The 243,793-nt window shown below is 36.8% G+C and overlaps 2 protein-coding genes across 13 annotated transcripts; one reads left to right on the forward strand and one right to left on the reverse strand.

Annotated features, from left to right (window-relative positions):
* Window positions 1-19,806: 19,806 nt before the first annotated feature.
* On the forward strand, window positions 19,807-220,476 carry PALLD (palladin, cytoskeletal associated protein). 11 transcript variants are annotated; one of them, XM_064652428.1, is made up of 23 exons: window positions 19,807-19,936; window positions 26,336-27,373; window positions 91,867-92,045; window positions 94,348-94,414; window positions 94,969-95,074; window positions 95,999-96,073; window positions 98,677-98,818; window positions 100,421-100,444; window positions 108,206-108,325; window positions 109,077-109,410; window positions 182,605-183,300; window positions 195,313-195,448; window positions 197,799-197,900; window positions 198,460-198,510; window positions 199,933-200,154; window positions 205,202-205,351; window positions 209,282-209,376; window positions 214,306-214,438; window positions 215,406-215,613; window positions 216,329-216,494; window positions 217,215-217,348; window positions 217,462-217,512; window positions 218,333-220,476. In XM_064652428.1, exons 2-22 carry the CDS (start codon window positions 26,379-26,381, stop codon window positions 217,473-217,475), a joined length of 4,149 nt encoding a protein of 1,382 aa, XP_064508498.1. In that variant the 5' UTR covers window positions 19,807-19,936; window positions 26,336-26,378; the 3' UTR covers window positions 217,476-217,512; window positions 218,333-220,476. The 11 variants fall into 11 exon arrangements, with proteins under 11 accessions (XP_064508498.1, XP_064508495.1, XP_064508497.1 ...); XM_064652425.1 differs by lacking the exon at window positions 217,462-217,512 and having other exon boundaries at window positions 19,808-19,936; XM_064652426.1 differs by lacking the exons at window positions 19,807-19,936; window positions 217,462-217,512 and adding an exon at window positions 21,810-21,970.
* A 10,991-nt stretch (window positions 220,477-231,467) lies between these two features.
* On the reverse strand, window positions 231,468-239,263 carry CBR4 (carbonyl reductase 4). Of its 2 annotated transcripts, none has more exons than XM_064652467.1 (6): window positions 239,136-239,263; window positions 235,916-236,057; window positions 235,249-235,369; window positions 234,619-234,755; window positions 233,900-234,034; window positions 231,468-232,570 (listed from the first exon to the last, which is right to left on the reverse strand). In XM_064652467.1, exons 2-6 carry the CDS (start codon window positions 236,055-236,057, stop codon window positions 232,392-232,394), a joined length of 714 nt encoding a protein of 237 aa, XP_064508537.1. In that variant the 5' UTR covers window positions 239,136-239,263; the 3' UTR covers window positions 231,468-232,391. The 2 variants fall into 2 exon arrangements, with proteins under 2 accessions (XP_064508537.1, XP_064508536.1); XM_064652466.1 differs by lacking the exon at window positions 239,136-239,263 and adding an exon at window positions 238,765-239,002.
* Window positions 239,264-243,793: the final 4,530 nt, after the last annotated feature.

Here is a 243,793-nt window from a genome sequence, read left to right on the forward strand (position 1 = left end):
CCCTCTATCTGCTGCCAATGCTTTGCCTACTGCAGCCCAGGATGCAGTCAGCCTTCTTTGCCTCAAGGGCCCTTTGCTGTCTCTAAATTGGTCAACTTGGTGTCCACCATGACCCTACATGTCTGCACAGCTGCTTTACAGCTGGCTGTCCAGAAGCATCTACCAGTGCAAGGGCTTGTCCCTCAACAGGTGCAGGACTGCATTCTTTTCCTCATTGAACTGCAGGAGGTTCCTATCAGCCCCTTTCTCCAAACTGCCTGTTGAAAAGGAGCCCTGAAAACTGGTTGAGAGCACTTGCAAAGTTGTGCAACACAGATGCTGGCTCCCAGCTGCCTCGAGCAATTCTGACCAATGGCTGTAGGCAACATCTGCTTTCTAACTTTGGGTTGCTGTTCCCTCAGGGTGTCTGAGAAGTTGCGTGTGGCCAATGTCCGACTGCTGAAGCAGCTTCTGCCCCTGGTCCAGTATATCAGCCACAACACCTTCACCAGCAGAATGAGTTGCAGCAATCTGACCATCTACCTGAGGTCAAACCTGATGAGCCCAGCCAGTTCCTGCTGGAGGTCATGCTGGATTAAGCAGCTGTCTTCAGCCTTGGCTGATCAGAGGTCTCTGTATGCCTTGTCCCTTGAGCAAATGTAGATTCAGTGGCTGCCTGGAAGAGCAGCCCCACAGCCACAGCCGCCTTTTGCACAGAAGCAAGGCTCAGGAGCGGTGAGAAAGACTGCTTGGTGTCTTTTCAGGGAGATATGTTGAAAGTAAGACTTTTATGTGTGCAGGTGAAGGTACTGGTGGAGTTTCTGGTAGAGAACTGCAGAGAACTCTTTGGTGAGGAGAAAATTGACCTTTCTGGCCCAGCAGCAGAGGAGCCACCAGCCCCCATACACAAACCCAGAGCTAAGAGGAAGGACTGAGGGTTGTAACAGGCTGGGCTTGGGTAAAGGGGAAAGCAAAGTAAAATATTAAAAGCAGAGTACAATTAGTAAAGGTGAAAGCAAAGTAAAATATAAAACTGGTTGCTCACTCCACAGCGTCCTGAGAAGTGGAAGGAGCAAAGGCAGCTCATCAGTTACCCCCACAGAAATGACGGAACTTCTCCCCAGTTTTTGCTCATGTCTGATCTCTTTTTATACCTTTCTTTCTTAAACAGTTTGAGTGACTGTAGTCAATAAACTAATTTTTGGGGTGCTAGACAGATGACATAGGCCTAAGGATCGGCTTCCTGAGTTCCCATTAGGTAGGATGTTGCGAAGAAAGGCCATGCTATCTCCATACCATTCCATCCTTCATTGATCCTATCAGTCTGTTGCTGGGAAGTCTCACCCACGTGCTAGGGTCTTTGGGGAAGACATCAGGAGCTTCATTATCCCTTTTGGTGTAGCCTTATCACCTTACAATGGGTTTCTGGGAATGCCCCTCTCCAGGTGCTGGGGCCTTTCCTGCTCAGGACTGTCATTGTGGTCTATCACCTTACAAATCCATACAACAGTTTGTTGAAACTACACTGCATATCTGCTTATAAACATAGCATATTTACCTACCAAATTCTGAAAGGGAAAGTCAGTATTCTTATTTCATGTCGGCCATTTTAGAATCAGTCAATAACAATTAGTCAAAGTTCTCCTCCGTTTTGCTGTTGTAGTTGTTTAATGCAGCAGCAAAAGCTTCTGGGAGATCATTATGAAGTACCTAAAGAAAAGCACGATTTACGTTTATGTTTCTAACAGCTATAAGAAAATATGAAACTTTATAATCAAATCAAACACTGAAATTGCAGTTCATTATGATAAAGTCACAACAATCTATCAGGGCAGCTCCCGGGAAGCAGGAGGAACAGGGCCAGCTGGTGGTCATGCTGGCAGTGCAGGGTAGGTAAGCAAGCAGGGCAGGGCAGTGATAGCCCAGTCATCATCAAGCAAAATAATAAGCCAAGGTCAATCCAGAAACCCCACGCAGTAACTCAGGAACAGGGCTAAGACAAGTCAGCTGCAACTGGATGAAGCTTAAATGAAGCCCCACCATCAGGGGGATCATGGGCAAAGCTCCAGGACAGATTGATCAGGGCATTTAACCTGATCAGTACACTCAGGTCCCTGAGAGTAACTGAGCTTAGGCCAAGTTAGTTTCAAGCAAGTTTCACTATTTGTGCATTAACTTCCAAGAATCAAAGCTGACAGAAAGCTAAGACCCGTATATTGCAGTTTTGAAGCACAGAATTTCAAAGCAAAGGCACTCATCAGCCTCAGGATTTTGCAGGTAATTTATAATTTATTTTGTACTGTTTCTGGAGCTTACTGTTGAAGATGTGGTTTGATACCTTGCTGAGCTTGCAAATCTAGCAACAAAGTATTTTAGAAAATGTGTCTTCTGTGCTACATGTTTCTTACCGATTACATAGCAAAGGCCTTACTCCTAATTTCAGAAACTGACAAGTACCTGCCTGGAACAGCAGGCACATGTCCTCTGTGACTACCCCACCTTCCCAAGTGCCCTGGCATAATCAGTACAGGGTTCTGCAAATGGAACTGAACAATAACGAGGGTGATGGTTCATCTAGCTGGGAAGCATATCCGAGTTTAGGTTGCCCTATGTCCTGTGTCAAAAATGCTTCCATAAAGAAAAAAAGATTGGTCATCATAGGAGATTTCCTTCAAAAGAGAACAGAAAGTCCAATATGCAGACCAGATCACCTCTTAGGGAAGTCTGCTGCCTCCCTGGGGCACAGGTTAAAGACGAGAAGAGAAAGCTTCTAACCCCTTCCTAACCCTAACCTGGCCCCTAGGTTATTATCCATTATTGATTTTTCAGGTATGAAGCAATGAAGTTGCAAGAAGTCCAAAGACAATTGAGAGAGACTTCGGGGCCTTGGAACAACTGATTATGGAATCAGGAGCACAAGTAGTGTTCTCCTCTATCCTCCCAGGTGCAGAGAATGATGAAGAAAGAAATAGTAAGAGCCAGCAAATCAATACCTGGCTCTGAGCCTGGTGTCATCAGCAGAATTTTGGGGTTTTTGATCACAGAAGCATAGAATGGCCTGAGTTGGAAGGAACTTTAAAGATCATCTAGTTCCAAACCCCTTGCCGTGGGCAGGGACACCTTCCACTTAACCATGTTTCTCAGAGCCCCATCCAACCTGGCTTTGAACACTCCCAAGGATGGGTCATCCACATCTTCCCTGGGCAGCCTGTTCCAGCGCCTCACCACCCTCATAGTAAACAAATTCTTTCTAATAGCTTATCTAACCCTACTCTCTTACAGTTTGAAGCCATTTCTCCTTGTCCTGTCACTGCATACTCTTTTAAATAGTCTCTCACCATCTTTTTTGTAGACTCCCTTCAGGTATTGGAAGGCATCAGTTAGGTCACCCCAAAGCCTTCTTATCCACCAGCACCCCCAAGTCCTTCTCAGTAGGGCTGCTCTCAATTGTTCGTCCCCCAGCCTGTACTGATACCAGGGGTTGCCCCAAACAAGATGCAGTACCTTGCACTTGGTCTTGTTAAACCTCGTGAGATTCTTACTGGCCCACTTCTTGAGCTTGTCCAGGTCCCCCTGGATAGCATCTCATCCTTCAGGCATGTCAGCTGCACCACTCAGCTTGATGTTTTCTGCAAATTTGCTGAGGGTGCACTTGATCCTTTCATCTATGTCACTAGTGAAGATATTAAATAATGCTGGTCCCAATGTGGAACCCTAAGGGACATCACTTGTTACAGATCTCCATCGGGACTCTGAGCCGTTGACCACTACCAATTATGCATTAGTTTATACAACACCAAACCTGCTGGTGACTGTCAGGGTACACCTGTCTCAAAAGGAGAAAAGGATCTTTGAACAGGAGTTATCAGGGCTCATTGGAAGAGCTTTAAAATAGATTTAAAGGAGGAAACTCAGACTTGGTAGAGACAAGCCTGAGGCAGCACACCAATGTTTGAGGGACAATGTGCTAATGAGGTCCTTTGTTCTGCTGTCTCAGTGGAGGTAGGAGATGGAGATACATGAAGCAGCAAAGACACAAGGACTATTGATGTGTTAGAAACCATGAAAATGCCTGAAAATGGTCATGTAGGAATTAAGGCTTCTCGCCCCAAAAAGGGGCAGGATCAATAGCCCTGAAGGGCATCTACACCAGTGCACACAGCATGGGCAACCAACAGGAGGAGCTGGAAGCCACTGCGCAGCAGGAAAACTGTGATGTAATTTCCATCATGGACAGATGTTGGCATGTCTAACACAATGGGAGTGCTGCAGTGACTGGCTATAAACCCTTCAGAAGGGACAGGCAAGGAAGGAGAGGCAGTCGGATAGCCCTGTGTGTTAGGGAGTGTTTTGGTGGTCTAGAGCTTGATGATAGTGATGATAAGGTTGAGTGTTTATGGTTAAGAATCAGGGCCAGGCCAACAGGGTAGGTATCTTGGTGTGAATCTTTTACAGACCACCCAACCAGGATGGAGACAGATGAAATATAAGCAGAAGGGAGTAGCCCTTGTGCTTGTGGGAACTTCAACTTGCCAGATATCTGCTGGAAATTCAACACAGCAGAAAGGAAACAGTCCAGGAGATATCTGGGGTGTGTGGAAGATGACTTTCTGACATGGCTAGTGAAGAAGCCAACCACCTGTTGTTCGTGAACAGAGAAGGATTGGTGGGTGATGTTTTGGATTTGTGCTGAACACAGAGTTGATAATATAGAGATGTTTTTGTTATTTCTGAGCAGTGCTCGCTCAGAGCCAAGGCCTTTTCTGCTTTCTGTACTGCCACGCTGGTGAGGAGGCTGGAGGTACATGGGAAGTTGGGAGGAGACACAGCCAGGACAGGTGACCCAAACTGACCAAAGGGGTGTTCCATATCATATGACATCATGCTCAGTATATAGGTGGGGAAAGAAGTAGGAAGTGGGTGACATTTGGAGTGATGGTGTTTGTCTTCCTAAGTCACCGTTATGCAGGATAGAATCCTGGTCTCCTAGAGATGGCTGAACCCAGAGAAGGTGTGAATGAAGTGCTTTGTTTTGCTTTGCTTGTGTGCGCGGCTTTTGCTTCCTGATTAAACTATCTCTAACCATGAGTTTTCTCCCAATTTCTCCCAGTTCTCTCCATCATCCTGTTGGTGGGGGAGGAAGAGAGTGGGTGTATGGTATTTGTTTGCTGGCTGGGGTTAAATCACAAAAGATGGCTGGAGGCCATCTTGAGCACAGCAATCATGAAATGATAGAGTTTTTGATTCTTGGAGAAATAAGGAGGTGGGGGTAGGCAGAACCTTGGATTTGCATGCAAATCCCTGTCAGATGGAAAAAGGATAGTGAAATGGAGTAGGGGTGAATTTATGTAAGAATATTTGGCATTCTGAAATGGTGTCAATTTGTGAAATTATGCAGAGATACCAATTCAGTAAAGGTTTACATTGTCATAGTTCTGTACTTTTTATTTACACATTTTATGTATTTAATGTTATGTGCACACCCATAGGTTTATCTAAGGATAATAGGCATTTTACATCATAGTCAGGTGAGCTGTAAGGTCAAAGGGTATTCATGGGCAAGTCAGTTCTGACATCACAGGAGAATGAGCAAGTTAGTTGACTGAAATACTGTTGGAACACTGAACTGTTAAGCAATGTATAAATGCATATTCTAATCTTCATCTACTCCTTGTACTGCCCTTTCTAATAGCACAAACAACCTTATCAGCTACCTTGGCACAATAAATATTTGTACATACTCAGTTGGAGGACAACAGAGCAATGACTCTCTAGCTTTGAGTAAAAGAGTTGGCACTGTTCCTTTTTCAACATTAGTTAAAGTTTTTTTTGAAACTGGAGTGTACTTGTTCCATATTATTAAAGGTTGTGGGACTACCTCACTGATCAATAACAACTTCTTTGTGGCAGCTAATAAACCCTTTTCAATTAGCAGTTAGGAAAAAAAGAAATATAAGATAGTTTATCACAATTGTCTTCAATTGCATAAAATCTTTGAAAAGACCTGTATAAATCCTTTTCTGAACACCATCTATACTGTCTTCCTTTGTGGTCAATAGCAGCATCGTGATATTCAATACCCCTCCACGTAAGTGTTGTTAAGTGATTTGGGTTTTTTGCATTGTCTGTGTTCAATCAATCAATTTCTACAGAGTTAAGATAAATAATAATTAAAATAAGTGGTCTTTTTCCATGCAACATTTTCAAGTTTGGTGCCAAAATAACAAAATGATTTTTTCATGACCTTAGGGACCATGGCTTATAACATACAGTGGTACTTTACAGTGTATCAGCATGGATGGAAAACAGAAGAAGTTTCCCAGGGAGTCAAACACACTCAGGAATGTTATAAACCCCTCAGTTTCACTTAGAAGTCATTAGGATTTTTTCTGTCCTAGTGTAGAGAGGAGAAACACATAGCAAAGTGTAGACATAGTAAAAAAAACCTACAAAGCTGGAATACTACTCTGGACACTTAGAGTCCAGAGAATAGAGAAAGATTGTTATTGCATGTGAGGGATATTAGTTCTATACCTAATAGCAGTGCCAGCACCTCACAAGAGGTATTGTGGCAGTAAGAACAACAGAAAACACATGTAAAATAAATTTTTTTTCAAAGTCTTCATGTAATACAAAACGAAAGAATCCGCAACCGCAATTTTTTTCTTACCTCTGTATTGGCAGCTTGGCAGTTTTCATATGTGCAATAAAAAAGAATTCTAGTAATTCTCAGGTGTTTGCTGCATGTGTTGCTGTTCAGCTTCACAAATTATAATTTTTTCAGCTTTGTTGAATATCCTTTTCATGACACTATACAAAGTCAATATGGCTATGAGCTTGAACCCTTACCTAAGAAAGCTACTAACTGAAAAACTTACATAAAAATAATACAAACAATTTATTTATTTCCACAGCTTTTCAACAAAGAGTGGAAAATTGACTTTCATTTTTTTTAATATGCATTCACACAAGTCTAGCATTCTTGTAACCTAGAAACAAACAGTTAAAGACAACAATGGAGAATCTACTTCATGTGCTTTTCAAGGATTCCACATGCTCCTTTATATAAAACAAAACCTCTTCTAATATACTCTTGTCTTAAGACTGGAAAGGAAAATGAGTTCTTTACATTCTTATAAGGAAGAGATTTTGAAATTCTTTAAAAAAAAATTTAAAAGAGAAGAACGTCAGATAACAGGAGATGCACAATAAATCCAAGTGTTTCAGGATTCAGAAATGCAAATAGTTTATTGTAACAACCAACAATCCTACAGAACTCATCATAAAGTAAGATCATTCTCCTTAATATTGCTAAAAATATAGATAGCTTCATCTATATAAAAAGATTGCAGTTTCCTATTATGATTTATTTCCTGATCTTTTTTTCTATGATGATGCTTGTATCAATTTTAAACCCCAATATTGTGTACCATCTAAAAAAAATATTGGCAATTTTATCATTATTCACAAATGGAGCATGTCCATTCTGTACAATTCTGTGCACTTAAGAAAGATTGTCATCAAGGTATGAAACCTTAAAATTAGTAGGGAAAAGAAATTATTTTGGGGAAAAAATTTTGTGAATGAACTTTCTTGCTAGGAGAAGTAGACTTAATGATTTTGCATTAAATCTGACTTTTTATTATTTTTATTTCTTATTATTTTTTATTATTTTATTTAATAATTTTTTTATTAAATATGACTCTAGTTTAACCTGAAGAAGATTCTTACAGGAATCGACAGCTGTAGCAGTAATAGCAATGTGTACTTACATGGGTCCTTGGACAATTTTTCCTGAGTTTTACCATTCTATAATATAATAAAAGACATTCTTGTGGTGATAAAGCAAGGTCTGAAGGAAAGCGATATTTTCAATCTACCATTCCAAAGAAAAAACAACTAAAACAAGGAACAGAGATATTTTCTGCTCTTGCAATCTTTTTCACCCTTATGCCTTAATTTTTTTCTACTCTGATATATATACCTTTGGCTTTGATACTTGCAATTCAGCAAGTATTTTAAATTAGTAAAGAGAGAAAAATTCTATTTAGTACTTATGCCCATCAATTCTGATTTTGAACTCTACTCCAAATGGTATGGAAATGTTCATCATTGAGAATCTCAATTACTTATTTATATAACATTCCTGCATCTGATAAGCTAAGCAGGAAACCTATTTTGGTCATGAAATTACTTAAAAATAATTTTTTTAATCTTTCTTTGCATTTTAATTCTGTTTACTTTGCTATATAATTTACATGCTTCATAGCTAAAGGCAGCACATGGATGGTAGCGATGGATAACAAAATTACCATTCTCCAAGAAACATCCATAGTTTGCGCTAAATCATGGTATTTCTCTTCACAGTGCAGTGTGGACACATTTTAAAAGATATTAGAATATTAAAAGCCAGCATTTGAATACAAGTGTGCTTAAAGATACATATCATCTCAGTGGTGCCTAGAATGCACTTCTTGGGCTTTGCTCTGACATGTATGACTGAACAATACAAAGTTAAATATAAGCAGCCAAAAGGATAGGATTATTTCAGCCTGGATCATATTAGTTTTCCATTCCCAGAGTCTTGTACTGATACAAGCATTGGTACAAGTATAGTTACACCTGCAGGTAATGAGCAGCAGAGGGAGGAAGACCATAATCTATATTATTGCACACAATGTATTTCATAGTGAAGTACAAGTTAGTGTGACATGAGCTGATGACAGTTCATTGCAGCTGATTGGAATATTTCCTTTTCATAACACCTCTACTTCAGCTCTTTTCTTTTGCTCCTTTTCCACACTCTCACAGCCTTTTCTAGTTTTATTTCTGTCACTCGTTTGCTGATTCCACTCACTAAGATGGTAGAAAACTATTCACGTCTTTCTTGGGTTAGTTCTCTCCTGCATTGTCTTTATAAATTCACTCACTGGGGAGCCTGACAAGTACCAGAGCCAGCATGAGACTGGGGTAGCTCACACAGCTGGGACAGATGAGAGAACAGAAGGTAAGAAGCAGTGGTGATTTCAGATGGATTTTTGCCATGATGCTCCCAACTGTCAGATATGCTATATTATTTCAACTATTTAAAAAAAAATATGATTTTTCAAAATGGTGGCTATATCAGTACTAAAAAGTTCTAAATTGTGAACTTCTGAAGAAGTAAGAACATTCAAAAACTAATACTGTAGTACAGGTGCTGACATTGTAGAACAGATATGCTCACAGTAGTATTGCAGTTGTCTCAAGAAGGAATGCATAGGTACACTGATTTAGCAATTACTGGAACTATTTTATTGAAGTGCCAGCCAGAACATGCAGAATTCCAGCCCAGAATTTAGAGATATAAGTTATTGGGCACTGTCTCATATGGAGTTCATTATTGAGAGCCTTTCTGCAAGCAATTTCCTTCCTCCTGTATTGCATCCATACACTTATGCACCCAAACATACACATATGAACAAATGACTACACACACAAGCATATTAGAAAAATAATAAACCCATATAATTGGCTGCAATATAGGTTTGCGTACTTTCTAATTGGCTTATTTGTAGTTTCCACTGACTTTTTCCAGAAGGAACTTTTAAACAGAGTTTGCCTATTAAAATAAATTTGAGGGGGGGGAGGGAATCATAGAGTCAACCAGGTTGAAAAAGACCTCTGAGATCATCAAGTCCAACTCCTGATCCAACACTGCTGTGCTTACTAGACCATGACACTAAGTGCCACATAGTCTCATCTTAAAAACGTCCAGGGGTGGTGAATCCACCACCTCCCTGGGGAGCCCATTCCAATGTCTGATCATCTCTCAGTAAAGAATTTCTTCCTAGTATCCAACCTAAACCTCCCCTGGCACAGTTTAAGACCGTTGCCCTCTTGTCCTACTGCTGGTTGCCTGGGAGAAGAGACCAACCCCCACCTGGCTACAACCTCCTTTCAGGGAGTTATAGAGAGTGATGAGGTGTCCCCTGAGCCTCCTCTTCTCCAGGCAAAATAACCTCAGCTCCCTCAATCATTCCTCATAGGCCTGTGCTCCAGTTCCTTCACCAGCCTGGTTGGCTTTCTTTGGACATCTTCCAGTATCTCAGTGTCCTTCTTGAACTGAGGAACCCAGAACTGGACACAGTACTCAAGGTGTGGCCTAACTTGTGTCGAGTACAGGGGAAGAATGACTTCCTTGGTCCTGCTGGCCACACTATTCCTGATACAGACCAGGATGCCATTGGCCTTCTTGGCCAGCTGGGCACACTGTCAGCTTCCTGTCAATCCACACTCCCAGGTCTCTTTTCTGCCTGGCTGCTCTCCAGCCACTCTGTCCCCAGCCTGTAGTGCTGCATGGGGTTGTTGTGGCCAAAGTGCAGGACCTGGCACTTGGCCTTGTTGAACCTCATCCCGTTGGAATCAGACCATCTCTCCAGCTTGTCCAGCTTAGCGAGCTGAATGTAGTGAAAACAGAACTGAACTAAGATATGCACGTTTAACATAATAAATACACTGTTAAAAAGTGCAATATGGCTCCATGGTGTATCTTAGCATGTTTAAAGCATTTTTTCCTCTTCTGTTACTCATCTGGCCCAACATAATCTGCAATATACCTATTATGAAAAACAACTACTTACAAATCTCACATGATGCCAAGCTGATGAATTGCTGTAGTGCCTAGAAAACTCCTCAAATACAGAATGTGCCTCTCTTACAAACTAATTTCCTTGAAGTGATCTGGGCTGCACACAAAACTCTTCTTTTAGTATGAAAATAATATGCCATTACAGTAGGCAAAGTTTATTAGCGTGTTCCTCCCCAGTCTTCATAGAGTTAATTCCTGCCATCCCATCCAAAGAAACCACAAAAATATACATTTAACTTTAGCTAGGGATTGTTCTTTCCATAGTTGAAAACAGACATTCAAACCAGACATTTCTACACTACATTTCAAAGAATTACTTTGACATGTTTCCAGGAAAACTTTTACCTTATTTATTCCAGATCTAAAATTGTATTTAATTTGATTGTCTATGCAAAGGTTTTTCCATTGTTTTTGCTTTTTTCCTATTCATCTTTTATCCTTCTCTGGTTTTTTTCAAAGATTTTTCTTGCTTTTGATCAATCAAATCACGTATAAAGTATTTTTGAAATTTTAGTTAAGAAATGCTAAGTGTCTTCCATAAATTCCATGTTCATTGCTTTAAAAATCTGATTTACATTCTCCAATTTCTCTCATATAAAATATCTGCAAAATAAAATCATAATCAGTGCATATACCACCAGTAGTAATCCATCGATAATGAAACATATCCATCCAGTGTGAAGAATACATGTCCGAGGGTAAAATGATATTAAGGTTTTGAGAATTCTTTGATATTTGTTCTGAGTAAAGGACACATATGTAGTCTACCATACATATGGGTATGGGTTAATAAAGAAACCACACAAAGCAGCAGTGATATTCAAGTGATTACCTCCCATATTCAGTCTAAAACCTTTTTTTTCTATTGTATGATTCAAAATTTTTTAAACAAATTTTTACTTTGTATCAGCTACTATAAAAATATAGTGATATTTAGAACAAACAACCATTTGAAAGTAATATTATTCATCATTCATTTGCTAATTAAACTGAATAATAAAAATACCTAGAACACTGATTCCCTCATAGGCATTTGCCATTCCTCTGCCCTCTCCCATTTTCTGTGTATTAGCCAGGAAGCAAAATAGTTGTTCTACCCATATAAGTAGAGTGAATGACCCTGATTTTAGGCCTCTGTTCCCATAAGAAATGCTCAGAAAAGATGTGAGGGCTGCAAGCTCAATAAAGAACCAATACTGATCCCTGGTTATCACTATGTACCACTAAACAACCAGCAGATTGAAGAGACTTATCATGAAGTCTTGTTAACATTTTGAACTGTATTTCTGAGGAAATGTGTGTCTGCCTGTATTAAATAACAATCACTCAGATGCCAGTGTACTAGGCAGAACCTAAGAACCGAAGTAAACTTACATACCTATATAGTATGATGAAACACTAGTGCAATTCTAGAAGTGAAATTTCAGGAAGTCTTAGTAAACTATCACAGGGATTATGCAATCATGTTCAAGTACCCCTGTATTCCATGATGCAAGATACAAGAATAATATTAAGGCTACAAAATCAAACATTAAGAAATCAGATAATGACAAAATGAAAGACTATGCCATGTAAACCATAAGCAGCCTCTATGAGACCTTAGCAGTGAGGCAGATGTGCAGTCTGTACAAGTGTGCAGTTTGCCTTCAGAGCTGTTATGTTTAGGAACTTGAAAGCTTTCTGAAAGGACTGAAGTGTGTATATGAAAAGCATCGGCTCCTGCTTGACTTACAACTGACCAAAATTTAAAGTATTTTGTTAAAAACAACAGTTCCTGAGTCATAAAGTTACCTATCCATGCAGAATGCTGGTGAAATATAAAACCAATTATGTCTGCTCTAATAATAGGGAAATACTTAGAATAAAAGTCCTATAATAAACATTTTAAAAAAAATTAAAACACCTTCCTCAAACCATATAAAAGTTTAATAAAAACAAAAGAGAATTAGCTTCCTACCTAGATTTCTGAAATTTTTTTTTCAAAACTCATTGACTGTCAGTAACCGCTCTATTTTCTTTCTCCAAGAAAATGTATTAGAAAATTTTCTACACTTTTATTTTTGCTTTGATCCACAAAAGATCATAATTATCTTCACAGCTTTTAGCTGTGAGATTGTCATTATCATTTCCATTTTGAAAACACACTGTAGAGGCGACAACTGTCACCTTTCAGTTTATATATGATTATTGGAAGGGGTGTTTTATCTCCACATATTACATCTTCTGGATATTTTTAAAGAAAAAAATTCTTATAAGCTTTATTAGTTAAATAACTGTATAAATTAAGTCAATGGAACTTTGAAAGATGAAAGCTAACTATTGTTAAAATTTTGGTCAATTATGTTTACTAATTTACTTCATCAGGATTTGAAGTCAATGGACTCCAACAACCTAAGCATAGTCTCTAACATCCCTTATGTGCAATTCCAAAAACTGCAAACTCACTTCCACTCATCCCAGTACAACTGTCCAGAAAAAATGATGAACATTAAAATTGCCTATTCAGGAAACCCTCTAGGCTTCACTGCTTGCTGGAATATTACACCATCCACTCAATCTGCACTGCAAAGGTAAGAAGAGAGTTCTTAGTCAAACAGACCTAAATGTCTGCAAAGGAGAGGTGGTAACTTCTATGGGCTTTTGAGGTCGTTGACGCTGTGTCTAAAAACTTGCAGACAACATGTCCCAAGGCGAGGTTTTAAATTTTGATTCCTAAGACTTGCTCACAAGATGTTTAAATTTAGGATTTAAAATGCATACTCCAAGATAACGTTATGAAAAATACAGAAATGAATGCTGTAATAGCTTGTGTATGTAGAAATTATAGATCAACTGATCATGAAACTGTGTAATATATTCTCATACATACACGTATGAAATACATAAATATACGTAATTATAATTATATAAAAATAATAAAAGTTTTATGTTTAAGAATTCCTCAGTATTGTGCATTTATATATTTTAATTTCATATGTGTAGGTAGTTTTTCAAAAATATATTATACATATATAATAATAATTATACATGTAATGCATTAATTATATATTAATTATTATCCCAATTCCATAAAAAAAAATCTAACTTCTCCTCTAAAATTGTTTGTATCAACATAAGCTTTCTAACTCTGCAGACTGTTTGGATTACTTCAGAATCTGATAGTGGCAGCAAAGTGAATTAAGCAGCTTGTTGTTTGGTTTGGTTTGTTTAGACCACCTTCCTTCTCACTCGCTATGTAAAGAAAAATCTGGATTGATTGGTTCTGTTGGATCCTAATCTCGCACATCAGATATGCCTCTATTTCTGTCTGTACCACATATGCAACAGTACAGTTAATGCTGTTGCAAAAAGTTTTTCAGTAACAGATTTATTACCTAAATTCTGTGGGTTATAGCCAGGTTTTACCCTTGCCCAAATTTCAAAGCAAATAATATGTATTAGATTGTTCATATGGCATCTTAGAACCTTTTGTGATAGTGTTACTAAAACTTCCTGTCTTTCATCTGATGGGTCCTTTGGATTTAGTTGGGTTTTGATAGCAAAGCCAGAAATTGTATTCCAAATAGTCTGAAAGTGATGTTTCCAGTAATCCACTTAGATGAATCATTATTTCACTGTCTCTCTCTGCTGTCTCGCGCTTTTAACTCTCAAATGCATACTTACATCATCATTGTCTTGTCTGTAAAGGTTGCTTCCTCCTAGGCCTGCATTCTTCCTCTGACAGGTTGAATATTTTGCATGATTATCTGTGACATTTCATCTTTTCAAGAGAATTTATTAGTTCACTGCTCAATCAATCTGACTCCCTTCTCTAGACTAATACCACCAGGCTCATATAAGGACTAGAAAATTGCTATATAAAGTATCACTGAAACTCAAAGGACATCTCATTGAACAACTATGAAATACATTAATTTAGAACTAATTGTTCCTTCTTTGATACGGAGTATCCAATACAAGGTGCACATCTGATGCTGTAGAATTTAAAGCATGGAACAACAGAACCACCAAAAACTGCACACTTTGCCTCTATTTTGGTTCTAACCAAGGTATCAAACAGTATAGAAAGGAGGTGAGCACATCTTATCATGCATTTTTGATGTTTGATGGTGAGTAGAACCTATCGTGTTATGTCTGGAATATATTTTTAGACAGTTTTTCATCTCTGCCTTCTAAATGTACTAAATTTGCCTCTGCAATATTTTTTTCCCCTAGAAATGATCACTCTAGGAAAAGGAAAAATCTTGATCCTGTCTAAACGGAGATAATGTTTAACAGCTTGTTTAACTTAAAAAATTTTGAATGTCAATTTTTCCAGTCCATCAGTGCTAAAGTATCAGGACTGTACCGACACAATGCTTAGTCATTGGCTCTGAAACTGTAATGCCTAAAGAGAGAGATGTACTTTTAATTACAAAATCACTACTCTGTCAAAATTCTAACTTTTGCTTTTGATAGAACCAGTGGATTTATTTTGGAAGTCCAAGCTCTATAAATTGACTCTAAAATTAAAAAATACGAGCATTCTCAGTCCTGTCATCTAAGGCCGCTAAAAGGGCCTGCTCTTTTACAAGTTCTGAGATCTACTTTCTGTCATTCCTGAAAGTATCTATTTTGAAAAACAGTTTGCTGTGTGGCATACCTCTGAAAGTAAATGGTTCATTTATAATGGAATAGTACATTTATGTTTGAAGGACATAGAGTCTTTAAACATAACCCATGTATTTGTAAATAAGATGTATGCAGAACATTATATCCTGGACTAAAAATACATGTTTTCAGTTTTAAGGCATTAAACATATGCTATGGAACAATACACCACTCCCAAACTGTAAACACAGGAGGTTGTAATTTTAGCAGACATTAGCCAGTGCTTGGTCTGAGATCTTTTCATTTCACATCAGAAGCAGAGAAAGGGAAAAATCCCTTATATTTTTACATGATACAGCCTATTATAAAACAAAAAGTAAGTTGCTGTTGCTTGCCCGTGTGATATTCACCATGTCTGGAATATTTCTGCCACCACCTTTTTCAGCACCTGCCTGTTGGCCAATCAGAAAAAAGCAAAAGGGCTGAAGTCTCTCCAACTCCATGGAAACTCTTTCCAAAAATACCCCCAAGCTAAGTGTCTCCTTAATAGGAGCTAGTGACTGACAAATCTCTCAGCAGTTCATTCTAAATAGCCAGCTGTGTTTTAACTTTTTTTTTTTAAATTTAGTTCTACTGAAGTTAACAGTGGAAGTAATCAGCTGTTCAGTGTTCCTCCTTCAGCATTCATTCCTCTTTCCAGAAGTATGGATGTCACCTTCTTGGACATTTGTCTTTGTTAGCACTGTGACTTCTGGCAGTAATACACAGCTGTCTACCCCTGTCTTGCGTCAGACATGTTTTTAGGTGGCAGGCTGAGTCTTTCTACAGGCTACAAGAACACATTTGGCATAATCAAGACACTGTGCAGTAGCTGTTAAAAAGGTAAAGTAATGTATTATGAAAAAAGCAGAAAGAAAAGTAAATATTTGTTTTCCTAGAGATCAGCATCTCCCCATTTGTTGAGAGAGACATTCCTTTTTTCAAAGTTAATCCCCTTGTAAAGAAAAGGGCTTTTATCTAGTATCGAACTTCAACACTGTCTGTGCCTGCTCAGATCAAACACATTTCACATGCTAAGAAGGAATCCGAGTACATGGCTGGCTGTGAACATAAACATGTAAAATATGCACTATGGACTTGCAGCAAAAATTGATCTAACAGAGATCCTTTTTGTTACGAAGAGGAAAGTCTAAATCTTAGTACACAAAAAATAGAAAGATGGCACATGATGCTAAAAAGTATTTTTCTCACTACACAACTATGGGTGTTTTATGATAGGCATAAGTACAAGTACTCTTTACATAAAAAAAAAAATCAGATCTTTGAAATATATTCTTCAGAGAGGTATACAGGTAATAGCTGATGTGAATAGGATTAAAGTACATACTTTAAATTAAGCAGTTCCATACTACACAGGGCATAGAGGGATTAATAACTTTTCATATATGGTACAAGTAGTGATAACAAATGTAATTTACAAAATCAAAGAAATGGTAAAGCCATATGAATATGACTAAAGTACAGAATACAGGACAAAACAACTTAGAGAAGAGTAACAGTTGAGACACTTCAGTTAAACGAAATCAGAGAAAATTGCAGCTAAGGTCTTGAATAGGGACTTCTTAAATGAAAACTCTTAATTTTAAAAACTAGATTAAATTCTGCTTTGTACAGTTGGGACACTTAAAGTAATTATTTAACGTTAATGGTTTGCTTTTCTTTCTTCAAACAGTCTGGTTAAGCTACAATGTTACTTTCTTGACATGGATTTTCCAGTAGAGTGTTTCAATTATAATTTATTTCACTTCTTTCCTTAGAAAATTATGTAAGATTACACTGAGTTGATACATTAAAAAGGGTACTTAGATTTCTAAAATTAATCATATAATCTGAATCTTTACATGCTAGACTAAACAATCTTAATTATATTGCCATGTGCTAAACTGCCAAATTTTATCCTTGTTTTCTCTACCCCTGTGGGTTTACATTGGTCCTGCCTTCTGTAACTTTCGCTCCTTTCCCCCTTGCTTCTTACTTCAACATGAAATTGATTTCTTTAGTTTTTGTACTTTAAGAACATCAGCTGTAATACAGGCTTGCTTAAATTCTTATTCGTATATTTCCAAACGCTAAAATGTGGCCTTTCTACTTAAACCTCAGAAGACTGTCAATTCATAGTTTGTTGACACCTCATTTCTTGTCCTTTAATACCATTATATAAGAGGCCTTAAATATTTTAATGGAATCGGACTGTGAAAAGGCGTTCTCTAGGCCATCCCAGAGATGTGAGCCGAGCCTACGAGTGCTTTTAAGGACTTTCATTACAAAAATATCAGTACCGTAAGTGAGATTGTCTCTGCACGTTCTCTGTTCTGAGGAAGAGTTTCAATGAGAAATGTGCCACAGTTCAGGGGCTGATGTACATGCGGAGCCCTACCACAGTTCCACGGCACACTCCACAGCAACACGTCTTCGCAGCTGAGCTTGTCCCCTGTGCATCTGCTGTGCCACAGCACCCTCCTGGCCACTGCAGCCACACAGGGCTTCAGGCTCCAGCGGTCATTCCCTGCCCTCTCCCTGCAGCACCTTCCCCCTCACCCAGAGGGGCTGTTGGGCTCCCTTTCCCTCCTGCGGCAGCTGCTCCCGCCGGGCCTGACCAGGACCTTTTCACCTCCAGCACCGTTGCCATTCGGCTGGCAGCCAGTGCCCATCTCACTTGTCCAGCCACTGACCCCACTCCGTCGTTCTCCCTCAGTGCCTCAAGTTGGGCCACCAAGCAGGAGTGGATCTATGAGTGAAAAGTCTCACTAGAAACTAGTGTGTGTAATGGTGACATGACCCTGGAGGGAGTCTGATGAATACCGAGCCTGGCAAAAAGCAGGCTCAGATGGATGGCTGCCAGCACCACCCAGACCAGGCCACTGCCAAACTGAGGAAACTTGGGTAGGGACATCTGTACTCTGGGCACAGTGTTTATTGACAAGGATCAAATAGCTTTGCTCTATGTTTCTTCACCTTTGTGCTAAATCTTGTGAGAGTACAGTGCACTCCACTGCAGTGGCAGGAGTTCAGAAACAATGAACAGATGATCAATATGATCAAATGATTATCAATTTATTATTTAAATGGCTTAGCTTTTATACAGTCAGCTCCTTCCGGGTTTGTGATTACAACAAAGCGATTGGATAGCTCAGTCCATGCACGCGTTTCGTGCCTTTAGTTCATTGGTCCCAATGCCTTGTCCATGGGTCCTGACATCATTCGTGCTGCCCAAAGTCCCTCCTACTGATCCGTCTTAGGGACTTTCCAGGGAACTTTCCAGCTTTCTTTTTATCAGTCACATACACACAGTTTTCCCATAACTTACAACTATAAACACACAGTTTCCCATAACTTACAACTATAAACACACAGTTTCACACAGCTTGCAACTATAAACTATTCTTTTAATAACCTCCAAAGTTGTGTCAAGTGAGGCCTACCGCTGCTCAGAGCTGGTTGTATGGATTGTTCACGAAGTGTCCATTGTCCTGCAAATACTCCACACTCCACAGCCCCAGATGTAAAAGTGTATTAACCACAGTGCACAGGGGTACAAATTCGTAATAAAATTCCTTTGAGATTTTAAGGAATGTTGAGGGCACTCAGCAGTCAAGAAGCTAATAGTCCATGTGTTCAGTTTTTACCGGTCTGGCTGGTAAAAATTAAAGATGGCAATTTGAGAGAGAATAGTATTACGAGTGTTCTAGTAGTCTTGAGATAAGGGAATTTACAAGTTTCTCAGTCTGAGGTGGACTTCAGCAAGACCTTAGATATCATGGATCTTGGTCTCAGAAGTCTTTATGTCTTCCCCAGTTTAAGAAATGGTTTTAGTTCTTTGTGAGTTGCTTTTTAGCTTTCCTTCCTGTTTTATGGTTTCCTTTCCTACTCTCCACTGTGGTAATTCTGGAAAGTTGTGGTATTTTCAAGTTTATTGAACTGTTGTTACTTGCAGCCCCTCAATCTCTTTGTTGATGATGCATTCTGTAAAAGAAAGGTGGGAGTTATCATTACTGTTCTTTCAAGAGTTTCATTTTAAAGACTGCTGTATTTCTTCTAGACCAAGTACTGGTACAACTGCTAACAAAAACTGAAGGTGTATGTGTTTTGCTATTACACTCCTATGAAAATCCTCAGGGAATCTCTTCTAGAAACTTGGGAAAATGGTATTTGAGTACCATTGATACTGCTTGACTATTTCACTCTGACACTTTCATGCATACATGACAGGCAGGTACTTCCAAAGCACTGTATAAAAACATAAATTAGCTCTAGCTATGAAAAAAATCTATTTACAATATATTTACAAGCAAAATTAAACATTTTCGCATACCAAGGGAAAACAAAAAAACCCCTAAAGCTATGTATGGCATTAAAATACAGCAAGACATTGACCCAGTCTGTTTGAGCACAAGCGACCAGATTATTTTTTTTGCTCTTTCAGAGGTGGAAAAAAATGTCTGTAAGTAACTCAAAATAGCTGGATGTTTCTGTGGCAACTGGTAAAGGGCGTTTTATCTGTCTCTGATGCTTAAAGTAGAAGCAGTTCTTACAGATTCCTATTTGAAGTTTGCATACTGGTGTTTGATTTCAGGTCTTGGAAAGAAGATTGCCTGTCTCCTTGTATTTTATCCTGCTGCTATCTAGAGTAAGATATAGAATAACAGGAACCATAACAAAGGTGTTCAGCTTTCTCAGGTGAGTACATGAATTACTAGGATAAGGAGCCATACTTATTATATTTTGGGTTTAGCCCAATTAACAATAAAAATCTTTTGAATTCTGTAACATCTTCATCAGATGGATTAGAAAACTTGTACAACCAGAATAGCTTTATGATTCGTGACATGAGATTTTGAATGACTCAGAATGACTAGTATTAGAAACTATTATTAATATTTCAGGAGAATAGTCTAGCTATGCTCCATCAAATCTATCGGTAGTGAAAATGGAGTGGGTATATTAGCCATAATATTCCTTATCCTGTTTCATGTTATTATTAATTTAAAATTTTACATGTAATTGCTAAAATATTACATCATTGCATATTGTTGCACATTTATCTTTCAAAATGTGTAATTGTTCCAAAGTTTTAGTCCCTTTGGCATTTGTTTGTAGTGATTTACTGCCTTTACCATTTTTGTAAAGGAGAATACAGTTTATTTTTGCAATAAAAATTGAAAGACTTGTTCAAAAATTAAGTTTCCAAAAGATTCAGTACAGGTCAAAGGTTATAAGCATTCCCCAAATCTTAGTAGAATGATGTTGGGAAAATTTGTTCACAACTAATAGAGCTGTATAAAACCTTGCCCTAATAAGTTTCCAAGTTACAAAGAATATTTCATTAGCACTTGAAGCCAATAGGAATAAACTGAACAAGGTCTTTCAATTTCTGGGTAAGTGTTTCTATCATGCTGTACAAAAAGTAATGGGCATACCTGATTTACACAAAACAACAGTGTAATGGTATCCATAAAAGCTAAATCGCTTTGAATTTCTTTAAAAATTATCTCTACAGGTGTCTCCAGGCAGATATATTTTCTTCCCAGAAGTGACAATTTAAACATATACTTCCAAGAACCAGGATGTCATCCACCCACTCCCTGTAGAAAATGCTGAGGATAGCCCAAGGCAGCTTGTTACCGTTTATATGCAGGCTATTTTTGACTCCCATTCCGAAATGGCTAAGTCTTGTGCATTTAGTAGAAACACTGGGTGCCTGACAAAGGACCCTTATTTACTCTGTGAGGTGATGGTTTGAAAATGAGATGTACAATGATTAACTCTTAGATAAACAGATTAACTTTTGTGTTTATCAGTTAATTTTTTTTCAGTTTTTAGACTGAAATTTTCAGAATGACGATTCTGATCTTATTTGACACATTGAAATCACTGCATAATGATCTGAAATAAAATCCTTTTAGGTAATTTCATTACAACACAGTAATATAGAAACCAAAAATGCATTTTCATTGTTTCAAGGTTAATAAATGTGTCAGAGTTGTGGGGCCTTTTCAAAGAATACATGTTTTCCAGGGATTTTGTGTTTCATTTCTGAGGGAGATCCTTCTTTTCTGATGATAGAATTTCAAATTTGAGATGTGAAAATTAAGGAGGTTAATTTATTTATACAGAGTAGTACATGGTTACAGATTAATAACTATCAATCATCACAAAAAGATGTACTATTTCTACTGATAACTCTAAAAATGTCAAGTCTTTTCAACCTAAATAATTCTATGATTCTATTTTTTTCTTTCCTAGAAGATTTTAAGGCACACAAGAAAGCTATTAATTTTAAACTATTTTTAATAGAAAAAGATAATTATTTATTTTCATGAAAATACCTAATTTTTTTTTTAATTAAAAATTAAAAACCTGTTAGGACAAAATTACGTAGAAAGAAAATGGCTAAGTTCTCTGAATTTATGAGTAGTAAGTGCACAGATCTTTGTGCCACTTCCAGGCTTAACATTGCTTCTGCTGGAATTCCAGATAGCGGCAGTCTGCTGAAACATGAGTTCAGTTACCAAATATAGATGAGTGGGGTATAGTCACAGAGGACAGATGTAACGCACAGGCCACAGTCTTCTCGATGCTTACTGAGGACCAAGCAATCTTTAGTGAATAGCTGGAGGAACTTTAACCCTACTTAGATAGCAAAGGAGAAAAACAACTTTACCTGCTATTAAATATACCTAAGACTCTGCATATTGGCCTGCTCATTATAAGGTCTGTTTTATATTTTCTGCTAAACGTAATTATTGTACTTGGGGGAGTAATTTTGCAAGATTTCAAAATTCAGAGAAAAAATATGTGCCTTTTTTTTGTTTTAAAAATCTTACTAAATACATCTCTTCTTTCGTTTGATTCTTTTAAACAGATAGGCTTTGGGTCATTTTAAGTAATAATTTCTCATGGGACAGGTTCTACAAATTCAGGATTCTTATACTTTTCTTGAAATGAGTTCTTTGATTTTCTATGTTTTTCCATATTTTATTATACATCCCTTCAAAACCTTGATTTGATTAATTATTCAATTTTTTCCTGAAAATTGTAATTCAGTACCTTTTGAATTTACTATTTACCATATTATTCCTTAGAGCATCTATATTGGTTTTAAAAAAAAAATATTTAAACTTCATGATATAAAAATGTGGGTTTGCTTTGGAGTAATTTTTAAATATATACAAATAGGATTCTATAAATAGTCTGTATGTAAAAATGTGGGAAGTACAGGTAAACACTGATCTGCATGCAACATTGTATTTTATGTTTGTGTCTTTAAATGATACAGTATATGGCTTTTCAGGTTACTTAAGGAGTAATGATGATGAAAACTGTTATAAATACATTGTAGTCTAACTTGGAGAAGCTAGAAATAGCATTTGAAATTTCTAATTATGATCTTATATGCTACTTGATAGGGTTAGCGATACTTCACCTCCAGTTCACTGTGCTTACAAGTTGCACTGAAAGAATAGTGGTTTCATGTATTACAGTGTGGCTGAAAAATGTCTTTATACTGGAAGCTTCCATTCAGCTGTCTAAAGCTAGATATATTAAAACATTTTTAGGCACTAGACGTTTCTCCCTAAGAAGGCTGATCAGCATTAGAAATTGCCTATAACCAGCACAAGTTTAAATTCATTGACTTTATATAAATACCCACCTGCAGACTGATTTACCTAAATTTAGGCAGTGGGCTTTGAAAATTATAACATATGTAGCCATTATATTTTTCTAATTATAAAATTGAGTATTAGGAAGAGATATGTTAATTTATAATACATTAATTTTAATCATCGTGTCGTGTGACTAACAATAAGTAAAATTGTCCTCCTACCCATAGCCCATTGAAACAGCAGAGCAGCTTGGTGTTGGAAGTTGAAGAAGTTTATCTGAGTATGTAATGTGTCACACTGGTATGTGAACAAGCTAGAATCTGATATGTATGAGATTTAAATAAAGATATAATTTCAAGCACAGATATTTACAAGTTGTCCAAATAGTAAACTAGCACCTTTGTTCATTTGAATGAACAAAGTTTTGTTTAAGTTTTAAAAAACAACTAAGATTAAGGAGACAGAAGCTATCCATGTTTAACACTTGGTTCCCTGGCATTCATCCAGTTTATGCCTTAACAGCTGAACCTCTTGACCAACTGTTTGCTGCGCTTCTCAGATTCATTCTTTAAAGCTGCTATGTGGTAGTCAGTTATACTGTATATACTTTTTTAGATTTTGTTGACAAGAGATTGGTATGGTTGCTAAATTTGTTGCTCTGCAAACACAGATAAAAGGAAAGAAAGATGCAATCCCACAAATAATAAGCTTATCACTGTATTCTATAAAAACATATATCAAATCCTAAAATGCTTTGGTTTTCTTATACTTCTTTTTTATGTGTTAGGCTGTAATCTGTTGGCAAGACAAACAGGCATATCAAGAGATGCATGTGCCAGGCCAAGAATTGCAATAATCTATCAGTCAGTTAATGACTACATGCCGGATAAGCCCTGGTGAAGTGACTAAAGGTAATTGGAGCTTGCACAAGCTGATGTAAAATATATCCGAGTGCATCGCATGACTGTCAAGCCACCTACCTATCAGTGGAGAAATATTTTGGACAATTAAGAGAAAATATACTTTTTAAAAAAATCTTATGCAAAATTGACCTCATAGAAATTATCATAAAAATAAGAGAATTTTCAAGAGTTATTGAAACCACTGATGTTAAACTTAATTAAATGCTTTGCAGAAACAATGATTACAATTAAGATTAGATCAGCCACAACTTAGTGACCAGCTAGACAATCAAATTTCTACAAAGAGATTTTCAGGCAGAGCCTTCCCTTGGGAAAAGAATGGTTTTCCTGATGTTTTGTTTCTTGCTGACTTTAAAGAGGCAGAGAATGTCCATCCTGATCCTAAAATCATGTTGGGAAACTGGAGATGTATACATATTTCTGTAGTTTGTGAAACTGGTACAAAATATACATTAAACATTTACATTGTGCAGGACGATATATGGTTGTGAAATCTATTTCTTCAGTGTTTTACTTTTAGCATAAGGTATCTTGATATTCCATTTGTCAGAGTTGAGGAAAGTGCTACTAAATTGGTAACAACTTAAAAACATTAGCACAATAAGTAAAATATTAAACACATTATCAACATTAATCAGAAAGGATTACTTGGAATTTCTAATCCAAATATCCTTGTGTAGATCCTCATAATGGTTTCAACTAGAACACTTTTTCTCTCAGAATTTGAGAGTTTAGTGTCAGTAAGGCAGTGCTATGGAAAAAAGTAAATATATTCCCCAAATTTTCACAAGGCTAAAACCAGAAAAAAATTAAATGTAATAGCATTGATGTGAAATAACAACATAATAACAACTGTTGGCGAATGTCACGCCAATCCACAAAAAGGGCTGCAAGGAGGACCCGGGAAACTACCGGGCAAGGTTATGGAGCAGATCATCCTAAGTGCAATCACACAACACCTACAGGATGGACAATGGATCAGAGCCAGACAGCACAGGTTTAGGAAGGGCAGGTCCTGTCTGACCAACCTGATCTCCTTTTATGATCAGGTGACCTGCCTGGTGGGTGAGTGGAAGGCTGTGGATGTGTCTATCTGGACTTCAGCAAAGCCTTTGACACCATCTCCCATAACATACTCCTGGAAAAGCTGTCAGCCCACGGCTTGGACAGAGGCACCCTGTGCTGGATCAGGAACTGGCTGAAGGATCAGGCCCAGAGAGTGCTGGTGAATGGTGCTGCATCCAGTTGGCGGCCGGTCACTAGTGGTGTCCCCCAGGGATCAGTGTTGGGCCCAGCTCTGTTTAATATCTTTATTGACGATCTGGATGAGGGATTGAGTGTCCCATTAGCAAATTTGCAGATGACACTAAATTGGGGGGGAGTGTCAATCTGCTGGAAGGCAGGAGGGCTCTTCAGAGGGACCTGGACAAGCTGGAGAGATAGTCTGATTCCAGCAGGATGAGGTTCAACAAGGCCAAGTGCCGGGTCCTGCACTTTGGCCACAACAACCCCATAAAGTGCTACAGGCTGGGGACAGAGTGGCTGGAGAGAAGCCAGGCAGAAAGGAACCTGGGAGTTTGGATTGACAGGAAGCTGAACATGATCCAGCAGTGTGCCCAGCTGGCCAAGAAGGCCAATGGCATCCTGGTCTGTGTCAGGAATAGTGTGGCCAGCAGGACCAGGGAAGTGATTCTTCCTCCATACTCAGCACTGGTGAGGCCACGCCTTGAGTACTGTGTCCAGTTCTGGGCCCCTCAGTTCAAGAAGGATATTGAGGTGCTGGAGCAGGTCCAGAGAAGAGCAACAAGGCTGGTGAAGGGACTCGAGCACAAGTCCTATGAGGAGAGTCTGAGAGAGCTGGGGCTGTTCAGCCTGGAGAAGAGGAGGCTCAGGGGAGACCTCATCACTATCTAGTTACCTGAAAGGAGGTTGTAGCCACATGGAGATTGGCCTCTTCTCCCAGGCAACCAGCAGTAGGACAAGAGGGCACAGTCTTAAACTGTGCCAGGGGAGGTTTAGGTTGGATATTAGGAAGAAATTTTTTACCAAGAGAGTAATCAGACATTGGAATGGGCTGCCCAGGAAGGTGGTGGATTCTCCCTCCCGTGGACATTTTTAAGATAAGACTGTATGTGGCACTTAGTGTCATGGTCTAGTAACCACAACAGTGTTGGATCAGGGGTTGGACTTGCTGATTTCAGAGGTCTTTTCCAACCTGCTTGATTCTATGATTCTATTCTATGATTCTATATACATATTGGTCCAGTGGAATTGAGCTTGTGCTAGGCAATGCACAGACAAAGAATGTCTTCATAGTTCTGAGGGAAAATGCATGAGAAAAATGACTCTTAAGTGTTCTCATTTCCACCTAGACAACTTGCAGCCTCAACCCATCCTAACAGAAACCAAGGTTTATGGTAAGTATTTCATGCACCATTGGGTTCTGCTCATCTCTCAGTTTTGTGTCCGGCTTATGGGAGCAAGGATATAACTGGGGTTTTTTTAATTGAGAAGTTTTTTCATTAAGGAAGTGTACTTGTGTCTTCCAGGATGCAAGACAGAAGCTGTGGCCAGGCCTTGCCTCTTTCTTAAATGCTGAAGGAGGTTTACTGTGCAGAGAGAGGCACCAATAAGGAATATCCTGAAAATATGTCAGAAGCTTCATCTTATCATGACTTTTTCTATGATTCCCTGTCAGACATACAGAATGGTGAATTTTCAAATGAACTTTCTGCCTTCCTTACACAGGAGGAGATATGTAAGAGCCTTGACATAGCTCGAGAAGCCATTGCCAGTTCCATGAAAGAGGATCAGAATGCAGCACCAGACTTTACTCATTGTCTCAACACTTCTCTTTCTAGCCCTTCAGAAATACCTTCTTTCAGGGACAGCAAACTGCATGAGCAAGATGCTTTACAGAGGCCTCAAGCAAGTAGTCTGACTTCATCTGCTGCAAGTCATATTCTCCCAAGTAATCAGAAAGAGCAATCCACTGCATCTCAGACAGCAGATAGTTTTGTCACAGTTTCTAGGAGGCAAACACCTTTCCTAGCTGCTAGTCCCAGCTTCATCAGAAGACTGAAACATTCAGAGAAAGATGGTCCATATATGCCTAAGACAAGCCCAAAGTCTGAATCAACATCCCAGGAAGAAGTTCCGTTCAGGAACAAGATGTGTGACAAAGCTGCCACATTTATAGAAGAATTGTCATCTATATTTAGACAGGCAGCACAGACAAGAGGCCGAAGTCCTGATGGGGACTCTTCTTCTCCAGACAGTGGATACCTGTCTCCTAACAAGAAACAACCAGCTTTAAGTACGTTGGTGAACCATGAGTTTGACAAACCACATGAGGAGGTTGACCCCAAGGCAAAATTACATGGAGTTCATCTGAATGGAGAACACTTTTCTGAAAGGGGCAGTGTCACTCAGAGCAAAATGACCCTTTACCATCCCTTCATCAACATGGACGAGAATGAATTTTCACCACCTCAATTCACTCAGAAGCTCCGGAGCCAGGAAGTTGCTGAAGGAAACAAAGTATTGCTGGAGTGCAGAGTTGCAGGCAACCCAGTCCCTGATGTCAGGTAAGTGCTAAGTCACCAGATATCATCATCTGATTGTGGAAGATACCTAAGGTCAGGTATCACAGGGAAGCTGCTTAGGGGTAGTCATGCAAGAACAGTCAATCATGCAGTTTTACAAAGCACATGAATAACAGATTCTGATGGCTTTTCTTCTCTGGAGTGTTTCATTGTTATCTGCTTGAGAAATTAATTTCTGCTTGATTCAAGAGCCACATGGCAAAATTAGAAAAAGAATTGGCTCTAGCAGCATTCTGTGTGATTGTTACCTCATTAATCTAGGTAAAAGAATTCACAACTTGCCTCTGAAGAGCATATCTCAGGCAGCTGATACACTTTTTACTGCCAATTAATTAGAATGTCTCCAAGACCCATAGCAATGGGATTTGGGGTCTATACTATAATCTAAAATTTTCTGAATCTAGCCAAGTATCCTATTGTGTAAGACATTTCCAAGACATTAAGATGATCTGCTGTTCAAAACCTCTTCTAATACTTTATCATGAGATTTATGAACATTTGCTTTTGTTCAATGACAAAAGCTACAACTAACTGCTGCGTAAGTTTGTCTGTTTTATTTGTTTTGTTTTTATTATGAATAACGCAATACTTTCCACTGTCTTCTTTTCCTTCTAAAATTAAGCAGTGCATAGATAGTGTTTGGCACCTCAGAGGTCTGAGCCTTAATGCTAATATTATGGCTTATCACAGACAGAGATACATTATACCTCTAGTTTATATAGTACCTCACAAGCTATTTTGGTTTAAAGTAATACTTAATATTTTCTAAGGAATATTTTGTCCAAAAATTCATATTTGGACAGGACAGAATTTGTAGTTCTACATTCAGAACTTGCTGTAAGGTTCTTTAGCTACATCTGAAGACAACATAACTCTTTAAAAGTTCTCAACATTTCCTTAAAAGAATGTAGGAAGCACTTTCTTGTAACACTTGTGTGCTTTTTTTGTATCTTTTGCTGTGAAGTCAAGTAGATTAAAAAAGTACAGCTTTGAAATGTCATGTTATAGCTATATGTGCTTATATATGCTTTCATTTCAAGGTGAAAGTTACTTTGTAGAAAATATCTCCAGAAACTCTTGTTTGTGATTGTTGAAGACAACAGCATTGCCTATATCCTTATCTGAGTCTTCAGCGTATTCAAGAGAAGCTGAATATTGAGACACTGAAATTTTTACAGGGTCAAAAGATCATTTATAGAGGCATCAAGTCTATTCAATTGTTCTTGTATAAAAAGTGGAAAAAGTTGTACCTCAGCACTTGAGTAGATTGGTTATGTACTCAAACTTATGTAGATTGTCCTACAAAATGAAGCCAACTGATCTTCTAAACCAAGACAAGCTGTAAATATAAGTATGCTAAACAAGGGACTTACACCACAAATCTTGCCAACAGGTCAGGAAGCTTACCCAAAAAATATAATTGTAATGCCTAAATTCTAATGCCCATCAAGCAATATGAGAGACATGTCATGTCATTATAGTTGTTTATTTTTTAGAGCTTTTTTAATATTTGCTGGGGAAAAGAAAAAGACAAGAATCACAGTCATGGGTGCAAAAGAATTCCAGTTGTTTGTTCTTCTTCAGACTTTCATGAAGCAGGAAAGGGAAACTGTAGAAGTCACACAATTATGACAGACAGACTCCTCCATCTCTCTCTCTGTTTCTTCTCTTAGAGTCTTCCTTCCTTCACACTAAGATGTTGCAGCTACCAGTGTAACTGATTTGGACATTAGGGCAGCAAAAGCTCTTACCTTCTAGTATTTCTTTTGCGGTTGTTGTTGTTCTGGGGTTAGGCAGTATCTATCCTTTGATCTTCAACCTTTATTGGATGCAGAGGGAAACATAGTGACAAAGGATGAGGAAAAGGCTGATGTATGTAATGCCATCAGTCTTTCACAGCAAGATCATTTTTTCTCTGGGTACTCAGCTCCCTAAACTGGAAAACAGGGACAGGGAGCAAAATGAAACACCCATAATCCAGGAGGACACGGTCAGCAATCTGCTGTGCCACCTAGACACAAGCGAGTCTATGGGGGTGGTTGAGCAGATGCGCACTTCGCTGGGTAAAAACGGGCTGGACGGCTGGGTGCAGAGAGTGGTGGGGAATGGAGTTACATCTTTCTCACAGCTGGTCACAAAAAATGCTCCCCAGGGCTCAGTATTGGGACCAGTCCTGTTGAACACCTTTGTCAATGATCTGGACCAAGGGATCATATGCAACCTCAGCAACTTGGCAAACATCAAGTTGGGTGGGAGTGTTGATCAGCTTGTGGGTAGGAAAGCTCTAAAAAGGGATCTGGACAGGCTGGATCAATGGCCTGAGGCCAATTGTATGAGGTTTAATAAGACCAAATGTTGGGTCCTGCCCTTGAGTCACAACAACCCCCTGCAGTGCTACAGGCTTGGGGCAGAGCGGCTGGAAAGCTGCCTGGCAGAAAATGACCTGTGGATGCTGGTCCACAGCTGCTGAACATGATCCAGCAGTGTGCCCAGGTGGCCTAGAAGGCCAATGGTATCCTGGATTGTATCAGAAATAGTGTGACCAGCAGGACCAGGATCAGTAGTGATCATCCCCCTGTACTCAGCATTGGTGAGGCCACACCTTGAATTCTATGTTCAGTTTTGGTCCCCTCACTACTGGAAAGACAATGAGATGCTGGACTGTGTCCAGAGAAGGGCAACAAAGCTGGTGAAAGGACTAGAGAACAAATCTTATGAGGAGTGGCTGAGGGAGCTGGTGTTGTTTAGCCTGGAGAAAAGGAGGCTCAGGGAGCACCTTATTGCTCTCTACAACTACTGGAAAGGATGTCTTAGTGAGGTGGGTGTTAGTCTCTTCTTCCAGGTAACAAATGAGAGGATGAGAGGAAATGGCCTCAAGATCATCAGGGATTGTATTTGGATTGGATATTAGGAAACATTTCTTCACTGAAATAATGGTCAGGCATTGCAACGAATTTCCCAGGGAAGTGGTGGAATCACTGTTCCTGTAGGTGTTCGAAAGGCATGTGGATGTGGCACTTGGGGATATGGTTTAGCGGTAAACAGAGTGGTGCTGGGTGAATGGTTGGACTCGCTGATATTAGAGGTCTTTTCCAACCTTATCAACTCTATGATATGACAGCTGACATACTGTTACTGATACTTTTGAGTTGTAAAATAGAGTACTAGGAACAGTCAGAGGGACCACTCTTAAGGAAAAAAAAGTAATTACTATTAATTAATACTAAAGAACTTTTCACCTTACCCATCTGTAGATTAGATACTTAACATAAGTCACCCTAGACTCCGTCAGCACTCACTAGAGAAAAGCACATCTACCAAAAGTCACTTAGCTGTTTGTTACATTGATAAGAACTTTTAGTCTTCAGATTAAAACCTCATAATCAGTTTGTTATAAAAGGTGAGGTGAATCCCACCCATTCCCCCATCTCTCTGCCAATAGATGGCACAGGGAGAAAGAACTGCTCTGCCAACTCACATACACAGATAATGTAACTAGAAAGAAAGAAACCTAAACAGTCTTTCTTACAGGTGAGAGTTTACCATGATACATATTTCCTCAAAGAACTTAGTTTTCCTAGTATTTAAACATTTTTAATATCCATACTTCCACAACTTGAACAGCAATCTTTCTTACAAAATTTCTTACTAAGAAAGCAAGAGACATACAGGATTTTTTATAGGGTACCATTCATCAAGTAACTAATAAGGCTATTAAGGTATTGAGAGTCAGTCTGTAAACAATACTACTTTACAAGAATGAAATGCTCTGTTGGCTTGGATGTTTTTGCCACCATGAGTCTATTATGCTTGAATATATATTTCAGTCCTACTGAGTTACAAAATGCATTTTTTAGGGTTAAAATGATCCTAGAATAGGCAACAATAGAGGAACTCAAAACCCAGAAAGAATTACTAAACATATACTGCATAGAACCTGGGGTCAACAGGAATTTACTTTCACAACACAGCAAAAAAACCTCCTTGGTGCAATCAGGCTCATGTACTCTGTGTTTCCTGGCATTGGTACAAGTAAAGTTCTGTTCAGAATGGATTAGAAGCTGTGTATTTGATTTATGAAATACAGCATAGATAGTTAAGGTGAGTTAGACAGCATCAGTGAGGTTGCAGTGTTTAAATAGCAAAGATATGCTGTTGTAATGGTTCAGTATCTTATTGCTCTTATTTTATCTGGTAGAATATCAGTCTTCAGTGATATGACTCCAGAAATGTACCTAAATACCAACTGAGCTAGGAAACTGTGTACAAGCTATGGAGCTTTTTTTGCTTAGGTCTTTTACATCATTGTTATATTCATTTCTGAGACTGCTATGTTTACCAGAAATCTCAGATTTTTAATGTAAACTCTGCTTTTCTGAATCTTAATTCTTGCAGAATCATAAAATAAGAATGCAAATCTTAATCACTGAGCAAAGTGAATCATGAGAAACATTGCTGACGAAATAGTAGATTATCTTAAAATCAAGTATATTTTTAAGCAATCACATCAGTATAAATTAATTTGTAACTTTTAGCTTATTTCCCTTTTGAAAGCCATAACTGCTTTGTCTGTGGATGCAGTGCTATGGCTGTGAATACAACAACTGCTGAATTTCAGCAAATCGGCTTCGTGCCAGCTTCTCAGTCTCTTGCAAAGCTCCCTGACAATTTTTTAATACACTTTCACACTTAACAATTATTCTCCATCTGGCAACTCAAAGAAGACATATTAGTGAATAATAAAAAATTATTTTCCCAAAGTTTCCACTGAAAACAAATTTACCCTTTAGTCTCCATTTCATTTTGGATCTTCAAGAGGGGAAAAAATATGGCATCTGTACCTCAAAAACTACTCATTGTGGAAGTCGATGCAAACCTGCCGCTTGTCCTGTCTGTAGTGACGCTGCCTTGGCTCAAGAGGTCACTCGCACACAGCACGGGCGGCGATTCCTCTGCGGGCCGGGCCGTGCGGGGCGGGCTCAGAGCCCTTCGGTGAGCGCTGCTGCGGGGCCAAGGGGGCAAAAACTAAGCCTCGTTCAGTGCTTAAGAGACGGCAAACACTTGAGCGCTGTTTGGGTGAGACTCCAAAGTCTTTGAATCTTGGGGAAAGGAGGGGGTTCTTTCCTTTGAAAGATAAGAAAGCACGCAGAAAAATCTGTAGTGGATTTTATGTATGATAACACTACTAGGAACTTCTAAACAGTTTCACAGTATCGCCTGGGCACATCACTTTCCTTCTTTCTGGAGCTGAAAGGGAGTTTTGTGGCATATCCTAAATATATCCAGTAAAAAGTTAATGTGATGCAGTGGAAAAAGACAAGCCTGTTTAAAACCACTGACATATTGCAGAGCAAGTGAAGAATGCCTTCTGTTTGTGCCACTTTGAGAAACATTTTCTGTAAATGGGAGTTTTATATGGTTAAAAGCAAAACACCAATTATACAATACTAGTAGGCCATTGTCTTGTATTTTGATAATGGAAATAATCCAGTTTTCTAAAGGACTTTACTTAGACAACTGTTTCTTTAGGCTGGATTTCTGGTTTGTAGTACCTGTGGGAAAAAAAAAATCTTTGGAGCGTATTTGGAATATTTACTTTTTTCTGAAGAAACTGGCCATAGGAAAAAATATGTAAAAGATGTTGAACTTTTTGTAGAGGTTTCTGAATAGGTAGAAAGTAGAAATGGATATTATTTGTATTGCCAAAAGAAGGGCTATAGAACAGGCTGAACAGCTACTTGATCTGTGAGGTGTAAGAGTGAGCCATTTGGCTCTTGCAAAACTTGCTGAACAAGACATGAAGAAAAGAGCATGAGCTAGGGCTGCCATAGCCTGTACATTTGCATATAGCAATAAAATCTGCAGAAACCAGGCTTCGGTTGTTCTGATTTTTCCCAGAAAAGACAGTTTCAATAACATAGCTACTGCAAATACTATTTTTGGAATTCTGTGTGGTAAGTGTGATAAAAGTAGAGAGCAATTGGGATTTTTTTTTTTTCTCAGCTGAGAAGAAAATAACGAGAAGTCATAAAGTCATGATGGAATAACGGTAGTTTAACGGTGACAAGAAAAGCACTAAGTTCTTATTTTGCCCAGCACTCAAAAAGTTGTTCAGCCCAGTAATAAGTGCAGCTGATATTTAGGCAGCATCAAACACTGGTGGCCATGAGATCATCCAATTGGTCTACACCAGAATAAAAGGCCTTCAAAAGAAACTGTTTAGGCATTTCTGACCTTTTAGTATGTTATTGTTTTTCTATGCCTCACATTTTATCCTTGATCCAAATAATCTTTAATAACTGTCTTTCTTCCCTTTTCATAGCTTTTTTGGGAGCTAAACTTTACAAAGTCCTCAGCCTATACAAGATTGAGCTAGAATCCTCCCTTATGCTGATACCCTTCTTAGAAAGCTAAAGATAACAAAGTTGCAGAACCTTCTTCGTTTACGAAGAAGTACTGTAAGGGCAAAGCATCTATTTGAAGGTTATTTGACTAGGAAAGCCTCTTAAATGTAAAGTTCCTTGGATGTTCATAGCTGTACACAGCTGAAAGTAAAACAGTAAGTGTTATGGTTTGAATGACTAAACTTGACCAAAGCAGCTTTATACTACAAGTGGAAAATAAGTAAACTTTGATAGAAGAACTTCCAATTAGAATACTAGGGTTTAAATCCAAAAGAAAATAATTAGTTAAATTTCAAGAACAGCTACATGTTTTCAGAATTCAGTGTCTGACTTACTAGTTCTACTAGCAGAAAATTAGGTATCTTACAGTGAATATTTTGTCACTGGTCAGAACAATTTTTACATTTCTGAGCAGCCCAGATTACAATGTAAGACCTAGAAAAGTACTGAGTGGTTTGAAAAGTTCTAGGATATCTGTCTTCTAAAGGTCTAAAACATATAAAATATCAGTTGAAACAGAAATATTCTATGTTTCCCTCAAAAGCATTCTGTTAGTCAGTAACTATTCTTCAAAGTACATCAGCAGTACAGAACTTAAAATACCTACATTAGCATTGAGCTAGCTAAAGCAAATCCAGCTGAGAATGACTTAGACCTCTTCAGCATTTGCCTCCCCACCTGAATATTTAATTGCTTCTGAGGTCTGCCCTAAGCTGTAAGCTATGATTAAAGTATTTACAGATATCCACCCAGATTCTGTAGCACAAGAGGTATTGAAATGTTTTGTGCAAAATACATTCTCTTCCTTCATCAACAGCAAATTGACACAAAAAGACCCCCAAAAAATTAAAAATAAGGCACTTTCCACATACTACATGACAAGAACAGGGCTTCTTTGCTTTAAGGAATCTATTTGCTCTCATTAAAACCCTTTTCTTCTTATAAGTGTTGTTTATCTAGATTTCACTATAACAGATATCCCACCTAGAAACGTGTAATCCAGAACTATTCTTAGAAAATCTAGAAACAAATGCAAATTACAGTACTTAAATTTATAACAAAACCAGATTACCTTGATTTCTTCAGCTTCAAAAAACTTATCCGATTTTACAATCTTTAAAGGCTTTGAAGTCTAAAAACAAGCAATAAATTATGTCACCACCATAGTCTCCCAACAAGGCACAGTTGCAAAGAAAATTCAGCATCAGATTAAGTAATGCTTAACACAAATCTACACAGCTGAGTAAAACTCCAGGTGTACAGAACAACAGTGAACTACCGAAACTACCTAAACAGAACTACAGAACAACCTAAACAGCAGCTGGTAGATTTTTATGTCTTGGGAATGGAAGAGGTGTCATAGATGTAGTTTCTGCTTCTTTACTAGGCATAATTTGAGGTAGGAAAAATCTTTGATTTAGAGATAACATTTAGTGTTTTTTCTTGAAGTCTTTTATGGAGTAAATTTTGTAGTTGTAGTGAAACACCAGTGCCTTGGTGGGAGATAGAGATGTTCTACTAGTCCTATAGTGGCAAGGCTTTAATAATACTTATTTTTATGAAATATTAGTATTTATTTATGTATGTGTGGTAATGGAACATATTTGACAATTCTAGGTGTCCTTAGTTCAAAAAAACCTGATCTCAAGTGTGTTCCTTGCTTTCTTGTATAAACTCTTAGTTTATACAAATCATCTTCATTTATAGTCATCTTCAAAATTGTTGTGTTACTTTTCTATTTGTAAAGTTTTAACTATTTAAGTTATAGTTTAGGACCAGGTGGTGCAGGTCCTGGTTTTCAAATATTTTCATAAGCTTATATTCATATTTATGTTATTCGAGATGGAAACTTTAGTGAAGCTCTTTTATGATGTTGTTTAAAGTATTTGTTAATTCCATTCTTGCTTGCTTGCTTAAGAATAAGACCCCAAGATCAAAATTTGCTTCCAAACAATGAGATACTTTATCTTAACAACAGACTTTACTAGACTATAAGCATTATGTTAGCTACAGTGATTTTAGAAATTATTCATGAAAGATAAAAAAGATTAGTATGTTCTCTGTGTAGGAGGATAGGGCTCTTGTGACTTGAAAATCATTCACAGCCACAGGTATTATTCTTATACAGTAAAAATCAAATCTTGTATTGAGTTTTGAAGTGATTCTTGATTACCAAATGTAATATTTTACAGTAAGAATTGATCTAAAATATTTCCACAACTTATACAATAGTCTCTGTTCCATTATTTCAGTGTTATTATGATTGTTTATTAATGTTTAGAACAGTAAAACAGGAAATAGTAGTTTTTTTTCTTATTATGTAACCTGTAAGTGTTTTCAGAATATCTTGTGTTTATTTCCTAAGGGTGATGATTTATGGAGTTAGTTGTTACATTGCTCACAAATATAAACATTTTCTTATATTCTCCCCATAGTCTGACTGGTTTTCCCTACTGAAATATTTTCTCAATAAACATACTTATATATAGAAATCTGCACTAGTCCCCTACTAATTTTTTTAGAGTAGAGTCCCACTGATCTATCTTCTTATGAGTCTTCTGCAAAGAGAGGGTGCTTGTTCAGAGTGGAAGAATATTCTCATACCTAAGGAGTTCCTTAGGTCAAAAATGTTCTGCTTGTAGATCTGGATGCTTTTCTATGTATGAAGGGAGCATTGATGATCATCTGAAAGTATAAACAGCATGTGTTATATTGCTGAGATTAAACAGAAAAATGTTGTTAACCCTTTTAACCTGGTATCAGATTCATTTCAGAAATCTGCTCATCTGATACTCAATATTGATACTCAATACTGAATATGTTGTCAGTATTTTATATACTCTCAAATTAAGATGAAATATCTATAGATATGAAAGTTATATGTCACCATCCTCAATATTTTTCTGTCACAATAGTATTTTTTTCTCTTCATCAATAATGTCTTCTTTACTTTTGTTGAGTTTTTTCCTCATTTACAAGTCAAAATAATAGCTCTTCGCAGTTGATGTCATTATTCTTTTAGCAGTTCTTCCCTTCTCAGTTGTTTCCTTTTATACTCTCTGTTTATTGGACCATGCTATTCTTATGTCTTTTGTTTGTTTACTTTTGCTGATTTTGAGATAAACCCTGCCCACCTCCAGGCATCCCTGGAGTTTCAGATCTGGAATTGTGATGATGAAAGTCATCTCAGTGACTTGTGAAACTTTTCCTTAATTCTGTTTCCCATAGAACAGTGCTCTGGACTAGTAGGTTTTAGTGGGGAAGTGAGGGGTTATATTTTAACACAAATGATTAAGCTATTGCAGTGGCTGCCTGTAGTAATTTATGGCCTGCAGGTTTCAGGTAGATAACATGCATCTTTCGAATATTTCCTTTTCCATTCTCCATTCATTTTGTGGCAATGAGAGTCCACACTGTCAGGATTTTCTGCATCTGAAGGAAGACATTCAGTGGAGTGGAGGCCTGTGTAGATCATGTGCCCACCTGCTTTAAAAAGCAGTGTGGCGTATCTGAGCAATGCTAGTAGTGCATCAGTTTTCTTAACTTGGAACTTTGTTTACCTTAGAGCCACTTGGAAAGAAGATTTGTCATCATGCCACTTAAGAACAGTGTTTAAGAGACTGTTGTAATATATGATAACCAAGTGCTCTGCTTGAATGGGTGGTTTTTTCCTTCCTTGTCTCTCTAAAACCATAGAGTACAGTACTTAAAGCAGGTATCTGGAGAGCCAGGCTCTGTGAAACGATCTTTACGAAGTTGAGATTGTGATAACAGGATAATTTATGAAAGTCTTATAAAATAAACAGATTGCTATGAAACTTAGGCAGAGCAATTCATTGATGTTACAAAATGGATATCCAAGGATCTAAAATAAAGAATGTGTGGGTGTGGCTGGGAGGAGGGTGACCAGTGGGGACACAAACTTGTCTGTTTTTTTATAAAACCCTAAGGAGGATCTATAGATTCTGGACACCAGGGGTTTTCTAATGTTTCATTTGTTTATTTTCTCTGTAAAATAGTTTTGACTACATGATATATGCATTTCCTCATCTTTGTTATACAGACTCTGTGTATCACCAGGGTCTCATTCTTTAGAACAGTTAGTTTAACATTTTTCATGATTGTGGAAATAGCTCTTGTATATTTCTGTTTTTAAAAGTTTCATATTTCCTTTTTGGTTTTTGGTTGGGTTTTTTTCCACCCTGAAAATACGTGGAAACCTATTTTCATGTTAGGTGCATGAAGATGGATGCTGTAAGAGGCAGTTGTAAAAACAAAGGGATGGTTGTTGAAACTAGAATTGCTTTTTCAAATTAGAAATAGGAAGGGAATTCCAGCTCAGTTACTTTATTTTTCTCTGTCTATTTGTAAATGCCAGTGTCTTTGGTTTGGTTTGATTTTTCTGATTTCATTACTGAAAGTTTAAAAGCATCTCAGTTCAATTCTTTATTCTTTCATTTTTTTTGCCTCTCAGTAAAAGAATGCAGATCTAAAGTTCCTTGCTAATGCTCTATAAATAAATAACATATTGACTAGTGTTTTTAAAAAGATTCTAAGATTAGATGAAAATGCTATCAAAATACATTTTTAACTGATTCTATTCTTGATGGCTAACATGAGAAGCTTAAAAGTAAATTAATAAAACTATACTGCTATCTGCAAAATGAAATAAACATAAAGAACTTTTGCCTTACATTTACATATGAATTGGACAAGACTTGGATGAACTTTCAAATAATGTGGAACCATATGTCTTCAGAAAGCTGTTTCACTACACTGGCTTTGTCCCTGTTAAACACTTTTAGTTTCAAAACAAAGTTTAATTGAAGTAGTTTTAAAATACAGGTTTCCCACAAAAGTGGTGCTGAATCAGTGCCAGAGGCAGTATTCAAAGAGGCTGCTTTTACTTCATGTTTCAGAATTTATTTGTATAGATCTTATATGCTCTCTCTGGGATTTTCCAGTATTGTGCAAAGGATCAAAAGCCAAAAAGTCTGACAATGAGGAAATACAACAATCTGCTTGTCACTGACTAATTGAAAGTACTTATCTGTGAAAATTAAAACTAAATGTAGAGGCTAAGTAGAACAGAGGTGGGAATGAAACTACATGATTTAGGACTCTCTTATTTGTACTGAAAAAGAGTGGTGAGGTTTTTCATAGAAAGAAGCCTTTAGAGTCAGTAATTCTGGCTTCATTACTTATCAGTGTTCAACAGGTATAAAGTGCTATTCCAAATCCCATTTAATATCATACTTTATCCTCTTTGATGTTTGCTCATTTTCCTGGAGGCAATACCATATCTTGGATTGTTTTAAGTTTCCTAAGGGCAATTATAGCAGTTTAATAATGCTACTTAAACAGCACATATCTTTTTAAGACATAATATATTGCTTTATAAGTATAATTTAAATAAATAAAATTATCAATTTGAAACTTGATGCTTTAAAAATTCTTTCCTAATAAAAAACTTTGTCATGTCTGAAATACACTCTGTAAATGCATTCTTGGCAACATAAAATCTACCTTTAAAGATATGGATGATGAAATTGAACAAATAGAACTTCTCTGCAAACATTCATAGCTGATGACTGAAAATGTTAAACTTCATTTCATACTATCAGAGCTGACAGGACTTTGAGGGATGTAGAGAAAGCTATAGACTAAAAGCTTATAACAGACCAAACATAGAAGAAACGTCATTAAACAACAGTGAATAATGAGCTTGTTTTATTGGTTCTGAGACTCATCTGGAAAGTGTGTTCTTTCTAACAAGCATTACAGTTTGATAGGACTCTGTTAAGTGGACTGTGCTTCACTTAATAGGCTGTAAGCTTGCCCTTCTAGCCCACGCAAAGTAAAGGAAGGAGTAAAAGAAATTCCCTTGCCCAGCTACTCCTTGTAACCTAGGAAAATAAAAGAATAAGTCATAGAATCATAGACTATCTTGAGGTGGAAGGGACCTATAAGGATCATCCAAGTCCTTCTCCTAGTACCTGTATTTCCTTACCTGAGATGTAAAAATTATAATCTTTACAAAGATGTAAAGAAAGCAGAAAGTTAAGGATTTAGCTGTGTGTGGGGGTTCGTACTTTCATCATGTTAATATTGTGTACTTGCAGGGCATGCATGCATTAATGTTATAAAAATAGTTATGTAGTGCCTTTCATGTGAGCAATTCAGTGCCTTATAAACAGTTTATATAATATGTGAACAGCTTTTGTCTATCTCCTCTTCTTTGTTAAGGTTGTGCTTTTAAGGTGGCCAAGGAAAAAGATTAGAAAAATAGAATCCATCTCTCATTTATGGTGCAGCTGACAGGTAGCTATAGCTAACTATGAACTCTTTCAATATCACAGAAAATGTGACCACTGAGATAACACATTGCCCAAGAGTAAATCACTGCTTATGGGAAAACCCCACTTAAATTTTTGCCCTATGAGTTTCTGAGGTGCATATTTAACTGGACAAACACGAACTGAGGGCCTCCTACTCCTGTAAACTGACCTTGACAATTGAAAATTGATAACAAGCTTCATAGAAGGCTGTTTAACATTTGGCCACAATCTGGCACCCTCAGCATTTCGCTTTTCCACTACCTTTTTTTCCTGTGACCAATTGGTAAAATGGATAAAATATTAATACACTGATAATTAGGGGCCAAGTACAGCACCAGATGCTGTCAGAATCTGTTCTACTTGGTATATGCTTTTCAGATAGCCTGTTCTGAAGGGGAAGGTGGCTTTCTTTGATCAAATGTGTCCCTCTGTGTTATGACAGCTTTGCTTTTAAAAGGAAAAAAAAAAAAAAAAACAAACCACGAAACACCACTCTAAAAACCTAGGAATCAAAGCACAGTTCTTCAAACAGGAAAACAAGATGTATTGAAATAAACTTTTCCAAGGCTGCTGAGTGCAATAGTCATACAGTTTCATCCTGGGAACAAGATAGAAAATTGCAACACAATTCAAAAAACCAATAAATTCTCTGTTAATTAATTTAACAGGTATATTCATTTTACCAAAACAGGGACAGTAACAAGGCAATGGCATTCTCTCAAGTATCTGCAAAATCAATAAACAAAAACCTTATTCTTTTGCATTTAGCCATGTATTCCTATTCATCATCAAGCCAGAGAATATTGCAAAAATAGATACTGTGTCATCAATCAATTATCAGTAAATGCCTTCAGTGTCTAAGGCAAGCAATCGTGTGACGTATAGAAGGAAGAAAATGGTGGGGGTTTGTTTTTTATTTGTTTGGGTTTTTTAAGGTAGAATTGCTTGCAATAACTCATTACTACAGTTAGATATTCTACATGCCTACGTTTGACTGTGAAGGCCATGAGTGGACACATTCTTCATAACATCATACTTAAGCCCAGAGATCAAGTAGAAACATGGAAATCTTAATGACAATTATCCATAGTTAAAACTTGAGCGTGAACTGACTTAGTTTTCACCTTATTCCTTAAAGAAAACCCAATTTATTTAAACAAAGGTAATGTGTAAGTGAATTGACATGCCTTTTTTCAGCTAAAGCATTTTTCTAGTATGGGGCTATGTTTGGGATTTGGGTTGGAAACAGTGTTGGTAACATAGGAATGTTTTAGTTATTACTGACCAGTGTTAACACGGAGTCAAGGCCTTTTCTGCTCTTCACACCATCCCTCCAGTGAGGAAGCTGGGGTTGCACAAGAAGCTGGGAGGGGACACAGTTGGGACAGCTGATCCTCACTGGCAAAAGAGATATTCCATCCCATATGGCATCATGTTCAGTATATGAAGCTGGGGTAAGAATGAAGGGAGGACATTTGGAGTGATGACATTTGTCTTCCCAAGTAATCAAGCTCTGCTTTCCTGGGGATAGCTGAACACCTGTCTGTCCCTAGGAAGTGAATTAATTCCTTGTTTTGTTTCTCTTGTGCATGTGGCTTTTGCTTTCTCTATTAAATTGTCTTTATCTAAACACATGAGTTTTCTCACTTCTACTCTTCCGATTCTCTCCCCCATCCCAGTGGTAGAAGTGAGCGAGTAACTTCATGGTGCTTAGTTGCCAGCTGGTGTCAAACCATGACAGTCCCTTTTGGTGCACAGTATGGGGCTTGAAGGGTTCAAGAGGATGTGAAATTGGATTAGAATGCACTAGATTGGATTTGTGTTTATTTTATGCCAATTGCTGTTTTGAACAGGCCTCTGTGCTTGCCATGGGGCTTGCCTGACTATATATCAGTGACTCTTGCTTATCAGTGGCCACTTTTTATTTTTACTGCTTACTGTAGTAGTGCTACACTGCTGATCAGCTTACTCTGCTGTAGCATTTTAATAGCCATGAAATAGCTGGGAACATTTTAATAGCCATGGTGATGCCATGCCAGCCTGGGCTGGCAGATGGCCAGGGCTTAACTGTTGTTTCTGGGCTGCTGTACTGGAACTCCAGTGTGAACAAGGGTTGAAAGGACTGTGACCTGATAGGATGAGCCAATGTGGGAGCAGGACACCCCAAAGTTTCTGTGTTTCTGGATAAGCCCATGGCAGAGCAGGTACATCTCAGAACATCTGTGGCTCATGTCTGTGCCTCACCAGCTATAGCTCTGAAGAGATTGTGGCCCAAGGTTAAGCCAGTGCTGGAGAAGTTATATCTCAAAGCATCTGTGACAAAATGCTGCAGCAGTTACACCTTGAAGCATCAGGGCAGCATGAATTCTTAGTTCCAGTTAAATCCCTTCACTGGGAATTTTCTACTTTTTAAACTGTAAAAACTTACATTAAGATAACTGACACAGCTGTTTATCAAATATCCTGTTTACAAGCAGTGTAAACCAAATCCTTTAAAAACCTGCAGTGACCAATTGATAAGTGCCTCAGATAATCAAAAATTACTTAGTTTATTAATTTTTGTAAATAAACAAAAAATTCCTCCATGGAAGTTCTTATGCAGAATTGAAGATTTAATAAAAAGTGGGGAAATGTAACTTTTTTTTAAGGCCTTAATTCCAAAAGCCTAATTCCTAGAAAATTTAATTCTTCTACTTGCTGCATGGACAGTACACAAAGTGACTTCCATGATAATCAATGAATAAGATTTATGTTCACAGAATCACTGAATATTCTGAGTTAAAAGGGACCTACAAGGATCATCAAGTCCAACCCTTAAGTGAATGCCCCGTACAGGGATCAAACCTATGACCTTGCTGTTATTAGCACCATGCCCTAACCAACTCATGCACAAAACAGACATCTGATTTTTGATACTATGTGTAATGTAACCGTTCTTATATTACAGATTGGTATGATATTCCAAATTGATTTTTTTTAAAAATAGGAAATTATATCAGTTTCTGTTACTGTATTCTAATATCTTTCTTAAATAAATATGGATTTTTATGTCTCCAAAACTATGATTATACTTAACCAGTCATCAGTAAATCAAATTTGGAAAGAAAAAAATTCAGACGGGAAAATCCTTGTTTTCTTTGTATTACGGTTTCATCAAGAATGCTTATGAATCCCTGCTTCTAGAAGGAACTCTTCCTCAGATGTTAATTTAAAGAGAGCTTGGATCATAGTTAAGAAGCAGTATAATATAATCCAAACTAGAATTCTGAACCTAATTTTTGTAATGTATATCTCCCATACAATGCAGACAGCATTTGTTTGTTGCAGTCTTTATTGTCAATTAATATCAATATTGAATAGATCTAAAGTCTTCAATCCTTTGTCCCTTAGGACAATAGAGATGGACAACTTAATTCGCATTTTATGATTTTCTTGAGATGTTGGTAGAGTGAGTCTCTTGTACAGTGAAGAATAAGGAAAAACACTTGTAGCCTTACAGAGGAAAATGTGACATTATATTTTTTGCCTTTTTTCCAAAACAGCATTGCCGCTGGTAAAAGCTTTCAAGTTTAATTAGGGAAGGTTTGGACAAAGGAAGACTTGATTCTCTCTGAGCTTCCTCAGGCTTGCCATATGGCCAGAAGGAATCTATAAAAGCCTGTTTTCCACAAAACTCATGAAAGGTAATTTTGAGGGACTTTACCTATAAAGAAAGTAGGTGGAGATGGTGACTTCAGTTAACTGGGGAATTGTTACAGATGCCAGGCACTGCAATTCTAGAACATGCTACTGACTGCAAATTCAGGGGCTGGTGATTCAGAATTTCGATGTAGAATCTCTGTTCTCAGAGGTTTTTACACCACTGACCACAGCTCCCCTCTCTTAGAAACAACCAACCAACCAACCAAACGATTCCCCCTAACCTAAACCACAACCTAAATGAGATTAACTTAATCTTGTTGGATGGAGGAAACACCATTGTTGCTGTAATACAGAAAAGTGGCAAGCTGAAAATTAGATGCATGTGACCTTATGTAGCACGATATTACAGCCAAAGTCACACCAGAGCCCAGGACTGGCATAAAACCCACAGGAAATTCCTATGTAAACTGATGTAGAAACCAGCGTTCAATTAAGGCCTTCCTAGTTTAATAGTTATAGCAGTCCTTATAAATTATTCCTTCACAACTTTTGTCCTCAGAAGGACTGTTTTTTAGTTATATTACAAGGGGATAGAAACTAGATGCTTTGAATTGAGAAGCAAGATGTAATATTAAAATTTTCCTAGATTAATATTTCTGGATAGATAGTCTTTAGCTGAATGTAGCCATCACAATTCAAAGCAATTCTGCCTCCTGCCTATTTGAAAGCTCTCTCTACTGCATCAACCTTCAGTACAAAGTTTGACTGCACTTTAATATATTGCATTTCAAACACAGATTGAATTAATTGAGTATTGCTTGAATTAACTATATAGTCTGCTCTGCTGATTTTGTGTAGTGCAGTTTGACTGACTACAAGTTTCTATATGCAGCCCCTATTACAAGTGTGGATAATTTGCTTGATATTATATATTTTAAGGTTTCTACATGAAGTAGTGTTTAGATATTTCAAACTGCAACAAATACACAGCATGTGCATCTGTGGCAGTGATGATCCCAAGGGTGAGTCTGATTTGCTGTACTATTATTTATTCGTGATATGACAGCTATTCACTTTTCCTCTTGTTCTGGCACTCTCCAAGTTTAACTTGGTCACCTATAATCTGATTTCTAAATAGGGAACAGGGAGGAAGTTAAATGTTGACATGAAAGTGAATATTGCTGCCCCAAAAAACATCTCTAGATTGAATGCATGTAATGCTATCCGTAATTTTTCTGCTTCCAGAAAGAGCATTGTAATGTATTATATGCAAATTTAAACTTTAAACCATTTGGAAAGTGCATCACTGTGTGTTCTAATATTCTCTCAGTTTAGAAAGAATTTGGATGGATTTCTTCATGCTTAATTCAGAACTCAGAGCAATTCTATGGGGTTTAGGGTGCAAATGAAAATTTTTATTGCAGCTAATGAAGTTCTTCAGGAGCATGAAAATTTACTACTCAGGTCCAGTTGTCTATCTGGTTTTGTTGTACAAATGCATTGTTAAGACAACACTACACATGATAGAGCAAAGAGAATAACCAGGAAAATATTGTTTTTTCAGTCCTTTAGTTCCTCCTGCCTTTACTTAATAGCAAAAAAAAAACCTCTCATTTGGTATTTCAGGTAACTTTTGGAAAAATCTCGGTTCCTCACATTTTTGTGGAAAAGAGATGTGACAGTTGGGTTGAAGGGGGATGTTATTTTTAGTCATGTATTTTTATATTGTTATTGTAAAATGAACGTTAGCTAGGAGTGGATTAATATTTGAGTTATAGAATGAATATCTAAAATGACAGTGAATCACACCCTAAGAAATAGGAAATCTACAAAAAGCACGCTTGCCAAAAATCTTCTTTGTATTCTTAATTCCCTTCTTTGCCTTGAATATCTTAGTAGCAGAACTGAAGTTCTTTTTGATCTAAAATGTGAATTTTTCTCCCATAGCAAGTTATTCAATCTAGACTATTGGTTCTCCATTTTCAAGTGAGAGTAAGAGAATTTATACTAATTTTTGTGAAAATAAAATTCAAGTCTGTTTTTCAGGAGAGGCCCACGCTCAGTTAATTTTCAAAGTACATGTTATGAATCTCCCATGAACTTGAGTACGTCTGTTTTCCAACTGAAACACATTGCTGGGCAAATCTATTCTTTACTCTGTTTTGTACAGTGCCTTGTCAATTCCCCTTATCCTGCACCAGCAATGAAACCAGCAGCTGTAATAGTGTTTATACACCTACAAGAAGCATGGGGCAAAAAAAGCATACTAGTCTAGAAACAGAAGTCCTCACTTAAGTTAAAGTTTACACCCAGTTTACATGGTGTTCTATTAAGATTGCTTTTCCAGTCAGCAAGAGTTTTGAGAAACAAGCCGAAGGCAAAAAACATTGTTCTGTAAGTTGATTTTAGTGACATTTCTTTTTCTCAGAACAAGTATCTCTAAAAAAATAAAGTGATTTCATAACCCCTTACATCTGTCTACCAATGAAGAGTCTTCACCTCTTCCTAATTCTTCCTTTATTTATTCAGAAAGTTTTCTCTTTCACAGCATAAGATGGTTCCACTCATGCATACGACCCAGAGTCTAAACCTAGGGGGGTTTTTTTCCCCAGATTAGGTCTAGTTTTCAAATATAATTTGGAAATCAAAGCAAGCCATGGAAACTCAGCTGCAGCTGTGTCAGTTAGGACAAGGAAGCTCCTCTATGTGTTGCAAGGTATTTTACCTATATACGTATATGCCCATTAGAATATAATTAGGAGTTTTGACCAGTTGTACCACTCCTTTAGCCTCTTGCTGACTTTTTTTTTTCCTTTTTAACCACCTCAGCTGAGCTACTACTTTTAGTTGCATCTAAATTAGGATGTCCTCCACTTCCACAGAATGATGCTGATTCTTCTTCTCACAAATAGAACAGGCCTGCCCTCAATCTGAAGTTCTTAAAAGGTGAAATCTGTTTAAGTCTTCATTAAATTGCAGTTCAGTTTTTCTTTAGAATAACTCTTTTTCTTTTAATTGCTAAGTAAGTTATCAACCTTTGAATCCTTTCTGGACTACTTTTTGGTGAGTAGTGCGCAGGGAATAATTCCATACAATTTAAATTTTGCCTTCCATATTATATTTGTTCTATTTTCTTGTTTGCTCATCTACATTTAGTGAACAGCACAAAAACTGTTTCTTAGTACCTTTCCCTGTACTCAAAACTGAAACCATCTAGCTAGTTATGTAATCTCCCTTAAAATAGTTGATCATATAGGAGGTATCTAATAATAGATTCTTTGAACAGAACATTGGTCATTAAAAAAACCCAGTGACTAAATCCATGTCAGAATTAAAAATCAGTAAATATTAAAAGATTCAAGTGGACATTAAGAATGGAAGCATCAAAAACTTTGAATATGTCAAATCAAATCTCAAAGATACTGGAGTGTGGGAGCTGGTGGGGTTTTTTAAACACCATTCTGTCACCCATTCCATGTGTATTAAGTGCATCCCTAAGATGAAAACACAGCATTCGAGTCTTGAAAAACATAATGATAATTCTTAATACCTGTTATATGAACTAGAAGGGTGAGTGGTGAGTTAACTTTTGAACACAAAGATAGAATCTTCGATATAAAATCATTATTTGCAGCTTTGTTTAGAGGCACAGTAAGCTATTTAAAATGTGGAGTTACTTTGTTGGTTTCTTTGTTTTGCAGTGTATCAAGGACTAACATAATCTTCTAACATGACTGTCAATCTGAGGGGAATTCACTGATTTTGCCATAAAAAACTGTTCTTTGCTTTTCCTTACTTTAATTAAAATTAAAAAAAAAATGGAGAAAATTGCATGGCATATTGAAGATTGCTGAAACAAACATGCTGGAAATTAAGATAAAGTAATAGTGTTTGACAATCTTAGGCACATTTCTGATAAATTTTGAGAAGATACTATGTATTCAGTTTTAAGACTAGATGTTTCTGTAGTCTTTAAGTAGTCATTTTTCACATTTATTGCAGTGACTGTAGTTTCATATTGTGATTAGCATATCACCAGTATTATTTGAAGCATTATGTCTGCAAAACAAAATGTATGACTAACTGTGAGCTAGATTGTCATCTTTGAAGTCCTGTGAGGCAGTTTAAAGAACTACCGTGTTTTTTTAAAAAACTGTTTAACACACAGTATCAAATATTCAATCTGGCATATTTCATCTTGACTCCCAAAAAAACCTTGGGTTGTGGGCTAAAGGGAAAGGGAGGAGGAGAATATCTGAGGCTTCTAAAATATTGCAGGCATCTGATGGTGTTCTAAAATTAAGCTTTCTTGCATAAGCTGAAGCAGGATAGCTTCAGCTATAAGATCAATTACATTAGTTGTTCTGTTAGGTTTATTTAGTGAATCCTATAGAATAAAGCTAAACCTTTTCTTGGCTTGCTGAAGAATGAAATGACAAGATCTTTCAGATTGATCACTTAGGCTGGAGGGAGATAAATTTTCTGACAAATGCAGTGCTTCTACATAATAGCTCTAGGAATGTTTTATTCTTGAGATTGCTAGTTATTCAGAGGTTAGCAGGAAGAAGGGGAAAGATCACTATTTTAGTACTGCCTGTAATGCAAGCACTTGTACTAAAGAGTTCACTTAAACCCGAGGTCTTGAATAAACAGAAAAGTACAATATGTAGAAAAGGACTCAGTTGCAAAGGGACTTGTTTAGACAATAAGTCTGCAGTCCTATTTTGAAATGGCTTGCAAGTGTCCAGTTCTCATTTGTTACTTAAGTAAAGCAAGAGGAAGTTGCATGTTAAGTTGATTTTGTAGCCCATCAGTGTTTAATGGGAGCAAGCCAGACGCAGGAAGGCTTCTGACTGTTATTCCAGTATTCCAGCAGTCTGCTCTTACTTCTGAGCTTGAAAAAAGCAATCATGTTCCAAGATCAGTTCCAATTTCAAAATATCCTTTATCATAAAGGCAGTGCACTGAACAGGATAGTAGGAGACTGATTTCAAGAGTCTGACAGATTAATGTACTTTGCACTTATTTCTCAAGTCCTGAACTCTTGTAATTAAACATGGGCATCAGTGAGAGATAACTGAAAGGTAGGACAAGCTAGTCAACAGAAAAGAACTTTGCCTTCTCTCTGATGTAACCAGGTTACAAAACTAAAGAAATTTGTAGCACAACAGACCTCATGAGATTCCTTGGCTACTCACTCTTCACATAGAGCACAAAGACATCCCAAGATGCAAGAAAGGCAAGTATCATTCAGGGACGTAAGCATAAGACATAGTTTAGTGGATGAAGCTTAGTGTGTGCAACAAATATGATTACTATTATTATTATTATTACTACTTTTCCCCTAATCCCTAATGTGGAGTCGTTGCGGTTTTCATGGGATTTAAATTTTACTGCACTTTGCAGCTCTACTGCACCCCAACTATAACCACCTCTGTGGTATAGACTTCATGAAGTTACTCTGTTGCAGGGAATGAGTATGACAAGGCTGTACTTTGCTGTGGTGGTTGTAACCGGAGCATCATGTCCCATTCCAGAGCTACCATTAGAGTTCAGAACCCCTGGTGCCTTTATTCTGCTCCTTGTTAGCCAACCTGCATATACCTGCTGGAATCTGTTCCATACATACAAGCAGACATTAATTTCAGAATCAAAGATGATAGTTTACTATGTTTTCACAATACACTGTGTCTCTCATGCAAACCTCTCTATTGGCTACGTGATGATGAAAATCCCCCTTTCTTTCAGTGAGGCAAATTGGAGACACATTGTGTAACTTCAGTAAGTGCAGCAAGTTCTGTAGAGATTCTCTTGCCTTGCTTTGAAAATAAAACTCTTCTTTTTTGGTTACTTTTGCATAGAAATCAGGAGAGGAACTTGACATGAGAAAAACAATTGGCAAATAATTGTTGCAAGTTTTTTAAATGGATCTCAATGTTTTAACATGTGGTTATATTATTTCCATAAATGCCTCTTCTGGTATGTCTATTTTGGGTTGAGAGAAATAAACCTATCCTTTCAGTTAATATTTGAATCCCTTTCACTTTTCTAATTTTGTGTTTCATGAAACCTTATAGCCTGAGAACCCTTTGAGAGTAGTCATCATAGACCTATCGGAATATTTTTCATATTTATCACAGCGGGAAGGCAAAACAAAGAAATGCTGAGATTCAATGATGTTATTCTTCAGAGCAGCTACTTAAAAATACTAATGGAAAAAATGTTGATCTGTGTTAGAGCCAAATATTGGCTAGAAAGGAAGTATTTTGATTACATTGTAATAGTATGAAATATTGCCTAAATAATGAAAAGCAAAAGGATATGCCTCTTACTATATAATCTCTTTGGCCATCAGCCAGGACAGGAAATTTTCTCTGGGAGAGTGAAGGTATCAAGTAACTTGAAAAGTAATATATTTTTAGAGACACTAGCTTCATTTCACACTGCTTTCTAGGATCAGATTGTCACCTTAGAGAACAGACTTCTTGTTTGAAAAGTGGACTGCAGTCTACCTCTTTGTCTATATTTATTTAAAATATGCTTTAATTGGATGGGAAGAGAGAGGAAAACTACAGAATACCATTGTTTTAGTAAGGACCTTTATTACTATTAAACTATTACTAGAGAACAGCATATACTATTCATGACTATAGTACTGATGCCTTTGTGTCACCATAAACACTGAAATAGCATATTTGCAGTATTTCACATAAAAAAGGTGGCCCTCAGCACAGTCAGTGTCAGCAATAAATCCTGAAAAATGTAGTGATGGGTCCTGCAATTATATTATGCTTCCCCTGTTTGTTGTACCAAGTGAGTTGGTTCACTTTTTTTAAAGTCTTTTTGGTGAGACCGTTGTATGAATCTATATAGAACCAAGGCAGTGGAGAGAGTGGGAGGGAAGGGGAAGTCTGTAGATTGTTGGAGGGATTTCAAATCAGCCTTGAAACGATTTTGGTTACTGATGGACCTTTCAAAGAACTGTTATGTCTTGTACAGAAAAAGGGGTTTTCCAAAATATTTCACTATTCAAAAATTTGAATAGTGAAATATGATTTTGCTCGAGATAACTGCAAATTGTTGACCACTATTCTACCTGTGGGGGCAAAGCTATCACACAATGTTATTATACACCAAGTAACTTCTGTTTCAGAAAGTGCACTTCAGTTAATAATGCTTTTGAAATGTCACTGCCTGAATTTTGATAGTGATTACTTTTTGTCTCAGTGAACAACTGAATAATCACAATAACTTAAAAAGGCATGAGTAGGATCCAGTGTGGTGCGAGGAGTCAGATTCAGACACATTCGCTTCTATCAAGGCAGCCTAATCCCATCTCTTGCTTGAGTAGGATGGATGTTGCAACAGAAAGTGTCTTGGAGGAAATGTGAGATTCCTTCTTTTTTGTCAGTCCCATGCAGGAATTCTACCATGGATAGCATTGAAGAATCATCATCAGTCATGTTAATGCTGCATGCATCTGTTTCATGATGCCAGATACTGTACTGACATCACATCATAAATTATTTCTTTGGGGGCATCCACACCTCCCTTAATTGTTTCTATCCTTTGAAGACCTGCTGATTACAGCTGCATTATCCCTTAACTTCAAAAGTCCCGACCAATTAAAAGGTTCTGGGAAGGATTTTGTAGCAGGTAAGGGTGTGGGATTTTTAGGTTTTTTTCTTTTTAAGAGAGAAATGAGCAGAAAATTAGGTGTTTTGTTTGACTGAATTAAAAAAAAAAAAATGCTGCCCAGTAATATATATATTATCTGCCAGTTCCTTAGGGCATATTTTGAAATTTGATACAGGGCAACCTTTGTGCTAGAGATGTGCCTTTTGCCACTCCTATGAAAATCCATCCAGAGCTGGCCAAGTTGTAACCTGCAGTTCTTTCTGGATTTATATGTGGTTCCATGATTGAGGAATTTTGCCCTAAAGCAAAGATTATGTTTTGTACTGGCTACATTCATCTCAGAACACAAACCAAGCAGCTTAAAGCCTTTACAGGATGGTAAATTTCTATGCTCTTCATTAGGCTACAGAGACTGGGACAGTTTGAAGAGAATCTTTGGCCAGGAGTGTAGGGTGCGCTTGGGATCAGCACTGAATAACATAAGAGGCCATTATCAGGAGCTGTGAGCAAACTGGGAGCTGACCAGACAAAAGCTCTTGAAAACCAGGAAAAGAGGGAAGAAGAGAGTGCGTGGTTAAGAAGGGTGGAATTATGATCCAATAAGGATAGACAGAAGGAGATGAAAAACAAAGAAAACTAAATGAGAGGTCACAATAACATTGAGCCTGTGATAAGAAAGGTGAAGTATGTGGTTTAGGGCTGCCTAGACAAAAAATTATTGATATAGAAGGGATGGGATCAGGATGAGTGTGGACAACAGCATTCAGCTGTCTCACTTGATATTTAGCAAATCAGAATTTCTCATGGTAGACTAAAACTTTCTGATGTGATTCCATGCCTTTTTGTGATGCTGTATAATAGAACTTACCTTGTTGGCTTGTTTTATGAAATACAAAAATGCTTTCAATTATAAATAGTTATTAAAGTTATAAAGTCAAGGACTCAAAATGTAGAAAACAAAGCTTCACTCAAACAGTACACTACAGTATGTAAATATGTAATCACATTTCCCCCTTCCCCCCAGTATTACTAATCAGACACATTAGAGGGTTACAATCAAGAAAAGAATTTTATAGGATTCTCTTCTTTCTCTTTTTTTTTCTGGAGCTGGAAAACATAGGTATTGAATGAATACTGAAAATTAAACATGTTATTCAAAGTCAGTATTTTCAACTGCAACTGAAAGTAATAGAAATTCTGCTCTAACTACATACAGTATTATATATTCTCTGAAAAAAACCCAACTCATAAATATTTCAAATTGTATTTTTGAATCCTATTTCCAAAGCAGTGATAACACCTTTTATCTCATTGTTAATTCTGAAGAGCTGTTGCTTATGAAGTATTCATGTAGAGGGAAATAAAAAGACCACAAATAAATAATTGTCTTAAAAGTAGGTAGGCATTTTATAGTGAAAAAGTCCAAATATTGTTTGATAAAGCCAAGGTTATGAAAGAGATGGAACAGGAATGGGCGTGGATAAATAAAGTTAAGGACAAATGGAGGGAGTATAGGTTCCTTCATTCTCTCAGATCTTTACGCTTGCCCTTCTTGTACCATTAGCAAATGTTGGAGAAACATGGTAACAGTCCCATCCTTTCTTCTCCTAAACACCATTATCTGCTCAGTAAATTCTCTCCAGAGTATATGTTCACTTTTTGGTATTTCCTAACATCTGAGTGCTTAACTTCTTTGTAAGCACTTAATATACTAAGCTTGTATGCAAGGTCTTTCCCTTCCAAATATGATATTGAAAACTCAGAACCCTCAGTCATTATTTGTGAGATTAACCAAGTCAGGTTGTCAGACATGTATGTATGTCTGACAGCTGCTCCAGATGACTTTAAAAAAAATAATCATAAATTGTAAAACTACTTGAGAATGATTATTTAACCTATGGATTGAAAAGATTAAAATACTCAAAAAATTCTTTGTACCATTTGAAAAAACATGAGGAATCGTTCCTCCAAATCTGCTGAAAATAAAGGCCAATAAAGATGATATGCAAATAAAAGTTTCTGTTAAATGAGTGGTTGCAAGGTAGGAGTTTGACATTCTTCAAGCACATCAGAATGACCAGTTTTATCTGTGGGGAGTATTTTATGAACACATTTTATTCAAACAATGCTCATTCTTATCAACCAGAACTAGGTTCAGTCTTGTTAATGGGATGAATTGGCAGTGACTTCTGTCTGCATAGCAACCAGCAAATATTGTTCCAGCGGTCCAGAGTAGCCAGTGACAGGCAGGACACATTGGGGCAGCTTTACTCATGCCAATAACACTGCACTGCAATTCCTTCTCCTGACACCCCCCTCCCCACTACATGGATGTTTTAAGAGTATGATCTCATCTAAAAATTGTAAATGCTTGGCACTTTTATGACAGGAAAGTATTTCAAAGTGCTGATTCTTCATGGAGAATTTATGTAAGAAGCAGATTTAACTTTCTGTTATTAATGACTTAAAAATATTTAACAAAAAGCATAATTATGCTAACTTATTTTTAATTTCAGTAAGAATTTGTGCATGCAGTATTTAGTTTTTTATGTAAAGTAATTGTCTTTAAGACCTCTTAGTGGAACTGCAGCCTTTTATTGTTCATAAATAAGCAATATTTATGAACAATAAATATGAACAATAAATATATGAACAATATTTATGAACCGGGGGGAAAAAAAGCTCTTCACTACCTTTGTTTATAAGCTTTTAACATCTGCCACCTCTTTTAATTCTTCATTTTGTTGTTAAAATATGTAAATATAATTTCTGCTACAGAAATTTTCCTTTCATTTCACTTTAAACCCACTATTTTTAGTAAAACTTGTAAAAACTATCCACCAGTGAATAAGATAAAGAATAGTATCTCATAATTTTTGCATACATGTTAAGGAACCTAGGTGTTAACTCCTCATTAATTATAAAAGATTGATTAAACAGAAAATGCTTCTGCAGTAATGTTAAAGAAAAGAGAGGGCTTTGAAGCTAATGGAGAAAATGCTACCTTTATTTTTATTTTTATTTTGCTTTTAAGAATAGGATTATCTTATGCTTTAAAGATAGTGCTTCTGACTTGAGGAGAGAGGTGAGATGAGATTATAAGTGCCAATAGTAGTACCAAATGTCCAAAAATATCGAATGTATGAAAATAGTGTTTCTTCCTACATCTAAACTCAAATTTTAAGCAGAGGTATTTTGAATCTAAAGAGTAACCTAAAGTTTATTTTTTTTTAGCATTCAGTGCAGTTGTCTGACTTTAAATTCATGAAACAAAAGATGCCACTTTTCATACATAGGTTCAAACCAGTTGGATCATTTTTTCAAAAGTTGTATGCTGTAGATCACTTTCAATCAATACTGCAGAGATATATTTTACCAGATCTTGTATCTTGAAGTCAGAAAGAACTGTTTGAATGTGCAGTGTTCATAGAAAAATTATTCTTTATACAAATTTTTATACAAATAATTGTTGATAAAAAATAATTTCTTATTCCATAAACTGATGCATTATATGTAGAGTATGTTCTTCTTCTGATTCCTGCTGATCATGCAGATTTCATAATGATTTCAGTACGTCACGTAAAAGGATCTCTCAATATCATTTGAAGACCAGAAAGCTCAGTGATATAATGGTTTCTGTTCATGGTCCTTAAAGGTGAGCTGCAAAGTTAAATTTAAATTTGGATGAGATCTAAAACTCCAATGTCTGCGTTGTCCTGCTGGTGAAGAATATTAAACAGACTTTTCAGTAAAACTTAAATGCTTTTAAGCATGGCAATATACATGCAGATTTTGCTTGAATCAAATAAATACTTCCCTTAAGTTTTACTTTTATTTGTTCGGTGGTTTTTTGCCTCTGTTGGTTCTACTCCTGAATTTAAGGTGAATTTATGTTTCCCTATCCAGAAATCCTTTTGTTTCAGGGCTTGCCAGCATTATTATATGCTCTACGTAACAGAAGTTGTATAGATTGAAGCATTTTTGGATGATTTTAGAGAACACAAAACTGGCATAAAATTTAGGGTGTTTAACTTCTAACATTTATGCTTAGTATTTATTACAATTCAGTCATTAGACATCAATTCTTTATCATAAGTTTCCTCATGTTGATATTGACTTTGAGGATACAAATTAATGAAATGAGTCTTTAAAGACCAGGAAAATTAAGAATATATAGAAAATGAGTCAATGAGCTTCCTTGCAGGTAGAGCAAAAGCACTGGTCACAAGGCATTTTGTTCTTTCATATTCTTGCCTGAAGTAACCCAGTGAGGATCATTATGCTGAAGGTTGTTTGTACCAGAATTGCATGAGTACGGTCCCTGTAAAACAGAGGTTTGAAATATCTCATGTTAAGTGACAAAACAGATTTAGTCTGTGTGGTAGCAAGATAATAAGAGCTTCCTTTCATATGAAATATGTGTCATCTTACAGTAGTAATTCTCCACCTCTTACTATGGCTACACAAAAATGTTATCATTATATATTGCATTTATACATGTTTGATCTTGACCCTTCCATAGAACACTTACAGCAATTCAAGCCCTAAACTTTATGGCTTCCTTTGGATCCAAAATGAATTGTGTTCTTTTAATTAACATTTATAGTCTCTGATTTCCACATCTTGATGACAGATTAGCATACCAGCAGAGTGATAAAATGAGATTAAAAGGTAGACAAACTTCTGTTTTTATTAAGCCTGGATGTTACAAAAGAAGAAAGGAATTTGATCATGGAATGTTCCTAGATTAAGGATCTTAATAACAAACTTCCATAGTATTTCTTTTAAGTTATTAACTGTTTACTTCTGTATTTGGATGTATTAAGAACTTAGATTATTGACTTGTTGTGAATTGTTTTAGTTTCATAGCTACAGAAATCTCCAGTGCTATTGAAACTAAAAAAGGCAAGTGTCATTACATATTTAAATATTTCAGCTGAAGACTTCTCCTTTTTTTTTCAAATAAGCTCCAAAGCCATAAATAGGGCTTGAAGGACTGCATCATTAAAACTGAGAGTTGATTCAGCTTTTAAATGGGTAGTTATCTGTTATAAATTAGGCTCAGTAGAAGCTACTAACAACTTCAGTCTTGGAAAAGATGTATGAAATTAAAAGTCCATAGTGGACAATTAGTTCTTTGGCTTTTTAATGTTGTTTTTCAATTTCTGATTGCAACTATTTGTATTGTATGCAATATCATCTCAGATTACATGTTTATAATTTTGTAAACTTATGCAGCCAAACTAATTGCAGTGAATAAGCTCAGCATATTTAAATTAAACTTGCCTTTTGGAACTGTGGGCATTTTGATGATTTGAGCATATATCACACTGCCATATTTGAAAATGCAGGGCAAGCAGTGTTTGAACTTGAAAGAAAGTTGGCAGATAGCTGTTATTATTCCTGGGTATTCCCTCTAGGAGTAGGAGCAGGTGCTAGTGAGCTCCAATGATCTGATTCCTAGAAGAGCCTACATTCATTGGGAGAGATGAAACACAGTCTCTGTGATTTTTTTGGCCAGAAGCAGCCAAATACTGATGTTTAATATTGTGATTGTATAGGTATTTCTTGCCTCAAGGTTAGAAACAAGCAAACAAGAATGGTTTTAAACTAAGAGTAGGTTTAGATTTGGTATTAGGAAGAAATTCTTTACTGTGAGCATGGTGAGGCACAGGAGCAGGTTGCCCAGAGAAGTTGTGGATGCCGCAGAAAAGATGTGGAACTGCTGAAGTCCAGGTTGGACAGGGCATCTAGCAATCTGGTCTAGTAGAAGGTTCCCTTGCCCATGGCAGGGTGGTTGGAACTATGTGGTCTTTAAAAGGTCCCTTCCAACTACGACTCTATGAAAAGCCTTCCAGTGGGGAGAAGTACAAGTAAACTTATAAAATAATCTGAAATCCAGCTGACTACTAGATATTATATGGAATAGGACTGCATGTTGGGAAAATTTTTACTAAAAATTCATTTTTATTCCCAATTGGAATTAGGAACCAATTTTTAATATATTTTTTTCTTTTGAAGAGACAGCAACAGAGATTCTAGTGTCCACTCTATAGGATGAAGTCCATGACCCAAGATTTCTATATTTTTAAGACCAACACCTGCTACCTCTATTGAATATTATCTATTTCCTATTTAGCTTTTTCAAAGTAGCAATGTGCACTCCATAAATACATCCCTCTTTTTTTCCAGAGGGTATTGGAGGTTCCACAGCAAGTCTCTGGGCCTGAGGGACTGCTTGAAGCTTTGCACTCAGAAAGCCATCAAGGGGGAAAGGCTGTATCAGGTTCTGTGGGAGTACAGGGAGTCAGGCATAGTGTTGATTTGGTAAGCAAGTATTGGGCAGGAGTTACTTACTTTTGCATTATGTATTAAGAGTAAACTGGATGGTCTTTGTAAGGATATATGGTCTGGTGAGTAGAGTACTTTTATAGTACAATAAATTGTCGGACTGAATATCTCTTATATTCCTGGTCCTGCCCTTGTTAAGCTAGAAGTGTTTTCAAAACACACTGCACAGACTGGTTGGGAAATTTATCACTCAGCAGTAATCACACCTATAGGATTTTGAAAGCAAGTTTTGTTTTCGTTTTTTACCAATCCTACTAAGCAAAGGTCTATGAAATATAGGACTGGGATCTTCTCAAGGGGTAAGAGGTGGTAGGAACATGGCATTATCCAGCTATGGAAATAATTTTTGTAGAGACTCATATCAAATTTTAAGATTGCTATGAAAAAAGCATGAATAGAAATGTGTATGTAAGCACAAAAAGAAACAACATATTAAATGTTAAAAGAATGGCCTGAAATGATAGCAAAGAACATAATTCCCAGCTGATCAAATGAGATACTGTTACTTCTATCAGACTCAAAAGGCCTGCACTTCAGTAGGTCTACAGCATTTTGTTAGTGAAAGACTGTGCATTCTGACAACTGAAGGGTGGGAACAAGGTTATAGTGTATGCTTTTTCTGTTAGCCCAAAAGGAAGAAATCTTATAACAAAATACTTGCTATAACAAAAAAAAAATAATTTTTGCTAATCAAGAAGAAACTTCAAGAAAACACAAAGACTTGATAGCCAGCATCCCTTGTTTTCCACATTGCATGTGTGATCCTGGCCAGACCACTAAACACGTTTTGCTTCTTGTAAATATGTGGATGAGTCTGTGTTAAAATCATGAGTGGATGAAATCTACAAGGAAATGATTGTGTAGGTAAAATCAAATTACCTGGAGACACCACAAATGTTATTTAATGTTCCATAAGGTTTTGTACTGAGATTTGTTAGACCAATTTTCTACATATCTGCCTAAAAATTATGAGGGAAGCATTTAATTTTAGGTACACACAACTGAGAAAAACATACTGAAATTTCATCTCAAGAAAAATAGAAAGCTTAAAAAAGTGTTAATTTGATTCACTTCCTTCTGCAGGCATGTTCCTACAGTTAAGAAATAAAACCAAACACCTAACCGTACCACCAACTCCACATTGCATACCCAAATCACTGTGGCCAGGGAGGGCAAATACTTTACAGTTTTTAGAATAGTCACTTTTCCAAACTGTTGAGATTGAATATGTTAATAAATACAACTCATACTGCAAATCTTAACTAAGCAAATCTTGCGATCATAGAACAGGATATATGAGTTTGCCTTTCCCCAACTTTTCTGTTACAGTGATGTATCTGGTGTTTCATTGAAGTATCTCACAGGCTACAGCAAGTCTCTGCAGTAATAAACTGATTAGCATATCCTGTGAATTAGTGAAGAACATATCTTACTGATAAACGTAAATACTGGTGAAGAATAGGAAGGGAAATCAATGTCAACTGGGCAGACTTGGAAAAAGCTACATTAATGTAGCTGACCTGTCCAGGCCAGGCAAAATGCATTTGAAATACTGGTTTGTGTTATATTTGATTATTTTCTTGATTTTCACTTCTGAAACTTCTTACAGGAGTATTTAAAGGTGTTTCTAAATCCCTAACAAACTTTTGTTTTAAGATAATTTTTCTTTTACATGGGAATGTTTTAAGTTTAATAATTTAAGGTAACATTCTACTCTAGTAAATTTAGGAATATTCTTTCTATTCCTTCCTTGATTAAGGGAATTATATGGTTTGAATATTTGCAGTTAAATTTTGAAATAATTTAAAGCTTATCAAGCAAATACACATTTGTGAATAACCTTTGAATTCTCCAGTTTGCTAACAGAGGAAAACCAACCTTCTGTTTTAACAACTGCTGTTAAATATTTAAGGTAAAAGATAGTGTGCTTATTGCATCTTCATACACATTTGATTTTGTTCTTAGGATAAACAATAACATCTATCCAAAGTGATGCCACCAGAAATGAAATGCAATTTGATTATACTGTAATAACTGCTTAATTACTGTGAAGTTGTGTATTGTGAATATCATAGAGTTAAGCCTAGCTATTGAGATTACAATTCTGTAACCACTTCTCAGCATCTTCCTAGCCAGAACCATGTGTGCCCATCATTCAAGCAAAATGAATCTGTGCAGGTAGTCCTTTTGTGGGAGCTGAAGACATAGGTCTCTTCTCTCTTGTGGAAGTAGCTTACAGCTGGAGAAGGTGCCAGTCCTTCATCCTCTATCTATTTCCTCAGGGTTTAGATTTGTCTTTTTCTTTCTTTCAGGTATTCTTTGTACTTGAAGATGGTATCTAAGAGTCTCATTTTACAAAGACAGTTTACCTCAGGGACAAATCACCTCACTGTGGAGATACATTTGTGGTGTAAGAACAGCAGATAATGCATGTAGCATTCTGATTTAGTGCTAAATAATTTGTTATCCAAGTCTTTTTCAGTGGTCCCATCTTTGGTTCACTATATATTAATACCAGCAAGCCTCAGTTTGCTACTCCTCCTTAAACATTAGAACACCCATTTTAAAAAGTACTTCAACGATGCTCAAGGAAACTGTTGGTGTTTAGTCTGCTTGTTAAACTGAAACTTTTACAATATGCTAATTAATACACATAGATTCCATCACCTTGTATTGGGAAAAAAAGTAATTACGTGATGTCACATTTAATGATATTATCCTTCTAGCTGATGTGGTATCAGCCTGCCTTCTCTCTGGTGATGACTGAAAACTGACAATCCAATCTCTAGAATTATCTTTGCCATTAGGTAATGTTATGTAAAGTACACATATTAGGTGGCATCTCTTAGGAAGAAAAGCTGCAAGCAGGCGTACTGAGTGTAGTTCAATTTTTAATTTCATCCTCCTGTGTGTGTTAGTTTGCATTCATGACTAAACTTGGTGAGAAAATTTTTACTTAAAAAAAATTGAAAATGCCAAATTATTCTTCTAGTCACTTGTAGGATACTTATAAAAGAATATCTTCAGCAGAAAGATTCTCAGCCCTTTGTAATTTTCTAAGCTCCCTACAGCCTGGATTTTGTGTTCTGCTTAATATATCTGTGGACATACTGTTGTTTATACCTAATCCCTTTTTTAAATTTCACTTGACTTTCAGAGGCTTGCTGATAACATTTTGCCAATTTGAAGTACTTAAGGTGTAACATCTTCATACCACACTGTCGTTGTCAAGCAGCAGGGCAAGGCACTACCTCAGACGCCTCTCTACTGCACTCTAGTGTATATCATCTGGATATTTCCCCGCTAATAGACAGTCCTTCCAAAATTCTGATGACTTCTGGATGCCTATAGTCTTTCCTTCCCCTCTTGGTTTTTGATACAGAATGGCAAACATTAAAGCAAAATGTAGTATTCTATGCTTTGCTTCCTCCTCTGAGTGTTGCTGTACCTTGAAAGGAGGTTTTAGTGACTTTACTCGTGGCAATAAATGGAAATTCAAACTGCTTGCTTTCAGTTGTGTGCTGATGCTTTCAGGAATCTAATGAAGTTATTCAAAATTAGTCACCTGGAAGAAGAGTTCAATATTTACCTGCCTAGCTTTGAGCTAATGTTGCCTGTACTTAGGTGCTTAAAAGGATCTGACATTTGGGCAGCTTATTTTTGCACTTCTTTGACTAGGGAATGAAGCCAACTATGCTATGATATGCTTTGCAGTGACATTGAGCTGAGATATCCAGAATATTTGCATGAGAATCCGTATTACAAAAAGGGTGCAAAATCTAAAGAAAAGTAACTTCTGAAGGAGATAGCTTTATGTGTGCCCAGTCTGTGTCAATCATGCAGCCTCCTTTGTATGTAATCGAAGTCTGTCTAGAATACAAATAGCTGTTAAAAAAGTAAACTAAATCCAAATTAAACCTATTTTTTTCTCTAGTTAACACCTCAGAACATAAATTTCTGTGTTCTAACTAATTATTTTTTTCAGGCAGCAAAAAGCAGTATAGAGAAGCAAGGTCTTGAACCTCTGACTTTGTGATATGAGTTTAATAATGGATGCGAACTATTTATCTTACCCATTGGTTGGCATCTGTTCTTGTTTTTCTATTCTTCTCTGATTTGATGAATATGGAAAGGAACCCAGAAAACTATCCTTGGTTTTGAATGCATATTTACATGGAAGGTCTGCAATATCTTAGTACACAGATAATGTAATACTTGTGAAATTGACACTGTGCAATTTGAGGTGCCTTACACAAATCATATTATGAGCTCTAAGTAGTTTAAAGTCTTTATAGTCTTGTTCAGTACTTCAGTTGTACAAGTAGCAACTCTCATAATTTTTATTCAATGTCATATGTTGAAATGCATACAGTTTAATATAAATATGTTTTTATATACATACTAGCAATTTTAACTAAAATATTGTTCATGCTTGTGTGTATTGACCTGCTTGCCCCTTAAATTAGAATATTATTTCACATCCCCAGTAACTTGTATTTGGAGCACCATTGAATTGAGTCTCCTTCTCATTCAGCAGCTTGTTACTCTTCCAAAGAGCAGTAAAATAAGAGGGAATACAAAGTGGTTGTTTATGAACCGTCTAGGTCTGGCCAGGCTCACCCCCTCTTCCCAGACTAGAAGGGTAAGTGCAGTTCAGCAAGATACATGCTTAACTCAGATTTAGAAATGCCCAGGTTTCCTTCCAAAGACACTTCTGTTGAAAGTTACTATGCAAGATCTTCTACAGACAGCTGCCTTTTGGAACTGAAAAGCTGTTGATGTAAAGCTGGTGGCAAAGACAGACTTAACTCAGCTTACATGGTTTTTTGGTTACTTTCAAAGTGGGTAAACTGCCTATAGAAAATGGAGTAGTGTTACCTAACAAGCTTTGATTTCTTTGTAAGGCTAGAGCATAGCAGTATCTTTCTGCCTCTACCAAGTCAAGGGCCCCAATGTTTGTAATTGTGTAAATATATAAGCAAGTAAGCGTGAATTTATTTCTATTCCCCACATTCATGGATCACTGCAACAAGTAGTGAGATATCAACATTAATATCTATGACAGGAGTAGTAAAGGGCAAAGAGAAGGAAAAAGAATGATATGTTTTGCATGAATTTACAACATACATAAAATAAAATGTCTTCCACTTTACATCAGAAACTGTTGCTCTCAGTGGTATCCAAAGGGAAGGCTGTGAATAAACTTTGGCAAACAGAGATGCTCTGCCCGTGTCCTGGGAGCTCTGACTGGCATGTGGCAATGGGATGTTACTTCTGGCATTGAGTGGGCTTGATCCTCTGCTGAGTCCCTGGCATACCAATCTGTGTAGCAAAGATCTGTGAAGACATCAAGAACTTGGCAGCATTATCTATATCTTAACAATACAACAAGCCTTGATTTGCCAACAGGTATTGCATGAGTTCCTTCACTGAAGGCAAAAACAAAAGCCAGCTTTTCAGTGAGAGGGGAAAGAGAACTTCTTGCCAGCTGCATTACTCATTAGTTCTCTTAGCTTAGCTTAACCCTTTTGTGCACAGTGAAGCTGTGAGAGAGCAAGGAGAGTTTGAATGCTTTGTGGATGCTTTCTGCATTTGTTCATCAGCTGCTGTAGAGCAGCTGGCCATGCTGCAAGAGTGAAACTCTAAGAATGTGTTTCCAGATCTGCTTGGGCAGTTTGCCCTCCAGTTCGTGAGGCTGTTGTTGAAGGTATGCAAAGATCACAAATACTGCTCTGGAGAGCAGCAGGATATCTGGTTAAGAAATTTGTGATTGTGTATGCATGGAGTATCCATTTTTCACCATAAATCCTATTTGTCATGCAATTAGCTCAGAGCTTGCATAGCAAAATGATGTAGAAAGTGATCAGGTTCTATCACGAAATACACAGTCTTTTTGCTTTTATTTCTGTATACTTGTTGCTGGTGCTCATACCATACTGAGATATTTTTGTATATGAACAGAGTGCAATTACCTTGTTAAATAATATTGGTCTGAAGGACAACAACATATTGATAGCATTTCATCTCCAAATGCAAGCTGAAGGAATGTTAAGTCTGTAGGACAGACACTTGAAAAGCAGACTGCGTCTTCCTGTAGGGTAGGCTTCTTGCTCTGGCTGCCAGCAGTGCTGTAACTTGCTCCGTCTATCTACCAGGGCTGCAGAGCAATCTTTAGGTCGACAGCATTATCTATGATTCATTTAAGCTTACTCAAGTGAGAAAGAACTTTGCTGGAGAGTTGAGAGAGCCTCTGGGTTCTGTTTTGAAGGGCTATACCCTCTTTTAGGAAGAGGGCTCAGGGTAAAGAGTGGAGGTAAAATATGTGCTTCAGGCATAGTGCACTAGAGGAAAAGCATCTCAGCTTTTTCTGTCTAATGATCTCTTGCTTAGCCATTTCTATAGCTATGACTTATCTATAAGAAGTCACCTTCTGTGGATAATGTCCACATTTAAATGCTTCTGTTCAAAAAGCACTTCTGATGGACTGTGTACATTAATTGCCCAAACACGTGTACATTACCATTTTACCTAATCTTTTCCAGGTATCCTGAAACTTCCTTCTCTGCAAAACTTTGTAAATTCAGCTTTTTCATAGCAATACTTTACATGGAATGAAGTTAGGAAAGCTTATCTCTCAAAAATATAAAAACTGTAGCAAAGACTGTTCCTCTTTGATTGATTTTGTTTGCAGTGTTCCTTTTTTTACTAATTTTGTTTGTTGTTCTTGTTAAAAGAACATATTGTTGAAAGAAACGTTTAACAAAGGTTTTTTCTAAAATAAGAAACCAGAAGGGCTTCCTTGTTGGTGCAAATCATTATGGAAAATTATTGTTTTGTTTGTCCAGCTGCCTGTTGAGTTACCTTGTACGTACTGGCGTACAAGTATCAATGTCAACACAGCACAGAATTTTTGGTAACAAAGGGACATAGAAGGTGTTGCAAGGTTTGAGGGTTGACACTGATGCTCTTGTGAGGAGGAGAAAGTGATTTGTGTGACACAGCATTGTAACGTATTATGATGGTGAAAATATGAATTGTGTATATCTGTAAGAAATCATCCCTGAAGAATAGCCGGAGTTTTATTGCTTGTAAAATTAAAAAGTTGTATGCATTAGGTTGGTTGGATAGAGGTAAGAAATCACTTCTTGAATTGGCCCAAACTAACTGGAAATGTTGCCTATTGCAAAGGGGCATAAACTTCATCTTTGAGGGGTCTGAAAAAAAGAAATCTCTAACCAGAATGATTTAATAAATAGTCTGATTTTCTAAAACAGATTAATATTTTAAATATTTCAAAAATAAGGTTTTAATAAACAGAACCTGTTGGGTATTGATTGGTAACATAAAACATCTGAGGGACTACAGAAAGAAACTTAATTTAAAAATATCATTAAAGACCACAAAAAAAAAATCTTGGGTACAGCTTTGGTTACTATTGGCTACTATCAAATCCATGTAGCATTGTATGTCAAGTATGATTTTTCTGTTTTGGTTTTTTTTGTTGTTGTTTGGTTGGTTGGTTGGTTTTTGTTTTTTATTATTATTATTATTTTTATTTTTATTGTTTAATTTATCTGTGATTTCATTTCCTGAACTCATTTTCCTCTGAACTCAAGAATAGAAATATGTGGTTTACCTCAAGTTACTTTTGAAGAATTACTGCTGCATGGTTAATCCATCTGAATAGCATTTTTAAGATTTTTTTCAAATCTTGAAAGGGGATTTGTACCAGAAGTAGGTGAAGCAGGCAGCCTGGTAAAACTCAGCCTTCACTCCATAGATATCCAAACAGCCAAAGCAAGCTTGATTCTATATAAAAAGAATTGATTGATGTTCAAGTGAGGCCTGTTCCAGGCAATGCATAAACTGGGATCTCCTTATGGTCCAGTCAGCAGTCTCTGGGAGGTTTTCCCCCACCTGACTCAATCCTCAGTGTTTGTGCCAAAATATCTTTTCTGGAAATCATCCTTCAAGAAATTGCATATTTTGTTTTAAAAAAATTTATGTGTTGACTCTAAAGTGAATATGCAAATAATGAGATTTTATTTTTAAAAATTTTCAAGAATAAGGTATACTTCTGGCAATTATTTAAATTTGCTTTAATTTCTTTTTCTGCTGATAACAATACTGGCTTTATGACGAATGTTAATTCCTAAGTTATTTCTAGTCCTTATTCACTAAATCTAAATGTCATTTCTGGGTCTTGTTTCTTTGATATGGAAAATATTTTAACCTTTTAATATATAGTATCTCTCAAAATTTAATGTTACAAAAGTTTGAGAAGGAAAAATTTTGACCACCTTTGTAACTTGCTTTTAAAAGGAAACACCAATAGTGGTAGAAATTCTTTTTTACGTAAATAGACATACGTATTGTTTTTCCCTTAGCAGTTGGGCATGGTTTTTTGACTTATTTAGATTCTACTCTTGTTTAACATAAAACATTTTTACAAACAATTTACATGTCCTGTTAATAGTAAACCAAAGAATCATAAGGGGCTTTTGAAAGCAAAGTCTTGGTATTATGACTGAAAGAACTTCTTGTGTACTGATTAATTTGACATCAGAACCCAACAGAAGGGTTTGTTTCTTCAATTTATCTGCTTTCGTTATGAGAATTTATAAATGCTGGCTAACCATCAACTCTTTTGCATACTTCTACTGCTTAGTAAACACATCTTGAAAAAAATGAAGCATTTTTCACTTGGCTTAAACTAATCACTCTTTCATTAAAAGGAGGTTGTTCTTCCCATTTAAAAGCTTTGTGGTTGTTGGTTCTCAATGTCCTGTTTGCTGAGAATAGAAGAATTTATTGTATAGTGAGAAGGGCAGAATGGTTATAGTTTTGCATGGGTTTGCTGTAAATAATGCAACTTAATTTTTAATAGCTGTTATATGAATTTCAGGGTTGCCTTGCTGTCAGTTAAAACAGTTCATCACGGTTCAAGAACTGAACCTTTAGGACATGAGAAAAAATAGGGGTTTTCCTTCCCTGCTTTAGCTACACTTTATTTAGTTCTATTTTTTACAACATGCTTTTTGTGTCAATGTTAAATATACTTCTATTTAAATGGAAATGCAGCAGTTTCTGGATTACTTCATTTAATACTCCTTTCACTAATAGAGGGTGCAGAAATGTATTCTTTGAAGGCTCATCTAGAATGGGATAAAATGATTACTATACTTTTGGAAAGAACCGTGGTTTTAAAAATAAAACAACAAAAAAACCACCCCACCTTTGGAATATGAGATGTGGTGGGTGGAAGGGTTTGGACCCCACAGACCTCTTGCTGTATTGCTACATTTTATTATTAAACTCGTGATAGTTACAGAGTTATAGATCATAACACAAGGATTTTGGCATTGCTTATATTAAAAAAAAAAAAAGAAACAAACATGAACTAAGCTAAGAACTAATATAAATAATTCTCCTTCACAGTCTTTGTTCTTCAAAGATTTTTAGAACTGCAACAGAAGTAAGGAAAAAAAGAAGGAGTATATTGTAGAGGATTTAGTGATTTTTTTTTTAAATCAAGGAAACCACCTTCTCTAACTTTAAACTCAAAGAAAAATTTTATGATCTTCTTCGGACTTTGACTTCTTGTTTCTCTGATAGAATAGATTTGGTGGTCCGGTGGCAGCAGCATCATCTGCTGACACCAGTTGGCATAGAGAAGGATGTACTGGTAATGCTGGAAGCCTTGTTTTAAGAACTAACAACAGCTGCTCGGCTTTTACAGAACACAAGAATTGTGTTGGTATTGGAATCTGGTCTGTTGTCCCAACCTTTTGCCTTGTCATCTTGGAAAGACAGAGTGCTAAATGCCTGTGGTTCCAGTTCCTTTAGTAATGTGACCATGGATGTTTTGTATTGTGTTCAAGCAATATCTTTTTTCTGATGTCCTTCATAGATTTTCTGTAGTAAATAATATGAGATAATGGCAGGAAATAAAATCATGGGGAAAAAAAGGGACAGAATAGAAGCAGAACTTGTGAACATTCACGCTGAAAATTATATTACAAGTGATGCCTTAAGCCCTATTAGTATTTATTTTTCTAATTTTTGTAGGCTTTATAAGTTTTATAAGTAGTAGAAGTAGACTCTAAAAGCAGCAATCCTCACTCCTTTTCCCTGTAATACAAGTAGTTTACACATTCCTTAACCCTCTTACCCCATTCTATGCTCCCCATATCAAATCTACCCCTGAATTCAGTGGCAATGTTTAGTCTCTTGTCAAGGCAAGGCCTAGGCTGTTTAGAGAACAGCCATATCAAGTCCTGAATAACAAAACGGAGTCAGGAATTAGGTGACTATGTACCCTCTGTGCTCTGAAGATGATGAAGATGGGGAAGAGGTGGTCCCAAAAAGCCCCCAGACCCAATTCTCAGGGGGTGGACCCGGGGCGGTCCAGAGCAAAGGCTACGGGGTGGACACACACGGGATTGGACAGATAGTATTATAAAATGTAACATCTCGGGCACAGCTGCGCGCGTGTCTTGTAGCATCTATTGCCTTGGCACAATTAAACCCTTTCCTTATCTCATCCCTAATTTACTGCTCCGAAGTTTTTTTCTTTAGCACCAGCCAAGCAGGCATCACAAGAGTTGAAACAATTTTTAGGTGTAGCTCATTATTTGCAACCAAAGCTGATATCTTTTTCTAACTCTATATTGGATTTATGAGAGGAGGAGTGTAATTCTCTCTAATATCTTTTAAAGTATTCATTTATTTCTGAAGATCTTCGATTCTGAATGAGCATATATGCCTTATCAAGAAAGATGTACTTGGATTTTTACTTTCTGACAAAATATAATGGAGAACCGTTACCCATTTCTGCACTCTAGGTTTGTATTTTCTCTCAATATGAGAATGAAGGTGAACTAAAACTGCAGATAGATAGATGCATCAGAGAAAGCATAAGATTCTCATATTCAATAGCAATTAGAAGAATAATTCCCACGAGCTATAACTTCAGGCAGAATATCCTCAGTGTATGAATCATATGGACAATGCATGTATTAAATAAGTAGATGAGTTGAGTTTTAGAAATGTTTGGTTCCTTCATCTCCACCCTACAATTATCACAGTTCATGCACCCTTTTAAGGTGCTTTTACATTTAATCACTCAGTAATTAAAATGGAATCTATTCAGCACTGATTATTATATACTTAACCTGAGATTACAATGGATTCAATAAATAAACAAAAGAAGTAGCTGATTCTTTAAGTTTCTGAATAAATACTTCAGCCATTTGACTTGTTTGGGCTTGGGATGCCTGCATGTGTTTCCCCTCAATGCAAAAAAAATTCCATTGAAATCAGATGTAGCTGATTTGGCAAGTAATGGTTAATAAGACTGTTCTTGGGCTTTTTGGTCTCTGGGGAATTCCTGTTGCTATTTGAATGACAGATGTATACTCTACAAGGTTCCTACATTCTTCTCTTGCTCTGAAATATCACTCATGTGGTTTGACTGACTTTCAGGCCTAAGTAGAGATGAGTAGGATTTTTATTTGTATAATTGTAACAAATATGTATTTCTATCAGTTTGTTATGATTCAACTATAAAACATTTGGAAAACCAAACTTGTCTGTACATATACTGCTAGTATGATATAGATACTAATCTTGATAGCATTTTGTTGGAGGCTGTAGCTTGTAGGTACCATTCATTTTACCAGTTATTGACTTTAAAAAGCTTTTGATTTCTTTGAAACTTCAGTTTAGGCATGACATTAATTCTGACCTTGAATTGTCTGGAAGAAATATCATCAATTAACTTATTCTGAGATATCTGAATACATCCCTTTTTATACACAGCTTATGCAGTTGTTTCTAATACCTTGTTCTTCTGCATCTCTACTGCATATATGTAAGTGAATTAACAATGTTTGTAAATAGAAACACTGGAGAACCCAAAGACAGAATTATGTATATTCTCTTGTCTTTAAAATAAGAAAGTTTTTGTGTAAAGAAAGCATTATGAAAACTTTATTTTCCTCTTATTTAGATAATATTTTCTGTAAAAGTTTATTCAAAAAATGTGGGGAAGGAGGGTAGTTCTATTTCTCTTAAATAAATATTGACTTACACTATACCTCTGTGACAAAAAAAAAAGGATTTGAAACTTACAGTAAATCTCGCTTTCAAAAATGTCTCAATGCTCTTTAGGCCCTTCAGAGAATGAAATTTCAATATTAAATAATTTCAGAACATGCAAATACTTCACACATTATCTTTACAGAGTAAAAGTTCCTCTCTAACCCTATGCCACAGGAATACTTTCACTTTTTAAAAGAACACAGATCTTTAGGAGAGAGCAAAGGAGATGGGGAACAATCATGCTTTGGGTCAGTAGTCGCAGAAACCATGGAAAGGCTGTATGGATAGAAAAAGCAAAACCTTTAAATGTTTCATAATCAAAGATAAATTTGGCATGAGATCATTTAAACAATTTAGGTATGTAGATACCAAAAGGAAAATATTTAAATTAGGAAAATACAGACTGTCTGACCTCAGTCTTCTACCTTTTTGCATTTTTCACCAGTTTTGTTTCTTTTATTAGATTATAGCCCTTGTCTTGCAAGTATTCCCTACATCCAAACACTGTGACCTTTATTGCTGAATGCCAAATTTACTTTGGCTATATTGGAAACACATTACTGTGTACAAAATACAAGACACTGAAATTGTTAAATGGCCCAATTTACCAGAGCTTTTGTCCAGTAAAGGCTCAAAAGAAGAGAGTAAAATTTGTTTTTTTTCCTCTTAATACATGATTATTATTGTATTATGCTATTATTCTTAGAAGACTGAAAAAATGAAATATAATGGCTTTTTGATGCAAGTAGTCCAGGAGGGTCCGCCATAACCTCTCTGAATGGACCTTACAATATAGTAATATGAGAAAATCTTGACTTTTAGAAGCTGCTAGCAGTAGCTCTGACATTGTTTAGAACACTGTGATCACCCTTAAGGACTCTTTTAAATCTGTGTTATTTTTTGCTGATTATAATTTCTGATGTATTATCTAATGCTTCAGAAATTACTATATCCATCAATCAATTTATGATGGCTATGTCTTAACAGTCAAAGCATTATGAACACAAACTGTGTCATTTCTGTATGTAATAAGGATGATATTTCAATGAAAGAATTTTTAATATATATTTTCTTTATAATATTTTCTTTATATTTTCTTTATAATTATGTATATATGGTAATGTATATATTTTCTTTTTCTTCCTTCCTTATTTAGAAATGAGAATCATTGGAAAACAAGCTGAATTTTGATTGATGTTCATTTGAAACTTGCAACTGAACTGTTCGCAGGCAGAAAATAAGACATATTACTTGGAGCAGATCAGCTGCAAATTAGCAAATATACAATTGTGAGTTTCCTAAATGTTGTAGAGTTTCTTTATATTTGAGGTAAATGACAACACTATTAGTGTAGTAATTGTTTATGCAACTGAGGCCCCTGAAAAATTCAATCTTTTAGTTCACTAATTACACAATAACAAGTAATTCCAGGGGTTTTGTGTATTTTTTTTCTTTGTGTTGCATGTGTTCCATCTACGTAGACAACAGAGAATAATGAGAATGTAGTGTCTATGCTAGTAATGATTCATTTGATGGATTAATATTGTGGCGTATCAGCTACTGAAACACTCAACATTAATTTGTCATATAAGGTCGGAATTTTTGGTTGTCTGGATTTCAAATTCTCCTGAAAACAGCATTACAGTTTTGGGTCTGGTTATGATAACAATGCTCAGACAGGAAAAAGGTGACAGCTCCCCATAACGTTTTTGTTTGCTTCCTTTTTTTGTCTTTATGTTTTATAACTTTACTGAATTCATATTCCGTCAGGCCTCTGCTTTTCCATAACAGCAAAACAAATTCAAGTGTCTAGACTAAACTGGGTTTTGGACTAACCTCTCTCATCTGGAGACTCAATTGCATAGGGAACTAGACGTGGGCTTATTGTTATCCATTCAAAGCGTTTGTTTTTCAGGTTAGAACTATAGTTAGCCAAGTCAACAAATTTAATGCAGCTGATGTGCAAGATAGGATAAGGTGTGGACTAAAGGCTCTCAGGTAATCTTATCTGTTCTTGGACTTTCCTTGCATGTGAAATTTTTCAGGTTAAATTTTGACTGGCAAACTTCAACACAGCAAAGGAAGCCAAACTTTGTAATGCTACCAAGTACCCACAGAAGAGTACATTGCAGTAGGACTCGGTGAACATCCTGATAAAGAACTTGGATTTACTGTAACTTTTATAGCCGTATAATATATTGAAATTCAGTCTCTAGTGAATATGCAGGAAGGCAAACTTAAATCATCATAACTTCCTTACATTCCAGATGGTTTCTATGGACTTCTGAGATTTACCTTCAACATAGAGTGTATTTGTAGTTTTAAAATTTATCACAAAATTATTTTGCTACTAGTTTTGGAAAAACGCTGTAATTTCTTTAATGTAATAGGAATGAAGGAAAATGTATTATATCTGTTCTATTAAACTTAAGCTCCTATCCAAAGCTTCATTATTTTTACTAAAGAATAAAAAAAGGGTAGATCCAGAATTACAGATGCTGGATATGGAAATCATAGACCTGAACTATACTGTCTCCCTTTTCGAGGAACAAAGTCTTGTGTAAACAAGAGGCTGGTTCATGCTGTCGTTGTTGAAACCTGCACACTGGAGTCTATTTTCTAACTAGTTTCTTCCTTCTTTCCCACTTTTATTTCAATTGTGAAGATTCGTATTTCAAAACCATTCATAGTGGAATTTGACCAGTTTTGTTCTAAAATACCCAGCACCATATCAGATGCCTCAAAATCATGGGCTAAGCTATTCTGCATGAGATTAAATGGAATCCAAAATTGCTTTGACCTTTCTTTATATTGTTATGTTTAAATTAAATCTTAATTAAACTCTTCACAGAGAGTAGCATGATAAAAGCATAACTTGTATTATGTTATCTTGTAATGCTTTGAAGGCAGTTCCATGAGACTGAAGCCCTACTAGAAAAAGTAAAGATTCTCTGTAATGTTAGCTAATCATAGAGACTGTTTCTGGGCTTATAAGTGGTTTTAGAGGTCCTCAAATTGATTTGATGGAGACTTGATTAAATACAAGTACTAAAAAAAATATTTGGGCTATCATTAGTGAATTTTTATTTTCCTTAAATTTGTTGCTTATTTATTAATGACAATTTTAAAGATTTTTTAAAAGCTCACAATTATTAAAATCAATATTCTAAGGCTTTTAACAGAAAAAGAAAATTCACAATTTTTACATTATAGCTTTCTGGTTATCCAGGAAGGAATTTAATTTCTTTTATTTTTTATGTGGGGTTTTCTTCTTTGTGCTGTGTTTATAGGTGTTGATTTTCATTTTGACAGAGAATACTGTTTGTATGTGGAATCTGTTTTTAAAAATTTCTGAAGAATCATGGCACAGTTAAACTATATAAAGATTTTTATATCCCTATTTCTGGATTATATTGTAAACTTGCAACATTTGCTATTTTGAAAATCAACACTAAGCAGTATCTGGAAATACTTAGGACTGAAATTTAGGAACTTCTGGACAGGCAAATGTGACACTTTATTATGGCATGTAGTAAACTTCATTAGTCATTTCTGTTTTTTCTCTCCAGTTTGCAAACAAATGCACACAGTGTGAAATGCATGCTGGCTGCAGTATTATGAAGTAGATCACTACTAAATCATGTGTTTCGTGACGTGTTCTTGTAAGTGTAGAGCTCCCCAGTTACAATTTAATAGCGCAATCATATGAGCTGCAAGTCACAATGGAATTTTTTCCCTACCTACTCTTGAGATCAAAATCTTAGGGCAGAGACACTCTCAGTACATGCGATAAGAGGAGAGAGAATGAGGGGAGACGGCTTACTACATGATTTCCTTCATGTTATTTTTGGATATGACTAGCATTCCTCCTCTTACACACACCCTCTTTTTCCCCAGCCCCCATCTCTTACATGCATTACAAGCTCATGCAAACACTCTCACGTACTCTGCAGCAAAAGCAAGAGCAACAGTTGGACTGAAGCCAGAGGACTTAAACTCCGCTTCCTCGTTGCCAGCAGGCTTTGTTCTTTGGAATCAGTCAGAACTAGGGAGAACGTCTTCATTGCCGATCGTGGTGGTTGGAATTTGGCAGTTCAGCTGTCTATTAAATTTTTCTGTGCTCCTCTGCGAACTAGACTGAATTTAGAGCAGCAAAGCTAAGAGCTGGGGCTGGTCAAGAAATAAAGGACCCAGAGACCATCAGCTATCAGCCTGTTTGCCGGGGGGTGGGGGTCCCTCTGTTCCACAACGGTAAGTGCCAGCATTAAATATGTATAAAGATGCAAGAAACTATAAGGTGCTTTAGCTTACTACAATAGAGGAGGGGAAAAAAAGTACATGAGTGAATCATACAGTGTGTGCTATTACAGTGGTCTTGGAACAGAGCCTAGCAGTAAAATGTTCCTCATTTCTCTCTTTCCAAAAAGCTCTATCAGAATGTATCTATTTTAGCAAAATTCCTATGTGTCTGTACAATTTTGGAAAGCTTTTCAAATGGCTTTGTTATTGTTTTTTCTGCAAACCTGTTTTGTTTTGAACCATGTATAGTATAGAGTAACTTTAACTAGCAGAGTAACTCATTTTTGAACCTGGGAAGTAAAGATTTTCCATCACAAAGGATATGAGTAGAACTAAAGTTCAAGAGGATGGTGGAGTGAAAAGGGATGAGATGCTTCCTAAGATCAGTTAGTTTATAGGCACCCAAAACAAACTTGTTTTAAATGATTGGCATTCATTCAGAGCACGTCCCCCTCCCCCTTCCTCTCCCCGGTGTTGAGAGCAAAGTGAATCTCTTTTTAAAAAGAAAAAGCTTTGAGAGTCTACTGTTTTAGGGCATGCAATCGAAAGCTAATGTAGCTAGTGTAAAAGTGTGTAGGCTTGGATAAATGACTCTGAGAGACAACAGGAATTACAAAAAAGAACTTGGTTTTCTTTCAATAAGCAAAATTATTTAGCTGTTCTTGCTTTCTGAAAGTGTTAAGACTGCTGCCTTTTAAGTTTATTAGCAAAATGTATTGCTGTTACAAAGACCTTTTTTTTCAACTCCCTGTATTGTCTTTAGGAAAAGTTTTATAATGATCAGAAGGGAGGCAGGTTAATCCAAATAACTTGCTTTCAGAAATGCCATCTAGCTGTCAAAGGAAGTTCACTACAGGGACCAATTTATTTCAAAGCTACTGATAAGCCCTGCTATCAGCATGCTATTATGTCTTGCTAGGTGGGTTATCTTAATAAAGTAATAAATAAGAAACCCTTGAAATCTGAAAGTTCAACTGCATAATAAATTTGACAAAGGGGGAAAGACCAGCTGATTGAACGTACTTATGTACTTTAAAAACAAAAACAAGCGCACAAGCAAACCTTACTGGGTCAATAGATCTGAAAAGGAAAAAATTTCCTTTCCCCTTACTTTAATTCTGCCTCCATCATTTACTTCAAGTAGTTATTCAATTTTTTTTTTTTTTGACAAGGTGAATGGTCCCTTCCTCCTACCCACTTACTAACTGCTAGTGATTAGGGACTTGTGACGGTGAACCTAGTCACGTGAAAAATATGCTGAATGAGCAAATGGGTGATTGTGCAAAGTATAGCAGTCACAGTCAATTAACTGTTTGTTTGAGATCTGTATGTTTGTTTTTTCTAATTCAGAAACTCGAAACCAAAACTCTCTCATTCTGACTTTCACCCTTCATTTGGAAGAATACTCTGCTTGGTGTGGTAGTTGTTAAAAATGTTCCGCTAAATTACGTTGCTATGGAATGACTGAGAAACAGTACTCAGCAGCATAGTGTGCAATAAGTTAGAATGTTGGGGACGTTTAGTACACATTTTTCTTACCATGTACTAAGGCATTTCTTTCTATAGCAGATACTTGCTCTATTTATGGCAAGTTATTCACTGAACAGGAATCACACACTAGAAGTAGCAAAGATTCTTTTTCAGAGCTAAAAATGGAATCGTGTTTTTCTGAGTTGGACCCCCCTCTGCCAATGGCACCATGTCAGGTTGCCTCAGCAGCTGCTTTCAGTTTCACAATTTACATGGGTGCTATAATGACATTTTTTCTCATTGATGTGGTGGAAAAATCTGACATCTTTATGCTGTTTTTCCTACTTTGATATGTTAAAGTGTATTTTCTATTGACTGTGAGGTTTGGCAATGAGTGTTGAGTTCAGAGATGGGCCTGTACCAAAATCCCTGGATTCCAACATCCATGAAGTATAAGAAGGTTAATAACTGGATCCAAATGTCTTGGCTCTGGTCTATTCCTGTTTTAAATGCACATCACTTTGGCCACATGTTTAAATTGTTTTTTGAGGTGATTAAGACTGAAAGAAATCTTTCAGGCTCCAGACAGACTTTTAAAGAGGAAGTGGCATTTGAGAATCTTACAGTTATTTAAGGAAAGCTTGCTCATTTGCTGCTTAAACTTGACTTTTAGGAGCCCCCAAGGACCTACATTCCCTTTCCTCTGTTATAACTTTATATATAAGTAATATTTTGGAACTCCTTCTGATATGTGCTGAGAAAGCGAAGGTGTTTTTGCGTCTGTCGTTTCCACTTGCTCAAGTGGATGAGAGGAGTAGCTAGCAGCATATATTCAGGTAATGCAGGGACCTCAAAAAATTTTTTTGATCCTAAGTGATCTGCCTATAAGCTTTTAGCAAAGTACCATATGCATACTAAACTGTGCAAAAAATCGTGATAGCCCGTGGTAAGAAATACTGTAATGCAATGTAAGAGGATGCACAGATTGTTGCTGAAATCATGTATATTCAGCTTTTTTAATTGATTGACTACTTCTACTCTGGCTAGCTTAATGGATTTAGTGGCTCTCTGTGAGTACAATTACACAGGCATTTGCCAGCTGCTTGTGGTATCTCTGCTTCAGCAAGAAAAGCTGTTCTTTGACTGTGCTGGCTTACTGTGGTTTGTGGCACACAACAGTGATTTATTAGGCAGTAGATGCATTTTTGTTCTCTTTTTCTTGAATGATTGAACTATGATGTCACTTTTTGTCTTGGCTTTAACCTTTTAGAAAACTTTTTTTTTTTCCTGCAGACTATTCTCTTAACACTAGGGAAGTGGGGAATGTCTCAATGTTCATTGCAGAGCAACTCTGTCTACCCCAGCACATTCCAGGGCCACCGAATCATTTGTGGTGAGAGTGATTCAGATCTGGTTAAGATGATTTAAAAGAGAGGTTATGGGCATACTGCAGTTGTGCATTTAAGAAAATACTGAGAGTTTTTACTGCCTGATTGAGACCACATGGCTCCAACTTAGACTTTTTTTAACATGGAAATTATTGGCTGGATGTACTCAAACAATTTATTTTTTTAATTGCCTAGAGGCTAAGAGTTGGGGTCATAGCATTTAATGATAAGGTCAGGGTTAAAGCAAATAGTTTTTAGTGTTCCTTTGAATAAAAGGAGAAATGGCTTCTTTGAATATTTTTCATAGAATACAAACATGCCTCTCTTAAATGAGAGCAAATACATCTCAGGAATTCTTTTGGACATTACAGGGTAGTTGGTGACCTGATTTGAGAGTGAGTGAGAAGATAAGGGAAGATCTCCCTGTCGTAAATCACCATAAATATGTTCCACTCTAAAAACTTTACGGAAAATATCCAAAGTAAAAAGGAAGGACTATGATCTCTTTTTATTGAATATAGTTTAATTGCTTGCTCTCAATTAGCATTTTGAATTGCTCTTAAGGGGATTGAAAAATTTATATTACTAAACCCTTTTTTAAACTATTGTGACTATCTCCATACAGTATATCCCTAATCTGAAAGATGAGATTGTAATAATCCATTTTCTTTTTACGCATGTTTTTTGTTCTGAAATACTCTTAATAAAATCTTGTTTTTTCCCTCAGTGCTCTCAGCTATTTCTTCTCAATTATAACATTTCTCCCATAAACTGATGCATAACATGTGATATATAACTTCCATCCAAATCTCCCTCAAATGAAAGTATTAGATGATTAATGTTATTTTATATGGATACTTTTGAAATGGGTAAACAAGTCCATGGTGTTTCAAACAGAGAATACAGATCAAAAGTTACAGCAGTGAAAAACACTGTTTATTCTTGCCCCTGGTTGGAAGATGAAGTAATAATGAAAGGCAATTCCTACAATAATTCTGCATACACTGTAATTTATCTGGAAACAATACATAAGTGGGGTTCTATAACCCTATAAACAATAGTTATGAGCTTTTTGCTATCTTTAAGTATTAGGATAATAAATTTAGCTAAGGGAAACTGTAAAAAAAGAGAATAACCAGTTATGTAGCTGTGTGCACCCATTCGAACTAGTTTCTTGCTTAACATTACATCTCTCTCTTATTTACAGACCACACGTGAACTTTGTTCTTAACTTTTAAAAAAAAAAGCTAAACACTAAAAAAAGACGCCCAAACATTAACCAGAGTTTATGAATTACTGTTAGTTAATTTCTGCCTCAAATGAACTACAATGTAAATGTTTAAAAATTATTTGCAGATTTTTGTAACTTTGAAGTGCACAAGGCACGTGGGAAAGTTATTATTATTTCTGGATAACTGCTGTGAGAATTAATCAGAGGTCAAAATGTATGCTATGGCACCTTGACATTCCTGCCTCTGGTATGTTAATGTGTTGTGTCAATGTTCAGTTTTACCGTGTTAATGCTTATGAAATATTTAGAAACTACCTGAATTGGTTTCCTACTAGACAATCCTAATTGTACGGTGAATAAAGCAGTACAGTTTTTCTACAAAAATAAAAGAAAGCATGGTCTTTATGGTGCCCAGTCTTAAAAGACTAATTTTATGCCTAAAGTCTTTGATAAATTCCAGAGCCCCTCAGTGCTTTACAGATCAAGTGAAGCAGAGGTGGGAATATCCCTGTGTCTTCATATAAATACCAGAATATTCTGTTCTTTGAGATATCTTTAGGCCAGCTTTGATAGAGTTTCTGAAAGTATACAGTTATTTGTCATTCTTCTCAAACATAGTGACTGATTACCCATTTTTTCTGACTGTAATGCTGGTGTAATCTGCATTACACTGCTCATATGTAAAATAGATGACCTCTCCTTAGCCAGTTTTTCAAACAGGAAGAGTCATGATGGAAAAGGGCTGGAAATAAGGATCAATGAATTACAGGACTTACAGGGGCCACAACAAGCATATGTGAACATTGCAAACAGGAGTAGCAGTCTTGAGTGTTAATCCTCAACCTGCTGGATTCCTATGGAATTTTTGATTTTCCACTTACAACTCTTCTTGGAACTGTTTCATATTTCAGTTTACATAATGGTTGTGAAAAATACACATGGTATGCTTTGAGGCATAGCTGGTAGGCCAGTGTGTGTTGGTAGGGGGAAGAATCTTGAAAGTTTGAAAAGAATCTTGAAATCATGGATCAGGCACCAGTCATAACTATGCAGATAGTCACCAAAGCACAAAGCGGAGGTATATGCGTGCTCTTGGATCCTACCATATCAGCAACCGTCAAACATGGATATAAGCTTGACTGCTAAGGCTGAAACTAAGACTGAAGTGAGAGCTGTGCTGTGTCTGGCAGCTAGTGATGGTGTATAAAGGCACTTTAACTGGTATCTGAACAGATAGCACAAAATAGTCATTATTATTTAGGGAAAGGTGATGACTAGTCCTCAGGTTTGGCTTAGGAAGTGAATGTAATCCTTCTCTAAGGAAGATTGCTTGTAGGTTATAAAATGCACAGTAATGCACCAGTTAACTCTAATGACAGGTATCTAATTGCATGAACCAAGTAAATCAGTCAGATTTTGCTGTGGCATGAAATTTCAGTAAAGGAGTGCTGTGTAAAGGATGCTGAGGAAATGGTGGCATAAGTTTTGGGAAAACTGAGGCTCCAAAGACAGGCAGTTTTCTTTCCCCACCCTTTCCTTCCTCTTATCTGCTGTTTCAACTAGACCCTTTCACACAGTACACTCTAAATCTGTCCTACTATACCACAGATGTTATCTGGGAGTCCAAAGTATTAAATCTTATTTTTCCTCTTTTAATGGGTAGCTTTCTGCTATATCTGTTATTGTACTTGCCTCTGAGGTAGGATATAAGGACATAGCATGCTGCAGAAAAGTACAGTTACTTGTAAATATGACAGCTGTTACATAGAGATCAAGCCTTTTCAACAGCAACTGTGAAAAATGTCTTTTATAATATTACATTATGAATCAGAAGGTATAATCAGTATTGTTTTGCTAGTTAATGTGGGAAATTAATTCAGAAAGCTTCCAGTTTCAGTCCAGACCAGTAGTCTGAGAAATTAACATGTTATAAATGTTGATTTTGCTATCTGTAAATACCTTTCAAGACCTGCCACTACTATTGAAAACTATAGTCAGTGCCCTACTGAGGTGCTTGTTCTCTGCATCCTATAGCACTCTGCAGAATGATACCAATCTCCGCAGGCTGAGCGTCACTGAATAAATTTCACTGCTGTCACACATAATGCAAGGCACTGACAAAACTGCTGACAGCTTTCTTGCTTGGTGTCAGTTACTAAGTTGCTGACATGACCTGAATGAATCAGGCATTTTATCTTCTGGTCAACAAGTTTATATTTACTGACTCTAGCTTGGAAGTAAACGGGAAGTAAGGAAAAGGAAGGGAGAGATGATAAGAGAATAGTATCCATATAAGAATGAAATAGTTTTGTATTGGTTATATAGGGTTTCATTTTGCATTTAATCTGGTCTAGTTTATCTCACATTACAGATGCAAAGGTTTATCTATTCAGCTACTATAACATAGATAACTGTCATCTATAGCTATCATGCAATCATGCATATAAAAAGTGCATTGACTGCAACGTATGTCACAGTGGATATAATAACTTTCTAACTTTCATAACTCCAGCAAGATGTCTGCCAGTTTTGAAGGTAAACCTCCAAGTTCCACTGTTGCCATTTCCGTGTTTTCAGTATGAACAAGAATATACATCCTGGATGGAGGTTTCTTTTTACTTTTTATTGATTTGCAAGTTATTAGGGTTTCATAATTGAATGTTGTTTTTTGTAAACTAGAGTGCTTGGTCTCAAATACTTTTAATCTTCTTACTTTTTTTAAGTATTACAGTTTTGAGAAATATAATGGATTCATCTGAAAGGTGTGTTGTCAGCCATGTGCTTGCCACTAACTCACCACAATCACATTAAATTCAATTCACCTTATATGTAAAATTCAAATTGCATAAATGCAATTTTATCCTTATAACTTTGCATCTTTTGCTTTACTTTTAATTCTTTACTCTCCTTTCTTCTAAGTTCAAGATATTATTTCACTGGAAGATTATGTCTGGCCATTCTGTAATGGGTTCCCCTCCTCATGTAGGCAAAATAACGACAGAATGCTATTTGAAAATCTGTTTCTGGTCAAAGGAGGGTATACGTATAAGGGATAGCTAAGAGCGGCATTTCGCTTATAGCCACTATGCATTCCATTTCAGCCAGACAAGAAATCGTGTTAATCCTACAAGCCTCAACAGTTCTTTGGGTCTGAAAAATGTTCAGCATTTCACATGTGATTATTAAATACTTAATTTTTTTTAGCCTACTGTAGCCATCGTCACTCCTTTAAATTTTCTTTTTTTTCCTGCCCTTCCATGATCTTATTAATTTCCTATCAAATATCAGAAGTGGTAATTTGATGTAAGCATAAGTCTGCATAAACCAAGCAATGGTATCTTCAATTTAAGTGAACAAATTTACAATCATTTATTGCGTTAGGTGCTTGACTGTCTTCACACTTAATGAAAGATGACCACATAAAATCCTTCTGCAACAGGCAAACAGACTCCTAAGAATGAAACTCAAATACTTCGTTTCTGTGCAGTGCTGTATAATAACTTACATCAGTACCTTCACGCCAATCTGCTAGCTTTCAAAAATATTGAGAAATAATTTTGTGGCTAAGAGTACATCTGGCAATGCAGGGTCAGAATCTGCTCTTATTCTAGAGACCCGGTCAGCATACGGAAGGTGCCCTTAGAGTTAAGGCAGTGGAAGCTGAGTTTTGACCTGGCTCTTACCTTTCCTGGGTAACAGTGGACAAAGTGCTTACCCTGTTTCTCAGTAATAAAACATACCTAATTATCTCACGTTCAATTACCGTTTCAGTGCTCAAAGTCCTATTTATTAAGCCTTTCTTTAGAGAAACATTTTTATTCAGCTACCTCAGACACAAGAACATTCATTGTGCAGTTGCCGACATTCCGTGTAGATAAGTAGAACTGTTGCTCTAAACCATTAGATCCTGCCTAGACCATTGCTACCAGGTGGTCCAATGCTTGTATTCGGTAAGATGTGCCATGTGCTAGACACTGTGGAAAATTGTGGTGAATGTTCTTACTGAAAATATGCGTAAGAGTATTCCTAACCTAACAGAACAGGGAAAATGTATGGGGGAGGGAATGGTGGAATAAATTGAGTGAGGCATAGTATGCTGCTCTAGTTGGCTCTTCCAGCATGCTCTGAAGCTGAGAACAATATGTATGAAACCAGGAATGTTATCTCTAATACTGTATGTGTGGTTTTTCTGAAGCATTAAACTGTGACTCTGTTCTCATATGCTTTATGTACCACTGGTGTACTCTTAGTACAGGGCTGGTTGCATTTGAAGACTACTATTTAATGTGTGTGGGATATCTTTCTAAAGCTTTGTTTGAAAAAATATTTGAGGGGCATCCTCAATGTTTGTAGAACATAGGCAGAATTTCCTGGATTAACTTGCAAGTTCATTTTGGAGAGAAAATTTGTATGTATTTATTTCCGTGCGTACCTTTAGCTGCAGGGTGAAAAATAGGGAGCAGCATCTCTACTTTGGAAATGTAACATTCTGATTTTTTGGTGTAGAGATGATAATCTTTGCATGAAACAAAACAGCAGATAAATCAATTTTTTTGCTGGCACAACTACAGACTAAGTAGAAGGAGTCTGTTTGACTTACTGACATATGAATTAGAGGAACAATCTGAAATGCAGACAATGTCTACCACACTTTGAATTCATGGTAAGATGTTCCAGGCCCAAGAAGGAAGTTGTACAAAACCAGTGGATTTAATTACCTGTCAGAATGAAAGAAATTATTGCTCAGTGTCTGGCATTTCATGCGTAAAACTATAGTGGCTCCTGTGTAGTAGCTAGTTAAATGCAAAAAAAGTGAGTGTTTCAGATGCTGGTTTTTTTCTCTTGTGTTCAGAGCTGAATTCTTCTTTATAGTGTGTTTCATAGTTCTGTGACAATCCTTTGAAAGTATAAAACTCTGAAAGTGTGGGAAATTGTTGGCTATACCCGTTAATCATTTAAACCTGAATTTAAATGATTGACCGCTTTTTGGTCAGCTGATGAAATATGATCTCCTTCTTGTTCTTTCTGAATAAATACAGCTTTACAGATGTCTTTGATCTGCATGATGAAACAGGATTACCTGAAATGTGGTGTCTCATTTGGATACCATGGGATACATTTGTGAAGTATCATTTGCACCAACCTCACAGTATTGTCAACAACAAGAGTCACTTCCCTGGTTCCTTTGCTGTATGGCATAAATGTACCTATGAGATTTTGAGGGCAGATCAACAAAAAAGCTGCTAGATGGTTTTCATTGCTTTTCTGTTAAATATTTAGGTATTTTCCTTATAATCAGTGTTCTAAAAAAAAACAGTTTTATAAAAGTTACACCTGCAAGAAGTGAATAGACAATAGTGAACATTAGCATCCTACTCAGCTTGTTATAACAGAAATGTTTATTTTTCACAAATCAGTAGCTTTGGATAGCATATCCAAATAAGTCATACAGCAGGTGTCTTTTTTCTATATGATATATTTTCTCTGGTTTATATGCAGAAAAGATTAGCATATAAAGCTAATCCTTCTTCATTATAGGCATGGAATGTAATTCAGTTTTATTCATTAAATCTCACCATTTTTTCCTTTGTATCCAGATATCTCATTACTGCATCATATCATGCATATCTTCCAGACTTTTATCAGAATATGAGATTATCACAGAGACATGAAATTTATAACAATGAAATTTTACTAAATTTGAATGTGTTTGCTTTATAAACTAATTTTCTTTAATTTTTCATAGTACATAGTACATATTCGAATTATGATAAATGTAATAAAAAGATCAGTTTAATTATTTAAATTGCTGTTTATGTTTCTCTTACACCAAGATAGGCTCTCTCTCAAAAAAAAGTATAAATCTAACCATAGCTGTCAGCTAATTAAAAAAATAATTAAGAAAAACCCAACAATTTGTATTTCAGAACATTTAATTCCATGGAGAATTACCAAGAGATATAGTCACTATTAGTTCATATTACAGTGCTCACAATAGTTTTGACAATGATGCTCCTTTAAAAATAGCTTATAACAAGAAGCTGAGGTAAAAGCAGAAGGTGGTTGCCTCAGTAGTAAATTTGTAGGAGTAAATTTCAGTACTTTCAGTAACTTCAGAAAAATACATTTTGTATCAAAAATTCTTATTGTACCTAAGAACAATTTAGCAATAACAGAGTTGAAATCAGTGGCATGTGTTATACCACTGCCCCATAATCATAACTGTCGACAAAATTATTTAAAATTCTCTTAATCTAAAGAAGTAAAAGAAATGTTCTCTAAAAAGTTTGGTATATTTCAAGTTATGCAGCTATGAATCTTTGCTTTGCTCAGTGTTGTGTTCAATTTTCATACTTTCTAGCATTGATTTCATTTTTTCTTGTGTTAATATCTTTATCATTCAGGTAATTAAAAGCCTCCATCAAAAATATTTTTTAAAGCTTCTACTCTAAAAGTTATAAAGTGAGGCCAACAGTTGCAAAGTTAAGGACAAGATACAATTTTTTAAAAAAAATTAAGACCTTCTAAGATAATCCCGTGATTCTAAGACAGAACAATTAGTTTTAATCAAATCTGACAATGCTGTTTTTCTTTTGTAATTAGCTGTACACATCTATGTAAATCCGTGGAGCAATGCAGAGAGAATACCCAGAGAGAATGACATGAGGTACAGGCTGTAACTCAGCATCTTGTCTGGAGCTATCAAAATGACAAGCTAACTTGCAGTTTATTTCCCCAGCTAAAATGCTGAAATAGAGTAGAATCCTTGTTCCGCAGGTAAAGTGAACAGAAAGAGGCTTGGAAAACCTACTCAGGAATGTAGGCAAGACATTTTCCTAAATTACAGGAATAAGGTAAAAAACCCCATCTTTGGACTTACTGCAGCTTGCAGTGACAGAGGCTGTTGTTCACTGTTCGTGGAAGCTGGTTACATCTGTTACTTTTGTACCCCCTCTACTTTGCATCCTTGCACAAAACATGATGGAAAGCTTCACTTCAGAAGAAGCAGAGTTAACTTGTAGGAAATGGCAAGCTGAAGCGTTGATATATGTCTTGAAAATACAGCCATTTTGGTATTCTCTTGCCTTTTTTTGCAATTTAAGAGAGCAGTTTTGGTTTCCAAGCACATGATCATGCAATTTAGTCAGCTGATTGTGAGGTCCTCACTGAAATTTGTGAGAGCTAGAGGAAGACTGTGTGACATCTGAAGAATCAATTAAATTCTGAATATATAATATACACTGTTTATAATATAACACACTTTTAATTATAAAATTGATTTCTGTGGTTTTCAGTGTATAGAACCTTTTATTAATTGCTTAACTGACGGTGTAGGCAAAGCACCAGCATCTGTATTCAGATATTCTTTTTCTTTTTTTTAAGATTACAAAATATAAATATTTGGAGTGTGTATGTTATTGGTAACCTCATTATGAGTTACCTATACAACTAATGAAATTGTATATTGCACAAAAACTGAGCAATGTGTAAAGTGCATAAGCATCTGAATCGTCTGATTATTGCAGTGTACTCTAAAACTCATATGACGAAGCTGATTCCTTTTAAAAATCAAATTCTTTAAGTAGTAATTTTTTTTTTTCAGTCTGGAAGTGTTGGACTACTTAGGAGAAAAAACAAAATGGAAGTTACACAGTATTGTGATGGAAATGCTGACTCTGCCAGTATAAGAATGTCAGAGTATTTCATTTTGACTTTTCTTGCTGCACATACTTAACACCACTAAGGATAAAATTACTTTTTAATTTACAGCTTATCTCTCTGCACTTTTTGTGGTGGTCAGAGTTCCTTCCCTATTATAATTTCTCCCTAAGGCTATATCTTAAAGTTTCACTTCAGCTGCCATTTTAAATTAACTTTTAAGAGTGTGCGGAGAGGAAAACCTCTCTATTCCTTAGTGACTCTCAAAAAACAGAAGTTCCAGCAGGATTATGAGTTAGAGAGAACCTCGAACTGTTTTTCTTAAGACCCTGGTGCTTACTTAGTCAGTGTACTGTTCAACTCTGTTTATATTTTGTTCAGAGTCATTAAAATCCCAGACACATGTGCTTCTATGTACTTCCATGCATGGAGGATTGTGAGGGCATAAAGAAAAGAACGAAAAAGAAGAGTGAAAAAGAAAGGTATATTGTGTGAATTGCTACTTGATGCCACTGTGCATGAACTGCTGCTCACCTGGCATCTGACTGTCCTTTTCTGTTAATAAATCTGTTCTAGCTTTGCCATCATGTAGCCAGTGGAAAAGCAAAGAAGGTTTAAAGAGTGAAAAATTAGTATCTTAATCATTGTTCCCCTGCTACCAAAATATCTCTGATTTGACTCTTTACTATTGACTTTCCAGTCTAGTGATTGTGTTTCAGTGTCTGCATTAAATATTTAGTTGCTATCATTTTAACATATGGGAGATACAATGTAGGTGAAAACTAAGCACAGGTGTGGAAAAAGCAAGGTAAATAGTGGTACAGTGGAAACGCAGGCAAGAGCAGAAATGGTGGAAAGATAATGAAGAAGACAGTAGGAAAGAGCAGAAAAATTAAGTGTAATTTGAAATTTGGCAAAATACATAATGACTGATAAAATTAATTCCAGTTACATAAAATCTATGCTCCTTTTATTAGATTTTGGGGGGGTTTTTTTGGTCAGTCATTATCTGTCATCTTACAGTTGCTGTTCTCTTTCAAGGGGACAGTTCTCTACAAATTTGCATGAATGCTAGCGTGGCCTGCAGGAATGGACCTAAGATGCAAGCTGGAAGTCTTTTTGCATATGAACACACATATGCAAACCCTATTGTTGGTGTCTCAGCCTGTTTTGCTTTTATTTGCACACCTTATGCAATATTGAGAACCTACAACAAAGCGATAGTGAAATGAACTGGTAATTTTTTGTTCTTGGTATCCAGAATTTGTGAACAAGTGTCTTTTTAAAACAATGTTCTCTATTCAAGGAATTTTGTTTTTCTCAGATTGTCTGCAGTGTATCTGTTCCTCTATGTTACTTTCAGTGTCTTTTGGGTTGATTTGGGTTGGGTTTGGTTTCTTTTGGGGTATTTTAACTCTCCAGAAGCATTGTTGCTATCTCACAGCTAGGAAGTAATCTTCTTATTCCCAAGAGGATCAATAGGCTAAAATAGCCTGGACATAAGTTAATGTTGCCCTAGTCAGCATAAAACTGGAATTTTCTTGCAAGACTTGCTTTGTGGCTATTTTTCTGTGTCTAGTCATGAGTTCTCCCGGGTTCTTTGGCCCGGTTTCCCTTTGATAGTGATGTGTTTCCTGCTTTAGTGATCCCTCCACAGAGAGGGGGAATACTTCAAAGATTTATCTTTGAATCTTTTTCAGTCCTTGAGAACAGAAAATTCTCTTACCATGATTATTCCAAGCGTAATGGCAGTAAGGCTGATCAGATCCTATAGATAGGAGGTTTGTGCTCTATGATAGAGAGCAAAAATGTATATATATATAAAAAAGATGAAAAACTAAAATTCGGTCTGTGTTTGGGAAAAAAAATACTTCACTTATTTTTATTCGCTGACCCTTTTTTAAATTCACAACTCTCTTGAACTGAACTGGCAACTGGCAAGTTATTGCCAGATAAGTATTTCAATTGAGTGTTTTCTTTTTCAGTTAATTTTCATGTAATCACCAAAAGAAATTCATGAGAAGTAATCCTCCTCTTTTATCAACATGTAGATAGAAAAAAAAATAGAGTTAGAATCGGAAAAAGAATATATGTCTATTCTAGTGTTTGTCATTTCAAATAACTGTGTTCTTGCCAATTGTGAAGATGAATTCTTCTTTCCACAATAAACAGTGCAGTCTCACACCAGGTGTGTTTCCCATGCCTCAAACATCACCTTAATGATAGCTGAGGTAATTTGGTATTGAATTGCTTACCTATGTGCTTTTGTCTGTGGCAGACAGTGTCTGATGTAGCAGGTCACGACTCGTTTTCAGTGGTATGTCGTTCATGTGATGCAACAAGTCTTCGTCCCAACCAGTGCTGAGGAATAGCTCCCACTACTTGAGACTAACTGTGTATATACATGAACCAGGGGACAATGTAGAAATTGTCCTCCTAAGAAAACAGTTTGCTTATTAAATGTTATCTGACAAAAAAGCATAAATGGATTTTTTTATTTTAGGTTCTTACACTTATGACAGTTTCTTAAATATTTTGTGAACGTGGAATTTGGGAGACAGTAGAAAGTCCATACAATTTGCATGAAACTATAACGGGATCTGTCTGAGAAAATAATTAGGCTTGGAGGAGAGGTTTTCCTTTGCAGGATGTTTCTGGAAAGGAAAGAAAAATAGAACTAATGGTTATGTAGGGCCTCATATTACAGGGTCTTGTCTGTGATTGTCTAGAAATTGAATTAACCTCTCTCTTGTGCATATTGTTTAAAATGTAACTTAGGAAAGGCTGCACAGAGGTTAGGACTCTGAAGGTCTAATAATCAGAAATAGTAGCAGAGGTCCTCACACTGGGAGAAGGGACAATGTGTGACAAGAGAGGAAAGGAGGGGAAGAGGGGAAAGAGAAATGTTAATTTTGGCAGTAGAGCTGACAGAATAGATTTGTCTCCAAGGCAAATAGTTGTAAAAGTAGGCCAAAGGGGTCTACTGAGTAAACAAATGGAAGTTTGTTAATTCTTTCCAAAAATGATACTATCTGTGTGCACTGTGTAGGCAACAGAAGACAGAAAAAGAACTTGTTAGTCTTTTAATTACAGAAGACAATTACGTATGGTTTTAATGCCACTGTCAACTTTTTTTTTGCCTTCAGGAACAAAAGATCTATTGTTCATAAGCACAGAGAGCTTGCCTGCAATTATGCCATTAAGGGGAATTGTGTTATGTGTAAACCTGTTAGATTTATTAACTCTGCATTCTGAAATAAGTATGACATTTCACGTTTTACAATCTAGTATTTTCAGAAGAAGGTTTTAAAACATATTTTTATTTGTATTAATTACATGAAGTTTAGTAATTTAAAAAAAGAGCAATACAAGTGAGCCAGTTTTTTAAAGACTCCTCACTGATTGTTGTTTTGTAGCATCTGTCATCCTGTAGTGTTGCATGCTTTCCCTAAATACAGGGAGGGTCCTCTAACTCCTTGGGATATCTTGTTTTCTTGGGGTAAAGCTGTGTGATAGGGAGGAAAAAAAATTGATTCTGAAATATTACTGGGATGTGACTGAAAAAATTCTCTCATAAACTAGTACAAATTAAAAGAAAAATACCAGAATTTAGTAGCAAATGTTATGTCTTTAAAAATTATTTTTAAAAATTCTGTCATCTTCTACTTAGAACCGACTCCCCATAAATTTCTGAGGTTATATTTATTAATTTTAACAAAACACACACTACAGTAGAAAACTAAAAGTGTACGGGGGGAAGAGAATAAAAGACCATTTTTGAAGCTTACTGTCAAGAATTATTATTTTGTCTTTATCCTCACCAGAACAAGATTTGAATACTCGGGTAGCAGAGGAAGAGGAGAGAAAGGAGAGCAGAAGGAAGACATGGAGAAGCACAGATTAGGATTATGGGATAAGAAGAAGGGAAGAAAGAGTGGTACAGATCAGAGTGGGTTTGCAGGACTGGAACAGGAATAACAAGCTTGGCAAGACTTGGCAAAATTTATTTTCAGGACATAGGGACAACTTGAAAACAGAAGCAAGGTTGCTCACTAATGACTTTCCTTTAGATTTCCCAGTGTACCTCCCCTTGCAAAAATGTATGACAGACCCTGTAAACCAAGAATTATCCACTTCTCCTACTTGCTGGGCTGCCAGAGATACAGATTAGTCAGGGTGTAGCTTGGGGGAATAGGACTAACTGATATGAGGAAATCAAAAAGAAAAAAGGTGGGAATTGGTACTTTTATGGCAGCAACGTAGGCTGAAAGCACAGACTAGCTCTTTAGACAGCCTACACTGGAAAATGCTTGATTGACCTAATGTAAACAAATTTATGCCATGCTTTGACCTAGTAATAAGTCACCTCAGATAAGTGACTGTTTTGCCTGTACCTAAACCCAGTGCTTTTGTGGGGGCATACTTTTTTTGTAGTGGAAGATGTATTACATACATAAAAATCCAGAGCTAGAAAACCAGTTTATGTTCCTGATCTAACGCAAGAGTAAACTTATTGAAAGTTCACCAATATGGAATCTGTACCATGGGATTATATTAGGTTGACTGGACATGATAGACAAAAATCACAGAATCACAGAATGGATAAGGTTGGAAGGGACCACAGTGGGTCATCTGGTCCAACCTCCTTCAAGCAGGGTCATCCTAGAGCACATTGCGCAGGATTGTGTTCAGATGGTTCTTGAATATTTCCAGTGAGCGAAATTCCACAACCTCTCTGGGCAATCTGTTCCAGTGCCCAATCACTGCACAGTAAAGAAGTTCTTCCTCATGTTCAGGTGGAACTTCCTGTATATCAATTTCTGCCCATTGCCTCTTGTCCTATTGCTTGGCACACCAAGAAGAGCCTGGTCCTCTTGCCATCCTCCCTTCAGATACTGATGGACATTGATGAGGTCCCCTTTCAGTTGCCTCTTCTCAAGGCTGAACAGACCCAGCTCCCTCAGCCTTTCCTCGTAAGAGAGATGCTCTGGTCCCTTAATCATCTTTGTCACCCTCCTCTGTACCTGTTCCAGGAGCTCCATGTCTCTCTTGTACTGAGAAGCCCAGAACTGGACAAAGCACTTCAGATATGACCTCATCAGGGCTAAGTAGAGGGGCAGGATCACCTCCAATTACTGCTAGCAGTGCTCTTGGTAATGCATCTCAGGATACCATTGCCCTTCTTGGCCACAAGGGCACACTGCTTCCTCATGGGCAGCTTGTTGTCCACCAGGACCCCAAGGTTCTACTCCATAGCGCCGCTCTCTAGACCAGCCCTCAGCCTGTACTGGTGCCTGGGATTATTTCTTCCCAGGTGCAGGGCCCTGCATTTGCCTTTGTTGAATTTCAGACAGTTGTCTGCCCATCTCTCCAACCTGGCAAAGTCCCTCTGAGGGGCTGTACAGCCCTCTGGGGTATCGGCTACTCCCAGCTTTGTGTCAATAGTGCTGAGAAGGCATCTTCCCCTTCATCCAAGTCATTGATTAATAAGTTAAACAATACTGGGCCCAATATCAACCCTTGGGGGACAGCCCCTAGTGACAGACCTCCAACTAGACCCTGTTGGGTCTAGTTGACAAATTCAAATATTCTGTGTAGAGAATCAGTGAGTATTACTTAGGTGGAAGTGACAAGTTATACTGAAATGGATAAGACTGTGGTCAAAGCAAGCCAATACATGAGATTCTACCAAAACCAGGACAGAGAATAATTTTTAAATGTAGGTGTGTACAATTTCCTAAGCATCCAGAAATGTTTCACTACCTTTTAAATAAAGTTTATTCCAAGTTATTTCTTTGTGAATGCCTTTAAACACTTCAGAACACCACGTGCTGATTTCAGTAGCAATTTAGATTTTTGCAGCAGAGTGTAATGTCTGCTTGTGTGCGATGAGCCTGAACCAATCCTTTATATTCTTTTTTTCTTTGTCTTTCTAAATGTGTGTGGGCTGCAGATGGTTCTGTGAAGGAAAGGAACTCCAGAATTCCCCTGACATTCAGATCCGTTCCGAAAGTGGAGGACTCCATTCCCTAATTATAGCAGAAGCCTTTGAAGACGACACTGGTCGCTATACTTGTCTGGCTTCAAATTCCATTGGTTCAGATAGTACATCAGCTGAAATATTCATTGAAGGTAAGAGGTAAAATAATAAGATACTTGATGCATACAGGAAAAGATAACTAAGCTGAAGTTTACTTTTGGTTCTATATGTTAAGATGACATTTGCTATGGTGGTAGTTTTATGGTATTCCTCTGCTTTCCTTTAACACAACACGTTTTGAACATCACTTCATATTAATTCAGGTATTTCAAGGAATGGCTCAGCAATCAATGGATAGATTGTTATTTATTTAGGGTAGAAATGAAATAAAGAATGGAAAGGAAGGAACTAACAGAGTCTTTGGCATATGGTTAACTTTTAAGCAGTACTCTCTGTAAATCACTAGTCAAAGATTTAACTAGTGATTCCATAATGATTTTCATGATAGCAGTAATCCCTATGTCAGTTCTGAACTGCCTCACAGTGCAAATAAATGTGACTGCTTCAAATGAGTCTTCTTCAGTTCATGTATAAATGTAGTGATGCTTTATCTTTGGTATACCGATTTTAAGTCAGGTTAAAGTCAGTCAGACTGGTTTTGTCCTGAAACAACTACTAGTTATCATCAAAATATTTCTTGACTGCAAAATTATTCATAATTCAAATATTATTTTTTCTAAGAAAAATTAATGATGACCATGAGTAAATTTATTAATTTTTTTTTAGTGAAGAACTGTATTTTAGGCAAGGTTATATCAATTGAATATCAATTTTTATTTTAATTCATACATCTTTCAAACATTTTGGTATTATGTATTCTTTTACCAGTTTTGTGATTCATTAAAATTAATTTAAATGGTTAATTGAAAGCATAAAACAAACTAACATCAAAAATATAACAAATCTGAATAATACCATACCAAATTACTAAAAAGCTTTTGGTTAACAAAACAATAAAATTTTCACATAAATTAGCTAAATCATTACATAAATGCCTTTATAGGATTTCTTTCATCATGCTTTTTATTCTCAGAACATTACTATGGCACATTGGGATATAAAAGCAAAATCCCCAAGCCTTTTCTGAATCTTACAGATTCTAGGAAGAGTTTTCTTTACAGAAGTAAGCATGATTTCAGAAATCCTTGGGTGTAGTACAAACATATAATGCTATGTGAAGTTGTAATGACAGAAGCAATGGTAAAAACCAAAACAGCTAGGTAGAGAGATACTGTGAATAAAACGATTAGATTTTTGACATCTGACAGTCTTGCTATATGGAAGTGCTATGCTGAAGTTTTACAACATGTTACTTAGAGAGAATTGTACAAGTCGTTAGGCTCCTCCCCTATGATCTTTAATGAAAATAGATTGCCACACAGGTATTGCTTTGTACATTAATAGTCTCAATGACACTGATGCATCACACTTTCTTTTGTGTAACAGGCCCAGCCACATAAGACCTGGTTATTCTCTGTTCTTAAGAAACACCTTCATGTAGACCCACTTTGATGATTTGACATTTGGTTCTCTCTTCTTACCTTTTCTGTGCAACTTGTTGCTTCAATTTTTTTGTAGTATAATTTTTGTAAATAAATAGGGTACTTGAATATCTCAGTCCAAGGTTTTTTTCATTGGAATCAGTCTATGCTATACTATGCATATTGACTATGAATTGCTTATGATTTGTATTACAAATACAACTATCCACAAATATGCACAAATTCTTTGAGGAATAATATGTACAAATGTCTAGAATAACTATGTGAAGTATCTGTTGTTAGGAAAAATTAAGACAAAGGGAATAAATGCTTTCATATTTTTTTCTTTAAGTGAGTTCAGGACACTGCCAAACACATATATTATATCAAGACTTCCACTGGCAAGAAATAGCAGTACATAAATGCTATGTGTAGGTTAATATAAATAGTCTGGAATGTGGAGATCATGGGCAGCAAGTCTAGTCCGAAAATGTCTTGGTATACTGAGTTACTCTTACTTAAGGTTTAAGATTTGTTATCTGTGTAAAAGCCATATGTTTGCTTAAGCTTCAAGTTTTAAAATTTAAGTAAATAAAATTATACATTTCCAGTAGAGCAGTAGTAGTCAGCATTTTCTTTTCTTCTTTGCCCTTATTTGCTTCAATGTGATGGAAGACGGCTAGGAGTCTAGGGAAAGAAATTTGCAATTAAATTGGCATGGTTATAATTTCTGTAACAGTCTAAAGTGCATAGTTACAATTTTTATCAGATAAAAAAACTTGCAATAGTTTATTACAGAGAGTTCTCAATTCTTGAAGGAAATGCAAAGGTGTCAAAGTTTTTTCTTTGGAATTTGAAAATTAAATAAATCAGTAGAAGGATATGAGATTATTGAAAACACTTTCTTTTCCAGGCGCCAGTTCTACAGATTCAGAGGGTGAAAGTTTAATTTTCAAATCAAAATCTGGAGCTATGCCACAGTAAGTGTGCAAAGTAGTACCAATATTGTGCGAATGGTCTCAATAAGGGACACTTGAGAATCTTTAGTAGTTCAAGATCTGAATAAACATTTGGGGGACATTTGTTTATTGTCTTTTCTACTTTCCTCATGTGATTTAAATGTATAGCATTTTAACTGTAGATTGTATTAATGTGCTTGTCCTGTCAGAGAAGTCTGGCCTTACCCTGACAACAATTTTGTTGATAGCAACTTTTCATATTCAGAAGTACCTTGAAGTTAACCAAGTCTTCATTAGTAATCACTCAATCCAGTGCCTCCAAAGAAATATGTAGAGGACTACAATTAAAGAAATAAAATACATTTTAGTTAGTATCTTAAATCAGTACTTTTTATTGTGTGTGAAAGTGTAAATTAGCCAAAGATTGTGTTCTACTCAAGCTTCCTCCAGTGTTAATCTTTCAGTTGATACTGACATGTTTAAATATGTAGAAAAAATAAGGTGGCTTATGGGTCACAAACTAACACATTCTCATTTCATATCTTGTAAAGTGGTTGCTGTTCTCTATTTTTCAGGGCCCAAAAGAAAACCACCTCTGTTTCCTTAACAATAGGATCTTCTACACCAAAATCTGGAGTGACCACAGCTGTAATTCAACCTATCTCTATGCCCAGTCAGCAGGTATTTTTCGACACAAATTTTTAAATTAATAAAAGTATTTCAAATTTTCTTTCAAAATCTGTAACTCCTGAAAAGCCATCATTTTGAGGAATTATATTGTTGAACTATAAACCTACATTACTATATTAAGAGTGGTGATTTTAAAAAATTAAGTATATATCCAGAGAATGAGACATGAAACTAAATATACGTATGGATTCTCATACAGTGTGTATCAACACAGCATATGACTATCAGACAGATCTGGTGATGATGAAAATTACAGAGTTTATCACTTAATAGTTCCAGTCCCAAAAGAATGTAATACAAACTAATGCCTACCACACTTTTTAGCAAAAGTTTTAAATTTTGTTATTACATTTAATATTGCTGTCATTTCTCCGGGCCTTCTGGAGAAAATAAATTTTACTCTCTAGAAGCTAAATGTAGAAAACCAGTGTTCATTCATTTGTACTGTCTTTAATGCCACTCTGGCTGACTTAAGAGTTTTTATATAAATCGTAAAATACAAATAAAATAAAAATCTCTATCAGTCTTTATATGGTAAATTTTTTCCCTTCCTTAGACTGACCTTGATAAACTTTTGGTACCTGGATTTATTTATCACAACATCAGTCAAGGTGTGTAGTAACAGGAGAGGTAAAAATGCGTCAGTGCAGAGGATATACTTTCATGATATTAATAGAAGTCAAATTCTCAAAATACTTCTAGGCAAAGAAGTATAGAAACCTTCAAAGCTTGCATTTTTATTTCAGAAATATAACAGATGTGAAATAGTGATGTCACTCAAGTATTGTGGTAGAAAGAGAGCACCATAGTAAGACTGCACATGTGAGAGTTTGCATTATTGCATAGATATATGCAGGCCATATCACTGAAACTAGTATTCTTTCCATTTTATAGCATTGTTGCATTGCTTTTCAGGTTCAAAGCCCTACGTCATACCTGCACCATCTGGAGGGACCCAAGCCTATCTATTCTGCACCTGTCTTTACAAAGGTACATTTTATCCATCATGATTTTTGAATCATATTTCTGTAGGCCAGAAGGAAATATCAACATTATATATCCTAATGTAGGAAGATTTGATAATATTAAAAATTTTACAGTTTTCATTATCCTTTTCAGTACTAATGACTTTCTAAGAAAATGCTTCTCCACTCCAACAATGAAGTTCTTATGCATTCTACCCTGTTAAAATCACTGGCAGAATTACATGAATATTCTATGTGTGTTTGTCTCATGCCCATGACTGTTCTCCATTGACAAATCTTTGTAAAATATAGCAAGGTAGGCACAAATTACATATCATAGTCATGATAAAGCCTCATTCACAATAATTTATCTACAGACAAGAACAAATAAAACAGGCTTTTTAACTTCGTTTTAGGAAAAAAATCCATGCAGGTATGTTAGATAAAAAAGCAGTACTTCACTGGGGTGACTTGTAAAATGTAAGGTAAAAATCATAGAATCACTTAGGCTGAAAAATACCTTTAAGATCACCAAGTCCAACCATTAACCTAGCACTGCCAATCCCACCACTAAACCATCTCACTAAGTGCCATATCTACAGTCCAGGGGTGGCAACTCAACCACTTCCCTGGGCAGCCTGATCCAGAGCTTGGCAGCTTTTTCTTTCCCAATATCCAGTCTAAACCTCCCCTGTCACAGTTTGAGGACATTTCCTCTTGCCCTATTGTTTGTTACGTGGGAGAAGAGGCCGACCCCCACCTCAGTAAGATTCCCTCAAGTCTCCTTTTGTCCTGGCTAAACAACCCCAGCTCCCTCAGCTGCTCCTCATAGGATTTGTGCTCTGAACCCTTCACCAGCTCCATTGCTCTTCTTTGGACACAATCCATCATATCAATGTTTTTCTTGCAGTGAGAGGTCCAAAACTGAACACAGGATTCAAGGTGCAGCCTCGCTGGTGCTGAATAAAGGGGTCAATCATTTTCTTAGTTCTGCTGGTCCCACTATTTCTGATATGTGGACTTTTTAGAAGGAAAATTTTTATTCAGTATTTCTTAGATAATTATTTAAGTCAATATTTATCTTCGCACATGAAACTTAGGAACTGGGAATTAAGTACCAGTAAAAAGAAGGATAGCACATTTTTCCCTATCCTATCAAGTACAACTTCAATTGAAAATATTATTTCATTGTGCCTCAAACCATCATTTCAATAGTAGTACTTATTATTTAATCACTATTTGTTGAAGTCAAAATGAAAAATAGAAACTATTTCTGGTTATTACTTCAGGAAAACATTTTTTAAAAAACTAATATGGAATAGCAAATAGTTTTTCCTAGTGATAAGAGTAAGAGCAAGCAAGAGTAAGCCCAGCTCTCCACAGCTGTCTAGCTTGGCTCTATCACATTTCTTTCTCATGTCAAGAAAGGCCTGATTCTGTCCCTTATAATTCTCCACCCATACTGCAGGTATCACAGGAAAGTGAATAGTGGAGGTGCAAGACAGAGAATGTATTACTACAAGGTCAGGAGGCAACCTCCAAGTAAGGAAAACAGGAGAAATCTATCCCTCGTCCAGAAACTACCAAAGCAATCAAAATTCTGCTCTTTCTTCCTCATCTTCATATTTCTTATCCCTGAAATCCATTATTAACTGGCTTAAGCCAACAGAGATATACCAAAACAAAACAACTTTATTGCCAGAAGAAATTAATCATATATGAACAACAAAATGTATACTTAATCCAGCCTCCTGATATAAGTTTCTTTCTATACAAACTTTTTGGAACAACCCAAAGATTTTTAGGTTTCCCTGTAACAAAATTCTTATGTATTTGATTAACCAGAGATCTATGAATAGTAATTATGGATAACTCTGAGCATACACCCCTAACTTCAAGTGCTTTGCTGTATCAAAGAACTTTGTTAATTAATTGGAAAGAAAATGAAACACCCACTAGACCCTTTGATTTATAATCTTAAGATAAAGAACAAAGGTAAAATCAGTGGCTATCACCTGTCAATTCTGTTACTTAAAATACTGTGTTTCTTCTCTCTCACTGCAGTTCTTCTTTAAAGATTTAGATTTTTCCTGAAAATTTTCAGATGTGTGTAAGAATTTATTACAGCCAGAATACTGTCTCAGAACTATCCATACACTAGTTAATATATCCTAATCATATCATCTAATTTTGCTTGGTTTGTTATTTATGGTTCAGAGGAAAAGCAACTCCACCTCCTAGAATGGGACCTGAAAGCAGCACAGTTACTGTCTCAGGATCAAGTCAGTCAATGTGTAGTTAGTTCCAGAATTTTTATTTCACTTTTTGGAAGAAGAATAAAAATTGAAAGTTCAAACTGCAATGATCCGCTTGTGATAATTTGAGGAATTAAATACTTCTACAGCTGTTCCATTTTTGGTCTTATTAAAAATGCATTTCAAAATAACCTAGTCAATAATTTTTAACAATATAGATGATATAGTAAATTTAATCAGAATGAAAGAAAATGTTTATTGCAAAAATGTAATGACACAATAAAATAAAGCTGAATTACAAAGGTAATAGAAGACTGGTTTTAATAATGTAAAATGCTCCTTGTTCATTTCAATTGTGATTGTTATATTTCAGGAGCTACAAAACTCCACGGCAACTGAGGGACGAGTTGTAGTATTGGAATGCAGAGTCAGAGGACTCCCTCCCATTCATGTTAAGTGGTTTCGACAGGGTGTTGAAATTCAAGATTCTCCAGACTTCAGAATTCTCCAAAAAAGTAAGGCAATGTCATTTTTTAACTTCAGTGAGCATCTGAGCACCACACAGATGCTCATTCACTCTCCCCTGGTGCCTTGGGGAAGTGAGTTGGAAAAGTAAAAGTGAGAAAATGCAGAGGTTAAGATAAAGACAGTTTAATGGGGAAAGCAAAAGCTGCATAAGCAAAGCAAAACAAGAAATCTGTTCACCCCTTCCCACGGGCAGGCAGGTGTTCAGCCATCATCAGGAAAGAAAGGTTCTATCATGTGTAACAGTTACTTGGGAAGACAAATGCCCTAACTACAAATGTTCCCCCTTCCTACTTCTTCACCCAGTTCTATATGATGAGCATGATGCCATATGGCATGGAATATACCTTTCATCGGTGCAGGTCTTTGTCCTGGTTCTGACCCCTCCAAACTTCTTTTTCATCCCCAGCCTCCTCACTACTGGGGAGGTACAAGTAGCAGAAAAGGCCTTTATAACAAAAACATCTCTCTATCAACAATGCTATTTTAAGGACAGATCCAAAATATTGCCCCACACAACTACTGTGAAGAAAATTAACTCTATCCCAGTCGAAACCAGCACATTCTTCACCGCTTATTCTATACCATTTGCATCATGGCCAGATCCCACACTACCCAGTAGATCCTCATTAATCACCACCCCACTTCCCATTCTTTGATGTAATACACAGAAACCATTCCCATAGGCTGTGTATCACCCCTGTAAAATTTCACAAAATGTACATCGAGTTCATTTAGTCCATGGCTTTGGGCTCCATCTGTCATAGTGATCCCTCAGAACAGGACAGGTGGTGTTTGCATGGGGTTAACGGGCACCAAAGCCAGCCCAGGTCAGGTCACTGCTGCTCTTGCCACTGCTTCTTGTGAGGGATTCTACTCCACTGGTTCATGTGGTTCCTGGTACAGTAATTCCTATACCATGCATCTCAAACCACAGGTTACAACAATTTAAAGCTATTTCCATTACAGTCTTCGCCCTTGGTCCCATTGGACCAGACCACTGGGCTTAACACTGCAATTAACTCCTCCCCTTATTCCTAGCCTGGCTAGCAACAAGAGGTTCTGACTGTTTTCACCCCTGGGCAGTCAATTCCAGATGTACTGGACACCCCTCCAAGTGAAAGCAACTTGGCCTGCACTCTGCTGCCAAAGGGATTGAGAAAAACACATTAGTAATACCAATTTTGGCATACCACTTGTATGCCTTTGACTCCAGTTCATACTGAAGTTCTAGCACATCTGGCATGGCTGAACTCAGCCAAAACCAGCACAGGCAATAATTGGAAGTGGTTATCTTTGATACAAGGTGGAGAAAGATAATTAGTCTTTCGGTATTCGGTTTTGGATAGAGTCCTTTCTTCTTCCCGTTTCGGTGCTAATGGCTACAGGTAATAATTGGACTACTGTATTGACAGACAATTTAAATCTTCTTGATTTCATAACATGTCTGCACAGTTATGTACTTATTTACAGTATTTTGGTATAATATGTTCAGTATACTGATGTTTATTGATGTAATCTCTAATATACTGATGTTTATTGATGTAATCTCTAATCTTGTTTGTTTCCCCTCCCTATGATGGGATATACAGAGCCACGATCTGCAACTGAACCTGGTAAGAATCATATGAAAAAATAATGTCTTTATTCACTAGCTCTTTGAGTTTGTACTGAAGCCATAAATAGAAAAGTGTTTTTGCTGAACATTGGTAAAATGAAACCCCCTTGAAGACAATGCTACTTTATCACACCTTCCATACTGTACTCTGTCCTTTACATCAATTCCTTTATTAGTTAAACAGTAAATTCCATTTAGACCAGTAGGAGAGTCTCGCAGCTTAAATTTTGAAGCAAATTTCTTTCTCAGAAAATAAGCATTTTGCATGTACTGAGGAAAAACAATGAGTCCCACAAAATTCCATTACCCAAATTATACTCATAAGAATTTAATGACAGATGTGAAGTGTCTTAAATGCAAGAAAAATCTGATCCTAAAAAAAAAAAAAAAAACAACTCAACATTGAATTTTTCTCTTCACATGATAAAAGTCCTAAAGCAAGTTAAAATTATACTTCCAGATACAGGTGTTCTCTGCTTCATTTTCCCATTATATATCATTATATGCTGTGGTAGTTTCTTGAATAGTAAGTGAATGCTAAAAGACTGACAATGTTTCAATGCTTTTTCTTTAATGTTTCTAAGCCAAACAACATGTAGAAGAGAAGACAGTGATATGATCTGAACTTTGCTTTAAGAGGGTGGCCAGTTGTGCTTGAATACTCTTGAATTTGGAGAGAGTTTTTACTATGAAGCCGAAAAAAACAGAAAAGTTTTCTATCTAGAATCTGGGTATTTCCAAAGAGTGTCTCTGAACAGAAGGATTTTAGCAATAGGGAGATGTTCTAAACTCTGAAGAGTCATATCAGCAGGCAGGACAGACTTAGCAGCTGAATGATGTTTGTAAAGTAGCACTGTGACTGAGTATATAGACTAGGAAAAAGCAGTGAAGGGTTAAATCTAATTAAAATGCAGCTTTCCTTTAGTTTTCATGGAAACAAGATGAGGGAAAGAGGGGAAAAGTTTCTTTTCTTTGTCAGTTATTCACTCATTTTCTTGCTTCACAAAATTGTTATATACCTATTTTACTTCATATCCATTAATACATATACATTACATACATGCATGCTCTATCCTAACTGTTAATGCTGTAGTCATGGTGTGCAACATCATCAGCTCAAGTAATACGTGAAGCCCTGAGTTCATGTGACCGAATGATTTCATTTATGGAGGTTTGAAATATGAGCCATGTGAAGGAAAGAAGAGTGTTGGAAAACACTAGTATATCTAACTCACTCTTACTAGGAGTTTTTTTCTACAAAATCATTTGAACTGCATTCACTTCATCCTTTAACATGATAGATAATATCTGAAAGGACTGAAAATTTACACAAAAATTTCTAAGTATAAATTTACTAGCACATCTTAGGGTTTTTCTTTTTAATATCCAGTTTAAAACTGTTCTGTCAAAACTCATCAATACTGTTTGCTTAGTTTTGGTAATTTTTTTTTACCTCTTCACCCTCTTTAGTCAATATAAGTTGTATAATGCTAGGTGAACTAAATATTTTAGAGTCGGAATGCAGTGTTACCTAGTAGAAAGGAGAAGCACTTTTTTTCTGGAAACAAAAGGTTCAAATTCGTTTGTGTGAATAGTTGAGTACATATATTATGCTTCTTGCTAGATGATTTTTTTTTTCATGGGCAACTAAGTAATTTTCATATTGTTAGTTGCAAGGTTTGCATAGCTTATATGACAGATACTGCTGTGGAAGAAGTAAGAATATTCATGTTAGTTCACAAAACTATCAACTTCCTTTCATAACTACTACCTGCAATGGGAAATAGAGAGTGAGATTCTGAATCCCAGAACATCATCCCTTTGCCAGCCCTCTCACATACCTGCACTATTCAAGTTCATAGTGCTGAATATTCTCCTTCCCATTTCTGGTTAGCTTGCAGACCCTGGGAGAAGATACCTGAAGCCTTTTAGAGAGTACTAGGGAATGGATTCTTACATGAAAGGTACATTTCTTGAGTTTTCCCAAGTACAGAAAAGTTATTTAATATCAAAGTATCTCAAACCATTATTAAAGTAGGTGTCAAGGCAAGAATAGGAAGTCACCTCAAAACACTATTTTTGTATCTGTGTTGTTGCAGTTTAATAGACATGACAATAGTGAATGCCTGACGGCAGTCTGACTGGTTTGTTGTTGGATTTTTTCTTTTTATCATGCTTATAATTATGTTGTGATATATATTTACGAGCACCTTCCTGCTACTCAAAATGTATGAAAGAGTTTCAGTTTGATATTTTGTTCTCCCTGGATGTATTGAGCTAAGTACTATCCCTTAAGAAATCTCTTACTCACTACCAAAATTAATGACAGTACACTTACCAGATTGTTTTTGTAGGAATTGACACTGTGCATGAAAAGGAAATGTAAATAAAGTTTGGGCAAAATATAAATATTTCCTTTTGGCATAAATAATGAGCAATGTTTTGTATATTAGTAGTAATACTGATAAAAAGTAGCACTGGTTTTTAGGATGTCATGAAGAATCTTAAAATTTCGTCAACAAGAAGCTGGGTGTGGGTATCAAAAACATAATAGGTATAGCACTGGTTTGTGATGTAATTCATACTCTCAGAAGCCAGACTAAACAATGCATGCAGAGGAAATTGTTCATAAGCAAACACACAACTGCAGATGATGAATATATGTGCAAGATTGTTAGGGAAAATGTGTATGCTAAATAAGTATTCAAAATTTTGAAAGACAGACATTTTTCTAAAAATTTTTCCAACATATCCATGTTCAGCATCCACAGAATTTTACATAAATTGTAACAACTTGTAGTGTGACTTTAATAGTGGGTTGTTAACCAAAGTCCAACACTCAATAAACACTTTATAGCACTCAATAACATCAGTTATCCTTTGATAGGTCAGTACTAATGACTTAAAAGAAAAATGTTGCATGAACTCATACAGGTAAGAAATTAAGAAGCAGGGTTTTTTGACTACCTTTTTTTTTGGTACATTCTATCTACTCTAATGTGTTTTGCACTCCTTCTTCTGTCTAGACAGAAATCAGTTTGCATCACAAAGCTCTCCAGACTGCTTTGTGAATTAATAGTTAGTCAGACTACTCAAAGCCAACATCACAGTTTGTCAAAGTACCTGCTCTGTACTTCTTTCTTGGACATTTTGACTTTATACTGATTGAATCCTTCAAAGAACAGGCTGCCTGAGAATGAAAAATCCCATGGAATCACTTGCCAGCTGTTGATATTTTGACCATTACTCAGCTGTCTGGAGACAGCCACAAACCGTATTGAATTACATTAGAACAATTGTCTAAAGGCATGTAAGAAGAAAACTATATGAAGTAATTTTGCTTAAATTGCCAGAGAATTGCCACATATACATGCTTTTTTTCCTTAAACAGAATACTGTGTATGTTCACCAAATAATCTTTCTGGTAGCTGATGAAATTCAAAACACGGCAACTTTGGTAGGTTAACGTGCATTTGCATCCTTGCGGTTTTTAGTGAAAACAAAAGAATTATGACAAAGAGTCTGTCTCCTTCTTTCACTGCTGAGCAGCAAAGGGCTTGGAGAGAAGGATCTCCAATGAGCCATATCTCAAGATACCAAATGAAGACAAAAACTGAAAATAGGCTAAAATTCTCCTTCACTAAAGGTGGTTTTTGGTCAACTTCTATGCTATTGCCTGTCAGTTACATTTTTAATTGTACTCTGCACTCCCAAGTTACCTCTAGAATTCTAGTCCTGTCAGTGATCTCCTCTTAAGTCTGACTGTTATGACTGTCCTTGCTTGTTAATGCTTCCAAATTCAAAGCAAATATCTGATCTTTTCGTACTATGTGATTTAAAAAAGTAAATTGTTATTTCTCTCCAATTGTAAACATTTAAAGCTTATTGGAGTACATTACTCATCACAGTTATGTTGCTGAATAATTTGATTTCAGCTTTGATGTATACACCTGAGTAGCTGGCTCAGGCACCTACAGCATCATAACTACCTTAGTGTAAGCTTTAACATAAACATTTCCTTGACACTGAAAAATTACTGAATTTCTCCTCAAACCTGAACACTGCTTTAGAGGCTAAAGTCTGTGTTGCCACAACTGTATTCCTATTTATTGTAGCCAAACTGGCTAGATAGCTGACATCTTGGTTATTCATTACATATATTGTAACCTAGGCTCTATACCCTAAAACTGCATTTTATTGCTCACAATCACATTTGCTGTTGCTGTGTTTTCTTCTCCGTATTTTTAAAACACTGTTTAAGATATCTTCAAACATAGTCAGTTTTGTGCATCTTCTAAAAACTTTATTCTTCATTCCTTGAGTGACATAAAGCCTATTAAATAAGCCAGAACTGCTGCCTAACTGGGTAAAGGTATATGCAGTAGTGAACATCAGAAACAGGTACATTGAATACATTTTTTCAATATGTTATTGTACATTAAGGCTTCTACAGATCCTCTATACTACTGTTTATTATGCTACTCACATATTCAGTTCTTCTCTACTTTCATTTCCCCATTCTCTTTATATAAAAGATGAACAGATACCTAGATGAGGAGTTACCTGATAGGCATATTGGTTTGCCATTAAACTGGACTTAAGGGTTTGGGGAATACAACGGAGAATAAGAGACAAGTTGTCAACAAGTTGGCAGAGCTGTGTTTTGTTGGCTTTTTACCAGGAAACCACCACTGTGACTACCCACTGTCTCTGTATATCAGAAAAGTTACGGCTTTTAACCTACATCTATGAAAATAGCTCTATTCATTGCGTAGTAATGAACAACTACTGACAAAAGACCTTACATATTTTCCCAAACAGAATGTGCATTACAGTAGAGGAAGCTAATGGTCACATTTGGAAATGAAGTTGCAGATAATAAGAACTACTTTACCTTTAATGTAGTACAAAGAAACATTCTGAAGTAAACACATTCCCAGTGATGAAATTTGTTAAAATGCAACAGTTTTCTCTCTTACCAAAGTTTATTCTTCCTAATGGGCTCGTGAACCATAAAGGGAAAGAATTGCTCTGTAAAATGCAACCTTTCTTTCTAAATAACTGACAAAACAGTCAAGTACTTGCATGCCTAAGCATTTTACATGTTTCAATGAACAAAATGCTTTTGTATTCATTTAGTCAAGTGTTAAATATGTTTTAAGGCCCTGAGAGCAGCGTTTCAGAGCTGCTTTCTGGAACACATTTCTGTGATGAAATTATTTGTCAGCTGATGATTGCCAGGAAGTAGAACAGACATTATTTACTTCATATCTTCAGATTCTACTTAGCATATTAACAGAAAGAAAAGTAATTACGTAAGTCAGGATGTAAAGATAGAGAAATACTCAGAGCACTATGCATCCAGGGTGTGTTAAGGAAATCTTTAAAGAACTTTTCTTTTGCCAAATTGGTATTTTATTTCTATGGTTTCCATAGTAGTAAGCCTTTTAGCAAGGACCTGGAAGTCCTTGATTCTTGGTTTGGAGGAGGAAAATTGATAGAGAAGATGGCAATATGCTTTTTGCCCAAGCTGCCTTTTGATTTGTTCTTATGTTTTTTATGTTTTCAGTTTAGACAGTCTTCTTATAATTGATAACAAATCTGTTGCAGTTTGCTCATCTGGTTGAAAAGACTGGATTTTAAAATCTGATGATTTCTATCATTAATTTACTTTCAATTTTTTTTACAAAGATAGCTGCAATTTACCATATATAATTTTAAAATATACCTGTTCAAACAAAGCAAATCATTGTAGAACCCATTAGAATTCTTTTATCACTGAAGAGGGAAGATTAGCTCTTCTCATGTGGTCATTTTACATACTTAAAAAACTGGAAGAGTGTTATGCATTAATTAGCTCTGCTGTTTGGAAAATAGGAGTTCTGCTGGTTGCTATGTTTTATAGTGCCCTTGCCCCCATTCAAAGAGCAATTCTCAGCCTGGTGGGCTGATCTTCTTCTGCAGTCCTGAAGTACCATGCTTTCAGAATTCTGCTATCAAATGAACAGGAAACTAGTATGCTGTGTGTATCAGATTGCATCCCCAGAGTCAGTTCAGTCCAGGAGCAAACACGTGTGGTTAACAATACGGCTTCAACTGCTTATGACACACCAAGACTAAAAAAAGCTGATCTCAGTAGTTCGAAAACTAGCTTGTGTTACCCATTACTTTCCTGATAAGACCTTTCATGAGTCATTAATCTTCATCTGGGTCAGATAAGATCCAACGTGCTACAGTATTACCAGGCATGCCTCTTGCAGCTACACAGAAAATACTGGTCTGTGTTGCCAAAAAAAAAGGGATGTTCTGAGAAACAACTCTGTGCCAAATATTTAGTCAGTCATTCATTTTTAGCCCACTTCTAGTACAGGAAGTTTTTTGATATATTGTCATTTATAATTGGAAAAATTTCATAATTTTTTTAAACTGTCTGAATGAGACAGTTCATCATTCCCCCCCCCCCCCCACACACACACACACAAGCTCTATTTGAAAATGTTTTCCTTATTTGAACTATAAGAAGTAAGTTGACTTTACTGAACCTCCTCTACAGAATAATTTTCATGTGGAATTTATTAGATTCTAAAATACTTTTTCTCACTTCACAGTTTGCTTTTATTAACTAATTTTGTGATAATATGGGGGATTGTGTGTGCAAATATTCAAATTGCAAAATGCCTTTTACTTTAAACTGAATGCTATAAAACTTCCCTGCTTTGGTTTTGAGACTAGACAATCAGCATAAGCAAAAGAAACTCCTAATTAATTAAGGAAACACACAGTGTAGCACTGTACAGGTATAACATTCTCTTGGTATGTTGTGTTAATAGTAGGATTGTTGATTAGCTATATCGTAAAATTTTTAAAAAATTAGACTACCATTACAAGTAGAGATAAAATGTCTTCTTTGAAGACACAGGAAAAAATATGCCCAAATAATTAATTATGTCCATTATAAATGGATGGACTTGATTTAGAAAAAATTACTGTGAGACCCAATCTAATATCCTTCATGCAACTTTTCTGACAGAGGCCCTGGTATAATCAACGCATATACTATGGTTTATCAAAGTAGAAATACCAGATTTCAGACAGAACATGTTTGTGTCACACCATTTCGAAGAGTTTCTAGGGATGCTGTTTTGTACTGTGTTTTCAATTTATCCATTCTCACTTCTGTGCAGACAGAGACAGAAATTATTTTCCCAAACTCTGAATTAAGAGGAATATTTATGCATCTGGAGGTTTTAATTCTAATTAGTCTACAGAAGATTTAATTGAAGTGTTGATAAAATACTTTCTGGTTTTACTGAGACTGGACTTTCATCTGAAAAGTTGCATTAAACAGAAAAAAATTAAAAGAAAGAAAAATTGTGTGACATTTGTACTGGAGATGTTATTTAGAGACACAAAAGAGCTTGCAAGGATTAATTCTTTATGGAAACCACTAAATTGATTTGTATTAATTGGTACTATCATACATAAAAATGAGATATTAAGTGTGTAAAATTACTGCACAGACTTGTGACTGCAAAATTACTATTCAAAACAGTTTTAAAAACTTAGCTTGATTAATTTACTTGTTTCAGACTCAAAGTGATTTTCCTTAAAGACATTTATATTGGAAGCTCTCCTGCAGTTCTCCCAGCATTTCTTTGTAAAAGGAGCACTTTCTGGTGTCCTTTTAACATACAATGGAAAATATTACATGGAATTTTAAATAGTTTATGATGCACTTTGTTCTTCTCTTTATTTCCAGAAGAGATATGTACCCTTGTAATAGCAGAAACTTTTCCTGAAGATTCAGGAATTTTCACATGCACAGCAACAAATGAACATGGTTCAGTAACAAGCAGTGCACAACTAGTAGTCTGCTCAGGTATGTGATGAAGGGAAATTAATTTACTTATGAAATTATCAATCTGCATGTGGAAAATGACTGCTATAAGAGGAATTTGTCAACCTCTGAGCATTCGTATAAAGCAAACTGAATCTTTTGTTTGGCTCATTTCCTTTTTAATATTTTTATTAACATGAAATATATTTTTAAAGTATTTGCTACAAGCCTGGCATATTTTTAAGCATTAGGGTTCTGAGACTAGATGGCAGCAGAGGCAAAATGAAAGCAGATGAAATTATGCTACCGAAGGTGGCATATGCCTTTTGTAAAATAAAACATTGTGATGTGGCATGTTTAGTTTTTTTATACTTTTCCATATATATTTTTGTGGGATGCACTAGTCCAGCTGCCATTGCAAAGTTGCCATGTATACATACATTCGTCAGCTTTTTAAAATTATTTGTTCTGAAATGATCCTGAAACTCCATGAAGAGGAAGTGCTGTTTCAGCTGCTGCTGTCTGTACTTGCCAATCTCATTTAGTGGCTGGATTCCTGAATAGATTTAGAGATCCATAAGGTTCCTAGTTGTGCCTTTTGCATGGGGTAAACTCAGAAAGTGAATAGCCAGTCATGTATCTAATTCAGCATAAATTATCAATAGGAGGACTAGAAAAATATCTACACAAAACCAAAGGTGTTTCACCTTTAAAAAACTGAAAATAGAGTATATATGTGCTATGTACTTTGTCTGTGATTTGTTGAAAAGGCTTTCTTTTTGGTTTCTTTTAGCCAACTTGGAAAGCTCTACTCATGAATCACTGATAAGAGATGATGATTTCCATCATTTCCCATCACTTCCTCCAGTTGAAATTAGCTGTCTTGAGCTTCCTCCTAAGAAACATACAGAGGCCCACCAAGCAAACAACACTGAGTTAAAATCTAGTGTGACAGATCTTCAACAACAGCTCAATTCATCTGAGGAAAAAACAAATGGGATCCATCCTGTTCATGGAGTAAATGGAATGATTAACAGCAAGCCAAATGGTGATAAATCCATCCCACCTCCAGCTGTATTGCTTTCACCCACAAAGGAACCACCACCTGTGCTTGCCAAACCAAAGCTGTAAGTACTTTTGTTTGCATTTTTTTGTTTCCTATAAACTTAATATTTGTTGACAGCAAATTTTTTTCTGAAGCAATCTAGTGTTAGACCAATGGACAATGACTGTGCCTGTCCTTTGAACAATCTTCTTGCTGCTGTGATTTATGTTCCAAAGAGCTGAATACAAGAGAGACTTGTGTTCTTTACATAGTGCTATCTCAAAGGAAAGTACATTATTTATACCAAAGTCTTTAGAGAGGTTTAAGATAAAGTCACAAAGAGAAATAGTGGTAGTGGCTGTTGCTCTGTTCCTTTTTATCCCTGGTCGCTGTACCTAAAGATCATAGTGGCCTGAGATTTTTGAATGTTATTTCTGTTTCAATAGTGGCTAGCAATTCTTATTCTAAATGTTCTTGGGTTTCTGTATTCAGTGGATATTCAGGTGTGCAATGTTTTTATTATTTATTATATTATATTTATATATAACCTGTATCTCAATATACTGTCAGCCAGATTACAATAGCTCTCTTATAACTGAAAATTTTAAAAGGCACAGCTCTAGAAAAAGAGAAAGAAATAAGTGGAAAAAAGTTATAGTAACATTTTTACCTTATGTTAGTGATGATACCTCACTTATGCATGAGCGATCTTATGCTGAATGTTAACTTATAGCTTGATTTTAGCATTGTGCAGAGTCCTCTTTTTCATCTCTCTCAATAATTTTTGGAATGTGATGAAACTAAAATGCTACTTTATTTCATTTGCATCAATAGTCAGAAGGGATTATTAATTATAAAAATATGTTTATGAGGAAACATGAAACATGGGCTTCAAACTTAGTGAGGTCATTTGCTTTATTACATGCTTTCACAAGATAACTTGGAGATATAAAAGTGCTGTTCCTTTAGCACTCATGCTGAATTTAAACACACAAAAACACATGCTTGAGGCAGCAAGACAACAGTATTCCCCATCTAATCTCATCACTTTTTCTTTCTATTGCTCTTTGTCATTCTAAGTAGTCTCTGACAACTGTAGAAGAAAAGGAGGAGTGGAAGAACTAGAAAGACAGTGATGAAATAGCAGTATATTTGGTGGTGGCTGCATGTACGTGAGGGAGGTTGCTGAGAATGGCAACTTGGAGATGATATATGATACAGAATAAGCTGGGTGGTCCTGTACCCAGCATATCTGTTGCAACACCCACTTGTGAAGAAAGGAGATAGCAGCTCCAGCAGAGCAGTAAAAAGCAAATTTCACCCCAGAGCTTTCTTTCCCAGAAATGAGGTTGCCTGAGATAAAGGAAAGAAGGTGGTGTAAAAGACTTGCCATTGTATAATGTTCACCGTATGTGTGCAAAATCTGTTTTGTTTTTAAACATAGAGTCAACATATAAACAGAAGTGAACGTTTTACAGAGTGATGCGGGAGGGATGCTCTTACAAAAATCCTTTCAGTCACTGATGTCCAAACTGATGACCTTGGAATCCCTAGTGTAATTGCACCTGAGTCCTATATTTTGCCATTAACAACACTTGATGCACAAGAGGCTGATCTTGACTGCGGTTAAGATACGTGTTTTTCTTGACGAAAACAAGTGCAACTCTATGCTACCATCTTATGTCCTGACAGGCCTTGTGTATTAAAGATACTGCAAGAAATTATTATTTCCTTAATAATTGTGTTTGATATCTGCAAGCAGTAAGGCAATGTTTAGACTATATTGGGAAGAGCTGAATAGAAAAAGAACATGTGAGAATAGGCAAGAGTTCAGTGATTAATGCCTTGGAATATACAAAAGTCAGGTATAAATCCTTAATCTGCCCAGTTTCCTGAAGCCCACAGAACAGACACTTGCACTGGGAGCTTTGAACGCTTCACATTTGTTCTTATGCAGAGCAGCAACACTCTGGAAATGGTGAGAAGACGTCATGTAGGAAAACTGTTTTCCATCCAGTTCTAGCAATGTATATATGAATGCGATTTGTTGTAACAGTTTAAACTAGGAAGGACTGAGCGCAGAAATGCTTAGCTTGACTATTAATCAACTGAATTATTTCAGTTTTTGTTCGAAGTTATTGCATCTTCTAATAAAAACCTGAAGAGAAAACCATTTTTTCATAGTTTGAATGATGCACAAAACAAAGGTCTGCTGCTGTCATTTGTATGAAACAAAAAGTAACAGACCTTCCCAACTAAGAGAAAAATAGTCCCCACCACTTACATGTGATTCGACAATGAATTATGTCCTAGTGAGTTTTCCATACTTCTTCAAAAGTTAACTTAAAAATAAAAGCAGATATTATTAATTTTGAATTAGAACTGTCAATCAGACATATGTACAATATATACTCAAGATTTATTTGCTACAGCAAACAATGTGGATATTGAAAGCTTTGTTATTACAGAAATGCAAAGGTAAAAGAAAACATAGCTCTTACAAAAATGTGAACTTATGCAAACAAGAATTTTAATCAAAAAACAATGGAGTCTGAAAAATCACATTATAAATATGCACTCTTATAGAGAATAAGACGTTACTTAGCATCCCTTGTAATAGTTTATGATAGAAAAAAGTCATAATGTATCATTGAGGTTCCCATATTCCATAAGGCTGAGCAAAATTCAAATTTGTAATTTTTTTTTAAATTGTAGTTTTACTTGGAAATGAACAAGACAGTCTCCATCTGTGTAAGAAAACTGTGACAACCTTATTCTGTCTACGAGTTAGTGCTCACAGTAAACATGTAATTTTGCATTCATGAGCAAATGTCCATCCAGATCCATTTCTTTTGTTTCATCTGCTGTGTTCTTTCAAGATCGATAAGGACCTTTGGATCCTTATCTTGCTGACAAAGTCAACCCACAATAAAACTTTGATCTAACCATATTTTCTACTGTAGTAGAAATAACTAATGCTAACTAAATTTATCACAATATAAAGCAGAATAACTGCATATAAAGTTGATTATAGTACAAGTCCTGAGTATTTTCTACAACCGTTTTCACAATTGTTATATTAATGGTTCATTCATAATGCTTTTGTTTCTCTCATTTTATACAAATATTTTTTAATAGGATTGGAGTTAAACTAAGGATAAATTTTTGTGAAGCATTGCCAGTTCAGTGATCAACAGGCACTTGGACTAGGGTTTATAATTTACTGATAACAAATAACATATGAAAATAGAGGAAACTATGAGAAAATATACTAAACAAATAGAAGTTTTTCTGCATTTTCTCAGACTGTTTTCGTACACAAAAGTTGCAAATTCTGAGAAGGAATAAAAAGTTATAATGCCTCATGGCACACCTATGGACTGAATGCAGTAGATTTGATTGGTTTAAAACAGGATATTAGTTGATTTCCTTAGTGATCTTTGATCACTGCGTAAAACTCAGAGAGCACTGGAAGATGGAAGAGCGGAAATAGGAAGTGTTATTAAATATAGATTGAAAGTCACATTTATTTATCATGCTCTATATCTGTTTTAAAGAATGAGGAAAGTGTGGGTTTGTTTTTGCCAAAAAAAGTATAGATCAGTGTAACAAAGTTTCTGAATGTTTTGTGGTATATTAGAGAGATGACTACAGGTAGGAGAGATGAAAAATGCCTCTGAGAGACAGCTACTTGTTAAAAAACATATGCAAGGACACCCAGTGAGAGGACTAGAATAAAAAATATTGTTCTCTTTTCTTCAACTTATGATGATGCTAAATCCTAAATCTTCCTACAAATCTCTATGCTGTTCTATCTTTATATCCTTATGACTAAAAGAACTCTTGTAAAACCATGGTTCTTTCCTAGAAAACTGGAAACAATTTAACACCGTTTTTCTTACGAGAAAGAAGACCCAATTTTGCTGAGAAAACTAGATTGTCTGTACTTGGTATGTCAAAAACCATAAATATAAACACATAATGCTTGAGTGAAAATTTCATAGCTGAGTGTGTCAAGTTTAGCAGCTCAAATGAAATTGCATGAACTTGAAGAGATATAGAACTATTCCAGTTCCCCCTCAAACTTCTGCTGGATCTGATACTGCAAATTATTTCTCTATATTATCCTAAGTTCAGTTTTATGAGATGGTTGTAATCCTAGAGACTTCCATCATTCCTCATTTAGATGCTTCGAGTCACATGAAAATATGTCAATGTTTTTCATATTCCTCAATACAGTCACAAATACCTTGAATATTGAAATTATGTACTAGTCAGTCTGCTGTTAGAAGGTAGCTTGCTCAGGCAGCAGGATGTAATTTTTTTTTTCCAGTTCCTAAGGTAACTTTAATAAAAACATAAGAACAGATAGTAAATTGAAATTCTAAATAAAAATAATTGATTGTTTTCTATGCGTATTCTGCTTTCAGTGACCTGAAATTGCTTATTTCAGACCAAGGAGTAGCATGATCCAAAACCAGCGGCAGTTATTGCTGAGAAATTTCCTCTTTACCGATGTCTTTGTTAACATAGTATCAAAGGGTAATCACAAATGAACTTTAAACCTTTTAAAATCTGCAGCAATAGAAGTCTGAATCTCTTTGTAACAATAGATGTCAACAACAAGAGAGGTTAAAGGTGATATATTTATTTTTTAGGCTTTTTCTCCTTTTGGCACTGATGTTTTCTGACCTTTACTAAGTGGAGACACCTAACTGTACATCCTGTCTACATAAAAATCTAATCAATATTTTAATAGGAAAAGTCAAATATCCTTGAAACAGCCATAAAATATTTGTACTGTGTGTGCACCACCATCATGATAAGCACACAGAACTTCTGTGCTTTTTCAGATTTTTATTTTAAAATTACTGAAAGTAATCCAGGTTAGAAGACAAACAGGGACATGAGGGAAAATTACTAGAATCATAGAATTATTTGGGTTGAAAGGGCCCTTAAAGATCATCTAGTTCCCACCTCCTTGATGTGGGCAGGAATACCTTTCGCTAGTCCAGGTTGCCCCAAGCCCCATCCAGCCTGACCATGAATGCTTCCAGGGGTGGGGCATCCACAACTTTTCTGGGCTAATTGTTCCAGTGCCAAACTGCCCTCACAATAAAGAATTTCCTCCTAACATCTAATCTAAACCTACACTCTTTCAGTTTAAAGCCATTCCCCTTTGTCCTATCACTATGTGTTCTGGCCTCTCCAGTTCTCTTGTAGCCCCCTTTAGGTACTGTTAGGTGGCTCTAGGTCTCTGCAGAGCCTTCTCATCTCTAGGCTGAACAACCTCAACTTCCTCAGCCTGCCCCTGTAGGAGAGGTGCTCCAGCCCTCTGAATCTTAGTGGTCCTCCTTTGGACTTGTTCAAACATGTCCATGTCCTTGTGTCAGGGACCCCAGAGCTGGACACAGTACTCTAGGTGGGGTCTCACAAGAGTGAAGTAGGAGGGGGTCATGCTTCCTTAGATGCTGCCTAGGATATGGTTGGCCTTCTGGGGTACGAGTGCACAGGTTCAGCCACTTGTTTGAGTCTGTGCATTTTAAGTTTTTAGTTAAAGACATTCTTTAAGCTTTTAAGTGCTGTCCCACTCTCTTCTGCCTGGCTCTTGCTTCATAGCTCTGTTGCCTCTCTCATATCTTTGTTACCAGCTGTCACCTCCAGTTCCTCAAGGTACCAAAAGTAGGCTTTTTTCTAAGAAAAAGACAGCAAAGGTGGGGGGCAGATCATGCATTTAAGGCAGGGGTTTTTCTTCTGTAATGAGATCGAGTAGAACACTATGCCAACAGTGTATGATATACCTTTGAACCAGAAAATATAAGAGGGAGTGTTGCATCATCCATCTGTAAACAGTTTATGGTAGTTTTTTGGTAATCATGAACTAAAAGTATTGGAATGAAATGTTTTGATTTTTGAAACATTTCTGTTGATTTTTTCTGTTCCTTTCCTTCCGCTTAAATAACTATTTATTTAATTCTTGAAAATGATCAAGCAAAGCAAATCCAAGCGTTCAGTTCTTCCAAGAATTTTCTGAGAGGTTCTCAGTGTGATTTTGGGCAGGAAGTATCTGTAGAAATATTGAAGGATTCTCCTGATATAACAGGATGGAGTCCTCAAACAAATGGATTAAATGCTTCCCTGAATGCTAGTCCTTGCATCTTAATCATCATTTGTGCTTATTCCATATTTACATGGCTTTGAATATGGCATGCAGCTATATTTGTCTTGGTATTGTTTCATGCCTGACCACATAAATATCCAACCTACACATGATTTTGAAACTGTAAAAATATCATCTTTTGCTGGTTGGAAGGAGGAAGGCAGGTGAGAAGGGATATAGTTTTTGTTTTAAACTACCTTTGTTTACTCTGTCTCAGTGCAGACAAATCCATTTGCCAGGATTGTTCATTTTGACTGTATCTATGAATGAAGATGACGCTGCAAAACTGAGACAGATGGTGTTCATAGTTTTGTGTTTGGTTTGCAGGAAAGAAGAAAAGAGGAACACTAAATTTTAAAGTTCCAATAATAATGTATCTGCCATCTTTGCCTTCTAAGTGACTTCCTAGAGAAAGGTCCCATCTGATTCAGGTTAAGAACTTTTAACTAATAGGACAGAAGATTGCACTGCCACTTCCTTTGGCACTCAGGTCTGTTGAGAAATTTAAAAAACCTTCTGCATACAGCACTTAGTGTTCTAATCCAAAATGAGAGACAGGAAATCCTTGCTCAACTCAGACATGGCATGGAAATTGATTAATATTTAAAAAATTAGAAAAAAAAATTAAAAATTTAAATTTTAAAAAATTAAAATATTTAGAAAGTCTGCTTGTCCCTTTTATACAGTTTTTGACAGTACTTTTTATTGTCTTATCTACTGAATAAAAAAATTAATCAAGAAATTGAAATAAAAGATCAACGAGTATGATTGTACAAGACAGAGAGGTACTGGCTAAAGGTACTTCTGTCAATACTCCTTTTCTTTGGAAAATCTGTTTCGTAAAGTCTGGATAGATAAATATAAAGTTATGAAGTTCCTTTTGATAATATGAACTTTCAAGTACTATGGACACTACAGTTCTTCTTAACAAGCGTAAGCATAATTATGTGAATGGTAGTTGGGGTAAACAGTTATTATGTTTGAATAGGATTTCAAAGCTACATGTCTGCAACATTATGAGGACTGAGTAGTAATTGTTTTATCATTCTTTCCTTCAAGAAATAATAAAAAAAAAGAAGATAATTTGAGGATTTACTTAACAAGGATAACTTCTGAATAGCTTCGTGATTTTGTGTGTAATATATAGCCAAAAAAGTAGCTAAAGTGATTACAAGTTCAAGTGCTGGCTACCCTCAGACTCCCGGTGCCTACTCATTAATAAACTTATTGCTGGAACTTAACTTATCACAGAAACCACTGCAATTAGTCCTACCCATCTACCTGCAGTTGGTCATGCCCATGTTTTAAAAAGTGCTCTGCAGAAATATGAACTCACACTTGTGAAAGGAGACTTGCTGGATGAGGTGCTAGCTCATGAAGTTTAATCATTTTTGTATTGAAGTGATGAAATTGTCTAATGATTTCCATGCTTCTTCCAACTGTGATTATACTACTAAGTTTTTCTTGTAGGTAATTTCAAGTTTTCCTCCTTGTTCTCAAGTATATCTGCCATTATCTTTTGCATTTACTTATATTATCTGCGTTTTCATTTTCTGCCCCATGTTAAGAAAGGTTTTCTGGTGACAAAATCAAGAGGTTGGAACTCAATGGCATTCATTTCTGTCTTGTTCAATGTGCATGCTATGAAACTTCAGTTACGGAATATCCATGTGTTAATTATTTGTCATAAATGGAATCAATAGAGGTAACAAAATCTATCAGAGAAGACCTAAGAACTGAGCAAGTGCTGCAGATCCTCCTCTGTCAGCCCTGTATTAGTGCTGTTGAATATCTCTTATCCTAATAAGCCTTATTGCTCTCACAGAGATTTTATGGAGGTAAGAATATAAAACGCTCATCCAGTGGAGGGAGCTATGTTCCTTGAGCAGATGTCTGTCAAGGAAACGCCTTGATACTTTCTAGAATAATGACAAAAGCATATATTAAGAGGCAGGAGCTGGACTACTTTGAGATGTCCTAGAAAGAATAATAAGTTGGAAGTCTAGAACTTGGCTACAGAGGAGAAGTCAAATAGGGTATTTGGTTTGAAGCTAGTAGTAGTGAAGGCAGAAAAGAGCCTAAAGCTTAGGCCAGGATGATAGCAGTATTTACACATAACAGTTCAAGGATTAATATGGAAAATGTTTCCAGGGGATAATGAAGGGTTGGCTTTTGTATAAAGTAGAACAGTTGTTTACTAGAAATATAATCACCTTCTTACCTTTTGGTAGACTTGATAATACATACTATATATGTAATGTTTGTCTAAGAAAAAATACTCATCAGAACCTACCACAGTTGATATCTGGAATGTTCTAAAATTCCTGCCTGTTACTTTATGTCAGGCCTTTAGTTATCCTTGGTAAACTCTGCAGTGTATTTAGTCAGAAAAATAATTAGCGTATATGAAGCTGATAGAATTGGACAGGTAGTAAACACTGAAATTTGTGCTTCCAGGATGAGATTTTGGTAACACTCTTATAATCTCTCAAAAGGCACTGCATTTTTGCTTCTTTTGACTAATTGTTATTGCTCATTACAGACTTATTAAAGCAGACCTGCACAATGTTGGGTAATTTGCACCATATGAAATACCTTTCATTTTCAAGAATGCATAGCATTAACTCAGTACAACTGGAAATCTACGTATTTATCTGTACTCCTCAGTGTGTGGCATACTACACATACCTTTACACAGGCAAATTATTAGTTTCTTGCATGTTCTTTGAAATGTGTTTCTCTTGTCTCCATTATCTTGATTCTGGAATCCATGTGTATTGTATGGACTTATGCTTGGAAACACTTTTCATGTCTTTCTGCATGTGTTTGAAAGACAGGATTGAAAATTTTGAGTTTTATCCCTCCTTATCCCTTTCCGTCTCCCTCTCCTTAACCATTTTGACTACTGTAGTGTTTCTGCTTACAGTTTCTTTTTCTTTCTGTAAACTTTTTAAGAAACATAACGGACTGTATTTTTTCATGTTTTACTTAACTGCAAGAGTTTGTCAATCAGGATTTTGCTCACCATCCCCCTGTCTCAACTCACCTCTCTGTAGTAAATCATGCAAGTAACAGAAGTAGGACTATTCAATTAGATTATTTTATAAAACCTTTTTTTTTTAAATTGCAATTAGAGACAGATAACTGCTGTGGTATGTGAATTTAATTAAACAGTGAGTTTTGGACAAAATGAGTTTTCTGTAAAACATCTGGCAAATGCAATTACATGTCAGAAATTCAAAGATTGCCTATAAGATTACAACCTAGGGAATAATATGAAATGCAATAAAGAAAATAAAAGAAGTCACATGAGGAAAAACTTCCATTGTTTGCAGATTGAAGTACAATCAAAATAACTTTTGATGTGTTGACTCTTTACTCCCCAGTTCTCTCTGGGTATCTGTATTTTTTGCCTATTTTATACAATTTATAAATATCAATCCAGTACAGGTATATTGATTTGACATCCAGAGAATTATGGTGGTAGCTGAAACATGTATTTAGGAAAATGGGTGGAATGCCATTAAAACCTGTTTAGCACTTTTTGTTACTTCTGTCTTATGCCTATATTACAGGCTTTTCCTAAACCAAAAGATAATTGAAGGATGTAAACTATATTTAAAAAAAAACAGAAGTATTTTAGACTGAATGAAGAAGCTTACTCAATTAAAATTGCTTGATGATGATCACAGTTGTCATTCATTTCATTAATGTTAATTTAGTACCAGTGGTAGTTTACTCAAATCCTATTACAGTTGTTGATATAGTTCTACTGTGAAAAAATGGAGATGGGACACAGTAATAACAATTCAGAGGAAAAAATTTTCGTTCTTGCTTGCACCAAAAATCTTTAGCTCAAGACTTTGAAAAGTACAATTAAAGGAAAGAGTTTCTTCAAATTCCTTTTTTTTCCCAAAAGTTTTGTTAAAATAATAGTAATAGGGAAAAAAGTGAAGTAACTAGAGCTTGAAGCAGCTTTTCCTTCATTCCCTTTCTCTCACTTGTTCTGCATTCTTTCGCTCATACACACTTGTGCTCTCTCTTCTGCCTCTTCTCTCTCTCTCTCCCTCTCCCTCCTTCTCTCCCTGCTTCGTTCATTATGATGGAAAGTCTCCACAACTGAAAGTCTTCAAAAATCCAACAGATGAACCACTATTAGTGTAAGGTTCACCAGTATAGGATAAGGACTGTTTTGCATTTATTGCACTGTCATGTTTTCACAAGGCCTCAAAGGATTCTTAGCAGAGTCAGAGGAAAAACTCATAGCATATTTTTCTTTTGAAATACAATAATATAAGAGTTAGTGTAGATACTCCTTTTCTTGCCTGTGAGTTCTAGTTTATAACGTAGCTTTTGCCTTCATTTCCTGCTTGGAGGAATTAAATATTTGGATGATCCTGACAGATGTATAAAATGCAGACCAAATTACTTAAGTTCTCAGTGGGTGAAGGAGGCAGGATAGAAGTCTAAATTTTTAATGTGAAAATTCTTATTAAAGAAGTTTCATTAAGTACACTATGAAAAATGTTTCTAGAGAATGGATAAGTTCTTCCTTGTAATATTAAATGGTTATACTGGTTTGCTTTAATGATACTGACATTACAAGGCCCTGCATTCCAAGTTTTCTAGAAATGACTGTGTTAACAGCATGCTTAGAATTCGAATAATTGTTATTTTCTTGCCTATTTGAGTGAAAAATCCAATATGTTTCACCTATAGGTTCTTCCACAATCACATTCTGATTTGTTGTTCTGACATTCTCAGTCTGTGTGATTGCTTAGAATTTTGTTATATCTTAATACTACATTTTTAATATATGACTGTGAAACAGTTAATGTATTTACCATCTAAAAATAATCTGTACTTGCAGGTTTGGAATTGCTTAGAATCTGTTACAATTTCCTAATATAAAAAACATCATATAGCACCTACAAACTCTACTGCCTTCTTGGAACTGACATGTAGTGATTAAGATTTTGGTAAACGCAGAACTTCCTCTGCATGCAGAAATGGATGTGATCTCAATGTACATACACCCAAGTATATCCACAGTTCCTATTTCATTGATTACTAAGTGAGATATTCTCTTGTTGATAAACTAGCTCTTTCACCCAAGGACCTGCCATGCAAATGGTAAGCTGATAATAATTTGTGAATGTGGTAGGTGTGAGTTTAACATGCCAAATGTTGGTTATAGTTTTAAATATATCTAGATAAAGTGTAAAAATATTAGAAACATATCTGAACCTGCGAATGGAATGTGGGATAATATTTAAAATTTCTCACTGATTGCAGAAAAATACTTTCTCATTATATAATTTTCTGCTTATTCTGCTGGTGTTAAAGATTGGCATAGAACCTAGAAATAAATACTCTTCTCTAGTGTTTCATGTGTGCAATATACATGCCAGACACTAACAGGTAGTGATCTTATGGCAATTTATCTGAGTTTATCTCATGGACTTTCATAAAGTACTCTGCCAGTAAATGCATTGTGAAAGTCCTTTGGTATTTTTTCACCTTTCCTATCTGTACCTGTTTCCGTTTTAATTTCCACCTGTAACTGATTTCTTATACTAAGGATTTATTTGGTTTTTATTTATGCCAGCAAATACAGGGCAATGATATTATTTCTTTTTCATTTGGAAGAAAATGAGGGAAGTAACAAATTGTACTAAGCTTAAAGCCTATAGAATCCTAATGAGAACCTGAATTAAAAGTACTTGAACACCTCTTTCTAGTTCAGCTTCTATAATACGAATTGAGTAAGCAAATCCTGTATCTCTGCAGAATCTTTTCAGATTTCCAGAATAGCAATACGTATGCAAGTGGTGATCCGGTCGAAGAAAACAATGTTGTGTTTCAGTAGCAGTGTATTTCTCCCTGATAGCTGAATAAATTAAAGCATCAACAGCACATGCAGTTCCAAAAGGAATGGCATGGATTGTTGCTATCGTAGTTTAGGGAAAATTTAAACGTCTAATAGGTAGCACACTTCCTTTGAGAAAATGACCTATTAATACTCTCAGAGAGAAAGCTCAACCAGTCTTGAGTGAAAACAGCTTTATTGCAGTAGTTCACTTCTGGTCTTATTTAAAGGATGGAGGTATTGCTGTTTTCCAGCTTTCTGAATTCACTAGCAACATTTTCTGTCGTGACACTTTTCAGAAAAAAGCTTTTTATTTTATTATCAAATATTCAAAACCTATAAAATGGGAAACATTACTGGAAAAGTATGATTTTATTTTCTGACTGCTGATTACTTCAAACATGCACATTAATTACATCTTTGAAATTCATAAATTTTTGTAACTGCTTATAGGATAACATTGCCATTGGAGATTATACAGAAGTTTGAAGTCCTCTGAAATGCTTAATTTTATCTATTTTGTTGTTATTGTTGTTTCTGTGGTATTTTAAATACTTGGGGAAATAGTTGTCATATTGACTTAGATGTCATTCACTTGCTGAAATTGCTTAGAATTTTGAGGTTTGGATATACTTCAACTTTCGTTTACTTTTATAATGCTCACTTGGAATTAAACTCTTCTTCTGTAAAGTCATATAGGATAAACAGTGTTTTCTCTCAGAAACAGAAATTCACAACTACCCTTTTGGCCCCCTTACTCATTGTGTTTACTTAACTCTCGAAACAGATATTCACAACTACCCTTTTGGCCCCCTTACTCATCATGTTTACTTAACTCTCAACACAGTCTAAAATGGACTGTAGTGATATTTCCAGACTTTCTTATCTCGTAAATTCTTGTCTGAAGCTGCTAAGTCAGCCCCTGAAGGCATAGCCGTGTGCCTTCAGATTCCACTAAAATGCATCAACATGATGCTGGTTATCAGCAAACACCATAGAAACATACAGAAATGCTCGGTGTACGTAAGCACATGAATTTCAGCATCCATAGCCATTGGGATCATGTAATGAGCTTCTTCCTGACTTTATCAAAGTCACAGAAGAATCTGATGATGTGCCACAGCAGAGGTTCTGTATGTTCTACACACAAACACCTGACTCAAAATATTCGGTGGGTGGGGGCAAAAAACCACCAACCTTTTAAATATCCAGAATTACAAATGTCTAGCCTGAGTTTTGCTGCAATACAGGCAAGTATTGTGTTCTTTTTTTTTCCTTCCATGTGTTTGTGTAAATGAGAGAATAAGAATTGCTAACTTTAATTAAAGACAGCAGGCTTGACAGATGTGTAAGTCACTGAGATGGACTCTGGAATCCTGATGCTGATTTGTGTACTTTTTACTCTGTCCAGTTTACTTTTCTTATGTGAATTCTCGTCCCTTGCAGCAGAAAGATAAGAGACACAAGAGAATTTGGCTTTTTCTGTCACTAATTCACATGACTTCATAATTGACTGTAGTTGAAGTAATGTGGTTTTTATTGAAGAAAGCTACAGATATGAGTTTTTGAATCCAAACATACTTTAAAATTTCATATTCATCATAAAGTGCTAAATACTCTTCTCACAATATTCCCAGACTGAGGAAAATTGGAGAGAAAAAATCCTCCATTCTTGATAAGTGTTAGAACAGATAAAACAGCTTATTAGAGATGCTGCTGAATTATCATCAGCTAATTAAGTTATTCCACAGTATTTTCATGGCTAAGATAAATATTTAAATCCTAATGATTCTGTGTTTCATTAAGGAAAAACCTATAAAATGATGAATAGTCCAGATTTTACTTTGACTCAGAATATTGCATGTCTATCTCACATGGCATTTATAAACAAGCATTTTTCTAGTTCGGAAGTTGTTTACTATCACATTTGTTGTAGGCAGTGTCTGGCAGCAGATTCTATTTTTTGTCAGAATCCTCTTACAGTGGGGCTATTAACACCTCATGTAAGACTCTGGTGTAAGGTGTGGAGAGAAGACAGTTGTGAAGAAATGTAGGACCATTACAGGACAATCGTTTTATCCTCCATGCACTCTGATTTCTAACAAGTTATCAACATATAAATGGCATGGTTATTTCAGGAGAAAAAAATAGTCTGTGAATTTCAGGAAAGCATTTCAGTTTAACCCGAGTCAGGGATAGAAGTTTCCCAACACAGGGTAATACTGTGTGCTGATTGGCAAAGAGATATTTAAAATATACCATCCAACTCTGTTAGTATTAGAAAGAAGACATTGAAGGAGTCTCTAAATAGCCTTGCTGTGTGTTGTTCTAGTGCCAGAATGGAAAGCAAGTAACTAATAATAATAGCAAGTAACTGACACAAAAATGTGAAAGACAGAATTCAATCATCTTTGTTTAGGGTCTCTGGCTGCTTTCTATAAATTTGTCAAATGGAAACTCGGAAGGTTTGAAATTTTGGATTTAAGACGTCTTTGAATATAATTGTGGAAATTTAATGAAAATACAGACACATAGGTGTTTTGCTTGATAACTGACTGCACAATCTGCAAGAAATGTTATGGGACATAAAGAATAGTTCATCAAAAGTAGCCAAAGGACAAAGAAAAGGGTTTGGGTTTGGTTTTTAAAGTAAGCTAAATGTATGAGTGGATGAGCTTCCTAGGCTTTGATGTAGCTGTTTTTTTATATGAGGTTTGTTCTGCCAGTTCTGAGAGGGACAGAGCAGGCATGTCAAATCCTTTTCTAAATAAGCCTCTCTGATCTCTTCCAGAGAACCAGCTTTACTAAAACAAGGCAAGGTTAACCATTATTTAAGAAAAATATAATGTTATGTAACTTCAGAGAAAGAAAGATATTGTAGCTCACTAGAATGACACTTCTAACAGCAGACACGGATTTAGACCATTAAATAAATGATGCCATTGTTTCCAAAATAAGATAAGAATAATTCAGAACAAACTAACAAACTTTCAAGTCACTAGAACAAATGGTAATTTCACAAAACGTCCTTTAGCTTTTCTGAATAAATATTGAAAATAATCATTCAGCAAGTCATGAAATTTTATGGCTGAAGAAAAACCAAATTTACTGGTAAAATGTGAGGTAGATAACTGTTTCTTTATATTCTTTTACTACAACCATACAATTAATACTGGGATCAGTAATGGTATGAAAAATAAAACTTAGAAAATATCTACCTCTTTGTAATAAATGTTGGTATAGTATGTCCTTTATGACAAACAAAAAGACAAAAGAATAGCTTTGAAAGACAAAATCTAATTCTTCTAAAAAGGCATACACATGGTAAGAACCCCCACTGAAGTCACATCTAAATCTCATTTTATACTCAAACAAAGAATGAGCAAACTCTGGATTGCCAAACCTGATCAGACAATACTTGGACTGAAACATTTTGAATCAGCATTGTGGATAAAAATATTCTGTAAAGCTTTCAGATAGAGGTTAATATGTAATAATAAATGAGTACTGGTATGATTTTAGTGTCTTGTGAAATCAATGACTGGGGATTTGGACAACATAAATATAACTTATTAGAGGAAATATTAAGAATAGGAAATAGCTGTTTATACTCAAATTGTTGCATACCACTTGTATATTTCATGTTTACTCATCCATGGAATGTTTCAGAAAAAAACATTGGGAAACTATATCAGCTTTTTGCCAACAGAAAATGCAGTACAGCATTATTTAAGGGCAGAATAACATTTTTTTCAGACAGTAACTTTATCAGTCCTTGATGTTGACTGTTGTTGACCTTGTTGAAAATACACACAAATTCTGTGAGTTGTCCGTACCCATTTGTTCTTATTTGTGTGGGAATCCATATACTTTTAAACATTGTAACCAGTTCCCGTTATTGATTTTTATACCAGCTGGTATCCTCCAAAAATTAGAATTTATTTCTAGATATGGTCAAAGGACTTCTCATAAGCTGTCAGAAAACAGTTGGTTTTCAGCCCTAGTATTTTACAGCTTTAATTTGTGGTTAAAAGGAAGGTTATTCATTTAAACTACAGGAAGAGTGAATGAGAGAAAAATATTCTCTCTAAAATGAGAAAGAAGTATTATAAACATAAAATATTGGGTATTCTACCTGTGATATAAATGCCAAAACAATTCTGAGAACACTAAGGTATTTTTGTAAGTCTTGTTTTAGTAATCAATGTAAACCTTTACAAATAACAAAACCATAAATTTTCAGACCCCTATTTTTATTTGCAATTACTTGACTCTGATTTTCTTTGTCTTTACTGGAATATCTACTTAATACCCTATGCATAGATTCTTGGAAACATATTTTAAAACCCATTTAATATTGTAGCCTATTTTAGCCAGAAATTCAAATGGATTTTGTTCCTGTTTGATACCAATAATTTTTTTTTGTCGGACTTTTATAAATCTGTTGAAATGAGCTATATTTATTAACATGAAAGTAAGGAGAAGGGGTTTTTCAGATACTAATAGTTTCATCTCTTCTGAATGTTTGCAAACCATAGTAACCATCTGCCTGTAAGTTCCCAAAAGATACTTTAGTCTTGTACTGGTTGGAGTAGAATCCAGTTATACTCCTTACCAGCTATCAGAGCAATGATATTGCACATGCCTTCTAGAATGTTGAAATAATAGGGTTATCAGGTCCTTTCTTTTATGAACAAAAATTATCTAAAATGTAATTTGATTAGGTCTATGGTTATGATAGTGGGTAGGAGTGTACGTGTATGTGTATATGGATTCCTATGATAATCCTTTTTAACGATTCCTTTACTTAAAAATATTTTCCCATACTCAAGAGGAATCCTGAATCTTGCCAGTTTAGAAACTGTGTATGACAGTCTCTGCACTAGGCATATGATATGCTAAATGTGAGTTCACTTTTGATTTTGTGGTATTTACCTGGAAAATACTTTTGCTGTCATATTGGTTTGTTAAGGGTTTTTGGTTGTTACTCCTGTTTTTCCTTATTTGACAGTTGGTGCAGAATATGCATCCCTCAAGCTGGTTCCATGTTTATTGATGGAATAGATATAGTATATTGCTACTTAAAATGTGTTAGGATGTTATGTGCTTCTAATTCTTCACAGATTCAAACTTACTCACACTTGACCTTTCTCTCTTGGTTTTGAATGCCAAGAACTATGTCTACAACTACTTTCTCAACATCATTGTCTTTGAGGAGCAAATTGGAAGAGTCCACTATGGCTCCACTGGAGTAGACACAGTGTCAAATTGGCTATATAGATGATGGATCAAGAGACCGGCCAGCCAGCCTTGTTCCATTAAACTATCAAAAATGGCTATATTTTTCCTCCTTTGCTCCAGTACAGGAAAACACTGATTCCAGACTGAGAGGCTGTCAGTTGCCAGATTAACTGCATGGGTTCGTTTCATCCTGTATGTGGGAGGAAACTTGAGCATCACTCAGAAGCCTGACACTTCTTTTGACATTTTGCAAGAGGTTTTCACAGCTCACTTTGCTTGATCAATTAAGCGTTGTCATTTGTTTATCTTCAGTATGTCTTGAGTGTGAGTCTTACTGATGAGGCTGGTTTCACACAGTCGTTCAGAGGTCAGTCTTCACAAAGAGTTCAGTTCGCACAGTCTGTTAGAAGTCAGGTTTTAAGCATCTAATCTAAGCTTGCCGGGACTAAAGTCAACTTTTTTTAATATATATATACAAACAAACATTATTTATGACAAAATAAGGCTGCCAAAGCAGCACAGAAAATATAAAACTGTGATAGTGTATTACCCATTTTTGCAGTGAACCTGCATTAAGTTGAGTTTCTTGGCAGTGCGTAGTTGCAAGGTCATGTTTTTATGTGAGTATTCTTAAACAAAACAAAAAATCTATTGCTCTAAGTGCAAACTACATTTGATACAATCTTGTTTTAACAAACTGCCAGGAGATGTTTCAGGTAGAGCAAAGCTGACTCTTTAAAACTGGTTTGTTCAGCTCAGTCAGAGACCACCTGCCAAAACAAGGCAGGTTATTCCAAATCACTTAAACATGCTCTGGGAAGGAGGAAAGACAGTAGTTATTTCTTGACCAATTAATTACACACTACCAGTTACTATTTTTGTGGGTGGTTGTAATAACCCAGTGACCCACAAGCATTCCATGGAAACCTTAGAAAAGTATTCCATTTGAAGAATGTTTTTACTGTACACTATAGCTTTGTTCTTTCATAGGATTTTTAATGCTAAGAATCATTTCAGAGCAAGTCATAGTCATAGCAAGTGAAGAAGGTGCTTTTAAACTAGCTGTAGCAAAGCTACTTTTCTTAGATGGATGGGAGTCTGAAATATTTCCAGTCTTCTGTAGCTTATCTTGCCTTTTTTTAATAGGTTTTTTTTATGGATTTTGAGTAATAGATAATATTAGTGATACGCACTCCAGGAGGCCTCTTCTGCTTTGGCCTACTTTCAACATGCCAGTACTGAAAGATGTGAGAATTAGTTTACGCTGTACTCTCATGTATGCGCTTTCAACAAGCATAAGTCAAAGCTGCTGTCACCCTGCTCTGACTTCCCCTCAGCCAGGCTAGCTCCATGGAGCTTCTTCCCTTGGAGCAGACAAAGAATCTGCCCAGGATACCATACCAGGTGAAAAGCAGTAAATGCAGCAGATGCCTGCATAAGTGCTTGTGCTGGCACTAGGGTGGGGGCAGTGAGCAGTGCGTTCTGAATGGCAATAATGACAATTTAAAACATAGATATGTTTTGAAGCTGTGGCTTCAAAATTCCTGGTCTTCCAGTAATGATGTTCTCCTGCTCAATAACTCTACTGGAATAAATATTTTTATTGCTTTTGGGTTTTTCTATTCTATAATTCTATTCTATGATTCTGATTTGTTGTTTTTATTTTTTATTTCACAACAGTGCAGTATAAAGTATATATAAGTATAAATTCAGTTTAACAGTAAGGACTTTTAGCCCAAGATCTTTATCCATGAGTTCATCTACTCCTTATGTTCCTGGGGTTTATTTCTCATTGTGGATTTACAGTCCCTTGAGGTTTAGTAACTGAAAAGACAAAGCTGCTGCAAGGAGTATCCTAGAAAATTAGACTCCAAAGAAACACCTGCAATTGATTTCTACTCTGTTAGTGAATTTCACCTTCAGAAAAGTATGAGGGAATGCTTGCTTATTTGGAAAGATGGAGAGTTGTAGAAACTTCCATAAGGACAGAGTAGTGTAATAGCACTGTTCCTTTCCACTCATTTTGTTGTCCTGTGTTCCTTTTACTGCCCATCCCCTGTCCTGTCCCACCTCCCTCAGTTCTTGTCTCTTCGAACACAGTAGCCTCTCCCCACATTCCTTCCATTTTTCCACTGTTTACTCAAAGCCAGACAAGCTCCCTAACTATGAAAATTAGCAAATGCAGGTCCTCTTCTGAGTAAGCTTATCTTTCCTTCTGTTGAGCTACTGGGAATGTCTTATCATGTACTTTTAATACCAGTTATTGATTTCAAAATTTCTGTAATTTACTGTGAATTTTCCTTCATAGATCAGCTAGTAACTGATCTAGGAGAGAAGAATAAAAATAAATTTTGTCTCTCTGAGGTGATAGAAATAAATCATTGTCATTTAATAGAAATATTATTCATGTTACATGACGGTCAAATTGCACAAACAATTGTATTAGCAGAGAGGTGAGAAACTGTAGCAATAATGCATAGAGGGACAATGAAGTGACTGAATAAGAGTGGGAAAGTCAAATTCCTAAAATTACAGGTGGAAAATATTTCTGTTCCACTTATTTAAAGTTTCCGTTCTTTGTCCTCAGCCACGTATTCATCTCCATCAGGTTGTGCCAAGACCAACTGTGTGTTTCTGAGACACAGAAACCTCTTTACAATGTAATGAAAACATTATCTTCTATAACCATCATAATAATTTCTATAGTATTGTGATGATTTTGGAGCCATAGAGACACTTCATAAAATTATCTGATTATAAGGCATCAGACTGTAAGGCAAAAATTACATCTAACAGTATAAACTGAGGTAAAAGAGTTGAAGTAGTAAAAAAATATGTCAAATGTTACCCTCCCCACAAGTTGATAATTTGTATTTTATATTTATAATTTACTCCTACTGTTACAGTTCTTTTTCTACAACTTATATATGTAGTAGAGTGTTTTTCTCAGAATTGGAGAAAAGTAAACTAGATCATATAAAATAAGGACACAGTCATGCCAGCTCTTGATCTAAAGCCTGGTGCACGTGCAAAAGTTTGGATCTTTTTTTTTTGTTAGCTGCCAAAACTCCATCACCAAGGGATTTTTCAGTTTTAAGGTCAGGCACCAGTATGCAATATTCTGAGCTTTTGAGGCCAGCATTGCAAATGGGTCTGTATCTGTGTTCTTCTGATCATACCTCTCTTTTTGAAAACAAAGTACCAAATTTAAAAAAAAAAAATGTATAATTGCATGTAGTGTTTATATTAGCACTGAGTCTAAACATCCATAAAAATGGTTTTAAAGTATCTGTGTTTGGATATTTATAGGTGGCTGCAGTACGGACCCATGTGCACTGATACAAACTGTATACTGCAGCTGTCTTTTGTCATCTTAAAGATATGATTCTAAAACTGTTATTTTACACAAAGCAAAAAAAAAGTAAAATTTTAAATATGCTTCTATAATGGCTTTCTTTTGCCAAAGTGGCAGTGTAAAAAAGGATTTTTCTGGGCAGATTAAAAACAGTGGGTGCTCCAGACAGAACAATTGAGCATTTCAGAATGAATTACACTAACTTGCTGAACCAGACTCTTCCCCCTGTGGGCATGTATTTGTTTGCATATATTTATCAGTCTGCTTGGAAACAGAATGAGAAATAATCATGCATTGCCTTTCAGAGAAGAATCTGAATGGAACTTTTTTTTACTGTATTAAGGAAAAAAAGGCATCCTAGGGAAGATTGTGACCACTTACTGTAAACTAGAAAGAGCTCTAAAGGCACTTCTTCCCACTGATTTTCACACAGTGCGAGTTATTAGTTCATCTTTCCTTTAGATGATTCCAAACTCTGGTTTAACAGTGAAGCATACTGTAATTCCCTGTCTCCTAGTTTAAGCTCCCTAAGGGAGGTAATTCAGGAAGCCCATACTTGCTTGTAGTTTCTTGACTGTCAGGCTATTTTATTTCTTTATTTTTGCTCATGGCCACCCCTGAAGCACTTAAGACTTAATCCAATTGCTAGAACTTTAGCAACAAGTTCAAATACTTCCAGAATTAAAAGTTTTCAAAATAATAGGTCATTTACTACATTTAATATTTTAGTAGCCAACTTCTCATGAAAGAACTCACTGACTTGTTAAAGTTATGACCTCATGACCTCAAAATCAGGCTAGGTCTGATATTAACTTTGGTACTTCACAGAGTACAGGTCTAGCTAGCAAGCACACAGAGCAATTACAGCTATTGACAAACTGCTGGAATTCTTTTCCTTTATGACAGGCCCTTTGTCCAGCGAAAACTGTTCCAGCAGTTGACATAAAGCAAATGCTTACTAGTCACTGTGTAAGATGTTGTTTGCGAAGAAGTACAGGTTTTTCACACTGCATAATGCACACAAAGCAAGCTATATTGGGAGTCTGGCCATACATCATCTCCTATGTGGAGATGTAAGGGGGGAAAGCTCTTATAGTGATCATTTCAGATTATTGGTCTGCAGAGCCAGGAGCACTTCAGTGTCCAGGTGCCCCATCAAACCATATTGTGATTTTATCTCATGGAAAGACTCAGTGTTCACTATTGCCTCTACTCAGATGTTATTTTCTCTTCAGAGAAGACTGATTTTCTTGGTTTTCTTTTTATGTCCTTGCAAGTCAATGCTGTTGGTCATTTGCTAATTTCTAGGCTAGGTTGCTTATATCTCTCACTATTAGAACTCTGAATTGAAAACCAAAATTTTAATACAGATAACTTTAGCATAGCTTACACATCCCCTCCATGTCAAAAGCCCAAAATATTGCTGAAAATAATGAATATGTTATCCATATTTTCCATGATGAGGAAAATGTTGCGCTGTATGCTCTTTCAAGAGTATAGTCAGGATTTAGGAATATATTCTCTTGATTTAAAGCTCTCTTTCTATTATGTGAAAAATGTATTACGCAACTAGAATTCACTATTTTTGTTTATTTATTCTTACTTTCTAATTAATCTGGTATAATTTACACATTCTAGGTGAAGCTGGTGCCTATCTTGATTTATTGTGAGTGTCTGCTTATATCTTCAAAGCACAAAGATTGAAAGCAAGGCTGTTTGCTTTCTATGGTTTTCTATGGCTTTCTATGGTTTTCTATGGCTTTCTATGGCTATCAAATTATGTTCGCAGGAGTTTGAAAGTCTTAGGGAGGATATGACCAATCTCTTTTCAGTGAAAGCAGTAATAGAACAAAAGAATCATTCACTTTCACACACTATCTAGTATATTATAAAATCTGGTAGAAGTTTTTAATAAGGACAATGCCAAACTACTGACTGGTGAAATTGGGTAAAAGGGGAACTAGGGAATAACACATTCTTAATGACCTCCATATTTTGATTTATTAACACTTTATGAATCAATCTTCATTACACAGAACCTGTAGATTTTTATTACAAATGTCAGTTGTAACCATAACATTCCATGATGATTTCCTGCTCTATGCTTTGGATGTTCATTTTTGGGACCACAGCAGTCTAACTAACATAACCTGTGTAGTATTTGACTTATTTTCATGTACTTTCCTTTTACTTGTTCCCCAAACTTGTTCTCTATCCTAGGTTCTGACTGAAAATTATGAATCCAGGTCCATTTTCAGCCAAATATAATAATTACTAAATCTCCTTCAGTTCTTTTTCATTGTTTAAAAAATAAAAGCCAACAAACATTTTGGAATTATGTACCTCAACCACGAGGTGGAAGGGAAGGAGAGCTTCAGCTTATATCAGACAGACAAATGAAAGTTAAGAGTTGAAGCTCCCAAAGGAAGAATCTAATGAGACGTGTTTGACAATGTCCTGCAGAATATCAAGACTGACATCACATCAGTCTGTGTTCTGGACCAAGTATGAAGCATTATCCCTGAAATTTATTTGTGGTTAGACTTACTCTCGTGAACTGGCCTAGCATCTTAGTTTAGTCTCAGTATATCCTGAAGGGTTTGTTGCCAAGTAGTTGGAAAGGCTTAGGGAAGCTCTTGAAAGCCTTTCAAGAGAGCTTCCCTTCCCCCCTTCCCTTGCAGTGAGACATAACCTGTCCCGTGGAAATTCAGCCAGACAGACTGCCTCACAGATAGATCTCTTGGTGCAGTGACTTGACACTGAGGTAACTGTGGTTTAGATTAAAGACAATTGCACACAAACAAGTTTAGTTTTGTGACTGAATAATATTTTTGAGATGAACGCTTTCAAACACAATTGTGTGTTTTAATTTGTTAGTGTATTCAGTAAAGATGAATTATAGACACCAGGCGCTCGCTAGTGACTCTTTCTAGATGGAACTTCCTGTTGCCTTATGCAGCTGACCTTTCAACAGGTTATGCCTGACCTTTCAACAGGACTGTAGAAGGACAGAGCTGGTGATGCTGGGTGGGTAGAACAGCAAGCAGGTACGCTGGGAGGTTTATCTCTGACAGTGCAATCAGCAGTGCACTCCCAGTGAGGAAAGTTTACTCAAGTAAGTGTTCTATGTGTGCTGTTGTAATCTTGATGTGCTCCGTTGCTTCCACAAGTTCTTCTGAATTCTCACCAGCATCAACATTCATGTAAGCAACCAAAAAATATTATCTACCTCTCCAGTTTCGATTTGTGAATTGAATGTGTGATTAGTAACCTCTAGAGTTAAGCTGTCAGCTTTTTTTAACTTTGCAAAGTAGGAGCAGATGGAGTTTGTATCAATACAGAGAAAATAAGGGTAATAAAAGCATACTCTTATTCAGAAATGAGCTGGCGTTCTCAAGTAGTGGAGTTCCTTCCAGTGAAATACCTGTAACGTGCTACTCAGTCAACTTTCTATCCTTCGAGTTTCATAGTTTCTTTTAAGTATTTTATATATTCTATTATGCATTGTTTGTGCAATCTTTTTAAGTATGAAGGTTTATGGGTTTTTTATTCTCTTCATCTGCAGTCTCAGAAAGCACACATGCCTTAAGGAGACACATGGCAGAATTTACTGTCTTCATGTTGTTTTCAGTATGTAGTTTGTTGTCTGACTTATGCTGCACCAAGGGCCATACTTTACCACAAATAAACGTAAACCTGTATTTCCCAACCCTACCTTATGACTTCTCTCCCCTGCAAAGGCACCAGCAATCATGCAGCCACATCACTAGACAAATTAAGTAGCTGATATGGTTGAAAAGTAAGCAAAAACAAGTTTACTTTTTCAGCCAGATCACTACCCTTTCAGTATTGGCCTAAAATATATCAACTTAAGCTAACAGTGAAACTGCAGCTTTAGCGGGAAAGATGGCTTCAATACATCTTTAATAAGAATCTTTTAAATGTCACTCTTGGTGCAGAGTATTTTAGAAAAGGGGTTGTTGAAATATAAACCTGTATAAGGTTTATAATACAAACCTGACTGTCCTGTGCAGTGGTATATAAGGAAGCTTTCTTGAAGAATGGCTCACTAGCAATACTTCATGGTAACATTTATTGTGTTGATTCTGACATGACTCCCTGCAGAATAAAGATCTTGACATTGATGAATGTCTTGGATGTTTTCCAGGAATTCTTTGAAACTGCACAATACCTGAAAATTTAACCAGAATATCTATTAGAAGAAAAGTAAGGGGTAACGAAACAGCTTAGAATTTCCCATGTTATTCTGTGCAGTTTTTTTCTGTCCAATTCTTGGATTTTTCTGTCCAATTCTTGGATTTTGTCATGCACATATTACATTATGATGTGAAGGGTTTATTGATTTTCACTAGCAAGTCTTTTTGGACTGATTTGAAAGGTAACATTATTAAACAGATTAGAAATATTGCACCAGAGCTTCAGAGTAGAACACTCTGTTTTCTGTAGTATGACTATGTCTAATGCCACTTCTTAAAGTTGTTTGTTTTGTATAGCACTTTCATACTCGGAGAATATTTTTCAAAGTTACACCATTAGTATAGATCCACAGAATTCTTTCTTTGCATTTCCAGATGCTATGTAAGAAATTCCATCTGTGATTTAGCTATATTTGTATTGATTTTTCAGCTATGCTAGCTTATATTTGTCCTCTGCCTTACTGACCCTAAAGTCAACCAAAGCAGCGGGCATACAGCCAATTTCAGATGGCATTTGGTTAGTTTACTCCCTTTTAAAGTAGTTTAGGAAATGTAACTCAAATGTTTCTCTTATTTGACAAGCCTGTTTAACTTTCACAGTTTTACCCACTTTACTCTGAATTTCCTTCTCCTCAACATTTTCCAGTTCTAAAGCAAGGGGCCTTTAGCTATTTTCGTTGCAGTTTTTTTTCTGAATTTCTAGGGTTTTGTCTAGCTTTGGATTTTTTTTTCCTAATCCTGGGTTTATGTATAATTTTGCTTTGTACTATTTTGCACTTGTCTTTTCAGACATATTATATAATCCCAGCACACAGCCTGAATTTATAGCTTCAAAGGGAATTAGGATGTGCAAGGAATGCAAGATTGGGCATTTGGAAAATGGTTTGGCAGAATTGTCTTTTTTTTTTTTCCCTGTATAATGAATATTTGTCTTAAACAACCTCTATGATTCTTGGAAACTTATTTCACTTCTTCTCAAATAATATATGTTTCATTAGCATTTTTTGGTCTCAAGCCAACTGATTCCCACAGGCTTTGTTGAAATGAAGGCTGCTTTTTGTTCTTCCGTTTGGGTTTCGGTTTTTTTTCTTTTTTTCTCTGAAATGACTCATCTTTTATTTAGTGGCTATTGTGATGTTGGGTTTTGGTGGCTTTTATTTTCCTAGACCAGTGACAAGAATTGCAGCTCCTTGTTTCAAAAGCCTTCACTTATATGTTGGTTTATTGCAGAATGTATGGGATGCTGTCCAGGCAATATATGATTAAAGTATGAAAAGAAAATATATTTAGTGATAAGACTTAACAGACTTATTTCATTTTTTGAGAATCACATCCCAGACCATGTATCAAACCATACTATTGATACCATCATTCTGCTGGCAGTATTATTTAGGACACTTTTTTCTCATAGCTTATAGGAAAATTAAATAAGAAATAAAAATACTGTATTACGTTTTACATACACAAAGAACTGTTTCCTCACTTCACTCTGGCTTGTATTCTTTGGAATGTGTACTTAAGTAAGGGAAGCTATACCGTATTTCTTAGAAGAACAAGCCAGGAAATAGTGATGCAAATAAATCAGTCAAACAGGCACAGCTTCTTGAAGGTCCTAATAAGGCATGAGCTAGTGTAGTTACCTAGCTGACTCTATCCAAAAAAAGAATTGCATATTTTTCGTAGAGTGGCTGAGGGGGACAAAAGATCCTGAAAGCATAAAACAGAAGATTCAAGGAAGAGAAAATAACGTATGATATTAATGAGATTCTGACTTCTTTGTATACCAGTGAAAAAGGCCTGTCAGCAATAAGGGACGGTTGTGTGCAGCAAAGAGTTCAGAGGCCAATAACCATGCTCAGCTTTCCTCCTTTAGTCATTACTTTGGTGTGGTTTCTGTTTCTGAAGTTGTTTAAACATGTTTTTTTGTTGTTGTTGCTTTCAGGTACAATAGTCTTTAAGTACTGTGACTTAAATCACACTTTGTTTTGAAGAAAAAAATGTATATTGCAACAAAGTTCTGAATTAGTCACAGGACACGCCTGTTATAATCTGAGTAGCAGAATGAGAATAATCAAACTGGGGAATTTCCCTTTCCAATTCTACAACCTTTCTAAGAGCTAAAAGCCTTAGGAGTTCCTCCCTTTGCAATACACCTTATGGGACCTGAGAAAAGACATTAGTATAGATAGTAAAGCGACCATGACTGGGATATCTTTTGACAGAAATTTGTTCATGTTTATCCATGGCTTGTCCTAAATTGATTCTAGTTGTCCCATTTTTGGAGATGTTTAACTGCTGCTTAAAACTGGTTCTGCAAAAATTAATTGAGGGAATTTAGCCTCATGTGTCCCCAAACTTTTAGTTGTGTTACATCTGGATTGCTGTTCAGTTACTTTACATAAGCACTCAAACAAGTAACAAACATTACATATACTCTGTGAAGATCTAAAATATGGTTCTTGACTTATAACAAAACATAAAAAAAAAAATTCTCATCCCTTTTAATACCATAGTTTAATCCTACAATATTTTCCCAATCAAAATAAATTTCCTACATGGTTTGTGTGATTGATACCACTTTTATCTTCAGTACTTTCTCAGGTAACCTTTCCCTTCTGATTTTGTAGTTCTTATGCACTCACCTTCTCCTCACACATAGATTAGATTCTTAATTGAGTGTTGTTGCTGCTTGAAATCTTGAAGCCTTTTGAGGCAAACCTGAATATTGAGTCTTTCTCCCTAGGGTGTCTTGTACGATTCCTGGGAGTGAAATATGAGCTTTTCCCTGTTTTTCTTAACAGCAGCAGTTCCATGTGGTTCCTTGCTAGGCAAGGACTGCTGAAGTAAAACCTGCTGTCACCACAGGTTTTCTTTTGAATCTTCTGGCATGGTCATCTATTTTATTGTATCAGAAAGGAGGCATAGCAACCACACATTAGCTTGGAGCTCTTCTCCTGGGAGGCTAGAAGAGTGCTGTGGGCCTGTCATGAAGAGATAAAGACGTCCTTCAAAGTATTTACTCAGCTACTTCTAAATGAATATGGCTAAACCTTTTTCCATGATCACTCTCTTTCCGTTCTCACCCCCCGCAGTGTAAGTTACGTAAATGAATTCTGCAGAGAGTGGCTATTTTACAATCACTGAATAATTGAGCAAGGAATTTTGTTTATTTTATTTTTTAAAGTACAAAACATTTGTAAACTATTTCTACAATAAAAATTGAGATTTATATTCATTAATTTATTATTATTTATATGAATTGCAGTAAGTCTAGTGAGAGAGAGGTCATACAAAAAGACTCATTGCAGCTACAGACAACTATTAGTTGGAATGCCTTTTTATAGGTCTATAAAATATTCAGTGAGAGATATTTATAGTTAAGTTTGCTACTTCAAACAGGTTTAGTTTAGTTTAGAAATTTCTGTACAAGAAAGATTCATCCAGTTTAGAGACAGTGGTATTTTCCTCAACCCAGACACTCTGATAGTGGTCCTGACAGTATATCAATCATGCTATAAATTATTTTCTGTAAATGCTGATTTCAGTATTTAAGACAACTTATTTTCCCAAAGTCTTCTAGCATAAACATCCTATGACAAAATTCAAAATGCTAAACAGTTTCTACTAACACAGTGGAATATCCTGGAGAGAATTAAGTACCCCCTCCTTTTCTCCTAAAAAGGTGAAGGAAGAATAGATTTTACAGAATGGCAGAGTATAAAGCTGTAAAAGGAACACAGTAGTTCTTTCAGAACAGTCTCCTCATAAACTGAAGACCTTACAGCAAAATAAAGTGTTCCATTATATAAGATACCTATCGGGAGTTCTCATCATGCCAGACCCAGAAAAATGTTTGCTTTGGATAAGGCAAAGAAATAATCCAAGAATATGTTTGGCAATGAGTACATTGGGGAACTGCCTCATTCTCCCTCACTCTACCACTCATTGAATCTTAGTGTTTGGGGGGATTTTTATGGTTGTTTTTTTTCAAAAGAGATTCTGCTAGTTCTGCAAGTTCAAGATAATGATAATAAAATGTTGTAAGCCACATATATTAGTGTAGTGTACATTAATCATAAGGCTGTGTTTTAACAAAAGGTGTTATGCACCTCCAAATATGAACTATACATTATATAGTGTTGTAACAAAAGCCTTGCTGCAAGTATATTATGTTTTCAGTTTAATTAAAATAGTAGAATTTTGAGGAAAAATATATAATTGTCAGTCACTCTCTATTGGCACTTACCCATTGCTGGGGAAAAAGTAAGCCAACCTTGCTCTTAGAAGTCTAGTTTTGGTCAGTGAGTAACTCTCGGTTTATTGATAGGAACTGTCTGCAATGCAGAATATACAGTTTTTGTGATATGGAATAATTCCCATTTTCTATGGGTTTCGGGGCTATTTTTTGTTTGTTTGATAGTGATTTGTTGTGGGTTTTTTAATATTTTGATCATGCTATATGTAATAAATGGTATTGAACTGCTTTTAAAATAACTCTCCTGGATAAATGCGGTCGTTGAGTTAGAAGGTAAATTTGCTTCAAGAAATTAAAAAGATTCTCCAGTTATCATTCCTAGTCAGACAACTTCCATACTTCTGATATCAGTAGAATGTGAATATGTAAATGATTGTTCACCAGCGCAGCTGTGATACCATTAATTAAACTTCCTGCCCAAGAACAACTTTGCCGCAGTTTCACTTGCTCTCACAATGCGTACTTATAGAAATCCATGAAGCTTTTGACATTCCCAGACTTTGGCCTGCAGTACTGCTCCCTTGGCATATCTCCTCAAAGGAGCTTTTACCTTTAAAAGTTCTGGTTTTGGATCCCTAACCATGGAGCACTCCTCAATCAAACCTCACATCACAGTCTTTGTCATGCCTCTGAAATACAGCTGTTGTGTCTTGTTTAGCTTTGTCAAAGAGAGGCCTTTCCCATGGCCTAACTAAAACAGCAAAAAGGAAAATATCAAAGGTTGTTAGCACCTATGTGTCACCAGTTAACAGATGTTATCTGTCTACTCCATCCACATTATTTTAGTCCACTATAATTTTAAAGGCTAGTTACAAATTCAAGTAGGATGTTAAAAACTAGTAAAACCATGTGAAAGCAAAGTGTCACTCAAAAGAACTCATATAAGAAAAAAAAAAACCCACCAAACTTGTGATTTTTTTTTTTTTGGCAGAGAACGATCTTTTTAAACCATGGGAACTACATACTTACAAAGTTGTTGTACCTAATGAAAATCTATATAGATAAATAGAATTTCAATGCTTTTAAGGAAGTCTATATATATACTTCTTCATTGAGTTTTCAGAATATTTTATCATAAGCCACCCACCCCATGATGGCGGTTCAAATTCATTTTTAAGATACTTCCAGTTTGGTTTTTATTTAATTTTTACTTTTATCAATCAAAAATACTCTTTTAGAGAAGACAAAAATGTAGAATGCTTCAGACTCTTCTGGATATCTGCAGATTGATATTTCTATCTTACAGCAGAAGTGGGGACATTTTATTGCATGTTTTAACTGAGTTTAAAGTGAAATCCACTTTTTTTTAATAGCACTGCATAGGGAGAGAGTTAAAGTTTTAATTAAAATTCAAGATGAAACAGCAGAGGTCTTCTTTAAATGTATGGTACAATCTTTTTACCGGTTCTGGTCAGGGTAATGAAAAAAAGAATTTAAAAACGCCAGCACTGAATGTAAATTAAATAGCAAAAAAAGCAGTGATGACTGTGAAGTAATTTAGAGTAAGAGGTCATTTACATATTAGGGAGACATCAAAACCTGCAGGCTTATATCACACTTCACAGATTGTACAAAACTGTTTCAATAATCCTGGCTGAATGAAATGTAGCATTTTAATATTCAGGCTTACAGCAAGGTAAACAAATTTGTCTGAACCATACTTTCTTTCTCAAAATGAAGCTTTATGATACTATATCCCTTTGCAGTTTACTTTCATCTCAGCAGAATAGCTGATGTATGCAAAAGTTAATGCTTCCCAAATATACTGGTAAGAAGCCCAGAAAGAGATGTACGGTGCAAACTCTCTCAAAGGATTTCAGTGGAAGTCAAGCATATAAGACTGGGCCAAAACCAAAGTTAAAACTAATTTGGACAAGTTTGTTTGTTTATTTATTTCTACCCATACATATGTCAAAAAATTGCATGAAAAGGAGTTTATAAAGTCAGGTACTTTTACAGTCTCCTATGATTTCCTTTAATTCCTACTCTCTCACCATACAGAATCTCATTAAGTTGCCCTATCATCATCTTGAACAAACATTGGGAATGAAGGCGAGATAAATGCCTCGCTTTCAGTATTCAAGACTTGTATCTGTGATTCAGAACATGATCTCTAGGACAGTCCTGCTAAGCCAGTACCAGTCCAGAAATCTAGCATAGGCCATTCTACGTGCGTGATCCATGGATTTCTGACACACTGGAAAAAAATCTGGCTGAAATTATGATGTCACACTGAGCATGTGCAAAGCTGAGTTTTTCGTAGGAAGGGGTTTTGCTTGTTTATTTTTAAATAAAAGAGCCATGATCTAGCCAAATATAGACATAGTTTAATGTAGAGAAAAAGTCTTATTTCTGGCACTAGTAAGATCATCTGCCAAATAAATTAATTCTCTACAGAAGTGCTCAAATACTAGATTGTTCTTAAGATGTAATAAGAACATTCCACTTTAATTAATTTCAACTTCTAAACTTTAATTTCAAAGGCATCTGATTCCCACAAAAGGAAATTTTGCAAAGTGGTGAGAAGCTGAATGTAGGTTCTTCTAGCAGTGTGCTGTGGACATCTTTCATGAAAGATTATGCTATACTTTGAGGAACATATTACCAACAGACTGTCTGAATGCTTTCCCCATGGAAACCATGGAAAATGCCCTGATGGGTTTCACACCAACACGCTGGGCATAGATGAGGGTTGTGCTGGTTTTAGTGTCTCTGGTTGCCATACACAGAAGAATCACTGATGCAAGAAGTTTTGATCTGTAAACAAATTATCATACAACGGTGGAAAAGCTCTCTTAAAAAGCATTTTGATGCAGTTTACAGGGTTGGAGTAGCTCATGATCCACTAAGTAAGGAGAAACACTAGTCAACAGTTTCTGTGTATTTAGAACAATTGCATTCCTTTTTCTAAGCCAAAACATTGCCATCACCATTATACAAATGTAAATCTTTCTTGAGAAGTCTGGTTCTTTTCTTTCATTTCCTGTAGCATGTTAGCTACAGCTTATTTCAGACTGTTTTCTCTTAAGCTCCCAGAAAATGTAAACAGAGCATAAAAATTTTGTCTACAAATCTTCACAGAAAGTGGTTCTGAACTTCTACTAGGAGTGCATTACCCATAAAATCAGTTATTGCAAATTACTATTGAAGGTTTTTTTCTTTTTTTTTTTTATTTTTTTTTAATAATGTGTTTTACTGTCTAGGAAACAGAACCTGGTTTCTAAAATTAAGTCTGGACAAAATGAGGTCTTTAACATGTTGTGCTTTCACAGTCCCAGTCTTCAAGATGCATGTCTTTTTGTTATGGATTTTGATTGCTCAAAAGTTCTGTTCAGCTCCTGAGCATCCAACAAACGTGACTCTACAAAGGAAGATCTTACTAGTACGGTGCACCAAGAGAGCTAATATAAAAATTATTTTGTATTGATGAGTTAATTTCATTATAGTGCTACTTTATTCTCTGTTTAGGACTGTTTGATCTGTGGATCTTCTATTTGCCCAGCAGACTGAGATGAGTCAAACTGTGGAATAATACTGTGAAGTTTTCCATTTACAGTCAGCTTCAATTTGCCATTTCTTAATTTCATTCTACCACTCCTCACAGCACTCTGTGTTTATTTACTGTTTATTTACCACTTGCAGGTATCACTAGTCATGCATCATGTATTTCTTTCTAAAACCAGACTGGAAAAGAGTCGTCTACTTGCAGTTGATAGTGATTTCTGCTACCACTCCCTGTATGTCCACCATTTAGATGATAACATGTTGGCGAATATTTTCCAAATCTGAGTGCAGTATGGCATGCCAGCCACGCATATGGAGAACAGTGCTTCCTATTCCCATGAGTTTGTGCCCAGCTCTCTCAGACATGTGGACTGTCCTTGACTGTTGCTGTAGATATAAGTAAAAGTATGACTTCTTAACAATCATAACTGCATTACATTTCAATACAGCTTTTATCCAGGTTTCTCCCAGGATAACTTTCAATACTTCCACACTGAAAGTTCTGGCAATACTATTTTAATATGAATGCACACAAGTTTCATTTTTTTATATATATATATATATATTATTTATTTATTTGTATTTATAGATACTATTAATGTTGTTCATATTACTCTGTAATCAGAAAAACATGCATTAAGATTATATGATATTTCAATTTGAACTATAAATTCATGTGTAGTAATTAATTATTGTTGAACAGACTCTTGATAGTAAGCAAACTGGTTTTGCTTCAATAAAAGATAACATTTCTTTTAGAATCTCCCATTTCTTTAGTTGAAAAATCTCTGATATTTGGAAAAATGGGGTTTTTTTAGATGTGGTAGTTACAGAGTTATCAAAAGCTATTCTATTTCTGTTTAAATATTAAATGCTACACTGCAAATTTAGGTATGTAGCATACAATGCAGTTCTTTTTCGTATCAGCTGTCTGTTTTTCTTATCGTGGTGAAAATGCCAATTTAGAAATTTCTTGTCTCTGTCTTTCCTGTGATTGGATTTCAGTAAAGCTTTTGATACTGTCTCTCACAGGATCCTTCTGGACAAACTGTCCAGCACACAGCTGGATAAGCACATCATGCGGTGGGTGAGCAATTGGCTCACGGGTCGAGCACAGAGGGTAATAGTGAATGGGGTGACATCGGACTGGTGACCTGTCACTAGTGGGGTTCCACAGGGCTCCATCTTGGGCCCTGTGCTCTTCAACATCTTTATAAATGACTTGGACACAGGATCAGAAGGGATACGAAGCAAGTTTGCAGATGACACAAAACTGGGAGGAGCTTTTGACTCCCTCAAAGGCAGAGAGGCCCTTCAGAGAGACCTCGACAAATTAGAGGGCTGGGCAATCACCAACCATAGGAAGTTCAACAGGGGAAAGTTCTGGATTCTGCACCTGGGATGGGGCAACCTCAAATGTACAGACAGATTGGGGAATGAGATGCTGGAAAGCAGTGTCACAGAAAGGGACCTGGGGGTCCTGGTCTATGGCAAATTGAATATGAGTCAGCAGTGCCCTGGCAGCCAGGAGAGCCAACTGTGTCCTGGGGGGCATCAGGCAAAGCATCACCAGCCGAATGAGGGAGGGAATTGTTCCACTCTGTTTTGCACTGGTGTGGCCTCACCTTAAATATTGTGTGCAGTTTGGGGCACCGCAGTATAAGAAAGATATTAAGCCATTAGAGAGTGTCCATAGGAGGGCAACAAAGATGGGGAAGGGCCTTGAGGGGAAGCCATATAAGGAGAGGCTGAGGTCACTTGGTCTGTTCAGCCTGGAGGAGACTGAGGGGAGACCTCATCACAGTCTACAACTTCCTCATGAGGGGAAGGAGGGGCAGGCACTGATCTCTTCTCTGTGGTGACCAGTAACAGAACCCAAGAGAATGGCCTGCAGTTTTGTCAGGGGAGGTTTAGGTTGAATATTAGAAAGAGATTCTTCACTCAGAGGGTTGTTGGGCACTGGAACAGGCTTCCCAGGGAAGTGGTCACAGCACCCAGCCTGACAGAGTTCAAGAAGCATTTGGATGATACTCTCAGGCACATGATGTGACTCTTGGGGATGGTCCTGTGCAGGGCCAGGAGTTGGACTCGATGATCCTTGTGGGTCCCTTCCAGCTCAGCATATACTGTGATTTTGTAAAATATATTTTAATGGCCACTTTAACTGCTCAGATTAATTTTAACCTGGGAAATAGCATTCTTTCCCTTTGTCCGTGTCTTTGCCTATGGACACCTATACATTTGGATGTATACATTCCATATCTTCCCATGAGAGTTCTGGGAGAAATTTGCAACAAGCAGGAATGTCTTGGTTTCAATGTGGACATGTGTGTCTTTCAAGAGTATCTAAAATATTTAGAAAAATAAAAATATATTAAATCTACTGATTTTCCGTGCCCCTGGCAGGGTATTTGGAACTAGATGACTTGAAAGGACTTTAAGATCCCTTTCAACTCAAACCATTCTATGCTCCTATGACTGTATGACTATATATTGGTCAAATCAATTTGTCAGAATACTTTGAAATAGTATATTTAGCTAATAAACTGAAGGCAGCAAATATAGCACTTATTAGTTTTTAGGGAGTTTCAGGGGACTTTTGACTGGTGAGCCTACTATCTGAAAAATTACTAGATGATATAGAAACCGTAGTATTATCTAGAATAAAGAAATTAGAATAATAACATAATGAACATAAATGTGACATTTTGAAGGGACAAACATAAATGAAAGTAGCATCTCACAAATTTACTCGAACTATTTAAAAGAAGTGACGAGAACCATGTGGATGAGTGAAGTCCAGTTGATACAGTCCAATGGATTTCCAAAGGTTTCTAACAAAGTCCATTTTGAAGGGCTTCTGAAGAAACTAAGTAATCAAGGCTTAAAGGCTGGACAAAATATGTCTTCTTGCCCAAATAAAAGTAAATGTTTAAAAGAAAGTAACCAGAAAGAGAAGTAAATTACCAGTTTTCAAAGGAGTAGAAGATAGAGTTGAATTCCACACAGAACTGTGCTGAGTCTGGCACTGTTCATGTTACATTCCTTTAGTTCCAGATCACTTATGTTTCAAAAACCAAACCAAACTAAAAACCCCTGTCTCTAAACAAAGAAAAAGTAAAAAAGGCATTCAGGATCTTTATGTGCAACAGATCTGTTTTTGAGCTGGATTGAGCGTGTTCACTGGGGGAGGCAAAGGAAGCGCAAATTGGCAGGTATCAAAATGAGAAGATGGCATGGGAAACAGGTATGCTCTTCCTGCTGAAACGTTGCCACTGAGGTCAATGGCAACAATTTCGCTATCTGGAGTATTTAGAGAGAGAAAACCTGGACTTTGAAACCTGTTTGACCAGACAGAGAGAGGACTGGAACTGTCATTGAAAATCAGTTGAGTAGTAACTTCCAGATCTCTGGGAGATCGCCCTTTCGGCAAAGGTAGAAACCTAAGGTTTTGTATTCATTTATCTAAGTTTTTAGGTAGCTTTCTTGAGAGCATCACTAGTTCCTCATGCAGCAGAGACATGCTCTTATTTGCCAAAGGGCAATGTGGCACAATAGAAGAAGAGTAAATGTAGAACAACACCTCAAAGGTCGAAGGATATGTCCTCCTATTCTGAACATGTCTCTCATGGTGTCATTTGTTCCATTCAGATGAACTGATGTCAGGTGACAGGGCCTGGACAGTAAATGGCTTGCAGAATCAGCAGTGAGTTATTTGTCAGTAGCCTGAACACCTGCTGGAGATGATGGAGTAGTTCTGAAATAAACTGATACTGCTGTGGCCCTTAGCAATAGAGAGGATGAACTCTGTGAAATAGTACTTTTTGTTTTAAATGACAATTTGACGATTGTATGTCCTTGTGATCTTCGTTTAATTTATTCTCAATGCATTTCTGTATTTTTGGATTTCAATTTTAGTATTTTCTTTGTCGGTTATGATTATATTAATCTTGAAAAAGATAACTTGAAACCAGATCTTTCTGGACATAAATGCTACTAAATTTGTTCCTATATGCTTCTTATTCTGCTTAAGTTGTTTGGTTCGTTTGTTTTTTCCTGAAGTAAATTTTAGGATGCTGGATATATATGTAATGTAAATATGATGTGGTCAACATATTTATTCTCCTGCTATTTTATTAAGCTGTTTCCTTAATTTTTTCTAGTTTGAGAGTTTCTCACAAGTAAACAAACTTGTTCAGAACTCTGTTGAGCATAAGAATGAAATACAAAAATACCAGTCATTTTCTGTTGAGCTGAAAATACCCAACCGGCTTGGGTGCAGCTGAAGGAGTCTTATAGGAAGGTGGTTATAAATGCATCTTTGTACTATCCCTAATTTTTTTTCATGCACCTGTGCCCAGGAGCCATCACTATTGCCCTGTACATCAGTGACTTAAAACATTGCTCTCTTTGTTCTAATCTACTTCTTGTTTTCTGTTTCACCCAAACATCCATGGGAGCTTGCAATAATGGAAGGACTTTTAACATTACTTAAAGACCTGTTTTCATAATGTAACACTAAGGAACTATATTGAGAAATACAGGAATGCTTCCAGACTCCCAAAGAGAATTAGAAAGTTTGAAGTTTAGCTATACCTTCTTCTTTAATTTTTTCGAAATTCTGTTCCTTGCCATGTTGTGTAAAAAAGGACTATCTCACAATACATTTACTAATTTAAAATCATCAATTCATTAACAGTATTCCTTTTAAGGAGTTACAGATCAATAAACTCCTTAGTCAGATAGAGACATCTCTGTGTATAATTTTGTTTCAGCTGTCACTGTGGACATATTCAGTGTATATTCTCCTGAATTGACATTTTCTCATTTAAATTTAAACAAAAAAATCACTTCCTGCAGGATTCCTTCGTATTTGTTTTAAAAAATGTCTATTATGTAAATCCACTCCAAAAAGACTAAAAGACGTGAACAAAAAAATACAGTGACCAGCAGGGCTGGTTTGGCTTTTTGGGTTTCTTTCTAAGGGGTTTTCCTTGCTGTGATTCTTACTTATACATGTACAGTAAGAGTGCAAATTCTTTCTCAATAAGTACCTAATGTGCTACTAAAACTAAGTATCAAGCAACAGTAGTAACATAGCAAGAGTAGCAACTTTCACTGACTTCTGCCAGGTAAGCTGCTCTTTATAAATGCTACTTTAAAAAGTTTCAGGATATTTTGAGAGTAAAACTAGTCTCGCTTGCTTTCATCATATAGCATAACAGAACAGTCACTTTTTAAAAAGCAGGTAGCACTCTTGAGGGATTCCTTTTTCTCTGCGGAAAGCACCATTGAAATTCCCAAAGGGCGCGCTGTAACATGTTCTAAAGAACAATAGAAAATATGACAGGAATCTGTGAGTTTTTACACTGGAACTTCATAGCCTCGTTTTCCTTTGTCTAGCTGCCAGTGGTTCGCACACGCTGCTCCGGCAGCTCGAGCAGCGGTGCTGCCCGGGTTGCCCGGCTCGGCCCGGCGGCGGAGCGGCCGGAGCGCTGTGGCTGCGGTCCTGGGCGGGACCCCGCTGCTGCCCCGGAGACAGCGCGGCTGCCCGAGGGCGGGAGAGCCCTGCCTGCCCCGCCCGGCTGGCGGAGCCCGGGGAAGCTGCTCCTTACATGGGCATGGCCGCGGCTGGCGCTGCTCGCCCGGGGCCCGGGCGGGGTGGCCGCTGGAGCCGGGCCGGGCCGGGCCGAGCCGGGGGCGGCGCGGCCCGGGGGGCTCAGCCAGACAAAGAACAGTCCCGGCAACCAAATAAGGAAATTGGAGCTGGAGAATTTCAGAATAGGAGCAGGGGGGTAGATGACGGGGAAGCCGGGGAAGAGGTCTGTGTGTGCAGGGAGCTGCTCTCTGTTGTTACCAGCGGAGTGGGAAATGCAGGGGATAGAGGCTCGCGGACTTCTCCATATCCTTCTGTGATCTTCTGCCAGCAAAGCTGAAGAACTCAAGCTGTGTTTGTCATATTTTCTCATATTTCTGAAAGCTCTCTATAGATTTTTGTTTATAAAGGAGGGGTCTTTGGCAGGCCCCTTGGCCAGCAGACTGAAGATAAATGAGTCATCCTCTGCCAGGGGGAAAGAATCCCATTGCAGATAATTTCGGGCATTGCAAAAAGACATTATGAGTTTTTGTCTACTGTAGTGTTCTAATGAAAACTTAGAAATTCATTTAGAAAGGGTACACATGCATCCCTGAGTGGCAGAAGTGTGTGTGCAGTTGAGAGCAGTAGTAGAGAAAGAGAGAAAAGAAAGAAAATAAGTTCTAAAAAAACCCCAAAGTATGCTGACAATTCAGATAAAAAAGCATTTCATAACAATATGAAATATGGATAAACATTATGGGACATTAGAAATACAAATAAGATACGGTTTTAAACATAGATGTAGAATTCATATCCTGTGATCCCAATCCACAGTGTCTTGGGACATTGATTTTTTACTAATACTGACTGAAATTGAAAGGTCTTATTCCTGGTGGGAAAAGACAGAGAACATCGTTCACTTTTTCACTTCAGACTTACTTGAAGCAGAAAGAGTAAACACAAGAGAAACATTCAGAAGATAAGGTATGATCTCTACTGACTGTGTGAAAGCTAGAATAGAGAAAACTAAATAGTTGAGGGCACAAATTTCAGCATAACTTTTAACGTACTGGCCTGGTTTGCTCTGGTTTCAAAACTTAAGCAACAGAACGTCTCCTAAATTCACAGTCTTTATAGCAAACAATTACATGCACTATGAGCTTGACGTCTTAATGAAAAGAAGTAAGTTATGCCTTGATCTTGAAATTGTGACAAGAGCAGGTCATAAACTGCTACTGAAAAACACTTAAAATATTGCAGGGAAGCCTGACTCAGAAGAAAAAGCTTCTTTATCTCTCCTGACAGGCCTCACAATTATAGCAGCTCTAAGTTACTGAAGTGTAGCTAATTGAAAGATACAACACACTCACTATCACCATATCAGGAGTATTAAAAAAGAGAATGTAGTGTTGAGATTTGAGTTCAGAACTGGGAAGGACTTACGGGTGACATTCAAATTGCCATAACCATCTGTGACTTTATATAAGCCTTCTACCAATTTTAGTATCCAAATTTGTATGTAGACCTGTCATAAATCCATAGTAATGCTTGTAAATGTCATTTTCAGTATCACAGCTGAAGAGTGCTATGTCAATTTTACTAAGGAGTGAATCGTTTTCCAGGTTATATTTTGTTATATTTAATTTCCAGAGCTCTTACACATTGCTATACCAGTAGTTGTGCAAGCCAGGAAATCTCACGGATTACTTAGAGGCAGAACAGACCAAGCATGTGGGTATGAAGTATCTGAGTACTTTGGGAAGTTATTGGGATACCTGACTTTTCTATATGTTTGTTGTTCAACTGTCACTGTGTCAGTTCCTTGTTAGAAAGTGTCTACATTGAAGACTGATGGTTTTTCTGCATGCTGTCATAGGGGTTACACAGTAAGTCTAATCAATATGATTTAAGAGATTTTTTTTTACCCTGAAGACCTTTGCTATTTTAATTCAAAAGGTGAAATAGTGGTATAACAAAGAAGACTTTGAGTTGCTTCATCACCATGTATATACACAAACAGATGCACATATACATGTATTTCCATTAAAATAGTAATTGCTGTCATCAAAATTTTCTCAGCAATAGAAACTTCTAATTTTTGTTTTCATCTAGGTATTACTAGAAGTTTGGAAAAAGATCCTTTGTGGTTGTTAAATCACGTTTTCATAGATCAGAGACTTTGCAGTATGATTTGCTGTCAAGTATTGGCTCTAGCTGTTTTTTCCTTTTTGTGAAACACATAACTTTAATGGTATGTATTGGCAGAATTGAAAGTGATGGGAAATGTTTGCTCAAATAGTCTTTCTTGCAACAAATGTGATCTTTTATTTTCCAGAACTGCTAAGAAAAACAAAAGCCACAAACAGCTTGGTACTTCCAGTTCAGACATTGTGAATTTCACCGCCAGAAAATAATACTAAACAAAGCAGTTTACAGTTACGACCTCAGTGTCTGCCAACACCAGCCAGGTTAGGTAGAACAGGATACTTGTAATACCAGATTCAATAGACTTTTGAAATAGTGGACTGGTACATATTTGGCAATTGCCATTTCAGAGGTATAGTTAGTCACTTTTGCTTTTAGGAAATCCATTCTGGCCTTCTAAAGAAATCTTAAACTCTCATGCATTCCAAGAAAATCAGTGTCCTGTTTCTGGCTTAGTAATCCCCATTTGAAGCTTTAAATGTTGTAAAGTACAGTATGGGAGGGCATGTAATTTTATGGAGGTACCTTTTATTTTAAATAAAAATTTGAAAATCCACAATTGTTGGCATGTCAAAGCTTATTTTACACAGCTAGTATAAACAAGATGCATTTCCCTTATGTAAGAAAAACAGGGAAATTGCTGAATTGAGCTCTATAAATCACTGAATTCAGTCAGCTGCATATGAATCAGTTGGGAAGTTTGTAAGCTCTTTCAATTCCCTCTTCTAATCAGTTCTTCAGGGTCTATGTTACTGACATTTCCATCTGAGCTTAATGATTCTTCTACTGTAATATTATGCACAGTTCCATTGTGGCTAGTTGAATACTATTTGGTTGCTTTACAGGCATGCCTATATCCTTGAATTAATGTCCAGTTTTTAAAATGAAAAGAATCTCATGTTATGTGTCTCCCCCATGTAGAAAACACCATTTGGATCTCAATCACAGCTTCTTTCTAGACCTCAGAATTTTTTAGATTTGGGTTGTTGTTGGTTTTTTTTTCTTTTTAAAAATGTCCTCGTTTGATTTTAAAAAAATTTGAAAGATATCATCTTAACTAGTATGATCAGAATTGCACACTCCAGTGTAGCTTTAAATGTCCTTGTTAAATCACCAGCTAGGATATTAAATTTTTGAATATCTTAATGAAGAAAACACAAGGAGGCAAATAGAAGGAAGGAAATAGAAGTATGTAGTTATTTGTAGTATGGTACCACCTGGAAATTAGTTGTTGTGAATGACAATGTATGTACAAGTTATTAAAATATACTTTCTTCACTGAAGATACAATGCAGGAAAAAAGGCTGCATTTAAATGATACAAATTATTCTGTAGTAGTTTAAGAACTGGACAGGCTCTCTCATAAAGTCCATTGAGTTGTTTTATCTTCATTTGTTCTCACTCAGATTGCTGAGCAAATAATTACTTTGTATAAGGTTTTCTCTCTGCATTTTCAGCTTTTCTTTCCTGAAGGCATCTGGTTTCGTACTTTAAACAATACTAATTTCATTTTATTTGTGGGGTGGTATGGAAAGTAAATCTTAATTTGTGAAGATTCTCAAAGTTAGAATGAATGCTAGCAAAAAAAAAAAAATTCCAGCACTTTGGTAGTTGTCTGCTCTACTAATGACATTTACCATTATCTCCACTGGTCCACAGAAATGATTTGCTGGGGTCTTTTACTGCATTTTTCCAAAAGCTGTTTGTTATAATTATAATTACGTTTTAAATATTTCATTTACATATTAGGACTTAATTGGAGTTGTATGCAATTGTCTTTTTATGTGTCAATTAGTTTCTCTCATTTCTGTTTGCTAGTCATGCTGTACACATAGTTGGAAACTCCTTAAACCAGAAACAAATGTTCCTGGGTCTGGAATGATAGGCAAAATTGTTTACAAGAAGAATTATAGATCATATTAGGTTCTAAGTTAAGTATGTGGGTTGTTTTCTTTTCTCTTTGGATCTTTATCTCACATTGTGCCTCAATGTTTGGTTCCCAGTAAGCTCATCTTCATTTTCACTTTCCATGCACAATTATGCTTGTAGAGTCACAGGGAAGCAAGTGTCTTGAACTAAGATGATGTGCACAAGCTGTCTGTGCTTTCATCTTCCATCCCCATGAACTGAACATGCATACATGCATAGACATAAAATGCTTATGTGCAAAATATGTAAGAGCTGTAACAGAGGAAAATGTCAGAGAACTCCTCAATGCATGTCTTTGATGTGGTATTATCTCAATCTGGTGTAATCAAATACAAAGGAGAAGGTACAGCCAAGAGATGTGAAGTCCAGGTACTGTTTTTCTGTCATTGACTTTTCCTACTGTACATCAGTCTGCTCTTTCTTGTGTGTTACATTATCTGCAGCTACTACTGGCTGAACTGTGTTCTGCTTATTAGATAAAATACTGTTCTCGACAAGCATACCTACCCAAAATCATAGAGAGACCTGATCAGCCATGAGTGATACTCTTTTTATCTTTATACTGTCTTAATACTGTGTATGAGCTACCATGCTTCTTCCCCATAGTCACATACCACATTTGGAAACAGAGTGCTGGTGTAGTGCCAGTCTTCTAGCTGCCAGGATCTGGCATGTCACTCTCTGTTCTTGCAATGGGGAGATGCTTTATTTTCCCCTCCCTAGTTGGCAGCATTCCTCTGTTCTCCCTGTTACATTCTGGAGTGACTGAGTGATGTGGATCGAGTTCTGAGTGCTAAAGAGGACTATGTGGTGAAAAGGGGTGAAGGGGATTGAGTAAGTAGAAAAATTTTCAGTGATACCTTGTTCTCCATCATCCACTGTAGAATGAATTTTCTCAGGTAGAAGTCTTGCTCATCTTGAAGGTTCATACCAGCTGGAAGAATACAGGTATAGTGATGTTCCTGTGTAAACCCAAGAGATTCCAGGCATCCAGAGCTGAACTATAATACACACTGATTAGAAACTGGAGGTCAAAGAAGAAAGAGGACCACCCTTGCTTTTGGCTGCCCTAAATCTTTTAATCATTGTCCAGGATGTTGGACGGTGAGATAAAAGGCAGCATGTTCTTACACTTATTTGCTGTTCATGATGTAGAAAACACAAATGATATCACTGATCACTTCTGGGGCCTAAGCATGGAATTGTGAATAGGTACGTTATAGATGTATCTTTTGTGATTATGCATCTTGTTTTGAGCAGATGTTTAAGTAGATGTTACTTACAAAACTGATGTTGGCGTGTAATCTATAAAAAAGCACTGGACCCAGACCAAGCAGAGTATAGTAGGAAGGGTATGAACCAGCAATAGAAATTGAGCACTCTTTCTCTCCTTGGGGGGGGTAAAAAAAAAAAAAAAAAAAAAACCTTCCTCGAAATGATGCCTTTAATGCAATATGTTGTAGTAATTAATGTATTTAGAGTAAGTGTTTGACACTCTGGAAAGTTTTGCATAATTAGACCACAAAGCAGCAAGATTTTTATATCATATAGTAAATGTTTTCTATCTCTGATGTTATTCTTTGGCAAGTGAAGAAGATGCAGGAGACTATTTGTAAAACAGATGACTACAGTGCAATTGCACAATATGCTTTGTTCTGAAAAGAGTTTTAAATTCAGTTTAATCTGAAAACCTGAGGACTTGATAGTGATGAGTAGTGACACAAGTGTTATTTTAAAAGACCTGAAAAGCATTAAAAGCCTTAAAAGGATAACTTGAGACATCACTTCTGCAGTTCTACATTAAACGTGTAGCAATCCCACCCGCTCTGTCGTGCAGGCAAAAATGATGTGGAAATCATGGAAACTTTTCCTACGCAGATAAAGTGATGTAAATTCTCGTGGCAATATTTTTGTGTAGCTGTATGGCAATATGGAAGAGCCTGGGATGTTTTCTCTATGCTGTAGGCAGCTGCAGTGCCTGCTTCTGCTCTAGTAAAAATTTCTCAAGCTTTTCTGCGGGCTACGGATGTCGGGTTCCTGGAGGGAAAAAAAGTGAACTTCCAGCCTGGGACTCGAGACTTTTTTGGCAAAAAACGTGTCACAAAGTCCCAGTTCTTGCAACTCCGAGGGGAAAGTAAATAAGTCTGAGGCTGCGGCAACGGCGAGAAATGATCCCGATGGCGACTCGCAGCGGGAAACACACGTCTCGCTGCCGTTCCCGGCAGCCTGGTAACGCCTCCCGCACACATCGGGGAGCCCGGGGCGGCGCGGGACTCTTAACGTGAAGCTGCCGAGTGGGACGCGCCGGCGGCGGCTCCTCAATGAGTCACGGCGCGGTGGCCGCGCCGCCGGGCCCGCCCTATATAGCGCCGGGTACCTGCGGGCGCCGCTCCGCTCCGCCCCAAGCCCGCCGCCGCTGCCCGCTCCCTGGAAACTTGCGCTCGGGTATGTGATAACTGCCCGCTCAGCCTTGCCGAGGTAAGATGGCAGGAGACTTTCACGAGTTCGTACGTGACGCGTCTTCTTCAGATGAGGTGAACGCACAGCAAAAGCGGTGATGGGAGGCAAGAAGTCAGGAAAAATGAAATCATGCTGTAATCGGACCGGGCAGACCGCCTTTCTTTCGAGTATTTCTTTTTTGCACGACTTTTTGCCCTTTTAGTTTGCCACATCGTCTGTAGTCGCATTCGAGTTTGAGTGATGCACTTTATTCGCCGACCCTGGCCATCCCCTTGGCGTTTCCAAATGCAGAAAGGATGCTGTTGTGGCGCCAGCGGCTCTGTGCATCTCTGTAGCTCAAGACTTGCTAAATGAGTCCTTAGTAAATACAATAGAGCAGTTAAATATTAGTGCTTTCGCAGCCTTCTTTGTAGGAGACTTCTGTAGGAGCCCGGTGATAGTCCTGGATGAAGAGAGTTGGTATTGGGCAGGAGACTTGAACTTTTCTAAAACTACTTAGCAAGATTAAACCAAAACCAAACAAAATATTGTTTGTTTGGGAGTTTTGGGAGGTTTTACTGTGGTTTGGTGTTTTTTTTTCTGCATGTCTAAGGAAGACATATTTGGTGATCTAGCACTGATGTACTCCTCTAGATACACTTCTTTTTGTCTGAAGTTTATCACTGAGTGTTGAAAGGAATTTGGTGTTAGTAACTTTGTAACTTAGTAACAGTTTTGGATTTTTTTTTTTCTTTTCCAAGTCTTCAGGAAATATTTGTTTAAATTTTAGTAGTGAAGGCAAAAAAAAAAAAAAAAAAAAAAAAAGGAAAGTTTCCTGGCAGCAGGCACATAATTGGAAAGAAGGCTGGGAAAAGTAAGAGTGGCCTTCCTTATAATGATGTGTTTACAGAAACTTGGAAGGCCAAGATATGCATTGGCTATCAAAGAGAAACCAACGTCTGCTGTTGGAACATTTGGGTCAGCTTTATATTAAGGAATATGGCACTGCAGAGCATACATCTAAAAATAGGAGTGGACACAGTCAATGTTTCATTAGGCTTTGAGGTCAAGAGACTGTTTTTCCATGGTACTCTGTGGCTGTATTGAACTGAAATCATGAGTCCTGGGAACAAACCTTATATTTCTGAAATTAACTTCATAAGATGTATTACATATTGTGCAGAAACTTTTATGTTCACTCACAAGTCTGTGTGCACAGAAATTCATTGGAGGTCTGGGGTGGGAAAAGTTATGATGATGTTCTTTAAGGCAGTCCAACAGTTTCCAGACATCCAGAGCTAGTCTGTGATTCACAATGCATACCAGACATAGAAGGATTAAGATACAGAATCGATAACAAGAGGATGGAAAAAAAAAACCCAACAAAAAAGCCCAGAAAATGTTAAATGGCTCTCAACACGTTGGTTGATTGTATCTAAACCACTTCACTATGAAAAAGGGTGCAAATACTTGTGAGAACAGGATTCTGAGAGAGATTCATCCTTTGGGTTGGGGAACAAAACCTGAAAGAACTGCCTGTGAAATAATATTCTGGTACTAATTTTCCTGACCAAGAGGAGAAAACCTGTGGGAAAAGGTAAGGGCAAAGGGATAAGAGTTGGAATAAAAAAACTAGAAAGATGGGATAGGAGGTATACAGATGTTCTAGCAACTTTTGAAACACCTAGGAATATGCAGATAGGATTTTATTGGAATTAGGAGTGTCTCATTTGAATAAAAACATTTCTTTCATCTTTGAGATAGTAGAAACACAAAGTCAGAATTTACCAAGTTATCATACAGTGCAATCTGACAGAGAAGTTTTCCTAAAATTGCAATGGTGTATATGTGGTAAAGGTTTGTTAGCAGTTGGCAGATATATGACACATAACTTTTCTTGTAGCTTTATGAGAGTCAAGGCATTTTTTTGTCAGTCAAAAACTGTTCTGAAAATTGAAGTGTGTTTTAACTAACAATTAAAGAGCACTGCTGTAAAATACGTTATTATGTTCTTATATTTAATGAAATCCTAGAAAATTCTCTTTTATCTTTAAAATGTTCTTAAATTTCTCTCCTTTTTTTTTTTTTTTTTGGTAAGAGCAGAACAGTTATTCAAATATTGTCCTGGCCAAGTTCACCTTGCTGGACACTCACGCACCTATTATTGTGGGCCTATTATTTTTTACTGGCCTGAGTCAACTGTTTTCTTTTTGTGATGTGTGATGATTGCAGCATATAAAACTTTGCAAAGTATTATTCTAAAGTAATTACTTATTTGTGTAATTACAATTATTGCAAAGTAACTATTGAGAACTATGGTTCCAGGTAGCAGAAAGCAGCTCACTATTCTCTGCTTGGCACTGAAGTATTTTTTGAGCTTATATGATGGCGTGAAGGGCACAATAGTCTGCTCCACAAACAAGAGCGTGATTGCATTTTGTCATCCAGTTTGTGGTCTGTGTGACTGCAGCAGCCATTTCTAATAGCTGTGTAAGCTGTGTTAGAACAGCATGCCTCCTTTTTTGTAAGGACACAGTGGTAAATCTGATGAGTAATGTTCAGCTGTTGGGCTTTAGGCATTGTAAGACCAAGGGAGTGGTCTGGGTGGAATTGATCTATGGGAATGTTGATCAGCCCACTTACACGAGGAATTTCTTTTTTCTGTCCTCTACAGAATTTCTTTCTATTACTCTGTTTCAGAATGATCCATGAGAAACTTACCTTATTGAGCTTACCTCGTTTTCAGCTGGGCAGAGTAAACTGATCTTACTTGTACGATTGTGTGTTTGATGGGAAATTATTGTATTCCTCAAACAGCAACTTAATTTCTCATCCAGTTCTGCTTAAATTAGCTGCTTTGCAATTTTACTCATGCCAGCATTAATGTGGATCCTGGGAGCAGAGTAGACCGTCAGTCAGTGAGATGTCATGTATGCAGATTTCCTCTGTCTGTATAGCATAATTTCCTTGTAGATTATGAATATTTATAGACACTAAATCTGAAAAATATGAAGATAAAGACCTTTGGTTTTAACAAGTTGAGTTTCTAGGATGAAAATGTGTAGATAAGGGAAGTGCATAGGGTGCAGTGCGAAGAAACTGTCTGAAAGAAGAAAATAAGCATATGTACCATTAAGTTGCATGATTTCCATATGAAATATATTCTGCTATTGTTATGTGTCTTTTCGTTTGCTGTTTACTCTCCAAGAAGGGAGACTTCGAGTATTTGGGGACACATGGGACCTTTACTGACCTGTGAAGAGTTGGTGGCCCTAAGATTTTGTTTTCCCAATAAAAATGTCTGGGTTGTATAGAATATATTAATTGATGATAGTCCCATATATTCTTGAGAACATAATAACTGGCTAGAAATCTTTCATCCTGGGAATATTATTTAATCAAAATGTGCCTACGGAATTTTTTTATTCATGAATCATCTTCCATCTTGTAAATAATCCCGCTTTCTTAACAGATAGCATTTCAGTGCTAGATTAAGTAATAAAATTCCCTTTAGAGTGAAGCTCCCACTCAGTAATACCAATACTGAGCAATGATTTCATAGTGATAATACATTAATTTGAAAGAATTAGGAAGAGCACATACAGAGCAATTACTAACCAAGTTATAGTATGCCCAGAAGACACATTTTAACCTCTTACTCTGCAGAAATTGAAGAAGAGTCTTGTGACCACAAGTGTCAGAACTTCCTGGAGCATTACAGAGCATTTAACATTTGGATATTCATATAATTAAAAATATAATTATCATAGAAGAAGAATCATAAATTCAGGCAGTTCTTTTTACATATGAAGTCTACTTTCTGGATTAGCACATAAATAGAAAATTTAAGAAATATTTTTCCTCCACATTGTTGTCTAGACACTTAATGTGATCCTTTTCCCACCTGCTTGAGACATTCTAGCCTTTGCCAAGGCAGGAAGTTTGTATTTCCTTTATTGAAGCAGAAAGTGATTGTAGTTACTGTATTGTCTATGGCACTCCCCAGTGCTTCCCCCTTCCACAAAGGGAAGGAATTTAAGATAAACAGATTTTATTTTCATATAAATAAATAAATACAGTGGACTCAGTTTCTCAATGGACTTTTTCTGGCTTATACACTTTCATGAGGTGAGCCAAGAAAAAACTGAATCTGCTTGCACTAGTTTTCATAGTGTGCAAATCTCTCCAGTGGTAATTTGAGTACGGAATCTTGGATTACCTTAGATTATTTTATACCATCCTTTAGTAACAGTCATTCAGAATTCCTGGAAGTCCTTCCCAGGGCATTCTTCTGAGCCTGGGAAATTGTATTCGTTCACATCACCGAAATATGTTCTCCTTGAAATTCCTCCTTGAAATGCACTCAGGATTTTGTTTGTTACCAATTTCAGAAGATGGTGTACATTATATGTGCTGGTCTATAATGTAGGATAAGAAAAAAAATCAGTTTTTCTAATTATTCTCTTTGAGAAATAAATCTTTTATCACAGTTCGCTATAGTATATTTCAAGCAGAAAGTGGCAATATGGTGTTGAGTTTATACCTCAGCCTTAAAAATATGGAAGAGTTATTTAGTTGAAGAGTTGAGTCTGTGCATCAGGAGCTGCAATACTGCATTGCCAAAGTATCCAAGTTTTGGTAAATGTTCCTAAGATGGCACGTCTTATTTGTCCTTTAGGTATTGTGTAAAGTAAAGGCTCTTTAGAAAAAGACTATTATTTGCAGACACAATGTGTCAGCCAGCAGAAATGTACAGGAAAATATTTTTTTAGTTTTCATTGGCAATATGGTTACATTATTTCCAGACTAAAATGTAAAAATAGAGTAACACACAAAAAAACTGGTTTAGTGATGTTAACATTTATAACAATCAAATTCACTGATACTCATCTTGTGTGCTGCTGTATCCATTAAAACAACACAGTACCTGAGGTCTGTGTGTAAATAACAGGAAAACAGAGGGTATTACATTTACAACATTAGTATTTACCTCTTTGCTTTTACGATCTCGAGTGAGTTTTTTTACAATCTTTGCATTTACAAGAAAATGACTAAATTTTGTTCTAAAACGGGTGGCCAAGAAGGCCAATGGCATCTTGGCCTTATCAAGAATGGTGTAACAGCAGGACCAGGGAAGTGATCATCCCCCTGTGGTGGGGTTGATCATCCCACTGGTGAGGTTGCACCTTGAGTACTGCGTTCAGTTTTCGGTCACTCACTTTAAAAAGGGCATGGAGGTGCTGGACCGTGTCCAGCCAAGGGCAGTAAGGCTCATAAAGGCCTAGAGAACATGTCTTCTGGGGAACGGCTGAGAGAGCTGGGTTTGTTTAGTCTCGAGAAGGGGAGGCTCAGGAGGACCTCATCTCTCGCTACAACTACCCGAAAGGAGGTTGTTGTGAGGTGGAAGCAGGTCTCTTCTACTGTGCCTGCAGTGAGAGGACAAGAGGAAATGGCCATAAGCTGAGACAGGAGAGATTCAGGTTAGATATTAGAAAACATTTTTCACCATTAGGGTGGTCAGGCAATGGAATAGGTTGCCCAGGGAAGTGGAGTCCCCATCCCTGGAGGCATCTGGATCTGGTGCTGGGTGATATGGTTTAGTGGTTTAGGGGTTACAGTGGTAGTGCTGCATTGATGGTTGGACTTGATGTTCTTAGAGGTTTCTTCCAATCTTGATGATTCTATGATTCTATAAAAGCATGGAATTTAGACGAAGATTCAGTCAGCTGGATTTAATTTTTAAATTGCAATTTAAAATTAATTTCTCTCCTGTGACAAATACACTTCAGAGAGCAAGAAATGCATGCATGCGGTATCTAATGGGCTGGAGAAACTTCATTAGGAGGTCCTGTCTGGATTCTAGTCGATAGAAAAAGAGTATGGAATATTTAGATTTTTTGTACTTTTTCTGCTACAGGTTCATTTAAAAAGTATGATCCTAGTTCTCCAGACACACTGAATACAGAAATCTGGTTTAAATCAAGACTCACATATGTTACAGCAACTTTTCTCAGGAGAGCCAACCTGCTGGTTTTAGGCCAATCTTTGAGCTGGTCTTGCTCCTACCCATTTTTGCACCTTAATCACAACTTGGAAGACTTCTCCTTAACAAAGCATCATTATGTTCTTTCTGTAGTTGGATTTTGAAGTACTTTTAATTTTTTTACTCTATGGCTGAATCTGAATTCTTCTGAATAGGCTGAATCACAATTTTTTACGAGAGGAGATAATGCAAGTATGTTTCTGTGTGCATATGAATCTAATGGTCTGTGAATATACATGTGTGTGTCCTTACACAGCATAAAGTAAAAATCTGTATCTGACACATGAGGATCATTTGTTTAAAGCAGCTATTCGAGTGCAAAACACTTCTAATAGCCAACTTTGGCTAGCAAGGAGATTCACCAAGGCAACATAAAAAGTTTTGCACAAATGAAAGGAGAGTTTCCTTGTGCAGAAACCCAGTGGTGCTGCATTTCTTCCAGCCCACCTCACTATACTTATTTTGGCTCTGAAATATAAAGCCTTTCTTTTCAGTGTTTGAAGGCTTCAAGAGGGCAACTTGATTTATGATTGTATTTTGTTTTGACCAAAGATCTAGTGAAATTTTTAGTACAAGTGAGGATATGAAAATCCCAGAGGTGGTCATAATATTTTATGGATGGGGTACTTCCACGCAGTCTGTGTTTGTGTGTGATCTGTGTTTCCTGTCAAAACTTCTAGGGAATTAAATGAAGGCGTGAGTTACTTGGTATTGCATTACTGATGTTAAGTCTGTTGCTAGATGATGCCATTTATTTCTGTGCAAATCTGAGGTACCTAAACCAGAATTACATAAAGAATATTTAAAGGGGTTATTGATATCCATACATACAGAGAGGTTGGTGCATATCTACAAATATCTTTCAGACATTGTGTGGGCTTTAGAAGTGTTCATCAGTATTGCTCAGATGACAAGCCACCAGACTTTGTATTTTTTCTCTATAAACTGTAGATTATTGTCAGTGACCAGAGACTTTTCCACAACAGACATACTTCCTGGTCTAACATGGCCAAATTCTATTCTTTTTCTGTTTCTAAAGCTACCTGATAATTTTCATATATTCATGATAATTCTCACGTGCACAGGTTCAATGTCCTTGCTGAATTGCATGGGTTTTTTTTACATATAACATTCGTAGGCTATTTTTTCAGTCAGTAAATAGATTGCCATATTGCTTGGCTATGCTCTAGGAGATAGTCTTGGTTTCCCACACGTCTTCATAGTTTTCCTATCTATAAAAAAATCTAGAGAACTCTATGTAACTAAAAAAGAGAGACACCTCTTCTATCAGTTTCTGCAAGCATATGAAATCCAATTTATAACGTGAGACTATGGAAGTTCAAACTACATTGAAAGTATATTACATTGTCTTATGAGTCTCCAGGATGTTACATGTGGTTTCCAATCTTTTATCTTCTGTGACTTTTGGAGTTTCTGCTAGAGATTTTGTAGTTATTAAATGTTCAACATTTTCTTAAGTGGTTCATCTGGAATTTCTGGAAAACTATTGCTTCAATTTTCTGCTTTGCATTAAAATACCTAAGCCTTTTTGTCTGGTTGGGGGTTTTTGTTTGTTTGTTTGTTTTATAAGAAAAGAAAAAAATTTACTATCAGTTGTATTTCAGGAACATTTGTGCTCATCTATGGTTTTCTCTGGCCAACACACCACAGCAACTTTAAGTGTTTCTGAGATTCTAGAAATAAAAATTATGCACTGATTCTAAAATTCTGGGTTCCCATGTCCCCCATCCCTTAATTTAGTGATGTTTTTGATGGTTAGGTATAAAGAGACAATTAATATAAATAATGACATTTATCTGAATCACATGAAATACCCAGAAGAAGGAGCAGAAGGCTCAGAAATCAGGATCTCTCCCATGTTTCCCTTGTTCTCCTACCAATCATATGGCTGCCATTATGAACCAGCTGCAAGCAACACATCAGCCTTCTCTGCAGCCCTTGCACCAATCTAGTCTTGATGTCAGATGCACGTCATGCGGTAGGACCAGTGCATGGTGGAACCCTTCCCAGGATGGTGAAGCTCAGCACTGACCACATACATCACAGTTAGCCCAAGATCAAGAACTCGGTTTCAATTCTGAGGAATCTCTTAAAGAAAGAAGCAGCGCTTTCTGGATCACAAGCTGACATTTAAAAGGAGCAGGCATTTTGTGATTGCCTGTCTAAGCTTCGGCGTATCCAACTGGGCTGTGATTTCTCACTGGAAGTTTTCTTCAGCAAATGATCACAGGGATTCTGCGGGTTCTGCAAGAAGTATCAAGAAATTTAGACCTCAGAAACACACATAGAAGTTGTGGATGTTCTATTTGTTACAGACTGCAGTAATAAATCAGGGTATTAACACGTGAGCACAAATGTTAAAAATTAGTTTCAGATTCTTTTGCCATACAGGTCTTGAGATTAAGTAAGCCATTCCTGCACTTCTTACAAGGATCTGATTATTATCTATGGGCAAGGCTCTTTGTGTGATGAAATGTTTGCTTCAGAAAATGTATTGATATCTTTAATGCTAAATTTAGCATGTTGTTTTATTAAAAGGCAATAAAATACTTTATCCTCTTCTGGCTGCAGTTTGCTCCTCCTTCAAGCTGCCAGACAAGGGTATTGCATCCTCACTTTGAACAATCTTTGAAACTGTTTTGTAACTTTGTAAAGTTAACATTCTGGTTGGGTATACACTCTGGACTTTTTTGTGGTCCAGTGTAACCAGAAAAGAGGAGTGACCTAGGGACAGTTAATTATAAGGAATTACAAAAGCGCTCCACTGACCATTGAGGCTCATTGTCGGTTTGCAGCTAAAACACAGCACTCACATTATGTCCTTTTTTGGATTAAGAAGATAGATGTTTGTTCTTTAAGCATTACTGTCTACAAATGCAAGAGACAGACCCTGTTTACCGAGTGAATTCTTGTAAGAGTACTGAATTAGTGCAACTGTTTGCAATGCTAATATTTGAAGGAACATGCTCATTGATAAAGAGTGGAGCAGAATAGAATTGGAATGCTTTTAAGCAGGAAGCTGATCTGTAGTAGATGAAAGTTGGGGGAGTTGAGTGAATTTGTATGAATATACAGAGCTCTGAGATGCCTAATATTTTTACTAAGTAATCTCTCTCTTTTCCAAAAAGGTTTATTATGCCTGCCAGAATTTCCAGTACTGATAGAGCAAAGTTGGTTATGCAGAGTAATAGAGGATTGACTAATGAGAGTGAAACTGGGATGTTTGGGGGAGATTTTTAAATTATGTGAATAGTACCTTTTTAATTAATGGAAGTGTCAGGGCCTTCTGATACAAGACAGAAGCTGCTTGTCTGAGAGCTTAAAATCTTCACAAATTCATAATTAAATAATACGTAATGTGCTTCTGAGTTAGACAAATTGTCTCTGTCATCATTGATGGTCTTTGTGGTAGAGACAGAATCACAGAAATTTGCTGTCAAGCTTCCCAAGTTACTGATGTTAATCTCTGTGATTGGTTGTTGAGATTATTCTCAAATGCTTCCTCTATTTAATTACCTCAGATTCCTCAAAAGTTCTGTTATAGATTGTTCCGTTTTTCATGAAATTGAAAATGTCTTTGTCAAGAGTCATTTAAAAAGGAAGGAAGTTACTAATATGATTAGTTTCTCAGTTAATTGTCCTTCATTTTAGAAATTTTAGAGTTCACTAAAATGACTGACCACGGTTAAAGTCTGTAGAAAAATTTAAGTGATGGCACCATGTTGCATGAAGGACAGAAAAGAGGTGGTGAAATAGTTTTTTGGAAGATGGGAGACATACAAAAAATGTATTTCCCTAATTGAGAAGCAGTTTAATATTTCAGAGTTTTCCTTGGATGCTCTTGGGTGTATCCATTCAGGTCTAAATTAACTGTTTGTCCTGTGACAACTGCTGTCTGTGCCTAATTTTCTTGCTATCTGTTATCAGGTCTTTCATTGCACAGACTCCTGTCATACAAGCAGTGTACACTGAAGTGCAGATTGCCATGTTTTGTGGACAAGGACATATGTTTAAACTAAACTATCATGCTTTTGGTTTAATGGAACCATTTCAGTACCTTTTTTCAGAAAATATTAATAGTTCTGCCATTATAATAGTAGATACTGTCCAGTGCTTTTGAGTAATTGTCTTTTTAATTAAATTCTCATTGAGGTGCTAATTCTTGAGATTTATCTGCGGCATTTGCCCAGTAAAATCAGGATTACATTTACTATTGTTTATGAATTTACACACTGGCCTAAAAACTGAAGGATAAGTAAGCAATCAGAAATAATATTGTTGTGCATCATATTCAGGCTATGCCAAGTCGGGCTATGGCTGGGAATACACAAAGTTATAGAAGCCTTTAGGAAGTGTCAAGTTTAATTAGTTGTACTTCATTAAACTTTACTCTTTCTGTTCCATAATAAGTCTGTGCACCTAAGTAATCTGGAGTACCTACTATGGTAGGAGTATCTTTTCTGGTATAATTCCACCAGCTCAACTGTTTCCTTCAGCTCTAGTTTCAGTTTCCTAGCCCAAAACAGAGGGAAAAGCAACATTTCTAAACTGTACTGCAGAAAATTAGTACAACTGGTTGTTAAGCCAAAGTTAACTAAGTGATACTTAGCCAGTATTGAAGGAGATACCTTCTAATTTATATATTTTTAGGTATTTTAAACTGTTATTCAACTGATGGTGGCAGAGTTTATTCTGAGACTTCATTGTATGAGCTTTCTCAAGATTTCAGAGAACCACAGAATCATTCAGGCTAGAAAAGACGTTTAAGATCATCGAGTCCAACCCATTAACCCAGCATCACCACCGTGTTCACCATTAAGCCATGGAATAAGGTGCCATATTCACACATTTTTTGAACACTTCCAGGCGTGATGACTTCACCACTTCTTTAGGCAGCATCTTCCAATGATTTACAACCTGTAGAAGTTGCATATTATTGCCTTTACCATGGTCATTCAACAAAAAGGTTATCCTGAACTCCTGAGAAACTCTGTCATAACACTTAATAGGAAGGTTTTTCTATTCCAATTTTTTGAAGCAGATGATGTCACTCATCACTGTTGTTTAAAATTCTTGGATTTTTATGCCATGATAAACCTTCCCTGTGATCTGAGTATTTAATAAAAACTTTGAAAAGACTGCAGTGTGACACCAGGGGACACTGAGTTAATATCCACAAAAAATTCCCATAGTCCTTTATATATAGGGACATCTTCCAGGCACAAAGGAAAGATTTCTGCATTTTCACTGCTTGAATCTTCTATTAAAGGTTGTCATGAAAGGTAGCATATTTAGACTTTGTAACAAGTTTTCTGGGAAGAACAGGAAGATTGACTCACTTCAATCACACTACTAAATGCTGATCAGTGCTTTCCATTTCTGTTACTACTGATTGGGCTTAACTTGGGACCTGGGTATGAAACCTTTGCATCTCCAAGCATTTCTGTTCCATTTAAGTGGCAAATTACTGAGACACTTAATTCACCTTAAAGAAAATTACTCCCAAAGCACAAACTAAAATTTTTTAAACTAAGTATTTAAACACATGAATGAATTTTTAAGTAAAAATTTTCAGATTTGTTTGAATGAAGTTAAATTCATATGAAAGTTGCCTGATTTTCAGAGCTACTAATTACTGTTGCTCCTATTGATTTCAACGGTATGTGTGTGTGCCTGAGCACACAAGCTGCTGGTTTGAATTCCTGCTTTCATTTACACAGTTGGGAAGTTGGGAAAGCTGTTGCAGCTTCTTTTTTTCCGTGGTAAAACAAAAAGATGAGAGATTCAACATGTACATGCCCAGCTAGCATATCAGTTCTGCTTGTGGCTGCTATATATAGTAGGCTAACTTGCATAATAAGAGTGGTAGGATAGATGAGTGAGACCTGCGGTTGAATTTTTTCCATTACAGCAGATGTTTTCTCTGATTCCAAAATGACAGAGCAACAGCATACAGTAGTTGAAACTTAAAAGAGTTATAATAACTTATTTATCAGGAACTGTGCTTATTACAATAAAACTTCACCAAAATCAATTAGCAGGTTTTGGTGAAGTTTTATTGTAATAAGATTCAATTAATGTTAGATAAATATGGCTGCCATATTATTTTGGATTGTGGTTTGAGTTTAACTTCATTCCCTGCTTTCCCTGACATTTTATGGAAACTAGGCATTAATTGAAACAACTATTAAAATGATATTTTAGAAAATGAGCACTGGCTGATGCTAACAACTTCATATTGTTATAGAAAAAAGCATACCTAATTATGGAGTAATTCATGCATCAACAAAAATACACAAGGTTGAAACTGGTCAAGTGAATATTGTTATTTATACTTTTGTCATTCAGGCAATGAAGTCTTAAGCTACAAGTCTTCATTTTTAGGCCTGTATTGTATACTTGGTAAGACTGTGTTGAGGTAGAACAAATATTTCCAATAAAGACTTCATTAATTTTAAGGTAGTTGAATTGAAAATGTGTATGTGAATTGAAACTTGAAGATCTTATCTGGTCACTGCCAAAGGAAACTGGACATACAACAAGTTCATTGTTATGCTTCACAGTTACCAACTAAAGACATGGCTTCACAAATCCTACCTTGGAAGGGATTTCCTCACCATCACTGTGAGCTAGAGGAGGTCCAGCTTTCAGATGCTTGTTTCTGGACAAGCACCACCCTTCTGTTGCACCAGCAGAACTCTTTGGTTGGCTGCTCTTTAATCTGAAGCAGTGAACAGATTGAAGATTTAAAAAAGCCAAGCAAACAAAGAACCCCAACCCCTAAAACAAAGCCACAAATCCACCCAGTTTTAGTGTTATTTTCAACTTTTAATTCACTTACCCTTTCTGCTGTAAGAGTCCTAAACTGTTATGTCATAACAATTGGATGTGAAAGAACAGAGTAGGGCACACAGAAGTATTTAGGGTTGTCTTAGTGAGTAAGGGGGACAGAGAATCCATGGTATCATAAGACCACATGGTTCCTAAATGAGAGCATTCACAGTGATATTCAGTGTACTCTAGATTACATTTATTTTCTGCATACCTTTACTTGATTAACATTTTCTTTACTGGGAGGAACTAATGTAAACATGGCAACATTTACTGTAAATTTTTAAAGAACGTATGCTGCACAGCTGCAACTAAAAGCAGTAGGAGCCGTTCGGTGAACTCCTCTCAAACTTTTCTGGAAAAAGCAGAGGACAAAATGACCTACCCTGACTTTTTGTACTGTGGTAAATACATTTTTGTGTTTGTGTGTGTCTGTGTGACGGTGCCTAAATAAATTATGTTCTCAATAAAATTCCATGCCAGCAAATATGGCATGCAGACTTGAAACAGGAATTGGGTTATTGCTTAGCAATTTTGCACTAGAAATACAATAACTAGAATTTATGTTTACGTTAATTACAGCATGAACATAAATTTCTCTGGGCTCTTTTATTCTTCATGTGATTGCTTTTTGTCTCTCAATATACAACACAATAAAGACTAGCCATCTCAGTAATAGATGTGAAAAACTGAGTGCAAGGACTGTTTTTTTCTCAGACAAACCTTGTAGGTCCAATGGGTTTTGCTGCACATATAATTTATTTTTATCTTGTACAGTCAAGGAGTCCTAGTGTTTTTGGTGAAAAGCTCAACTGATATGGTGGCAACATCTGTCTCTTAATAAATGAATAGCATATAATATTTTACAATAATTAACTAATTTCTTCAAAATAATGTCATGCTCAACACAAGGGACCATAATGATGGTACTATAAAATAGAGGCTTTGTCTTTTTCAGGAACACAAAGAGTAAGCAGTAAATGAAACTGGTAATGCTTGTGTCTCTCTCCTGTTTATATATGCTGGATTAGACCTCTCCTTCTAATTTGTTGCTTTCTAGGGTTTCTAGAGGAACTCCCAAGTCTACAGAACTAACATTACAGGAATTAAAACTTTATCCTTTCCTTTTTACTAGAATCATGTACATTTTACACATATCTTTTCTCAGAGACTATGCAACTCCCTTGTTCTGTAGTTGATGACAATTTTAAAGGTGGTTTTCACTAGAGGTTCTCTTTTCAGTGTTGTACTGGGAGATCCAGTTCTTTGCAGCTAACTGCTGGCCTTATATGATGATCCTCACTGAAGACTTTGTGGACACTTCTGTGTTTAAAGCAAGATGTTAAGTTGCAGAGAGGTTTCCTATTAAGGAAAAGTGATGTAATGTCAGTGGAACACTGCCAACTTCTCTCTGCTCATTTTATTTATATTAGCTGCATACCAAAGAAAATGCCCCATAAAACACGAGTGCTCCTTGCTATATTTAGCCAAGTTAATTTACTAATACCAGGATATTATGTTTATATGCAATGGAAATAATTATAAAAAGATTTAGGTGTATCTTACTGAAATAAAACAGGTTGAACTTGGGAAAAATAAATGCTAGATTTGTTTCTGGTGCATAGAAAGACTCTAGGGTATCTTTTAACATTTATACTTGCAAGATATGTATTTCTGTGCTGAAAAGCATTGTTTAACATTTTAATTGAACTATTTTTCTGATTGTGTAAGGAACATAAAGTACAAGGAAGTTAATTACATTAGTCTGAGTCTTTTCAGTCTAAGCAGTGCAGATGTGACTAAAGCCAATCTTGCCATACCTGCTCTGGTCTGATCTTCTTGTCTGAAATATTTACATTCATCTTCATACAGAATACAGTGGGATACTGTGTGCTTTTTTTGGTGATGTTTAAAATCACTTTGGCATATCTTTTGTTGATTGCCTTCTCTGAATTTTTTAGGACTACTTTTTAAATGAGTAAATGAGTCTCCTTTTCAATGAGTAGAATTTTTTTGCCTGGCTTATGTTCAACTCTTTGTTCTACAGCTGATGGAGTTGATAAATAATCACAAGATTTCTTCCTGACTCTAACAATGTTACTTCATAATGCTGTTAAACAATTTGACCTTTTCTATTAATTCTGCTCCTACATAGTGACACTAGCTGGGTGTGGTAGTGTTGGAACTATGGATCCTCCCTGATACTAATTCCACCTAAAAGAATATTCCCCATCAGGAGTAGCTGAGTACATTTGTTAACTGCTGATAAATAAGAGCTGTCATACTAGCCAGCTGCATAATGCATATGAGAAAAAAACCTGGTATTTTAAAATTAATAAATTAAATGCTAACTCTAGCATAACTGTGAAACCATGTGATGTATTATCAGTTCTTCAGTTGTCTCATGAGCTACCAAGTTGTGGGTGGGGGAGAGAATTTTGGGTAGTGTCATTTTTATCTGCATTACTGAGGATGCGTTGAACATCTTATATATTTTCTGCTCAAATCTGAGTAGCCTGTCTTAATTTTGAAGCCTATGGTTTATTTGGATAACTTCTAAAGACACTTCTTTAAGAGAGTCTTCATACTTTCTGACATTTAGCATCTAATTTACACATTCTGAACTGCACTCTGGAGGTTTCACTGACTCTCTAGGGGGCTGTACTACTAATAATGTAAGTGAGATGCCAAAGAGGAGATGATGAGAGCATTTTCCTATGCATCTCCTTTTGGCTAGAAGAATTAGAGCAACATGACATCAAACTGAAGTGCTGTAAGGCCAGAAGAAAAAGGCAAATGATCTTTTAGTCCTATCACAAATCAAGTATTACTCTTTTACACATCTGGAGCTTCTTTTGGAAATATAAAGCTATGTTTATGTATTATAGAAAATGATTGCGAGATTCTGTTGCTATTTCCAAGTCTGCAGATCTTTTTTCATTCATTCTGAGTGATTCATTAGGGAAGTAGATCATGCTGAGAAAAATCATGAGAAAAAATTTTGAGTCAACTAAGGGTCGAAAAACATTTCCTGCAATTATGAAGTATGTGAAGCTGGGCCTTTTGCCTTACAGATTCCTCATAATTTCAAATATCAGATTTTAAACATTAGATGAATTTAAAAAGAACCCAAAGAGCCTTGGATCATGAAATGCCATTTCTAGTATTAGGCTCTTGAGGGCAAATGTTCTCCCTAGTGTAGAAGATCAGACATAACTAATCTGTGAAGTATTGCCTGGACAGGGTACAGCAAGAATTCTGTGCTATCAATTCTTGCTTAGCAAAATTTGTTTCCCCATTTTTTAAACTGATTATTTAAGTAACTTTAATATTGAAGTCTTGAAATTCATTTGGAAAACTGCAGTCTCTGAAGGTTTATGAAATGACTGAAAAATGGACAGCTTCAGACAACATTGCCTTTAGGGCATGAGAATGTAATTAATGTGGTAAGTCTAAGTGCATGGGCTCTTTAGAGTCTTGGCATGAGAAAGAGGATGACTGTAGGGAAATGAATTCATCTTCCTCCAAACAAAAATACTAAGCAGCAAAGTCTTTCTGCAAATCTGGGTTCTCACTTTCCCTGATGTATGGCACAACCAGTTGGAGAACTTAAATGTCTTTGCCTTATTTTGTACCTTTATGACAAAATTTTTTAAAAGCTCTCTGGTGTCTCTAACTTTTTAACTTTCATTTAATTATTCATTTTTCTGCAGTAAATTATTATCATATTTTGTATGAATAGTCTAATAAATTAGCTGACCTCAAATCATCCAAATGCTTTTGTTATTGTGCAAACTTTTGCTCAGTGCTGTGTTTGATGTTTCTCCCTAAAGCAGAATAGGAATAGGAGGATCTTTCGGATAAGAAAAAAAATCAATGTACTGTGTAAATTTTAACTGTGACTACAGAGTAGTTTAAGTAACCTGATCCAGAGACACAAGGGTCATGCAGGTTCTAACATCTAGAAAATTATCCTTGTGTTCACTTTAGAAAACTGTAGTAGAGAAAGGTATTTTAGGCCAGTGTTTTCCAGAGAACTAAGTAAGCTTTTCTAGAGAAGCTAGCATATGAAATGAGGTAGAAAATAAAGTAATGAATTTTGGTATCCATACACCTTAGGTAGGTCTTCTGAAGCTCACGAGGAGTGCTGAAGAGCTGGTGATAGCCCAAGGGAAGAGGGAGACAGATGAGGAGAAAGAAGTTAGAGAGAGGGAGGTCAGTGAGAAGAAAAATTAAAGACAGACTAGTATTATAGTATTGCTGAGAGGAGCAATGCATAGGATCATGTGGAAATTCATGGTTCATGCAGGAAGAACTGTATGATCTGCACTGATGCTGACTCTAGTGCTACCAGTTTTGGTATTGTCAATATCCCTCTGTCTTCGAAGTAATCTACAAGTCCAAAATTAAATTTTTGATATGGAACTATTGGTTGTTTATTAAAGCACAGCCTGAATTTTCTTTTTTCTATCCCAGCTGTTTGTGAGGTAAAGGATACCTTGCAGTCCAAGCTGTTGTGATGCTTGAAGAGAAGGTTTTATACACAGTTAATGTTGATTTCAGTGTGATGTATTGCTACTTTTCATCTTAGTAGCACTTCCAATAATGGGAACAAAGCATGGATTATTTTTTTTTAATTTCAATTTACTAACAGTGATTTACCGGTAGTTTCCAGATGTAATCTAAGTACTCTAGTTATGTTAAGAAAAGAAATTATATATAGAATTATATAACAGTTTGGGTTGGAAGGGCCCTTAAGAACATCTAGTTCTAATCATCCTGCCATGGGCAGGGAACGCAGGCAGGGATAAAGTGTACACTACTAACAATTCAATGTAAAAACCTTTTTCAATAGAAACAATAAGAACAAAACAAACTGCTGTTGGTCAAGATAAACAAAATTGACTTTACTCAAGGAATAGGTAAACCAGTCTTCTTGACATCCATTCTGGAATGTTCATTTTAACATAAATCTAATCTTAATAAATATGGGAAAATATAACTTGGGACCCTTAAGTCAGACAAGTGCTGTCTCTAATATTCTTTCTCCAAGAGTCAGCTCTGGGCTGAGAAGGTGCATGAATCATCAAAATAATGAGTCCATAAAAAGAGAATCTTCCTTCACAATTGTCAGAAAAAATGGGTTTAAATCCTGAGACATACATTTTCCTTTGTAACTAGCTTTTTACAAACAACTCCGTGATCAAACTGAAGGCAAAAAAGACACATTTGTTTTGTCTGGGAGGTTTTTACTGCAGGGCAGATTGGTGGAGTGAAATTAACTGATTTCTGGAGGTCAGCTCAAGCAGTCAAATAGTAAAAACTGTACTACAACATAGAAATAGTACAATTGTTGACAAGGATAGGTCAATACATTGTCTCTAAATATGTAAATGTTGAATAATATGCAACATGCCCTATTTTTAATATATATTACACATCTGTATATTTTACTTTGAAAGTGTGAAGAAATCCTATGAAGAAAATCCTATAAATCAAAAAAATTAATTTCCAGCATATTTGTTTAGAAAGAGATGTGTTTGACTTACCAGAATTGACCCACAAAATATAAAATCAGAACCTCCTGTGGTATGCACACTTCTTTTTAAAAGCCTCTAGATTGTATGATTTAGCTAGACCCCTCATGGTAGTTTATACATCTACTCTGTGTGTATTGCCTACATTAGCAAGTGGTACAGAAAAACAAGGGCGGCTTGGTAGAGTGAAAAAACATGATGTACACTATACATTTCGGGGTCACTGACTTGATGTTTTGATTTTTCACTTTGGACTTGCTCCAGTCTGTTCCCATGGGTTGAAGGCCCTTGGTCACTCAAGTTTGTTAGTTCATTTCACCTGACAGCTTATGTTCTTGAGAGGCTTGTCATGGATGCAAACTAGAGAACAAGCAAGTGGGAAACAGTTGGAAATTTGCTTCAAAAGTACATTTCTGATCCAAGCTAAAGTCCAAACACAGTTATGTCCTTACTGTCCTCTTAGAAGAAGTGCCAATCTCTGAGGTTCCTTTTTTTTGTCCAGTCACTATGTTGGTCACTATTTTATTTGGGAAAAATGAAATATGGTCCTTCCTCTTGTTTTCTCTGGGAAAGAAGGCTTACCACTTTCATTGAGAGCTAAGCAAGATTCAAAACAGTTTTACAGAAAGGATGAACTATTCAGACTCACTGGTACAGCATTTGCTCATAACAGGTGTTTACAATTACACTGTATGATTCCTTCTTTTTTATGTGATTATATATCACTTAAGGTTCATCTTTTATCAGGGAAGAAGTCCTTATTATATAAGTCTTCCATACTCAAGGTTGCTTGATATAGTAAAACAAATATTACCTGAAGTGAATCATCTTTATGGAATGTATTTTCAGTCAAAAGTAGAAAAGAAATTATTTGCTCTGCCATTTATACATAAGATGTTCCATTTAAGCTTTCCAGAAAAATGTACTGTACATTTAGCTAACAGTTTTAAAAATAATTAAATTCTTCTTGTTAAATCACTACATCTATTTACCAAGGAAATTCTATTTAAAATGATGTGTTGCCATCACAAGAAGCTAATTCAGGTTCTATGTCTGCATCCAAACTTGTGTGATTTCAGTATATAGTGTTTCTCTTTGTGATGACAGGGAATGTCATTTGTTCTGGTCAGGTCTGTTCAATCTGTTTAGGAGCATAACATACTCTGACTATTTAAAAAGGTGTTTTGACTGCAGTGACATCTGAGTAGTTAGATAGATTTTGTGTTTGCTTAGTAATTCTGCTGGTAGGTTTTAATTTTTTCTTGTTTTAACCAAGCAATGGGGAAATTACAGTGCAGTGCAGAATATAGTCGTGGAGTAAGGCTGCAGGTCTACTTGGTCGTTAGGGTTTGCCTAAGTCATCTTCATTATATTTATGTTTATTATGCCCTTGTAAAAAGCAGTAGCTCTTCATATCTGAGGGTGCTTTAGCAACATTTTGAGTGTCATCATTTTTCTTGACTCTTTTATATTTTGAGGAAGAAGCCCTTTAAAAACAAACAAACAAAAAAATCTAACCCCCAAACTCACACTTCTGAACTATGTCTGGCTAGATAACCAGTGACAGTGCCCTATAAATTATTTTATTTTCAAAATTCGCCCAGCAAGATGAATAGAGATCTCCATCTTGATACAAAATATGTCACAAAAGTATTCATTAGGCAGCTATCACTGAAATTCATGTGAGTTGCTGATAAGAAAAAAATACAATTTAAAAAAAAGATATTATCAGTCTACATGCAAAGATAGAGTTATGTCTCCTGTTATAGCCAAGTCTATAAAAAGTTCTTTTAGGTCTTCTAAATGCAATAGCTGACATAAGGTACATCTGCCACACTGCCATAACTTTCATTATGATTACCAACCTGGACTGCATGACAGGAATATAGCATCCTGCACTAGATCAAGCCTAAGATATAATTGTGTTAGGATTGTATTGGTTGAATAAATGTCACAAAAGTAGTAAGCAATGCTGTAATGTTATTTTCAGCTGCTGAGAACCTGGCTGAAATATTATTACTGTCTTTAACAGTTGCTCTTACCTCTTGGTGCTTCTCCTTCTTCCGTAAAAGTTAGTATATGTTGTCGGGGGGGTTGTTTTTGTGTATACAGAAGGACTTCAGCAAGAATGGTATAGCACTAAACCTTTATGGCATTTGGATGGGGCTGACAACTAAAGTAAATCTGTCATATTGTTGTAGTAGGAGAATCTCAGAAGTATACAAGTATTTCCTATGAATATTATGTATGTATTTACTTTTCTGTGGTTCCTTTTCATATGGTAGTTAAAGAATAGAATACCTCCAGGGAGTTTCAGTAACAGACTACTGATGTGTCAGCTGGTAATATCTCAGATTTACATGGGCCAGTGACCTGCTCAACTGTCAGAAGTATTTGTGAATACAGAATAACTGGTAAAAGGACCTAGAATTTAGTCTCTAAAGCTACCTTCATTTCTTAGAATATTTTTAAAACATAGTTGAAATTTTAATTTTTCTAAAAACACATTGAGAGCAATTATCTGCTCCCTTTAATGTCAGGGCATCCAGTAGCTACTCTATTTTTTTTTTTAATATGATGTCCATTCTTCCTTACAAAAGTATCTATCTCAATAGTACAAAGCAGTCATCTTTATGTGTAATCCAAAGAACAGACACCTGACAGATACTGGAATGTTAATATTGAAAGCATGAAGGTCCACTATAGTAGTTGATGAGTAGGCATAAAAGTAAGCAAATCTCCTAACTTTGTTGGTCGGTGGTAGATGAAATGTGAGCATTGTATTAATCAAATACATTAAATTTAAAGCACATATGTAAATAAAAAAGACAACTGTGCGTGTGTTGTTCCAGTGGCAGGTCTGAGAAACTGTATTATACTACATCTTTTTCTTCACTTCTGGTTTTAGGCTAGTACAGTTTTTCATGCTTTGATATATATTTTTTTCTTTCCATATTTTCTTTGAATATATACCAATCAGCACAGAACATAATCTTCCACATGGTATAGCATGAGCAGAGGCAGAAGACCTATTTTTCCATTTGCAGGCTAGTTCATTCCTGCATTCTGAGTAACGGTTTCCTACACTTCGGGCCAATTCAGCTGCAAATTGAAAGCTGTGTTGTTATTAATGCCTCGTTACAGTTTACCTCTTAATAACATAGTGGTTTTTACTTCCTGTATCAGCAAAACTTGTTACCTGTGTAATTTTTTTAACTGTTATATCTGTCACTGGATAGTCTATGCACTAGTTATGCAACACTATTGAACTACCAACCCAGACAGATTTTTGATTACCAGGCTAATTCTTATGATCTAACCCTACCAGAGATATGAAGTTTGGCCTTTTTACTAAAGCTGTGTTGTATCTTTATGACTTTTGGGAACAATGAATGTGCATAACAGCACAATTTCCTCTCTTTCTGTACCCAAGCTAAATGTGTGTTAAATGTGTTATCTCACTGGTGCATGTTTTGAAAAATGTCCCTGCAGTGGTATTGAGGGGTGAAAAATTGTTCCTGTCTTCAAAAGAACTGCTTGTGTTTGCTGAATACTGGCACTATCTCTACTGTTTGTTTCCTTAGTGCAGAAATTACCTTGATGCCTCTGACAGATAATCAAACCATAGTGGAAAATGGGCACAGCTACAACTGTCACTTTTTAGGATAGATAGAAAAGTTTTTAACAGCCAAATTACAGCAGGACTTCCTTACAAGAGAGTTCACAAACAATGCAGATGGTTTTGCATGCAGTGTGTATGAAGTTTCTCAGATGAAAAGTTAAGCTTAGTTTCACAGTGTGCTCATAACACACTCCCTGTCTTAGCTCTTGCACCATACTGCTTTTCCTGAGAGTGCATTAGGTGACAGTGAAACCGATTATAAATGCTCCTGTTTGTTAACCTGAAATATGGGAAATGTTATTTCTTGTGAATCTGCATTTTCAAATTGTTACGCTTTGAAGGGAAAGTAATAAAAATGTTAAAATGTTGCAGCTGGTGGAGATTGTTCCTAGTTATAGCTCTCCACTTATTCAGCATGAGGTTTAAATTGTAGTGACAATCTGCATCCCCCCTGTAATCTGTTAGTATAGACAAAACATACCTATGAATATTTTTGGGGTAGAATCCAAACTGATGCTGGGTTTTGTGTGTTGTCGTTGTCATTCCCTCCATTCTGTCCCCTCCATATCTCCCTTCCCCCCCATTTTTATTTTAACTGATAATTCATCTTACATAAATCTGAACCCTTACAGCATTTAAAACAGTCCACATTTTTTTCCTGACAATATAAGGGATTGTTCAGCAACAGGAAATCTAATGCTTAAGTAAATGTATTTGTATAGATACAGCCTGAAGGCTGTCTGTGTGTTGAATACATTGCAGTTTTTGTTAAAAAGGCAACTGTTCTCCCTCTACTTCACCTTCTTGCCTTGACATATTTGTAGATTTTCAACATTTCTAAAAATAAGCAAGTGTTCCTTCAGTGGACAGTTTAGTTGGAATTACTTTTGTATTCTGAGTATTTATTTTCTGTACAGCTGCTAATTAATTAACTGTTAGATAAAGTTAGGGTTGGGGTTTTTTTCATTTTAACAACTCTAAGTCATTGCTAAGTCTGGTGGAAAACCTTACATTATATTAGGAATTTTGTCAAAAGTAGAATTCCAGGTATTGGTGATTACTGTCAGATTTTGGGTAAGTTGGCACGTACATTTAATTTCATAAATAGTAACTGTCAGAAGTACTTTAGAAAATTACTAATTTTCAACAGTACCATGTGCATCAGTAAAATAAAAATCTTGTGGTTGTAGAAAGCAAATTAAATAGTGTCTTTAAGAGCTACCTTAACAGCTACCTGGCAAGTCTGCCCTGCCAGCTGCCTAGGAGCCACAGATGCAGAAGCACTGTGAATCTTATCCAGTGATGAAAGCTCCCACCGCTTCTAGTTCTCCATTCCTTCTCTGCCTACCATCTACCCAGTTGGGCTGCCAGGCAGCTAAAGAGATATATGAGATACATTCAAATTTTAATAAATTAATAAATTTTGAAAAAATTTCATCCTTGATTTTATCATATAAATCTAAGTATAGGTATATTTATACCTATACTTAGATTATAAGTATACTATAAGACTAAGTATAGGTATAAATATGCCTAAATGTACACATATAAAAGAATACATCTCTACATAGATACTTACTGACATGGAAGTCAGTGAGAACAGCCCTTGCCTTTTAATACAGTGTGATGGTGACTATTTCCTTTTTAGTAGAGCTCTGGCATGATTCTGCAGTAGCTACTCAAAGCATGCACTGAGTTAGAAGCTAGATCTTTATTGGAAGGTAGATTTCATGGAGACGAGTAGTTGTTACCCCAAAATAAAAATACAATCTCAATTTAGAAAACTAGCTCAAGCTTTTGAAGTTGTGCTTAATTCTGATTATTTTTATTTAAAATATTCCCTTATTTTCATTTCAGAGGTATATTTTGTATACTGCTGTAAAACTGCACCGTCTGTTTCTCAAAGGGCAGGTCACTGGTATTGTGAAGAGACCAGTCTGCTTTTGCCCAGGAATAACTTGAGACAGAAGTGAGCTCATTATTCTTCCATAGCTGAGATAAATATGAGTCTTTCAGACAAAAATTGCTTTTCTTTGACTGCTTTCCATTTGCTCCTTTTCTTTTTTTAAGATCATGAGGGACAAAATCAGGAATTTCCAAAAGTTATAACACAGAAAAAACCACTTAATCTTGGTTCTTTACTTGCAGTCATTTATTTTAATTTACTTTGTACATTGTGTTGTAAAACACTAACTAAATTTCAATGTACTTACATACTTCGTGGTAGACACTATCTCAATAGGGTTCATTCTGTGTACCAAGATTCTTTCAAGGCTTGGATAGCATTTCCCTACCTTTGGAGAACTTTCCGTCTCAAGAGAGTTGGCCAGGATAGAAGGACTTGTATATGAACTTTGGTGTTTAAAAGGTACACAGAGTTGATGATTAAACTGCAGGTAGTAGGGTGCTTCCCAGAAGAGGGACATTGTTTCTCTAAATAATTTTTTATGCTCTTCACAAACCCAGACATGTTAAGATAGAAGTAAAGCTGGTACGTATCCTAATACCGGGACCATGTGAATAAGCCTAGCAGAGAACTTAAGTATGAAAGATTAATTGCATCCCCCAAATTGCCATCTGCTGTCCAGTAGCCATTTCCTATTGAGACTTTGCAAGATGTACAGCCATCTACCTATGTGCCCTCCTCCATTCCACTGTGTCCAGGCACTTGGAATTACAGTTCTTGATGGTGGTTGTTACCAATTTACTCCTCAAAGTCACAGACTGCTCTATCAGTTTTCAAAACAATGTGATACAAAGAAGGTATCAGGATGAAAAAGCATTATGAAAATGGGATAAAAAGATAAAACAGCCTGTTATAATTTAAACCAAGTGCATACCTTAGTATATGAATTCTTGAGTAACTATTAAACTATGCTGTATGTATTGGCACACATAGTTGCCCACTATGTAACCGAATGTCTCATGCCTCTAGTCTTCCCTTTCAACATCTGTTTTCAAATGTTTCTTGCTAGCATTTAGCTCTGAAAGTCACCACCTTACTGAGCAGGTTCCGAGTGCCCAGAACCAAACCTGTGCCTGAAGCTGTTCTCACAGGCAATGTGTGCCAGAAACCTCACTTCTGTAGTAACTAATGTCTGCTTTCATTAAAATATTACTGCTTTACTGTTTGCATTTTTTAACTACTTTAGCATACCTATTAGAACATCTGAAAATGTATATAAATATCTTGGTTAAGAATATCTGGTATTGGAAAAAAAATCAAATACTGAAGCAGAACTTTTGGAAATATTTATGTACTATTAGATGTGGTTTTTGGTTCCTGAAATTTCTCAATGTTCACTTTACCCTAGTTATGATTTTTTTTAAAATTACCTTTACCATTTATTAATTAAATTTTCTAAAAAATTACTTTTAAATGTTCATTCTTATATTGTTATGATTAATTATTTGGCAAAACAAAAAATTCCACATGAGAAAAAAGTTTATTCTCTATTGTTTAAAAAATCTTAATGTCTTCCCTGAAACATGTGTGCTCTTTAAAATACTGGGATTACAAAACACATTTCAGCTAATTGGAAAGAGGATGTAATTACAATCAAACTAGTATTTCTTGTAATCTCATCAAAAAAACTGAACTCTTTTTAATTCTTTTCTTTGTTCTCTACTGATGAGAGCAACATAGCGAGCTGATTCCCCTACATAATTTTGACTGCTGGGCTCTCAATATCTTTGTTGCAGCAGGTTATCTTTCAGGGACCTACTTGTGTAGAGCTTCCACTGCCGTCATTGTCATTCCAAAGGAACACTTGTGAATTGATATTCTTTCCTACTTTTTTCTTCTTCATAATGGCACATCCATAGGATACATCTGCTCAAGAAAATGATAAGTATAGGGTAGTGTCTGATGTCAAAAGAATAGCTCTGAGGTAGAGAACATTCCTTTGCAGACAAGGATTGTGCAGTTTTACAACTGGCATGAAACTTTGCTCTAAGAAGGTCTTTGTAGTTTTTTGCCACATGAACTGATGTGATAATGATTATGCTTCCATGTTATTTTTCAAGAAGAGGTGCACCCTAAGCTGATCAAAAGCTATTCAACTGGAATTACTACTGTACTGGGTTAATAAACCCTGATAGACAGGCATGTATACTCCTGTGGTCTCAAGTCAAGCTTAGTTTGAGAGCAGAGCAACCTCACGTTTGCTTGCCAACCTTTCATAGACACACCCTGACTCTGGTCTCTACTGCTGCCTGGCTGGGTGCAGCAGCAGTGCAGTGGCAGGGCTGTAGTAGTACCATTGACAGGGCCATAGATGGGCATTTGTGTTATGCTGTTGGCCGGGTGCATCGCCATGTGATTTGGCGAATGAAAATAAAAAGGTCTCAAGACATGACACTCTGACTTGCTTTCAGCACATGTTGGATAAACACAGGAGTGTTGGAGACAGCTAAGTTTCTTCTATATTCAACACACCATTTACAATGCTAAATTCCCCCTTTTTTCTTTTTTTTTACCTTAGTCTCTCTGTAATAAATAAGAAAAAAATTGAGAGTGATTATGATGGAAAATAAGATAAGTATTATTTGTAAGTAATTTTAGAGGTATTAGACAGTAGGTTTTCAGATATTTAGACTAAAGATACAGAAAATATCTTAAGTAGAAGATAAAAGTAGTAATCTCACAGGACTTTCTCTGTCCAGGCAGAGTTGACCTGAAGTGCTTCTGTCATCAACAAAGAAATTTGAATAATGATGGAAACTAAAATTTTGTTGTTTTAACCTATTTAGAGAAAGGAGACTTTTATGTAATTTAGCAAAAAAAGAAGTTGGAGCCTGTGTCCTATGGATGAAAATGTGAACTAATAAAGATTTAGAGTCTCTATTATCAGCATTAAAAAATGAACTATAAGATCTACAAATGAACCACAATATGTAGATGTTCTTGTTCCTAATCTAATTAAAAAGTGTCATTTCCTTTTAAGTGCTGAAATATATATTGTTGGTGAGGTGTTGCTAGAATTGAGCCATCTTCATAACAACAAAAAAGACAACTGTTAACTGTAAATAACTGATCTTTCAGTTTTCTGCCCTAAACAGTCTTTCTCCCCTTTTTCTTATCTAAGCAATCTCCCCTGGCATGAGATCATAAGCAGAATTATTGTCAGAAAACATTTTCTGGGAAATGTAGATGGTTGGAATATCAAAATTAATCTTCAAGTGGAAAATATGATGGTATTACCATTTCTAATTTTGTTGCTACCAACAAAACTATATTGTTGTGCCAGTCATACATTCATATGCCTTGCATTAAGACTGCTTCTAAAATTTCTGCTTAAATGACCTAAATTATACATAAACAATGACACACTTGTATATAATAAAATATTTATATATTAAATACACAGAAAAGGTATATGTGCATACGCTGAAATTTTGTAGACATGTGGAGTATTGAGATAAAGTCGTGATTTCCAGCTGGAAGATGACAATTTTTAAGCAAGTCAGTCTGATGTATTTTCAGATTATAGACCACACAGTTAATTTTGAGCTTAATGTCATTCAAACAACTGTATCATGGACAAAAAAACTCAACCAAACAAAATAAAACAACAAAAAAACAGTGCATGATCTGGTTTGCTTCACTGTTCAACATTTTGCTTTTTTCTTTTTCTTTTTTATTTTTACTTAACAGTTTTAAGTGCTCCAGCATATTAGTTTTTTTTAGTCTCTATTCTTCTTCTAGTAAATATGTGCATTTCTTAATGAAATTCTTATTTCCATTTGAGCTGATAGTACTGCAATTAGCAATTCATCAGAACTGTATTGAGTATCTATTAAGATACATCTCAGGACCTACAGCTGAAAATAAAGCCTGGGAAAAAAGTGGGACTAAAGACATGGAGACACTCAGTTTATCACTTCCTTAGGTCACAGATGTTTCTCAGAAGTTTTTGCTCATTTACAGATGCATAGATGGTTCTAACACAGAAATTGGCCCCTTGTCTCCAAGTACTTCATTAAAAGTATGTCCCTAATTAGGTCTGTCTGATTGGCCCACAGAGGCTACAGCAGAAATCATGGCTGAAGTTGTCACTGGGGAAATATCTCAGCCTTATTATTGAAACAGGGCCATTGAATGAAATACTCAAGAAACAAAAAGAAACCTTGTTAAGAATTTCAGTATTTTTACCTTTAATTGTATAATCTGGATTGATTCTTTAAAATATAATAAGTGTCTTCAAATTGTCATATAATTTCCCTTTTTGAAGAATTGAAGGTTCTGTTAAATACTATTATTCACATACTTTTTCCTCCATCTTGAGGACAAAAAATGGACTTTTGTAGCAATATTTTAGCTCTGAAGAAATAGGGCTGTTCAACATATGTAAACACTTTGAACTTTCACTCTTTTGATTTTCCTGGACCATGGATCAGCGGATCTTCTATCTCCTCCCCAACCAGCACGCATGTCTGATCATCTTTTTGTCTATTTTTCCTTCCCACAGGGGGCCCAAAAAAATACAGCAGCTACAGAACCAAATTCGTCTGGAGCAAGAAAGTGGCCAGTGGTATCGTCACCAACAGCAACCTGATCATCAGCAGCACTCTCCCTCTTCTCCTTCCTTTCCTCCTCCCCCCTCCTTCCAGGAGCTTGAGCCCAGCCAGTTTATCACCTCTCCTGTGCCAATGAGTATTCTTAACTCTCATACTTCCCCTACCATGCAGTCTTCTGGTTCTTTTAACTATGCTCGGCCTAAGCAGTTTATTGCTGCTCAGAACATCAGCCCTGCTTCGGGTTATGTGACTCCATCTTCAGGATCGTCTACATCCAGTCTTCCTTCTCCTATGTCTCCAACTGCTTCTCAGAAACAGTTTGGCAGAGTGCCTGTTCCTCCCTTCTCTCAGCAGTTTGCTCCAGAAGGGGAGTATCCCTGGTCTCCTTCTTCTCCATCCCCCCCACCCCCGCCTCCACCTGTCTTTAGTCCAACCGCAACATATCCGGTGTGTGATTCCTTTCCACTTCCACCTCCTCCACCCCCTCCTCTTCCTTCACTTTCTTCACCTTCCCACAGCCTGTCTCCAACTCCTAGATTTCCTAATTCCGGCCAGTCTCCAGCAGCTTTTCTCAGCTCCATGCTGCCATCCCAGCCACCACCCATTTCTGTCAACGCATTAGGCCTCCCAAAAGGAGTGACGCCTCCGTAAGTATCAGCCGATGAGCTCTTTGACTTTACTGAAGATTGTAATGAAGATTATTGCGCTTGTTTAATTTATATTTTTCTAGGGTCCTTGGCTGTTAGCTGCTATCTGAGAGGGAGAGATGAGTGAACAAATTACAAATGCCTCTGTGCTAGAGATCTGAAGTAGTTTTTTAACCCTCACAGAAGTGAGATTCTGAAAGAGCCCTACGGTAGAAACACAGAAGACGAGAAACTAAAACTTTAAATTGGAGTCGTAGAAAATATGAAAGCAGCAGCAAAAGGCTCTGCATGTCCAGGGGGGTGGAAGGAGATCCTAGGAAACCCTTCTCACGCCCCAGTTCTTCACATATGCAATGCTATTTGCAGTTTATGTTCCTATTACATCTGCAGATAGAGAAATATCAAGTAAAGAGAGAAACTTTCAGAAGTCTGAATAGTTTTGTGATACTAAAAGTATAAGGTATTAAAGTATAAAACTGTTAACAAAGTGGTCATAACATTGTTTAGCTTTTGGCTAGAGATTTTGTTCTGAGGAAGTTTGGGAAAATGTTTAGGAGGGGATTTAGAAAAGCAGTGCATAAAAACAAACAGAATCCCTTCCCCTAACAACTCTGCATACTTATTTTCCCCTTTTGTCTTCTCTAAAGGCCAAAATAGTATTTTGGAGCATGTCAGCTCCCATCACAGATCAGTTTGTCTTTCCTCTGGCACTAGACTCTCATTCCATCCTTAGAGAACAAAGAGACATGCTGAAGAACAAAAATGAGAATAGCTGTATCCAAGGCTTATTTATAACTTTGTCTACAAGTTTGTCTAAACATATCTACAGTATCTAGGTGACCTGCTCAGCTACATACTGTTGCAGTGGGAACTTCTGTTATTTCAGTCCAAGATATTAAAAGGAAGAGAAGGAAGAAAGCAGAGAGATATCAAATTAATAAATTATGTATATGCTTTAAAAAGCATTTCTTTATCTTGAGTTCTGTCATACAGCTCATTATGGAGTCTGGCCATAAAACAGATTTAGGAGAAAAATTAATAAATAGTACAGTTTGCCCTTGCACTCATAATAGTTGCGATTTTCTGTCTTTCTGTGTCCTTTGCTCTGGCTGAGTTTCTCTTTTGATACTGACCACTAAAAGTTGCGTGATTTATTTACTGGCAGCTTGATCAGTAAGCACAGCCCACAAAATCCTGCCTGATTTTCCAGGAAAGGCTCTAGTCTAGCTATACAGTTCTGACAAGGACTGGATTCTCTTTTGAGTTCCCTTCTGTGTGCTGTGAGGTTGACAGTAGCAGCTTGAGCCTCTGCTGTGTCCCTCTTTCCCTGTTATGCTGCACTTATGCATACATGTTCTCACTTGAAACATTAGCTGTATTTTTGTTCAGAGAGACAACCCTGTAAGGATGCTTCCCCCTTTCTCATGCCTGTCACTTCCAGAAGCACAGCAGCCAGTCTGAGTGTGCACATGATGGTGTGTCTATCCACATTCCCCCCTCCCCCACCCCGACAAGGCAGCAGCCTCAGGATCTGAGCTGAGGATGAGGTAGTTGGCTGTTTGGTTTGCATTCCCTCAGGAAATATAGTCCAGATGGGAGCTGGATCGTGTTAACTATACTGAACGTATGTGTGTATAATTCATGTATATGTATATATACATATGTGTATATATATACACATAGTGGGCATTTGACGTCTGAATTATAACACTAAAACATGGTAAAAGATGTACTGTGTGATGCAAAAGAAGCCATAATCTATTGTTGTGTATCTTTGATGCCAATTTTTCCCCGTCTTCTGCTTTTTCATGTTACTCTGTAGGTTACTAATGTCTGGTGTGTCTTCCTGAGTAAATCATTGTTTCCCATAATTCTCATACCACTTCTGAGCAATCCATTTCCCCCACAGCTTTAGGTCTCTTCTGCTTTGTGCTATAGTCTCAGTTCTTTTTTTGGTCAGTGTCACTTGTCTTTTGCTCCATCCTCACAAATCCTCTTTAGCACATTTATCTTTCTCAGACGTAGTTTCTGAGCCTCTCACAGTATTCTACAACCTCAGCCTGCCGTCTCAACAAGCATACCATGATCTCCAAGATCTATTGATTGAGATGGTGATAGTGTTTCCTGACAGTGTGCTGTACAGACTGGGTGCAAGGAATATATCGGCGCATTCAAAGTTTTTCTCAGCATCTGAAATCCTAGTCACGCCATTTAACTTCAATGCTTTTTTCGTTACTAAATCTTGGTACAACTACAGATCTGCTCCTCAGAATGAGTACTTGGTAGGCATCAATCCTAATCGATCCCTTCCAGCTCAGGACATTCTATGATTCTAAGAAAACTTTTCTAACTCTCTCTTCAATACCTGTACTCTGTCTGTGAACCCACGAACAGTAAACACCATGCTAATGGTTCAGCTGAGTGTTGACGTTTTCCTTGGGTTTGGACCCTGAAACTCTGTGGAAGCGACAGCATTTGCTAAAACAATTTGACCCAATGAATAAATATTCTTTCCAGTTAGATTTGGATAGATTTGGAAACATTGCACTGGGGCTTATTTATTTGTTTGGGATGGGGGTTTTATGTGTTTTTTTCAAAAGCACATGGTCTCACAGCCTTGCTTGTGTTATTAGAATAACTACTTGCGAATTTACTACATTTTATTGGACATCTGAAACAATAGAAAGCAGCTCTGTGTCATTAGTACCTACTTATTCATCTTTAAATATTTTAAGCATTTATTTGCAACAATTTTATAGTGAATGTTTCCATTGAATAAATTATATCTCTATTTTCCAGTAAGCTCTAGACACTTTGTAGTGACTGGCATTTTCAAGCTGTGACTATGGTGGTCTTAGCTGAACAAGCTTGCTTTGGGAATAACCTTTTTTTCATTAATGGAGTAAAGTTGGTAGATTCTGTATCTAGTCAGAGCATAGTATCATTAAACAAAAGTACTGGTAGAACTGCATAGCTAATTAAGAACTTAAGGGAATTATGAGCACTTGTCAGTTATTTCTGAGGTAAAACTTGTCTGAAGTAAGTTTGTTGGATACTGTTCTTAAAAATCTCAGTTCTTTCCTTTGACTAAAGAAAACTAACTCAGGTTAGTTTTTGGATAAAAAAGACTTTCAGGGAGCAGAGTTAATGTGACAGAAACATGGGATTGAGGGGGTTTCATTTACAGTTAAGTCTGTAGAAGCTAGAATCTGGTCTTTACTGTTCATAGGAAAAAACCCAACAAATTACATGTGAAAGAACAGAAATAAGCATACTTAAAAATTCTAGGTAAGCACATACACTGTAGGTTTACGTGAGCATTTTTGAGAGCAAAAATAATCCCATGAGAAGGATTGATGGCTATTCCCCTGTACCCAGCGCTGGTGAGGCCACACCTGGAGTACTGTGTCCAGTTCTGGGCCCCTCAGTTCAGGAAGCATATTGAGGTGCTGGAGCAGCTCCAGAGAAGAGCAACAAGGAAGGGACTCAAACACAAGTCCTATAAGGAGAGGCTGAGGGAGCTGGGGTTGTTCAACCTGGAAAAGAGGAGACCTCATCACTCTCTACAACTCCCTGAAAGGAGGTTGTAGCCAGGTGGGGGTTGGTCTCTTCTCCCAGACAACCAGCAGTAGGACAAGAGGGCACGGTCTTAAGCTGTGCCAGGGGAGCTTTAGGTTAGATATTAAGAAGAAATTCTTTACAGAGAGGGTAATCAGGTATTGGAATGGGTTGCCCAGGGAGGTGGTAGATTCTGGTAGATCCCTGCAGGTTTTTAGGATGAGACTGGATGTGGCACTTAGTGCCATGGTCTAGTAACCATAGCAGTATTGGATCAAGGGTTGGATTTGATGATCTCAGAGGTCTTTTCCAACCCGGCTGATTCTATGATTCTATTTAGTGAATATTTAAATAATAAAAGTATAAAACCTGCTACAAAAATATGTAGAATTATCCAATCTAGAGAAATGGAGTCTCTTTCTAAGTATAAAAAACCTGTATTGTCATCTATACATATATCCTTTTGAAAACAACATTAAAAATTAAGGGTGTTCCTTAAAGTAGACACTTTTCCTTAAAGCAGACCTTTTCTTAAAGTAGATATCTTGAGTAATATTGCCTTAGTTACAAACAGGAAAAAAATCTGACTGTGCAGAATTGGTGAAAGAACGTGAATATAGATTTACTACTTTCTGGAAAAGGAATGGAAAATGGAAAAGAAAGCATTGTTTGAACACAAGATTTCTAAAGTATCTTGTAAAATGTAAGTAAATATGCTTTTATCATTCTACACAATAAATTTAACTGCTGTCTCGATCTTTAGAACCTTAAATCCAAATCTTAAAGGAGATTCTGTGGGAATCATGAGAACAGCAACATCAGAAAGAGATTTGCCCTTTTTCCCACTTTGAATCAGAGCTACTGGTCTGTTCTTGCAGCTATGTACTGTGACTTGTCCATTGCATTCTGTCTCAAATGGAATTGAAAAAGTACTAGTAACCATTATGTTCCTTTAGTCAAGTAGCAATGATGGTGACCACTCTGAGGAAAAAATACACTTTCCATCTTTTTATCTTACAGCTTTCAACATTCTTCCAGCACAAATGCCAGCTTTTATTTTAGAGTAAACTGTATTGCTGTCCTGTGTAGACTGGACTTTTCCTGTTGCCTGTAATGGCTGTAAAAATTGAGGTTATCTGCAGCATTATTGATGTGAAAAGAGTGATACGTAGGAGGAAGTACCTTGATTAAGAATACTGACATCCAACTGAGGCGAAAGGTCATGGTGTTTCCTTGCTTCTGAGGAGTTCACTTCAACTCTCTTTGCTATCTATTCAGTCATATCTGGAGTTATTCCTGGATCTCCGGAAAACATATCTGAAGACAAGTATTGCTGTAACTGGAAAAATTCCAGAGAATAATAGGGTTTACATTCATTCTTAACCTCCAATTTTCTTAAGCTATTGCTCCTGTGCGTTAAACTATTTTTGTTTAAATTTTCTTGAAAACTTTCTTTTCCCATGGCTTGGATGCTACGGGCTGTTACACCAACACCTGAGGGGTTTATCTGTGATATTAGACCAATTCTTGTTAATTGTGCTAAGAAACAGCTGATATTGGGGGCTTTGTTTTTGTACAGTATAACACCTTTTTATTAGATGTATGCACCTCATTATCATAAAATACATACCCATGTCAACTTTTCTGAAATGTGATGAATGCGTGTTTATTCCATTTGAACTTTGAAATCCAGGTTGTGCCCCAGACCTAATCAGTTGAAGTTGCGCAAAACTAGAGATCAAGGATGTAACATGCAGACACACAGACATTAGCCAAAATAACAGTATCCTGACAATCATTGCATCTGGAAGTCTGTATTTTCAAGATGTTTTTACCCAGTTCCTTTTTTCTAAATTGTATTTGCAGATACTAAGAATATTGTAAGATGACAGTGAACTTTAATAATAGAATTAGTACACATACTTCCCCGTTGAAAAGAGAGGATGTTCACAGCATTGCTTTGCTGCTTTGTTTTGGTCTGCAGATTTCTCTTTTCAGAGGACTCAATTTCAAGACTTCTTTACTTTAAACAGACCTAAATGCCACAAAAACATCTATGAGTATAAAAGCCAGGTACAGTTCTTGATAGATGTGGAGACTTTAATCAGTTGCATTACATCAACTGGAGAAAAGGTTAATACTTTGGATGTATTATCTTTTCTCAGTCCAATGTAGCTGCAGGAAACAGGCTCTCAGTGTCCTCGACAGCCTGATAGGAATGAGGGTTCGGACACTTCAATGTTAGGTGCAAAATGGAAGACTTTATTAACATGGCTCCTGCCTTTTATAGGGCAGGAGCAGAACTTGCTGGAACAAGGGGAGTAACTGAGGAGGAGCAAGGGCAGAGTATGCAAACTAGGACCATACAGGGAGAACAAGGGGAGGAGTATATCTATATAGGGAAGAAATGGCCATATAAGGTTGGTACTGCAATGCAGCACTAACTGGCCAATAGAAATGCAGGGTTCGAAAGCTTAGGGAAAATAAGGGAAAATGGGGGTACAGTGAAAGGGAATAATACAATAACACAGTATAATAACATTAAAAAAATCCTAAAACACATTTTCTCAAAAAATGGATCACAGTATCTAGCTTTTTCTCCACATGTTTCTGGAAGTTCTTCTCTAGATTTCAGGACTATGAGGACTGTGCCAGCCTTTTCTACACTCAGGAGCAGCCAGTGCTTTAGTAGTTTCTTCTTAACCATCAGTTCTATCATACTGCTGGTAACAACCAGAATTTCAGATAAGATTATGGGTTACAAAATAAGTATTATTTCTTTAACTTGATATCAAAGTACACATACATCTTTTGAAAAGCAAATGGCGTTTATATATCTATGGTAACCGGTGCAGCATGCAGCAGAGGGAAAACTTGCCTGGGGGAAGGAACCAAATGGGGAATGAAGAAGTAGTAATTCTTATCTTAATGAGTAAAAATGTGTTTTTAAACGTAAGCTTTAGAGGAAAAAAAACCCTAGTGGTAGTCATGCAGTTTGTAGGAGAGTGGTACTCTTTGTTATCTAATCATTAAGCAGGATCAAACTTGTTCAGAAATATATATATTATTCATGTCAACCTTGACCCCATCCAATACTGAAGCATGATTTATTTTTTTCAACTACAGTTTCAGAACCTTGGCTGGCAGAAGTAATTGAACTTTTGTACATTTGTTCCATTTACTGCAAGTCATCCTTAGTCAGGTCTGTGCCTCAGACATTCCCCCTAATTCAGATACATTTAACTTCACTTTACTGGACAGAGCTGAAGCTCCTGGTCTTCATGGTCTTGCTGTGACAAGATCAGACTAAACTGATTTTACTGTGAAGCTGCAGCTTCAAGGTTTGTGACCTGTTACAGTGCCTGTGGTAACTTTGCTCTTACAGTAAGTAAAAAAAATGTGTGAAATGGGCAGGAATTAGCTGTATTTTTGGAAGACTTTATTTTTAAAGGAAAAATCAAGTTAGTGTTCATTACCTCAGTACCAGAGAATTGATTTGGATTTCTGTGAAACTGAGCCATATTGGCTGCAAACAGGAATTTGCTCTTGGAAGGATAACAACAGCCAGCCTGTTGCCCTTGTTTACACTGTAAAAGGTACATAGGAAAAGAGGGAATCGCATCCAGCATGCGCTGTGTGTAATTAAAACATGAAAAGTACTGCTGGTTTGGCCTTCCTTCTAAACAAATGTCAGGGCAAGTATTCAAAACTAAAGAGAGCCAAGCCGAGGTTGCAAAAAACCTTGCTGTCAAAAATCTCTGTGTGAATTAAGATGACAGTTTTGGCAATTTCATTGCAACCTTTCAAACCAAAAGAGTTCAGACATTTGTGCTTTTATCTACGCCTGTATTCAGGCCCCCTCACTGCCTTAAGTGACCCGTATTTCAGAGGTGCTTAAAATCCATGTGAATTGCAGCCTAATTCTCAAGGCTGTTAGTTTCTCTGCACATTTATGGTGGTGGTTGTGTGCTTCAGACTAATGCTGTCAACATTCTGAAATATGCCTTCTCTAGCTATCTCCTGCTAGCTTAATATTCACAATATATATGCAAATTGCATCGGGCAAAGAATGAACATACAGATAACATAAATCAATTGGCAGATTTTCTTGCTTGATGTTATCCCTTAGAGAAGACAGAAAGAAAGCTCATGCGTCACTAAGGACACAAATCTTAGGAGCTAAATGCATCCAGATAAGGGCATGTAAGGATGATGAAAAATATTTGCAAAAGCAGCTGAAGAAAGTTTGCTGCCAGGCTGTCTTGACATGCAAACCATGTCTCAGGCTAAAAGGATCTGTGCTTTGGAGGATAGATTTACCAAAGTCCTTCTATTTGTTGCCATTGCCTTCTATTCATTTTGGAATTCATCCCAAGAACATTTGTCTTAAGAGCTAACTTGCTGTGGGGGTATGTATATATGTGTATATTTATGTACAGTTTTTGAAGTGTATATATTTAGAGAAAGAGATTCTGAAAACAGGGTTGAAATAAAGGGTCTGCAGGAAGATCCATGTTTCCTTATGCACCTCTTGGGGATTTTTTTGTTCCAGTTTAAAATAGTCCCAAAAGGGAAAGAGAGAAGCTTTCTAAAGGCATTTGAAGAAATTTTGATTGGTGTTCATTTTTATAGTTAAATTTTTAAAGCAGCTACTTCCTTGTTAAGATACTTATTTGTAAATGTAAATAAAGAGGAGATAATCTATTTTTCAGGCAAGTTACCTTGACCAGGTTTTGGATGACTCTTCCATGCTGACTGTGAAAAGCTCAGGATGTTCTGACACTTAACTAGAGAACTGGAAAGTTCTTAGGGAGTCTGCCTCTCCTGTTCAAAGTTACCAGGGATACACAGGCCATTGCTGACATATTTGCATACCTTGTTCTTAAACAAAATTCCTTAGCTTCCCTACATGATATGTTTCAGGGTTTAACTGTGACTGTTGTAGGGTAGAGAAAGGAGAGTTCTACATAGTTTTGTCTAAGCTTGTTCAAGTTATTGTCAATTAGTATCCTCAATGGACATGGAGAATCATTAAATACCAGCTATTTTCTGATGTCAGCTATTGTCTGATTTCTGATGTTTTATGTTTGATTTGCCTATCTTCATTTTCCTAATTTCCCAACTAAACAAACAAGAATGTCTGTGTGTGTGTGACATAGCTTGTCACAAAAGCTATGCTTTTAGACAGTTTTTTTTGTTCTAAAGTTTTCCAGTTTGCTGTATTTTTTCTCGAAGCGCAGTGGTAATACTGGATTCAGTGTCTAGGAAGGAATAAAGGAAAAGAAATAAATTTCATGTCTTATGCTGACATGTCCTGGAATTATATTTATTTCCCTTTTGAAATAATTTTCAAGTTTTAATCTTATGGATTCTCAAGAGATGCTTAATATGTTAGTATTAATTTTCCATTTGCATTGCTATCATGCTTTGAGCATTTTCCTGAGTTTCATCAGTAGACCACCTTTAGACAAATTATGAAGATTATTGTAAACGACAGTTGTTACCTACAAATGAATTGCAACCACTGCAAGTTCAGTGTCATCAGCCAATTTAAGAAACACGTTTTTCTATTTCACTTTTCCATTGTTAAGGTTGAAACCCTAAGTAATGAACTTAGTATACAGAGACCTTTGAAAGACCTCATTGGACTATATTCTTCCAGTCTGATAGAAAAATAAATCATTGTTCTCTCAAAATAGCTTTTTCAAACTGTTATGCAGCTATATAATAGAAACTTCATCTGGACTTTGTTTCCTTGATTCACTAGGGAACTTACTGCAGCTCCTGAAGGCTAACTCAGTAGCCATAAACTGTAGTGTATCAAAGCTACTTCTTTTTGCTTATCTGCATGCCCTTCGGCCTGACAGAGAGATAAACATGAGGTTTGATATGATTAAATTTTCATTTCCTTATTATCCTACATTGTTTAGGAATGGACTGTAATATTGTTTTCTTGCATTTAGTGTGGATGCTGAACTTACTAACCTGCAATTCTCTTGGTGCTCCTTCCCCTTTAAAAAATGGGTGTATTTGCTTAGGGGTTTTTGTTTTCAGAGATAAACAATAATGCTTCAGAAAATGCTTTCACTTGTTACTTAAAATCCACTTTGGAGCACTTAGCTCATCCCTCTTTTTATACACTGTTGTGACTTATTTGGGTAAACTCTACACTTTGCACTGTATTGAGTCCCAAGCATAAGCAGATCCTCTTCTGCTAAAACTCTTTATAATTCAAGTATGAAATTTTTGAGAATGTGAAATGAAAGATATTTCTTAATATATCACTTGGAATTTTCAAGGAAGGATGCATGGCTCCATTAAAAGCTGGCACAGGGTAAAGCCAAAGGTGAAGCCAAATTTGATATTTGCTGCCTTGAAGTTGGCTGAATTTTTTTGTTTTGTTTTGATTTGTTTGTTTGTTTGTTTTTGGCGGTGGTGGTGGTGTTGTTCTGATTGGTGTTTGGGTTTTGGTGAGTGCCTTTTCGAAAAGTAATGAAATTTGGTTCCATGGCAGTGCTGGCTAGGTGGGTTAAAGGCTGGAAGGTGAAGGGAAAGACTGCAAGGGAAGAAACAGATGCTACCTTTCCAGTAGCCTACTAGCCTTCTAGCAGATGGTCCAGTCTTCTTGAAGGTTATTAGCTTCTGATCCCCTCTTCCCACCTTCTCCTATCCATTTTTTTTTCCTTATCTTCTTTTACATTTATTGTTCCAAATTTCTTGAGTTACAGAAGCATCACTTTCTTGAAGAGATTTTATGCCTTCCTCTTAGCATTCTCTTGTCTCCCTGTAGATGGGATAGTTTTCCTGATCTCTTCCCCAAAACAGAGTGGAGGAGACTTTCTTTGTTATTTGTGACTGAGAAGATCCCCAGCCAAAAGCTGAGCAAATTGTTTTACTTGGTGATCTCCAGCTAGCAGATCAGTATTTCTAGGGTGAGCGATGTTGTTCTGTCTCTTTGTGACATTAGGCAAATGTCTGCTTTTCTGCTGTCATTTTATGTGAAAATGCAGTTCTTTTTACAGAACTTCACCGTTTTCACATTTTACTTACAGTAACAGAATATGAAATGTTTTAGGAATTTAGACAGAAACGTTTCCAATTATTGTCTTCTCATCTATCCACTTAATTCCTTTTTGGCTTTTAACAGCATATGTGTATTGTTTCATTTTTGCTAATGACAAAAATTACCATTGAAAGCACTTGCTGAAGAATGAAGTTTCTGTAACCGTGTTATAGAAATATAGTACTGAACAATACCCAAGAAAATTTATCTCTATATGATTCTTTAACATTTTGATATCAGTAATTAAATTATTAAGATGTGTACTGGAAATAAATTTACCAATTACATGCTAGTCTGATTTTTTCCATCTCTGGCTTTTGTGTGTTTGTCAATTTATTTGACACCATTCCCTATTTTACATAAGGCATTCCCATGTAATGGGCTGAGCCCTGTTTACTCAATGAAGGTAAAAAAACCCCCATAAATTAATATTGAACCAGGATCAGTGTTTTAAACAATAATGTGTGACTTCATTGGAGAAATGGGGTGTGCTATAAGTTTCAAATATGATAGCAATGTTGATTTCTTCACAACTGTGTCAAGAACTGATCTTCAGTAGAAACCACCCTTGTTGGACATTTCCAGCAATAAAGCCCTTATGACATTACTGAGAAGTGTTAAATATTAGTGCAGTCTTGAAAAATAAAATTTCCTGTACCATTTCAGAAAATGGAAGTGACAGTTCCTGAAAGTGTAATCATAACTTGTAGGCTGGTAAGGGGAGTGCTTAGCCCTGTGTATGCAAACTGCTAAGTGGTTGCTATTCCATTGGGAAACCTTGCTGCTGCAAACTGCTTTACAGGGATGATTTTTCTTTTTCCAGCATAACCTACACTCTGTGAAAGGCTCTTCTTTCAGAAACAACATTTACATGCTGCTTTACAAGTATTTGTTCACAGAGATATGGAGAATAAACATGAAGTCATGCATGGTATATTGCAAAGTTGTAACAAGGAATTAGTAAATAATATAAGAAATTAATAATTAAATGCCTTGTCTAATATCTTTCTGATCTTTATTCATCTGGTACTTCATAGGAACTTAGCTTATCTTCCAGCCCTACTTATCTAGTCATGCTTTTATGTATCCTCTCACTTCATTTTATCTCCACTGCTCATGAGTTTCATCTGTGTGTATGGTGTTTACAGCCACAGCCAAGCAATCCTGAGCCGTATTTTAACCAAGGCACAAATAAAGCATAGTTTTAACTTTGTAAACTAACCATTTAGTCAGTGATGTGATTTAGTAGGGACACCATAGTAAGAAAGATGTCAGAGCTCTAATTTCAAAAACACAATGTTGCTTCTTCACTAATAGCAGTGTTTCCAGATAAATTACGAAATACCAATGATTTCAGGAAAGCTCATGAATTTTTTTGTACTGTTTTGCAGGGGATTTCCCAAGAAAACAGGCAGAACTGCTAGGATAGCATCAGATGAAGAGATTCAAGGGTCAAAAGATGCTGTAATTCAGGATCTGGAGAGAAAACTTCGATTCAAAGAAGACCTTTTGAACAATGGACAACCGGTAAAAAAACCCCAAAAAATACCCTGGGGAATGGGAGTGGGCATCATGAGTAATTTCTCAGATATGCTGCATATAATATAATAGTTGTAGATTTCTTTTTATGTATTTATTATTTTTAATTGAATTTCCAAAACTGCATTTCCATAAGGAATGATAGTGTACATTTTGGTCTATCATTCCTTCTCCTGTTTGACAACTTTGTTTGGACTTAACAAAGCAACAGAGATCTCAAAAATGGTGAATTTGCATAAGAAGCCTGCACAGTCTGTATCTCAAGGACTTTTTGAGCCTCAAAGGCCATTTGCTTTTGACTGTTCATCACTGAGTAGATGAACATGCATAGCTTGTGTTCAGTCCAGGCTCATTATACCTTGTGCCCGGCCATTAGACAATGAGTGGAAGGAATAGGTAGTAACTGGACATCAGAGGAGAATAAGGTAGTTCATCATGAAAAACAACCCATTAGAAATCAGGTATCATTAGATTCTCCAGTTGCAGGGCTTCTTTTTACCAATAGAATAAGAAATAACTTACAGTACTAACTTACAGACTTTATCAAGAGTTAATGACCTGCTTGAGGAGTCAAGAAATGAGGTAAAATGAGCATATCAAACAATGGAAATGCACAGCTGCAAAGATCTCTGTTCATTTTTGTGCACTTTAAGATATGCTTAAAAGATAAAATACCAAATTCTTCCTGCTCAGAGTTGATGAGAAGCAACTTTCCTAAGAAAGTTTTTGCAGCTATTAAGACATGGTCTTTGAAGCAGGAATTTCTTTTAAGAGGAAAGTAATATTAAAAATGTAGACTATCACCCCTCTTTTATCAATGAAACGTTTTCAAAAGCATCTGAATGCCTTGGGATGCCTTTGTGCCACTGAAAGGAAGTGTGCTTTAAGTTTCTTAGGACCATGCACAGTAGTTTGCTAAGTTTGCTACCAGCTCTGAGATGTGAACTATGGTGGTGTAGTTCAAGACAGCCTATCTAGTCAGACTATCTAGTCAACAATTGCTGGATTCCAGTTCTTAATAAGGTCAATGGAGTGAAGCAGGGGGAATGTTCAGAGATGACTTGTGCTCCTGTACTTACCTTTCTCCATTGATTGTATGGGGCTTGGCAGTTTTCTGTAGCAGTTAAGCAGAATCACTGTCATAGTGTATTAGTTCCTGTTTTTTCAAAGGAGGTGGGCCAACTATGACTGCCAAATGCCAAATGCCTATTTTGGAAAGTGAGAGAGATGTTTGGCCTGGGTAAATGAATGGAATGTCCTGAGAATGCCCACATGGCCCAAGGTAAAAAAAATATAGACCAACTGTGATCAGATGATGTGGGATCTTGAACTAAGTAAACTGGTTTTGTGCTGGCCTTGAGGCTTTTGCCTTGCAGATTCCTGTCTTGGCTGAATTCTGTAGGCATAATCATGGCTGTGGGCACTCGGAGTGATTGCAGAAGAAATTTAAGTAAAGAAAAGTTCATGACTTTCTTAGACACTTGTAAACAAGCCAACATTGCTACCTAGTTTTCATGAGTTTCAGCCTGCTGGTTTAGCTACAATATGACATATTAAAAAAAATTAAATTAAATGAGCTTTTTAAAAATTGCAAGCATTAAGCAGATGTAATGTTTTACAATTTCCATTCTTCATTCATTTTTCTCTTTAAATGAGGTGTTTCACCATGAAATGAGTTTGTCTTTCATAAACTGGCATTTTTTGCAATGTTGTTTGTAGGAAAGTGTCTAAGTGTCTGAAATGTGGTATTGAATGTAGAAAGAAAGCTAATAAAGAAATAATTGAATTATACATTAAGGTTTTCTATTAACTCACTTTACCTTCTGAGTGTAAATTGTCTTTATAAGTTATAAAAGAATAAGAAGAAATAGAAATTCAAAAAACCTTAAAGAATACATTTTTCTCTAAAGCTGTTATATTTTTGACAAAATATTTGAGTAGAATCTCCTTATCATTTTTGGCGGAGTTTTCTGCCTTGTGGTTCTAATGTAAAAACCAAGCAGAACAACTAGGAGTAAGATTTGGGATGATTTGACATGCTTTCTTTTGATGGCCCTGCTGATTTAAGCAGCTCCTATTGTTCATTCCTGCCCAAGTTCCTGGCACGAGGATGGAAACAAATGGCAGAGTTGGGGCAAGAATCATTTAAGCCAAAAGAGCCTCTTGTAATGCAAAAAAAATGCATTGCAAACTGCGGTAGAAAATTTCTGTTAGAAACATTGCTGCTCTCTTTTATTAACATTACTTTTAAGTAACATTACTGTGTACTGCTTTGTAGTTCTTAACTTTTCTTTCTTCTTTCCCCCCCCCCCCCATCCCCTTTTGATTTTTTGTTCAGAGATTAACATATGAGGAAAAAATGGCTCGTCGATTGCTGGGAGCAGACAGTGCTGCAACTGTCTTCAATATACAGGAACCAGAAGAAGATCCTGCTATACAGGTGCCACACAACTCTACAATTTCATAGAAAAAAATTCCTTTCAATTTTTCTTTTTTACAGGCTATGATTGTCACTAAAATAAAGTCCAACTTTAATAAGACAGATAGGATGGTTATTGATTAGAGAAGTCATATACAGAGAAGTTATATATTAGTGAAGTAAACTGGAGGATCACATGTCTATTGCTCAGTTTTTCCATAAAGCTGAGACTTCTCAAATGTCTGCTTTCTGCTTTAAACCCTTCCATTTATCCTATTCTGTCCTGACCTTTAAATCTCTCAAGGCAAAAATACATCTACTATCTTGAAACCATCTTCTCTTTATTTGTGTAATATGCACTTTTTGGATGCAGACCAAAACCACAACAGAAAGTCTGCTTGAAAGGCCAGGTACACGTTCTCCATTGTTCAGATGCCAGAGTTGCTATTCAGAAATGTGTAGCATTCATTTGCTTACAGTGCCACATAAAGTACATTCTCCTGATAAAAACTCTGAAAAACTCTCATGGATGTCTCTTGGTCTTCTTTCTGCCTCTTGATCTTTTTTTCTACCCTTGCAGGAAGCTCGCTCTGTTGGTGCTTCTGTAGTGAGTCCTGTGGATATTCAAAAGGTTAACATTTTCACCTTTTTCTGTCTTTTTGTCTATTGATTTTATTTCTCTCTGTTGTCTTTGCCCTTTCCCTTCTACTCTTCTTGGTTAATAACAAGAGGTCACCCAACATTAATAATTGTGGTGATTTGGGCTGCACTCCCTTCAGGATGTTCAAGTTGTTCTAGAAGCCTAACTGTGTGAGTGCAGGCAGTTTAACAACAATCATCGTGTGCTCTGGTATCTTTCTGCTGTTACATTAACATACACTGATACTAACTGTGGTATGTACTTCATGGTTTACTTTTATGGTACACTTTCAGGGAACAAAGAAATTTTTAAAATATCCATGGTTTACAAAGGTATTTCTCTGTTCTTCTGTTTTTTGCCATTATTGAGGGTTATGATTAGTTTTGGAACTGATCAGTAGAAATACTACACATCATTCATTCTCAGACCAGAGGCAGCAACAGAGGATGGGTATGTGAAAGAACATTGCATGAGACGTGTATTCTGTCTTAAATACAATAAGGCCAAAGGTGATTTGAAAGTGTCTGAATTTCTGCTGACTGAGAGGAGCATTGACTAGTAATTTGGGTTTTTCCCTGCTTCTGAGCTTTTATATCCTGGCATTATCACTGTTATCACTAAGATTCTGAGCAGAACTTCAGTATTGCAAAGTAGATAGTTCAAGAAAGTAAATAACAGTGTATATCACAGTAACTTTCCGTGATATCTGAATAGCAAATTCAAACCAGTGGTAGTGTTTTACACCGGATGAAACTTTCTGCTCTTCTTTCTATATCTTCAATACTCTTAGGGGAGATTTTGGTTTTAAGAAGTGATTTTTTTGGCCAACAGGACCATGGCAACAGGAGTAAAGGGAGGCAACTGTCATGGACTGCCAGTTTTGCCATTTTCTCTTATTTTTTTCCTCATTTTTACAGGCAATTGTAAACAATGTAATTTTAGCCTTCTGGTTCAGACTTCAGTACAGTTCTATGCAAATAGCAGATGTGAACCATATGGTCTTCTGACCATCTGGAAACAAAACCCACCCTAAATCTGTCTGTACCCTCAAGGAAATATTAGTTTGTTTCTTTTGTCTTTATGAACTGCTTCAGAATACTTTTATTCTTATAGGATTTTTTTAAAAATGGAAAAAAAGCAACCAATGACTTTCCTTCCCCTTATAAATTAGACCTTAAGACAACATGAAATACAGTTTTTGCCTCATACCAGATGTCTTGATTGTTTCATAGGGAAGTTATTGGAGGCATGGATTATAGTGTTTTTCTTCAACAAGTTACATTTTCCTTTTATATGTAAAAACTTAATGGATTGTTAAAGACCAGTAAAATAAAACCCCCAAACATTAGGAACACATCTTGCGGAGCAATGTGTTGAAGCTGGGCACTAATATCTACCTTTCTTGTTTGACAGGAGTATAAAGTCTCCAGCTTTGAGCAAAGATTGATCAGTGAAATTGAATATAGGCTGGAGAGATCTCCTGTGGAAGAATCAGATGATGAAGTGCAACATGGAGATGAACCTATCGATAACAGTATGTCACCATATTTTGAGATAAAGCTGAAGCACTACAAAATTTTTGAGGGAATGCCAGTAACATTTACATGCAAAGTGGCAGGAAATCCAAAGCCAAAGGTAAGAAAAGAGGGCAAACATTTCTAGAAATGCTCTGAAGAGTTCTCTGTTGGTACTTTACCATCAGGCTCTGGACCTTACGGGCTGTATCTTACAGGAACAGGAGACATTCACACTTGACAAGAAAGTCTATCTGGCATAAACTGGCACTTCTCTTTTGGCATCACTGGAGTTATTTAGATTTATACTAGTCAAAAATCCTACTGTGAGGCTTCTGCTCTCAGTTACTCCCTCCTGAGGCTTCCTCTCAATTATTTTACCTGGAAGCAATTCTCCTGTCATTTTCAGAGTTACCTCCAGGATACATCTGTATCACAAAATTCAGTGCAATGATAGAAAGCCCCATGTGAGCTGTCATGGTAGTCCCAAAAGCATTCATTTTGCTCGCATGGGTAATTAGCTCAGGCACGGCAACGTGTTAATGCGAAAATATGTTGGTTCTGGTTAGGAGCCAGCATGGTATCTCTGCATTCTTCTGCATCTACACACGCCAACAGGACTAAATTTTATTGGAATTTAGAGGAAGGCATAATAAAATACCACAAGTTCTCATATATCCCAACAGCAAGATGAGACATGATGGTGAGGTTTTAATGATCAGCTTCTGAGGGAGGGTTGGGCTTGGGAAGCAGTTCCTTGTAGCAAATGTAAAAGTACCATGATGTCAGTAGTCTGGAAGAATGCCTTTGTTGTGTAGGTTGCATATAACCATTTTAACAATTGCTTGGCAATCAACTGACTCATGCAACAGGCAAACAACAGCAGCTTCTTCAACTTCCTTGCCAAAGACAGTGCCTTCCCTGTGAGGTCCTTGCAGCTCCTACAGTGACCTCATGTGGATAGGAGCTCTTGTCTTTCCTAGACAAGATCAAAGATCTCTTATCTATTACACAAGATCCTCACAGCAGAAGCCACATTTAAATCTCTCATCTAGTGTAAGTTTTACGGGTATTTAGGATTTTGAACAGAAATAAATGCAAATGACTTTACATGCCCAATGATATACATGTATGATACTGTACAAAGTGTTAAAAAAAAAATAAATTATCAGGTAGCAGAGAAAGAACAGCAGAGAACTAGGGCTACATCTACATTAACAAGTACTGCAGACCAGAAGAAGCAAATCTGAAGAATGATATATTCATCCTTGAACACATTTCAGGAGGTTTTACTTCAGGCTCTAATCTCATCCCACAGACTGAAGCAGATGCAGCACATTAGATGTGTTCTTGGAGCGCATTTTCTGGCTCAGTGTCATCTGAAAGGAATCCAGTTCTGTGCTCCAAGACCACAACATGATGTGAACCACTGCAAAGTAAGTGGGATTGATCACTATACTTATATCAAAAAGCACTCCTACTTCAAACTGAAGACACACACTGGGAAGATTAGCCCAGTCTGACTGAAACCAAACTCTTGATGTCCAGCATTACTTCTGAGCTGACCATAACTGAGAATCTGTTGTGCTGAACAAGGGTGGAAGACAAATGGGTCTGTTGATGATAGAGGTGCAGTGTGTGCAGAGGTACTCTTTTTGCCTGAGGCTTATGACTAAGTTGCTAGATGACCTATTATGAGTCATCCTTAGTCAACTTTGCCATTCCCTAATTTTCACAGTTTCCAATTAAGGTGTAGTTTCTCTGTCTGATTTAAGACAGATGAAAGAGGATGTCTCCTTTCCCTCACTTGGGCAATAGGGATTGCACAGCCAAGAAACCACATTCTTAGTGCTTCCCCTAAAGTGCGGCATTATAGAGGAGCATCTGATGCGAATGCACCGTGATTCAGATACGACATTCTGTTTTCCTTCAGCGTCAAAGCATGCACATTAAGAAGTGATTTGCTCTTGCACCTGGAACTGTGGCCCTTTATTCCAGTCACTTGCAGATGCTTTGTGCAATTTGTTAAGTTGCTTGGGATGGAACCAATTTCAGTCCTGTTGTATGGCTACTTGTTAGCTGGGCTTTGCAAATGTCAAAGCTGTATCTTCCCCTCATGTGCCGTAGTATGCCAAGACAGCAATTTTGAAACGCTCGATGGCTGAGGGCTGCCCTTCTGCAGTCATTTGTTGAAGCTGGAAGTGTTGCCCCTGAATAAATTCTTTACTTTGGCAAATGAAAAGCTGGAAATAATTTACTAACTTGAAGCTCCTCCCTTTTAAGTATTCTGTCAGGTCTGCCAAGGAATGGCTCTGGGAAGAACTGTAGTGTTTCTAAAATCTGGCATTCATTACAAGGGATTTTTCTAAGCAGGGTTATTGGCTTGATTATTTTTTCCCCTGAACATGCCATGTAAATTGAACACTGATGTGCAAATTCTGTCTTTATAAATATGACTTTTTAAATCTGAGTCTACTTTTGGTTATAACCTTTGGTGTAATGTAAAACTATTTTTTCATTAAAATGAGAAACCTGTGGTGCTACAGGAGGGACTGTGGAATACTTCTTTTTAAGGAATATTTCTCTTCAGAATTAGGACAATGCCATACAAGAGGTTATCACAGAATGTGTTATATCACAGAATATTCTGTGGAGTTGGAAGGGACCCACAAGGATCATTGAGTACAGCTCTTAAGTGTATGGGGATCGAACCCACAACTTTGGCATTATTTGCACCATGCTCTGACCAACTGAGCTAATCTGTTACATAAATCTCATACTGCTCGCTCTTCACATTGCTGAATATAATTCTTGGTGATTAAAAATGCCTGTGCTGCTTAGGATCAAAACCCTCCTTGTGCTGTGTATTCCATTGTATTTCTAGTCATTACACATTGGTTTCTGAAAATCTGGTGCAACTAAAAGCAATCCAGATGCAGTGTTCAGTGCTTCGATAGTTTAACGGTACATTTATGAAAAGGTATCCTAGAAAGAAAATACTTCACTGCAAGGACCACTGTCTCCTGCAGTGGTAGTGTTTCATTTATTAACTTCATGTCAGATAAAGGTAATATTAAGAATTTACTGCTCATAAGGGATGCCAATGCTTTTAAACTTAGTTGAAAGAGGTATTGGGCAATATATACATGTTGGATGTTTGGATAACTGGTTCAGCTAATATTTGCATGTATTTCCATGTAATAATTTCTGGCATGCCTCCTGATATTTCTGCTAAGTGCATTGTTATTAAATAATTACTGCTTAATGCAGCACATTTCCAAGCAACATTATGACACACATAAAGCATGCAAGTTAAAACTCATTTTTTGCAGCTATATTGCTTTAGCACCCATTAGCATGTGTATATAAGTGATCAAATATCTTTTGCATCTCCAGTAAGTGCTCTGTCAGCAGATGAGAAGACATGACTAAATCTTTTGTTAGTACCACAGAGTCTCTGCAAGGCTGCTGACAGACAAAATGGGAAACAAGTATAACCAGCTATTGAGGAAATGAAATCATTTTGAGTTACACATAATGCTTGTTAATATAAAAATCATACACAGTAATAAATTTTAAGGGAAATTTCAACTCATTCCCTCCAAAAAATCCTCCACTGTCTCTTTGTGAAATTTAAGAGTATATCCTTAACTTTCCCCCCAAGTGAGTGAATTTCAAGCTTTGAAATATTGGCACATATAAAAAAAAAAAAGAACCCAGCATATTAAACTCTATCAGGAATGGAATCGTGCTTTGCTTTGTCACTTTGTTTTTACTAGAAAGTCAGTACCCTTTCCTCACTCTAAAGACCTAAATTCCCATTTCAAGCATGCGACTGAGGAAACGTGTGTGTTTTCCTACTGCTAAATAGTCCCAGCAGTCACAGGACCACGACAGTTGTTGTACTTTATATGAGCTGACCTTGTAAAAATGGTGCAGGTATCTGCACAAGTGTCTGAAATGCTGAACACCAGCTGATGTTATGGCATAGTACACATTTCAGAAAAGACAAGTGAATGATGTTCTACTTAAATATGGGTTTGGGCAGCTGACTACAGCCTGCCTGGTACAAGATTTTTCAGATATTCCTCTGTGTGTGTTCATGCATACACAACATTTTACTTTGGACTCCAGCAGATTTCAGTTTGGAATTTTGCATTATTTTTATAATACAGCAAAAGAAAAATTCTGAAAGCTAGGTCAAAATATTTTATTTTTTGCTTCAAGTTTGAGGCATTAAAACATATTTTTTGTGTAATTCATGGATTACTGTGTTATTCTGCATACATCATTTTTTTGGCTCACTGAATGTAGATCTTGGGTCAGCCAGAGAATAAAATTATGTATCAAAAGTAATGGAAAATACCTCTGTTTGATAGATAAGGTAACTGTTCTGTACAGCTTGGAACTATGTTGGTGTACAGTGATTAAAGGCTATTTATGTGCTGACTTGCTTTGAAGTATTTCCTATTACTTTGCAAAGCTGTCCATCTCTGTAGATGCCTGTCACATCGGGGTGACTCTGTTTCAATCATGTCATTATACTGAGCTGGCCCATTCCCACACTGAGCTGCTCACTGCCGGCGTGAGTGGCTGAATCCTCTCTGGCATTTTGGTCCAGTCCAGTCAGCGTAACGGGTATGAGACAAAACGGGTGCTTCAACAGTGAGATCATTGCTCCTATTTTATTTGCCATTGAATTAATTAAGCCTATAATTACCTTGGTCTATGTTTTTATTTTCTGAAAAGAGAGAAATAGCATTCTTAAGTTCTTTCTGCAACTTCTTCAGATTTAAGTGAAATAAGTTTAAAATTACCAATCTTCTCTGAAATAGAACTTTTCTTTGTAATGACATTTATTTTCAGTTCTTGAAGTATTCAGCTGCTGTTCTGCCCTTGGGATGGGTACACCCCTTATGCACCCATAAATTTCATCAGTAAATGTTCACGCTGCCTTCTTTCGCTTTGAAAAATTGCTAATCTGTAACTGTCAGTGAAAGTGGCTCGTGGAGTGTGGCTCTGCACTTTTACTAGTTGCTCAAAATGGTTTTCTTTTAATACTTACCAGAGAGTTTTTCAGTAGTTAAGGTTCGTTAGTGCTATTAATTGAGAAATGATGACAATGAGCACCCCACCTCTTACCAGCTGTGCCTTGTTTTTTCCTGCAGATTTATTGGTTTAAAGATGGGAAGCAAATTTCTAAACGAAGTGATCACTACCGAATTCAAAGAGAACCTGATGGAACTTGCTCACTGCATACTGCAGCCTCCACCCTGGATGATGATGGGAATTACACTATTATGGCTGCTAACCCACAGGTAAATGAAGGTTTGGCTCCAGAGCAAATATCCTTCTGGACATAAATCTTCAGAAAACTAGCTCATCTTACATATGCATGATTTAATTAAATGGTGAAGTCACTGTAAGTATGCAAGTTAGATTTCTGTTTTCATCTTGCATCAGTAGGGTGGGACCTTTCTATCTCCAAGAGATTAGCAACTCAGCAGCAGTTTTTTTCCTATGGTTTGAGGTTTCAGGGGGGAGGAGTGTTGTTTTTTAATTACTCTTCCACTAGTTGTTTCAGCTGATAACATCTCAGTATCCTAACTGAGCATGGATAGCACATATACAAAAAAGGAGAAAAAAAAATTCCACTTTACTAGCAGATGTAACACAATCCTGCAGTTTAATTTTTCTTTTGTGACCCAACTCACTGACTGAGGCCAACTTTCTGAAATGAGTGCAAGTATATCACATCTCAACATGTTTACATTAAGCAGATTGCAATTCCGTAAGGCAAAAAAACTAGCACTGTTGCGTAGCTGTGTTGATCTTAAATATTGATTTTCTGAAACACAGACTGTTACTGGTTTTATAATGTCATTTGTTCTTCCTAGCCCCAGTACAAGAGTGGATGTATATAGCAAAAACCCGCTAGTGCATTGGATATAGTTAAATTTACAGGTCACACACCCTATTGAAATAACATTTTCAATTCACTTTTCCTGCACCACAGCAAAGTGAGGGGAAAGATTTGCATGTGAGAAACCAAAGCAGTAACAAAACTTTTGGGATGTAACGAATTATTTTCTTCTGTAGTGCCAAATATCTTGCCAAGACTAGGCCTGCAAGCAGAATCACACTGTAGAATAACAAACTGGAGCACTGAGACAGAGTTTAATCTAAGCAGGAGTGTTGTGCTCTGTTATGTGTGTTGCTAGGTTACTTAGCATGATGTTGCCATTTTTGCCTCGCTCTTCAGCTTGTCAGTCCTGCTCATACTGCAGTGGGCTTATGAATGTATGGGGTTGTACATAGAGACAACACACAAATAGCAGTTTCTGGCTAGATTCTTTCTACAAACTGCAGTGCTTAAATTTAGGTAGTTTAAATATTATTTCTACATATATAAGTAAAGGAAAAAATAATGAAATCGCATAAGGCCATGAAATTGTTCAAACTGGGAGTTTTTACACCTACTTGACCATTGTTACAATACTTGGCACCATTTAAATTGTGGAAATTCACAGCAGGTTTAAAAATGCATATATGCTCAAGGTGAGAAGTGATTCCTGTTCATCTTCCTGTAAGTGTTGTGTTACTGCAGGCATAAAGTTTCCCTGTTTACTGTGTGATCCAAAGTCTTGGAGAACTTGTTGAACAAACTGCCTTTGTGTTTGGGCACTGTACTCTGTCCCTGAATATTTACAGCCTACTTTTGAGCATTTGTTATTCTGGATAATGCTCATTAAATGACACAACTGACTTAAGTTTCCAGTTCTGGTCATTGATGGCACTACTTTCTTAGTGGGTTTTTAGATGTACTAAAATGAGGTGGATTTGTGTGGATCCTAGCTTGGGGATTGAAAAAGCAGTTTTGTTACACAGTAAAATTCTGTGCTTGTGCTTTTTTCTCCTCTTTGGAGAAGAACCAGAAGCATCCTCCTCTGGCTCCCCTAAACAAAACATCTGTGTTTCACCAAGCCCATTCTATTCTTTTTTTTTTTTTACAGTGTAATTCCCAAGCAAACATACTTATCTCTCCTACTATTTGCTTGCTTTTACTATGCATTTAACAGTACAATGGAGGCAAAGAAGGGCTGTGAGTTAATGTACTAGCCTTTCACACTCAAAGATCTGAATTCCAATTCTTTTAAGTCATCCTGAGTGGAAATAATTTTGGCATAGTGTTCTTAATTATAATGGAAAGTTGTCCACATCTCAAAGCTATCACAAACTTAGGCAAATTTGGCAACTTTTCCTTGAGAAAGTGAAATACATAAATATAAGGAAGCCCACACCATGACTCTGATGGTCTGGTAGATATTTGCTAGGCTGTTGCTGTGTTTTGGTCCTTGTTACTGGAACCACCAAACTACAAAGCAAAAAGCTTATAGAAATTGGTTTTATTAAAGCAAAGGATTCAGTTCATTAAAGCTCTGCCAGTTCATGCCATCTCATGACTGGACTGATATAACAGGATCTACGTATGTAAAATGACTTGCTGACAGACCCTGGCAGTGGCCCGTGGTAGTTAACACAGCAGGCCCTGCTGCCCACAGTGTAAAACACAGGGACCTGGAATTAAGGTTCTGACACACCACTGGGGTTTGGTGTAAAATTTGCCATAGAACTTAATCCAGAGCAAATGGACCCTGGGCCTAGACAAACACAAAACGTTGCCTGGTTTAGGTCTCTATTTATTGCTCACGTCCCTTAACTGAGCTCTTTCTGTGAGCTGTATGGGCTCAAGTCAAGTCCTTATTTTCACCTTCCTTCTCACTCTCTCCTCTTCTTTGCACTATGCATCCACAGTCCTCAGGCTGGAGTTCCTGTAGTTTCTAGGACATCTCATTGATTACTTCCCACTCATTGCTTCCCTCCCTTTCATCCCATGACTTTTCCAAATCTTTGGCTTCCTGCTTAATCTTTCCCATTCAAATTCCTTACTGCCCTTTGTGTTTCCTTTTGTGATGCCATCATGTATTGAGATATGCAGAAATTATCCCAAAATATGCGTATTCATCACCTGCCAGAAAAAATATTAATATGCAGTGGTGCCCAAAATAGAAATGCATTTGTTCCAGATGTCTTTAATGGTCTTGTAACACAAGGGGGGGAGGGGGGGAAGCTTTTATTTAAGGAATTGCTGTGGGTCATGCACAATGGTTTATTTTAATGCAAGGATTTTTCTTGCAGACTAAGTGGGTCATGGGAATAGAAGCAGGACACAGACTTAATTTCTAACAGTCCAGAAGTAACACAAAAGTCATTGCTAACTGAAAGCTGCTTGTGAGCCCAATGAAATTGTTTTTTTATTGGCTTTGGCCAGTTGTTAAAGAACAGCTATTTGCAACCCCTCAATTACTGTGATAAAAATATTTGTCCCTTTTATGCTGACAAACTTGAGTGTGGAGCTACCAGCTTAGACCTGAAATACACTGCAAAGCTGATATGGATGTTGCCTTACTGCTACCAGCCCAGGGGGCAGAGCTGTTATTTACTGGGATAACCAGAGGCTTTTATCCATTACAGGGTGAATTCCAGAGAGCCCTGAATGTTGGCAGTTCTGGCCTCAAGCAGGCCTATCCGAAATCTGTTATGACTAGTGCTTGTGGTGGACAACCTGTCTTGTAAAATAAAAAGAAAAAAGAGGACCAAATACACTAGAGTCCATGTTTTATTTATCACTCACTGAAAATACCCTTAGGCAACTGAACTATGGCCAATGTCCATCAGCAAAACTGTATGCTTCTTCCTTGGATTCCCCAAACCAGGGCTCTGCAGAGAAGACCTGTTAAGTACTTGCCAAATTCTTTTGCCTTTTACATTAATGGGTTTTTTTTTAGCTGTGGACCCACCAGATCAATCCACTTTGGAGGTAGCAGCTCTGTTGTTAATTGCCAACACCCCCCATGTGCCATTTTCAAGACCTTGAACTAGTTGTCTTGTCATTCCATCCACTTGCCATACACAGAGAAACCTCTCACCCACATCAATAACTTAGTCAATATACTGTTTTAAAAACTTAATTGCCAGTGGCACTAACAATCTTTTTTTAAGGAAAAAGTTCCAGGTAGAACTTTTTAACTATGACTGTATTATAGCCACAGTCATTCCAGTCTGGTCTGTGTTAGATTGGAAACTGATAAAACAAGTGGGCAAAAAAAAAAAGAACAGATCAGGTTGAACATTTATATTACATGTTTCAAGTCTTTTAACGTTTCTCCTCTCCATCATCATAACAGGGCAGAGTAAGTTGTACGGGCAGGCTGATGGTTCAAGCTGTAAATCAAAGAGGCCGCAGTCCTTGGTCACCTTCAGGTCAGCCTCATATAAGAAGGTATTTGATTTTTTTTTTCTTTTAATAATATGGGGTTTGCAAAATAACTGGGGTAAGATAAAGAATGTGAAGTAAGTAGGTAAGTTAAAAGTAGGGCATTCAGAAAGAAATGTGACCACTGCTGTCTGAAAATTGCTGCAGAGCTTGCACACTCAGAAGTATAAGCAACCTCTGAAAAGACATAACTTTTAAGTATCTTTAATTTTACCTGTCTTCTCCTCCTTTCTTTGTGGTGTTCACTAGTTACTCCATATTCCAAATTACACTATCAGTAAGGGAAGGACCTCGTCACTCAGGCTTTTGAAAAACATTTCACCTGGTTAGGATTCTACCAGGAACCTGCATCCTTCTGCAGCTTCTAATAAGTATTCATTTAAAGAACAGCAGAAATAATTGCATGCCAAAGAGGTTTATCAGATTTACATTAGAAATATTTCAGTATTTCCTTCTTTAATATTTCAGTTCAGGTTCTTACAAGGACTTATGAGTCAGAAATAAAGTATTAAACTTATCTTTGGTGAGTTTACAATTATTCTCATATGAAGCTTTGGTTTATGTTTTTGGACCATATAAGGGAATTTTCCCTTCAAATATTTTTTTTTTTTTCATTTCCCAAGCATTTATGAGGCTCTTTAGCACAGCTTAGATAGCTTTAGATGATACAAAAAAATTCATTTTGGTTACCCAAACAGAACTGCTTTCAAGGGAGTATAAGGGCTCTGCTTCTTGTTCTGCTGTAATGAGGCATGTGCATTGCTTAATGGTCACAACAGCCATAGAATCTCAATATTGTCCAACTGTAATATACAGAGTACATGTAATTACTCAGTCAACAAGGAAAGGATTTCTGTAACTGTTAGTAGTGGTACTAGTATGTACTGTAGAACTGCTGTATGCAAAACAGGCTCTCTTCCTCCCTCTGACAACTAGAAAGTATTAGAAAGTGAGGTTGGTTGTTTAAAAGATCTGGTCTATCTTATTCCTGCATGGAACAAACTGGCCTTCCTGCAGCCCTGAAAGTATTTCCCAGCATTTTGCTGAGCCAGCCTACCAACTCCCTTTCCAATGTGTCACCTTTAGGTCTATTAAGTCCAAAGTTCAGAGTGCTCCCGGAGAGGAATATCCCTCCAGCGCTGCATTGTAAGAAGAGTACAGAAAAGGTTGGGTCCATGTGGCATAGCCAGATAGTCACTAAGGCACTTGGCACCTGCAAATAATGGGTAAAAATGAAAAGTCCCTGTTAATCTCTGAAGGGAAAACCTGCTGTGAAGAATCAGGTTTCAACTAAGTTTCAACTTAGCGCACACAGGGTGAGAAAGGGGAAAGATCTTTAAAAACAGGGATGGGTGACAGGAATCTAGGTAGGTGCAAGAGTAGCAAGCAGCTGCCACTCCTGCAGCTTCCTGAAGGACAAAATGTGTGTATGTGTGTGTCTCTGTCTGTGATGGACAAAAACCTCAGGTAATAATGGAAGAGCTTCTTTTCAATCTCTTCAAATGCAATCAAAGTCCGAGGCTGCTTATGGTTGGTATTTTATTTTCTAATGGAGACAGGCACTCAACAAGCCACTATTGCTTTGGGTTGGGTGTTTGGGTGTCCAGTAGAGTAATAAATTATAAATAAGGGATTTCCATACAGCAGTTTAATTAAAATTAGGGCAATTACCAAGGATTCTTATTTCCTGTAAAATTAGCATATGTGAAGGGCTCATCCCCTTATCTTTGCTCTGAAGAGCTGTTTCTGTAAGCATTCAGCACAACACTATTTCTGTTTAATGACAGTTCTCACTACTCCCACCACCCAGTTCATCAGAGACTGATGAAATGGGAGCATGTAAAACCTTCCTAAGACAGACTCCCATCACTGGCTTTTCTAATGTGATATACCAAAATACTGTGCTCCCCCATACACTGTGATATTTGTCACATCTATTGCCATAGACTTTTGATAAGTAACATTCCTGTAGCATTACAGTATTATTTATATTTGCTTTTCTGCTTCAGAGCAACAAAATTTTTTTTTTATTACAAGCGTAATTATTAGCTTAATGAACTTTATGACCTGTTACACTGTTGACAGTCTTTTTCCTGGAGTATATTTAATCTCTTACAGAATGTGTTCTGGCAGAACTCTGAGGGTTTTTTCACTCTTAATGTGTTTTTCTAAAATTTGCTTAGCTGACAAACATCACCTTCTAAGTATTACTTGGAGTGTCAGGGAGGGCACTTTTGAATATTCTGACCTGTACAAAGCTTGGACTCAATCCCTTAGATGACATGGTGCTCAGCTTTGTGTCACCTAAGCATGGCAGTCAGAATTGCAAATAAATCAGAATTGCAAATTGCAAATCTTAAAATGCATGAGATTTAAGGAAGATTTTAAACTAAACATTCCTATCTCCCTGCTCTCAATTAGGGGATTAATTGTTACTTAATCTTCTTTTTTTCCAAAGTAGTGATCATTACTGTATGGTCAGTCATGAAGTCTTCTCCAGCTTCTTGCTCACTGAAATTCCTAGTGCATTGTGCCATACTAACCCATGGAATCTCCCCTGCACACACTCAGTACATGATGTCAGTTCTCCTGAAACTAATCCATTCAATGTGATGCCCCCAGCACAACTCTAAAGAGCCCACAATGAATCCAAGGGTATTCCAGTCTATTGCCATTTGTCATTCCTAGACATCTGAAGCACTTGGCTCTACTCATTATTTCTTTAAAACTACAAAATATTTTAGAATTAAAATAATATTGGTTTCACCTCTCAAGGTAAAGGCTCAAAAAGTAGTCCATTTTGGGGTAAACTTAAAGAAATGCAACATCTATGGTCACAAATTATTAACATTTTTGTTTTCCATTTTATTTGGCATAAATTTCTGCCCCTCCTCTTCTCCCCCAGTTTTGACCACTGCTGCCTTTTCATGCAGCTGCAGCAATGAGATGGTGGCTCTCACACTCCAAAGATGCCAGTTAACCTGTTTGGCTCAGCCTCACAAGAACTTACAAAGCACTAGTTACTTGTACTTCATTGGCATCTTACCAATAGTCTTTAAACAGGCTGCATGTGATTACTGTGGAAGCAGATTTTGCACAAGTTGCTTGCACTGTGCAGCACTCACTTGACTAGATACCATCATTTCTAGTTGGTCTTGCAGAACCTTCCATCTTCCATCCCCTCTACATGCACATTAGGCATGTACGTCTGCAAAATTGGTTAGGAACTCACCAACTAAACCTCATGTTGCTTATGAGCTGCAATGCTGGAGCTACTGAAGTAGCTTTAGACATGTTCAAGTGGCAAAAACTATGAGGTGCTTCAGACTTGGATTTAGGCACCTGAAGAGTTATATAAGCTTTTATTTTAGTGTGTGCAGAGATGTCAGTCTGTGTTTCCCATTTCAGTTATCCAGTCCTACATTATTAAGCATTATGGACTAGGTATCTACACAACTACCCTGGCCCTTGGTTTGCCTTTACTTATAGCTGTGGGAAAACTGGAATGATTAAGAAGTCAACATTTATCTATTAATGACAAATAATACTGTAGCAAAGGTGATGACTGGCCAGAATTCAAACAGAGCAAAAGCAGAGAAAAGCACAACAACAGAGCAGAACAAAATAAATCAAATTCAAGCAACCATAATTAACCACAACCTCAGTGGAGCACAGTGTGCAGCTGGAATGTTTATCTTCTATACAGTAGTACAGTAGGTCACATCCAAATGTGACCATTGAAGGTTTTAAGGGTTTTTTTGTTGTGAATTATTTTAACCTAAAGAAATGCCCCTGGGCAGTAGAAAATGCGGTATAGGCACCTATACTGAAGCACGTACACTGCAGACACCAGCCAAAAGAGAAACACTGGCAAAAATTAACAGAACATGGGATTCAGAAAAGAGAATTTTACTGTAATATGCCATTGCTAAGAGTGATCCTGGAGCATATTTGAATAGTTCCTCTTCACTGACATGGGATGTTACTGTAAGCAGCAGCTAGCTCCAGAACAGAACCCAATGGAGCTGATCAGCAAGGACAAAAAGGGATCTAAAATTTTGTTTCAAGTTTCTTTGATTACAAAATCACACAAAATGCAATAATGCTAATTTCAATGGAAAAAAAATCCAGTTAAGTGAGGAACCAATTAGAAAAAGATTTGGTAGATTAAATTAACAGACAAGAATAGCCAATGCTGAAAATGGATTAAATGATATCATGGAAAAAAATTAACAACCAAAGTTTTTCTTCCTATTGCTCACAACTGAAATCCTCATTATTTTGATACCAATATTTGGTGGCTTTGAAAATGCTCAAGAGTATCTCAAAAAAAAGTATTAAATGAGGAATAAATATCCACAGCAATTCAATACACACAATTTTCTAGTGCAGAACAAGAGAAGATAAGTCTGATGTGAAAAGTCTCTTCTCAACTGAGATGAGTTAGCTTTTAGCTGCTGTTATTTTCTGAAAGGGAAGCACAATGAATGAACAGTACATGTACTTTCTGGTCTCATCAGCAACAGTGAGAGGACTAAATACACAGGACATTAGAAATGCGGAACTGAAGCTACATACCAAGACCTGTCAACTTATTTTATTTGTATGTCAGTGATTTAAAGACTAACTGTAAACAAAAATACTCTCATGTATATAAAATTAATTAATATTACAAGAAATTATTCTGTAGCAAGATTATTTTATAGGTCATATTTTGCCACAACATGTGAATTAAATGAAAGTAATTAATAAGTACAGTGTTATAATTAATTCAGTCTGGAGCAAATGCTACCAGTGCCTGTGTGTAGATACAGAGTGATTACGGTATAGGTCAGAGAAATAGTTTAAAATTCAAAGCAGTCTTATAAGTGATTATGGTTTTTCTGATTTAGCAAAGAAAAAAAATAATTTAACTTTGTTTCATGTTATTTTAAGACCACGATCTCGATCAAGGGACAGTGGTGATGAAAATGAACCAATTCAGGAACGATTCTTCCGGCCTCATTTTCTGCAGGCTCCTGGAGACCTGACTGTTCAAGAAGGAAAACTATGCAGGATGGACTGCAAGGCAAGTGTCACACAAAGGATAGCAGCAACCTTTTGATAACATTAGCTGACTCAAAAACCACACCGGTTTCTTTTCGAAATTATTTTGCCTATTGCCAGTTTCAGTGCCTGTCATTAGGTTAATTAATCTCCCTTCTTTTGAGTGAGTAAGTGCGCAATAAAAGTTTGCCTCCCCTCCAATGACAGTGCTTCGGGCACACAGTAAACTGATTTATAGAATTCAGCTATGCTGGGGTGTGGAGGGAAGCAGCACATGCTACAAAGACAGTGTGCCTCTCCATTTTAAGTCCTTTTACTCCTTGAGTTTTGAACTCCTGTTAAAGTTTCAAACAATAGAATCCTGATTAATGACTTTGCTGGACAGAAATAATGCAGGCTTGGGTGACTTCCGTTTACTTTATGCTGACCTATTTGGGAGAAGCTATTTGTTCTTGAGCAGTCCCCACAGCAAGTGGCACAGCTTTCAAAAGTACAAGACTTGTTGACACAGACTAGTATTAACTAGTGCAGGCAGTGCTGTCACTAGGTTACACCTAAGTGGAATGGAACTTAAAAGTTCAGTAATTAGTCAGCTAACATCTTTTTGTCTGCAAGTTTTCCGACAAGAAGTTAATCTAGAAAGGAGTATCTTCTCATTCCACTTGAAGAGCAAACAATAAAAAAAGACAAAAGGTGTCACCTTGCCTTTTGTTTTGCTGTGTATTATTATTTAGCTTCTAGCCTATCTAAACACTTGATCTTTTTTCAGTCATGCCCATAAGACATCATGGAATTCAGGGAGTTGGCCAGAAAGTAAGTAAATGAATACAATTGACTCAACGTGTAAATCAGGACAGAACTAGATCTCTAAAACTTTTGGTACACCTGTGGTAGCAAACACCACCAAACTTCTCTGAAGTAACAAGTCAGGTCTCCTCCAGTGTCTCATGTGGCTAAAACAATTTCCCATTATTTTCCTTATACTCAAGGTTAGTGGATTACCGACTCCAGACTTAAGCTGGCAACTTAATGGACGACCAATTCGCCCTGATAGTTCTCACAAAATGTTAGTGCGTGAGAATGGTGTGCACTCCTTGATCATAGAACCAGTCACATCCAGAGATGCTGGAATCTACACATGCATTGCCAGCAATCGAGCTGGTGAAAATACATTCAGCCTGGAGCTCACTGTTGCAGGTAACATCTTCATGCTAAGCTTTCAGGCTGAGCACTGCCAGGATAACATCAATAAAGAAAACATAAGTGACATCAAAGGATGTGATTGAGGGGTAGGGGGTAAGAAAAGGAAACCTGGCAGTAGCAGAACTATGGTATATTTGTAGGTGAGATATTTGTTATGTTGTGGCATAAGTTGACTGGCATGTAATATCTGTGCACACAGTTAAGAAAGAAGGGCTGCTGGCCTGAGGCATGGCTGAGGCCACAAACCAGATGATTTCCATGAATATTTTTCTTAATGACAATCTAGATGCGCGCTTACTGCCGAGCAGCCAGCAGGATATGACCTGTGCATTTCACAACATATCAGACTAATGCCACTCCAGACTTCTGGTAGAACAGTTCCTTCTACAATTAGAAGTCCACACTTTTATGGAATATCAAGGAGCACTTTTTACCAAGCATAGTGCAGCCAGTTTATCTAGTCTTCATGCTCTACATTTCAATTCTTCTGGGGAAGAATCAGCTCTTTTAGCGCGCACTTTTCCCCTACTAAAATATGGATGTGACTGTTTTCTTCAGAGGAATCACAACTGAACTTTGTATTTAATGAAGACAACACTTATGTTTCCTGCCACTGAGGTCTTTCATTATCGTTTTTAGCATGCTGCTGAAAGAAGGGCTATGTTTTCACAGACTAGTGTCAACATAACTGCAATCTTTATTTTCACAGCTAAGGAAGTACAAAAAGCACCTGTGTTTATAGAAAAGCTACAAAACACAGGTGTGACTGAGGGATTCCCGGTGCGACTGGAGTGTCGAATCTCGGGGGAGCCATCTCCTCAGATATTTTGGAAGAAAGAGAATGAGTCACTCACATACAACACTGACCGAGTGAGGTTAGACTGTCTTAGAATAATCTCCCCCTGTGTAATTTCAATGATGATATATCCTGTAACACAAATAAAAACTGAAAAGGTCAGAAGAATGCTTCGTGTGAACAGTATCTCATAAATAGTGATTGTAATAATTTATAACATTTACTCAAACTTGCAGCCAACATGGCAGCTGAGCCAGAAGTAAAATGTTACTTGTTTTCCATCATTAGACTTATACAACTACCTTTGCACTTCAAGCAAGTGGCGAGCTAGTTTTTCTCTTCCAGAACCAAGACTTACAGAAATTTGCTAGTGAAAAATCAAGGCTCTTAAGGAATGCTATCTGCTTTTCAGCAGAAACTTTGATTCATAATTCTGCTGTATAGTTAAGAAACTAAGATTCAGTATTTTAAATTCTAAGATGTTCCTCAAGTTCCTTTATCATTTCCTCAAAAAATTCGGGTAAGATCTGGTGTCCCTGCTACTCCAGATGTCTTAATCTGTAATTGTAAAAGAGAAGTTACTTCATGCATTTTTTTCTTCTCAGTTTTCAATTCAATTTCAATTTCAAATTGTTAAGCATACTCAAGGTTTTATTTTCTACTTGCTAATTTCCATATTAATTAAAAGTGGACTATAATTAATCTGTAACTAAGATTGGATCAGTTTATAATGACATTTTAAAATAGTCTACACTGTCTGGCAATTTAAATAGTAATTTTCTACTTTTCTTTTGATTAGCATGCACCAAGATAACTACGGCTACATTTGCCTGCTTATTCAGGGAGCTACAAAGGAGGATGCTGGCTGGTACACTGTTTCAGCTAAGAATGAGGCTGGGATTGTGTCTTGCACTGCCAGGTTGGATGTTTATAGTAAGTGATTTCAATTTTCATGATCACATAAATCCCCTGAAAAGCAATAGTTCTATAAGTTTTAGTTTGTTCACAGAATGGTTTACATTGGTCTCTCTTTCTTTTGTTTATAGTTTCTCCTCAATAGTAAACATCCACTTCAAGACAACAAATGCTCTGTCAAAGTACATTTCACCATCTTTCAGATACCTAAAACAAGTGCATGCTTTCTGTTTTTGCTTAGTACATTAAATATAGCTAATTAATAACAGATAACGGCATGATTACATTATTTCTGTGGATCATTATTACTACTGCTCTGCTAGCACCTCCCTAACCTTTTGTATTCTTTTGTACATTAGTCTGTAATACACCTGTGACAGCTACCAGAAGTGTAGTAGATGTTTTTACAGCTTTCTGCTTAATTACTCAGTTTGTTCCCTCACACAGTGAATGTTTTCTTAAAGCAGTATCTCTTACCAGTCTTCTCGTAACAAGAATTAAGGCGGGGTAGGGAAGATGGAAGGGGGGACACTGGAATGATAAAGGATGATTTCTGGGGCGGTGAAATACAGACTTGGCTCAGTGTTCTTCAGCGTACAAGGGTTGGCAAGGGCAGCCATATCATTTCCTTTTAAATACAACAAATAACCTTAGAACAAGCCTGTTACTGTAATATGAGTGCCCGGAAACAACCTCCTTGCTGTCACCCTTCTCAGTGGCACTAGGAAAGGTACAAAACAATGCCAAAAAGTAACAAACACAGACCCTGTTGTTTTTGGCTTACCACATCTGAAGGTGAAACTAGATGCTGGGAGAAAAAAAAAACAACAATGCCAAGAAATTAAACAAACTTACCTTTGATATAATGGTTTTCTGCTGCTCAGAAGTTAGAAACTTCTTTACAAAGTTAGTAACCCCTTACAAAGGGTTAATTGAGCATCTGGCATGCTTTGATGCACAGCTCAAGAGAGCTAACATTTTGTCTTTTTTTTTAATCTACAGCTCAGTGGCAACAACCACCTCAGACAACCAAGCCAAAGAAGGTGCGGCCCTCAGCCAGCCGATACGCTGCACTTTGTGACCAAGGACTAGACATCAAAGCAGCTTTCCAGCCGGAAGCAAATCCAGTCCACCTGACAATGCAACCTGGCCTGGTAGAGAGTGATGATCTGTAGATTCAACTGCCGCTTCCATCGTTTTCTTTCAAAGCAGAAACACTGAAAGCCATTGCCATGACCAATGATACTCCTATGTCACTTTATGCAAGGGCAGACACCTTCAAGTACAAAAGATAAACAACAAACACAATAACCATATATTCCTTATTCATTATACCAAATTAGAAGAATAGATAGATTATTAATAGGAATGTACACATTGCACAACAAATCACATTCACCAGTTCCTTAACCTACATTGCTTCATAACCCTTTTCATAGATGCCAAAATACATCAGAGAGACAGATTTTTCAGAAGAGAACACTATTTTTCATTACATGCTTCATAAGCAGTAAGTAGATGCTACCACAATCTTAATGGTGAAAGATGTTTTCTTCAAGGCCGTTAGATCACAAAGAAAATCAGAATGTCTGATTATCGACAGTTCTAAAATGGCAACATGTTCTGACAGCTATAATGAACAAGTGCAATATTACAAGAATAAAACAGGAAGGGACAAGGAAGAGAAATGTAAGCAAATGCTGTATCTCTGCAAACTGCTTTCTATTCAACAGTGAAAAAAATATCTTGCCTTCAATGCTGTTAGTATGGACATCAACATCCTAACTTACAATTCATTTGTGTTTTTCCTTTTTGCTATCTAGGAGGGGGCTTACTTACAAACGTACAGCAAAGGCAGTCTAAGCAGAAATAATTTAACTTCTGCACAATAACAAAGAAGAGCTGACATGTACTAACAGTCTACTTCAGATTACACATATTGGTAACTAGATGGGAAAAAAATGCTGACCGTAGGAACCACTGCAGTGGGTTACTGCAAGGGGTGGGAGGGGCACTGGGCAAGAGGTTGAAACTGGATTTCTTGAAGGTAGTCTGTAACCTCGTAATACTCCCATTCAAGAATCTGAAATTCTAAGGTGAGCTGAAAACTAGGGAGTGTATGTATGGGATGTTCAACTGTTTAAATCTTGTGTACTATGTATGAGGATTTTAGAAATGTACAGTAAGTGAAAAATGGGTTGAAACTGCAATACAAATTTAAGTGACATGTATACATCAGAGGTGATAGGCTTGCAGATCTGAGGAAGTAGAAAATGAAGATAGACAAAAACTACATGAAATGTGCTCCTTTTTGTTTTTCTTCTGAACATAGCATGTATCTCTGGTAGATTTTATTTTTTCCTTCTCTTGACTGCAGGCAAATGACAGCTCTTAAAGGGTAGAGTCTGTACACCATAGGTGAAAAGCCTGAAGGCTACTTTCAGAATGCAAGGCAAATCCACGTCAGTGTGGAGCCCCATTTAAGTCACACCTGACTAGGTAGTTTTAAATTAGAACAAAATGAATCTCAGTTGAAGGAGAGGGAGGGATGGAAGAATTACTAGGCCTGACAAGAAAAATGAGTGTTTTGATGGTACGAGCTACAATACTTCGCTAGGAAAGGAAAACACTGTATTCCTTATATGAAGCACATATATGGTATCTTTCATTATTTATAATAAAAGTATTGAAATCTTCTATCTCAGTTCATTTATTCAGAAGTCCTTAGGGATTTGTTTGGTTTGTTGTTTTTTTTTTTTTAATTTTGTAATTGTGTACACCATATATTGCATTACTGCTATACGTGTATTGCTTTGTAAGCACACAAAGTTTGTTTTGTTTTTTAGTGACTAATAAACACAAGGTAGTACTATTTTGGTGCAGGATATGACCAGTAATGGGGATCGTTAATCTAGATTAACGTCATAGTTTGTCAGCTAAGAATAATTTGATTCTATTCTAGAAGTATGTCATATCTTTTGCCAAATTTTCCTCAACTGTGACATGCTAATTTACTTTTTTGTTTAGCTTCACTAGCATTATTTTGCCACCTTTTATTTGTATTTATAAAAATGTATAATCATTACTTTGGATTGTTGTGCTGATATAATGTGGGTTTAACATCAATAAATATTACACAAATAGAATTTTTTCCTTCTGGTAAAGACTAATAACTGTTTCAGTACGAGCATGCAAGTGTAAGATTTGTAGATTTTAAATATTTTGAATACATGAAATGTATGAGGTGAAATGAGAGCTCCATGCAGCATCTAAAAATTACTAGAATTTATCAGATTATTATGCTTGTGACCTGAAATCTTGTTTGAACAGAACAGAGGAACATGACTTCTAGAAACTTTTGCCAGAGAGAAGTACTGGAAGATGCTTTTTTTTTAATAGGTTAGAAAATATGCAGGTCTGTTTTGTATGTGTAGTAATTGCAATATATCATGACTTGCAACTGATTTAAGTAAAGGGCACGGTGTGAATGCTGTTAAATACATTTAAGAACAGCCTGCTAACAAGGCAATATCAAAATTAAAAAAAAATCATATTTACTTGTAAAATCCTGCTATTAACTAGTTTCTCCTTCTTTCCTCTCTGTTAAGATATCAGAAAAAATGCAAGATAATCCATTTTTTTTTTTAGATTTACATTTCAAGCATGGATCATTACAAACAGGATTATGTCAGCAATTAAGTGAGTACTGACATTAATGATGATCCTGCAACTTAAGTCAACGGAGTTCTGTCTGCTTACAGTACATTGTCTTTGGCTGGGAGACTATAAAACTAAGGCTGCTTTTGTGAGCTTGTTTAAGATGAGGTCATCATCACTTTTTGCCTCTGTATATATGTACAGACAGACACTTAAGTAGTAAATCACATCTCTAAGCAGCAACGTTGTTTTTATGAAAACATTCAGCTGTGCTGTTACTTAGTTACTGGGACTGTTTAGCTTTATAAATTCAGAGATAGAAGTGTGGCACAAGCAAACGAAATACTTTTCAGGCCAAAAAGCTAAAATTCTTGGAAGCATCAAAGTGACTTTCAGAAGTTTAATCTTCTTCCACATATTCCAAAGACAGATAGTATGACCTGAGAGTGTTCTTTTGCCATTTTATAGGACTAAAAAAAAAGAGCCTTGACTTTTTGCAAGACTTCCAGTTTAGCTATGGGCAGACTTCACATTACTTAGGAAGCTGATCAGTTCAAGCATATTCATAGCAGTCAAAGACTCAATGCCACAACCTTCAGGATGATGACAGAATCCTCTATCAAGAGTAGCAACAGTGAGATGCAAAATTCCACATGCGTGAAGGTTTTTCCAGCTGGGTGCTGTACCTTAACACACAGTGCCTTTATGCTGCAGCTTTAGGGCTACAGCAACAAGTAGTTAACGCACACAGTTCTTTTTCACCACAGCCAACTGGCAGTTGGGGATCAAAACCAGTCCAACTTGAAACCCCAGCTTATAAATAATTGTTTCTTTCTATATCACCACTTTCAAAGTCTATTTTAATTCACTTAGGTTGTGTGCTAATAAATGCCTTGATTCCCCACATATGGTCAACTACATCTTTATCTCTGCAAGTAGCCCAAACAGATTTCATATGTAAGTACTTCATGAGCTCACATGTCATGATACTGAGGGGATCAGCTGCATGCTCTGCCTGGATGACCCAGCTGCCAAACCCACACTGTGTAGTTTAGATTAAATAATCCATGGACTACAAATGCCTGCTTGGATTATGCACATTGGCTAATTCTCTGCCTCACAATGCAGATGTACATGCAAGGGCTAGAATTTGCTGACATCTATCTCATTCTCCTGAACTGACTAAAAGAAACAGCCTTCCCTCTACACAGATATTCTGTTTGAACAGAACTATGAGCACGTAAGACACATCAGGCAGACAGAAACAAAGCTCCTGCCCCAAGGAATTTACAATGTATTCCAGACAGCAAACAGAATTCTTTGACTTGCCTTAAAGCTTGCAACTCTAATTCAGAATTAAGCCACAGTTTGCATCCTTTTACAGAAGTGTAAATAAGACATAAAATCATCTTGTACTGCATTCCATCTCTAATAAAAATGTGTTTGGAACATAATCAACTCAGGCTTAGAGCAAAAAAGCCAGGCTAGAAGCAGCAGTACCTGTACAGCAGTGATTTCAGCAGCTGTACAGGGAATGGAGATGAATGAACTTCAGTTCAACACCACCAGGAAGGAGAAATTTTTTGCTTTATAAAACAATTGAAGTGCAACAGGTAGCCTTGGGGAAGGGCCAAGTTATGTAACCACTCACTTTCTAGTTGTGTAGTAGCATAAATGGTCCAGAAAGAGCTGAAGAACAAGAAAGCGGAAAACAATAACAATACATGGCCACTACACAGAATGGTGACACCATTTACAGGAGTTCTACAAATCTCATCATGCTGAATGCACTATGGTAGGACTTTTCCCTTCATGTTTAACAACACAATTTCAGGGAATCATATTGTCAAGCTTTTTTGTTTTGGACAACTCTTGGCTGTCTGTACAAAACCACACTGCCAAGCACAGGACCCTTCTGAGCTACCACAAAAGATACTGAAAATACCTCATAAGATTTCCCATACAACAGGTAGCATACCTGCAGTCTATTGCATATTAAAGACTAGTGGATTTTGGAGATGGCTTTTACCTGCAGCACTTGTCTTACAAACTGCCTGAGCCACTTGTAGGAAAGGGCCTGTCTCAAAGAACAATATGTTGGAATCAGATTTACTGAACATTTTATACTGTTAATCTCCAATAAAAGTCTTAGTTTTCTTAAATTGTGTATTAACTTCAACTGTACAGTCTGTACAGTCTCAGGTAATTTACTAATTTGTTTAGTAATGTACAGTAAATGAAAACCAAAATCAAACATAATTCTTCTATCAGCACAGCTATTAGTAAATCCAAAGATCTTGAACTATACGTAAATGATGCCATTTCAAGTATGGAACAGCAGCAACTTGCAACAATTTCAGTTTGTAAAGTTCCAGATCCACTTTCCACTAGGACACAAAGTGCAATCACACAACGTAGATTTCAAAACCTAAAATAGACTGTTAGGTGTTTCCCTCACAGTCCTGTATAGGAAAAGCATAATACAGTTTAAAATCTCAACAGAAGAATGAACAGATTTTTAAATTAATTTAAAGCTTTTTCTGAGCAGCAAATCCATTAAACAGCCAACTTAATAAAAGCAGAACAAGTTTTCATTTGTAATTATTAGTGCTTTCTTGCAACATGTAAAAAGGGTTACATAAAAAGGAACAGTTACTGCTAGTAACTTTAATTTTTAAAAAAAATTCATTTCAGGTCACTCTATATAACCTAAAAGAGGAGATGGAGCATCACAGTGTTTACAATCACCAGTTTCGAGGATTGAGACATTAATGTTCTGTCTCTGCCGAGGACAACTGGCATCAAAGCCTAAGGTGAAGCAAAAAGAACACAACACCTGAAGCTGGGGGAGGGGGGAAGTTGATGATGAGTGTGTCTGCACTGTCCTCACTTCCATGTTCAGATTTGTCCTGACTGCTTTTGGCAGAGTCAAGCCAGAATTCAGGATTGAACCCCCAGGAAGCAGGGCTGAGCTGAATGTGGAAGTCAGGAAGCTGACATAGCAGAGCATTAATCAGCAGTTACTACAGCAGAAATACAGTTCCTAATTACAAAGGATAACACAGTAAGGGCAGCTAAAAGAAGCTGTCCTTTTTTAGAGGCAAAACTAAGTTTACTACTTTGGCAATGCAAGCAGCTCTTCATGGACAGCTTCAGCTGAACACATCAGAATAAATAATTTCCTATAAACAAAACTCACCTTGCATATTAATTAGTATATTTGGTTCTCCCCAAAGTGGAAAGAAACCACCTTAATAAATCAATGAAAGATACAGGCACATGGTAAGCTTTACTAGAAGCCAGATAATACAGCATTAGGAAGAAAGACATCATGGTGTTAATAGAAATAAAGATTGCACAGAAAACTTAGTAAAACATAGTAAATTAACCTCCCTCATCTCATATTGACAGATTGATTGAATACGGCTTCAGTGCACAGCAGAAAGCTCAGCATCATCTCCGTGCTGAAGCCCTGAAAATTATGGTGAACTATAAAATTACAGGTGCTGTCAGTTCTATATATGACTTCCAACAACAGAGATATAAGAGCCTGCAGAGAATGGATGCAGTTCCAGTCAACTGCTGGCAGACACATCTCACCATCAAAAATCATACATGCACGCTAAATGGCATCTATACAAAACACATAATACTACTATACTGCTTCTTTTCTCTGAAGTTGTAGGAAGTTTTCACTAGAAATCTACCAGCCATCTGAAAAAATAGGATAAAAGAGCAGATTGAGAGCAGCAGAATCAAAACATTGCAACTTGGAGCTTTTAAAAAGTCATCAAAATACAGGTGAAAATCTGTTTACAGTGCAGCCTCCAACACATAGCTGCAACATGTACTTCTAGTGCATTTAGCACTAGAAATAGAGATGGAAGATCTGCAAATTAGAATTCACAAAACATCAAACTGCTTCAGTACCACATTTCAGCAATACCATATAATCAGCTTGCAGTTATTCCTAAACAAACTGTTCAAAATCATGCAGCAATTTCAAACCTATCAGCACGCTACGCATGCAAGGGCACTTCAGTACCATCAGCCAACAGCCTGGGGAATGGTAACATCCACACAACTCCATTTGCTCAGTGACATCTGCCCCCACATTCCCACTGACACTGACCCAATGTGTGTGTAATGATACCATTGGTGGCTTTTGCTTTGACAGTGTCTCAAGGTGTTTGACATCATTATAACCAAACTGGCAATTTTGTTATATACAATATAACAAAAAAAAAAAAAAAATCCCAGATCTTAACAGAGATGAGCTGTTAATATGAAAAATGAAAACATAAGATACTAGTCATGCTAATCTAAAGATGCCTGTCAAGGTACAGGTAGTATTTGTTACTAACTTAACAGACATATCAACAGCAAAAGAGCCTTCAGCACGTGATCTGAAATTGAACATGTGCATGAAAATCAAATGTAATTTGGGGCTTCAGCAGAGTTCTTACTTCTTCAGGCATAAAGCACATGTGATGACTTCTCTCCACCACTACCTTTGTCCTGTCTTTTCAAACACTGATTAACTGAATTAGGTGGGTGCACCTGTTCTTGAAGAGTAGTTTTCATTTGCTTTACTTAAATGAACTACATTATGCTTCCAGGAAAAAAAAGGTTACATAATTGCAAGAGAAAACAAACATTCCATGCAGTGCAACCTCTCATACTATGCAACACATCAAAGTAGGAAAATTTGTCTTACAGCAATAAATAATAATTGCAATGTATGTTTTAACCATGGATAATAATGTAACAAAGAGATTTTGAATGCTGGTATTTAGGTATCCACTTTCTATCCAGATTTCTCTGATCTCAGTATTGAAATAATTTCCATCTTTAAAAATCATGCCTTAAATCCCCAAACAGCTCAGGACATGGGGAATTGGATTTTACAAAACTAGTAACAGCAATGCCAGCCATCCAGTTTGCATTTACACAGGCAACCACACTTCCCTATATTCATACAGATTTGCCTACCAAGTCATTACCAATGCAGTAATGCCTTAGGATAGAGTGCCCTCAGGAGGCCGCGATGAAACCTCTTCGTGGGACACAACACTAATTTACTCAGCGCACACTAACTCAGCCAACATACTTCTGTTACCATAAAGTCTGAAAAAGCTGTTCCCCCCAACAGATCTTCCTTACAGCTGCAATATTAAAAAAACAAAACCAACCAACCAAACAAACAAAAACAAAACAAACAAAAAACCAACAACAACAACAAAAACAAACAAACAAAAATCCCAACCCACTCCTGAACATTTATTGTGTCCTGCTAGAAACTTTTACTGAGGACAATCATATAGAATCACAGATGGTTTGGGTTGGAAGGAATCCTAAAGATCACCTAGTTCCAATCCCCCTGCCATGGGCAGGGACACCTCCCACCAGACCAGGTTGCTCAGAGCCCATCCAGCCCATCAATTGTGACACATGCCTCAAGGGCAAGAAAAGACTGTGTTAAGACAGTGAGTTCCCTACAACAAGTTATAAGTTATAAACATATCTCTTTAGAGATAAGCAAAAGTAAGGCTCCAGTGACTTACCTAGGAGAAAAGATGGACAAAAGTAGTCCATCATCTTCCCAAACATTGGAAAAATGCAGAGAAGACATACAAAACAATTAACTTTCTAGGTCTACAATGCGCTTCAACTAAATACTAGAACATGCAAATCACACTACCTGTAATATTTAAACTGAATCGAACACCAAGGCAACAGAACAGGTCTGGTTTCCTAACTTGGCAGTGACAAGGCAGGTCACGTAAATCAGTAAATAATGCAATACACAACCTTCTTTTAGCAAGGATATCCTCTCTGAAGTAGGAACCCACCTGAGTTAAAAACCCAAAGCAACAATCATGGGTGAGTCAGAAAGGGGGTTGCTGTATAACAGGACCACATAATGAAGTAAATGAGAGCTGTAAATGTAGCCACCCTCAAAACATGCCTTGATGATCTCTCTAGAAATTCATGGAGGGGGTGAAAGGCCACGTAGGGACCAGTTATATAGGATGGGACAGGAGAAAAGGTCTGGAATAAAACATAGTCTGAAAGTTAAAGACCAGACCTGGACTACAGCCTTGTTTAAAATGCTCTCAAAGTTAGATGGTAAAGCTTCAATGCATGCCTGAAAAAACAGTTGTAGGAAGAGGAGTACAGATTCTTTAGGATCTGCAGAAATGTGGAGTAGTGGGACTCTGTAAATTACTTTATTCTTAAATGAAAAAAAAAAACAAAAACAAAAAACAAACAAAAAAACCCACCAAAAACAACAAAAAAAACCTCAGGAAGGTGCTGTTACTTAATATATTATTGGAGAGTTTTAAGCAATGTAGCAAGGGACGAAATATCAGATGAATAAGAGCACATTCTCTCCCTTCCACTAGGAATGGAATCATCTGTATACCTAATAAGACAGTGGTCTGAAGTTTTCAAAATTCAATTGAGAAATCACTGTCTAGCACAGTCTGACTTGAGAACATCCATACATAAAAAACACCAAAACATTTATATATAGCTTGGCATAGATTCCAGCAGCACAAGACGTAAAACCTGAATGTCTAGTTTTAATCAAGGTCATAGTAGGCATACCAGAAATACGATGGAAGTAAGACAAAAAGGCAAGATATTGATACTAAATATATAGGAGAGTCATAAAACTAAATACCAATATATTAACTCACCAAATCAAATATGCATTGAATATCCAGACTCTGTTGTTAGACAATATCATTACCCACACAACCAAGATGATGGCAGTACCTATGACATTTAAGGAGTATAAGGCCAGCAATGAAACTGTAATGACATACAGCAGTAATGAGCAGCTTGGATAAATGTCACACTGAAGAGGTCAAGATCAATCTTTTAATACACTCTTTTCCATGCAGTTGATTGGGACCACCCAACTCTGGCTGTGGTCTCCAGGACCATACAAGGCCTGAGCCAAAATGCTATTTTCAAAGACTGGCTTTGTAACGGTCACTTTTATTTCTGCAAGTCTGTTGACTAAGTTTTTTAATAATGACAGCAGTCCACTACCACTTCCATAAAAAGACTTCCATAAAAAAAGAAGCAACATATAATAAGAAAATATGTTAAAATGAAACCAAAAAGAAAAGTCAACAAAATTAAGATTAAATGCTTGATGACAACACTAAGATTGTATGTACTGAACTTCAGTATGATGACTTTAAATACACACATCAAATTAAACTTATTTTAGTGGGGAGGAGGAAGCTAGCATGTGCTAAAAGCTACTAGAATTTGAACATCAACCTTTGTAAAACCAGCAGTCTAGCTTAAGCAGTCAAACAATCTGTCATGGAATGTAAAATTTACAGGCAGATCAGAGTGTAGAGGAATAATGTGCAAAAGTGCATTCACACTGACAAGCACCTTAGGAACAGGAACCATACCTGAATAAGGTAAGCAGATGATCAAAATAAAAAGCAAAGTGCTCAGAAAAGAGAAAGCCACAGAGGAAAAAAATCCCCAAACTCTGAACAAAATCCTAAATCAGTTTTCGGTACCATGCAGGAACTTGAGCAGAACTCCTAGGCAACTTGTTGCAACAAGGCAAGCAGTTGAAGATTTTACCCCTCAGAGCAAAACATCAGAAGAGGTTACAGAGGAAAGAGTGACAAATGGGGGAAGCTGGGGGCTATCACTCCCCAGTTCTAATAGAAATCAAGTAACTGCACTGTGAAACTTCTGGGTTAAAACTGCCTCATTAACAAGTGACTGGAAGCTGGAAAAAGTGACAGCAAGTTTTTGGGAGTTTAGTGGGTGGAAGGGCCATTTGCTTTTTAAGAAGAGATTCCAGAGGGATCAAGGAAGTACAGATTAATTATATTTTTCTGTGCATAGCAAACTACCAGAAATCATTCTAAAGCCACAGACAACAGGATCAACATACTGAGGAAAGTCATAGTTGCATTTGCAAAGGAAAGCCATGTTTGATAAACATTTTAGAGTTCTCCTAAAGACTTAGATGAGAGTATGGAGATCTAATAATACTGCATGCTTGAAATTCTAAAAGGCATCTGACACATGCCCTTGCCAAAAACTATTAAAGAAGTTGTCATATCAGTACATTGTTTACAGATAGAAAAGAAAGGGTATGAATCAGCAGTTGTTCTTTCCTAAGGACACAGACTGCCAAAAGAACACCACAAGTACACAGTTGGGGCAGGCAAAGTACAACCTATTCCTAAGGGTTCTGAGACAGCTGTTTCTGAAGCCCACAGTGTATTCCTCTAACACTAAATTACTCAAAGTAACAAAGGGATTGAGGAATTAAAAAACTGCAGAACCATTTCACTGAGGAAATAGGTGTTAAAACAAACAGACTAAACTCATAGATATCTGAGAACAATTCATGCTGGGAAAAATACAAAAAATCAGACATATATATATATATATATATACACACACATATGGAAATGGACTCCCAAGTTGTTCATTAATTATTCAGGATTGAGTTATTGTTCTGAAAACATAAGTGCAAAGGTTAGGAAAAAGCAAAACAAATTCGGCGTTATTTTTGGAAGCAAGATAAAACAAAACATGAAACACTTTTTTTTTAAGAAAAAATCCACAGTGAATACTGCAGGCAGTTCTACCTGTGGCTCCCTCCCTGAGAAACTGAAAAAGTAAAGCAAAGCTCAAAAAAAAACCAATGTAAGGTACAAAAGAGCTTACCAGCAACAAGTAATTAAAAGAAATATGACTCTTCAGTATGAAATAGAAACAACTGAGGCAGGCAGGATAAGACAGAAGTCCACAAATTCAAAAGCAACATAGAGAGTGCACAAGAGGGTTGTTTTAATGTCTGCAGGCCTCAACCAGAGCTACCAAATGGTCAGTTCAAACATATCAATCACAAATTGCTGGTGGTACAGGAGTCTTCTAAGGGGACATACACTCGACCTACTACCTACCCTACACATTCCCTACTTCCACCATCTGTGACATCACATCAGGCTAAACAGAACCAGGATTACTGTTTTCAGTTCTAATTTATCAGTCTGAAGAAAAGGGGAAAAAAATCTTTCAAAAATATGATCTAAGGCTACCAACACTTCAGTCTGGTCCTATGGCAACCGCAATAATAAAAACATAGTATGCACTGCAACATTTTAAAAAAATTACTTAGTGACATGCTGAGATTCTTCTGACAGTGTTATTCCAGGTTTTAATCACTAATGTAAACTAAAAATGTCATTGCTAATAACTTATTTAACAGCTATCTTACCCAGCAGAAAAAAGGGGTAGTAATGATTAGGGTCAGAACTCACTAATAGGGAATTATTTCTAGTCTCTTAAGTTTGGCTTTTGGTCAAGATATGTCACACAGGCTTCATCTATAAAATACCAAGAACAGGTATGGGCAGTAGCCAAATCACTGGCATATTACTACTTGACTAGTAAAAAAGGACCAGCTGTCCTTCCTCACCTTCAGTGCCCTTGGAAAAAATTCTCTGGCCAATTCCTTCTATCAAAGAGAAACCTAATTAGCAATTATATTGTTGAGGCAAAGACACATACAACACATAACTTTTCACAGCAAATAACACCACCTCTACAAAGGGATAACAGGAAGGACTCCTGAAAGGATTACTTTTAGTGATATTATATATTCCAGAGTGAGTACACAACTGTAAGGTAAAGCATAAGCAGGTATTCTTTCCAAAAATGCCAAGGCAGTGGAAGGATTAAAAAAAGGTTTATTTCAGATGCAAGGACCACTATTTAACAAAGGCCCTCTCAGGACCTCTTTATCCTCTCTGTCTCTCCCCTGCCTTCCAAAGGCCTCTGTGCATGTCTGTTAGGGCTCTCTCTCTCCTCTCACATATCAGAGAGAGAGGCTAAGAACTTCTCTCACAATGAGGGGTGGCAGGGGAGAAAGCATTGAAGCTGCCTTTGAGAGTTACCCTTTAGGTAGAAAGCCTTCTTAAGTGAAAACTGTCTCCTTGTAACAAAATATTTTGGGCAGAAAGGGTATTCTATCCTCACAACAACTAACTGTAAAATTTCCTGAACACACAACCATCCCTTGTTTTATTTCTCAATACATACCTGCAAGAAGCTTAAACATGCATTGTTTTCTGGCACAAAGACAAAATTTCTCAGCTGCACAAATGAAGAAAATCTCCAACTTTAATGACTCAAAGTTATCATCAACGAGATCTCTTTTTTCTGTACTTTAGTTTTTGCCAAGAAGGGAAGTAATTTCAAAAGTTGAATCTACATCTGGATCATGATGCAGTGAACACTGTAGCTAAGAGTGAAGGTCCTAAACCACAGTCATAGTTTTCTTCAGAGATAATAAAAACATCCATTATCAAAAATTACTTGATCTCAACAGAAAAGCCCAAGGTCAAACATCTGGTAAGTTTTCAGCAAGACAGGAACACTCAGGATCATTTAAAGCTGAATAATTACTCTGCTTCAGAAGTTGTTTTGAATAAAATAAATGGTGATTTTATTGACTATATATACATATTAAGGAGCATCGACTTAACAGCTGAACCGAGTGTTCAAGATACAGAGCAAAGTACTGACTTCATGCTCTGGAAGTGATTGTGTTTCCTAAACACCTACTGAGTCATTGAAAAGTCTTTTATGCAAAAAGGTCTGTGCAGCTCAAACTCAGAATATCATAGGATTAGCAACTCCAATGACCAATCAACAGTCCTTCAATGTGTACACACAAGTGCTACTGTATTAAATGAATGCTGCACATACATCCAAGAATGGAACCGAGTAGGTTTCGTCTTCACAAAAACACACTGCATATAATTAAATCTCCTAAAGGCAATTCAGGTATGCTGAAGATCTAGAGGCTCCTAGCTTTGTAGTGTTAGCTACAAACAAACAAAGCCTGAAGGAAACCCCTCACTACTTTGTAGGGACTAACTGATAAGAACGCAAAACTATGCAGTTTGCAATCTTTGCCCTACATGAAAAACTTGATGCAATCATACCTGCCACCCAATAAACACACCTCTGCACTTTATTAACCTCTGTGTAACATGATAATTCCAATAAAAGCTCCACTCTATCCCAAATTAGATAACAAGACTTTATAAAAAAACTGTTTTAAAAACATATCAGTATGTTATTAAAGTTATCACCATATCAAAAGCAGATCTTTTTCAAATTGTTTCATACACAGACTTCATAATACCAAATGGACTCTTCCAGGTAGCTAAATGTACACATTGCACTTCTCTGCTGCTGAATTTCTCCTCTGACTAGATAAGACCAAGTCAATTACATACATCAATCTTCAAACAATTTCCAACCCTCTCCCTTTAATTGGTATATATTTATATATTACCATCATGACATTAAAGTAGGCATTTATTCAAAGTAGTACTTAAGTCATAAGCTGCAAGCCTCCATCTACAACTAGAACACTCCCTGTAACATATGGGGATTCTAGAAGAAAGACAACAGCTTGTGCAACTTCATGAGGCTCTCCAAATCTTCCAAGGAGAATTGATTTCTTCAACTGATCTTCTTCCAAATGAGCAGTCATCTCTGTGTGAATAAAGCCTAAGAGAGAAGATATTTGAAGAGTTACCTCACTTTTGACTATACTTATCTAGTATATTTTCCATTGAATCCTACAAAGTGAAATCTATTACCAGGATTCGTCACCAGCTAGCATTCTTCAAAGTCTCCAAAAGCAGCCCACACCATGTTATGGCCAAGACCAATTTTTTATCTAACCAATAAAATATCTTCCAGTTTTGGAAGCACTGATGCAATAATCCAAATGCAGAGATCTACAGAAATCCATTAAAAAAAAAGGTAACTAAATTTGGGTCCTAAAACCATATTTAGTATCACTTTTCTGAAAGACAAACCACACTCTTTTCACCAAAATCTTCTCCATTAAAACAAGCACGAAATCTCTGGCAAGAAACCCTCTCAGCTTGCAAGTGTTTTCATTATATTTTAGAACTTATGACAGCACTTCCATAATTTCTATCATATCACTCATTTGAAGACTGTTTCTTGACATCTTCGAAGGACATTTTGTTTCAATTTTCCGTTATCTGAGATTCGGTTTTCCCACCGCTGCAGAACTCTTCATATAAGCTGCAGCTTCATAAAGAGCTGATCTTACCTGCTTTCTAGCTGCCATCAAGCAGGGAAAGTCTCCCTTTTGCTTTCTACTCTGCCCCTTATGATGGCTTCGGACCCTTCAATGAGCTGCTCAACTCACTGAAGAATTTTTCCTGCCTAGTTCACAATCTGAAATGGTTCATGTAGAAGTCTGAAAAGCATCAGAGGTACCACAAAGTGAGCAGCAATGTACATAGTTATGAGTGGAAGAAGTCAGAAAATACAGAAGGGATTTTTCCTTAAGGGTGGTGGTTTGCTTGAGCTGGATCATCTTAGGAAATCACAGCCTTGTCCTCACAGAACGAACTTCTCAGACTCCCTCCTTTTACTACAGGGTGACAGGGATGCTTTTATGACAGCTTCTCTTGGTCTGCCATGTTTCTCTAATAACAAATAAGCATTCTCTAGCAGGAGACAGGGGCAGCTGTCTGTCTATAATTAGCTCTAATCCTTACATCTGCAAGGACAGCAAGTTTTGAAGGAGGAACAAAGAAAAGACATTTATTATGTAACAACGGAGAGATGAACAGGTAGATTCACTCATCCAAATTTCTCAGTGTTCCGTTAAAAAGACTGAAGGTTTTCTAAAAGAACGTATTACACTTTAAACCAAAGAAAAAAAGAAGATATTAAAAACACTTAACTTACAAAATTGAAGAAAATAATAACACTTTGTCTTAAGTTACTTTCAGAGTACCCACAGTCTTGATGAATTGTGGCAGTCAAGAAGGTAGGAATTTCTCAAAAACTCACCTGGAGCAACAACGTTGACTCGAATTTGCTTTTTTGCTACTTCTTTAGCAAGAGAGCGTGAAAATCCAACTAATCCTGCTTTGGTAGCACTATACACACTTTGACCAGAGTTGCCTTTAAGTCCTACAACACTTCCTAAAATAAGGAAACATCAAAGAGAAGCTTAAATGGATAACTTGAAACCTTGTACTAGCTTTACCATTTTAGTTTTAAATTTTGAATGAAAAATGAGATTACAAGAAAAGGAGTCAAATATATATTACTGTATGCACTTTATAGCCTACTGCTGGCATAAGCAAATCCCCAAATTATCTGTGATTTTTGTGCAATTCATATATTTATGTTGACCAACTGGCACCAGGAGAGTAAAATAAAGGGTTTTGTAAAAAAACTATCCTTAGTTAATAAATGCTTGTTTCAGTAATAAACACCTCTAGATCTAGATACTGAAAGAACTGATAAAGAACAGCAAAATTCTTTTTTCAACAAATTCTAAACTCTGAGGTGTTTATTACTGAAACAAGCTGGTTTTATATTTAGAGGTTGCTGAGACTACAAAAAAGAATGAGTTTTCATAAAGAAATGCTAAATATTGAATGTTTAAACACAAAGAAAATGAAAATAAGTCAATTGTAACAATTAATGTAACATGTTACTCCTGCTAAACCTTTCCAGAAGACTAGTAAACAGAATTCCATTGTCTTACACAAACAACTTACCTATATTGACAATAGCACCTCCCTGTTGTTGAATCATGACTTTTACAGCAGCTTTGCACGTCAACATTGTTCCCAAAAGATTAGTGTGAATCTGGGCTATCATATCTTCAGTCTTGGTTCTCAGTAACAAACCATCCCTGACAAACAAACCCAAAAGAACTCACTGAACAACCCCATTGGTCGTGCTTATTTATATTAAAATGTGACTGGTGAACAGAACGTTAATGGGGCTGTATATGGTTCTCTACGTTCTAGCATTCAAAAGGAAGACACTGCGAGCACAACACATCGCAAGAAAAAAATTTGGCCACGCTTCTGGCAACAAGGCCTCTTTTGCAGTGTGGTTTTGGAGCATTGTGGGGGAAGTGGAAGAAAGAAGAGGGGGAACTCAAACTCAGAATACAGAAACTACAGTGAAAGCTGCGTTATGTCCCTTCCACTCAGAAGATTCTGTGATTCTGTGATCTGTTAGCATTTTAGGGCCATCAGGAACAAAATACTGCTGAGCACTTAATATTATTTTCAGATGTACTCATTAACAACACTCTTACTGAATGCAAGGGCTCACAGCATCTTACAGTGAGATGCCTTCATCTAGAATTACATATAATCTCATAATGAATAACCAACCTGTTGATTCCAGCTGCATTAACCAAGTAGTTAATAGGACCTAAATTCCTCTGCATCTCCTCAAAAGTCTTTTGGACTTCTTGTTCGCTGGATACATCACAGCTAAGTGCCAGATGTCCTGCTGTATTGAAATAAAGGCACACTATAATAACAGTAAAAGCTGGTATATCATTCATAAACCTTCTTCAGAATTTATCAACTCAATCTCAAAACAGATGTTGAACTAGTTATAATTTAAGGAACCCATTTAATCTCCAGAGAATTAAATAAAGACAATTTTCAAGTATTGTATTGATTAGTTACGTGACAATTCCTTGTTTTATATTTTTTGCCTTTTAAAATCAGAGGCTCGGCATGAGCAAACACATCTCAGTTCTGGCTTGTTCAGGAGCCAAGATGACTCAATTCATACTACCTCTCTGTTGTGGCCCAAACAATTCCTTTCATCTTAAAATTTGTATTTTGTGGACAGAATAGGTAACATACTTACTTTCTCAACAAATATTGTAAAACCAAAATTGTACCAACATAGCATTTCTTTTAAATTTCTCAGCCTTTATTTTCATTTTCGTCTGGTTAAACAATGAGGTTTCTTTATGGACTTACTACTTTTAAGAGTTACTTAAGCATGGGACAGTGAAGAGATAACTGCAAGCAGCATACATACCACCAAGATCACGTGCAGTGGTTTGGGCTACTTCCAGATTTCTAGCAATGATCGCCAGGCGGCAGCCCTTCTGTGCCAGGAGTTCTGCAACAGCTTTGCCTATTCCTCGGGATCCCCCAAAAATGGCGCAAACCTTGCCCATCTTCAAAAATAATTCACAAATTGCAAATAAACCATGAACTTCATGTCCAATATGGCAAGAGAATATCCACTGCTCTTGTCAACATCACAGCCTTTAACAGTTTGTAGCATTTTGTAATAGTAGGTTATAGAATTAGTGATTTGTTATTTTTTATTCACCAAAAAATAAACATTTGAACTAAATTAGGCACCACTTCTAAAAATGACAGTTAATTCTTAATGATTTCTGAACTAGTAAAAAAGTTATGCATGTAATCTAGCACTTCAATACTAGAGTTATGATAACTTCTATTCAACCGGTGAAATATGTGATTTATATATCTAAAGATGATAAGTACTGTTCATCTGCTTATTTGAAGCTGATGTACTAGTTGTTATTATATTGTTCTTGTAATCACTGTTTTTGTGCTAAAGTCATTTAGCCTCACGGTCTCACTCCATCCAAAGCACCTGTGTTGGACAGCGCCAGTGCAAACATTACTGAGCACCATTTGAAACTACTGTATTTACACTGGTTTAATACTGTCACACTACATAACACCACATTTTACCAATATCCTTGGGTTTTTTTGTTTCTGCTTTTGAAAGGAAAAAAAGGTTTTAAAATGTGAAGTGATTCTGAAGTAGCTTCCTTTGATATTTAGGAAGGAGTATAAGAAGAAACTTCTTCTGTAGAATTATCTTTCATTCTGCAAGCTCTAGAAACCAATCAGCTGTTTTGGGATTTCCTAAGGAGCCAGAGGCAAAATCCAAGTAATGAATCTTTTTTTCCATACATTTGAATAAACCCTTTTTGAACCCAATTATACTTTGTCTCCATAACATCCTGAGGCAATGAGTTTCATTATTTATGGGAAAGTACTTCCTTTTGTTCTTAATTTGCTTTCTGATTAGATAATACCATGCACTTCTCCTCATATCTTCCCTTTACTGTTTCATCCTCCACCTGTATCCTCCTTCAGGTCTGTTTGGTTTCTCTTAAACATATGGAAGCCATTTGGTAGCTTACTAAAGACTATTCAAGCTCTTAGACCTTGGTTTACCGAGGTCTATTGAACTCTTTTGGATGTGTGATAACCAGAACAGCACACAGTACTAAGCACGCAAGGCTACCATCAACTCAGACAATGGCATGATGACTTTGGTGTTCTGTGACAGCACCTGAAAGAGCAGATGGTCCATCCTTTTCAAAGGATGCACAGGTACAAAGTATGCACAGGTACAAAGTATGCACAAGTGCCTGAAACCAACCCATGCGCCACTTTTCAATGGCAAGTTGAAATCAGCTACATGGAGCAGGAAGAGGTTTAAATACTTGCAATCTCAGGTAGTGGCCCGTTTGACAGAACACATACAAAACAGTGCCCTCAATGAAGACAATTCCTTCCTGACAAAAATGGGCACCACTGCCTTGCCAGAATGACTATTGTTTTGGGCAGTCTTCGTTAGGTAGCTACACAGCAAGATATGAATCAAGAGGTCTTACACCCCAGTAACTACAGCTCTCACTCTCTTAGCAGACTAAGGGCACAACCAACCACCCCATATTCTGTTGACAGATTTTTCTGGTTAGAAACAAAGACTCTGTTTGCCTTTTCCAGTATGACTGATCTCTTCTTTTACAGAATTACTGGAATGACTCTTGGAAGTTCTTGCCTACTTGTTGCAGCAACGCTGTGCTAGGATTTCCTCCTTTACATTTTGTTCTTACTCAGCATATCTACTCTCCTGTTTTTATTTGAAAGTGGAACGATATGGATGGGATCTGAGGAAGTCATCCTGTGAAACTCCTCCACCTCTAAGTGTTATAGGTGAATCATTTTACACTGTTAATAAATGCTTTCAGACCTACATGTATTTTCCAAATAATTCTGAACATGCTTAGCTATGCAGGACCCAAAAGATCTGCCTGTGGGAAGAGAATTTTTAAAAAATGTATCGCTCTACCCTTCTCGGCCTCTTTGAGAACTGAAAAATTGTTACTGATTCCGTCAACAACTCTACTGTTCTCAGAACAGGGAAAGCACCTTGTGCATTAGCAGGCATTCAAATGGGGGGCATAAGGCCTACCTCCAACCCACTAATGTACAACTTGTGTTTTAGCACACTAAAGCCATACAGTTTCCTTGGAGTTGTGACTTGGGAAAAAAAAAGCTGCTGCGGGAGTAATTACCCACTGTTCCCCGGACAGGTGACAGAAGGGAAAACCAGGTATCTTTGGAGCAACAGGCACACACGGGCGCCTGCATCGCCTTTGCCCTCTACGGCCCTGCCCTTCTTTCACAACCAACTCTTCATCGCGTGACACCAGAGCTCCGATGGCGCCACCGCCTCACGGCGCACGGCTGCCAAGCCCACGGGAGGCACCTTTAAAAGAGGGCGAGTGAGGTTCCCGCAGACAGCACAGCTCAGTTCAGCTAAGCCCAGCCCAGCCCTCGCCCCGGCGTCGCCCTCCCTCTCTTCCTCCCTCCTTCCCTCCCTCCCTCCCTGCCGGAGACGCGTTCGAGCTCGGCTCCTGCTCCCGGCCCGGCCGTCGGGCTGCAGGTGGAGCCCGCGGCACGGGCAGCGGGAAGCGGCGCTGGGATCCCGCGGGGGCCGTCGGGACGCGCGGCGGCGGTGCCACGCTGGCAGCGGGGCCGCTCCGTGTCGCCCGCCCCGAGCGGCCACAGGAGAGGGACGGGAGCGTGTTCCGTGTGTGCTTCAGTTACCTCCCGGCTGCTGGGCAGCTGGTGGCTCGCTTCCCTTAGGGAGGGAGGGTCCTTTCCTCTCCAAGGAGGCCGGTCCAGCTCCGAGCCGAGCGCAGGCGTCACGGGATGGCGGCCTGACGTCACCCAGAGCTGACTTTGGCCGCCGCCGCCGGGCCGGGCGGGAGCAGGGGCCGGGGCTGAGGGGGCCGGGACAGTACCCTCGGGAGCGCCGCAGCTCCCCTGGCTCTGCGGCGGGAGGGACACCCGCCCCGGCAGGGACACCCGCCCCGGCAGGGACACTCGCCCCGGCAGGGACACCCGCCCCGGCAGGGACACCCGCCCCGGCGGGGCCGCCCCCGCAGCTGCAGGGTTGGTGTCAGCCCTGCACGCACCTCCTTTCTCCCCTGCGCTCACACACGGAGAAGCCCTTCTGCTTTCATCTTACACTTCCCGGTTTTAAACTCCATTTTACGTGTGGATATCCAGTCAACGTCCGTCTTAGGCACTAGTACGCTTTGCACCAAGCCCCTGTACTCGTTGCCAGAGTTTATGTGGGGCACGAAGTAGCTGCTGCACGCTGACCTGGACCTCTAAAAGCACAAAACACAAATCAGAGCATAATGTCACAAAACAGGGGCCACTGTAACTGAAGTCCTCTCTACCACCTATTTCAAATTCCTCTTGGGTTTGGATTTGAGGCAAGATTTACAGAGGAACTTGAGTGCTAACCATTAACCACATTGGTGCCTGAATCTGTGGCCTCTTACATTTCTGCCAAGAGTCACACATGAAAGAACAATGCTGCTCAAATGTCCAGCAGCATTTCATATTGTTGCCTATACTGCTTGTGAAAGCATACCACATTACATGGTTTTTGTGTAAGGCCTGGGACAAAGCAACTGGAGAACTGGCTGCAGTTATCGTCAGTCCCATTTTAAACAAAAACCTGTTGGTTGGAGGACTCAGCTGAAAGAAAAAACTGCTTTGAAGTCTTCTGTCTTGCTGGGAACATGGTCACTAACTTCAGTTTTTCATCATTGAACAAGCTTGTCATAACCATCAATCTGGTTTCAGTTTATGGGAACAAGAACAAAAAATTAAAGTGAGCCACAGAGATCTGACACTATAGCCAGATGATTACTATCCAGAAATTTAAGACCTTGGGGATTAAGCATCAGTTGAAATCAACATTCAAGAAACTATTTTGCTTTTCAATTGATGTATTAAAGATGACCTCCCTAGCTTAAGCAAATCTCATGATGGGGCCATGTATCTGGGATGCAGGAATCATGGGCTTAGAACAGAATTAAGCCAGGGAGAGCTTAAGAGGTTTCCTTCTTTCCAGGCCGAATGATAACTGGGTGGCAAGTCACACAGTCAACACACTGCTGTGCATTTCTTTCTGTAAAAAAGGGGTGTAACTGGACTGGGTGTGTCATTCTAGGTAAACTCTCCTTTAGGCTCTCCTCCATGATAATATTCCATACATCGTCAAGGCTCCTCATTATTTTCCACTTTGCCTGGGCAGCTCAGCGCTGAGGTTGCTGACTTTTTTTGTTTCTATCAAGCCTGAATTGCCCCTTCCTTCAGATGTGCTCTTGTGATTTGCACGAGGGAAAAAAACAGGTCTAGTTCCTAATATTATTTGTATATACATCTTCTATATACACACATATAAAATATATAGGTGAAATAACTAATAAGTTTTATGTTACAATTTCCAGAAGTCTTTGATATGGCCTCAGCCTTCTAGGTAAGTGATACAAGGCTATGATAAACTGCAATATTTGTTCTTGTGTGGTAACAGTAAACTTTTATCATGCCAACATGAAGTGTACAATTTTGTACAATTTAGGTGTACCTTTTCAAAAAATTTTGGGGAAAGTTTTTCCTCTTAAGAATCTTATTCCTGGTACCTCTGTGAAAAGTATAAAAACTCTGTGAAAACTCTAAAAAAGAACCCCAAAACAACCCCAAACCAAACAAAAAAACCAAACCAAAAACCCACACCAAAAAACCAGAACAAAACAAAGCCATTGGAATTTCATCAAATTACCTGTTTTTTCATATCCTCCTGTCTAAACAGGTTTCCCCACTATGACTAGTAGTATTTCACATGTCAGCGTGAGGCCCATGTTTAAGTTAGCACAGTCACTGAACTGCTGCTGCTCCTAGTGAGAAGTCAGGCACACCATGAAGGGAGCAGAGAGAAGCTTGTATTATTGCTGCTTCATCTGTTGCTAAAATGGAACGTTTCACTTCCAGTGCTGCCCTGTAGCACCTCACACATTAAAATAAAACAACCCCAACATCACCCACCCTTGTAAAAGTATCTTCAAGAAACATCTGTCACACATTCAGCCTCTGTTCACAACTACAATCTGATCACAGATACTAGCCACTCCTGCTGTGTATCAGCAGACTTTGGACTAAAGAGATGGAAACTAGGATCTCAGCATGTCTTGAAATCTCTTAAATCCTCCATGCATCTGACTCCCCATGTAAAGGCTGCACTGCCACAGATGTATCAATGTTTAGCTCATACGTTCCAAGCCAGTGTGGACTGGGAATAAAGAAGAAATAAACAGCTCAGCCATCCAGGGAGTAAATTCATCGCTTTCTGTCTAAGCACCTCTTAGACAGACAGTTTTTCAAATCTGCAAAGGGCATCACACAGAGCAGTCAGCATCTCCCAGCAAGGCAATCTGGAAAGCAGTCAAAGCTGACACCACCACAGAAGGACATGTCACTCCCAGCAGTCTCCGCTGACAGTTTTGTACAGAAAGGATAACATTTGTGTATTGCATATTTTGTAAGCGTTAAGAATATCCACTGGAAGTCTAGTACAATAACATTCAGGAGTTTGCAGAAGTATTTGAATACCCCTGAGTAAATAACTCTCTTCCTGTTCTCTTAGAGGCAATTTATATTTAATTATATCTAATATACTCAATTGTGAAAAGAAGTAGTCTCAGGAACAGCACTTAAAAGTAGCTAAAAGCCATTTATAAAAGTCTATTCAAGGCCTTGCATAATTTGTTTTTATTTCATGTATGAACAAAGTCTTAACTTCCCCATTCTGCCCTTTGTAGTCTCATCCATATTCCCATTCACTAGGTATTTATATAAACTGCAAAGTAAGATCCATGGCCAATCATTTCACGAATTAAATTGTCCTGTAAAAGTCTGTTTAGCTAGTAGTGCAATTGCTTGTGAAAAAAGAGTATTTTTGAGAAGTATTCATCAGCAAAGGTAACTGGGTTCTAGCTCCAAAACATACAGAAAACTGCTTGTAACATTAAGACTAAGAAAAAAGGTTTGTCTAACAAGCTAAAATTTCCTTCCTGTTACAATGGAGCAAGGATTGAGGTTTTCCTGCCTTAATACATCCCTGATCATAATCTCAGGCTTTGAATCTCCACAAATGGTATGGGCAAATTCAACGTGTTGCCCATTTTGGTCCTGTGAAGCAGTCTTCTGAAAATTTACTGCATCTACTCATATTTACATTCAGTATACTGTATGTACTGTATCTTAAAGTTTGCTTTGCTGAGGAATGGAAGGAGATGGGATGTTGGGAGAAGGTGACAAGGAGAAAGGGGCAAAGATGTAAATCGGGGGGGGGGGGGGAAGGCAAATAAAGATGGAATCATTTGACCCAGTGATTTGGACTGAATTCGTTAGGGTAAGAAAATTCAGCTAAAGGACATTAATGCAGCAATAGAAGAACATACTTAGTAAGCAACAAGAGTTGGTCCTTCATTTCCCTTCTCATGAGAAGCTCTAAGGACTTATACAAGTAAAGTCTTTGTTTCATAAACATATTAATTATCCCCCAGGAAATAGCACACCTGAGACACATGGAAGTGAAATATTTAAGGAATTCTTCCAAATATCTACCTTGACATTCATAAGATTTATGAGGAGCCTAAGAGCTGTTTAAAGCAGGAAACTGAAGGCATATCCACAAGCATTAACCATTTTTATAGCCCAACCTATTTTAGCATACCTTCATTATGTGACTATGAGTATGTTTTCAAGGTTAGCCCTAATGAGGCACAAATTTACTGAGTACAGCAATACCAACTTAATGTAGCACATCTACTTGCTGACACAAAGCAGCAAGTCAAGGGACCGTGTACTTATCCCTCCATAATTGCAAATATCTGTGATCCTAAACATAAGGACTTACACTGGCAAAACTTTAACTGATATTTGCCAACGAGTGTAGAACACAGTCCATAATAAATAGGGATAGTGACAATCTCTCAGATTTCATAGACTCTTCACCTCCTTTATCTTCACCAGTACTATAGGAATTGTCAAACCCAATATTCTTTACAGCTGTTACCATTTTGCAGCCTGAATCACATACAGTAATACTTGGAGAGTTTTCAAGGAACTCTCAACATTTCAGTTTTCTCTATCAGATTGTCCTAAATAAATCTAGTTTCATATCACATCTCCTTGTGGAGATACTTTCTGTTATTTAATCTCGCTCACATACTTAACTGAGCAGCTGAAGACTTCATCTTCTTGTGACATACAGAAGTTCTTACTGTTTTATGTCCTTCCAATAAAGTAGTCAATCATAATAATACCCAATCAGATGGCTTAATGAGGTAACAATTAGGTTAATAAAGATGAAAATAGGTATTTTCAGATTATTGCTTACAACATTTTTTAAATTTATCTATCACAGTGAATAATTTCTTTCAATAATTACCAGAAGACGTTAGCATCCTCGGAAAAAATTAGCTATTGTTCACAGCAGAGTGTGTGTAATGTTTGATTCTATAAAATGCCTACCTTATTTCAACAGTTGGGGTTTTTTAATCATAGTTTATGACAAGATTCTGCCAGAAGTCAAACATTTTTTGAGCTCCTCTTAAGATGTCCGGTACCCACTCCTGCCTGACCACATACAGATAACAGTGTGGCTTGCAGAAACCCAGGATTGCACAAGCTACTATCTCTAAACTACAGAAGGGAATTTTGTTATGAATCCTATACATGAACTTTATAGAAAATACAATTAAATATTTATTGC

Source organism: Pseudopipra pipra, chromosome 4 (assembly GCF_036250125.1).
Source record: "Pseudopipra pipra isolate bDixPip1 chromosome 4, bDixPip1.hap1, whole genome shotgun sequence".
Lineage (NCBI taxonomy): Eukaryota > Metazoa > Chordata > Aves > Passeriformes > Pipridae > Pseudopipra > Pseudopipra pipra.

What these genes read in the sequence shown, in the direction of transcription:
- CBR4 (XM_064652467.1), bottom strand. Translation starts at nt 236,057, where the DNA reads ATGGGCAAGGTTTGCGCCATTTTTGGGGGATCCCGAGGAATAGGCAAA. An exon ending in AATGCAGCTGGAATCAACAG is followed by an intron (nt 234,756 to 235,248) that starts GTTGGTTATTCA and finishes TTTGTTTGTCAG; the next exon opens with GGATGGTTTGTTACTGAGAA. An exon ending in AGGTGCTATTGTCAATATAG is followed by an intron (nt 234,035 to 234,618) that starts GTAAGTTGTTTG and finishes TCCTTATTTTAG; the next exon opens with GAAGTGTTGTAGGACTTAAA.
- PALLD (XM_064652425.1), top strand. Translation starts at nt 26,379, where the DNA reads ATGCTGAAGGAGGTTTACTGTGCAGAGAGAGGCACCAATAAGGAATAT. An exon ending in ACGATCTGCAACTGAACCTG is followed by an intron (nt 100,445 to 108,205) that starts GTAAGAATCATA and finishes CTTTATTTCCAG; the next exon opens with AAGAGATATGTACCCTTGTA. An exon ending in TGCCAGGTTGGATGTTTATA is followed by an intron (nt 217,349 to 218,332) that starts GTAAGTGATTTC and finishes TTTAATCTACAG; the next exon opens with CTCAGTGGCAACAACCACCT.